The sequence below is a fragment of the Uranotaenia lowii genome, chromosome 2 (genome assembly GCF_029784155.1).
Source record: "Uranotaenia lowii strain MFRU-FL chromosome 2, ASM2978415v1, whole genome shotgun sequence".
NCBI lineage: Eukaryota > Metazoa > Arthropoda > Insecta > Diptera > Culicidae > Uranotaenia > Uranotaenia lowii.
The window spans coordinates 181818486-182106843 of NC_073692.1; the positions used below are offsets into that span (position 1 = coordinate 181818486).

At 36.5% G+C, this 288358-nt stretch overlaps 4 protein-coding genes and 2 long non-coding RNA genes across 8 annotated transcripts; 4 read left to right on the forward strand and 2 right to left on the reverse strand.

Moving 5' to 3' along the window:
* Positions 1–12164: 12164 nt before the first annotated feature.
* Positions 12165–168540, reverse strand: LOC129747999 (leptin receptor gene-related protein). Of its 2 annotated transcripts, none has more exons than XM_055742450.1 (4): positions 168536–168540; positions 14872–14946; positions 14610–14790; positions 12165–12734 (listed from the first exon to the last, which is right to left on the reverse strand). In XM_055742450.1, the coding sequence occupies exons 2-4, from the start codon at positions 14937–14939 to the stop codon at positions 12633–12635; spliced, it is 351 nt and encodes a 116-aa protein (XP_055598425.1). In that variant the 5' UTR covers positions 14940–14946; positions 168536–168540; the 3' UTR covers positions 12165–12632. The 2 variants fall into 2 exon arrangements, with proteins under 2 accessions (XP_055598425.1, XP_055598426.1); XM_055742451.1 differs by lacking the exon at positions 168536–168540 and adding an exon at positions 15219–15239.
* On the reverse strand, positions 17346–20490 carry LOC129747996 (uncharacterized). The gene is made up of 5 exons (XM_055742446.1): positions 20358–20490; positions 20161–20297; positions 18732–19460; positions 17853–18668; positions 17346–17786 (listed from the first exon to the last, which is right to left on the reverse strand). The coding sequence occupies exons 2-5, from the start codon at positions 20284–20286 to the stop codon at positions 17598–17600; spliced, it is 1860 nt and encodes a 619-aa protein (XP_055598421.1). The 5' UTR covers positions 20287–20297; positions 20358–20490; the 3' UTR covers positions 17346–17597.
* Positions 35424–36016, forward strand: LOC129748000 (uncharacterized). The gene is made up of 3 exons (XR_008737618.1): positions 35424–35574; positions 35639–35739; positions 35846–36016. It is a non-coding gene; the product is annotated as an uncharacterized LOC129748000 (long non-coding RNA).
* Positions 60624–89916, forward strand: LOC129747998 (uncharacterized). 2 transcript variants are annotated; one of them, XM_055742448.1, is made up of 6 exons: positions 60624–61109; positions 61176–61259; positions 62122–62236; positions 88543–88895; positions 88952–89479; positions 89706–89916. In XM_055742448.1, the coding sequence occupies exons 1-4, from the start codon at positions 60921–60923 to the stop codon at positions 88887–88889; spliced, it is 735 nt and encodes a 244-aa protein (XP_055598423.1). In that variant the 5' UTR covers positions 60624–60920; the 3' UTR covers positions 88890–88895; positions 88952–89479; positions 89706–89916. The 2 variants fall into 2 exon arrangements, with proteins under 2 accessions (XP_055598423.1, XP_055598424.1); XM_055742449.1 differs by having other exon boundaries at positions 89761–89915.
* On the forward strand, positions 94182–97172 carry LOC129747997 (augmin complex subunit dgt3). Its single transcript, XM_055742447.1, has 7 exons — positions 94182–94292; positions 94349–94491; positions 94544–94910; positions 94971–95281; positions 96112–96675; positions 96738–96915; positions 96980–97172. Exons 1-7 carry the CDS (start codon positions 94278–94280, stop codon positions 97151–97153), a joined length of 1752 nt encoding a protein of 583 aa, XP_055598422.1. The 5' UTR covers positions 94182–94277; the 3' UTR covers positions 97154–97172.
* A 6383-nt stretch (positions 168541–174923) lies between the features above and the next one.
* On the forward strand, positions 174924–175776 carry LOC129748001 (uncharacterized). Its single transcript, XR_008737619.1, has 2 exons — positions 174924–175045; positions 175501–175776. It is a non-coding gene; the product is annotated as an uncharacterized LOC129748001 (long non-coding RNA).
* The last annotated feature ends 112582 nt before the right edge of the window (positions 175777–288358 follow it).

Sequence of the window (288358 nt, forward strand, 5' to 3'; positions counted from 1 at the left end):
ACCATCAGCAATAGTTTTTTTAAAAAGATTTTCTTGTAAACTATGATTGTTTTATATACGTGCGAGCTACTTAGACGCAAACCAATTTCATATAAACATCGAATTTACTTTTACATGGGGTGGTATGAAAAAAAATTAGTAATTGCTTTTGCTAAACTGAATCGAGCAGTCGAGCAGTCGCTTAAAGCAATTGCTTCGGTTGTTATGAATAAATTTTTTTTTGACAGCTGTTTTCTCAGTCAGGAGCTTTTACTTTTAGAACAAGCTGTTTGGTATGAATAAAGCTCAAATCTGAAGCAATTGCTCGACAAATCTCATAGCAATTGCTTTATTTTCTAAGCATGCTCGGTAGCAGACTTTTCCAATAAAAAATTCTTTAACAACGTCAAGAACTTATCAAATTAGCAATATTTCACTTCAAAACACTTCAAAATCTAAGCGATAACCCAACTTTTTTCATATTCCTGTCGTTGTATAAAATCATTCGTCTAAGATGACAATAAACAAATCAATTAGTAAATATTTCAAATTAAAAAAAATCCGGCTATAGTGGAAGAAGTCCCAATTGGCTCAAAGTAAGAAATAAATTGTAATAATTTAAAACATTATACAGATCTCTCATTTTTATATAATTTTTTTTAATCCTAAGATTAAAAAATAAATCTAAATTAAAATGCGCGTCTATTGCCTATATTTTTTATACATCGGATTATCCCGATCCGAATACATGTGGGAGAGCTTATGATAAATATTAAAGTTAGGCCATTTTTTGTTTGACAATATTCGAATATGTATTCATTTTTCTTTAAACATCAACATACGAGCACGCATTAACAAAAAAAATCCGGTCGTTCTTACACCCACCACCCGCTTCGTCGACTTCAAGGCTACTTTAGCCGTACTTTTCAATTTTCTGATCGTCTTCTTTCATTTTACTTTAGAAAACTTCAGATTCTGCTGGTTGGATAGCTCTATTTTTCGAAGCAAAAGCTATGTTCTAAGACTTTAGTACACATCCGCTAAGCAAATGTTTATTCATACCAAACTAAGCAAATGCTTTGGACTTTTGCTTTGATTGATTTCGAGCTAAGTAAAAGCTACCGAAGCAATTGCTAAACCTTATTCATACCACTAATGGTGTATTTCAATCTCGATCCAAAACATTGATTTGAATTAAACGGAATTCCTCATTTGAATCAATACTCATTAATATTTCTAAAACATTCTTAGTTCTCTACCCATATTCATCCTGATCATTTAAAATATTTAACTAAAAATTTCGCATCTCCATATCTATAAACATATTGATAAAACATTCAACCTGGCACCACTGACGCAAACGTTTCATTTTTGTTTTGCTGCGCCGGGAGGATTTTGTTTTAGGGCGGCACGGAAAATTGAATTTTTACTAAACCTGCGAGATCTAGAGTACTGAAATCTGAAAGAAATTAAAAGGACCATGACATTGTGTGTTTCAGGTAAGTGGAAATAAAAATCTTTTAAAACAAATCCGATAATCGCATTTTTTATGTTTCAGGTTACGCTACTGGGATCCCCAAAGTTCGAATCCGTCCAATGGATTGCTTTGTGCCGGAACCCAGGGACGTTCTACAGGACATGCTTATTGAAATATTCACCAGAAGGAAGCACAACAAAAATGCACTGAATCAAATTGGGCGGCAATATTAAAATTTAATAAAATGATAAAATAAGAAAAGATCGGCCATTTTTATCCGAAAATCTCCCATATAGATATACATTAGACAAATTGCGTTTGTGTACGTGCTCTTTTCACGAACGATCCCTTAAACGGTTTGAATAACGTTGGAATAAAGTAAAGTCAAATCGTTAGAGAACTATTTGTGTAAATGTTTAGGCATGAGAGCTCCTCGAAATAACTATAACGATTACAATCCGATGATCAAAATACATTTTCCACAATCGAGTTTTCAACCTTAACTGGACTGCATGTAGAACAGTTCTTCCATACAACTGATTTAACAGTTTTTAACAATTACATAACCTAACGACATATTAGAAATACTGTGAATTTGGAGTTCACGGTTCAACTAATGTATTTCACAGCTCGAATAATCGTTTGCTAAAGGTTTTTTTACGCTTCATGAAATCGTCGTTTGACTATTTAAGAAATCGTTTGGTTACAATCCTCATCTATGCGGGTATGCACCATAATATTTTATGAAGAATTTTCTAATATTTCCATTATTTCTTTTAAAAAAATGGCTTCCTATTAAAAATTCCAATTTAGCTTGAAGAAACCATTTATAAAACCAACTGTTCTGAAGGAATGTCATTCCAGGAGCAGATATTCTTTTGGAAAACAGTTTTACAACTTATAGAACCAAATGATCTTTTGTCGGATCTCTTTAAGAGTATTTATTTCAGTGCAGGATGACAGATCGAAACAACAACAAAACGAACAAAACATTCAATCAAAATTCTGCAGAACAGGTTAAAATTTCACAAACAAAAATCCTCTATCCGAAAATGCCGTTTCTGTGGAATATTTTTTCTATAGGTGACGGCCAGGACCAGGAAGCTGCGAATATGAATGACAATTGTCATCTTAAGATTCTGAAACCACAGGTAAATATGCTGAAATGAGATGTAATGGTGGACAGGAACATGATTTAATTTGTTTGTAGGTTCGGCTGTTGATGGAGCAACACAACTTCCAAAAGGTGATGTATTTAAAACCGGCAGAGAGATCCCTAATTGGTTGTGTGGAACAAGCCGGAAGCAGTCTATTCGAAGCAGCAACAAAGTGACTGTTATTGGAAATTATAGTGCTTAAAATCCGCTACTAGCATCGTCAAATTCTGACGGAAAAACGTTGACGCTTAAAGCAGTCGGAGAACATCAAGCGGAAATGATGATGAAGTGTATGGAATGTAATTTAATTTAAAGAAGTGCTATGTAGTAATAAAACAAAAAAAAAAGAAAATATGTTCCTTTTGAATACTACGTAAATTGTTTCTAAAAGTTGTTCATCAAGGATTCTATGGGTTTTCGGATAGCGATGAAACACAAAAAGAATTTATAATTACTAATCAAAAGCAAGCAACACCATCAAGAATTTAAAATGTTAATTGGGTCTGTACATGTTTGTTTCAATAGCAAGAGCCAGCACACCCTTTGTAGAAATGTTTCCAAAGCTTATTAAGATGGAAAGAGTTTGAAAGAACGGAAAAGTAAAGGAACTTTCGCTGGCTTAGTATCTCATACATTCTGATTTGCCATGGATTGATTCCTAATCATAGTGGCACTCGTTGAAGCTGATGACGAAGCTACTTCCAGGAGAAAATTAGATGATATAACTGTGGTGCTCGGTGACCAAAACTCGATCTCAGTTGTCTCCCGAAACAGCTTTTTCCATCATCGGGGCGGGGGAAATAATAGCTCAAAAACTCCATTTGGTAGTAAAGCTTTGAGACGATGGCACACACGCACATTTTTGTTTACATTTCGATCGGACTGTCATCTGTCATTCTTTGTTGGTTTTCTAGAGAGGTTTAACAATTGCTTTGTAGTGCTCTACTAAACCAAAAAAATTGATGGTTATAAAACATTCTTTGTTGTGGTTTTCTCCAAGGTTGGTTTTCTAGAGAGGTTTAATAATTGCTTTTTAGCACTCTTCTGAACCAAAAAAATAAATGGTTATAAAACCAACACAAAATTTGACAGGAGTTCTATAAAAAGATTATATAGTTGCTTTTAAGCTATCTTAAAGGGCATTCATATAGAGACCTTAATAAATTACGTTACAAAGCAAACAATACTTTATAAATCCCTTTTACAACAGCTAATTTTTTTTATAAAACCATTCAGAGTTTAAAATGTTGCTTGGGCTAGGATTCCATTTTACATAAGTTTCATCGTCCATGAGAATGCACGCATCTGGATTCTGTAAAATTCGATGATACAGCTCTGGTTTTGGCTCGTGATTTTTGTTCACTTTCTGCTTCTTGTATGGCTTCAGGTTGTTCCGCTTCTTGATCCGCTGTACCATTCCGATCGATGTCTCAGCTTTTTTCGCCAAATCCCGTATGGACATCGATCGATTCCGGTTGATGAGTATAGTATAGTGTTCCCCGAACTTGTGGATGATGGATTTTACGCTCGCCGGATGAATGCCGAAACGTTTCGTCACTTAATTCATCTAGATGCCCTTCTCTCACATCCAAGTGTCCAACACACGAATTTTAACTTCTTTTTTAATTCGCGACATTTTGAGAGAAACGAATGTTTCAAAAGTAAACAATGCGCTGGTTCACTCTTGGCAGATCAAGATGCTACATACAGGTGAGCACAGTTGTGCGTGTTCACGCGTTAATAAGTAGAAGGCCCAAATATGTTTATAGTTAATTTCCGATACACTCCTTATAAGCATGTTTATATATGCCAATTATAAGCATTCCGTAGAAAAACAATGGTTTTTGGGGGAAAAAAATCACCCGAAAATTGTACTAAAACTACTTTTTGGAAAGAAAAAAATGCACCAGATCTCGATGAGTTCTGCATTCTTATATCATTGACCATTTAAAAAATCCCAAAAAATTTTGTTGATTTTTAGCGTATAAATCGGACATTTGAGGATGGACCGAATAAGGTTAGAATGAGCTGAAATTTGGCACATGTCAGCTATTTAGACCAATAGACATTTCAGTTTTTTCAAATTCAATGATAATATTTACCCCATACATCCATTGCCACCCTACTATCTATATCGTTGAGGGAATCGTAAGGATACACGCCGCCCGTTCGGGATCAAGATTGTTAGAAAGCAAAGGAAAACAGCCGATACAAACCGAGCTTGACCTCCTCCCGCTCAAATTTTTCTATCGTCAGGTTCAGAGCTATCAGCTGTCGTCTATCGTCGAGAGGGGGTGGAAATCAAGTAAGAAGCAACTGGTGTGTTTTGCTTTCCTCGGGAGTCACTTGATGCGGGTGGATAATTTCGAATCACTTTCGCTTGTGAGCTTAGAATAGCTTCGGTTCAATGGGGGTTTTGCTTCGCCTGACTAGCTTTTTGATCATTTGGTTTAACACTGCTGCTATATTTTTTCTATCATATTAATTTCAAAAAAACATCATAAAAAAACGTTGTTGAGTTTTGTTTTTTTTTTAATTATCGATTGAACATCCAAGCTCATCAAAACTCCTGGAATGATAGATGAAATCAAATCAATCATGGTCAAAATTGGGCAGACGATTTTTCACTTATCTGTATTCGGAGGAGAAATGCTAGAAATTGGAACGTTTGAGGAAATGATGATACAGAAAAAAAGCCATTGCTTCGGTCTGTTGAAGAAAGCAGATCAAAGAGAGCCATTTTTAAAATTGCATACATTCTACATTCTTTCAGATCAGGTGAAAGGTAATATGATGAAACCTGCAAAGAAAGTTCCAAGTGATTACTTGATGAATTGGACATTTGAAGACAAGAAGTTCAAGAAGTTTTGGTGAAAGACGAGATCGTAAAATACGTGCAGGATATTACTATAAGCACAAACACATTTTTGAGTCTTGAGTTCAGCGGGAATTGAAAGTGCATATACACTTATTCCATTTGCGAGATCATTCAAATTTAAACCCATTTTACCATGAGACGAGTCAAATCTACGCTCAAAAGCGGAGTCAATTAAAAAGTACACATTTTTAGGGTGGAAATTTCTATAAATTAACAATAAAATTACAAAAATAACTAAATTTAATAAAAAAAATGAATTTTTGGTTATTTTATTATTATTTTCATTTTTGTTATTTTTTGATATTTTTGTTATTTTTGTCATTTCTGAAAAATGACAGAGAATTTAATACCTACTAATTTAAGTTTTTTGGAATTCAAAGTTACTATGTTTCACATTTCTAAAATCTTATGATTCTCAAATGTTTTATATAACTCCCAATTTGCATTGCAGTTTTCAAAATTTGTAAATTTAAACAATAATGACAGTCAAAGAAATTTTTGAATCAAAGCTATCGAAAGATTCCTTTTAATTCAACCACGGTAAATGAAAAGTTCATATACCAGTATTTCGATAGCAACTTACTGCCTTCTTCAGTGAACGTCAATCGAAAACGTTCACTGAAGAAGGTAGTAAGTTGCTATCGAAATACTGGTATATGAACTTTTCATTTACCGTGGTTGAACTAAAAGGAACCTTTCGATTGCTTTGATTCAGTTGAATCATTCAACCAAGTAGGCTCATACCACAACAGAGTAGAAATTTTTATTTTACGGTCCCTTAGGATTTGATAAAAAACACTTTACACGGAGGCCTTTTCCAGAACTTTTCTTACGATAAAATTAACTGAAGATATTTAGATTCCAATAAGGTTGACTTTAATAAAAAGTTCATCACTCAAATCTATTTTGAGATATCAAGATGCATACTTTCCGAGTAAATTCAAAGCTCTAGAGCCATTTCCGTCTCTGGAGCCATTATGATTATCACAGATTTCGCGTATTGAATCCAAGCAATCGCTTTTTCGCTCTCGATCTTTCTTTCATTACTCGATGTCAACATTCGATACTAATAATTTCAATGATTGGAAATTCTCGAAAAATTTGTCATATCTTCTCACAACAACCAAAATTAATTTAAGCATTTACGTCAAAATGTTGAGTTCTGACTTCACTTATAGCTTTATTCAAATTCACTAATCCCTTTCTTTTCAGATTTTCTTCTATCCTTGTTATACGTTGTGATTGTACGATGTTTAGGTACGGGCTTGTGATATAGCTAAGTTGGCAAGTCTGTTGTCTCCTGAGCCGATGTCCGCGAGTTCGAGCCCAAGAGTAAACATCGAACACAGTTGTACCGGATGAGTTTTTCAATAACGATCCGCCAACTGCAACGTTGATAAAGTCGCGAATGCCATAAAGATGGTAAAACGACTACAATCGAAACAAAAAAAATGTTTAGGTTCATGGTTTGTTCGGGGGGTACCTTGGGTCTTATTTCCTTCCGGTGGACATCCGCGGATTTTGCTCCGAATTCCAGTTACGTAATGGCATGCAGCAATGAGGCACGTTCATAGCATCGTCATCGGTTGACGATAGGTTCCCTTGGTTGAGCAGTTTCTCGTGATTTTAATGCGCAAAAATAACAACACCAACACGATTTAGCGAAACACAATTTACAGGAAAAGACTTTATCAAGACTAACAATTTAAACTTATTTATTAAACATGCTAACTACTAAAATTACAAATGTATTTTAAACCGAGGGTCAAAAAGCCCTTACGTGCAACAACCTTATTCACCGGAGATCCGATACCAACTAACTCATCGACAATTTGATCTTCGGCTTTACCTTCAGAGCATTTCTTGCGATGTTATCAGTGAAGAGATCTCTTATCACGTCTCGCTATCAGTGATAAACATTTACTTATCAGTGAGGCTGCACTCACCAACGATGATCCCGCGGAAATGTATCAGCTATCACGGACCAGCTCTGCACCTATCACGGTCTTGCAGATCTCTCCTGAGTTTCGTCGGGGTTTGAATTGTTATCTAGGTTTAGTTCTTGTGCGATTGTTGATATGCATGCATCACTCTCGTACATTCTCACCCACCCAGAAATTAGTTGCTCGGCTACATTCCTGATAATATATAAAGCTTCGACCTTGACCTAGACGTTTTCCCTTTTCTATTGTTCGTGTGAAGATTCCGGACTGGCTCTGCAACTGGATTAACTCGTACCTCGTAGGTCGAACTGCTTTCGTTCGACTGGGCTCTGTTAACTCGTCTCCGTTTCAAATAATCTCGGGAGTGCCCCAGGGTAGTCATCTGGGACCTCTAATATTTCTCCTCTTAATCATCGATTTGAATACTATTCTTGAGTCGGAAAAACTGATGTACGCCGATGATCTCAAAATTTTCCGAACAATCTCCTCGTTAGTCGATTGCTGCGCTCTCCAAAAGGACATTGACTGTCTTCTCTCTTGGTGTAATCAGAACGATATGGCTCCCAACATAACCAAATGTACTTAAATACCATTACGTTCACTCGACAACGAAGGCCTATTAGTTTTGAGTACAACATGTCAACGGCTATCCTGAACCGCACATCGGTCGTCAAGGACCTTGGTATTACTTTGGACAGCAAGCTCAGTTTTTCTCAGCATATTTCCACGACAGTAGCCAAAGGTTTTTCGGTTCTTGGCTTCATACGACGGAACACGCAGTATTTCAGTGATTTCTATAGTCTGAAATCGTTGTATTGTGCTCTTGTGCGCAGCATTCTAGAATTTGGAGTGCAAATTTGGGCACCATATCAGGCGGTACAATCAAAGAAAATCGAGAAAGTACAACGATGCTTCGTCAGATACGCATTACGTCAGCTACCATGGAACAACGGATTTGAGCTCCCGTCTTACGAACAACGGTGCTTACTACTCAATTTACCGACGCTGGAATCAAGGCGCGTTTTCCTACAACGCCTCTTCATTTTCGACATCATTCAGAATAACGTGGATTGTCCGGAATTGCTGTCGCTCCTGCCGTTTAATGCTCCTTTAAGAACGACCCGGTCGTAGGAATTGTTAAGACTTTCTCACCGACGAACTCTATATGGTCAGAACAATCTTTTAGATGTATGTTGTGCAATATTCAACGAAATTGCTAGTGAATTTGATTTTAATTTGTCGAAATCTGTGTTTAAATCTAGGATAAATTAGTTTAATCTCTGTAAGTAATTTGAAGCATTTGCAAAGATTGTTAAATAAATAAAAGATTCATCTACTGATATCGAGTTTAGGAGTTGACATAGGTACTCCGTTTTCCATCTTTTCCAAATGGATTGAAGATGTTTCTGCATCAGCTGCATTTCGCTCAACCGGTAGTCCTTAACATCCTCGAAGTACTGTTCGGGCAAAGCTTCAAACGATTCTCCGATGATGAAATGTGCCGCTGTTAACGGTTCGAGGTCGTTTGGATCGTCTGACAGGGCTGTGATTGGGCGGGAATTTAGACATGCTTCTATCTGGGAAAGCAACGTTGCAAAACTCTCCGGTGAAACAGTTGTTTCGCCAATGGTTCTAAGAAGGTGTTTCTTCGTCGACTTAACCGCGGCCTCCCACAAGCCCCCAAAATGCGGTGCTCCGGGAGGGTTGAAGTGCCACTGGATACCTGACCTACTGCATTCTCTAGTTATGTCATCACGGTGTTTTTGATTCTTTAGTAGAGCGTTTATTCCGCGCGCCGATGAAATTAGTTCCGTTGTCGGAATAAACGTCGCTGAACTTCCCCCGCCTGGCAACAAATCGACGAAAAGTCTGAAGGAATCGTTCCGTCGAGAGGTCAGAGACTAACTTCAGGTGTACGGCTTTGGTACACAGGCAAATGAAAACCGCAACATAGGCCTTAACAGCAGCGCGACGTGGAGCAGGACGAACGTAGACGAGGTCAAAGTAGTCCACTCCAACTTTCCTGAATGGTCTGGCGATCCTAACTCTATCCGCAGGAAGTTCTCCCATAAACTGTTGTACAGGTGTTGGTCGTGCTCTAAAACAGGTCGTACATTGGTGTATGATGTGTTTGGCCAAATTTCTTCCGCCAAGTGGCCAGAACCGAAGCAGAACCCAGCGTGTAGCAAACTTTGATGGAAATACTCGAAAATTAACTTGGTTAAATGATGACACGCTGGGAGTACAATTGGGTGTTTAGCGTTCCAGTGTTCAGCTGAATTCTTAATCCGGCCTCCGACTCTGATGATCCCATTTTGGTCCAGGAAAGGGTTAAACCATCTTAACGGGTATCTTCTGGGTACATTTTCTCCTTTCGAAAGTGCTTGAATTTCATCCGGAAAACATTCTAATTGAACACAGCGAGCGACTGCGCTTTCTGCTTCAAATAATTCAGCTGTCGAGAGAAAAGAATCAAATTTTACTGCTTTCCGTAGGCGCAGAAACTTCCGCAACCGCATCAAATAGGCCGTGTGCCGGATAAGCACGTTGTAGTTTGAATATCGCTCCAAAAACCATGAATTAAATTCCGTGTTTTTGGAAACTCTAACGGCCATCACCTTCGTCTTGCGCCTCTATTCATCTCCCGTTCCGTCGTTATAATTCTCGAAGCAATCCGGCCATTTGGATTCCTCGAATTGCAGCCAAATAGGTCCCTGCCACCACAATCGATTATTTCCAATTTCTTCCGGCGAAATCCCACGGGAAAAAAGATCCGCAGGGTTGTCGATTCCAGGGACGTGCCTCCAGTTGTATCCATCGGTGAGATTCTGAATCTTGGTGACCCGGTTCGCTACGTATGTTGACCAAGTAGATGGAACAGCTTGCAACCAACGCCAAACGCAGGTGGAATCCGTCCAAAAATACACCTGGCCTTCGAATCTCATCGATCCTTTCACCATCTCAAACAGCTCCGACGTTAAGAGAGCGCCGTTGAGCTCTAGCCTTGGAATTGATTGGCTTTTCAGGGGTGCAACTCTAGATTTAGAGGATACAAGATCAATTCGAACCTCGCCACGCTTGCCAATACTTTTGATGTAGATGCACCCGCCGTACGCCTTTTCAGATGCATCGGAGAAACAATACAGCTCCATACGAACTGCTTCCGGTAAAATGACACAACGGTCAACCTTTATCTCGTTCAACAGAGATAGTTTCGCACATGGTTTGTTTTATGAAGTCATGTAATTTGATATAGTATTTTATTTATTTACATAGTATTCCGTCTCACGACATAACTTGACGAACATAATTCCTAAAATTCACTCGGTTCATAGCAACCGTTCTCCAATTTCTCGGGCACCCCACGTTCGCCAGATCACGCTCCACTTGGTCTATCCACCTCGCTCGTTGCGCCCCCGCTCGTCTTGTTCCTACCGGATTCGTAGCGAACACCTGTTTTGCAGGACAGTCGTCCGGCATTCTCGCAACATGTCCCGCCCAGCGTATCCGGCCAGCCTTCACCACCTTCTGGATACTGGGTTCGCCGTAGAGGCGCGCGAGCTCGTGGTTCATCCTTCGCCTCCACACTCCGTTTTCCTGTACGCCGCCAAAGATGGTTCTTAACACTCGTCGCTCGGATACTCCGAGTGTACGCAGGTCCTCCTCGAGCAATATCCATGTCTCGTGCCCGTAGAGAACAATCGGTCTAATGAGCGTCATATACAGCGTCATACGTCATATTTGATATAGTGTAGGATAAAATTCATAGTAGGTACATTGTGGAATATATATATTTTTGCAATATTTTTAAGTAATTTGGCATCATCATTAAAATATCATTTTTCAAAATAATCTTTGGTCTCCCCTTAAGTGATTTTTGAGAATAAAAAATCTTAACTTTGATCACTTAAAGCACCCTAAGTCAGTAATATCCTCTGAATCACGGAGGATAACAAGAAGAAAACACTTGTTGATTGTAGGAGGATTCACAAGGCAATGCCCTCATCTCTTGTGTATTTATTCGTGCCCAGTTGGACACAACAAACAGATAGAACTGAAATTTGGCAAAGGTCATTGTGTTGGGCCAATCTACAACATGCATCTGGGCCATTTTCGAAATTCGACATGACTCCTTTCGCTGTCACGCTATTGAACCGCTTTTTTTCAAAAGCTGAAAGTTTCAAAACTGTTTAAAATTTTTCAAACTGTTTTGCAAGTTTCGATTCGTAGACTGGCATCCCATAACTGCATCAATATCAAGTAACTTAATTTCAATAAAATCCAAGAGCCGTAATCTAAAATCCATACTTTATTTTTTTTGTTGGATTTTAACTTCTTCAAGTCATTCATCCCTAAATCCATGCTTCAGGAATCCCTATAATGTTAATAAAATATAACTCAAATATAATGAATGTTCTGCTTCAGTCGTTTGTTTTCCCGGAATTCGATATCTAAGAAAAAAAACCTATAAAATAGGCCTCAGATGTAGTACTGCTACGAAGCGTTCAAAAAGTTTGGTGTAGTGGTCAATTATTTCAATGATTTCTTACAAGCTCTCTGGAGCCACTATTTCTCGAGCTAGCATCAAACAAAAAGGAATTCAAATTCAGGATAAATTTTTCTTTTGTCAGAAGTTTTCCATGATTAGAAAAAACGCACCGAGGCCATTTCCCATATTTTTCAGCAGACAACGTGGATGGTCTTTTTTCAGTCCAGATAAAACACCGGCGCTTTGTTAATCAATGATATATTTATTGATCACCTTTAATTGAATAGATTAGATTAAAGTATTACAATATTATTTCGCATAGTATTTTCAGTACTGTTTTATTTTATTTCATTTAAGTTTCGATATTGCGAGCCTGCAAGCTTCTACGAACTACTAGAATCCTACTTATTCGGCTCGTCAATGATAAACATATTCAGAGTTAACAAAAAAAAATCTCCAAAGAAATAAATACACCCTAAAGCTGAAATGTTGATTCTATATAATGTTTAGCTCAACCATCGCGGAGAGGTTGAGATTGCATGGAGCAAACAAAAAATGAAACTGTTGGATTCTTGAACTTTGCTTAAACCACAATGTTTTTCGATCGGTACAACACACACGGAGGGAAAACATTTCACGAACTTGCTCGGTGGTGTGGCCACAACGTGATGCAATCCTTTATCGCTTTACCCTCCATTTAGATCATGTTCTACCAGGAGTCGTCGGATTCGTACCCGAAGAAGTAGCCCAAAATGGTAAGATACGCAACGCAATTGCCGGCCAGCGTCAGGTAACAAGCGCCCCAGTGGATCTGAAAAAGGAAAACAGGAAGCCAGTTAAGTTTTTATACTATTTGTTTTGACTCTTATGTTTGATTGAAATAACAAATTAAATTGTATTGACGGTATTTTTAAATTCAATTCAAATTATTTCAAGTCCGTCTACTTTTCAAAAAATGTATTGAGAGAAAGAATATATTAAGACTAATCTTTTTCCAATTCTGGTGGCCTATAAAAATCTGAAGGATTAGACCACTCAAGTGTTTTTTTTCTGCTAAAGCTCAATTTGTCATTGAATTTGCTATAGGTGATTTGAAGAAGATGCAAAACTTTCAGTTCTTACAAAAAAAGTTTCAAAAATGAGAAAAAAAATCTTAAAAATTAAAAAAATAATATCTGAACAGAACTAAGAATTTCGTTTTGGCAAAGCAGTAAGTCGTAAATACAGAGTAAAAACTTTCAATTAACTTTGGAATAATCTTTTGAGAGAGAAAATGTCGATTTCTCAAATTTCCGAGTTTACCAATGAAATTATAATCCCGACTTTCCCACATTTCTAGTTTTTTTCCGAATAGTTCCGAAGAAGATTTTTACACCTCCCATAACTTATGTTAGTTTATTTCAATTCGGTATCGAATTTTGAATACGGCGAATGCGCCAACTGTAAACAAATCCAGATAATCACATAAATGCGTTAAACTATTCATTTTACATCCGAAAATATGATCTCCTTTCAATTTTTCTTATTTTAGTGAAGATAAATTTAATTTTTTAAATAAGGCGAATAGCTTATTTTATTAGTGTGTAATCCCACAGTTCATTCGCCCATTTCCCCTCAAAATTTCGTCGCGAACAAAAGGGCCAATAGTTATTTCGAGATGGAAAAAGGGCATTGAAGTTTTCGAAAAAAAAATTTCCAGGACGAGGAGATGCACAAATCAGTATTTATAAGATCGTTGAATGTGTTAATGTGTTAACGTGATCATTTGGACCCGTTTTCAAGCCGAAATTTGCTTGAATATTGCTTCTTTAATCAGTGATCTAAAAGGCGAATAGTCATTCTGCACTTCAAAAGGGCACTCCAATTTGGCGAATAAACAAAATGAGAGCACCAGTCTGTGGTAAAAGGGCCCACAGTTATATTTATTAGTTTTTTGTGGTAATTAGTACGGAAAAGCTATATTTATCGATCGGGTGTTGAAATTTAACCAATTTGAAAGCATTTTAGCGACTTCTTTAGAAAAATGATTGTACGCAGCTAAATAGGAAATTGATTTTATTTTCTGAAACTTGGAATGCGTTTTTCTCAAAACAAAGGTCTTGGCGCATTCGCCGTATTCAAAATTTGATACCGAATTGTTCTTTTTTTGTACGGGAGTTTAAATCGAAAAAAAGCTGACTGATTTCAAAATATAAAAATCGTTTAAAAAAACGATAAAAAAAAACCATGGAGCCAAAATATGGTGAAAGAAAATTATTGTACATATAACTAATTTTCAATTAACGCCATTTTCTAATAAACTAGCTGGCTCTCGATGACAAATTCTACAATGAAACAATCCTCGCATTTGGAATAACAAGTCAAGAAAACGGTGGTTGAACACCAATAATAAAAGATACAACTTTAAACAATACCCCTGTAAGTACCTCTTAATCTAATCTCATAATTAAAAAAAAATCATACGTTCGTTCTGACCAAAAAGGAAGCTTTCCAGACCCCAAACGTTTTCAAATTCGTGTCAGTTCGACATACTCAGTGTACAAGCACACCCTTTAAAAAAATGTGGAGATAACAATCACGTTGATGTTTTATTTTTATCAAAAGCAATGGCAGCCTTGGGATCTACCAAGGCTTTTTCTATAATTTCATGAAGAACCCATTCATTTTAAACATTTTGTTTACTTACCACATCGGACCGGGCCAGCACAATCGGCAAAGCGAAGCTACTGATAACGATTCCGATGGTGGCAAAGATGGAATTAGTAACGGCAGCCATCCGATCTCCGTCAACCGAGTTCCGCTTTCCAATCAGTGCCGGAATCGGTGTTATCAAATAGAACAGCACCACGAAGAATGGCCACCAGACTCTGCACATCAAAGGATCGGACAAAGGAAAAATGAGTCATCTATAATGATGGTTTTGTTATAATCAAATTAGCTTTACTCACTTGTAAGCCGGAAGCGCACAAGCCAGAATGATCATGGTCATTCCGATGGAGCCAAGCATGGCCAGCATAACGATTCTGAAATTGAGAAAACGAAAAAAGGTCAGTGATTGTTTTGAATAAATTAATCTGAAAAAAGGAAACTTACACTGATTTTGTTCGAAGACATCATCAAACATGAAGGACGTGAAAAAAAGAGAAAAATATATTAGCCTTTGTACGTCGAATACAATTGGAAAAGGCGTAGATTTTAGCGGATTTGAAACTACTAGAACAGTATCTGCTAATTTGAGCACTTTTTATAATAAAACAAAGCTTTATTCCAAAGAAATTTTGAATTTTATATTTACCTTTCAATGAATCTGCCATTTTTCTGTTTTTGCCTGAGTTTTTGGTGTTGTTTTGATGTTTGAAAACTCAAATGCTGAAGAAGAAAAAAAGAAGAGCTGCCTCATCGGTCAATCCTTAAAATTGGCGGTACTAGATTGGCTCTTACCGGTCGGCACTATAGACACTATAATTTCATATAGTCTGGCAAAGAGGATGATGGGAGCCAATCGAACTGTCATTCGCGCGGAGCCAATCTAGCATTCAACGATAATGTTCAAGCTCTTCATAACTCTCTCTTGTTGCAAAATAAAAAATACTTCCTCAGATTCGTTAATAACATGCTATTTTTATCACTTCAACTAGAAAACGCTTTTGAAAAATATATTATGATTTATAGGTGAAAAAATAGTGAAAATAATCCCAAATAACTTTAGTTTATGTTAACAAAATGCCAGAAAAGCTTTGTGAATCACAATACTTCAACCATGATTTTCCAATATTTAGAAAGTTTGCTCGATTGGCTCCCGCGAATGACAGTTCGATTGGCTCCCGTCGTTCTCTTTGCCAGACTATATGAAATTATAGTGTCTATAGTCGGCACTATAGACACTATAATTTCATATAGTCTGGCAAAGAGGATGATGGGAGCCAATCGAACTGTCATTCGCGCGGAGCCAATCTAGCATTCAACGATAATGTTCAAGCTCTTCATAACTCTCTCTTGTTGCAAAATAAAAAATACTTCCTCAGATTCGTTAATAACATGCTATTTTTATCACTTCAACTAGAAAACGCTTTTGAAAAATATATTATGATTTATAGGTGAAAAAATAGTGAAAATAATCCCAAATAACTTTAGTTTATGTTAACAAAATGCCAGAAAAGCTTTGTGAATCACAATACTTCAACCATGATTTTCCAATATTTAGAAAGTTTGCTCGATTGGCTCCCGCGAATGACAGTTCGATTGGCTCCCGTCGTTCTCTTTGCCAGACTATATGAAATTATAGTGTCTATAGTCGGCACTGATGGGATAATCAGAGGCAATATACACCTTTTCAAGTATCTTTTTCCAGGATTTTCATTCTGTCGGAAGATTAGTCGGCCCCTAGTAATCTTCCGTCAGAATGAAAATCCAAGAAAAAGATACCACGTGGACCGAAACATTAGATTTTTAACCCCCTTCCCTCCCTGTGTGGACATTTGACATACCTCTACCCCCTTCCTCGGATGTCCACGTGGACAGATTTTAAATTGTTTTTTTTTCTGTTTCTACTTTGACAGTTAGGAAACACTACTTTTTGCCAAGGGCTATTTACTATTTACGGCGTGTTCGTAAACTGATTTGTTTGGGTGATGCATCGATTTGTTTGGTAGATGTCAAATCACCTTCCAATGCTTTTGCATACAGTTTGTTTAATTTACAAACGCCAACATCGATGGAAAAAATCACTTCGATAGAAAAAATCAATTTACGAACACGCCGTTAAATATTCCTTGACATTTAGCCTTTTTGTTATTGAAATGAAATATTGAAAGTATTGAAATGGATATTGAAAAAGTAAGTAAGCATGTCCACGTGGATATGACCCAAACCCCTAGACCTTCCTCTTCGTGCATGGACATTTTCATGCACCCTTCCTCCCCTAAGTTGTCCACGTGGTATGTGAACGGCCTCATGGGAAATGAGGTGGTCAAAAATCGGAAGAGCCAATATTTTTTTTTATGGAAAGAACACACTTTGATATTTTAGGAAAGAATGCCCTAAGTGGTAAATTCCTGGAAAAAAAAACTTTGATAAAGATAATTAAAAAAAAATGGTAGCTGCAGGAGGTTCCATGATCGAGATATTAGTATATAAAGAAGAAAAAAAGCCAAAGAAATTCGATTTTGGAAATTACCTCCGAAAATGCCGAACGCGAGACAATCGCATAGTTTTTACGTCATAACGCTGATTCCTGCCCTTTAGGGCATCCGCAGCAAGCGCGAGTATAGTGAAAATAAGACCACAGTATAAAATTGCAAGATTTGCTCGGATGACAGATTTTAAATCATTCATTCATAGAACATTTTTCTGGAATACGCATATCAAAAAGAAGTTTGCTACTGAACAAAGATCGAACCATTTTTTTATTTAAAAGTCATGTTTTCTGTTCAACAGTCTTCAACGAGTATTTGCGTCTACAAATTTAAATTCCATCGAATTGAAATGGTGAATACCTGTCATCCGCAGGTATGTTCTAAGCAGTTTCAATTAACATGGTCTTAAAACTATGGCACTTAGTTAGTTGAAAAGTTGTCGTTCAATAGGAAGAATTAACAAAGAATAGACAAACTGATAATGAATAATAAAAAGAAAATGAAAACAATGTCAATATTAAAAATAGAAAACATCCAATCTAGCAGGACGACTGCTTCTTTAGTCGCGGATCCCGGTCCAATTTCTTGGTGTGATCCAAATGACGAGCTTCCACCGGACCGACGTTAAACATCAGCTGAATGCGGGGATCCAAACTGAACGTCGGCTGCGTTATGAAAGATCTTCGAATGCGTTCGAAATTGGGCCTCGGGATATCGATGGGAACCAACTGCAATTAGATGGGAAAACTCATTTGATGACACCGTAAAACAAGTCAAGCTATTAAAAAAAATACCTTATAAGGAACGGCTGGGAACTTTCTGTTACTAGCTTCGATTTCTTTAGCAGGGGTGTAGTGGTTAATAATGGACTCAAATGGCAATTTAATTTTGGGTCGGTTATCGTTGCAACTTTCTTCCAATTTGCCTAATATTATCTTATCATCATTGGCAGTATGAGTCATAGAGACGTCACTATCCGATGTTTCAGCGGTTTCTTGAACTTGAGAGGTATCAGAAATAAGCGAATCCATCCTTTTCAATTCGTTTACGGTTCTTTCAATGGATTCCAAATTTTTTGTATCTTTGTCGACGGTAGAACTCAGCAGTACCTTGAGGTTGTTGTTGGCATCGATACTGGAACCACTATCATTCAACTGAACCGCTCCAAGGTCATTCATGGAAGCTAGCTCACTGCTTAAGTTGTGATCAGAACTGTTAGCTGTTTCGGTAATGGAAGAGGAGACGCTTAGAGCAACACCTTCCTTCGCGTCCAAATTGATTAACTCGCTTAAGCTGTATCCTTGATTGAGCAGGCTTCCGATGTTACGTCGATCCTCAGAGATGATTTCTTTTTGCTGCGGCTGTTCTTGCGATGGGTTCTCGTTGGACCCCTCAAGATCCGAGCCACAACTGGTCATACTGTTTTCTGTTGTCGAATCTAGATGGCTTTCCGATTCAGCAGGATTGCGAGCTGCTGTCCAATTACTATCGTTAGAAAGGTTTGCGGATCCGTCATTCAGGATACTGAGAAGCTCTTTGTCCGTTAAGGCGGGCTCTGAAAGATTGATCGGAACATCGGATACATTCATATTTTCTATCTCCGTTGAACCCTAAAAAATTAACAGATTAAAAAATAAACGAAATCGATTCAAATTAAAAAAAAACTTATGCACCATCTCATTAGTTTGTTCGTCAGATTCTTCAGGTTTGCTGCTGTAGATCGAACTCAACCGATGCGATTCGATGAAATCATCGATCCTGTTTAGCGTATCTCCATCGAAACCAATTTCTGAAAAAGAATTGGCTCCCATCTGCATTAGCTGTTCCATGGTTTCAACTCCAATATTAGCCAATTTAATCATTTGTTCCGGGGAAAGAATTTTGACCAGCTCGCTCAGCTGCAGCAACGCAGCCTCGGAATGTTTCGGTGGAGATTTTGTAACCGTTTTAATGACCTCGCTCAGCAAGGTTGAGGAGTTAGGATTGAACACTCTATTTTCTTCCACCGGTAGAGGAGGCGTCAACTGTCCCGATTCTGAGAGCAAACCTTCTTCCTCGCACTGAAGCAGCTCCGAGTGTCGATCTTCGAAGTTTTTCTTCAGCAGTGCATGTGGGAAGCAGGGAAAACGTTGCATCAAATTAGATGGGGCATTGGTCACGTGATCCCACAGAGCTTCCTTTAAGGGGCTGGCCAGGGCCCGACCGTGATGCAGCTTACAGTTGGATCCTTCGCTGCATTCCAACCCGAAATAGTAAAACTTGCAGGGAAATTCCGAATGCATAAACATGCAAGATTCCTCCTTGTCACAGTGGTCCAAAAAATAAAAACGGCATAGCTTCTTTTGTGGTTCGGTAACCAGGTCCTCCTCCGGATTTCGATCCGGATCCGGTTCGTGGTGCCGCTTGAATTTTACGGATAAAAATATTTCATAAAAATTAAAGATAATTTTAATAGTTCCGTTTAAATTTAAAATGTAGAACCACAGACTGATTCATATTTTGCAAAATAGCTTTTCGATTTATTAATTACAGTTAGTAATTCAAGTTGCTATGATTTGGATAAAACGGTTAATTTTGTTTGTGGTACATACACCTCTATTAAAAAGGAAAATTTTTAGTATAACGCCAAAAGCTTAAAAAAAAACTACGCAAGTTGGTTTGTAACAAGGTAGAGTAGCTAAAAAACGAATTTTAACTGGTCTAGGTTAAAAAATGAATTTTAAACTGGTCTGTTTTAAAACTTTTTAAAAATATTTTTAATTACGATTCCCGCGATTTGCACCGCGGAAGTTTAATCATATAGGGGGTAAATTTTTAGTTACATTACAAAATAAGATTTTTCATTTCCACATGCGGTGTCTGCGAATTTTAAGCAGAAAATTTGTTGAGATATATTTTGTTTTACATGATTCAAAATTTTTAATAATTCATTTTCTTAATTTTTTAATGATTTAAAACTTTTAACATTGTACTTTCGAAGTAATTCTAGACAACCTATATTTTAATTTTAATTTAATTTTTTCAACCATCTCCTGACTATGAACCCCAAGCTCCCTTATGTTCTGCCAACGCTTTAAGAATCAGCCTTTATAAGATTTTTACCTTTTGGCCAGGGGACAGTTTATCCTCGGAATTAGATGTGTCCATCTTCTTAGATTCCATGGAAACTTCAGTTTCTTCATTGGTTTCGTTCTCCATTTCAATTTTGTCCAACTTTTCCGCACTCATTTTGTTTGAATCTGGAACATTGCAGGAAAATATTCTCATTACAGTTATTTCTTTTTGTGAGTTTAACTAACCTTGATCGATAGAATTGGACGTAACAACCTTAAAAACAATAATCAAAAGTGAGAAATCGTTAAAATACTCGAAAATTTTGAATAACGGAAAATATTTCTACAATGAACGCTTGAAATTGAAAATGGAGCGTGCAAAAATATTTGGTAGTACTAGACTTACACGCTCGGCCATATTGAACCATTAATGCTTGAAAAATAACCATAATCGAAGTTTTGTGGATCAAGTCGTTTTATGAGTTTTCAGTGAAAACTCATAAAATGAGATTTCAAGGAGAACTTGGATTATGGTTATTTTTTAAACATGGTCACAAAAGTAAAAATTTGCAAAATGGAATGAAAAATTCTATGCAAAAACATCTGAATGAATGTAGAACAACAAGCATCAAACCGTGTATATCCAAAAGAGCTTTTATTTAAATATTTGGATTAATATTAAAAACTAAAAATATTTATCGAAAACTTGTTCAGGTCGCATGAATCGAAATCTCCCGTGTTGGATGTTTACAATGAATATGCACTATTTTGTTGCATTTTCGCAAGTGCTGCTGCCTCCTCCCCGGTGACTGCACAGCACCTGATCTTGTATCCGCTCCTCCCATGTTTCCTAACGCAGCTTCTCGAATTGGACTCGGACTCAATGAGCGAAGGGAAGTGATTTTTAGATCATCACTGCAACGGATAGGAAACAGAATAAAAATTATTCGTATTTTTTTTTTTTTTTTTAACAAGTAGTTTTATTAAGGCATTTAACTCATAAAGTTTTTTTGTGCCGAGTATTGATTTCACTTTTGTGTGATGTTAGTAAGAGGGGGGCCGTAATCGTCGCGGCTACTCAACTGTTAATTAATTTAACTAGAGGAAAGGAAAGAGGATTGTGTAGGGTCACTCTCGAGTACAGATTTCCGTCTTGGGTTGGTGGTGGCTTCCTGTAGCGTGGTTTCGTTAGCTACCTCAGGTATTGTCTTCCTGGCCAGCCTTCTTTCCGGTGTTATCGAACCGGTCGGACGAGAGGTTGTTCTAATGAATAGACGAAAAGAGCATTAGATAGAGTAAAGACAGAGGGGAAGAGGACTAAACGACCAAGTCAGACATTTTAAGATATTTGTATATAGGGTACAAATATTCAAGATCTAAGTTTGCCAAGATGTCTCGAATTGGAACACCAGGTAGTTTACTTCGGGCCCTAAGGGTATCCAGTAGCCAAGCCCTCGATCGATCAAACCGTTCACACGTCCACACAACATGATCAATGTCGTGGTAGCCATCCCCACAAACACAAACATTGCTTGTAACTAGTTGTATACGAAACAAATGCGCGTCAAGCCGGCAGTGATTTGACATGAGCCGAGAAACCACGCGAATGAAATCGCGACTCATGTTAAAATGCTTAAACCATGCCTTCGTCGGAACCTTAGGGATAATCGTATGGAACCAACGTCCCTTTGTGCCATTATCCCAGCTAGACTGCCAAGCGTTAATCGCTAAAGTGCGAGGTATTGAAAAATATTCATTGTAAGTTATTATCCTCTCAAAAATTTCACCTTGTAACGCGCCCACCTTAGCCAATGAGTCCGCATTCTCATTGCCTTGAATAAGACAATGAGACGGGATCCAAGCTAAGGTAATCCTGTACGAATTTTCGATCAAAGCGCCCAATATCCCTGAAATTTCCAGCAAAAAATGGGAAGAGCGCTTCATCAGTTTCATCGATCGAATCGCCTCAACGGAGCTGAGACTATCCGAATAGATGAAATAGTGGTCTACGGGCAGTGTGCGAATGTGTTCCAAGCTACAATAAATTGCGGCTAATTCAGCAACGTAAACGGAGCATGGCTCTCGAAGCTTGAACGAAGCTTCAAAGCGCTCATTGTACACTGCGAAACCAGTCGCGCCGTCGATTCTGGAACCATCAGTAAAGAACATTTTTGTAGGGTCAATTTCACGTACTTTTGATGCAAAGATTGAAGGAATGACGTTGGGTCGGACGTGATCTGGTATTCCACGGATGTCAGCGGTCATGGACAGATCGAATTTTATTAAGGAACTACTGATCGGGTAAAAGTGACTCGTGTCCGAATTTAACAAAGAAGGGTTTATTTCTAACTGTCTAAAAGTTTTATAATTGTTTACATATTTTACATGCGGATTAATATTCATAAGCCTTTCCAAATTTTCTATCACCAAAGGATTCATAGTTACACTTCGAATTAGGAAACGTAGCGATAAATCGAAGAACCGATTTTTCAACGGCATTATTCCCGCCAGTACTTCGAGACACATCGTATGTGTTGATTGCATACAACCCATGGCAATACGCAAACAACGATACTGTATTCGTTCTAGTTTAATCAAATGGGTTTTCGCGGCGGACCCAAAGCAAAAGCTTCCGTATTCTATGACCGACAGTATCGTTGTTTGGTATAACCTGATGAGTGTCGTGACGGCACTTGCTCAAGTGGAAGAGCAAAGCGAGTCGCGTGCGTCCTCAATTAGGATCTCCTATAAACTGAATTCAAGCGTTTGCTAATTCATCTTCAAAACCCGAGAGAAAGAGAGAGATCTATCGTTTTTTTCGCTTACTTTTCTTTCTAGGATTTTCTACCGTTTTACACACTAAACAGGGAAATTATCATTTAACAATATAATTAAACATTAAACGCATGAATATTTCAAAATAATAGTAGTGTTCATTACAAGATGATTATATTTATTTTCTACCGGTACTATACACTACATTATCCCCCGCCTCTACTGTTTTATGATTATTTTTGTTTTACCTAAGTTTTTACTTGAAATACCTTATTTAGTTTAATTGGGTTTCCATTCATTCATTTCCGGTTATTAGGGTAACCATATATGTATATATTATTTTAAAAAAAAATCAGAAGTTCTTTAAAGTGTCATTTTGTGTTTTTAATATTATTGAATTTATCATTTTTATGCTTCAAACGTCTTCTTTGAATCCCACAGTTAATTTTCGTCTATTGTACATTTGTTTTTCTACCAAATTTATTTTTCGAATATACTTTTATGATATTAAAGATCGTTATGAATTTTGCAGAAGAAAACACATTAAAAGAATACTTGATTATATACTGTAATTTATCGAATGTTGAATATTAGAGCCAATCTCATTCCTTACAAATTCTTAAATTCCTCAAACCGCTTAATACATGTTCATATGTTTTGTACTACAATTTTGATTTATTATTGAATGCTTCATTTGATATTCATAACAGCCCCTCACTTAAGTAAGACATTTTGGTATTTTTTCATGGACTCAGATACATCTTAACAATTGTACTTTGGTTATTTTTTTTTCTTGTTTGTGTTTCATTGCCTGCCTTTATTTTCGACTATTTGTTTTCCTTGATTAAAAGTGCCTCAATTTCAATTGAATAGGTCTATTTTTATTTTCTTTGTTTTTAATTTCCTGATTTACTTTAATGATTACCCATTTTCGTAATTTTACTTTATAATGCTTTTTTTTGCAATTTTTTTTCTACGCTGCTTTTTGTCATACCAAAACTATCAAATGGTTTTGTTAGGAGTTTTCAGGTTCTACTTTTTTTTATGCATCACATTATTTATTTAAAACTCAGGGTTTTAGCATTGCATTTGCTTTTCTTTCTTTGTTCACTGTTTTTAAGTATTCTTCTTTATTTTTCTTTTCAATATTAAAGAGCTACTTGTTTCATATTTTCTGTTCATCTTTTCCCAAAATAATAAGTCTTTTAGTTGTAATATTTGGTATTAAGCATCACTTCGTTTTTTAAATTTTCAGCAAAAAGTGTTTTTTTTTTATCCTTTCTCTTTTTATTATAGTTTTGTTTATTTTTTTAATTTGTAGATTTTTTTTTTATGAGGTTGGATTTCGTTATATTCGCTTTGATCATTTCTATTTAACAAAGCATTTTCTTTGTATATTGTTGGTTCTAATTTATTCATAGTTTAATCTTCATGACTTCATGGTTTCGAATACTATTGAAATAAAATTAATGATTCTTGTTGGCAGTTATCTAGTTTTTTTTTCATTTTTTTTTTTCATTTAAGCATCTTATTATTTTATTTCTAAACATTCTTTTATTACACTCAACTTCTTATTTATTATTATTTATTTGATTAACTTTCCATTTATTCGAGTTCTTTCCATTCTCATCTCAATGTATTTTTTCTTTCTTTTCTCTAAATATTTCTTTTACCAATTTTATTTTTCACTTAAAATTCATTCATTCATCAATTTTTTTTTACTCTATTTATTTCCTTATAATTATTCATTAGGCTACATTTATCGCAATCAGCGTCTTATTAAATAAATAATATAACTCTCCTTTTATTTGATTTCTTTCTAACCTTTAAACAATTCTTTTAATTCCTATCATATTTTTTTTTTAATTTTGTAGCTTTAACATGATTGAATTTACCATTTGTATGCTTTAAACGTCTTCGTTTAATCCCACTGATAATTTTTCTCTTTATGTTGATGTTGTCAGTTCAGCTGAATCTATGAATGATTCGCTATTCGAACAATCTTTCACATTTGATGCCCCGTGATAAGAGTTATTAAGAATCGTATAATATAATTCCAAAATATTGTGAATCGTATGAACATCTTCGCTTCTAGTTTATTCGTAGGTTGATATTTTAAACCAGGCCTCATGGTTTAGAATACTTTTTGAATTAAAATTATGATTCTTGCAGACAATTACTTAGATTCTTGAAAAAAATATTTCAAATCCTACATTCTGCCTCGTTTTCCGATTTTTTTTTCTTTTTCCATTTGTTTTTTTTTTAAGTAGAAGATTTTTTCTTTTATTTATAGTTTTCTTATATTCTATTTATTATCTCATTCAGCCTACATTTATTACCATCAGCATCTTTTTTTTTTTTTTTTTTTAAATGCCGAACTCATTTATTTGATTTCTTTCTAACCTCTCTTCAAGATTTATTCACTCGTCCAAAACTTTGTATTTTTTTTTAAATTTGGGATCCCTTTAATTTAATTTTTTTTTTTTTTTTGTCAAGAAATTCATTCAAGCTACTTTTTTTTCACTGCCTTTTTCTACCAACAATTCAAGTTTTTTTTTTTCTTTTTTTATAAAAGCTCCATTTTTTTCAAGATTTAACCATCATTTTTTTTTTAAGTTGGCTTAATTTTTTTCACTGCCATTTTTCTTTTTTTTTTTTAAATTTATACTTTTCAATTACTAGGCTTCATTTTTTTCACTGCCTTTTCTTTTGACTTTTTTTTTTAAGTTGGCTTAATTTTTTTCACTGCCATTTTTTTTTTTTTTTTTTTTAATTTATACTTTCTTAATTACTAGGCTTCATTTTTTTCACTGCCTTTTCTTTTGACTTTTTTTTTTTTTTAAGTTGGCTTAATTTTTTTCACTGCCATTTTTCTTTTTTTTTCAAATTATATTTTCTCAATAATTAGGCATCATTTTTTTTTTCACTGCCTTTTCTTTTGACTGACTGCCTCTTTTTATTTCAAGATATTTCACTTCCATTTTTCCATGCTTTTTTTTCAATCCAACTCCATTATCCATATTTGTCCTTTCATTTCAATATTCCTTTCTCCAGGCTTTCCTGCTTTCAATCTCTTGCTAGAATCAATAAAACTGGCAAGAAACTCAGCTACAGATGTAACTTACCCTTGGGGAGCGTCTTGACTACGCCATTGTCGTGACGGCACTTGCTCAAGTGGAAGAGCAAAGCGAGTCGCGTGCGTCCTCAATTAGGATCTCCTATAAACTGAATTCAAGCGTTTGCTAATTCATCTTCAAAACCCGAGAGAAAGAGAGAGATCTATCGTTTTTTTCGCTTACTTTTCTTTCTAGGATTTTCTACCGTTTTACACACTAAACAGGGAAATTATCATTTAACAATATAATTAAACATTAAACGCATGAATATTTCAAAATAATAGTAGTGTTCATTACAAGATGATTATATTTATTTTCTACCGGTACTATACACTACAATGAGGTCCTGTGGATGCCCAAGCAACCAAAAGTCGCGTTTTTACTTAAAGATGGAACTCCGAAGTTCACATTTGGCTGAAAAAATGTTTTACGGGAACTTCAGGTGACTCTTGTCGCGTAAAAGTTACTCAGAAACTTCCATCGCCCTTTGAAAGGTTAAACTATCGATAACGGAACTTCAATGGAACTTCTTTCAAGAAGGTCAATAACGTTCGCGTAACATTCCAAAACGCACCATTATGATACTTGAAGGTGTTTTAAAGAACCTATATGGGAAATCTAAGCGACATGTCAAAAATGTTTTACAAGAAGGTCGATAACGTTCGCGTAACATTCTAAAGCGCACCATTAAGATACTTGAAGGTGTTTTAAAGAACCTATATCGGAATTGTAAGCGACATGTCAAAAATGTTTTTCAAAAAGGTCGATAACGTTCGCGTAACATTCTAAGGCGCACCATTAAGATACTTGAAGGTGTTTTAAAGAACCTATATGGGAATTCGAAGCGACATGTCAAAAATGTCGGTCAATTTTTTGTCATGGTATTTGTTTTGTTTATATCTGTACTGATATTTACAAATGGAATTCAAGATTTTTTCGAATTTTTCTTATAAATGTTAAATAAGATATTCGAATAAATTTTGATGATGCGAATTTTTGTTATGATTCATATTGTGTACTGAAAGTCCTTTGAACGAAATAAGGTACCTTCTATTGACCAACCCACTCAATCATCTCAAATGACATTAAGTTTAAATACTAATCATTACAGTGGCAATTAGCTATTGCTGGATTGGTCAAGAGGCTGGTGAGTTTCATTGCAACCTAGAGAGCAGCGGTTCAATTCTCTAGGCGTGTAAGCAGCTTTTGTAATTCCAACAATATAATTAAAATCAATGAGATAGACCATGATAGACCGGCAACCTAGCAATCTGACATGTGGTTGTCAGAGCAATCTGTCAATCGGATTTTTTTTTTCGGCGCGTAGAAGTTTCTTGACATTCTCTTAGAAGCTGAATAGCGTTCTCTACAGCCACCTAAACGAACTTGAAAGTAGCTTTAAGAACTTAAATTTTGGGCTGATTAGCATTCTCTTCAGACACAAACGAGAGCTGATTAAGCTTCTATGGAACCTTTTTAAGGGAATTCTGGTTGCTTGGGTGAGCACCCCACCAGGTTCCAGTAATCGTTCGAAGAAAATTGATTCTCTTTTGGCATTTTTGTGTCAAGTACCTAATATGTTTTCCCCAGAGGCATTTAGAGTCGAACCAGACACCCAAATATTTAAAACTAAGAGATTGAGTTAGAGTTCTACCCATCATAAGGAGCTCTATTTGAGGAGGGGAATGCTTCCTTGAAAAAACTACTAACTCGGTTTTACTAGGCGAAAACTCGATGCCTAGATTCCTGGCCCAATGTGATAAATTATTTAGAGTTTCTTGTAACGGAGGTTTAATTTGAGTGCCTTTTTTACCTGTGATATGAACAACACAGTCATCCGCAAGCTGTCTTAGCGTGCAATTTTGTGCCATACAAGCATCGATCTCTCGGACATAAAAGTTGTATAGCAGGGGGCTTAAACACGAGCCTTGGGGTAGACCCATGTAACTAATTCGTTCAACTTTGGTTTCTCCATGACTAAAATGCATGATTTTTTCAGACAACAGGTTATAAAGAAAATTATTCAAAATTGGTGAAAGTCCGCAAGAGTTAAGTTGACTAGATAGCACTTCTATGGACACCGAATCGAATGCCCCTTTGATGTCCAGAAATACTGCCCCCATCTGCTCTTTTTGGGCAAACGCCAATTGAATGTCTGATGAAAGTAATGCTAGACAGTCGTTCGTACCCTTGCCTCTACGAAATCCATATTGTGTACTTGACAAGAGATTGTTTGATTCAACCCATTTATCCAGCCGAAAGAGAATCATTTTTTCGAGCAGTTTCCGGAGACACGAGAGCATTGCGATCGGCCTATACGAATTGTAATCAGAAACTGGTTTTCCCGGTTTTTGGATGGCGATAACTTTCACCTGTCTCCATTCATGCGGCACAATGTTCATCTCTAAACACTTATTGAATAAATTCAACAAGCGTTTTTTAGCGGTATCTGGCAGATTCTTCAACAAGTTGAATTTGATTCTGTCCAGTCCGGGAGCTGAATTGTTACATGACCAGAGCGCAAGTGAAAGTTCGACCATCGAGAATTGATCCTCCGTTTCGGAACTATTCTCTGTATCCCGATAGTTTTTCTGAGCTGGTACTGCGTCCGGACAGACCTTTTTCGCGAACTGTGTCAGCCAACGACTCGAGCTTTCTTCACTTTCGTTCGAAGGTGTGTAATTTCGCATGTTTCGAGCTGTTTTCCAAAGCGTGTGCAGAGACGTTTCTCGAGATAACCCATCCACGAATCGCCTCCAGTACCCACGTTTCTTGCCCCTGATCAAGTTCTTAAACTTGCGTTCCAAGGACAAGTAACGTTGGAACTTCTCTGGCAATCCAGTTCTGCGAAACTCAACAAACGCCTTGCACTTTTCTCCTCGCGCACGTGAGCAGTCTCCATCCCACCATGGAGTGGGAGGTCGTTTTTGTATCGTCGAATTGTCATTCCGTCTGACCTGTGCCCCGATTGCACAGTCCACAATTGTTCCGGACATAAAACTGTACTCTGCCTCCGGAGGCAGTTCTTCCGTTGAGTCGATGGCTTCAATGACACCTGATGCATACTTTTTCCAATCTATATTCTTTGTGAGGTCATAAGGAATATTGATCTCTTCAGGTGGACTACGACCACTGGTGATAGAAATATTGATAGGCAGATGATCGCTTCCCTGAGGGTCTTGGATTACCTTCCACGTACAATCCAAGCTCAGAGAGGAAGAAGCTAAAGAAAGGTCTAAAATACTATGCTGTGATTGGGATCCATTAATTCGAGTCACTTCCCCATTGTTTAAGACAGTCATGTTGAAGTCGTCGCACAGCTCATAAATAATGTTAGCACGATCATCATCACGTGAGCTACCCCAGCCCACGCCATGGGAATTGAAATCTCCCAGAACTAACCGGGGTTCTGGGAGAAGTGAAATAATATTCGCCAATTGGTTCCGGTTCACGCTTGAATTTGGCGGAATATATACCGAGGCTAGGCAAAGGTCTTGGCCTTTAATTCTAGCTTGGCAACTGACGACTTCAATACCCGGAGATGGTTGTAATGGAATACGATAGAAAGAGTGGCATTTCTTGATCCCCAAAAGAACACCACCCCCTCTTTGCCCATCTCGATCCAGGCGAATAATATTGTGGCTATGGAAGTTGAAATCAGTGTTTGGAGAGAGCCAAGTTTCGCATAAGGCGAACACATCACAATTCAAATTGTGTACCAATACTTTAAAGGAGTCTAATTTTGGTAAAATACTTCTGCAGTTCCATTGCAATACAGAAACAATTTCTCTTACCTCAGTGGACGAGTTATTCATCAAAAGAAATTGCTTCTGCGATGAGGGTCATAGTACAAGCTTTCTTTTTCAAGACTTCTCTCAAAAGAGGTACAAACATATTAATCATAGTCCTCCAACCTGCTGGTACACTGAAAAAGTCCAAGATGAACGAAACAATTTCCGAAAATTTCATCTTACCATCAGACGAAAAGCTGGGCAAACTGTTCGACGATGGATCAGATGCAGTTTCTCTGGGAATTGTTACATCCTTGTTAGTTACTGATGGTCCTGAATTCTGAAGGGAAGTCTGGGGTTTTGACTTCCTCGAAAGTGGGGGGAAGTCCTTCGGGGAGGGATTTAAACCCGTAGGTTTCTGAATAGGAGGGGTAGAATTACTATTCCCACTTTGAGGATTTTTAGTTTTATTAACTTTGCTGGCAGCTAATCTGGGTTGTGTGTTAGTTGTGCGTTTCCTTTTTGGAGCCTGTGAAACATTTTTTTTAACAAATGGCCCAGCTGATGTTCCTTCGCATGGATCCTCCCCTTCGGATTCATAGTCGCTTAGAAGGCCAAACTGGTTCTCTGAGACGATTGGCAAAGACTTCATCAGCATGTCTCTATATGATTTTTTAGAGCGAGTTTTCAAAGAAGTCTTGATTTTTTCCCGGCGCGATATGTACTTCGGACACGCCGAGAGAGCATGAGATTCCTCGCCTGTGCAATACAAACACTTGCTTACTGCTTGTATTTCACACGAAGCTTCCGCATGCTTCTCCCCGCACTTAGAGCAGCGTGCCTGATTGCAACAGTAAGCGGCCGTATGATCCAACTGCTTGCAATTCTGGCAGAACATGACCGAAGGCACATAAAGTCTCACAGGTAGACGAACCTTCCCGATCGCAACGTAATCAGGAAGTGCAGTGCCGGAAAAGGTAACGCGATAGGAGTTCGACAGGGAAAATGTTCGTTCTTCCCCCTCGCCTGATGCTGATTTCAACTGACGCGCGTCCAGCACCTTGACCGTGGGAAGACCAGGGTCTTTGAATCGGCCAACCCCGGAGTTCACAAGATCATCGACGGTCAAACCCTCTTCGGTTACCACTCCGTCGATTTCCACGTCACGAGCGGGAACGTATACGCGGTATTCGATCGTAAACTTCGGGTCACAAGCAATGGCATTTGCTTCCTTCAGGCTACCAACAACAATGCGCATCTTGTGCGGTCTCATCGGCTGGTAGCTGATTACGGAAGGGTAAGATCTGTCGAGGTCTCGGGCGATGGAAATCACATTAGGTGATTTCCCGTTCATTTTGGACCGGATATAAACTACCCAGGGCCCCGTCGATTCAGGTTGGTAAACCCGACGGCGAGGGGGCGGTTTAGGCAGCTCGTTAACTTCTTGAGGGGCTGGTGATGGTGGGGAGTTGCCAAACACAAAGGGAACTTGAGGGTAAGGGGTCTGTGGGAGGGGGGAAGGAGTATCTTCCGTGTCCGAGAGGTACATCGGTTGAATGATGATATTTTGGGAAGACTGTTGTTCCAAAAGATATTCTTCGGAGAGATCGTCCTCTCTAAAAGGAGGATGCATGCCTTCCTCGTCGCCGTCATCCGTTAGTCGGTTGCTTTCCGACATAACGGGCAAGAGTGGAGAGTCAAAACCTTTATAAAAAAAAACTCAAACAAAATTTTGTTTGAGAAAAAAGAATAAAAAAAAACTAATATAAAATATAGTAGGAACAAAAGAAAAGGAAAATATAAATAAAAGATATAAATAAAACCAAAAAGAAAAAAAAAACTTTTTTGGAAAAAAGTATAAAAACCAAAAAAAAATTATTTCGAGCCACCCTAGTTGGTCGAACCACTCTAACACAACTGGTTTCGAACGAACAACGTGGTTTCCTATCGGTCTATTATGACGATTGACCTTGCTGGCTGGCAATCGTATACAACAGCGGGGCCTTTTGTTTTCGGCTGATGATGGTCTTCTGCGATGCCGCGCACAAAACTTTATCACTTTCGGGTATATCTGATAACAGAGTGCCCTAACGGAACACACATCCGGATGATCAGGGCAAAATTCTTCACACACTATGCTATTTACGGAACACTAGCAGGAGCAACGAAACACTACCGCTTGTGGCGAGTGATGTGGAACGAATGAAATTATTCGTATGTTACTATGAAAATAAAATCCAACGGGGTATTATAATGTTCAAAATAACATAGCTTACCTCTTAAAAATGTTTTATCATATGGCAAAGCAGAGTGGTTCCTAGCAGATGTTTGCCACTACCGCCAGTCTCCGAGAAATCTGTCCGTGCCGTTCTGATGAGGTGAAATAATTTTCCTCCGATTGCGGGTTCATTTCTTCGCATAGTTCTCGTTAGTTATGCTATTTTTTCCTGCAAATCATTCAGCGAAATCTCTTGGTTCCTTCTTGTAACAAATTCTTCCGATCAACTACGAGAAAAAAAAATTAAGGTTATGGTAATTTGGAAGTGTCCCTAAATTTTATTCATCAAAACTGTTTTTTTTATAGTGATAGCTTAATAGATACTTACGCGTTAATTGTAATCTTTATCTTATACATAAAGTCACTATAATAAACTAAAACCAGCGATTTCACTGCGAAGCTGTTAAAAAAAAACAAACACGAACTCTTGCAAAGATGGCTGTATCATATATTTTGCGGTTGAAATTTAACCATTTTGCTGCTTATTCATTAGAACTCACAAAATGCTTGAATTTTAACAGTTCATTACGGTTGAAAAACAACAATAATGGCAGTTCTATCAAAAATCTCAAAATATGGTTCAAGAAAAGTCATTAATGGTTGAAAAAATATGAGCGTGTAGAGGACATGCAAGGTTCTTAGATACACTACACTCAGAAATGAAAAAAATATGAAAATTATTATATTTCAATAACTCCGATATTTCTCTGACATTAATATCCAGAAATATTAAAAAATAACTATTTCAGATATTTAAATTTATGCATCCGAATAATTTCTTGGCGTGTAATGATCCAATGCATAAAATTTAATAACCGAGAAATTATATATTATTTTGTTCAAACAAACGCTTTGTGCGTTTGAGTCCCAACTAAACGGGTATGAGCACATGCTAGATTCTTCAGTTGCTAAATGCCTTTCAACTTGACTGCATGCAGATTCCATTCTCTTTAAATATTTATCTGAATCGTATTTAAAAAGGATGGACTCAATTGCAGCATGTAATATTACCAGCGAAATGCACATGTTTTTATGCTATGGTCAATTATGCACATTGACCATAGAACATGGACGAAAATCAAACGATTTTCATTTGGTTTTTCTGTTTATTTCTGCTTTAAGCGTTTGCCTTTACGTTACGGCTCAAACTTTTATTTCTGACCACCAGATGTCGTTCCATAACATTTCTCAATGCATAAATTTTAATCGCAGAAATATTTCCCAGTGAGAAATATCCCAGTAATTACACCATGAGAAATATCCGTGTGCGTAAAGAGGGAGATATGTGAAAATACCTAAAATATAACTGTTTGATATTTTATTTATTTCTGAGTGTAGGTTCTCCGACTTTCACAGTAAGTAGGCGAGGAGTGAGCGGGGCTCTTAATGAGTTTGTTTATTTTTTGCTCAGCTTTTCTGGGGTTTGTTGGTAAACAAACTTCATGAGTTCCATATAGTTGCATAGCCTACACGCTAACTTTTGGCTACCCCTTAACGAATACTTTTGACCCGTTATTCAATAAGACTGGGAGAACTCCTTTTTTCGGATAAAGCCCCTTTACCCTTTAAGGGGTACTCAGCTTGATAACGCTTGTACCGGATGAAAATTACCCCTCATTTTAAAAGCATAGCGGAGAATTACCCCTTATTTCAAACGCTTGCGGCTTTTCGAGAAATATTCATGCATGGAGTTCTGAATCAAAATAAAGTGAAATATTGGCGATTTTATAAAACATTTATTAACTAGATTCATAAATAATTGGATTGTGCACATAATTACCGGTCCGATTTCTGTAACGTTCCGAGTTGTTTTGTTCGTTAGTTCCTTTTCTGTTGCATTAGACCTGGACCTTTTCCTTGTCGAATTGAGATGACCGAAACTGAAAATAATGTTAACTTTGGATAACTTGAAAACCACTTAATATATCGTTAAAAAACTTACGATCAAATCCGCAAAGGTCACTGAGAGAACTGCCATCTTTGTGCTGCAGAGTAGATTGCGAAATAAGTATCAGCCGAACAACTTATGGAATGATCTGGCGAGAAAAATTTATTTAAATAACACAATAACGAATTCATTTTATTAACAAAAACTTACCAAGATCAAGACCACAGAAAAATTGCACCGTTACTTCGACAAGATATAAAACTACCCTTTTCAAACGGACTCGAACTTTTTAAAATAAGGGGTAATATTGATCCGATAAAATGACCCGTTATTTGACAGATCGTGAGGTTCTCAATAACGGGTCAATTTTACGCCTTTAAGGGGTAGCCAAAAGTTAGCGTGTACACGCTAACTTTTGCACGCTAACTTTTGGCTACCCCTTAAAGGCGTAAAATTGACCCGTTATTGAGAACCTCACGATCTGTCAAATAACGGGTCATTTTATCGGATCAATATTACCCCTTATTTTAAAAAGTTCGAGTCCGTTTGAAAAGGGTAGTTTTATATCTTGTCGAAGTAACGGTGCAATTTTTCTGTGGTCTTGATCTTGGTAAGTTTTTGTTAATAAAATGAATTCGTTATTGTGTTATTTAAATAAATTTTTCTCGCCAGATCATTCCATAAGTTGTTCGGCTGATACTTATCTACTCTGCAGCACAAAGATGGCAGTTCTCTCAGTGACCTTTGCGGATTTGATCGTAAGTTTTTTAACGATATATTAAGTGGTTTTCAAGTTATCCAAAGTTAACATTATTTTCAGTTTCGGTCATCTCAATTCGACAAGGAAAAGGTCCAGGTCTAATGCAACAGAAAAGGAAATAACGAACAAAACAACTCGGAACGTTACAGAAATCGGACCGGTAATTATGTGCACAATCCAATTATTTATGAATCTAGTTAATAAATGTTTTATAAAATCGCCAATATTTCACTTTATTTTGATTCAGAACTCCATGCATGAATATTTCTCGAAAAGCCGCAAGCGTTTGAAATAAGGGGTAATTCTCCGCTATGCTTTTAAAATGAGGGGTAATTTTCATCCGGTACAAGCGTTATCAAGCTGAGTACCCCTTAAAGGGTAAAGGGGCTTTATCCGAAAAAAGGAGTTCTCCCAGTCTTATTGAATAACGGGTCAAAAGTATTCGTTAAGGGGTAGCCAAAAGTTAGCGTGTGGCTACCCCTTAACGAATACTTTTGACCCGTTATTCAATAAGACTGCACGCAGAAAAAGAACGGGGAGTCGATTCAACAAAACGTTTTGTTAATTTATTTTGTTTTATCAATGCAGATCTTTAGGTAGTTTTCGTGCCAAACTTTAATTGAAACAAATCTAGGAGTTTTGTTATGTTTACAAAATTAGTTGCACCCCTTGTATTGCAGGGAGTTTCCGCCGAATTATTTTAACAAAAAAAAATTTTATAGTTTCTATTTCAAATGTGGATGGCTTTAAATTAAAAATGAGTTTGTATTCATGAGCGTGTTTGTTGTTTGACGGATTTTGACGTAAGCGAAAGAAAAAGAAAAAGAAATTTTTTGTCGAGTTGCCGAATTGCCGCGAACAAATCATGACCAGCAGTTGCTGCTGGTCGGAATCTTTGGATTTACCATGGATTAGGTAAATTTCATTAAATTGTGATTACTGATTGAAAAAAATTATAAAAATTTCTTATTTCTTACAGAGGTGGAATCTGGACAGAGGACGAAAGAGGCGGCTGGTGAAACAAATTCCATCGGTCAGTTAAGTCGACAGCCATCATCACCTGGTTTATCATTCGATAAGGTAAGTTTTAAAGTGTTCAACCGGCTGGAAACTGCTGAAAACCGGCTGTTTTCACATTTGATAAGTGTTCTCTAATTTTGTTCATTTCTTTCTGTGTCCATTTCAGATGTTACGAAGTCGCAACATTCGCGTTGCGGTTTCCGTTCATCTCGGGAAGATACACCAACCGCCCAAAGGTGGACATCAGGGGTCAGAGGAACAAATGATGTCGTCGATACCCATACTAGTACTGATGTTGCAGCTGTAGGTTGGATAATAAATTTGTTGAAAAAATTAATCGTTTTTTTTTTCAATTTATGAAGAAAATTCAAAAAAATATAAAAAATAAATAAAAATACCCTTTTAATCAAATATTATGGCTGATTTATTAGAAACCTTAAGTTTTTTGTTATTTTGAACCGTCAAAATTTGATTTAGAACCACTTAACGAATGTTTTTAGTTTTACCCAAAATTTTATTATTTCGGCCAAAACTTGGTTCTATTTTCAAAAAGGGCTGATATTGTTTAAACAAAAACAAAAAGATGAAATCAAAGTGGTTATTTTTATCAAAATGGACTAAAATATATTTGTGCTTTTTCCCAACCAAAATTTTTATTATTTGTGCCCCAAATTTTGTTGTACTTACAAAATATTTTTCTGCGTGTGGGAGAACTCCTTTTTACGGATAAAGTCGCTTTACCCTTTAAGGGGTACTCAGCTTGATAACGCTCTAGCGGATGAAAATTACCCCTTATTTCAAACGATCGTATCGGATGAAAATTACCCCTTATTTCAAACGCTTGGTTATGGTGGCTGTTTCAGGAGCTGCTTATGGAAAATTTTTTTCCGGAGAAATAAATTGCAACAAAATATCATGTTTCATTCGGTTTATTCACATGAAAACAATTGAAAACTATATAAAATTTAGTTTTTTTTATTTACCCATCAATTCATCGCGATTCGGGTTTCAAACATCGGATGTTTTCGTCGCGCTCTTCTGATACCTGGGATTTCTGAAATAATAACGTGAATGATAATATTATTGAAGAAAACAATAAAAAATTTCAAGGAAATACTTACAATCTTTCTCATCACTATCAATATACCGGGAAAATAACGACGCTTTGAATGTAACAACACCTGTAACTACCCCTTTTGAAAAAAAGCGAGCTTTTTGAAATAAGGGGTAATATTGATCCGATAAAATGACCCGTTATTTGACAGATCGCGGAGGTTCTCAATAACGGGTCGATTTTACGCCTTTAAGGGGTAGCCAAAAGTTAGCGTGTACATAGAAAAAATGGCTGAATCGGGAATTCCCCAGACAGGAAAAATCGCCCGAAAACGGCCCGATTTTTGTCCGTACATCTGCTCGATCGGTCCGAAATCGTATAAGAAATCGGGCCGAGTTTAGTAGAAAATCGTGCGAAAATGAAACACTTTTTCGGGCGACGATAAGTTTTTTCAACCAGTTCGAGCAGATCAAATGTCAAAACAAGCGGACCGTTTTCCAACTGAATCTGAACGGTTTTCGAACCGTTTCTGGGCCGATTGCCATCGTCCCTCCAAAATGAAGGACCGATTTCGGGCCGAAACCGAACGCATTTTCGAACGAATTTCAGACCGATCGTACGGATCGAGCCTTTCAAATGTCAAAACAAACGGGCCGAATCCGAACCGAAACCGAACGCATTTTCGAGAGATTTTCGGGCCGATTGTACGGATCGAGCATTTCAAATACCAAAACAAAAGGTTCGTTTTCGGGCTGAAACCGAACGGATTTTCGAATAGTTTTTGGACCGATTACCATGGTATTTTATTTTCCAATTTTTTTTTATTTACATACAATTTACGAATACAATCCATTATAACTCAGTTAGTATACCAATATTTAAAGCTAATTCTGAAGTAATTCAAATCATTTGTTTGGTAATAAAGAATTACTATTGACAAACCCTGAATCTTTGCCCTTCTGCCTGAATATATTTGTCTCAATTGAACTGCTTAGCCGTGCTGTTCTTCTTAGCGATTCTTGAATCATACAAATCTAATGGTGCCTAAAATATAAGTACACAAAAATTCACTTCCTGCCTTATTATTGTAGAATATACATTTTTCCTAGCCAAAAAATATTTTATGTTAAGTTGCAATTTGTCATTGCTTAGCAATTGTCTCGGGGCTCCACACAACAATTAACTGCTTTTCCGAAGTTTTATCGGTGGATTAACCTCTTTGCCACATTTGTTTGCTTACACCAGGAAGTCACGGAAGATGGCAGATTATGAATTTTCGCTCGACAATTCTCGACGGGCCAAGATGCGCCTTTTGCCAACCTAAAAAGATAAATTTGAAATATTTTTCTCTTTTTTTTTATTTTATCAATGGATCAGTTGCCATCGAAATTGTTAAAACTCTTTTAGCCGGAATTTTATCAAATCTCAATAAATTAATGTTTCAATCAATGTAATTGACAAATGGTGATTGTATTATTTTACTCACGGAAATCACAAAAATAATCTAAATAGCTAGGGCTAGATCAATGAAGGAACTTTAAAGTAGGAATAAAACTTTTAGAAATATCATTTTTAGTCAATGCCTGACAATATTTAGATAAGGAAAAAATAAATATATAATCCATTGATTTTTTTGGAACTAGTAAATGAGAATTACGTATTACGAAACATTGAATAATGAAATTGAAAATATTGAAGAATTCCCAAAACTAGGAAACTTCTTATTCACGTATTGTTCAATAAAAAATCCAATATGGTGATTGAATGTTCCTTCGAATTTTTCTATAAGAGATTTTTCAATGAAGGCCTGTTCACAAATTCAGAAACATGTTAATTCGATACCTTATAAATATCTGACTGTAATATTCTCACTACTCAAACCTCACTTATAGTTTAATATTAACGAAGGAACGTTTTTATGTTCAATTCAATTCCAAACAAAAATCATTACCTTATTTTCAGCAGGCAAAAACATCATCGTAACGAATTTTCGTTATGTTTATGTTCACCACCGGTACAACAGTTAACTGTTAGCACCATTAGAAGACTTATTACTTGATGACTTCACCTAAGGGAATTCCAGATAGATGTTGCATCTCTTAGTTGAGCTGGATGAAATTTTGCTATATTGTATATAATACAATGTAGTACTTGTTGAAACAGATGATGCCGCCATGATTTTAACTTGTTTGTTTTTCTGCCAGTTCTAAAGGCTGATATCGAGATCATCGGGTCCACTGGCCAGCTGTGTCTGCGGCAATGTTCGATCTATCGACACACCCGTCGTGTTTCTCTAGGTAGTGCAATTTCATGGAAGGTTTCATTAACCTTAAATCGTATGAATGAAACGGTACGACAGTCCGTGGCCGAATGTCCCGGTATGCCGAAATTTCCATTAACGGAGAAGCATCTCCGAGAAATGATTAATCCAAAACGTTGTTAGTCACGAGAACGTAGTTCGGCTTTTTCGTTTCCTACCAAGCTGGAAGAGAAAAAAAAACTAATTATTATTTCAGGTATAAATAGCTTTTATTTAGTTAAAACTAGCTGACCCGGTAAACTTCGTTTTACCCGTTACTTAATAAATCGATGGAAAATGTTTACAGTTCTTAAACTTTTTCGAGCTCGTGAATCAGTTTTAATAAAAACCGTCTTCAAGTTGTTCGAGTTTAATCCCGTTTCTAGTTGATTTTGTATAGGAGCCTCCTTCCATGAAAAGTGAGATTCTTGAAACTATTATACAAACCATCTCTGACACAAAAAACCCTCGGATACCAAATTTCACTTCATTCCGACCGACCATTCATACGTGATGTTATCACAAAGAAAACGCCTCCATTTTTATATATAAGAAGATGTGAAGAGATAATTTTGTATGGGGACCCCCCTTTCATAAAAAGTGAGATTCTTGAAACTATTATACAAACCATCTCTGACCCAAAAAACCCTCGGATACCAAATTTCACTTCATTCCGACCGACCATTCATACGTGATGTTATCACAAAGAAAACGCCTCCATTTTTATATATAAGAAGATGTGAAGAGATAATTTTGTATGGGGACCCCCCTTTCATAAAAAGTGAGATTCTTGAAACTATTATACAAACCATCTCTGACCCAAAAAACCCTCGGATACCAAATTTCACTTCATTCCGACCGACCATTCATACGTGATGTTATCACAAAGAAAACGCCTCCATTTTTATATATAAGAAGATGTGAAGAGATAATTTTGTATGGGGACCCCCCCTTCATAAAAAGTGAGATTCTTGAAACTATTATACAAACCATCTCTGACCCAAAAAACCCTCGGATACCAAATTTCACTTCATTCCGACCGACCATTCATACGTGATGTTATCACAAAGAAAACGCCTCCATTTTTATATATAAGAAGATGTGAAGAGATAATTTTGTATGGGGACCCCCCTTTCATAAAAAGTGAGATTCTTGAAACTATTATACAAACCATCTCTGACCCAAAAAACCCTCGGATACCAAATTTCACTTCATTCCGACCGACCATTCATACGTGATGTTATCACAAAGAAAACGCCTCCATTTTTATATATAAGAAGATGTGAAGAGATAATTTTGTATGGGGACCCCCCCTTCATAAAAAGTGAGATTCTTGAAACTATTATACAAACCATCTCTGACCCAAAAAACCCTCGGATACCAAATTTCACTTCATTCCGACCGACCATTCATACGTGATGTTATCACAAAGAAAACGCCTCCATTTTTATATATAAGAAGATGTGAAGAGATAATTTTGTATGGGGACCCCCCTTTCATAAAAAGTGAGATTCTTGAAACTATTATACAAACCATCTCTGACCCAAAAAACCCTCGGATACCAAATTTCACTTCATTCCGACCGACCATTCATACGTGATGTTATCACAAAGAAAACGCCTCCATTTTTATATATAAGAAGATGTGAAGAGATAATTTTGTATGGGGACCCCCCTTTCATAAAAAGTGAGATTCTTGAAACTATTATACAAACCATCTCTGACCCAAAAAACCCTCGGATACCAAATTTCACTTCATTCCGACCGACCATTCATACGTGATGTTATCACAAAGAAAACGCCTCCATTTTTATATATAAGAAGATGTGAAGAGATAATTTTGTATGGGGACCCCCCCTTCATAAAAAGTGAGATTCTTGAAACTTTTATACAAACCATCTCTGACCCAAAAAACCCTCGGATACCAAATTTCACTTCATTCCGACCGACCATTCATACGTGATGTTATCACAAAGAAAACGCCTCCATTTTTATATATAAGAAGATGTGAAGAGATAATTTTGTATGGGGACCCCCCTTTCATAAAAAGTGAGATTCTTGAAACTATTATACAAACCATCTCTGACCCAAAAAACCCTCGGATACCAAATTTCACTTCATTCCGACCGACCATTCATACGTGATGTTATCACAAAGAAAACGCCTCCATTTTTATATATAAGAAGATGTGAAGAGATAATTTTGTATGGGGACCCCCCCTTCATAAAAAGTGAGATTCTTGAAACTATTATACAAACCATCTCTGACCCAAAAAACCCTCGGATACCAAATTTCACTTCATTCCGACCGACCATTCATACGTGATGTTATCACAAAGAAAACGCCTCCATTTTTATATATAAGAAGATGTGAAGAGATAATTTTGTATGGGGACCCCCCTTTCATAAAAAGTGAGATTCTTGAAACTATTATACAAACCATCTCTGACCCAAAAAACCCTCGGATACCAAATTTCACTTCATTCCGATCGACCATTCATACGTGATGTTATCACAAAGAAAACGCCTCCATTTTTATATATAAGATGTGAAGAAGAGATAACTTTGTATGGGGACCCCCCTTTCATAAAAAGTGAGATTCTTGAAACTATTATACAAACCTTCTCTGACCCAAAAAACCCTCGGATACCAAATTTCACTTCATTCCGACCGACCATTCATACGTGATGTTATCACAAAGAAAACGCCTCCATTTTTATATATAAGATTCTGATTATTAGTCGGAATCCAGAATATGTAGAATAAATGAATCTAAATAATGTTCAAATTTACATTGAAATTGCTCCGCGAAAATCGCAAACACGGGTAAGGTGCAAACAAGGCAGTTTTTGCTTCATAAAAAAAAACATCCAAAAAATCAACATCCGGCGTCAGAAATCATTGAGTAGCTTTTTTATATGATTTTTTAGATGTATGAAAACGATTTTGTTTGCACTTACCTCATGTGAGATAGTATTGTAATATTTTCCATCAACTCACCTCACCTAATCCAATCGATCACGGCCAACATTATCGATTTTTTGCTGAAAGTTTTGTTCTCGTGATGGATGGAATTACTGTTCGTTGTTTGTCTTTACATGGCAAGTTGCCATTGGCAACTATTTACACCGCTTGATTCACCATCAGGGTTATTCCAGTAGTCTTCCGTTTGTCACTTTCCTCCCATGTTCCGATGCTTCCGGTAGATAAATTATCGTAACCACTGTTGGTTCCATCACCTTTCAGTGAGTTCCCTTAGAGACTTTCGCGCTTCATACAATGTGGATTTCAGTCTTTTTCAGCTCGATTATAACTATCGATTTGAGCAACCGCCTTGAGCATATTTAGCCCTTCCTGTAGATTCTATGGTACTGAAACTTCGTTGAAGTTCGGTACCTAGCGAAACATAGGATTTAATCGTGCTTCAATTCTAAAGCACTTTATTGCTTTATCATTACGCTGGTTTACGTCCCGCTCCGGTGGCAGCCAAAGATTGTCAATGTAATAATTCTTCAACTAAGGTAGTCAGAAAACAATATTTATTACACGACGGTTAAATTACATGTTGTCGGTTCTTCACTTCTAAATTGACTGACGCAGCAACTCACTTTCTAGCTGTACAAAGGTGTCCCTACAATAATGCATGTATGTGTGATGGGAAAGGTAGGAACAGAGAATAGAAACACTGAACAAATAATTCACATTTATTACACGTATTCTTTTTTTTTTTTTTTTTTTTTTTTGTTAGTAAGAAAGTTATAGGAAATGTTAGGGATAGTATAGACGCAGTAGTTAGTACTGCCATTGGCCATAACGTTTTGGTGGCACAACAATCCTTCCACTTCGAGTCATTTGAGGTGCATTTGATGGCGAGTCTGATGACTGACTAGAGAACGAGTGGAACGAATCATCCTCAGATTCTAAGTCACTAAACCCCAGGAAATCAGGCTCATCAGTATCAGTAGGTGGAGGAGAATAAGAGATATTTTCAGGGATTATTTCATTGCGTACGTACGGAAGACTTACAACCTTTTGAGATGGAGAATCAACTGTTTTTGGGGATACATTTTCATCAAGTATTATTTCTTCCAAATTTACTTCGCTGTTAACCGTAGGCGATAAGAAACGACGATTTCGACGAAAATGATTTCCAAAGTCATCTTTGACAACATATGATCGATTGTTCACGTTTCTAGTTATAACACCATAGCGCCACTCTCTAGAGTTCTTCCGAAACATGACCTTCTGTCCCACTATCAACAGTGACAAAGGCTTTGCATTTCTATCATAGTACTTCTTCTGATTCTCACGCTTTTTTTTCGTGTTTACGACTTATTAATGTATTATTAACATCAAGCTTGACCAACAGCGACTCATCAATCGGTAAACGGGTTTTCAACTGCCTTCCAAAGAACAGTTGGGAGGGAGACATCTGCATGCTAGCTACTGGCGTTGTATTGTATTCCAGAAGACGATATTGGTATTGTTCTACATCATCGGCCTCATAACACCTTTTTAGTATATTCTTGGCGATTGCAACTGCTTTCTCGGCAAGACCATTGCTCTGAGGGTAACGAGGACTCGAAAACTTCAATGATATGTTGTTCCTGTTTGCATACTTATCGCATTCCAATGAATTGAACGGCACGTTATCACTGCGAATTTCTGTAGGGTAACCATAATGATCAAACATTTTATCAAATATCTTACATACACTGGACATTGTTTTATCTGGCAGTTTATCACAACAAATCCAGCCTGAATAAGCATCAATAACCACTAACCAGTCGTGACCACCATATTCGAAGATGTCAGTGGAAACTTTTTGAAAAGGATAGTCTGGAAGTGAGTCTTGTTCGAGGGGCTCTTTCTGGTTGTTTCGTTTGAATTTTTCACAAATTATACATGTTTCTACTAATTCTTTCAGATCGTTCGTCATACATGGCCAGAAGAACTGCATTCTGGCTCTGGCAAGTGTTTTTTCGATCCCGAGATGTGGTGCATGAAGCCATTTGCAGATAAGCGCTTGCAATTCGGTTGGAATAACTAGTCTATGGTTTTTGAAAAGTAATCCGTTTTCATAATGCAACTCTTGACGAAATTTATAGAAGAGTTGACCTAAGTCATCCAGAGCGTGAAACGAAGGCCATCCACATCGGACATATGTAACGATCCGCTTGTACCGTTCATCCTTACTCAGAGTCTCTATATAGCGGTTATAATTCTCTTCGGACATGCATGCACGTTTAGTTAAACTGTGTACCATTCCTTCAAGCTGCGGGTCACTTTCTTCAGTGGTTTTTAAAGCAGCTCTTGATAAGCAATCTGCTACTAGCATATTCTTTCCTGGTAAATACACCAGAGATAATCCTGGATATTTGAGCAAAGCTAAAAACATTCGTTGCAATCGTGGAGTGACGTCATCTATATCCCGCTTAATAAGGCTCTCGAGTGGTTTATGATCAGATTCTACCACGAATTCTCTTCCGTATAAGAAATTATGAAACCGAGTGCACGCGAAAACGACAGCGAGCAACTCTTTCTCAATTTGAGCCCATTTCTGCTCACTTTGGGTCAACGTACGAGATGCAAACGCAACAGGACCATTATCTTGCAAAAGTACACATCCTAGACCATCTTTTGAGCTGTCTGTTTGCACCTTACATGGTTTTGTGGGATCAAAAATTGCTAGCACCGGTGCCTTCCCTAACGACTCGCATATATCGCTGAACTCTTCATCATGTTTAGCTGTCCAGTTCCATTCGACTCCATTGTGAGTTAGGTTACGTAGATTGGCAGTACGCTTAGACAAATTTGGGATAAATTTTGCCAAATATTTTAGCAATCCAAGAAGTCTGGAAACATCTGTCACGTTAGTTGGTTTAGGCATGAGCGTAACTGCTTTAACATCCTTGTCTAAGGGAGATATTTCTCCTTCGCCAATTGTATGGCCCATAAATTTTACCCGTTTCTGACGGTACTGTAATTTATCTGGGTTAAATTTAACATTATTTTGCAAAGCTCTATCTACAACTCGAGACAAAATCAGATCATGTTCATGCTCATCAATTCCTGCAATCGCCATGTCGTCAAAATAGATCTCTACACCAGCTATGTCACCAAATATTTGCACCATCCGTCGTTGGAACATTTCAGGTGCGCTATTCAATCCAAATGGAACTCTATTCCATCTGAATCTCCCAAAAGGGGTCATAAATGTTGTCAAATTTGAACTTTGCTCATCTAGTTTCATTTGCCAAAACCCGCTACTCAAGTCCAATACAGAAAATACACTTTTACCTGACAAACGACTGAACAGATCTTCTTGCGTAGGAATCAAATAATGTTCTCGCTTAATACACAGGTTAAGGGGTTTGGGATCTAGACATATACGCAACTTGCCGTTAGGCTTTTCAACCACCTGCATATTACTTACCCAATCTGTGGGGTAATCAACCGGAGAAATTATATTTTGCTTAACCATGTGATCCAACTCTTCCTTAACTCGGTCATACAACGCCAGAGGTATTCGTTTTTTATAATGTAATGTTGGGATAGAATTAGGTTTCAGCGAAATGGAGTTTGTCCCGGGAAACTCTCCCAAACCCTCGAAGAGATCGATAAAACGGTTCACAAAATCATTCTTATTATTTGGAATATCTAAATTTTTATTAATATTACACAACCGCCTAATTAAACCAAATTCACTACAAGTATTAAGTCCAAGAAGGGGTTCGAATCCATCATCAACAATCAAGAACTGAGCAGACTGGGGAACGTTTGTTAAGGGGTCGAGACAAGTCAGTTGTGCTTTTCCATGGATGTTTATTCTATTACTACTATAATCATATACGGGACCATCTTCAAAGCACTTAATAGGACCACCTAGTTTCTTAAAGATGTTTAAAGGGACGCAATTCACATCTGAGCCGGTGTCCAATTTAAAATCGATGGGTAAATTATTAATATGATAAGTCTTTTTCCATCTTTTCACGGGGGTACATTCATGGACACTAGAGCTTACTCTGTAGGGGATAGGGGAATCATTTTTCACACTACATGCATTATAGACCTCATTTATCTTACCTGCGTCAGTCCAGTTAATTGATTGCACAGAATTTCTCCATCCACCGGGTGGGGTCGCCTGGTTGACCCTGTTGTGGTTTCCTCCAGATGAGAGTGCCTGGTTGGCACGGTTGCTCTTTCCTCCGGTTGGAGTCGCCTGGTTGACCCGGTTTCCATTCGTTTCCTCCTTCTTGCGACAGAACGCTTTAAAATGCCCGAGTGCTCCACAAGAATGGCACACGGCTTTTGATGCTGCACAAGTTTGACGATGATAACGAGTATACGGCTTTCCACAATTATAACAAGTTTTTCGAGTAATCGAATCTACAGATTCCTGGTTGTTCACTTCTGCCTGGTTCTGCTGTACTGCCTTCACTTCTAACGGCCCAGCTTTTCGATCGAGTAGCTGCCTGTTTTCTGATGCCGCCTCAAAAATTTTACAAATTTCGATTACTTTCGGCAAGGGATCATCCTTTCCATCCAGTAATTTCAGCTGCAGTTTCTTGTTTTGGACGCCTATTATAATCCTGTCACGAATCATTCGGTCTGAATATGGCATCTGGCAACCAGTGCACTTAAAATCGCAAAACTGCACCTGTGTGCGTAACTCCGTTTCAAAGTCACCGAACGACTGTTTTTCTTTTTGTGTCACTAGATTAAACTTAAAGGCTTCCATTGCCACATTCCTACGTGGCAAACAGTAGTTGTCAAACGCCGAAATCACTTCTGTTAGCGTACGTGTTGCATTTCGATTACGATCGTCTATTTCACCAACACCATCATTATCACCAGCAACAGCAAGCCCAACACCAACACCCCCAACAGCGGCACCTCCATCATCAGCGTCTTCTCTAAACATGTCTTCCACATTTCCATCATTCGGATACAAAGTATTATAAATCTCCACTCCTCGATGCCCAACCAGCCATAAGAATGTTGCAATCTTGTTTGCTTCACTTTCTCCCATTTTGTTGTTTGCTCTCAGGTAGATAGCAAACGACTGCTTCCAGCGGGGCCATTCTTTCGCGAGATTCGCCGTGTCCAGTGGCTGAGGCAAACGCATGTCGATTCCAGACGCCATCTTGAACACCAACGCGAACTTTTATTCCGCTCCCGAAACTAATTGCGTAATTCGAAAAACTTTTAACTGCACTAGTGAGATTGCGATTATTACGACTTCCGCATCCCACTTCTGACACCATGTAATAATTCTTCAACTAAGGTAGTCAGAAAACAATATTTATTACACGACGGTTAAATTACATGTTGTCGGTTCTTCACTTCTAAATTGACTGACGCAGCAACTCACTTTCTAGCTGTACAAAGGTGTCCCTACAATAATGCATGTATGTGTGATGGGAAAGGTAGGAACAGAGAATAGAAACACTGAACAAATAATTCACATTTATTACAGTCAATGTCGACAAGACGGCAATCTCGTCATAATTTTATCAGCAAAATCTGAAAATGGATCAATACTGTATAAATGATAAACTGATTTAAATGAATTATTGTTAAATTTATAACCTTTGTCAGACGGAACAATAAAGTAGCGCGGACGGATGAATTGTCTTCGTGGTCACCAGACGTCTGATTTGGCAAATGAAGTCCTCGAACTGATTCTGGTGTCATCGTTGTACCGTTGCTAGCATAAGAAAAAAAACAAATCAAAATCAGATCAGCCGCTTGAGTTTCATTTTACAAAAAAATAAAATAATTTATTAAACTTTCATTTTTCATCTCCTAGTAAAAAGTATTATCCAATCTTTTAAGATTATTCTCGATGATAAAGTAATTATGTTGGAATAAATTTTTGAAAGCATTATGGCCCTTATTCTACTCCGCACGTGAAGTGACGATAGTCGAGTCACTCGATTCCAGGAGTCGCTTTGGGTAAGGAACGTCACTTCGGACGAATTTTGGTAATGAACCTCTGTCACTTCACTTACTCTGACTATCTGAATAAGATGACTAGAGTCTTCTGACGGTGAGGTGACTCGACTATCGTCACTTCACGCGCGGCGCAGAATAAGGACAAATTTATTTCATTAAAGTTTATCTTACCGGTTTGTGGCCATTTTCAGTTGTATCGCCTAAATTTCTCCAGGTCATCATCAAACCACCACTGAACGTTCCGTAATGACATTATAATCTCTAAACCATTAGAAAGACAGGGCGGTTCGCAGCGATGGTGAACAAATGTCTAAACAAATCTAATGTTGCCTTCTGTAATGACATCTTTACAATTTCCACAATCTGTAAAAGAGAAAAAACATTGTTATGGAAAAAAAAAAATTTATCTTTTGTGAATGACAAATTTAAAACTTTTTTCACCTGGTATGACGTTCGACGATGTTGAACGTCAGGAGCAGGGACGGCGGCGTCAAATAAGAACTTTTCAGCCGTCGACATTCGGCAAGCAAAAACACTGCTTCTGCCAACCTGAATAGGTAAAATTTGGAATATAAGTAGCTACTATATTTGTTTCTAAATTGTCCAGTAAAACATTGCCATGACTATCAGGATAATTTTAAATTGCTAATTGAGTATAGATAATCATATTCTATACTCAATTAGCATTTCCAAGTTATCATCACGGGGACAAGAACGCCCTGATAAAATTTGCGCTCTAAAATGATAATTAAATTATTTACCTATTGTTGCTGCTGCTGCTGTTGCGTTTGCATCTAAATAGGTCCTCCCGATGATCCTCCGACTTGACACTGATCTTGGAAACTCTTAAATCACCAGCTTTCAATCAGGAGCGGGATTTCATCCGTTTTTTTTTTGGATTGAACATCATCATGGCTTATTGTGGATGCCGTAGAATTTTAACTCGAGGAAGGTTTTTTTTCTGGTCTATCTGTTTTCAAAGTTCCTTTGCTCGGTTTGCTTCGATGCTTGCTGTTGGGCTGTCTGTTGCTGTGGTTTGATAACGGAGGGCGGAGATTTGTCAACGGTCATCATTGTTGGGTTGGCTGTTTGTGGGGTGTCTTCCTAGTTGTTTCTGCTTGTTTTTTTATTGCGTTAAAATAGCATGAAGTCTTGTGGTAGTTATAACTCCTTTCGAAAATTTCAACCACCATGGAATGTTAATTTTAAATATCTTTTAACATTGCTTAACCGAATTTTCTTATTATTTTATCAAAAGTGAAATTGTGTTATTAATTTCCAATATTGCATTATTTTCAAGTGAAAATGGATTTATTCTAAAGTTATAGAAACATTAAAAACCGTTAAATTTCCATTTGGGCCAATTTAAGGTACGTAAACAAAAATTAAAAGAATAGCTTTTCTGCAGCCAGTTTTAATAAATAAAAAACATCTTAATTGATTGATTTGTTAATTTATAGAGGCTTTGAATAAGCTATATAACATCTTAAGTTTTGCCCCAGTATTCCAAATTTTAATTATTTATTTTGAATTCGAGGCGTGATTCAATATTTCTTAATACCTAATCGAAAGAAAAATAGGAACAAGATTTTGTTATGTTGATGTTTTCTAAGAAAACGATAATGGATTAAAAAAATATAAAAATAAGACTTTTTTATAGTAATTTAACCGAGTTAATTTCTCCTCGAAAAATAAACTTGATTATTAGTATCCAATCAATCAAACATTTTTGAAATTTGATTGCACCACAAGAATTAAAATTTAAATCTTGAAAATGATAAATTTAATAAGCAAATAGTTAATAATTGTGACAGCGGTACTCACCTTGCTTTCCACTTTGAAAAGAACACACCGAAAACTGATTTAAAATAATCCAAGTGAAGCCACCACCTCTGAGCGTGTCCAGAATCTGGATCCGGATACGATGTTCGGGATGACATTCCACCAAAGCTCGTACACACGTGACTTTTTCTTGGAAGCTTTATTTGTATGGAACGAAGTTTTCTATAAAAACAAAAAGGGGTTATAAAATGATATAAATAAAAATTGATTATTTAGTATTCAATCAATCAAACATTTTATAAATTTGGATCTAGATAAGATCCAAAAGAATTTAAATTAAAATCTTGAAAATGATAAATTTAATAAGCAAATAGTAAATATTTGTGACCACGGTACTCACCTTGCTTTCCACTTTGAAAAGAACACACCGTAAACTGATTAAAAGTAATCCAAATGAAGCCACCACCTCTGAGCGTGTCCGGGATCCGCATCCGGATACAATGTCCGGGATGACACTCCATGGACACTTCCTTGGAAGCTTTGTTGGCATGGGTCGATGTTTTCTGTGGGGACAATAATGGATTAGAAAATGATGTAAATAAAACTTGATTATTTAGGATTCAATCAAACATACCTTGCTTTTCATCAAATTATTGCTGGTCAATATTATATGGCTTCTTCTGTTTATACCGCTCAAAGCATTTCTGAGCACGAACAGCGGAAATGTCAGAAAAAGAACTGGGACAAATTTCAAACACACAATTTACACCAATCCTGCAGCAAAACAAAACACGCGCCCGGATTGCTGCGATTGAAAACTGCTCGTGTTTCGTTTTGTTCATCGCAGCACTGCAAAAAATATCGTCTGTTTTCGAGCAATCGAGCAGGCGGATGGAAATCGAGCCGAAAACGGATCGAATTCTAACCGCTGGAATTCGAGTGCTGGCATCTCTGTTTTGCAATCGGCCCGATTGAGCAAACCTTCCTGACAGGGTCGTTATTCGGGAACACCTCCTGAATATATACTCACCTTGAGGACATGGGCTGAGTGATGAGTGACAGTGATAAGAAATTTTAATATCCCTGTCAGGAACGTTTCCTCAATCGGGCCGATTGCAAAACAGACATGGTGGTACTCGAATTCTAGCGGTTAGAATTCGGTCGGTTATCGACTCGATTTCCATCCGCCTGCTCGATTGCTCGAAAACAGACGATATTTATCGCAGTGCTGCATGAACAAAACGAAACACGGGCAGTTTTCAATCGCAGCAATATCGGTGCGTGTTTCGTTTTGGGGCGTGATTGTTGTGAAGTGTTGTGAAATTTGGACGCAGTTCTGTTTCTGCCGTTTCCGCTGTTTGTTTTCAGAAATGCTTTTAGCGCTATGTAGAAGAAGCCATTGTCCGGCGATAATTTGATAAAAAGCGAGGTATGCTTGATTGATTGAATTCTAAATAATCAAGTTTTATTTTTATCATTCTCTAACCCATAATTGTCCCCATAGAAAACATCAACCCTTGCAAACAAAGCTTCCAAGGAAATGTCCACACTGTACGGGCTCTGGTGGATGCTATCCCGGACATCGTATCCGGATCCGAATCCCGGACACGCTCTAAGGTGGGTGACTTCCCTTGGATTACTTTTAAGCAGTTTTCGGTGTGATCCTTCAAAAGGGAAGCAAGGTGAGTACCGTTGTCACAATTATTTACTATTTGCTTATTAAACTGATCTTTTCCAAGATTGAAATTTTAATTCTTGTGGATAAATTTAAGAAACAAATTTAGAAAATGTTTGATTGATTGAGTTCTAAATATTCAAGTTTTTTAATATAATTTTCTAACGCGTTATCGTCCCCACAGAAAACATCGATCCATCGAATTCCAAGGAAATGTCCACACGGTACGGTATCCAGATCCGGATCCCAGGCACGCTCAGAGGTGGTGGCTTCACTTGGATTACTTTTCATCAATTTTCGGTGTTATACTTCAAAAGCAAGGTGAGTACTGTTGTCACAATTATTTACTATTTACCAAGAAAAGATCTAATTTTACATCAACTTGAATTTAAAGAACACACACACTAGTAAAAACCTTCGAATTAATAAAATCACACGAGCCATACAGTTTTAAGAATAACAGGTGAACAAACTTGATAAATTATAGTGATTCGTGCGGTTTTAAATATGCAACGGTCAATAAAGACATTTGATAGAAAAATAAGCATAAATTGGCTACACGGTAAACAAAGTTACTCTGTTCTGTATAAAATTCCACACAGTTTCAGGAAAAGTGTCTCCACTTAGTTTTATGTTTGGGCGCTTTACGCAGAGCGTGAGCAAAAAGCTTTTATTCATTTTGAGCTTTCAGCCTGTTAGTCAATTCTGTATATTTTGACATAGGGATGCCCATGCGTTTTGGAAATTTCTCTGAAAAAGTAAAGGTCCAAGAAATTTCTTCGAAAAAAGTGTCTTTTAACCAATAAATTCTTTATTTATCTCGTTCAAGGCAATAATATTAACAATTTAAGAACACGGTGACTACATACAAACTAACGTGCGGTATAAGTAAGGCGCTTCTGTTTGACCGTCAGTTGCAGTTTTTTGTGGCGATTGTCGTCGAAGATTGTTCCTCAAAGTTTCGTGTATTTTTATGACCGAATCCGGTTGCCATTTTCTGCTGTTTATTTGAAAGTGGAGCTCATCAGTCCCAACCCCAACATCCGACACGGAATTGCTTCGGTACGATCCAGCCACCTGAGAATGTAGTATACCTGAAAAAAGGATTGAATTTTGATATTTGCAATAATTCGATGTGCGAATTCGAATAATAAAAAAAAAAAATAATTTGAACGCAACATTTAAAATAATTCAATCATAATCCCATTCGTTTTGCATCACTCGCCGAAGGCGGTCGCCTTTTTTACCCTTTGCTAGTGAAACCAAACAAAAGCGTGAAAAAAAGTTTAAAGTTTTGTGGAGTTTTATGGTACAAGTGCGATTAAAATTGGACCGTGAGTGGACAATCGACAGTAGTACCGGAAAGGATTATTTTCTCCAGACAGCCGGATACATCCGGATAAAATCTACCGCAACGGCGGAGGGATTGTTTTGGAAGCCCGAATAATTCGGATTTGATTGCCGTTATCGGGGAACCAATTCATCCAGGTGAACACAATTTGGACAATCTACGTCTGATCAAGGCGGACAAGCAGTTCGGACGAGGTTTTATCGAATCGGAAGAAAAACACGTGGTGGACGGCCATTGTTGACGTTGGAAAATAGGACCATTGCTGACACTGAACAAAATCGTCGATTACGAATAAGGAAACAAGTTTGTAACTTTCTTTTTTTTTCTCTTTTTCTACCCTATCATTTTCTCATTTATTAAATTTCGAATTTTAGTGCTTTGTTCATATTTTTGAAAACGGCAGGCACTAGTGTCTCCGTTGATAAATATGGATGAAGGCGGGGAGTTAAACTCTTCAACCGAAGACGATGAGAATTTAACTTACGAGAATGAAGAGCATTTGGAAGATACAGATCATGCTGGTCCCTCAAATGCGAACCTTTCTCGGGTAGGTGATAATTCTTCATCGCCCTCGGTTAAGAGTGGAACAGCCCGACTCCGAAAATACACAGAGGGCTCATCTCTCACTGGACCTTGGGTGGTTTTCATCCGGCCCAAAGTAAACGGTAAACAACTAAATGTGGTACAGATCACCAAAGATCTGGCAAGGTGGCCCTCTGTAACTAGTATTACAAAAGTACGTCCGAACAAGCTGCGCGTTGTTGTGGCTGACCGGAAAGCCGCAAATGAAATTGTAGCTAGCAATTTCATAAACCTTGAGTACCGTGTCTACATCCCGTCTCGAGACGTAGAGATCGAGGGCGTGATCACAGAGATGAGTCTCAAGGAGGAGTACATTAAATCCAACGGCGTTGGTAAGTTCAAGAGCCTTGATTCGACTTCGGTTGAAATCTTGGATTGTCGCCAACTCAGAACTACCACCGTCGTTAATGGAGATAAAAGGTACACTCCTTCAGCCTCATTTCGTGTTACCTTCGCAGGTACCGCCCTCCCTAACTACGTCTTGATTGACGGAGTTTTGAGGCTTCCTGTGCGGCTCTTTGTGCCTCGACCGATGCAATGTAAAAATTGCATAAAATTGGGGCACACAGCGTCCCACTGCTGCAACAAGACGCGTTGTCCCAACTGTGGGGAGACTCATGGGGAAGGAGCGTGCTCAGCAATAGAGCAGAAATGTGTCTATTGCGGGGGCTCACCCCATGATATCTCCCTGTGCGAGGCATTCAAGAGCCGCTGGGATAAACAAAGGCGCTCTTTGAAGGAACGGTCAAAACGTTCCTATGCCGCAATTTTAAAGAGCGCGGCGCCTCCGACCCAACCCCAATGCAGTAACATCTTCTCAGTGCTGTCAGTTGACAGTGAAGACACTGATTCCACTGATCAGGATTGACCAGTTATCTTCGTTGGAAACTCCCGGAAACGGGCAAAACCTGCTCCTAAAACCCCCAAAGTTCCAAAAAAAAATACCCTCAGTTAGCTCTACAACAAATAATAGACAAAATCCATCAAGTTCGAGAAATGCCAAAACAGGCCCTCCTGGATTCCCCATGAAATTTGTACCCCAGAGTAAACCAGAAGTGACAGGATCTTCGAAGTCTCCAATATTCAACGTAGTTTCGGGAGAACCAACCTCCCAAGCGGGAATTTTCAAGCTAACTGATATAGTAAATGGAATATTATCGTTTTTCAACGTATCTGAATCCATAAGAGACATTGTTTTCGCAATGCTCCCCTTGGCAAAGACATTTTTGAAGCAATTGATGCAAACCTGGCCCCTTCTTTCAGTGTTTATCTCTCTCGATGGCTAATTTACGCCGAGAGGTCGGAGATATCACTGTTCTACAGTGGAATTGTCGTAGTCTAATTCCGAAAATGGATCCGTTCAAACATCTTCTTCATGAAATAAATTGTGACATTTTTGCGTTGTCCGAAACTTGGCTTTCTTCTCAATCGAACATTTCATTCCACGATTTTAATGTTATCCGTCTGGATCGTTACGATTCTTATGGAGGGGTCCTTTTGGGGATCAATAAGCGCCACTCCTTTTACAGAATCCACCTTCCATTATCAGGCGGAATTGAAGCTGTTGCGTGTCATACAACTATAAGAGGTAAGGACTTATGTGTTGTCAGTTTGTACTGGCCTCAGAGAGTTGCAGTGGATCGAAATCACCTAGAGGACCTGTGCTCAGTGCTCCCTGAGCCAAGGTTAATAATGGGCGATTTCAATTCGCATGGAACTGTCTGGGGAGAACAAATTGACGATAGTCGTTCTACTCTTATCTATGACATTTGTGACAGTTTCAATTTAACAGTTTTGAACACGGGAGAAAAAACACGAGTACCTAAACCACCTGCAAGACACAGTGCAATTGACCTCTCACTCTGCTCAAATTCACTATCATTGGATTGCCAGTGGAAGGTAATCCCTGATCCCAATGGTAGTGATCATTTGCCTATCAAAATTACAATCACCAATGGGGTCAGCTCTTCAAACACAATAAATATGACATATGACCTTACAAGACACATCGACTGGAAAAAGTACACGGACGAAATAACATCAGCTATCGGTGCTACGAATGTTTTACCTCCTACAGAGGAGTACCACTTTCTTTCACGATTAATACATGAAAGTGCACTTCGTGCTCAAACAAAACCCATCCCAGATTCATCAGTTCCTCGAAGGCCTCCAAACCCATGGTGGGACCAGCAGTGTTCCAAGCTTTATAAGGACAAATCACAAGCATTCAAAGATTTCCGGAAATATGGAACTCTCGCCCTTTTTGAAGTATATGTTTCCCTTGAAAATCAGTTTAAAAAATTGGTCAAGGGGAAGAAAAAGGCGTACTGGAGGAATTTTGTGGGTGGCTTATCACGAGAAACATCCTTGAGTACCTTGTGGAGAGTGGCACGCAGCATGCGTAATCGATCAACTACGAATGAAAGTGAGGAATATTCACATAGATGGATATTTAACTTCGCACGGAAAGTATGTCCAGACTCTACGCCTGTACAAAAAATAATACGGGATGTGCCTCCAGATAGGTGTGGTATGGATTCCAGCTTTTCGATGGTCGAATTCTCACTTGCCCTCCTCTCTTGCAACAATTCAGCTCCGGGTATTGATAAAATCAAATTTAACTTGTTGAAAAACCTTCCGGACGCTGCCAAATTTCGCTTGTTAAATTTATTTAATCAATTCTTGGAGCATAACATTGTTCCCCAAGAGTGGAGACAAGTGAGAGTTATCGCTATCCAAAAGCCCGGAAAACCAGCGTCCGATGCGAATTCGTACCGTCCAATAGCGATGTTGTCTTGTATACGCAAATTGATGGAAAAAATGATTTTGTTTCGTTTGGATAAATGGGTTGAAACAAATGGTCTCCTTTCAGATACTCAATTTGGGTTTCGAAGGGGCAGAGGGACAAACGATTGTCTTGCTTTGCTGTCTTCAGAGATACAAATGGCGTACGCAAAACGTGAGCAAATGGCTTCAGTGTTTCTGGACATAAAGGGAGCTTTTGATGCAGTTTCAATAGAGGTGTTGTCAGACAAGTTGCACTCCCGGGGTCTGCCTCCTCTCTTGAACAACATTTTATACAGCTTGCTTTGTGAGAAACATCTGAACTTTGCTCACGGAGATATTGCAATTAGAAGAACCTCTTACATGGGCCTCCCGCAGGGTTCATGTTTAAGTCCACTTTTGTACAACTTTTACGTAAGTGACATCGACAGTTGTCTCTCTGAAGGCTGCACTCTAAGACAACTTGCAGATGACGGCGTGGTGTCTGTCACAGGATCTTCCGAGTCTCATCTGCACAGACCTTTACAAGATACTTTAGACAGATTGTCTTCCTGGGCTTTGGGGCTTGGGATTGAGTTTTCCCCTCAGAAAACGGAGATGGTGGTTTTCTCTAAGAAACATAGACCTGCTCAACCTAAGCTTCAACTCCTAGGCAGAACGATCACTCAATCGAGGTGTTTCAAGTATCTTGGGGTTTGGTTTGATTCCAAGTGTACCTGGAGAGCCCACATTGAGTATCTGAAAGGAAAATGCCAACAAAGAATCAATTTTCTCCGATCAATCACTGGCACCTGGTGGGGAGCCCATCCAGAAGATCTTTTAAAATTGTATCGAACAACTATTCTCTCAGTGATGGAGTATGGTAGCTTCTGTTTCCAGTCAGCTGCTAAAACTCACCTCATCAAACTCGAGCGTATTCAATATCGTTGTCTCCGCATAGCGTTGGGCTGTATGCCCTCAACGCATAACATGAGTCTTGAAGTTTTAGCAGGCATACTCCCACTAAAAGATCGATTTAATTTATTATCACTCCGGTTCCTCATCAGGTGTGAGGTCATGAACCCATTGGTGATCGTAAATTTTGAAAGACTACTTGAGCAAAATCTTCAAATAAGATTTATGTCTATATATCATGTCTTTATGTCCATGCAGTTTAATCCTTCTTCGTACTCTCCAACTCGTGTTTTCATCCCTGACTACGACACCTCTTCTGTCCAGTTTGATTTGTCTATGCAGCAAGAAATTCGAGGAATCCCGGAATCGCATCGTCCACTTTTGATTCCAAGAATTTTCGATGCTAAATATAGACACGTCGATGCTGATAAAATGTACTTTACCGATGGGTCTCTAATAGAGGAATCAACGGGATTTGGAGTTTTCAACGAAATAGCTAGCGCCTCATATAATCTCCAGTCACCATGTTCTGTATACATTGCAGAGTTAGCAGCCATTTTTTGGGCGTTGGAAAGCGTCGCATCACGGCCAACAGAACACTACTATATTGTAACGGACAGTCTTAGTTCTGTTGAAGCAATCCGTTCAATAAGATCGGGAAAGCACTCGCCGTATTTCCTTGGGAAGATACGAGATATTCTGAGTGCTTTATCAAAACGTTGCTTTGCCATCACCTTTGTTTGGGTCCCCTCACATTGCTCGATAATGGGTAATGAGAGGGCAGACTCTCTGGCAAAAGTGGGGGCGACAGAAGGCGACACGTATCACCGTGAAATCGTCTTCGACGAATTTTACTTCTTGGCACGAAGGAACTCTGTTGTCAACTGGCAGCGCAAATGGAAAGAGGATGATATGGGTCGGTGGCTCCACTCGATTATTCCAAAGGTAAGCCTCAAACCCTGGTTTAATAGGTTGGACCTGAGTCGGGATTTTATTCGTATATTCTCCCGTCTCATGTCCAATCATTATTCCATGGATGCGGTACTCTATCGTTTAAATATTGCTGGCAGCAATTTGTGTGGCTGTGGCCAAGGTTACCACGACATCGAGCATATTGTTTGGTCGTGCGAGGTTCATCTTGTCGCTAGAACGAATTTGATAGACTCCCTTCGGGCCCGAGGAAAACCACCCTATGTTCCAGTGAGGGATGTGTTAGCTGTGCTAGATTTGGACTACATGTTCGAAATTTATCTTTTTCTAAAAGCTATCGATCTCCGTCTATAATTCTTTTCAATTTCCTATTTCCCTTTCTATCTTTTTCTTTTCTTGAAACAAAAAGTGCTAGACCTAAGTAATCAATTGTTATAAACACAAAACGAGTTTGGCTCCTTAAAACTCAAAGGTATGAGCCGTTTCAAATAAAGTAATTTATATAAAAAAAAAAAAAAATCATAATCCAAAATTTGAATCTCAACTTGAAGTCAAAATTAGTATAGAGCAATCTTTGTTATAATCTCAATTACTTTGCCAGAATAACAGAGTTTTGGAAAATAAATAATAATGTCTTAATTTTTTAAGCTACCTTTAAACAGATTTGAGCCGGGAGATTTGACTGGCATTCCGCATGTACGTCTACTGGCATCCTCTCGAGTGACCCTGGATGGGTGTACCTGTCGAATTGTTTCCATAGAAAATACATTCACCTGTTGATAAAATAAAAACGCATATATTGCATTAATAAGTGATATTATCCATAGCATGAGATATTTTAGTCGATTTTAGAATAAAAGATAAAGCTTTTAAAAAAATGTGTGATAGTCTCACGCGGAACCAAATATAACGGTAGATCCAAAACTTGAATTGGGGTGCATCAGAGAATTCAGTTTAAAAAGAGATCAGAAATTGAAAGATAGAATTAAAATTTAAGACAACACTGAAAACCTAAAATTCAGGTTTTCGACCGAATAGGATAATACATGTTCAAAAATACGCCAAATAAAACCAACCTTTATGCCGGGGAATAAATCAACCTTTTAGCTTTTACCTCCAGCTAACTTCCGGAGAGCTGGAATTCTGTAGATGCGTTTTCCGATGGCGACGGTGCATCAACTGCAAAATTTCGTTGACTACATTCTGTCGGATAGGGGCTTTGAAGAAATACGGCAGTAATAGGCTCTTGTTTTTCAGAGCATCATTCCGGTCAAAGGAAATGCTAACCTGAAAATAAAAGTTTGATATAGTGGTTCGAAATAATTTAAAAAAAATCTCGCACCTTCCGAAGCACTCTTTCAGCTTTCCGGAATAGCATATCCAATAGCATAGCAATAGTGATAGCATATTTTCAAGCGCTAGCTACCTTCAAATCCAATCGATGGTTTCTTCCGGCTGCGGTAAAGACCGATTATGGGAAACACCCTTATTCAGCAACTGTGTGGACAATATTTCTGAAATCGCAAAGCAAAGTTAAACAATGATGCTATATTGTGAGAATGCATACCTTTTGTGAGATATTTATGATGATTTCGACTTTCTAACGATGAAACATTGAAATTACCGTGACACCCGTAGCGAAATTGAAAAACTTGAATGCTTTTGACATCCCCGTCGAAAGCTTTCCAACAACAGCAAACTTTTTATACAGAGCATGACTAATGGAATTTAAGTTCACATCTGTATATTGGCAACCCAAAACTACCCAAAATTGAATTCGGAATATACAATTTTTGAACAACAACCGATTAGTTATGATGAAGGTGTAATCACAACACATTTAATGAATAACGCAATTTTTCCGTGTAGGTGGATCGCCCTGTTCTACACGCTCTTTTTTTTAAACTCAAAATTAAGTAGTTTTGGTTCAAAACAGCACTTCGGTGGCATCCCTCAACTTTGAGTTTAACAGGGCAATAGCAAAACTAAGTTCTGATAGGCATACTCAATACTAAGTTCGGCAGCCGAACTGTAATTTATCCTTTTTTTTCGAGGGTAGCTTATTTTCAGGGAATTAAAGGATGATTAAAATTTGTTGTACCCGGATGTTGCTGTTCCGGTACAGAGCAGTGGAATGTTTTTACACTCCCGGTCAAAGAAAACTTCCGGATGTTACTTCCCACGTAAACAACATCCGGAAGTTTCCGGACATTCCAAGCCGCTCACCATATGATGACAATGACGGACAGAATTTTACGCTGACACGGTGAACATGCATTTCATTATAAAGTTCCTTCATAGTCTTCCGGTAATTGTTCCGGAGCGACAAAATTTTGCGACGTGTTTGTTGGTTGCTGTTCCGGTTCGAACTGAACTCGCTAAGTGTTTTCAGTCCAACAAAAAGAGTTCAATTTTTAGTTCATAAGGTCGAACTCAGCTTTGATCCCTCGCCGAAGGAAAAAAAGGGATCAATTTTGAGTTCGCAGTTCGAACTCCGTTTTGATCCATCGCAAGGAGGAAAAAGGGTACTTAACTTTAAGTTCATAGAATCGAACTATGTTTTGAACCTCGGTCATACTTAATTTTGAGTTAAAAAAAAGAGCGTGTAGTCACAAATTGTGGGATGTAAACAAAACTCGATTACAAATCAAAACAGGAGGAGCAGGAAGATTCTCGTCGGAATTTCGAGTTGCTGACCTAAAATTTAGTGTTCGTTGTCGAAACTGACCGAGCGCGCGAGTTGAGTCGTCGTATCCGCGGAAAATTTCGAGGACAACACTTATGGAACCTCCAATTAGAGGTCAAATAATTAATGGAACCATGCAAGAAATGTCGATACGTTTAGCCGGCAGGGAAAGAGATGTGTGTTGTGCGTGATGGTGATGTTGGCCAAATTGCTAATCAAATAGCCGTGATCGGTGTGTTGAAGTGATCATGTTTAACTTCCGTCTGAGAATTCGTGCTGGCCAGATCAATTTCCTGCCGGGAGGAGGAGCTGAAAAGAGACTTTGTGTTGTTTACTGGCAATGTTCCCGGGTCACCACCTCTAGGACTGACAGACCAAGGAGAGCATCATATCCTGAGATGGAGGTTCCAATCTGCTTTTTTCTGGATAATTTAAAGGTTAGTTTCAAACTTAAGAAAACAGAAAAAGTTAGTGAATGCATATTGAAACATTTTTTTCTTCAGTTCAGTCTACTAATGAAACTGCCACACACATCTGAAGCTAGCGGATTGATTATGTGCTCGAGCCGCCTCCCAGAGTATGGTGCACACACACAAAACTTTCGAGGCCGAAAATTAGCAAAATTTTGCTCAAATTTGACCAGCTAAAATCTTAGCAATCAATTTAGCAATTTTTTCGAACTAAAATTTTAGCAAACGAGAGAAAAATTTAGCCGCCGCAATTTTTGCTCCCTTTTCTAGCAAAAACCGGAGAAAAAGATCGCCGGACCTGAAATTTCAAAATTTATGGGCTTTTCTCTGGAGATTTAGGGGGAATGTTTGATTATTAAATACAATACTCAAATTTCATTCACTTTTAATTTATTGTTCACACTTTTCCAAAAAATTTTAACACTTTGTAGAACAGAAGTTCCGATCCTGGGGACGCACTTTCCGGCGAGCGAAATGCAATGTCATTCTTACCAACGAATGCACCAAGTTGTGCGTCGGATGGAGCTCGTTGAATTTTCAATCTCGGCCCTTTCCCTTTCCAGACTGTTGAGGATTTCTTTTTGAAGTTGTAACCTGGTAGAAAAATAATAAACCGTTTTGAAATTAAAAAGTTGGAAAATCTGAATAATTTATAATTGACCCTACCTGTACGCTTCCGGCTTCGATTAGGCTAGTATATCGTAGTTGACTTAGCCACCTTTAGAACCACCAGAATCGAACTTTCGGAACCGCGCTCAATCGTGTCAGTTTGTTTTTTTCCTCCCAACACGCGGCGGCTGCTGTCTGTACACAAAGCGGCTAAACAATCTTCGTTTTACTAAAATCAAGCAAGATAAACTTTGAAACTACTAAAATCAAGTAAATTTAGCTTTTTGCTAAATCGACGGTAAAAAAATATTTTTGCTAACGGAAAGTAACAGTGAAATTTTGCTAAGTGGAGCCCCGAAAGTTTTGTGTGCAGCAGTTGCTTCGATTACGTTGGCAAACCGGCGACAATTTTATCGACCGAATAAACAAAAAGCAGCAGAATGGATTAATAATCGAGAATCCCCCAGAAGGAGATGATATTCTATGTAAGTTGGCTGTTTGTTATTTGTTTTTTAACGTAATTTTTATGTATGTTCTTGAAATTTTATGAAAAGAAATGTTATAATATAAGAGATGGGTATCATTCGTTCTGCGTCGTTCGTAGAAGAAAGACGTGTTCGCTTTCTAGTGCTATCGTGTGCGAGTTTAATTGCTTATATCATCCGGGTATACACACAAAACTTTCGAGGCCGAAAATTAGCAAAATTTTGCTCAAATTTGACCAGCTAAAATCTTAGCAATCAATTTAGCAATTTTTTCGAACTAAAATTTTAGCAAACGAGAGAAAAATTTAGCCGCCGCAATTTTTGCTCCCTTTTCTAGCAAAAACCGGAGAAAAAGATCGCCGGACCTGAAATTTCAAAATTTATGGGCTTTTCTCTGGAGATTTAGGGGGAATGTTTGATTATTAAATACAATACTCAAATTTCATTCACTTTTAATTTATTGTTCACACTTTTCCAAAAAATTTTAACACTTTGTAGAACAGAAGTTCCGATCCTGGGGACGCACTTTCCGGCGAGCGAAATGCAATGCCATTCTTACCAACGAATGCACCAAGTTGTGCGTCGGATGGAGCTCGTTGAATTTTCAATCTCGGCCCTTTCCCTTTCCAGACTGTTGAGGATTTCTTTTTGAAGTTGTAACCTGGTAGAAAAATAATAAACCGTTTTGAAATTAAAAAGTTGGAAAATCTGAATAATTTATAATTGACCCTACCTGTACGCTTCCGGCTTCGATTAGGCTAGTATATCGTAGTTGACTTAGCCACCTTTAGAACCACCAGAATCGAACTTTCGGAACCGCGCTCAATCGTGTCAGTTTGTTTTTTTCCTCCCAACACGCGGCGGCTGCTGTCTGTACACAAAGCGGCTAAACAATCTTCGTTTTACTAAAATCAAGCAAGATAAACTTTGAAACTACTAAAATCAAGTAAATTTAGCTTTTTGCTAAATCGACGGTAAAAAAATATTTTTGCTAACGGAAAGTAACAGTGAAATTTTGCTAAGTGGAGCCCCGAAAGTTTTGTGTGTAGGTACCGTAAAGCAAAGTGCAAGTGATAGTTAATTACAAGTTTTCCGCGTGTGTTGTTACTAAAGCAAAATAGACAGATAACACAACGGATTCTTTATCCATCGTATCGCCCTCGAGGCTACCAAGCCATCGCTGCTGCCATTATCATCATCATCTTCATCGTAGACAATAGCTGATCGATCACCACGAGGTCCGCCGCCATTGTTTGGCGAATCATCAAACTGGTCGTTGTTCTCGCCCGAGACCGAGTCGAGAAGTGGCAACCGTCTTCAACCAACGAGGAAGGGCCTGCGATCGTTTATTTGGGTTCTGCGGTTGACGTTTTTTTTGGAGGATCAACGGAGGACCACGTGGTTGGAGCAGTCCATACACAGTAAATTTTTGCCTCGATTTCCAGCAAAAAAAATTGCTGGAAACGTTCAGCAATCCAAATTTTTGCTGGAAACCAGCAATCGGTTTTCCAATTGCTGGATTTTTCAGCATTCGGTTGTAGTCTTGTCATTTTTGCTGGAAAATCAGCTAACGATGTTCAAATTGCTGGACTTTCCAGCAATTGATCTAGTTTGCTGGAAAATCAGCAATCGAGTTGTCAAATTGGAGTCTGTTTTCGTACGCTGGAGCATTATTTTACGAATTTTGGTCGGATTAATATAATTATTTTTATTTTCCTCTATATTCTAGCAACCAGGCATCAAGTCAAGGGTAAGTTTTTATTGGACAGGTAGATATTCCATAAAAGATACTAATCAAAAATTTTTTTGACGTAGAATTACGTCTTACGGCAACACTATAGGGGTGCAAATCGAAACTTGCAAACGAATCTCGCGTCACGAAAATGTCCTCTTTCAAAGACATCTTTTTCGAAGAATATTTCGACATAAATATGTGTTAGTACACCCATACCAATGAAGCTCATACACGTATTTGTGCTCGGAAAGGCATAAATATAGCTGCCGAGTTGTAGCTAAGTTTCAGACAGTCTCGTTTAGACCGCGCTCTTGAACGGTTGTTTTTTTTTCATTCGCTCCGCATAGTGCTCTACGACTGCAAGCCTTTCCAGATCACGGACATCCTTTTGAAATACTATCCACTTGTGTTTTATTTCGACTGGAAAAGAAAACGGCCCCTTTCTGCTCCTGACGGGCAATTCGTCAGCCGTCATATGGCCGAATCCTTTTCCCCTTGGGGGGGAAATCCCGGCCCCTCGAATAGGAACTCAAGGACGCTTCCAAGCTGGATGGATCCCAATGGTCTACGCGGCGAGGTGCAGTTCCTCACTCTAAAAGCTTGCGATAATCACAAGCTCCCACAAAACCCATTCATCGTCGCAAAATCAATCGACCAAGCTGCCGGGCGCATCGATGGAGCCAATTCCACCGACGGTGGGAAATCAATGCTGCTGAAAATACGGAGCAAACAACAAATCGATAAGCTCCTTCAATTGAGGAAACTTATTGATGGCACCCCAATCATCGTTGAAATGCATCCCACAAAAAACACCTGCCAATGTGTCGTCTCCTGTCGGGAGGTGGCTGAACTTACGGAAGACGAAATTTGCCAAGCCCTTCAGGATCAAAACGTCGTAAAGGTTCATCGTTTTTCCAGAAAAGTGGATAATAAAACCATCACCACCAACACAATGGTCCTCACCCTAAGTGGCACTGTTCCTCCCACCCACATCTGGTTCGGTTACCTACGGGTTGCCACCAGGCCCTACTACCCTCGTCCCATGCAGTGCTTCCAGTGCGGAAAGTTTGGACATACCAAACTTAAGTGTCCTAACGATCCCATCTGCCCGAATTGCGGAGAAGCCACCATCCACCCCGAATGTCCAAAACCCTCTCACTGTAACAGCTGCCAAGGCAATCATCCAACAACTAACCGGTCCTGCCCCATCTACCAGCAAGAACAAGGCATTGTTCGCATTCGGGTTGACCTGGGAATCAGTCACCCCGAAGCCACCAAGGAGTACCAATCTCGACTCAACGCCGTTGCTCACTCCAAGGTTCAACAACGCATCGACATCGCCAAAACTACATCGAACGAAACCAACAACAAAATCCAAGCGCTCGAAAAACAAGTGGCCGATCTAATCCAGAAGAATCTTGAACTCACCAGCCGATTATTGGAAATCGAAAATGAAAAGAACAACTCCTGCTACGAATCCGACTGCACTCTCACCGAATCCAACAGTGAATCTTCGATGGATACCAACGATAGCTCACCCTCGCTCAACTCTACACCAAAACGCGGAAGAGGAACTGAATCTCCCGGAACGAACTCCCCAGTGAAGAAGTCCAAAAACCGGTCACCCAACCCTCAACCCGAAACTTCCAGAAGCGTAAGTCCACCTACACCACTTCCCAACAAGCGGTAAGTCCAAAGTTTTTAATTTTCCACTGAGTCCCCATACTTCCTAACTTCATTCGCAACTCTTGCCTTTCAAATCTCATGGCCCCAAATAATCCAACGCACAAATCTACCAGTTATTTTGCTATTCAGTGGAACATTTATGGATTGAAAGCACGCATATCAGAAATTCAATTGCTAGCTGCAAAATATTCCCCTATTATCTTTGCCCTCCAAGAAACACTGATTCCTCACTCTTCCATCCCCCTCAACACAATTAAAGGTTATCAGCTCCTTACACATAAAGATCCCCTAAATTCCCCTAGTAGGGGTGTCGGTATTGGGATTAAGAACGGCTTTCCTTTTTCTCCCATCTCAATTCAAACCAATCTCAACATCATCTGTGTACGCCTGCAGGCGCCTTTGAACATATCAGTTGTGTCTTGCTACGCATCACCATCTATCTCTTACCAAGACTTTACCAAGGGTCTCGAGGACCTCATTCCCCAAATACCCACACCCATTATTCTTTTAGGAGACTTTAACGCTCATTCCACCGAATGGGGGGGCAGAATTATCGACCGTCGAGGTCGTTTCTTAGAAGACTTTGCCCAAGCTAATGGTCTAACCATATTAAATGACGGCTCCCACACACGTTTATGTCCACGTACAGGAAACTCTTCAGCTCTTGATCTAAGCCTCGTTTCATGGTCTCACTGTCCAAAATTCCAATGGCATGTCCTCGAAGACAACGGTGGAAGTGACCACTTTCCAATTGCAATAAAAATTATTCACCCTACCCCAACTGCAGCCACAAGGCCTAGATGGCGTTATGAAGAAGCCGACTGGTCAGGCTTTCAAGAACATGTCGATTACCTTCTATCCATTAATCCTACTGACTCTATCTGCTCTTTTAACGAAATCCTTATTGAAGCCGGCACCAAGTTTATCCCCCGCACTAAAGGAACTCCTGGTAAAATAGCTGTCCCTTGGTGGGGCCCAGAGGTTCGAGAAGCCATTAAAAAAAGAAGGAAGGCTCTTCGAACACTTAAAAGAATACCCAACGATCACCCTCTAAAAGAAAGTGCCCTTGAAGCCTTTAAAATCGCCAGGTCCGCAGCAAGGATAGAAATTCGCACAGCCAAAGCCAATTGTTGGCAAAAATTTACCGAAGAGGTTAACCCCAACACCCCCTCCAAAGTCTTATGGAACAAACTAAAAGTACTCAATGGGGAACCTCGGAAAAACCAATTTCACCTGCTCCTAAATCGACACTACACGAATGATCCGTCTCTCCTAGTCGAAGCCTTCAGCCAACACTTTTCAATCCCACCTAGTCTTTCCGATCCCAATTCCTCTGCAAACCCCCTTTCATCCAATATAAACCTGCTCCCTTCTCTCACTCCCTCCGAACAATCTCCAACCCAGTATTACAACACCGACTTCAGCTCTAAAGAACTCCATGCTGCCCTACAAAAGGTTAAAGGTCATTCTTCTGGTCCCGACGATATCGGGTATCCGTTCTTAAAAAACCTGTCTTCCTTAGCCAAAAACACATTCCTTAATATCATCAACAAAATCTGGCATGACGGTTGTATCCCCGATAATTGGAAACGTGGCCTGATCATTCCTATTCCCAAACCGCATAAAGATCCTTGTAATATCGACAACTATCGACCCATCACCCTGCTTGACTGCACTGGAAAGATTATGGAGAGGATGGTAAATCACCGACTAAACACCATCTTAGATGAAAATCAACTCTTGGATAGTCGTCAATACGCGTTCCGCCCTGGCCGATCTACAGACGATTATTTCTGCCTACTGGAAAATATTCTTGATAAGTCCCTGAATGAACACCAACACATTGAACTACTTTCACTCGATCTATCGAAAGCTTTCGATCGTGTAGAGCCCCGAACAATTCTCAACTCCTTACGCGAATGGAATATTGACGGCCGTATGTTTCACTACATTCAAAGTTTTCTTTCCAACCGAACTATCCAGGTTCTTGTCAACGCTACCCTATCTAGTCCCAAACCCACCCACTTAGGAGTTCCACAGGGGTCTGTAATTGCTCCGACCCTTTTCCTTATTGCCATTAACTCCATTTTCAAAAACATACATGACAGTACAAGAATACTCCTTTATGCAGACGATATTCTGCTGATTACCTTCTCTCCCTTTGCTCGACTAACTCGTAAAAGGTTGCAACTAGCCCTAGACAACGTCGCCAGATGGGCTCCTTCCGTGGGATTCCAGTTTTCCCCTGAAAAATCAAAACTGCATCACCTTGGACCTAACAGGAAGAAACTGAAGAAAATTCCCCCTATCAAAATGGATGACAAAGTTATTCCCCTGGTCCACCATTTCCGTCTTCTGGGGGTTTGGATTGACGATCGACTTAGTTTTAGATTCCATCTTGACCAAATCAGAAAGAATGCTACAAACAAGATCAACATACTACGCATACTTAGCAGTTCTCCCAGCCTGGCAAACCGAGAATCTCTGTTCAGGTTCATTCACGGATGGCTACTTCCATCCACTCTCTATGGTCTTGGCTTCATAAGTCGAGCAGGTCCGCTACTACATAAAAAACTTGAGCCAATCTACAATCGATGTATCCGAACTGCTGGATCCGCCTTTGTTACCAGCCCAATCCAATCCCTTATGGCTGAATCTGGACAGATTCCCTTTAACTACTTAGTAGCCAAACACCTGACAGCAAAGAGCTTGCGTTGGCTTGCCATCGGTGGGAATAAAGATTCTCCCATGATCCACCGTACTGACACATTGCTTCTAGACCTTATCAACTTCCCCCTACCAAATATCTCTCCAAGAAGAAAAACAGCTTTCCGGTATTGGACCGAAACAATTCCTACTGTAGATCTCTCATTATCCCGTAAACTCAAGGCTGGCCAACACTCATCAATTGTCCTACCACATTTCTACCAACTTGTCGAATGTAAATACCCCTCTGGTCTCCATATTTTTACCGACGGTTCCAAAACTGAAGACGGGAGGGTTGGCAGTGGCATATATGATCCGAATGATAACAGAAGTATAGGTCTTCCCACCCAATGCTCCGTCTTCAGTTCTGAAGCTTTTGCCCTATTAAATGCCCTTCAAAATACCCACACTAATAATCCGATTACTATCTTTTCTGATTCTGCGAGCGTGCTGAATGCCATATCAGGAGGTAACATCAAACATCCCTGGATCTCATCCATATCCGAAGAGGCATTGAAGAGGAAAGCCACCCTGGTCTGGATCCCGGGACATGCCGGCATACCTGGGAACGAAGCCGCGGATCGTCTGGCCCTGATCGGTACCAACATGACTCCAATTAGCATTCCAATCCCACAACAAGACGCCTACCGGTACATCTACCGTCAATTGATCCTCGCTTGGGAACGTAATTGGGAATCAAGTCGATCTGCAAAACTGCGCGAAGTTAAGAACCACCCCCAAAAATGGCTTGATCGTGACAATCCTCGAGAAAGAATCGCATTGACCCGTCTCCGGATCGGCCACACTAGACTGACCCATTCCTTTCTCTTGGATAGGGAAGAGCCACCCGAATGCCCTGCCTGCCACTGTACCATCTCGGTACGACACATTCTTATCGACTGCCTGATATACTCTGACCAAAGAGCCATTCTTGGACTGGGCAATAGCCTCCGCCAAGTTCTGTCGAATTGCACAGTTGAAGAAGACAGGCTAATCGAATTTTTACGAAACTCCGGCCTGCTTAATCAAATATAGGCTCTGCCTACTCAACCCCCCTTCCCCCAATCTGCCCCTTTCTCCAACAACCTCTCTACTCTGCTTCTTTGGGTCGTTTCTCCGCCACACTTGTGCTCATGCTATCTTTCTCTTTCCTATAAATATTTGAAAAAAAAAAAAAAAAAAGAACGTGCAATATCTTCCCTTTCGGTACTATCATTTCTCTTTCTCTGTGTTTGTATTAAAAAAAAAAAAAAAATAAATAAAAAAAAAAAAATAAAAAATAAAAACCCCTGCTCATATTCTCAACAGCCCCTTTAACTTTAACAACCCTTCTGGTCTTGCTAGTCCACTCTCTACAGTAAAACCCCACCAGACAGCATTCTTGTGTTCTGTTTTTCCCTTTCCTATCATAAAGAAAAAAAAAAAAAAAAAAAAAAAAAAAAAAAGTTAAAGAAACCCACAGTACCTACCAAACCATTAGATTTTCTCTTTTTGAAACTATCATTTCTCTTTCTCTATATATGTATTAAAAAAAAAAAAAAAAAAAAAAAAAAAAAAAAAAAAAAAAAAAAAAAAAAAAAAACCAAACGGACACAACAGGAATTGGGAAGAATGACCGTTGTGTTAAATTCCCGGAAAAAAAAAAAAAAAAATAGCTAAGTTTCAGTCGTGTTCAATTATTTGTGTGATGCTGTCGTTCTAGGTTGCTCGTCCGGCTCTTGCAGCCGCTTCCACAGGCAAGAAAAAGAAACCAAAAGCTTCCTACAAGGCATCAGCAAAGCCAGCAGATGGTGGAAAGGAAGGCTGCCAGGAGCATTCATGAGTCGTTTGTCGCAAGAAACCTGCTGCCCGAGGGCAAGCATCTAAAGTGGCTACTGCTTCGTTAGCAGTATTTTTCCTACCTAATGTTTGTGCGACAACAACGGCGAATAACAAAATTTTAAGTGCCCAGCACTGTCAGCTAGGTTATTTTGGATGGTTAGTTAAATTTTTTCCATTTTGTTCAAGTGACAGACTTTGGAAAAACGACAACAACTACAACAAATAAAAAAAAACTGCCGAAACCAAAATACCCTACTATGATCTGAGCTTGACACTTAAAATTTTTTTATCGCCGTTGATTTTTTGCATCGAAGTTTATTGGCGCGCCAAAACAGACAATGAAAATATTTTCAATGCCAGGTGCCTTGTTTTGTATATATGACGCAAATTTTCTCCAATTCGAGTACACTAATTGTTCCGACTTCAAAGTTTTGTATTTTGAACTCGTTTTTCTTATTATCAGGTATGATCCACCCGCAAGCCAGCATTTATAGTTCACCGATTATTTTTATTATTAAGATTGCTTTTTACGAGGTTTCTAAGATTAGATGTAACGAAATTCGCTAACTACATGCACACTTCCGCCACACTCTCACACATCGTACAACCCTACCAAGTTAGCGATTTTAATTCTAAAATACCTGGCAACAGCGGCAGAAATTTGATTAAAATTTCATATTGATCCTAGTATTTTCTTGATACAGCCACAAAACCAGTAAATCGTTTTGCTTTTTTAAAATGTCGGTCACTGGTAGGTATCAGCAGCCGGCCATCCAATATGATGGGATGCTTAATTATTAATTTGAAACATATTTCAAGGCATCAAACTTTTCTAAAATTATTCTTTGGCCCTGAAAAGAGCCTTTTAAATATAAAACCCAATGAATGCGTCTGGGCATCATTGTTTCCCACTAGGTACACGAGCAAGTTAAAATCCTTGGATGCAGATACACAAGCAATATCATTACACGTTCGGAAAGTTCTGGAAACACAAATCTATCTGAGCACGAAGCAAATGCTGGAAGGGTACAGGCTGGGAAGCAGGTGATGGGCGATGCGGTTTGTGGACTCCTCCTGTGGTTGGAACGGTCTTCACTGGTCAAAAACCGAAATTGTTCTAAACCTTGCCGACTGAGAAGGGCTTGTTTTTATATCTGTCGAGCTAGTGAAAGCCGAACTAAACCGAACAACGTCGAAAACAAACCGCGAAAAAATCTCTCGTGTCAACTGTTGGGCTACCTGCGCGACTATAGAAAACTGCATGAGTAAAAAGTTTATAAAAGCGGCGACAACAAAAACAGCGTTCACTGAATCAAGTTTCCTTCAACCTTCAAGCAGAGCGGATGCTCTTGTTTTCGCTCTCGTTTAGACGTTTGAAAAAGTGTTCTGAATTGTGATTGTTTTGTAATTTAATACGCAGTTGCTCTGTTTATAGTAATTTATCTAGTGTTTCCTTTGAACCGAAAAATCGAATCGCTGCTGAAAATTGAGAAATCTCCCCCGCCAAATGGCGGAATCTTTTTCGCCCTGGGGGGAACCTCCGGGTTCTTCCAATCGGAACTCAAGATCCATTCCAAGTTGGATGGACCCCTTCGACAAGTACGGAGAGGTACAATACCTCAATCTGAAGGCTGCTAGCGAAACTAAACTTACCACCAACCCTTTCGTGATTGCCAAATCAATCGACCAAACTGCGGGCCGCATCGATGGAGTCAGCCCGGCAGAAGGAGGAAAAACTTTTCTTCTACGTGTCCGAAGCAAACAACAAGTGGACAAGCTTCTTCAAATGAAAAAGCTCACCGACGGAACTCCAGTCATCGTAGAACCGCACCCCACCAAAAACACCTGCCAAAGCGTCGTCTCTTGCCGTGAAGTAGCCGATCTTAAAGATGAAGAGATTTGCAAATTCCTTGAAGATCAGAAAGTGGTTAAAGTTTACCGGTTCTCTCGCAAAGTTGATGGAAAAACCATGCCGACCAACACCATGGTGCTTACGTTCAGCGGCACCGTTCCCCCAGCTCACGTATGGTTTGGCTATTTGCGCGTAGCTACTCGTCCATACTACTCGCGTCCTATGCAGTGTCTACTATGTGGAAAGTTCGGCCACACCAAAACGAAATGTCCCAACCAACCTATCTGCAACAATTGTGGGGAAACTACAATTCATCAGGAATGTTCCAATCCACCTCATTGCAACAACTGTTTGGGCAACCATTCCACTACAAACAAATCCTGTCCAAGATACAAGGAGGAGCAAACCATCATCCGGATCCGCACCGACCAAGGCATCAGCCACTCCGAAGCTGCTAAGGAGTACAGAGCTCGTCTGAACACTCAATCAAGACTTCAAGCACGAATGGACAACGCCAAAAACACTTCATCCAACAACGTAACAACTGTTCAATCGCTAGAAAAGAAAATAGCCGAACTGGTCAAGATCAACTTGGAACTCCAGACCAAAATTGCCAATCTAGAAAACCGCAACAACCTAGGAAACGACGACTCCGATTCAACACTAACCGATACCAACAGCACAACATCGATGGACACTACCGACCACTCCACAAGTCTAACATCTACCCCAAAGCGCGGAAGAGGTGCTGATTCCCCCGAATCCATTTCACCGATCAACAAAAAGAAGCCCATACCCCGAACGGTCCAGAAACCAGAAATACCCGAATTCACCAGCCAGCCCAGACCCTCAGGTTCCATAGAAAAGGTATTCAGCTCCACCACCCCCCCATCTACACATCGGTAAGTTTATCCAATCTTCTTCCTTTTTCCACTGATGTTAAATTCTCAGTCCATCATATTCCACCATAAGTCATGGCCACAAATAGTTGCAATAGACCTACACACAAAAATACTACAGCCTTCGCCATTCAGTGGAACATCTTTGGCTTTAAAACACGTTTACCCGAAATTCAACTTTTAATCTCAAAATATTCGCCCATCATATTAGCATTTCAAGAAACTCTACTCCCACATACAACTACTCATCTAAATGCTATCAAACAATATCAGTTTCTTACCCACAACGTACCTTCAAACCCTTACTGCAGAGGCGTTTGCCTTGGAATAAAAAATGGTTTTCCCTACACACCTATTAATATCCAATCAACCCTCAACGTAGCTTGTGTCCGTCTTGAAGCTCCAATTAAAATTTCAGTTGTCTCCGTTTACGCATCTCCTTCCCTCTCATTTCAAGACTTCGCTAAAGGAATGGATGACCTCATACCACAAATCCCTACTCCCATATTATTGTTAGGTGATTTCAACGCTCACTCTACAGAGTGGGGAAGCAGAATTACTGATCGAAAAGGCAGTTTCATCGAAAATTTTGCCCTATCCAACTGTCTCAGCTTCCTCAATGATGGATCTCCCACACGCCTATGTCCCCGCACCGGGAATACTTCAGCCATCGATCTTAGCGTTGTATCGTGGACCCTAGGACCAAAATTCAAGTGGGAAGCTCTCACTGATAACGGTGGTAGTGACCATTTTCCCATCATAGTTAATCTCGAACATCCTTCACCAATATCCTCTACCAGGCCCCGCTGGCGATATCAAGAAGCCAACTGGCCAGAATTTCAAATCCATGTTGACGACCTTCTCTCTTTGAATCAGCCAAATTCTATACACAGCTTTAATGATATCCTCCTTGATGCTGGTCATAAATTCATACCCCGCACAAGCGGTACTCCTGGTAAATCCGCAGTCCCATGGTGGGGTCCCGAGGCTCGAGACGCCGTTAAAAGCAGAAGAAAGGCACTAAGAATTCTCAGGCGCCTTCCTCCAGATCACCCAGAAAAGCAAAACGCACTTATTGCTTTTCAAAAAGCCAGATCTTTCGCAAGATCTACTATTCGTTCTGCTAAAAATGAATGTTGGGCTAAATTTACAGAAGAGATCCACCCTAATACACCTTCCAAAGTGCTTTGGAGTAAAATAAAAACCCTAAATGGGGAACATAGGAAAAATCAGTTTCACGTACTCCTAAACCAACAATTCACCAACGATCCCTCTCTCCTTGCCGAAGCCTTCAGTTTACACTTCTCCTCAAACACTACCATTCAGTCCATCCCCACCGACCCTATCCAAACTCAATCACCCACTTTCCACCCATCACTCTCTTGTCCTTCCTCTAACCCAATCCTCTGCCCATACAATTCAGACCTCTCCCCTCAAGAACTCTTCTCTGCCCTCAACAAAGTCAAAGGACATTCTTCCGGGCTTGACGACATCGGATTTCCCTTCCTCAAAAACCTGTCCCTTTCTGCTAAAACGACTCTTTTGGAAATAATCAATAAAATATGGAACGAAGGGTCTATTCCCGATATCTGGAAGCGAGGTCTTGTAATACCTATTCCAAAGCCACACAAAGACTCAAATAACATTGACAATTATCGCCCCATAACCCTTCTGGATTGTTCTGGAAAAATTATGGAAAGAATAGTCAACCATCGCTTGAGCACAATTCTCGATCAAAACTCGCTCTTAGACAACCGACAGTTCGCCTTTCGACCTGGTCGTTCCACTGATGACTACTTCTGCAAGCTTGAATCAATCCTAGATGACGCCTTAAACCGCAACCAACATATAGAGCTTTTATCACTTGACTTAACTAAAGCATTTGATAGCGTTGACCCTACCACAATCCTACGCACCTTAAGCGACTGGGGAATCGAAGGTCAACTTTTCCAATACATTCATAGCTTCCTCTCGAACCGTTCTATTCAAGTCCTTGTTAATTCTACTCTTTCCAGTCCAAAATCAGTAACAACCGGGGTCCCACAAGGGTCCGTTATCTCCCCCACACTTTTTCTGATAGCCATCAACTCCATATTCAAAGTAATTCCTGATAACATCAAAATACTCGTTTATGCCGACGATATTTTGCTGATCTCGATCTCCCCTTTCGCCCGTCTCACGCGTAAAAGGTTGCAAAGTGCGGTTGACTTGGTTGCAAGCTGGGCTCCCACGGTGGGTTTCCAGTTCTCACCCGGTAAATCTAAACTGCTACACCTAGGTCCTAACAGAAAAAGCTGACTAAGCTTCCTCCCATAAAAATGAATAACCAAATCATTCCTCTGGTTCACTCTACCAGACTGTTGGGTGTCTGGATCGATGACCGTTTAAATTTTAAAACCCACCTTAACCAGATTAGGAAAAACGCTATCAACAAAATTAACATTCTAAGTATCCTTAGCAAAACCCCCAGCCATGCCAACCGCGATTCCCTACTTCGATTCCTACATGGATGGTTACTCCCATCGACTCTTTATGGCCTAGGCTTGGTGAGCAGATGTGGTCCCTTTCTCCACCAGAAAATTGAACCTCTGTACAACAGATGCATCCGAATAATTGGCTCCGCATTTGTCACCAGTCCAATTGTCTCAATTATGGCAGAAAGTGGACAGAGTCCATTTAAATACCTTATTGCTAAATTACTAACTTCCAAATCACTACGTTGGCTCGCGATCGGCGGTAATGAGGACTCCCCTCTAATATCCCGCACTAACACTTTACTTCAAGAGATAACTAATTCTTCTCTTCCAAACATCTGTCAGAGAAGAACGACTCCCTTCAGATACTGGACTGAAAAAGTTCCTCGGATTGACTTTTCTCTGTCACTCAAAATAAAAGCGGGCCAACATCCTCTTACTGTGCTGCCATATTACCACAGTCTAATCAACGAAAAATACTCGTCCAACTTCCACATCTTCACCGACGGCTCCAAAACTGCCGACGGCAGAGTTGGGTGCGGGATTACTGATCCTATGACCGAACGTAGTATTTGTCTGTCATCACAATGCTCCGTTTTCAGTGCCGAAGCATATGCCATATTAAACGCTTTATTAAACCTCCCAAATCTATCAATTACTCCAGTTATCTTTTCAGACTCTGCCAGCGTGTTGAAAGCCGTTCAAGCTGGGAACATCAAGCACCCCTGGATCTCATCAATAGCCCACGAAGCCTTGAACAGGAATGCTACTCTCGTTTGGATACCAGGACACGCGGGCATTCCCGGCAATGAGTCCGCCGACCGTCTCGCCTCCACCGGTACAAGTCTAGATCCGCTACCAACCCCCATACCACAACAAGATGCCTATCGTAACATCTGCAACTGGCTGTCCCATGCCTGGGAAGATAACTGGGCAAGCAATCGAACAGCTAAACTACGAGAGGTCAAAAACAGCTCACTTAAATGGACCGATCGTATCAATCCTGTAGAAAGGATAGCGCTCACTCGGCTTCGTATAGGCCACACCCGAATAACTCATTCTTATCTTCTCAATAGAGAGGACCCTCCTATCTGCCCCGCCTGTAACTGTCCTCTAACAGTAAAGCACATCCTAGTGAACTGTCAAGTATATGATATGCAAAGATCTCATTGCGGTTTGGCCGACAGTCTGCGTCAAATCCTGTCAAATTGCCCTGATGAGGAGAAGAAACTAGTTACCTTCCTTAAGAACACCAAACTCCTATCCCAAATTTAGTCTTGTTGTTTAATTATCCGGACTAGATTACCGTTATCCGAATTTGTTTCCCAAAGATTCGGTCATGAATGCCGTTGAACAATTTGTTTCCCCTATATCCGGAATTGAATGCCATCAGGACAGTAAGCCACTTAAAGCCGGACCTACGTACCGCAAGAAAACAATCTGTTTCCTGACACATCTGGACTTGATTGCCGATGAAACAATTTGTTCCACCCCAGAGCCGGACATGCGTGCCGTCACCGGAAACAATTAGAATCTACAACAAGAAACGATCCTTGACCTTGTACAATAGTATATGTAATTTTAAGGCTACCGTAATTTTGTATAATAAACTTAATAAACGACAGGAAAAGGGAAGAATGCCACGACGTGGTAAATTCCTGGCAAAAAAAAAAAAAAAAAAAAAAAAAAAAAAAAACAGCGTTCACTTTGCAAATGGGTCTCCTCACGAGCGGACGATAGTCCGACCATTAATGTTGGTTCAAAGTCGTTCCGTCCGGGACGGTTGAAAGCAAATTTCGGTTTTTGACCAGTGAAGATCGTTCCAACCACCGGAGGAGTCCAGAAACCGCATCGCCCATCACCTGCTTCCCAGCCTGTACCCCTTCCAGCATTTGCTTCGTGGCCCGATAGATTTGTGTTTCCAGAACTTTCCGAACGTGTAATGATATTGCTTGTGTATCTGCATGCAAGGATTTTATCTTGCCCGTGTACCTAGTGGGAAACAATGATGCCCAGACGTATTCATTGGGTTTTATATTTAAAAGCCCCTTTTCAGGGCCAAAGAATAATTTTAGAAGAGTTTGATGCCTTGAAATATGTTTCAAATTAATAATTTAGCATCCCATCATATTGGATGGCAGGCTGCTGATACCTACCAGTGACCGACATTTTAATAAAGCAAAACGATTTACTGGTTTTGTGGCTGTATAAAGAAAATACTAGGATCAATATGAAAATTTAATCAAATTTCTGCCGCTGTTGCCAGGTATTTTAGAATTAAAATCGCTAACTTGGTAGGGTTGTACGATGCTATTAGTTAGTAATAGTAGCTATTATTTACTATACCAGGGCTGGTAGCGAGTCACTTTTTAGTGACTTGGTCACTTTTTTTGGGTCAGTCACTAAAAAGTCACTTTTTTCATCATTTGGTCACTAAAGTCACTATTTTCACTATTTTATAGCTTGCGTAATTCTACGTTAACTTTGCGGTCGTGTCTCAAATACAACCTCTTTAACTTTTTACAGGTGGCGGATGATCAACACCTTGGCACAAAGCTGCCACCCCAGAGTCGATGATAGAAATTTGTAAAAAATTGTGTTTCTCGAGATAAATAAATCCCTTATTGAAAAAATGGGAGAAAATAATTGTTTTTATTGCTAATTATATGCACAGCCAATATTCTCAATTTAATTTTGAATTCAAATATAAATTTGATACTAAATACGGCCGGTTGTTTTGAAAGAAAAAGCTGGTTTCCAGCAATCTGGATTGCTGATTTTCCAGCAATTTGAATTGCTGGAAACCAGCATTAAAGTTTGCTGTTTTTTCCAGCAATTTAAATTGCTGGAAATTTTGCTGGAAAGTCAGCGGGACAAAAACCAGCAAAATTTTGCTGGTTTCCAGCAAAAAAAAAATTTGCTGTGTATACACTGGAAAAAATACCACTCTAATAAGTGCTAAAACAATTGTGAGTTCTTTTTTATTTCTTTTTTCACTTTTTCTTTTTCTATCATATTTCCCTTTTTATATATTTCGATAATTTTGTGCTTCGCTTATATTTTCAACACGGAGAGCATTCGTGTTCCCGTTGAGAAATATGAGCGAAGGCGGGGGATTATACCCTCCAACTGGGGGTGATGCGAATATCACCTATGAAGATGAGGAGCATCTGGAGGATTCGGCGGATGCTGGTCCTTCAGATGCAAATTGTTCTCGGATGGATGACAATGTTGCATCATCCTCAGTCGAGAGTAGAGTCACCCGGCTCCGACAATATACAGAGGGCTCATCTTCCTCTGGGCCATGGGTGGTTTTCATCCGGCCCAAAGCGAATGGTAAACAGCTAAATGTGGTACAGATCACCAAAGATCTGGCGAGGTGGCCCTCTGTAACCAGTGTTACGAAATTGCGTCCGAACAAGCTGCGCGTTGTAGTGGCTAACTGGAAAGCCGCAAATGAGATTGTGGCCAGCAAATTCATAAACCTAGAATATCTCGTCTACATCCCGTCTCGAAACGTAGAGATCGATGGCGTGATCACTGAGATGAGCCTAGAGGCGGAGTACGTTAAATCCAACGGCGTTGGTAAGTTTAGGAACCTTGATTCGACTTCGGTCGATATCTTGGATTGTCGCCAACTCCAAACTGCCACCGTCGTAAATGGAGTTAAAAAGTACTCCCCTTCGGCATCACTTCGTGTGACCTTTGCGGGTACCGCCCTCCCTCACTACGTTTTGATTAACGGAGTTTTAAGGCTACCCGTGCGACTCTTTGTGCCTCGCCCAATGGATTGCAAAAATTGCATTAAGTTGGGGCACACTGCGTCGCACTGCTGCAACAAGCGGCGGTGCCCCAAATGCGGGGAGAATCATGGGGATGGAGCGTGCTCAGCAATAGAACAGAAATGTGTCTATTGCGGGGGCTCACCCCATGAAATCTCTTCGTGTGAGGCATTTAAGAGTCGCTGGGATAACCAAAAGCGCTCTTTAAAGGAACGGTCAAGGCGGTCTTATGCCGCCATTTTAAAGGGCGCGGCGCCTCCGATCCAAACTCATTCGAGTAACATTTTTGCTGTATTGCCAGTTGACAATGTGGACACGGACACAGCCGATGAAGAACTTCCAGTAGTGTTTACTGCTAATTCCCGAAAACGTCCAAAACCAGCTCCTAAGAACACCAGAATTCCAAAAAAAATAGTCACGTTAAGCCCTCCAGTCGTCGAAAGACAAAAAGCGCCAACTGTACAGAAAGAAAAACCATCTCCTCCTGGATTCCAAATGAATATTACACCTCAGTATAAACCCGAAGTAGCAGGAACTTCTAGTGGCTTCAAGCCCAACGTAGCTTCACCAGAATCAACCTCCCAATCTGGACTTTTCAAGTTGTCGGATATTCTGAATGGATTTTTTTCGTTTTTCAACGTATCAGAATCAATAAGAGGCATTGTAATCACAATGCTTCCAATAGTGAAGACATTTTTAAAGCAATTGATGCAAACTTGGCCCCTCATTTCAGTGTTTATCTCTCTCGATGGCTAATTTACGCCCAGAGGTCGGAGATATCACTGTTTTACAGTGGAATTGTCGTAGTATCATTTCTAAACTGGATCCGTTCAAATTTCTTCTTCATGAAACTAGTTGCGATATTTTTGCCCTTTCTGAAACATGGCTTTCTTCTCAATCAAACATCTCATTCCACGATTTTAATATTATCCGTTTGGATCGCAACGATTCTTATGGAGGGGTGCTTTTGGGGATCAATAAGCGCCACTCCTTTTATAGAATCCACCTCCCTTTATCAGGAGGAATTGAAGCTGTTGCATGTCATACAACTATAAGAGGTAAGGACTTATGTGTTGTCAGTTTGTACTGGCCTCATAGAGTTGCAGTGGATCGAAGTCACCTAGAGGACCTGTGCTTAGTGCTTCCTGAGCCAAGGTTGATCCTGGGTGACTTCAATTCACATGGAACTGTCTGGGGAGAACAAATTGACGATAGTCGTTCTACTCTTATTTATGACATTTGTGATAGTTTCAATTTCACAATTTTGAACACGGGTGAAAAAACACGAGTACCTAAACCTCCTGCAAGACCAAGCGCAACTGACCTCTCACTCTGCTCAAATTCACTATCATTGGATTGCCAGTGGAAGGTAATCCCTGATCCCAATGGTAGTGACCACTTACCAATCAAAATTACAATCAACAATGGGGCCAGCTCTTCAAATTCAACAAATATGGTATATGACCTTACAAGACACATCGACTGGAAAAAGTACTCGGACGAAATAACAAAATCCATCGATTCTATGAATGTTTTACCCCCTTTAGAGGAGTATAACTTTCTTTCACGTATGATACATGAAAGTGCACTTTGCGCTCAAACAAAACCGATCCCAAATTCATCTATTCCTAGAAGGCCTCCTAATCCATGGTGGGACCAGCAATGTTCCAAGCTTTATAAGGACAAATCGAAAGCATTTAAAGATTTTCGAAAACATGGAACTCTCGTCCTTTTTGAAACCTATGTTACCCTCGAAAATCAGTTTAAAAAATTGATCAAAGGGAAAAAGAAGGCGTATTGGCGGAATTTTGTAGGCGGTTTATCACGGGAAACATCCCTGAGTACCTTGTGGAAAGTTGCACGAAGCATGCGTAATCGATCTTCTACAAATGAAAATGAGGAACATTCACATAGATGGATATTCAACTTCGCACGGAAAGTCTGTCCAGATTCCACACCTGTGCAAAAAATAATCCGGAACGTGCCTCCTGATAGGTGTGGTCTGGATTCCAGCTTTTCGATGGTCGAATTTTCACTTGCCCTTCTCTCTTGCAACAATTCAGCTCCGGGAATTGATAAAATCAAATTTAACTTGTTGAAAAACCTTCCGGACGCCGCCAAATTTCGCTTGTTAAATTTATTTAATCAATTCTTGGAGAACAACATTGTTCCCCAAGAGTGGAGACAAGTAAGAGTTATCGCTATCCAAAAGCCCGGAAAACCAGCGTCCGATGCGAATTCGTACCGTCCAATAGCGATGTTGTCTTGTATACGCAAATTGATCGATTGAAAAATGATACAATCTTTTCTGATGTTAGTGACCATCTACAAATACTCACGTCCTTCAATTTATTAGGTGATAAAAATGTAACAATTCTAAGAAAAGAGATAGTTGACTACGCTAAACTAAACAGCTTATTTGTGAATTATTTAAACAGTATTCAACTACCAGAAAGTGTTGATGAAGGCCTACAAGAAATCACATCAACTTACAATCGCTTTGTGAAAGTTTCTACTCGTACACTTAATAAAAGGGTAAAACTTAAAGGTAATTGCTGTCCGTGGATGACATTTGACCTGTGGACACTCATCAAAATAAAAGATAATTATTTAAAACGATCAAAAAAGCATCCTAATGATAACAATTTGAAAGAGATGTTAATTCATTTAAATAAAAAAGTGAGTGCAAAAAAACAAGAATGTAAAAGGCTCTATTACGAGCGCTTATTAAATAATTCTCCGCATTCTAAGCTCTGCAAAAACATAAATACGCTCTTAGGTAAATCTAAAACGACTTCCTCAATCAACCTTTTAAGATGAAAGAGGTGTTATAACCAATAGTACACAGATTTGTGAGAAATTTAACAAACATTTTTCCACAATTGGAAAGAACCTGGCTAAAGAGATTCCAATAGACACTGAAAATGATCATTTGTCTCATATCGCACAGGTAGAAAATACAATCTTCTTACGACCCGCTAATGTAAACGAGGTTCGATTAGTTATTTTTTCACTTAAAAATAAAAAGGGTCATGGACCAGATGGCTTCCCTGTTAATGTCCTAAAAAACAACCATGAAACATTCTCGTACATACTCACACAATATTTTAACCAAATATTAGAGTCAGGAGTTTTCCCGAACTGTCTAAAAATTGCGAAAGTTATCCCTGTTTTTAAGGCTGGCGATTCGCTTGACGTCAATAACTATCGTCCTATCTCGACCTTAAGCGTTTTTAGTAAAGTGTTCGAGAAGCTTCTTGTTAATAGGATTGTAGACTTTCTAAATCAGAACAATATACTCTATAAACTGCAATATGGATTTAGATCAGGCTCGAGCACTCAAATTGCCATCTCAGAATTAGTGGAATCTATCATATGTAAAATAGAGTCAAAAAATGTTGTTGGGGCATTGTTTTTGGATCTCAAAAAAGCTTTCGACACTCTAAATCATGACATATTATTGTCCAAATTGCATAAATACGGGATAAGAGGAACAGCAAATAATATCCTTCGTAGCTACCTAGAAGATCGCAAGCAGTTTGTGGCTATTGAAAATACAAGAAGCGAATTAAGAAATATTGATATCGGTGTACCACAAGGGAGTAATATCGGGCCATTACTTTTCCTCTTATATGGTCGCGATTCGACCAGACCGAACTGAACGCCATGAACTTGATTTCGAAAAAATCGAATTCAAAGTTCACAGCCCTACCAATTGATACCATTTTATAAGATATCTCATTTAATCATTTTACCATCACATTCAGACTCTTAAAAAGCTGACGAGCATATACTGGTCGATTTCTGATTACACAATAAGCCGTAAACTGAATTTTTATAGCAATATGTTTGCACCCAGTTCACTCTGGTCGAACTAAAATGTTTGAAAAATTACCATGCGCTATCATTTGACTGGCAATTTGTTCTAAACGAAGGAGCCTACTAATAGGCGCTTTACGAGCAGCACCCAACGAGTATGGGTGATGCTTGGAAAATGTTTTTTTTCGTTGAGCCAGAGTGAACCGAGCCATACAAATTTCGCACTTTTGAAGTCCGGAATATCTTTGATTGTTACTTACCGGTTGCGTTCTGAACGACAGTAAGCAATAAAATAAAGTATCTTTCATCGTTAAATGTTAAAAATTCTAACATCCTCTTGAGTAAATTGGAATACAATACTCAAGGGATTCGGTTCAGTCTAGCGGAGCGAAATTTTAACAAATGCTTACAATCCGAAATATAAAGTTTTTAGCCACGGGAACGTTTTTTATAATTTAATTTATCAGAAATTAGTTCGAGGTGAGCCGAAGAACTGTTTTGAATCGGAAAAACCAACACACATAAGATTATTTCGCACAAAATTAGTTTTCATGACCAAAACAGACTTTTTGTCTTTACCTCTAAGGTGGCTCTCAGTTCACTTTGGCGCAACGCATTTTTGCCATTTCCACTGTCTACAACATTGAAATTTTCTAATAAAATCAGAAAAAATAGGAAAAATGTTCTGATTTTCATTGGACAGGTAGTTTATCATGTTTCGCATCCGCTGCCATAGATAACTCATTTTTTTTCAAATTGGCGTTCAGTTCGGTCTGGTCGAATCCCGGCCATATGTAAATGATTTATGTAACCTTCAACTTAAAGGCACAGCACGTTTATTTGCCGATGATACAGCAATTTTTTATTCAGAAACTTCACCTGATATTATAATTCAGCACATTGAAGACGACCTAAAACTGCTTTCAAAATATTTCAATTCAAACCTACTTTCACTTAATTATACAAAAACCAAATACATGTTGTTTCGTTCTTCACATAAAAAACTGCCTCGTACTAATGACCCAGCTATGAATGGTAATACGATTGAGAGAGTTAGTTGTTTCAAATACTTAGGAATTTACTTAGATGAAACTCTTTCATGGAATCGTCAAATTGAACACCTGGAAAAAAAAATTACTCCTCTTTGCGGTGTTCTTTGGAAACTGAGAAATTTTGTTCCCCAACATGTTCTCTTTAAATTTTATTTTGCGTTTATTCACTCTCATTTGAACTACCTTGTTATGATATGGGGAAGAGCTTCTTTGTCTCACTTACAGAAACTTCAAACGCTCCAGAATAGATGCTTGAAAAACATCTTAAAACTCCCTTTGTTATTCCCTACCTTTCAGCTATACTCTTTAAGAACGCATAACGTTCTTCCAATATCTGAACTCTGTGATTTGCAAACTGTTATATATATCTATGATAATCTACACTCAACTGAAAATATTCAAAACCTCCATTTTACTACGGGGTTGCGAACTCATAACACTCGCCAGTCAGATTTCTTGCAACGAAGCCGATCCACAACATCATTAGGGCAAAAAAGAATTTCGTTTATTGGACCTACTAAATACAACACCTTACCAACTGATATTAAAAACATAACCAATCGTTCCATGTTCAAAACCAAAGTGATACAGCTTTTGAAAGAAAAATTGAACCATTAAAACAGTCGATCATCAACCAGTCTTTGTTTTGCTTACCTTTTGCATATTTGTAGCGTTAATTTCTAATATTATTATTCTTTAAAAAATTGTAGTTTGTATTTTTATCTTATTAAATTATTGAACATAACTTGATAAAATTAGTAAATATAATTAGTGTAATAGTAAATATAGTATAATGAATCTCTTCAAAGGAAATTATTTTCCATTGAGATTCATATTGTTGTCAATTTAGTTAAATAATACATTTCCTCGCACGACATTAAACAATTTTGTGTTCTCAGCATGATTAAAATTTGCTCGCGTTAACTTTTATTATTCATTGCTGCCAGACATGCTGAGAACAGTAGCGTCCATTACCAGGGGGCTCAATTGAGCCTTTTGGTGTGGGGGAGTGCGGTGGGCCGCTACAAAAATTAAAAAAAAAAAAAAAAGATGATTTTGTTTCGTTTGGATAAATGGGTAGAAGCAAATGGTCTCCTTTCAGATACTCAATTTGGGTTTCGAAGGGGCAAAGGGACAAACGATTGTCTTGCTTTGCTGTCTTCAGAGATACAAATGGCGTACGCAAAACGTGAGCAAATGGCTTCGGTGTTTCTAGACATAAAGGGAGCTTTTGATGCAGTATCAATAGAGGTTTTGTCAGACAAGTTGCACTCCCGGGGTCTGCCTCCTCTATTGAACAACATCTTATACAGCTTGCTTTGTGAGAAACATCTGAACTTTGCTCACGGAGATATTGCAGTTAGAAGAATCTCTTACATGGGACTTCCGCAGGGTTCATGTTTGAGTCCACTTTTGTACAACTTTTACGTAAGTGACATCGACAGTTGTCTCTCTGAAGGCTGCACTCTAAGACAACTTGCAAATGACGGCGTGGTGTCTGTAACAGGATCCTCCGTGTCTCATCTGCACAGACCTTTACAAGATACTTTAGACAGATTGTCTTCCTGGGCTTTGGGGCTTGGGATTGAGTTTTCCCCACAGAAAACGGAGATGGTTGTTTTCTCTAAAAAACATAGACCTGCTCAACCTAAGCTTCAACTCCTAGGCAGAACGATCACTCAATCGAGATGTTTTAAGTATCTTGGGGTTTGGTTTGATTCCAAATGTACCTGGAGAGCCCATATTGAGTATCTGAAAGGAAAATGCCAACAAAGAATCAATTTTCTTCGATCAATCACTGGCACCTGGTGGGGAGCCCATCCAGAAGATCTTTTAAAATTGTATCGAACAACCATTCTCTCAGTGATGGAATATGGTAGCTTCTGCTTCCAGTCAGCTGCCAAATCTCACCTCATCAAACTCGAGCGTATCCAATACCGCTGCCTCCGCATCGCTCTGGGCTGTATGCCCTCAACGCATAACATGAGTCTCGAAGTTTTGGCAGGAATACTTCCTCTTAAAGATCGATTCAATTTACTATCACTCCGGTTCCTCATCAGGTGTGAGGTCATGAACCCATTGGTGATTGTGAATTTCGAAAGGTTACTTGAGCAAAATCTTCATACTAGATTTATGTCTATATACCATGTCCTCATGTCAATGCAGGTAAACCCTTCTTCGTATTCTCCAACTCGTGTTTGTAGCCCAGACTACGATCATTCTTCTGTCCAGTTTGATTTGTCTATGCAGCAGGAAATTCGTGGAATCCCGGTCTCGCATCGCCCTCTTCTGATTCCAAGAATTTTCGAAGCTAAATATAGACACGTCGATGCTGATAAAATGTACTTTACCGATGGATCTCTTATAGAGGAAACAACAGGATTTGGAGTGTTCAACGAAATATCTAGCGCCTCTCACAGTCTTCAGCCACCATGCTCTGTATATGTAGCGGAGTTAGCAGCTATTCACTGGGCTTTGGACAGTATCGCATCACGGCCAGATGGACACTACTATATTGTAACGGATAGTCTGAGCTCTGTTGAAGCAATCCATTCGATAAAACCGGGAAAGCACTCGCCGTACTTCCTCGAGAAGATACGAAATAATTTGAGTGCTTTATCAAAACGTCGCTTTACCATCACCTTTGTTTGGGTTCCCTCTCATTGCTCGATAGTGGGCAATGAGAAGGCAGACTCTCTGGCAAAGGTGGGAGCGATGGAAGGCGACACGTATCAACGTGAAATCGTCTTCAGCGAATTTTACTATTTGGCTCGAAGAAACTCTCTTGTCAACTGGCAGCGCAAATGGGACGAGGATGATCAGGGTCGGTGGTTCCACTCGATTATCCCAAAGGTTAGCCTTAAACCATGGTTTAATAGATTGAACTTGAGTCGGGATTTTATTCGTATATTTTCCCGTCTCATGTCCAATCATTGTTCCTTAGACGCGGTACTCTATCGTTTTGATATTGCTGGCAGCAATTTGTGTAGTTGTGGCCAAGGTTACCATGACATCGAGCATATTGTTTGGTCGTGCGAGGTCCATCTTGTCGCCAGAACGAATTTTATAGACTCCCTTAGGGCCCGAGGAAAACCACCCTATGTTCCAGTGAGAGATGTGCTGGCTCTGATAGACTTGGACTACATGTTCGAAATATATCTTTTCCTAAAAGCTATTGATCTTCGTCTATAATTCTTTTTATTTTCACATTTCCCTATCTATCTTCTATCTTTTCTTAAAAAAGTGAACTAGATATAAGCACACAATTGTAATCAAACAAAACGAGTTTGGCTCCTTAAAGCCTAAAGGTATGAGCCGTGTCAAATAAAGAAATTACAAAAAAAAAAGAGATGGGTATGGGCTCTGCCCGGGGTAGAGCAGGAATAACCATTACAAAGCGCTGCGATTTCTCGCCTTTCCGTAACTCCCCAGCGAAGAAAACCCTCGTACATTCAACACTTTTGAATACTTTCCATTCTTTAACAGACGATGTCGTAATTTTGATAAGAAAATGCGTTTCTCTAACTTACTTTCTTTTTTTCAGACCATGACAAAAATTTTCGTTGTCTTCAACTGTGCAAAGCGGATTATTAAGAACGCCTCCAGATTCATTGAATGCGCCACGTTGTCGACAAAATGAGCGACATGTACTTCCAGTTTTTTAGACTTTGTCCAGTTTTAATCACAGACTTACCCGCGAACACAAACACACACACAATACATACACATATACATACACAATACCTTCAGTTTTCATTTGAGGTTATATTTGATAATGCTTATTTTTCATCAATCAAGTTTAATGATTCATTCAAAACTACAGGTCATTTGTATAAAGTTCTAAGTAATTAGTTTTTGCTGTATTAAGCTACCAAAACATTGTTGCTCAATTAATTTAGCGAATGTATGCGGTTTAAAATTTTATCATTTACTATAAAGAATCATACATTAAAAAAATGACCGATACGAATAGTAAAAATAATATAACAACCTTCGTCATTTATTGAATTTTCTAAAGCATATCAAATAGAAGTATCTATGAGTTCTTTAATAATATGTTTACACATTCTTAAAGTTAACGATCACGAAGATTATCTAGTTAATTTTCCTAAACATATTGAAAATGTCTATAAATGGATGTACTTTTCTTCCATCTCATCTTTGATTCGTACATTAAGCTTCTGGATGAACAAATTTTTAGAGAAATAAATTTTCATGGACATAGATTTTACAAAAAATTTACTGTTTAAACAATGCTTATTATAGAACGTTATTTCAATTCCAAATAATTGAAAAGGCACAAAAGCTAATTCCAATAATTTGAAATTTCCTTTAAAGTATCTATAATTCAACAACAAACAAACAATTTGAAACTTAATTATTATTTATTTACATAGTATTTGAAACAAACATTGGCTGATAGATTTTATCCGTTGGTAACTGATCTTTAACAACTCTTTTTGTGTTCCTTTTTTTGCAGCAATTCCATGGGACAAGCGTGGCCCAGTGGCATACTACATAGAACTTTCGTTCGAGGTGGCCGCCCTGGTCGTTGACTTTGTTCATCATCTGCACATGCTGCTGTGGGCCAATGTGTTCCTTTCGTTGGCCAGCCTTGTGATCATCATGCAGTTGCGCTGTCTGATCAACGAGATCCAAAGGAAGTTCAAGCACCGTAACTACCTGTGGGTGCTAAACCCCATGGAAAAGAGCTGTCCCCTAGCGACAGCCGAAGATCTGAAGCAGAATTCTGACAACTGTGCCATATGCTGGGAGAAGATGGAAACCGCCCGGAAGCTGCCCTGTTCGCATTTGTTTCATAAGTAAATTGGGGTAAGTATAATCTATTTAAGTTTAAATATTTTAAATGATTTTTTTTTGTTTTTTAGCTCATGCCTTCAATCTTGGTTGAAACGTGACACTAGTTTTCTGACGTGTCGGCTCGGATTTAGCGTTAACAATTTTAATGTGGCCAATATTTTGCGAATGAAATCCGCAAGTCCCCTGGCTCCTGCCGGTTCCTCGGGAAACGGCTGCTGAAATTCATACCTCCCAGGTCAGGAACATGGCCCAGCATCCAGGAGATATTCCTCCGATGGATTACAACTTCCAACCAGCGTCCTCGTCAGCAGCATTTGCCATCATCATCGTCATTTTCATCGGCGGCTTCCACGCCTAACTCCGATAGTTCCTCCGCGCCGCCGGCTACGATTGTCACCGGTCATGGCTACAGCCCTAGCAGTTGTAATAGTAGTGGTTACGAAGTCGAACGAAATAGCAGCATTTTCGGTAACATCGACAATCTGCTGCGAGAGAACAGCATGGAACCGGCCGGGGAGCGGTTTTCCAAGAGCTCCGAAGATCGGGAACGGACTCCAGCGGAGGAAATCGACGCTGCTGCACGGCATGAGAAGGAGGTGAGTAGGTTTTTAAAAGATCTTATTTGATCTTGAAATTTGTTTCAACGATGATTTAATCTTAATTTAAGAATTCTGTTCCCAAAAGTTTTATTTTAAATTTTATTCAATCTGAATTAGTCAAATTGATATGAACTTACATCCTATTTTTCTTTTCTTTTTTTCTCTTTTGTCTTTTTGTATTTCTTTTCATGCTGCCTTCTGATGATGGCGAATTCACGTCAAGTTTGGAAAACTCGAACAACCTTCAAACCATCTCTTCACAACATTGTACCCCGAAGATGGATTTTGCATAATGTGGTTGTCATCCCAAGGATTTAATCAACACCTGAATATGGACGAATTGCTTAAAAAGAAGAAGCTTGCCTCAGACATCGCAATGTCTTGTAGCAGAAGAGGTAACAAAAAATAAATTAGAAGCAAAAAACTGAAAAATAAAAAACAAATGAATTAAAAGTCTCTAGCTTTTTGTTAACAAACCGAAAAACCTAAATGAATGGCAACCATGCTAATCGGTCCAGAAACGGCCTAAAAAAACCTTTCGGTTTCGGTCCGAAATCGGTTCTTTTTTTCGGGTGGACGCTATGGCAATCGGCCCGGAAACGGTTCGAGAAATCATTCGGTTTCGGTCGAAAATCGGGCCGTTTTTTCGCTGGCAATCGGCCCAGAAACGGTTCGAAAAACCGTTCGGTTTCTGCCCGAAATCGATCCCTTATTTCGGAGGGACGATGGCAATCGGCCCAGAAACGGTTCGAAAACCGTTCAGATTTGGTTGGAAAACGGTCCGCTTGTTTTGACATTCAATCTGCTCGAACTGGTTGAAAAAACTTATCGTCGCCCGAAAAAGTGTTTCATTTTCGCACGATTTTCTACTAAATTCGGCCCGATTTCTTATACGATTTCGGACCGATCGAGCAGATGAACGGACAAAAATCGGGCCGATTTCGGGCGATTTTTCCTGTCTGGGATGAAATAGGATACAGGTAACGAGCCTATAGTAGGGTTGCCATCCGTCCCGCAAAAGCGGGACATGTCCCGCTTTTTTGTTGAATGTCCCGCCGTCCCGCTTTTTCCTCGAAATGTCCCGCTTTTTTTCTTGGAAAACTTTCACAAAGTTTACTGACTTAAACTGCAAAAAATCGAACTTTATTCTCAATTTGAATTCATTGGTTCAACATAGAAAATCTTTCAAATATGTCCTTCAGTCATTGCAGCTTCATTAAACGAGCTGAAAGGTTTTTACTTAAAAACACTTGAACATTTTCAAATAAGAAGATCTTAAGAAGCTATCTTTATTCCTACTTTTATCTCTATGGAGATTTTGTCATTTTATAAAATAATTGCTTTATATCTCATTTGAATGTTGATCAATCTTATTCTCTTTTGTATGAGAATTAATCATTTAAAAAAAAATTTATCAAAATAGCAATTTTTCATGAAAAAGAGCTTATTTAAAAGGCTTATAATTCATGTATGACTTCAAAAACCTTCATGAAACTTTCCCAAGCAACCAGAATTCCCTTAAAAAGGTTCCATAGAAGCTTAATCAGCTCTCGTTTGTGTCTGAAGAGAATGCTAATCAGCCCAAAATTTAAGTTCTTAAAGCTACTTTCAAGTTCGTTTAGGTGGCTGTAGAGAACGCTATTCAGCTTCTAAGAGAATGTCAAGAAACTTCTACGCGCCGAAAAAAAAATCCGATTGACAGATTGCTCTGACAACCACATGTCAGATTGCTAGGTTGCCGGTCTATCATGGTCTATCTCATTGATTTTAATTATATTGTTGGAATTACAAAAGCTGCTTACACGCCTAGAGAATTGAACCGCTGCTCTCTAGGTTGCAATGAAACTCACCAGCCTCTTGACCAATCCAGCAATAGCTAATTGCCACTGTAATGATTAGTATTTAAACTTAATGTCATTTGAGATGATTGAGTGGGTTGGTCAATAGAAGGTACCTTATTTCGTTCAAAGGACTTTCAGTACACAATATGAATCATAACAAAAATTCGCATCATCAAAATTTATTCGAATATCTTATTTAACATTTATAAGAAAAATTCGAAAAAATCTTGAATTCCATTTGTAAATATCAGTACAGATATAAACAAAACAAATACCATGACAAAAAATTGACCGACGTTTTTGACATGTCGCTTCGAATTCCCATATAGGTTCTTTAAAACACCTTCAAGTATCTTAATGGTGCGCCTTAGAATGTTACGCGAACGTTATCGACCTTTTTGAAAAACATTTTTGACATGTCGCTTACAATTCCGATATAGGTTCTTTAAAACACCTTCAAGTATCTTAATGGTGCGCTTTAGAATGTTACGCGAACGTTATCGACCTTCTTGTAAAACATTTTTGACATGTCGCTTAGATTTCCCATATAGGTTCTTTAAAACACCTTCAAGTATCATAATGGTGCGTTTTGGAATGTTACGCGAACGTTATTGACCTTCTTGAAAGAAGTTCCATTGAAAGCGCCTAGAAGTTCCGTTATCGATAGTTTAACATTTCAAAGGGCGATGGAAGTTTCTGAGTAACTTTTACGCGACAAGAGTCACCTGAAGTTCCCGTAAAACATTTTTTCAGCCAAATGTGAACTTCGGAGTTCCATCTTTAAGTAAAAACGCGACTTTTGGTTGCTTGGGTTCACAGTTTTCCTTAAAAAATTTTGCTCAAATTCATTTCCACGACGTTATTGTTGTTTTTTTGCTGAGTAATTGAGGACATTTCTCATAAAATAAGTATTGTTTCAGGCTATCAAACCTGCGATTTCTTATTTTTTGGAATTTTAAATTCAAATTTTCCCACTGTGCAATGCTTTGTTAAGAACTTTGTTATGAAGAAAATATTGTTTAAATTGCTTCCAAATAATTATAGATCTTAATTTTTTCGCCTAAATCTTAATTAAATTGCCTTATACACCGCATTTTTTGACTCACTTGTTCAATGTATGTAAATAGGAAAGTTTTCTTGAGTTTTTTAAATTTTTTCGCTATATCAAATCCTCCGTTTACAAGTAGTTAATTCGCGAGAACCGTGGAAAATAACCGTGCTTATTGCAAAAAAAAACGTTCAAATAGAAGTAATATAAGAAACACTGAGCAAAATCAATTCACGTTGAACATAAATCCTTACGGTGCTCTCAATGAACAACTTAGGCTGATGGTAAACGTATAAGTTTGGCTAAAAAATCAAGGTTTCCTTCAAGAGTTTTTCAATGTTCTGATTTTATCGGCTGTGTCCCGCTTTTTTCGCGAAATGTCCCGCTTTTTTTCGTGAAATGTCCCGCTTTTTTCTAAAAGTATCTGGCAAGCCTAGCCTATAGTAAACATGTATGTAGCCTCTTTAGATACAGGTGCTCTTAAGTTTTTGTAATTTTAATGATTTTTAAGTACTTTTAAAGATCACAAAATCTGCAGAACTTTCTTCTCCTCATGTTCCGTTTTACGTGTAATGGAAATATTGAACTAAATTTCCAACTGAAAAGTAGAAATTGCACATTTTTTTTATTACGACCATATTTACCTGTTTAGTCTATTTATACAAGATTTGGACCACTGCAATTTGATACAATCCATTAAAAGAACACTCAACCGAACAAGAGTTAAATTAGGGCATCTGTATTCGTGGTCTTTTCTTGGGTCTAATTTATACAAGAATTGAACCAAAGAAATAACATCCGATCCAACGAAAATACTGGCAACTGCACTCGTGTTACATTAACTGTCAAACGGTTTAGAACTGCGTCAAATTGGATCCAAATCTCTTAAGTTTTGGATCAATCCTTATACCAGATCTAAAAAAAGTTGGGTTGAAACTGGTATAATAGATCACCAGTGCGGTTGCTCGGGTCGGAATTTGGGTCTAAACCGGCTGTTTGGACCACGGATACAGGTGCTCTCAACAGTCAAATTTTAGGAATTCCGTCAAATTAGGTCCTTATCGCATTATTTTGAATCATGGTCCATGAACCATGGAAAAAACATTTATTTTCTAAGATGTGCTTCATTTGGTAGAAATTAAGGTCTGTGTATAATTTGAAAACGATGATAATAACATGATTTATTTTATAAATATAAGAAAATAATTATTGAACTTGAGTCGGGATTTTATTCGTATATTTTCCCGTCTCATGTCCAATCATTGTTCCTTAAACGCGGTACTCTATCGTTTTGACATTGCTGGTAGCAATTTGTGTAGTTGCGGCCAAGGTTACCATGACATCGAGCATATTGTTTGGTCGTGTGAGGTCCATCTTGTCGCCAGAACGAATTTAATAGACTCCCTTAGGGCCCGAGGAAAACCACCTAATGTTCCAGTTAGAGATGTACTAGCTGTGCTAGATTTGGACTACATGTTCGAAATCTACCTTTTTCTAAAAGCTATCGATCTTCGTCTATAATTTCTTTTTTATTTTCATATTTCCCTTTCTATCTTCCTTTCTCCTCTCACAAAGTGTTCAGTTAAGAAAACAATTGTAAACAACAAAATCGGTTTTGGCTCCTTAAAGCCTAAAGGTATGAGCCGTTTCAAATAAAGAATTGTTAAAAAAAAAAAAAAAAAGAAAATAATTAACTTTGATGCTTTGATCGCCCAGCCTTATTATTCTAGTACTTCCTAATTAAAATGCTCTCCAATGGCCGATGCGGCAATCTAGTTTCCGGATCCGAACGTTGTGTGGTGCTACTGGTCATTTCAGTATTAAATTTAGTGTTATCGTTTGAATGTTTTAAATGTGCAACTGAAAGATTGGTAAAAAGTTCTATTTTAACATAAATATCTCAACTATGGATACCGGAAAGGTAGTGTTAATTCAAGTTGAAGGTAAACTCTTAACGAACATTTACAAATTCCCTAGAATCTGGACATCCTGAAACGGATCAGCGGAATCGAAGTGAGTAGCCTGTGGGTTCTGCACGACGATGCCTTCAAGGACTTCTTCGACTGGTTCGGTCAATCCATTGATGAGGACAATCTCGTAACGGATGCTTTGCTGCGGGAGTAAGTAAAAATTTCTCTTTAATTTAATTTCTTTCTAATGTATGAAATTAAGTTATTCAGATTTAGAAAAAACTGAACAAGTATTGTCAGACCGAGAGGTGTCGGTTGAGTTAGAAATCTTGAAACAGGACTACCCCGATATTCTAAGCTTCTCGGACTATGATGCGCAAGAATACGAAGATCAGCTGGAACAACTGGTGGCCATCGAGGAACAGTATGAACGATTAGTCTCGGAGGCAAAAAGAACTGATGCCGCATTAACGAGAGAATTGTCAGAGCTGGATATTAAAGGAATCGATGCAAATTTCAATCTTGGAAAAGTAACTACCGAATGTGGCGAGAAGGTGGATTTTTTAGAACAAATCCAGGCGAACACACAGCTGCAAATTTCCGAAATGCATCAGTGCTACGTCCAATCGGTAAAATTACGCTCAAAATTTCAAGAGTCCTTATTCTAAGAACCTTCTTTCATCTTTCAGCAAAACCCACCGCTTTTCGTTTACCAGATGCCAATCGAGCAGTTCAACATGAAATGCGATCAATTCCTGAAATATCTGGAAATGTACGTGCGAAAACATTTCTCACTAAGACGTTCCCTGGACGATTCCGATTCAGGGGACCAGTTGCAGGATCGAAGGGATGCGATTGTCCAGCTGGAGAGCATTAAGGCCCGATTGGACATAGGAGAGATACGGCTGACCGAAGCCCGAAAGGAGTACTACGGATTGAAGCGACTGATGGCACGCTTTCAGGATCTCAGCTGGCAGCCGATGAAGATTCCGGCAATGAAGTAAGTTTGTAAAAAAGGTTAAATTTTTTTCAAATATATTCAAAATATTGTATTCAAAATTTTAAACAAGAGACAACAAACCTAAAGTGAAATGGAGCTTCATAATTCGATTAAGACATCATCATTCATAAATTAGAATATAGAATTCTGTTTTCAAATCTCTATTCAAGCGACTTCTACTTCACTCTGAGAATGGTAATTTAAAATTTAATCTTAAATGTGCTTAAGATAGTAGTAGAGAAGCGATGCGGATGAGCAAAAAACGGCCCATGAATCTTTCTTTTTTTTTATTAAATTGCAATATTTTTTCTACTTTTGAAAGAAAAACAAAATTCACGTTTTCATGAATTAGCGTGAGTAACCCAAGCAATCCCAGGAGTAACTAAATTTTATTTGGATTTCTTTGAAATTTGTACAAAATGAACGTAAACTGTTATCTGATATTTCGACGGAATTGGTTTGAAAAAATTGAATTTGCAAGACAAAAATTTAGAGTTACGAGGGCAAATTTGAATTGTGGAAAAAATTATTTAAAGCGCGCTCAGAAAACAAAACTTTTATCTATGAATTTCTCCCTTTTTCAGACGGGTCTAACGTTTTTAAGAAATGAATTGTATTAATTTAAATTTAAAAAATTAAAAACTTGTTCTCCACCACCTGCGTATATTTGTTTTAAATTCAATATGAACTGTGTACCAATAACAAGAGTATCGTTTTGGTTTTTGGCTTCAGTCGAAACACTAGGTTTAGTGATATTCCGAATTTGAGTTTGTTATTTGTATTTTGTATTAGATTTTTTTTTTAAGTTTCAACAATTTCATTTTTACTAGGAAATTATGCGCTGAGCTCAGTGGCATCAACGAGCAGGATTTGCTGCGGATCGATGTGCTCAAGCAGGAGCTGGAGATGTACATCCGCCAATCGAACGAGCAACGGATCGAGTGTATCCTGTACGAAAATAGCAAAATGAAGCTGGACCGTGCCGTAGGTCGGCTGGAGTACATCAAAAAGCTGGCATCGATAATCTCGGATACGTTGATGAATGCGGAAATGTTGTGGATTTTGATGCAACTGGATTTAGAGAAAATCAAGAACAAATTCGACAACAGCGACGAGATGAATCTGGAAACGCAGCGTTGTCTTAAGCGAATCGAGGCACTGAAGGGAGTTGTTAAAACAACTGCCGAAGAGGAGGCTCATGAAGAGTTTGTTTCTCAGTTCGCCGGCCTGTTGGAGTCCTTGAACTTAAATCAATCTTCCGCAGCCGATCGTTCGATGAGTTTGCGAAACTGCATCCAGGATTTCGCTGACTACAGAAAAAGAGTGTACCGCAATTTACAGTCGATTTTGAACGGAAAGTACTACAAAAATATGGACGAAATATTGAGAGATTTGTAAGTTCTGAAATTGTTTATTTTGTGAAAAAAAAAAAAAATAATTTCGTTTTTGTTTCCAGGGAAGAGCACGAGCAACTGCTGAGTAAGTACGTCTACGATGGGCCAGTAAACAAACCACAATTTTTCGATCAACAGTACCACGAAAAGGTTCAACGTTTAACTTTCGAGATGAATCAAATCGAAAAGGAGCTCAAGAAACTAAAAAGCGATTACCAGCAAAATGTCAACGAACCAATGGTAAGTTTTCGTTTTTTCTAAATCTTTCAAACATTTCTGATAGTTTTTTTATTTAAATTTTCAGAACAATGATAAATTTTGGCGTTACAACCAGAACCTGTGGGTGTGGTTCCTGACCGAACCGAAGAAGGTTGCTGTTGCCATCAAGGAAGTCACTGCTGCCGCTTCGAAAATGGCCGCTTACAAAAGCATATCGGGAATCAAGTGTAAATCGATTGCCGATGAGATGAAATTTTGAAGACGGAAGATCTGTTACTCGAATGTGATTTTTTTTTGTATTAAAAATAAGTTTATTATCATATCGTATCCTGGTACTGTATACAATTCTATCTTCGAAAGCTCAAATTGTATTTTGGTGAGGTAGAAATTATGCGGGAGATCTTCGGCCAGCTTGACTGGAAGTGAGCAAACTAGCTCTGAACCAGTGAGGAATCTCTGGAGCCACCGTTCGTTGGCCTTTTGTTGGTAGAGAGCTGTTTCATTCCTGAGAAAGAGAACAATTCAGCTTTCTGTAAAACAAACTGAAGTTCAAATTTTTAAATCAAGTGATTTCATTGTTACCTGTGCTGATTCAGCGCCACAGGCTCATTGTTTGACATTCTCAGAGGTGGTTGAAAATGGGTTGCCTGCTTCGGGTATAGCTAATGGGAAAAACCAACTCTCAACGTACATGCGAAGGCTTGGGAAAATCCTCGATATTCAACTACCTTCTCTTCTCCTTCATTTTTTCATCCTAACAATTTTGTTGATTTGGATGAAATTACTGAGGATAAATTAAACTTATGCAACTCATGTTGAAAGCAAATTCAATGTTTGAAGCTTTCCAAACTTCTTTTAATTATGCTAACAAAATTATTATGACTTTGCAATTCCCTCATGGATCCAAATAGATGTTTAAATATTATGAATTGGAATGCTAGATCTTTGCTGGCTAACCAAGATTAATTCTTTTTATTTTTTGAAAACTCAAAACATACATATTGCTGCCATCACTAAAACTTTTTTAAAGCGAGACAATAACTTGAAAAGCAATGCTTTCTTTAAAATTTTGCGAAATGATCGACTTGATCGACAAGGTGGGGGTGTAGCTATTGTCATCAATAGTCGTCTCAAATTTAGACTTCTTTTTTCTTTCAATACAAAAGTCTTAGAAACAATTGGAATTGATTTAGAAACTTCTATGGGGAAAATTATAATTACTGCCGCATATTTGTCTTTTCAATGCAGCGGTGAACAGAAAAATTTTTTGAAGGGAGATTTACAAAAACTCACCAGAAATAAATCTAAATTTTTTATTATTGGTGACTTTAATGCAAAACACCACACAAATGGGAATATTTTATTTAATGACTGCTCTGCTGGATATTACACTGTTGAATATCCTAATGGGCATACTTGTTTCTGTTCGATTAGAAATCCTTCAACACTTGATTTGGTTCTAACGGATTTAGGCGAGCATTGTTTTTTTTTTGTAAATTCTTTATTTGAAACGGCTTATACCTTATTTAGGCTTTAAGGAGCCAAACTCATTTTGTTTGATTACAATTGTGTGCTTATATCTAGTTCACTTTTTGAAGAAAAGATAGCAGATAGAAAGGGAAGTGTGAAAATAGAAAGAATTATAGACGAAGATCAATAGCTTTTAGGAAAAGATATATTTCGAACATGTAGTCCAAGGCGAGCATTGTAGTCAATTAGTTACTCATGCGGACCTCGATTCAGAGCACCATCCAGTAACTTTTTCTTTATCCTAAAGTCCCATTGAAAACCCTTTAAAATCAACTTTTAACTTTCAAAAAGCTGACTGGGAGCGATATAAGAATTTTATTGAACGTAATTTGGATGTAAACGTTCCACTTAATTCAATAGAAGATATTGATTTGGCTGTAGAAAATTTGAAAACTTCAATAGTCAATGCTAAAGCCGCTTCAATACCCAAAGTTAAACATAAATTCAATCAACCTTTAATTAATGATGATCTTCAGTTTTTGATACGACTGAAAAACATTCGTCGACGCCAATATCAACGAACTAAGGATCCTTATTTGACATTTATTTATTATGACCTTCAAAAAGAGATCAAACGTCGTTTAAATTTCATTCGTAATGAAAATTTTGCCAAAGCAGTACAGGACATAAAACCCTACTCAAAGCCATTTTGGAAATTAACTAAAATTCTGAAAAAGCCTCAGAAGCCAGTTCCTACTTTGAAAGACGGGGATAAACTTCTTTTAACTAATGTAGAAAAAGCTCAAAAATTGGCCCAACAATTTGAGTCTGCTCATGATTTTAATTTAAACGTTGTAAGTCCAATTGATGCTCAAATTTCCCTTGAATTTGATGATATTCTTTCTAAACAAAATGTATTTGAAAGTTCTTGTGAGACAAATATTGATGAACATAAATTGATTTTCAAAAAATTTAAAAATATGAAAGCCCCGGGGGAAGATGGGATTTTCTATATTCTTATTAAAAAGTGGCCTGAAAGCACTTTAATTTTTTTAGTTAAAATCTATATATATAAAAAGCAATTTCTGTATGTTTGTTTGTTTGTTTGTTTGTTTGTTTGTCCTCTATAGACTCAGCCGTCTTAAGGGGGGGGTAGGGTCTAACGGGTATAAAAAAACACCATTTTCACGATTTTTTTCTAGAGCTATCGTTCAAACAAATGTATTCAAATTTTTTGCATTATACAAAGCATTTTTAAAAGAACATTTAGTAATTTTTTCGTAGAAAAATATTGAAAAATGAGCCGGTGACGGAGCATTTTCGAGGATGCCTTTTAGAAAACAGGATTTGCGGTGGACACTGAATCTCAGCACAGAATCATCTGAATTCAAAAAATCAGAGCAAAATATTTTTAATAGATGTTTTTCTGGACCCCAACGTTTTTATTTAACTTAAAAATATTTTTGTGAAATTTTTGTGGCTGTTTGAAGTAAAAACTACGATTTTTCACTTAAAAATCCGCCATTTTTCACCTATAAAATCTCCCCAAAGTAAAAAAAATCAAAAAAGAAAAACGTTGGGGTCTGGTATTTTATATGTAGAAACTATGTTCCAAATTTGAAAAGAATCGGATAAGTAGTTTTCAAATGACGATGTCCACGGACTTTAAAAATGTACTTTCGAGAAAAACGCGTTTGAAGTTTCTGCTCTTGCTTTCTTGCAGTATTAGATAGGAGGAGATAAAGGCCTATAACTTCTACAGTTTTGCTTCAATTGACTTGAAAATTTGACACAACATTCTTGAAATGTTTTACAATAAGAAAATAAAAAAATAAAAAAATCGATTTTTTGAAAGTGTTAGACCCTACCCCCCCCTTAAGAGCTGGAGATCTGAAATTGGGCATGGATGTTCATTAGGACCAGGAAAGATGAAAAATGTTTTCAGATTTTCGGATGACCCCTTCTGAAGGGGGTCGTCCATACAAGACAAATATTGTTTTCGCGATATTGACGTTATTTTTCGTCGGATTGTGTTGAAAATTTGCACATGAGTGTTTTGAAATACAAGAAATCGATTTCAAGTGTCAAATTTTGTGTAAGGGGTCAGCGAAATGGGTCGTCCATATAAACTATTTAATATTTTTGCGATATTAGCGTCATTATACATCGGATTTTGATGAAAATTTGCATATGACTGTTTTGAGGAACGAGCAATCGATTTCCGATATCAAATTTAGGGACAGGGGTCGTCCATATCAACAATTTAATATTTTTGAGATATTGGCGTTATTATTCATCAGATTTTGATGAAAGTTTGCACATAAATGTTTTGAAGAACGAGTAATCGATTCCAGGTGTAAAATTTAGGAACAGGGGTGGGCCAAAGGGTCGTCCATATCAACTGTTAAATGTTTTTTTGCGATATTGGCGTTATTATACATGGACTGAGATGAAAATTGATTCACGATAGTTTTGAGTGACAAGCAATCAATTTCAGTTATCAAATGCAGTGTAAGGGGCCGCCAAAAGGGGTCGTCCATATAACTTTTCAAATTTTTAGTGATATTGACGTTATTATACATCGGATTTGTATGAAAATTTGAACATAGGAGTTATTAGAGACGAACAATTGATTCCACTTATCCAAATTAGAGTTAGAGGTTTGTTCAAAGGGGTCGTCCATATAAACTTCATTGTTTTTATAATATTAACGTTATTATACATCGGATTCAGATGAAAATTTATACACGAGAGTTTTGAGGGACTGCAATCGATTTCAGGTGTCAAATTTTATCCCAGGGGTCGACGAAAGGGGTCATCAATATTAATTAATTTTCTACTTTTTTAGGATATTTACGTTATTATACAATGGATTGGGTAGAAAATTTGCACATGGGAGTTTTGAGGGAAGGACAATTGATTTCAGACATCAGAGATTGAAAAGAGGTCACTGAAAGGAATTTAATTATTTGGCAATAATTGCGTTGTTATGCAACGATCATGTCACAGTTTATACACGAGGGTTGAGACGGTCCATTAATTTCTGATTTCAATATTTGTATCGACCGACACGAAAGGGGATCCACAATATGAACTGTTGAATTTGTTTTTGCAATAACTGATAAATTTGTTTTTGTAATAATTTAGTGAGTTTTTATCACACCGAGACGAAAATTCATACACGGGGGTTTTCCTGTTTTCAAATTTAGTTGCACACGACATAAAAAGTGATCGTCCAACATTTTTGCAATTGTTGCTTAACAATAAATTTGAAAATGCTTCTGGAAAATGCTTGGCAATTGACTTTCATACAAACTGCTAATGACATATTCCAAGTTGAATGCGAAACGGAGTTCGTATGGGATCAGCTAGTCTTCAATAAATGTTTTCATTTGGCTTATTTTCCCAATAAATGGAAAATAGTCAAAGTGACTCCAATTTTAAAACCTGGAAAAAGTGCTTCAGAGCCTTCAAGTTATCGACCAATTAGTTTGCTCCCTTCTTTAAGTAAACTGTTTGAGAGAGTTATTTTGAATAGAATGATGATTCACATTAATCAGAATTCTATTTTCCCTGATGAACAATTTGATTTTCGTCATGGACAATCTACTACACATCAACTTTTGAGTGTAACTAATATGATTAACGCTAGCAAATCTTAAGGTTATTCAACTGGTGTTGCTCTTCTTGATATTGAAAAAGCTTTTGACAGTGTTTGGCACGGACAGAACAAATTATATCAAAATTATAACTTATCAAGATATGAGTGCTTCGAGGAAATTTTCTAGTGGAAGGTCAACAAACCACATTATTTGATAAAACCATGCCCCATTTTTGGTTTCCCAAAAATTTGATTCAATTTTATGAATCTGTTGAGCGAAACTCGTTAATATATGGTTTGAGCCGTTGACTTCGATGTCCGTGTTTCAGAAAAAGTTATATGTACATCAAAATAAGATGTTATCATTTTATTCTAGGACAATCCGAAAAAAATCTTGATCATTGAATATGAGCTCAACCCCATTCAAGTTTGTCAATCAGAATAAGATATAATTCAGATTGGAGAAACTTAAAATCGAAAATTTGGAGTACTATAACTGAATCAGATGTAACTATCTTGGTGAGATACGTTTGAGTTATTATTTTGATATGCTCTCCTGATCGGAAAGCTATCAAAACTCATGCTCTGAAAGGACACCCATTAGAGCTGGTGTCCCTCAGGGTAGTATACTTGGGCAAAGAACTTCTACGCGCCGAAAAAAAAAATCCATTGACAGATTGCTCTGACAACCAGATGTCAGATTGCTAGGTTGCCGGTCTATCATGATCTATCTCATTGGTTTTAATAATATTGTTTTGATTCCAGAAGCTGCTTAAGCCTAGAGAATTGAACAGCTGCTCTTTAGGTTGCAATGAAACTCACCAGCCTCTCGACCAATCCAGCAAAGGTTCATTGCCACTGTAATAATTAGTATTTAAACTTAATGTCATTTGAGATGATTGCATGAATAGGTTGGTCAATAGATTGTACCTTATTTCGTTTAAAGGACTTTCAGTACACAATATGAATAAAAACAAAAAATCGCATCATCAAAAATTTATTCGAATATCTTAACATTTATAACAAAAATTCGAATAAATCTTGAATTCCATTTGAAAATATCAGTACAGATATAAACAAAACAAATACCATGGCAAGAAATTGACAGACATTTTTGACATGTCGCTTGGAATTACCATATAGGTTCTTTAAAACACCTTCAAGTATCTTAATAGTGCGTTTTAGAATGATATGCGAACGTTATTGACCTTCTTGATAGACATTTTTGACATGTCGCTTAGAATTCCCATATAGGTTCTTAAAAACACCTTCAAGTATCTTAATGATTCGTTTTAGAATGTTACGCGAACGTTATGGACCTTCTTGAAAGAAGTTCCATTAAAAGCGCTTAGAAGTTCCGTTATCGATAGTTTAACCTTTAAAAGGGCGATGGAAGTACCTGAGTAACTTTTACGCGACAAAAGTCACCTGAAGTTCCCGTAAAACACTTTTTCAGCCAAAAGTGAACTTCGGAGATCCATCTTTAAGTAAAAACGCGACTTTTGGTTGCTTGGGTATACTGTAATAATATAACTTGAATGTAATGATTAAAAGGCTAATAAAGACTTATTTAAAAAAAAGGTCACTTGGGTATCCCGAGATGGCCGAACAGAAAATCAAATTGACCACATCTGCATCAGCCGAAAATGGAGAAGGAGCCTTCTTGATGTCCGCAACAAACGAAGCGCAAACATTGCATCTAACCATCACCTCATCCTTGGCGAGATACGACTGAGAGTTGCGCGTGTTCAACGGCGCGAGGAGAAAGTCGGGTGTCGATACGACGTCCGCCGGTTGGAGAAAAGAGAGGTGAAAAGGGCATACGTTGATTGAACAGCTAGAATCCCGAGTCTCGGAGCTGCCGACAGACGGAACAGTCGAAGAACAGTGGTGTGGAATCAAGAATGCCTTTATCACGACGAGCCATGGTACTCTCGGTAAAGTTTGTGGAAGACGAAGTGAATGGATGTCGGATGAAACCTGGAGGATAATCGATGATCGGAGAAAGGCGAAAGTCGGAATTGAGCAGGCATGTACTGGGTCAGCCAAAGCAGCCGCCCGCTTACGATATGCGGAGCTGGAAAAGGCAGTTAAACGAGCTTGTAGATGAGACAAGAGAGCCTGGACAAACTCCCTAGCCGAAGAGGGGGAAAGGGCCGCCGCCAATGGAGATATCCGATTACTTTATGACATTTCTCGCCGCCTCAGTTGTGCAAGGACTAAGGACTAATGCAAGAATGCTGCTAAAAGACCGAGCAGGTCAGTTATTGACCGATCGAACAGATCAGCTCAAACGATGGACTGAGCACTTCGAACAACTCTTCCGAGTCACAAATAGCGATGCCCAACAGAATCCGCAGCTCGAAGCGCCAACAGTAAGTCGAATAAATGGCGTCAACTCGGAAGCGCCTTCGCTGGCTGCAATAGAAGCGGCAATCAAAAACTTGAAATCCAACAATGCACCTAGGATCGATTGCATCCCTGCTGAAATGCTGAAAGCCGACCCTGCCCTGTCAGCACAAATTTTGCTCCGTCTTTTCGCTGACATTTGGGATACTGCAACATTCCCGGCCGACTGGATGCAGGGTATCCTCGTAAAGGTCCCGAAGAAAGGAGACCTGACAGAGTGCGGTAACTGGTGAGGCATAACGTTGATCTGTACAACCCTCAAAGTACTCTGCAAAGTGATCCTGAACAGAATCCAGGAGAAAATCGACGCTACACTCCGACGGCAACAGGTTGGATTCCGATGCGGACGATCATGTGTGGACCACATCACAACGCTACGAATCATACTGGAACAAATCAACGAATTCCAGGACTCTCTTCTGCTGGTGTTTGTTGATTTCGAAAAAGCATTTTACCGACTTAACCATGAAAACATCTGGGCGGCTCTAAGGCGAAGAGGAGTACCAGAGAAACTAGTCCATCTCATCGAAGCACAATACGAGGCATTTTCGTGCAAGCTCTTGCACGACGGTGTCTTGTCCGAACCAATCCCGGTAACTGCTGGAGTGAGACAAGGATGTATCTTATCACCGCTACTTTTTCTAATCGTAATGGATAAGATTCTGACTGGATCGATTGACTGTGCACCGAACCGAGGATTGCCGTGGAATCCTTCAACAATGGAGAAACTGAACGACCTTTACCTGACTGACGATATTGTTTTGCTCGCCTAAACACAACCGGACATGCAGAGCAAACTCGACGACCTCACCGAAAGCTCCAAGGCAGCAGGTCTCAAAGTCAATGTCGGAAAGACCAAGTCGATGGAGATCAACACAGGAAATCCCTCCAGTTTCATGGTAGCTGGGCAACAAGTTGAGAAAGTGGAGTGCTTCCAGTATCTTGGTAGCCAGATAACGCCTGATGGTGGTACCAGGAAAGACATCGAAACCCGGATCAGAAAGGCCCGTTTTGCATTTGCGAGCCTCCGAAACATCTGGCGGTCACGTCAGATCTCTCTACGAACGAAAATCCGAATCTTCAACCTCAAAAGTCAAATCCGTATTGCTGTACGGGTGCGAAACTTGGTGCACATATGCGGAAACGACGCGAAAACTGCATGTACAGACCCCGTTCGTTTTTGGCAACATGCCCGTAAATTTTATGTTGCCAAAATCGAATGTTGCCAAAATCGAACGGTGTTTTTTGTCACTTTTTTATTTCAAATTTTTATTTCAAATTATTCAAAATTGATGTAAAACCTTATATTAGCATAAAATTTTTCAATTTGGCTCAATTATATTAGTTTTAAGCATTAAAACATGGAAAAATTCGTGTTTTTACAGTTTAAAACTATTATAAATAAGCCAAATTGAAAAATTTCATGCTAATATTACGTTTTACATTTATTTTGGTTAATTTGAAATGAAAATAAAAAATAAAAAAGTTACAAAAAAATCCGTCTTTTTTGGATGTTGCCAAAATCGAACGGTTTTTGCTCGGATGTTGCCAAAATCGAATGTTGCCAAAATCGAACGGGGTCTGTATATGTAAACCGCTGCCTGCCGAATATCATCCGCGCTTGGTGGCCTGGCAACTGGAGCTCGAATGAGGAACTACATCGCCGGTGTCATCAAAGGCCGCTAGAAATCGAGATTCGGAAACGTAAGTGGAGATGGATTTGGCACACGCTGCGAAAAGTTGAAAACGAGATTTGCAGTGAGGCGCTAGACTGGAATCCAAAAAGACATCGAAGAAGAGGCAGACCCAGAAACTCGTGGCGGCAAAGCCTAGCCGCTGAAATCCGAACTGTCGACGAGAATCTTGACTGGGACCAGGTGAAGACGCTGGCTCCGGATCGTCAACAGTGGAGGTCTTTTACCACGGCCCTATGCACGGGAGGATCTGCGCGGGATCATTAAGTAACTAAGTAGCCGAACTTAACAAGTTAGCTATCAAAATTCATATGCTCTGAAATGACACCCATTAGAGCTGGTGTCCCTCAGGGTAGTATACTTGGACCAATTTTATACAATATTGTTACTACTGATCTTCCTGATGTTCCAGTAGGAAAAGGTAGAAGATTATTTGCTGACGATACTTTGCTTTCAGCTAAAGGGCGAAATTTACGGGTGGTAAGCAGTAGATTGCAACAAAATTTAAAATCCTTTTTTAATTACTTGAAATGTGGAAAATTTCTCCCAACATTTCCAAAACTCAACTTATTTTGTTTTCCCATAAGCCAAGAGCTGAATTTTTAAAACCTAATGAAAATTTTTTTTTGTTTCGATTATAGTCGTTTTACCATCTTTATGGCATTCGCGACTTTATCAACGTTGCAGTTGGCGGATCGTTACTGAAAAACTTATCCGGTACTACTGTGCTCGATGTTTACTCTTTGGCTCGAACTCGCGGACATCGGCTCAGGAGACAACAGACTTGCCAACTGAGCTATATCACAAGCCCTAATGAAAATCATTCCATAACTTTTAATGGGGTTTCATTAGAATGGTCTAATCACGTGAAATACGTGGGACTCGCACTTGATCGGAATCTTACTTTTAAAAATCACATTGAAGATATTCAATCTAAATGTAATAAATACACTAAATCTCTTCATTCTCTCGTCAACAGGAAATAAACATTGTGCCTATGAAATAAAATACTTATCTACAAACAGGTGTTCCGACCAGCGATAATGTATACAGTTCCGATTTGGTCTAGCTGCTGCGCGACGAGGAAGAAAGCCATCCAGAGGACTCAGAACAAGGTTCTGAAAATGATTTTGCAGCTTCCACCCTGGCACAGCACCGGGTATTGAATCGATCCAAGAGATGGCCAACAAAATCATCTCTAACTTCGGAGGAAAATCGATGCAGTCTTCCATCGCAGAGATTCGCTCTCTATACAATTATTTTAATTTAAGGATAGTTTTTAGTTTTAGGTTTATTATAATTATTATTTTTTTTACATTACAGGATGTTCTCCTACATTAAAATACTTAACCCTCCATTTCATGATTTTTTATTTTCCTTTAAAAATCATTTTAAACAGTTGGAAATGATGTGTATATCATGAAAAAAAAAACATATAAAATACGATTTTTCACTTTTTTCATACATTTGTAGTAACTTAACATTAATTGTTGCAAATTTGTTACTTTATGAAACGAAGGGTTAATTATGCTCAGCAATTTTAAGTTGAATAAATAAATTTTAGTGGTTAGTCAACTATAGGGTTACGAACAGTTCTTTATTGAGCTGAACACATATAAATCCAAATTAATTAGCTTAAAAACGGTTTAAATAGATTAAAGACTTTTTTCCCCTAAATCCTCATAAAAAGGAAAAAATGTAACCTGTAGCACCTCCTCCCTTCGCTTCCTATCGTTTTGATTGATTCCCATTTATAAAGCAGATAACAAACCATTCGAAGCGCAGCAAATATGTACCAGGCATCATCAAACGCGGCAGCATGTCATTTTCAACCTCGTTGGTTGCACGACGACGACAACGACGTTCCGATTTTTGGCCTCTCATCAGCCGGAAGTTAACCTTGTGTGCGGAATGTTCACAATAAACGTGCGTCTCGGTAACAATCGACAGATCCTGGGGGAAGCCGCAGGACATTGGAAGGATGAATGAGACGGGCAGGGCAACACGGTCCAGCTTTCATCGTCCTTGTCCTCGCGGTCGTGATGTTTGTGGAGCATCGGAAAATCAACGTTCAATGGGCCGTACCATCAGGAGTGTCCAGTAATCAACGTGATACAAGCAGAGGATGCCACCGTAATTTGGCTGCGGCATGGCCGACATTCTGGCCGAAGTGTCATTATTCAATTTTGAACAGCCATCATCCGGATCTGATGGGATGCTTCGCTTACCATTAACACCTTTGTTGCCAACTGGTGATGGTCAAATTTAATAGGATGACAAAAAAACCGCTATCGGTATCTGGTTCAAGCAAAAACTGTTCAATCAATTTGATGAATGAAGAATCCCTAAAGTCTCAACCAATTATACGGTAAATTTGAGCATCCCAAAGGCCAGCAGATGGGGACGATTTTCGATCACCGCTAATTGTTATTATCGATTTTGCACAGAGCACACACGCTTGACTCCCACGCATGGAAAGAACAATCGCCGTCCATCGAACCAGAACTTGTTCACGTGTAATTGAGGCATGTCATCGATTCGGTCGTGATTTTTCGTAACAATGCGGTTCCTCGGTTGATTCTGATGGCTGCCAACCTACACCAATTGGTATTCAGGATTGGTGGAAAACATTTTATTCTTTCTACCTTTCAAAGTTGTTGCCACTCTTTTGAAGTTATCTCAAAGTCTAACCGAAGCGTACGAATGCTGCAGTATCAGCTTGTCAAAAATGCCATCATCATCACCATCATGCCGTTCCGAAAATAATGTCTTCTTGTAAATTCAATTTGTATTTTTGGATTTTTTTTCCTTTATTTGAAGGTATTGCGAACCTGTAAAATTTTACAAAAAAAAAAATCCCTTTAGGAAAAATTAGCATCTAATTTACCTGAATAGCTCGATTGCATCGTCAACATTGTTAATTTTTTGTTGAAAGTTGGATGGCAATTCCCTAATGGGATAGCAGTTCGTCAATAGCGATTGAATTTTAATTTTGCTTTTGAAAACTATATCTTCTGCAACATATTCCCCTGCAACAACTAATAAATTTCCTTTTAAGATTTTATGTTTAAATTGAATGAAAAAGTTACACGGTTCAGTTCCATCTTCAGTACAAACATAAAAGTTGGGATTTACTCATATAAACGTTACTTTAAAATTCTAAAAAAATCACGGATGAGATTTGGACTAATGTAAAGCTTTTAAGACCTCAGGGTTAAAGAAATTATAAAATGGCCTCAAATCGACTCAGTCAACTGTAGATAATGATAAGAGGAGAATTAGGATACTTGATTCATCAGATCTTTTTGAAAAAAAAATGTGCAGATTGTTACCTTTTCCATTTTCTGACAACGTGTAATTTCAAGTTTATATGCTGTAAAAGTTAGATCGATACATTGACTCTTAGATAAACTAGAAGCGTTTTCGTGGGACTAAAAAAAAGTGATATTTTGGAAGTTTAAGGAGATTTCATGCTTTATTAAAGGAGACTTGATCGCTTGATCCTTTAATCTGGGTCTCTAAACTTTGGCTAAAAACATGTTAAATCTGAAGATAAAAGATCCATTGACTTTTTTTGGCCATATTAGTTTCATTTCCCAGTTTATAAGGGCCAGACAAAAAAAATTCTAAAAGTTTATCTACTACCCTATATTCATTGAATATAACAAAGTGCAATTTTCTAATTCTTTTATAAATGCATTTTTTTTATTCCTATTTATTGGGAAATTGGATAAATATTAGTCATTTGATTAATATTAATAATTTCGGGCTTTACAATGATCCATATCCGTCCAGATGAAAAATATATGGTTTTTGACTCAATGGATCAAGTGAACCCATAACATACATTTTGGAAAACTTTTCTTTAAAAAATTTAGAGCTTACTATTGCTTTGAAAATATGGCGTTAAGAAGTTCATATCATACTGGATCGGTTGACACATTGGAATAAATGTTTATATAAAAAAATTTCGTTTGGGAAACATTTTAAAGTGATGAAAAAAGAACTTCATGTCACATTTTGTTTGATTTTTCAAACATAACTGCTTGTATTTCATGCAAGCATTTAACATGCTTTTATTTTGAATTTTTTCGGTCTTGGATGTAGATCAAACAACGGTGGTTTTTGAAATACCCGGCGTCCCGGTCTTTTTCAAGGGAATTTGCTGTTTCCCTTGAATTTCCTTGAAAAAGACCAACAAAACTGGTTGAAACATCGGGTATTTCGAAAACCACCGTTGTTTTATTTATATCCAAGACGAAAAAAGCCAATTTAAGCAAAACAGTAGAAGTTATAGGCCTTTATCTCCTCCTATCTAATACCGCAAAGAAGCAAGAGCAGAAACTTCAAACGCGTTTTTCTCGAAAGCACAGTTTTAAAGTCCGTGGACATCGTTATTTTAAAACTACTTATCCGATTCTTTTCAAATTTGGAACATATTTTCTACATATAAAATACCAGACCCCAACGTTTTTCTTTTTTGATTTTTTTTACTTTGGGGAGATTTTACAGATGAAAAATGGCGACCACAAAAATTTCATAAAAAATATTTTTAAGTTAAATAAAAACGTTGGGGTCCAGAAAAACATCTATCAAAAATATTTTGCTCTGATTTTTTGAGTTCAGATGATTCTGTCCACCGCAGTGTCCACCGCAAATCGTGTTTTCTAAAAGGTATCCTCGAAAGTGCTCCGTCACCGGCTCATTTTTCAATATTTTTCTACGAAAAAATTACTAAATGTTCTTTTAACAATGCTTTGTATAATGCAAAAAATTTTAATACATTTGTTTGAACGAAAGCTCTAGAAAAAAATCGTGAAAACGGTGTTTTTTTATACCCGTTAGACCCTACCCCCCCCCTTAAATAGACATATATCAAACATCTCCCAAGTGTCGGAACCAAATAAAAGGAAGGGTTACGGATGTCCGAAGTGTTTGATGAATTTTTCATCGTCGCTGGTTGGCAAGGTTGCCAATCACCAGCACAAAAACTTCGCAGATTTCAACTGCATTGACAATATATGGGAGGTAGTGGTCTTCAATTAGCGGAACCAAAAAAATAGCGGAACTTTTAAATTTGCTAGCTTAATCCAAACTTACGACAAAATGCATCCGCTAACAAAAAGTTAGCAGATTAATTAGCAATTAGGGGAATAGCGCTTTTGTGCCGAACACCGCAAACTGTAAAATTTTGATGGAAAAGGTAAAGGCCGGAATTTTGGAAGGTTAGTTATTTTGCTTTTGTTAACGATATTTATATTCGACTGTGATGCCGAAACGGTCACAATAAGCTCGTACACTCGGGTGTGTAGAATTGAGATTTTTTTTTAATTTAAAAAACCCAGTAATCTAAACAGGTTCCTATTTTTATCAAAATAAATGACAGATGCAGATTTTTAAATAAGATTTAGGTACCCGGGTTTTGATTTGAAATTTTGTATGGAAAAATGCGAAAAAAAATTCGAAGAATGTTTTTTTTGTTTTTTTTTTGCACATTTTGTTCTAACGCAATGCAAATTAAATTCCAATATTTGAAGCTTTTGAATTTTTTACTGGCTAAAATTTTGCCGAATACGGCAAATCGATATGAGTAGCAAGAACATAGTAATAATTTTTTTTCTAAATGAAACTAGCAATACTGACAGATTTTCCGTCCTATTTTCAGAAATATTATTTTAATATAAAGGTTATTGATTTTAGAGCATTGAAAGGTTCTGATGAAATAATTTTCATTAGATTTTCCATCATTTGCAAAAAATAGGATTACCAGAAATTGAGAGTTACCAGATGACATGATATAGCAAAATTATTTCCGTGTTCATATCGACGGATTTTGCGCCAACTCAACACAGTTTCTGGCATGACCCTCTCAGAATTGAATGAAACTTTGTGTGCGTATAATAAACCGCTGCAAGGTTTGTCTGGAAATTTCGAATCCTTAAATTATAACACCTTCCATACCATTTTTGTGTTGTTTCAGCTGCCAGAAATAGCAATAAAAATTTTGGAAGCTATCCATCCAGTTCTGAATTTGCGCAACGAATTTTAATTATCTATGGAAATTTGTATGGGGAAACAAAATTTTCCGTTCAAAAATTGCTAAAGATGTACTGAAAGCTCCAATTAATATAACTTAGGATAAAACATATTCCTAGATTCCTGCTGTACAATTCATGTGAACAAAGTTCAAACCTACCCCAGAAAAGATATTAGACGTTATACAAATATTTTTTTTTTCAAAATCAATTTTTTTTATTTTATCGCCTTTGACTGTTTATTTGAAAGCTGTGTAACCGTAGGATAAGAATAAAAAATCACAAAAAACTGCTTTGCAAAGCCAGGGAATTAATTGATTTATAGACCCTTTTCTAAGATAGGTATATCGGAATTATAAAAAGCCCTAGCAAGCAAAGTCTGCCATTTTTAAATACTTTTCAATAGATTTAGATTTTTTATTTTTTATTGGTTATAACTTTTTTCAAGAAATGCTTAGCTGCTTATCATGGAGGAGATCTTAGCAAGCCTTTGAGTTCGGTCGTGTTTTTTTTTTGCTTGTGTCAATTTTATTTGTGCGTTTAAGGAAAATTTATCCGAAGAATAATTCTAAAATGATAGTGCTAAGAAATTGTTTCACAGGAAGTGATTAAGTGACTGCAGTTGTTACCGCTTTAATCTGGTGTTCAAAGTCGGCAACAAGTCCGACGGATGACACAAATATTTTTGTTCTTTTGTTAGCGTTAGTTTATCTTGTTTTTTTTTTGTTATTATGGCTCGATCCGTTGAAGTCAATTTAAATTTAAATTCTCGTTGTAAATGTACTTGCCCGTTGTTTTCCTATTTGCGGTCTAACGTCAACTGACAGTTGACCTAATGCCAGTCATGTATTAACCGGATATCAAAGTTCTAGGCGAAGAGGAACCAGGGGAATGGAATGGGGTCTTGGGGCTGCTGAAGGCTGAGCCCCAATCACTTAGTTCGAGACTTGGAAAGTGAACAGTCATCTACTCCGTAAAATCCTCACTTTACGATACGTTCGGGTCAGAGTGCGCGTGTGGCCAAAGAGCCAATAAACGGAAGTGTACGGTGGTTAGTTGTGTCCGTTCTGGTGAGCTATTCTCGTAGCCAGGGACCCCGTGAGGTGCCGTTGCGACCACCGTCAACATTGGTCAAACAGGCTGAACCCCGTGCCTTCCCGCCCGTTCCGAGGAGCGCCACGCTGCTTTCCAGCGCTTCGTCGGATTAGTAGTCTCGACCGCACCCGCTAAGACAGCCCACAGCGGACCCGAACGACACCACTGGCATTCGACCCACCTGGTGAAATTATCCGAGGTATCGGAATCCGCCAACTTGCTGACGGCCAACATCCCTTTGGTGGATGCGTAAACAAGCCCCGAAGACGCTGATCGACGACGTTCCTGCAACCCAAATCGTGCGTGCACGACGCTCGCACACCGACGGTACACGCTGGTTTCCGAATCCGACCGCTACCCTGTTGATGGCCATCACGTTCGCCCGACCCCAAAGACTGGCACCAAACGGCAAGTTAAAAATAAACCCTCTTATTACCGTATCATTTTGTTACTTTGTAATATTTGTCGAGCCATAGGTTATATTTGTCTTGTCCGCCAGAGATTTGTCCGCTTTGATCATTCGATTGGTTGTTCCCATTCTCCCTACACTCAGAAAAATACTCTTATATATGCCATAAGATTCTCTTATGAAGTGGCGCCATAAGAAAATTTAATGAAATTCATAAGATTGTCTTATGACGCGAATGAATTCTGAAATGAACACCTACTCCAATAAGAAATTTTCGCTTTTCATAAGAGGGTCTTATGGAAACAGGAAATGTCATGTTTGGTGAAAATAATTCAAGAAATTTGATGTTTAAAACTTTAATTTTATTATTCGGCCGACTTATTTCAAAGTATATCACTATCAGCAGCACATCACACTCGGTACCAATAAAGTTATTCGGTAGCAACCGGTCCATTAATAAAATTATTTTAGAAGGTGGTCAGCATGCTGAAAAGTAAACAAAAAAAGTACTTGAGTAAATAAATGTTTTCAACGTTCACAAAAAATGATTTCCTACTCAAACTTACCATTTAGAAGATCGAAATCACATTTAACTATTACAAAAACTTCTAACTCCACAACTAGTGAGTCCTTTGTATGACGATGAAAAACAGACTAATGGAGTGAATGTGTTCATTATTTTTCACAATGCCGCTTCTTGTGTTTTTCATAAGAACTTCTTATGAAAATAGAAAGAATTTCATAAGACTCTTATGAAAACCAATTTTGCACTCTAAAAAGCGGTTCATAAGACGGTTCTTATAAAAATTATAATAAGAATTTGCCTGAGTGTAGGACGGCGTAGCGACCCTGAGAGAACCGTAAGTATCGACTGAGCTAGCTGGAAGTACTGGCCAAGGCCTTTACTTTCACAGTTTGAACAGGATACCTTCCCCCAAAAGTTGGAGAAGCATCGATTCCTGGTTGCTTACCACAGGACAGCGATGGAGTCCCGCAGATCCCTTGTACATCGACGGAGATCGACGTTTGATAATTCTTTGGTGAGTCCGTTCCTTTGGGGGTCCAACTATTTCAGTCAATTAACATATGTGATTAGTTCAAGTACCTCATATTATTCTGATGGAAATCTTAGTTAGAAAAAGTATATTTAGACAACATTATTCAATAATACTTAATAGAATACTACTTTTTATTTCACCTAGTATTTGGATTATTTAAGTTATCAAACGCAATGGTTATTTTGAACTCATCATGCGTATCAATTCATCAATTCCAAGAAATGCATTTTGCAGAACGTTTGTTTAAATTTAGTTACAACAACAGGTTATTTATATGCAAAGTGTCATTTTTGCTTTGCAGAAAATGTGACATTATTTGTTTCATTAATGTTCTGTCGTTAGTTCATTTAAGCTGCATCAGAATATTTTTTAAAATTTATTTTAATTGGAATTCCAATAGCGAAAATTTCTCATTAATTTGCAAGATTTGGTGTACAATTTTAATTTTAGTATTTAGTATTCGGTATAACTTTATCAAAATAATAAAAAAATATTTTTCAGCAAACATTGAGTAAAGTTTGCAATGATTCGATGGTTCATTTAGTCAACCAATAAATAAATCAATCAACCATGCAAAAGTAGAATTATCGAGCAACTAAGCAATCGACAATTTTTTTACACGAGAATTAGTTCCAAATTGAAAACGATTTATTAAAATATTTACAATGTTTATAACAATAATTAATCCTCCTCTCAAGTACGGTATTTCAACGTTTACTGTGATTTCATTTTTAATGATTGTTATTCTGGAATAATAATAGAATTTTATTGCTGTGAGGCAAAGATTAGAAACAAATTCAAAAATTTATAGAACGGTTCACACACAAAAGAAAATATTCAGAATTTTCCATTTTTTTTAAAGTTTTATATAAAAGCATTAAATCATGTTTATCATATAAAAGTGTTATATAATTCTTGATACAAATCTGTTCGTGAAGATTTAGGATATTGAAATAGTTGGTGAGTTAAATAAAATCTGAAAAGCCGTTCTATAAATTAGAGAATTGCACAGGGATAACAGAAAGGGAAAAAGTGGGGGAGGTAGTAATTTGGCTACGACCGCTAAACGTAGAATTACGCAATTGTTTTTTGTCAATGTATAGAATAACAGAACTTATAGTGCATTTTTAAAATGACCTTCATATGAGTGTCAAAATGGCAATATGACGTGACAAATTTCAATCATTTAACAGAATTTAACCATGTGACATAAACCTATCGCCAGAAATAATCTGAGCATGCAGTACATGTGACATAATCGGATCATGCAACATAATCAGATCATGTAACATAATTCGACAAGGTGACCTAATTCAACTATGCAATAAAATCGACCATCTGAGATAATCCGACCATGCAACATAATCGACCATGTGGCACAATCTGATTATGCAATATAATCAACCATGTGACAATATCCGATCATGCAGTTAAATCGAAGATGTGACATTATCTGATCATGCAACATTTTCGACCATGCAACATATTTTGACCATGTGAAAAAATCCGACCATGCTACATAACTCGATCATGCAACATAATCCGACCATGTGACAAAATCCAACCATTCAACATAATCGAATCATGCAACATAATCGGACCATGTGATATAATCCGATCCTGTGACATAATCGACCATGCAACAAATATGTGACATAATCCGACCATGTGACATAATCGGACCATGTGACATAATCGGATCATGCAAGATAACCAGACCATGTGACATAATCCGATTATGTAACAAAATCGGACCATGTGACATAATCCAACCATGCAACATTATCGACCATGTGAAATAATCCGACCATGAACATAATCGACCATGTGACATAATTCGATCATGCAACAAAATCGACCATGTGACATAATCGAATCATGCAACATAATCCGACCATGCAACATAATCGGACCATGCAACATAATCGGACCATGTGACAGAATCTGATCATGCAACATAATCCGACCATGCGACAAAATCGGACCATTTGATATAATCCGACCATTCAACATGTGAAATAATCCGACCATGCAACATAATCTGACCATGTGACAAAATCTAACCATGCAACATAATCGGATCATGCAACATAATCAGACCATGTGACATAATTGCCCATGCAACAGAAATAGACCATGTGACATAATCCGACCATGCAACATAATCCGACCATGTGACGAAATCCAACCATGCAACATAATGGGACCATGTGACATAATCGACCATGTGACATAATCCGACCATGCAACATAATCGGACCATGTGACATAATCCGACCATGCAACATAATCCGACCATGTGACAAAATTAAACTATGCAACAGAATCAGATCATGTGACATAATCGCCCATGCAACATTATCGACCATGTGACATAAATCGATCATGCAAAATAATCGGACCATGTGACATAATCCGACCATGAGACATAATCCGATCATGCAACATCATTGAACTATGTGACATAATCGATCATGCAACATAAGTGGACCCTGTGCCAAAATCCGACCATGCAACATTATCGATCATGTGACATAAATCGATCATGCAACATAATCGAATCATGCAACATAATCGGACCATGTGACATAATCCGATCATGCAACATAATCCGACCATGAGACATAATCCGATCATGCAACATAATCGGACCATGTGACATAATCGCCCATGCAACATAAATAAACCCTGTGACAAAATCTGACCATGCAACATTATCAACCACGTGACATAAATCAATCATGCAACATAATCGAATCATGCAACATAATCCGACCATGCAACATAACCCGACCATGCAACATAACCCGACCATGTAACAAAATCTATCTATGCAACATAATCTCCCATGCAACATAAATTGACCATGTGACATAATCCGACCATGCAACATAATCGGACCATGTGACATAATTTGACCATGTAACATAATCCGACCATGCTACATAATCCGACCATGTGACGAATTCTAACCATGCAACATAATCGTACCATGTGACATAATCGACCATGCAACATAATCGGACCATGTGACAAAATTAAACCATGCGACATAATCGGACCATGTGACATAATCGCTCATGCAACATTATCGACCATGTGACATAAATCGATCATGCAACATAATCGGACCATGTGACATAATCCGACCATGAGACATAATCCGATCATGCAACATAATCGGACTATGTGACATAATCGCCCATGCAACTTAAATGGACTCTGTGACATAATCTGACCATGCAACATTATCGACCATGTGACATAAATCGATCATGCAACGTAATCGGACCATGTGACATAATCGCTCATGCAACATAAATGGACAATGTGACATAATCCGACCATGCAACATAATCCAACCATGCAGCATAATCGACCTTGCAACATAATCAGACCATGTGACATAATCCGACCATGCAACATAATCGGACCATGTGACATAATCCGACCATGCAACATTATCGACCATGTGACATAAATCGATCACGCAACATGATCGGACCATGTGACACAATCCGACCATGCAATATAAATCGACCATGTGATGAAATCTAACCATGCAACATAATCGGACTATGTGACATAATCGACCATGTGACATAATCCGACCATGTGACATAATCCGACCATGCAACATAATCCGACCATGTGACATAATCCGACCATGCAACATAATCAGACCATGTAACAAAATCCAACTATGCAACATAATCGCCCATGCAACATAAATTGACCATGTGGCATAATTCGACCATGCAACGCCACTTGCGATGACCTGTAGGAGCCGTGTGGCACTGATAGGCACTGTAGGAGCCCTGCCACTGCCACTGGAGTCCTCCGCCACTGAACGCCTCCGCCGCTGGCTGTCTACGCTGGTGTGGTGGTCGTCATCGCTGCTCACCGTCATCGTTGCTCACTGGTCCACGGTTGCCACTGAACTACTGCAAATCGATATCTGAGTCGGATTACCACTGGTGGGGTCCACACTCAGATCGAAGCGCAGCAACGGTCTGTTCAGCTTGACGGCAAACAGAGAAAGAAACCGGGTTGACCGACGGGCCCTTTGTTTTATACCTTTCGTAGGTAGGGAAATACAAAACCCATCAAAGCAGGCGTTGGTAATGACGTCATAATCCTTTAGATAGGATGTCTGTGAGATGGAAAGTTTTCGTGACGCGAGATCTGTTCGCAAATTTCAATTTGCCCCCCTATAGTGTTGCCGTAAGACGTAATTCCACGTCAAAAAGCTAGAAATTTTGGATATACTTTTAAATGAAGATCACTCACAGAAGATCGCACCATACCAAAATGGATGTTTACCTTTCGCTAACTAACACAACCCATTCTTTGGTCCATGAGTCGTATTGAAAATAAGTGATGTGTTAGAGATTATTTTCGAACTATTTGAGTGTTCAGAATTCTTTTTAAATTTTAAAACTAATAATGCCTCGTGGATGTAAATAAGAGTTTCCTCAGGAAATGTCTAGGAGCATAGGAGGTGTAGGTAAAACGAAGATCGCACCATTTTCCAAAAATGGCTCCTGATCCAAACCTCTCCCTTACGAACACAGCCCTTCCTGAGATACTTGAATATAGATTCGCAGACGTATAGACGGTTTCTATAGCTGGTGATACTGACTTATCATTGTTCAGAGTTTTTCAAAACAAGCTTTTGAAGAAAACTGGAATAACAGATTTATGGTTGATCCAAAAAAGTATCTTACTAACAATCCGACCGTCATTCCCCTTTGACTACTAGGACGTGGCCGGCGCCGTTATTGATCATTTTTGAAAGGGAGAGCATGAGTTTTGTACATTGAGAATGAGTTGCTAATCCCAAGCTGCATTCTTTTGGCCCTTGTACAAAATTGATGGCCTCGATCAATCACGGAGTAGCAACCATTGGCGATGTGGAACTCGTTCTACTTATCCACGCCAGCGATCATGAAATTCGAAATGCATTGAATGATTTGACACAATATAATTTTATATTTTTATTAAAACCATGAGAAAATGGTGGTATTGTTGAAGACTAATTGAAGCATTTCGAGCTTAATGATTTAAGGTGGATATGAGTAGTCAAACAAGCTAAGCTAAGCTAAATGCTTAGCTGCTTATCATGTTTGTAAAAAATGAAGCTTAAAAATAGTCAAACCAATAAATCGAAGACCAACTTCATTTCAAGCTTATTTGAATTCTCTGGATGATTTAATGTGCAAAAATTTCTTCTTCCATACAAATTTCCATTCAAACTCAGGAATCAATCAAATTATCTAAAATTTTACACTGATGCTTGGTGACCCAAGTCATTTTTTGCAGTGGTCTAGTGTATAGTCCTCACGTAGTTAAGCCACTTGACATACTTAGTTTTCCAGAAAAAAGATCTAGGCTGACATTTGGAAAGGGCCGAACTTTTCAGGCCAATTTTCTATGAAAATTTTAGCTCTAAAATAACCATTCCAAAACTAATTTGGTCTACCGGCGAGTTTTAGAAAAATGATTGAAATCCTACACTGAGAAAAATGCAATTTCAATAACTCAATTTTCCAAAAAAAAAAATGATATCTCAGAATTTGATGAAATTCTGTTCTAAGACGGGTAATAATGCCTACAAGTGTCCTTACATTGCAAATTGTTTATATTTAAGGAAAAAAGTTTTCTAATAAAAAGTTTATATTTTTTTATTTATATTTTGAAATAAAATATTTTTTAAATGTATAATTTTAATTTTAAACTTATAGTTTATTGCATTTTTTTTTGAAGAAACTTAATATTTTAGATTATTTGAAGCTTATGTAAACAGTATATGGTTTTCAATTCATTGCACAGTTCACAGTTTGAATGTGCAGTCTACACTTATACACTATTTCCAAATGCACTTGTTTGTACGTAATGACTATAAATGCTCAATTATAATAATAACTCGAAAAAGTCAAACGCGGACAGTGTTGAAAAGTGGTTCGTAAACATTTATTACCGTAGATTTTTTATCGCAGATTAGGAAGTCCAGGTGCAGTGCAGTTAATAACAGTCCCATATGCAAAAAAATAGCAAGCGAGAAAATTAACTTTTTTTTTGTTTTGGAATATATTTTTAAATTGTGACCACAACTTTCAGCATAAATAAAAACCGTTTGATGGAATCTGTTCTTGGGTTCTTCGGTTGTTCTAATAAATCGTATGACGTTAAATTTTCGAAATTAGACCGTTGTTAAAGTCGCGAGCATCATTTTTATTTGTTATGAGACTGTTATGCGAGCATATTCGAGACCTTGTTCAAATCTACTAGAACAGTGGTCGGCAACCTTTTGAGTTGAAAGAGCCAAAAACTTCAAATTTTCAAAATTTCAGAGTTTCAAAGAGCCACATTAAAGATTTTTGGTTTTTGTTTTAAATCAATGAACATTAATTTTACGAAAATAATTCTAAACCCCTCTAACTCTAAGTTTTTTTTCTAACTCTTGTTTTTTTTCTTTTGAATCAAATTCGAAAGTTTTTGATTACGATTAAGTACATGGGTTTTCTTCTGAATTTAATGTTATATTAATTTAAATACGCGGCAAATATCGAGTGTAGAAAATTTCAAATACATATAAAGCTTATATGAATACTTTGCATGACGTAAAGGGAAAGATTTGAACATAAACACATAAGCAGAATATTTAAAATTTCTTCGGCAAAGAGAAGCCTTGAAAAAGTAAATGGAAAATATTTTCTCCAAAAATAATGAGATTTTTTTATTACATTCTCCAAATAGCCAATCCTTTACTAAATCCAGAAGCATGAGATAAAATTCAATTAAAATTTATGTAGTCGAAACCGAAAAAAAATATGCTTCTAACAACTGGCAGAATTTTCAAAATTCAGGACATCAAATGACCGTGTCTTCAAAATTTTATGCATCTGGAAAATCCAAAATCTCATTATATGACACATGTGATCTTCAGTATTATGCGTCCAATTGAACGAAAATGAAATTCAATACATTGTACATTATTCAGCAATGCATGCTAAAGCTTATATTATTGAAAAAAAAAAACTTGTGGTTCGACCAGTATAAATCTGTAATAATGTGATTTTAACTGACAAAATCAGTTCAAGGATTCTTCCAAAGTTTCAAAGCAAAAATTAATAAAAACAAATCAACGGTGATTAAATTGTAATTTTAAAAAAAATGTGACCGTTACGGAAACTTCATTGAACATTTCAGTGCTTTTGGTAAATATTGGCTGCAGGCATCACACTTAAAATTTTAAATATGTTCAAAGACTCAAAGGTTTATTTAAAAAAAAAATGATGAATTAAGATATAATTATAAAAGAAAATGCTTCGAGGTGTAAAGGTAAATTTGGTTAATGATTACAAGTATTTAGCCTGTGATTTTGTTTTTACGTCTCGGTAGTCGAGTGGTTAGCGTGGTAAGACGGTAATCGCTGATCCACTGATGGCATGGGTTCGATTCCCATCTCGGTACTGGGTGTTAAATGTTAATCTTAAGTTGTCCACGTTAGTATTCAGTCTGTAAAGCCTAAATCGGCTAAGACGGTGTATGTCTTTTCAAAAAAAAAAAAAAAATAGATTTTCAGAGTTGAAGTTTTCATTCATTCTCAATGTTGATACGAGTTTGAAAAGCTACCAAACTTTCTCGATATTTCCAGATTTTGGCGTTGGGTTCCTAAATTTTAAACTCAAAACCGAATAATATCCGGGAAAATCCAGCCAAAATCTACGCATGTTCCATTAAAAGGCAAAAGAAAAGTTGAAAAATGAACCAACGAAAACCTTAATAACAATTAATTCACAATTTCAAAAAATGCATGCGCTGAAACAAGTTAAAAACTTTGGAATTTAGAAAATTGTGAATAATTCTGGAATAAAAACAGGGCCTTTTTCCTCGGGCATCCGGACCGGTCCAGGCATTCCCATTTTTGAAAATCTGGGAAAGCCCGGTTAAATCCGAGCAATCTGGAATGCTAATGAGTTATCTTTATTTTGAAATATTAAAATTATCATTTTGAATTCAAATTAATTAGATAGGATTGAGGTGGTTTTTCCAATATTTTTATGTTGTTACGCGTCAAAGTTGTGATTATTTTTCGAAATGGTTGATCAATTCTAAGACGATTTTGGAAATTTCAATTGAACAATTTTCATTGAGAGCAAAAACGTTATTGCAAGTGCTTAAAATATAAATTTTGATGAGGGCTACGCAGAGGCTGCCTAAAAACTACCTTTTTGATTTTCCTTTATAGTTTCCTGTCTTTCGCGTTCGATTGATTCAAAAATAAACACAGGTTTTGGAAATAAATAATTTGATTTGAGTTTTCGTTGCTGTTGCTTCAAAGCAACAGTTTTTCTTTGAATTCACGGTTATTGATAAATTATATCTTTATCTTTAAGCTGATGCTTCAAAAACAGTGAAACGCAAAAAATTGCAAAGTTTAGTCGAGGACGAATGACTTTAATGCATTAGATTCCTAAAAAAATGGAAGTAAAAGTAAAATAAGGCTTCAAAATTCTATTTTGCCATTTGTTCTTTTAACACGTTCGTCGCCACGTCACCCATATTTGGCAGACGGATGTATTTCCTGGGGGGCCCTGTCACATCAAAAAGCAGGTGACGCTCTCTTACTGGAGTTTACCGCTCAGCTTCGCCACACGTTTCAAATATGGGAGTTCTCCCTCTTTGCTTTCTCTCTCTGAAAATTTCTTTGGGCCCGGCTAGCAAAACTACCAAAATGAGCGTGGCGACGAACGTGTTAAGCTTGTTCCTACATTGGATAAAATTTTGAAATTCACTTCTGGACCTATGTAAATATGTGTGCCAGGTCACAAGACTTAATTATCGCATCAGCAGGATTTTATAAATATTTTTTTTCAAAAATACATATAATATTAGCGCAGTGAGGTAAAGAGCCGCAGCTTTACATCAAAAGAGCCGCATGCGGCTCGCGAGCCGCAGGTTGCCGACCTATGTACTAGAATAACAGTCCCATACAGAATATGCTTTGCACACCAAGTTACTTTCTTAGACTTAAATTTAATCATTATTTAACTTCTTTATGCAGTTATCAAAAATAGAAACATACTTTTGGAAAAATATCGTGAACTCCACATTGTAAGTGGAGTTTTATCATGATTTTTACTTGTTTCTGGCTGGCGCCGTTTTAGATGTTTAAAGTTTGAGCATCAGTTTTGTACATCGGGAATGTGCTGCTAATCCCAAAAGCCTTTCTTTTGACTGCTGTTCAAAATTGGTTGCTTCGGTCGATCACGGAGTTGTAACCAAGGTTGTCGAAATCACAGAATTTTGATCGACTTTTCATCACAGAATCTGTGTCACAGGACACAGGACAAAATTTTCACAGAATTTTTAAATTTTGAATGGTTATCCAAAATTTAATTTTTTTGGCCTACATGAAATTTAGATTTCTTACTTTTAATGAGAAAAGTACGATAGGATTCTAATGTTAATGGATTTTTTCTAACTTGAATGTAAAAATGACCTAATTTATCATGAATTTTCAAATAAATTAAAGGAAATAGCATCACAGAAAACCATCACAGAATTTCTAGCTAAAATTACAGAAAGTTAGAAAGAACTTGGTTGTAACCATTAGGAGAAATGAGGGCATAATGGCCACCTTAAGGAAAACGCTTATTCAACCACAGAAAATAGCTATATTTAATATGTGAATTACATCATTGTCTCGTGTTCAGACACTACAATAGTCTATTTCCTAATTGGCAGAAACTTGAAAAAGTAGATAAAAACGTTTGAAAATGCATTTTAAAAATTTTTGCCGAATGCTGAAAACCAGTCACTGTAAGGGCATAATGAACCCCCCCTGGGGCAGAATAAGCACCATTAATTGGAGCACGATGAGCGTTTTCTGCCGGGGAATCTAGCAGCGAATTCAACTCGGTGAAGTCAACTGAATAATAGAGCTACAACTTGACTTGTTTCATCTGATGATTTGGCCTAGAGGCGATGGGCGCGCTCGCTGTCCCGGTATACGATTTCTCATGCGTTAAAAAGCCTTCACTCCAATTTCACTCCGATAAGCTGTCATTCTTATTAAAATCTGTGTAAGAGTAAAGAGCAAGCATTATTCTTTTCGGCAGGCCCAAGCCCAATTGGAAGGTGTCGGAGAGATAATCAGAGGCGCGATCGTCAGATGTAAACTAGTCTAGCTGTAGCTCTATAATTCAGTTGACTACACATCGAGTTGAATTCACTGCTAGATTATACGGCAGAAAACGCTCATCGTGCCCTGATTTATAGTGCTCTGTTCGACCCGAGTCAACAAATTTAATTAAAAACGCGTTTTTAAAGTGATTAATAATATGAAAAATCAAAAATTAAATGATGGTGAAAATTGAGAAACAATGTGTACATGATGTTGCAGTGTATACATTATAGATCAAGATGATTTTAATATCATAAAAACTTATTTCGTGGTGCTCAAAAATTATAATATTTTCGTCACTTAAGAACGTAGATGGTTTTTTTTAAAATAATTCTGTAAAGAAGATAAACATATTTCATTTTTGGTGAAAACTTTTGTAGAGGATTATTATACCCCGGGTGCTCGTTATGCCCTTGTCTTCGCTATTGGTGATGTGGAACTACCGAACCACACCGATGATCTTGGAGTTTGAAATGTTTTTTATCATTACAAATTTGTAAAAAAAATCAATAATAAAATATGATTTTTAAAATCTTCATTAAAAACAGCTTTCAAGCATTTCAGGTTTAAAGATTGGAGATGGGTGTAAGTATTCAAATAAGCTAAGCTAATTTTGATATATCCTTTAAAATTGTCCATAGTGCATTATTTTTTCACAGATCCGCCCAGGTGTTTCAAATAACCATTATTATGCCTCAGTACCTAATCCGAATTACCGAAGCCACTGTGCTAGCAAAATATCATCAACAAATAGGAACAACTCCTCCGTTCCCTTTCTTAAGTGGCTGAATTGTGTTTGTCAGTTGTATTCAATAGCTTTAATAAAGTGCGAATTTGACAAATGATTGCGCGCCCCCAGGCAATATCAGAGGGGCCGGGAATAGTTTATGCCGATACGAATTTTTCATGCTTCGCGCGCCAACTCCACCAAAACTTTATGTGCTTACACAAAGCAGGGCAGGAGAAGAATAAACTTTGCGTTTTTGGTTATTGGCATAAAAAGACCGAAAAAGTAGTAGTATAAAATGGCAATATCGCACGGGAGAAAGCTCATTCCAATGGGAATCTTCCCCCCCTTTTCCGCCCTTTAGAGGGTCACCCACCCCCAGGGAAGGGGTTAAAGTGGAGGTGGATCGCGTAATTTATGACCCTATTTGCCGCTGCCAGTCAACCATAAATTTTCCTCGCGCTCGCTATTTTTCCTTCACTCTCGCGAGCCCTCTGTCTCTGTTCTTTTTCATCCTGGCATGCAGACAAACACACACATTCCCACATACACACACAAAGACTCACACGTTGGGTGCCGAAAAATGCACCATTCCAAATTTATAGTTTTCCTTGCACGATAAAGGAACGGCGAGGGTGTGAATAAGTTTTTTTTTCGCTTCTGCTTCTAGTATATTTTTATTCGTACAGGCACCAGGAAAGGATACGCGATAGTAAAAATACGATTCCACACGTTGGAATTACTTTGTGCCATATGAGAAGATAAAGAAAAACTCCTCCCGAAAACTCAAACGAACAGCCAGAGCAAATGTACATCGCGAAAATATGACTTATTAGGACAAGATAAGAAAAAGTTACACATTACACAAAGCGCATTTATTGGTACAATTTTGCATTCGCCTTGTTTGGTTAGTTACAGAAAGCAGCAGGAGAATGGGCTATCCAGTGCAGATAAAAGAATAAATATTCCCTTCACGGAACGAACGCATCCGTGGAATGCAATTGTGTAAGTTCAACTAGCATTTGGTCCAATCGAGCAACATTTCAAGTTGGCAAATTTATGGCTCGTGGAAGATAAGTATGATCTATTGGGCGCTCGAAATAGCATTTGTTTAGCTGCTGTTTGGATATAACTTCCACTATTAGATATTGGTGTGATTTGAATAAATTTCACAAAACAGATTTACCTGGCATTTAGTTAAAAAAGAAACGATGCAAAAAAACCATTGTACAAAGTTTGATGGAAATTGCCTAGCTGTACTCTGTAAAACGTGTGACCAATATCTTTTTTCAAGTGTTAGTGAATTTCGTTTTTAAGCATTTTTGACCAGATTAGAGCTTTTTTTTCCTTGATAGTATTTGAGATAAAAGCTTAAATCTAATCAAAAAAGCTTAAATTTTACTAAAAAACTTAAATCTGAGTGATGTTCTCCACACGACTTGTATAAGGTTGCATTCCTCTGCTAAGTGGTTGGTTTTTTCTCGATAAATATAAAAAATGCGTCGAAATCCGCTTTTTTTCTAGTTCATTAAGTTAGTTTTTCATGTTTAATAACGTTGCTTAAAAAAAACAAAATTTAAAAAGATTGTCACAAAACACATCATATCGATACCTACATAAATTAGTGCAAAACTTGTTTTTGATTGAAGGCCACAAACGGGAAACGTCCATATGAAGTATTAATTTTGTTTTCATATTTTCAAGATTATCCACAGAAATCCACTGTAAATATTCATGTATTTGGTTTCGAGAAATGTTCCTAAAATAATTTTGTTGGTACCCCTCAGTTCTTCCAATGAGGAAATAAGAAGTGAAGCGGTGCGGGAGGTTCTCATACTATTTTTCGCACAGTTCGAAAATTAATCAAGCAAACCAAATTTGACATGGGTGGTTTTCAAGTACGAGAAATGTTTCTACGATTATTGGGGACTACACCCTTTTCGATACAATTTCAAAAAAATTTTCAACATTTCGGAAAATGCCAGTTTGTTCTATTAACACTTTTATGCGTTCAGAAACATTTGTGGATGTTCTACGTTTTTTTTATCAAGTAAATTTGACGAAAAACGAAAACAGATTTTTTAAGAGTTTTTCTTGCAATTTTTTAACTTTTCTCGTCAGGAATTACGGCATCTAAAAGCAAAAAAAAACCACCTGTCTTCTGTTCTAATGATGAACAGATAACATGAATATAAATGGAAATATTTGAAATTCCTGAATTTCATAAAGACTTAATTAACTTTTCACAAGAATGTCAGTATATCTGGCAACAATGCGCGTAGAAATACATTTTTCAATCTGTGACGTAAAATACAAGTGTTTTAACTTGTCAAACACTTTCGGGGTACTTAAATCAATAAACACGTAATAAACGTTCAATGGCGCGTTTGGGTTCACACATATGCGCATTATGCCCCTACTGAATCTGAAATCCAATTTTCAACCTACTCTTCAAACTTCATTAAATTTGTGACCTTTTTTGACCTTCCGGTTATTCAAACTATCAGATTACGACAAAAAATAATTAGTCCCCTACTAAGATTCGCTGACGTACAGACGGTTTCTATAGTTGGTTATATTGACTTACAATTTTTTCTGTATTTTTCAAAAATAGCAACAAAAGGTTGTAAATTGATCCTATTAAGTATCCTATAAACCAGGGGTTTTCAGATAATTTGCTTTTCGGAGCACTTCGGAGCAAAACCAAAAAATCTGGCGGAGCACCTGCATTTTTCAAAGAATAAAAAACCCGAGTTTTGAAAGTTAGGGATGAATCATCCCAGAAGATGAAAATCCCATATAAAAAAAAAGAGTTTTGAAAGTTTGATATTACACATTTATCGTTTAAATAAGATAAGTCTTGTCATCATAGTCAATAAACGAATAATGAATGGCTACTCTTTGAACAGTGTTGTTGTTAATGATTTCAATAAAACAAATACGTTTTCTTCGGTTTTGCAAGCTGTAACATGTTTGGTTCAATTTATGTCAGTTGAAGCCTGACGTCTGGTTCCGTGTTTAGTCGGGATCGGTATTTTGACTTCGTTGTGAGATATGTGGAAAATCCAGACTTTGAATCGAAGATTGTTATTCCTTTACCTTGCATTGACTCAAGTCATTATTTTATGAAAAATGTCAGCCAAATAAGCAAACCTGACGAGCCACTGATCATCTTTCTATTTGACCCCCAGTGCCAAATAATTGTTACTGAAAAACATTCTAACTTCCGATCTTAATTCAAACATGCGAGATAACGTTTGTCCACGAGATAACCGTGGAATGTTGGCTATCCATCTCTTCGCACAAGGCCTTGAAAAACCTTGATTTTTTCGGTCGAGCCTTAATAAAGTTGATTATTTTTACGCTTTCGTCCAAGACTTCTTTCAAAGGCTGTGTGGCAGTGGCCTAAAGAATACTGCCACTGGGATACTGGTCCATGTCGTAAGAGGCGACTTATCCAGTACTTCCCAGATACGTTTATCTCATATTTCTGTCTATTGGAAATCAATGAGGCTGTATCTGGGCGGGGGAGGAAATAGGTCGAGGTCAATTATTGCATGCAGAGTTTATAAGTTTTTCAAGTTCAAAACATTGGAAGGAAATGTTTTGAATCTGAATCAGTTTTAAATTCTTGCTAGTATTTTTTGACCTTTGTACGTATTTTCTCTCGAGAAGGGTATGCCAATAGTGCATATGTAGTATATGCATTTGCACAAGCTGTATTCTTCCATATTTTCTCGTTTTAGCAAATTGGAATATGATTTTTCATTTAACAAATCTCTTTGCTCTCCTAGTAACTCCGTTCAATAAAATCTCTGCACAAGTGTTCAAATGTGAATCGCAAACGCATCGCTTACGGTCCCATTGCTTCTGAAATCATAGAAGAATATGATCTAAATTACATCAGTTATATCTGTTACGTCAAGCGCAAAATAAGTGTATTTTCCTTATAATGGACAAGTATTCAGTCCCTTCTATCTTTGGATTGGCAACAGAATTTTGTGGAGGTAAATGTCCGTTCATATAAAGATATTTAATTGTAAAAACTGCATCATGGTTATTCAATCATTGAGCCGTACAAATATCGTTTCCGTGAAAAAAAAAAATTCAAAAAAATATATATATTTTTTTTTAGGCTTGCCAAAAGGCTTCAATACTCCCTATTAAATCAAGTTTTTGATCAAAACTTGTACCGCATGTCGACAGTCATATCTGTTTCACCTAATATATGTCACTTCTCTTGTATTGACACATGTTCCCTTAACTTTAGAATGGTTATAGTGTTAAGAAGAGTCAAAGCTCCTTTAATATCGTACTCTGATATTTCGTATCATACGTCAATCCTGGTTCTGGAATCCACTGCTACAGCTTCGTGCAGTGTTAATATCGCTTGTATCAAATTTGGCGTCACAGAAGCTCATTGTAGTCGTCTAACCAGTCTAACTGGTCAGTAAAATAAAAATATATAAAATCAAGACTTTGTGTTCTGAATCTCCTGTATGGTTAAGCTATGATTCAGAGGTACTATTGTACCTATATTTACCTTCCACTTAGTGTGTACATGTCCCTCTTTTGCCCGACTTCATTCTTTTTAATGTATGTCAGAATTTAACAAAGGAAGTTAAAAAAGTCCTTATTTCCAATATTTTGATTAAAAAAAAAGCTTCATTGCTTAAAAATCCCTATGTGGACAGGCTAAATGCCAACTTTGCCATTCTAAAATCGTTTATTTGCCCTCATTGTAGCATCCTGGTTAGAACATTTTCTGATCATTGTAAACTCAAATCTCCTGAATTTTGTAGTTGTGAATCAATAATGTATGATTCTTTTAGCTCATATATGCCTGTTTTTCGATTGCTAGAAAGCTTTTATGTACTCTCGCCTATCCTGATATAAGTGTATCTCATTCTAAGAATTTAAACTAAAATAACAATCTGTCATTTTTCACCCAATGTGGTTATAAGCTTCAATGCTTCAAAATTCCTACGTGGATCGGCTTTATGCTCTAAATATTTTTTTATTTTCTAATCCTTTTATGGTTTACAGGTTTCTCAGGTATATGATGAAATCTGTAAAAAAAAGGCTAGGCACAATTTTCCCGTTTGTTTGGATAACGTGCCGCTATCAAGCCTACCCCTTTTCTGATACCTGATACCTGGCTATCCATCTCTTCGCACAAGGCCTTGAAAAACCTTGATTTTTTCGGTCGAGCCTTAATAAAGTTGATTATTTTTACGCTTTCGTCCAAGACTTCTTTCAAAGATGATGATAGTTTCTTCATAGCGAGTGCATGTCGAATGTCGATGAAGGATGTAATGACTACTACCGCAAACTTTGACCTTTTCTTTGATCTTGGCAACGACTGCAGTATTATTTGCAACCATAGCTTTCGCACCGTCCGTACATATTTCACTACAATTTCCTTATGGAACATTGTTGTCCGTAACATAATCATCAATTAGCTTGAAAATTTCAGCCCCCATTGTGGAAGTTGTTAACGGTTTGCAAAGGAGCAAATCTTCTTCGAAACGTTCAGAACCTTGATAGCGAACAAATGTCATCAGAATTGCTAGTCCTGCTACATCTGTGGATTCGTCAAGCTGCATAGCGAGTTTTGAAGTTCTCAATAGAGAAACTAAAATGTTTTCAACATCTTCAGCCATGTGACAAATTTGTCGAAAAAACGTATTGTCGGACATACAGTACCGTTCATAATTGTAAAGAAATTGGAAGCAAGCGCACTGTCACTTCGACTTTGAATTCCCGTAACTTTTTACTCTGATGATATTTTTTGATCAAATATTTTGCGTTAGATAGATCAACTATCACACTACTATAACACAAAATTTGAGCTTTCTGAAGTTTGTGTGGCCTGAGAAACAGTTATTCTACGAAAATCGGGCTTTTTGGACTTTTCTCATTCAAACTGCAATATCTCTGAAACTACGCAACATTTTTTATTGAAATTTTTCAGAGTGATTGATGAAATATAGAGCTAGCATGTCTGAAATTTTCGAAAAGTTCTATCGATGAGATCAAAAGTTACACGGGGTGCAATATTTCAGGCATGAACCTTGAAATGCGATTTCTATAGAATTTTGGACGAATGTTTCCATAGGAAAATCATAATCTCTGTTTAACAACCAGTAAATCTATTTCAACTGAAAAATCACAACAATATCGCGAGATTCTGATTTTAAAACACAAATGGATCATTTGTTCCATTTTTTCTTTTCTTCATTGCTTTTGCCAGACATTTTTTATCTGATTGGTGGAGGAAACGATATTGTTTTCATGAATCGTCCAAAATTCTATAGAAATCGCATTTCAAGGGTCATGCCTGGAATATTGCACCTCGTGTAACTTTTGATCTCATCGATAGAACTTTTCGAAAACTTCAGACATGCTAGCTTCATATTTCAACTAATAGGGGAGATGAGGGCATAATGGGCACCTTAAGGAAAATGCTTATTTAACCATAGAGAACAGCTGTAATATGTGAATTACATCATTGTTTCGTGTTCCGACACTCAAATAGTCTATTGTCTAATTGGATGAAACTTGAAAAAGTAGATAAAAACATTTAAAGATGCATTTTAAAAAATTTTGCCGAAAGCTGAAAACCAGTCACTGTAGAGGCATAATGAGAAACCCCCCGAGGCAGTATGAGCACCATTAATGAAGGCATAATGAGCATTTTCTGCCGGGGAATCCAGCAGCGAATTCGACTCGATGAAGTCAATTGAGTAATAGAGCTACAGCTCAACTTGTATCGTCTGACGATTTGGCCTATTGGTTAGATGTCGGAGAGGTAATCAGTAGGCTCGAGTTCGATTCTTAGTGGAGGTGATTTTTTTTTTCTTCATTTATCATTTATGATCATGATTGCACTAAACGGTGAGGCGTAGATTCATCAAACAAAGCAAAAACAAAATAATCTAGGTCTGTTTGTAGAATTCAAAGAATTAACACATGTTCATACATTATGTTTCTGGTGTTTTGTTTGACGGGTGATGCTTTGATGCTATTAGCCGTATAATGTAACAATAAAAAAAATCAATCATGAATGGTATGTGCAAAAAAAAAATCCCCTCGAACAGGAATCGAACTCGAGCCTACTGATTACCTCTCCGACATCTAACCAATAGGCCAAATCGTCAGACGATACAAGTTAAGCTGTAGCTCTATTATTCAGTTGACTTCATCGAGTTGAATTCGCTGCTAGATTTCCCGGCAGAAAATGCTCAATATGCCTTCATTGAAAGTGCTCTGTTCGCCTCTAGTGAACAAATTAAAGTAAAAACGCGTTTTACAATTGATTAAAGTGAAAAATCAAAAATTTTATGATGCTGAAAATTTAGAAACAATGTGTAGATCATGTTGCAGTGCGTACATTTCAGATCAAGATGATTTAGAGGTCATAAAAGCTTATTTGGTGGTGCTCAAAAATTATAATATTTTCGTCACTTGAGAACCTAGCTGGTTATTATTTAATATTTCTGTAAATATGAAAAGGATATTTCTTTTTTGGTGAAAAATTAATACTATAGGCAGTACGAAACAAGTCCTCATGAAAATTTGTTTAAGAAAAAACGTACTTATGTAGAAAAATGGACTTCTCATTATGCCTCGGGTGCTCGTTATGCCCTCATCTCCCCTACTGTGCAAAATTTCAATAAAAAATGTAGCGTAGTTTTAGAGATATTGCAGTCTGAATGAGAAAAGTCCAAAAATTCCGATTTTCGTAGAATTACTATTTCTCAAGCCACACAAACTCCAGAAAGCTCAAATTATGTGTTATAATAGTGTGATAGTTGATCTATCTAACGCAAAAAATTTGATCAAAAAATATCATCAGAGTAAAAAGTTATGGAAGTTCAAAGTCAAAGTGACAGTGCGCTTGGTTCCAATTTCTATACAATTATGAACGGTACTGTAAGTATCGAATTTACCAATTCTAGTGCTTTATCATCAACCATGACACGGACAACTTCTTGAATACAAGCTTTGATTAAGTTTTCAGCCAAAGTATGCGCTTCTCCAGCTTTTGCAACTTGGTAGCTCACTAAGTACGACGCAAGAATAGCCTTTTCATTCAGTGTTTTGCAGCGATTAGTCATGTTATGCTGAGTTAATGACAACCTTGGGCTTGTTATCACCCGTCTCAGTAAAACCCATTTCAAGGTACTTTGCGTGATATTTCCGTTTTGTTGTTTTCTTGACGTTGGATACATCTTTCGGCTGAAGTTCTTCGATTGCTCCAGGTCCAGCTCAACGTCTATTGATGGAAGTTCAGCATTTGATGCATCACCAGTTGCAGTTGTGTTTTCATCCTGCTCACTAAAGATTTAACGAAAAAAAGGTTGCTATTTAGGCACAATAATAAGTTGTTTTTCAACTGACTTCGATCGATTTCTACCAGGCCGTTGATCAAGGTTGGTTTATGATTTTCGTTGCGTACGTCGCGGAGCATTTTCAAAAACTTCGCGGAGCACCAAGTGCTCCGCGGAGCACGATCTGAAAACCCCTGCTATAAACAATCCTTCCTTCATTCCCCATTGACTACTAAATAGGACGTGGCCGGCGCTGTTATTGATCATTTTCAAACGGAGAACATGAGTTTTGTGCACCAATAATGTGCTGCTAATCCCAAGCACCATTCTATTGGCCTTTGCACAAAGTTGATGGTCTCGATCAATCACAGAGTAGCAACCATTGGCGAGGTAGAACAAGTTCTGCTTAGCCACGCCAGCGATCATGGAATTTGATATGCGTAAGTTGAACAAGTCCAAATTCAATATATTATGCTGAAGTTTTATTTTAAAATTTATGATGAATGATCTTATCTACACAACATTTCAAATTCAATGATTTAAGGTGGATATGAGTAGTCAACCAAGCTAAGCTAAGCTAAGCTAGAGTTACCATACGTACTCTTTAAAGAGTACATTGTACATGCATTCTATTTCGATCGAAAAATGAGCGTACTCTTCTTTTTGTGAATTCTTACGAAATGCACTCTTTTTTATGAGAGCCTTAATCAGAACTATCAAAAGTTTTGTTTCTGTATATGAAGTGTGTTCATGAAATCTTATACATGAATTGCGAAAGAAATACAGCTTACAAAAACTTTTAATACCTTACCTCAATGTCTACTATTCATCAAGGCATCGTTTAATCGTAATTTACAGTTAGCGCAATAAATGTCTTTGAGTATGCAATAACCCGAGTATGCAAATTCCGCGCCTAAAATCTCTTTTTGAAATCAAGTATTTTATCGGATTTGGTGTGTTTTGTCAGCATAACGTCAAATACTTCTTTCCCTTCGAATAATCCAAATAAAAATATTCAGTTTATGACTTTTCTCTTTTCATTAGTTAAAAAAAATAAGAAAAAAAAAATTGTAGTTATCATATACAATATGCCATAAATCTTCGGAATTTTTTCTAAGCGTATTCAAGACGGGAAAACCCGGGAATTGGATTTTAAAATTTTCAACTATTAAACCAGGCAATATCCGGAAGAACCTGACCAAAATCCTGAATGACTTTAAATAACTCTGTTTTGTATAGGGTGTTCCTTTCTCTTTTGGATTTTTTTTTCATTGTACTCTTTTTAGCGATTGTATCCAATTTACCCGAAAACCATTGCCCAGAATGAATTTTTCCCAGAATGACAAATACCCGAAATCAAACCCCAGAATGAACCATTTCCCAGAAAAAAAATCCCCAGAATGCACCATTTACCAGAAATTTTTTTCCCAGAATGGACCATTTCCCAGAATTTGTTTCCCCAGAATGGAACATTTACCAGAATGGCACAAATCCCAAATTTTTTCCCCTAGTATTTTAATTTGTTTTTTTTCTAATGAATTCTTGAATATTTCATATGATTCGAAATTATTTTTTCAAAATGATTTTTTAAATGAAACTACGACTTTGAAATTTTCCAACTAAATTTATTTTAGAACCAATATTGTGCTTTGTTTATGGTTTGGGTACTTTAATTGATTCAATGCTTACCATGGTCCTTTAAAAACCGTTTTGGTATCCGACTCCTCACGCTGCGCGTTCGAACTTGAAAGACGTTTTGTCCTTCACGCTGTCGCGTGGCGGACGGGGCTAAGGGATCACCCCTAGCTTTCACGCAGACCTAGGAAGCCCCGGCAGGCCTAGACCAATGTCTTAGGGCCGCCGCTTCCGACGGCGGGTCGGCGGCTTCCTCGGATTTGGGAGCTTCGGCGGCTTTGTGCCACCTCAGCCCCTTCATCCTCGTTGGTTGCGGCCTTGCCGCAAAAGAATAAAGTTATGAAATCCCATTTTTTTGTAACAATTCCTTTTTTTAAAATAATTTCTAGTAAGGATAAATGTTTTCAATTTTCTGGAAAATAATCCTTCTGGCGAAAAAATTTCTGGTACATGGTTCATTCTGGTGAAAAATTTCTGGGAAATGGTACATTCTGGCGAAAATTTTTCTGGGGAATGGTTCGTCTGGGGAAAAAAATTCTGGGGAATGGTTCTTTCTGGCGATTGGAATTCTGGGGATTTTTCATTCTGGGCAATGGTTTTCGGGTAAATGGAGTAAAACCCTTTTTAGCATTGTGAGATACGGTAACCCTAAGCTAAGCTAAATGTATTCTTAAACAAGGCTTTTTGCTTAACGTGGGCATTATGCCCCCTCTTCCCGGATTATTCGATAACTAATAAGGCCGGAACAAATTTCAAATCCTTCTTTAGTCACTCGAAGTTGAAACATCGCGAGGGGAGGAGGGGGGCAATAAAAAATAATGTGGAAAACAAATAAATTGGAATAAATTTCACGAAAGCTTGTATGCAGTAATGTTGAATACAATATTATTGCACACAACCTAAAAAACAAGTAATTTTTTATCGAAAAATTCAATAAAATCAAGAATACAAAAGGTGAAATAACTTCCATCTTCCAAAATTTGTTTTTTTCGTCTTGTAATCTTTTGGATTCTTGAATTTTTTTTCGAAATTTACATTAAATACTTTATACTTTATTTCGAATACTTTATAGAAATTTCGAAGGGGGGGGGGGGGGGGGACAAAAGAAGAAATTTATATTTGTTCCAGCCTAATTTAGGTAAAAGGCTACGAGTCAACCCATCTATCCTTCCACACTGGAGGGGATAAGAAGGGGTATTGGTCTCCCCTGCAGTTTTATGCATTACTCCAGAACTAATCAACAAAAAAAAAAACCAAATTAATCATGGAAGTATATTCTAAGAGGGAGATTTTCATTTAATATTTTTGAATCACTCGATGATGATTTTTGAATCACTTCTATGATTGTTTAAGGTTTCTTCCTCCTTTTACTGATTCGATAGGAAGAGGTAAGAGGAGCTCTTATACAATTTTTTAATAACGTGAGTTCTAATTTCGCATATGCTAACAAATTGGGAAGAACACTGTTAACCGGGGGAACATAGATCACTTATTAATTCATTTTCGAATGTTTTGGAAGGGGTTCATGTTTCGGGGTAACTTTGATCACTATAGTTTTTCGTATAGACACTATAATTTCATATAGTCTGGCAAAGAGAATGACGGGAGCCAATCGAACTGTCATTCGCGCGGAGCCAATCGAGCATTCTATGATAATGTTCAACCTCTTCATAACTCTCTCCAGTAGCAAAATAGAAAATAGTTTCTCAGATTCGTAAATTACATGCTATTTTTCTCACTTCATCTCGAATTCGCTTTTGAAAACTATTTCAATCATTAAAATCTATAGGTTACAAACAATAGTAAAAATTTCGTAAAATAACTTAAGTTAATTTTAGAGAAACGCCAGAAAAGCTTTGTAAATCTCAATACTCCAACCATGATTTTCCAACATTTGGAAAGTTTGCTTGATTGGCTCCGCGCGAATGACAGTTCAATTGGCTCCCGTCATTCTCTTTGCCAGACTATATGAAATTATAGTGTCTATAGTTTTTCGGTATCACAACATCTTCAAAATTGTTTATTGTTTTGATGCCATTTAAAACAAAAGGATTGAAACATCAATAAAAGTAATTTTTTGTTTGGACTCAATTGAATTTTTCAAAGTTTTCTTACAAAAATAAATCTACTCAAAAGATGGAAAATGTTGTTGCATATATTCAGGGGCAAAAATTATAAACATATCTCATTATTTTTTGGCCTCTAAAACAAATGAAATTTTACCTTCATGCAATTCCATGTGTCCTCCCACTGTACCCATGTCCTTTTTTCTTCAAACTTAATCATTTGGTATGGTTTTTAAAACCATTTGTTCTATACAGGCTTTCTCATAGAAAATGTCCGTTCTTTAGAACATCCAAAAATTTATCTCTCAGAATGACCATAAAAATAACACTAAAACTATAGGGGAGAGTGGGGATACTTGATCCCCTTTTCTTGTTTTCAGCATATCTTTTTGGAAAAATTTAGCAACTCGCCGTCTTTGACATTTTCTGAGAGCTTGTAACTTCAAGTTTCTATGCTCCAAAAATTAGAACGATTATTGAACCCGTTGATGAACTAGAAGCATTTTCGTGGGAGTAAAAAAATTGCGATCTTTCTGAAGTTAGGGGAGACTTGATCCCCTATTGATGGAGACTTGATCTTTTATTCAGGAAGCCCTAATCCTTGTATAAAAATCAAACAAAACCCCAAGATAGAATGTTAATTGACTATTTTGGTCATGTTTGTTATTGTTTCACAATTTATAGCAGAAATAAGAAGAAAATTTTATAACTTTGTCTCAACGCTAATAACATTGCATACTTAAAGGCGATATTTTTTATAATTAAGAGAAAATTAATTATTTTTGCTCTTTACTTCAGACAATTGTTTGATAAATATTAGTTTTCGGATAAATATTAATAATTTCATTATCAGCAATCATAACGATCAATTCAGAAGAAAAATAAGCCGTTTGGAAAAGGGATCAATTGTACCCAACTTTAGGGGATCAATTGTACCCATAATCTACATTTTAGAAAACTTTTTCTGAAAAAAAGTTGTAAGTTTTCCATTGCTTTGAAAATATGGCATTATGAAGTTCATTTAACGCTCGAACGATTGATACATTGGAACAAATATTTTTTCGTAATTTTACCATGTAAGGAACATTTTAAAGTGATGAAAAAAGATCTTCAAGTTACATTTTGTGAAATTTTTCAAACAAAGTTCAATTACTCAAACAATTATTTTGTTAAAATTTTTTAAACTTCAAGCATTGTTGTTTTGCTCATTTTGACACATTTTTCTAGAACATTTGATCTTTGTAAGACATCCCAGTTTCGAGATATAGCTAAGGAATCAAGTATCCCCAGGGATCAAGTATCCTCATTCTCCCCTACCTTTACAAAGGAAAAAAGTTAAACTTTCACAGTGTTTTTCTTATTTAAAACTCCTTGAATTGAAATAACAGTGATCAAAATGCTAGTTTTGTTCCAAATTTTCACCAGCAATTCCATAGACTAGCAGTAATCTAATACATCATCTCATCACGTTTCATCATTCTTTACTATTCTGTGCGGAGTTTTCGCCACCCACCCCCACATATTCACACAAACACACCCAGAGTTTAGCTCAGTGCCTTCAACTGCCAATTTCCGCTTCCACCACGCGTGTTTTTTCCCCGGGAGAAGAGTTTTCCAAGGTGGCAAAATAAATTCACAGACTACGCGTGGTGCGTGATGTGCTTGCCAAATTACCAGGACCCGGAGAGCCCTGTGTGTAGGATAAACTTTTTCTCCGGATGTACCCTTGGTATTTACTCTTTCTTTTTGTTCCCTGCTGGCTTTGCTGGTTTTCTGGGAGACTGGAACGTGCCCCGAAAATGGCTACGGTTTTCGGGAAATTGACTTATCCCCCGAAAACATTGCCGATGGACTTGAGTTTATCTTCATCGAATAGAAATCATGCAAACAATAGTCTCACATCGGGAGGAATTTGTCCATGTTTGCGGAGATCGATTGAACTACACGTGCTTTAATGTTTGCGGAATATTTGAGTATTTTTTTTTTAATACAATGAATATAATAAGAGAGACTATAAATGTTGAACCAATATTTATTGATTTTAGTATACAAATATGCTTGATTTCTTGAAAAAAGCTTGATTAATTTTTGATGCAGTGAAATTGGTTGAAAACTCATCGTTTATTTATCGTTCACTTTGAGGTTTGTCTATAGTAGTTCCTTTTTGAAGTTCCATACTATACGTTTTGACTGGAAAAAGATGCGTAAGGACCCTTTTCCGTTGAAGTTTTTTGAAAATATACGGGGTAGAATGGCTGATACATGGTTGGAGTATTTCATTCAAAAGGAACTGCGAAATGAAAAATCATCAAAAATTGGAAATTTGAATATCCATACCCAATCTTACTAACGTCTCCTTATTTATTTTATTTAATAAATAAATAAATAAAGTAAATGAGGAGACGTTAGTAAGATTGGGTATATGTATTCACATTTCCAATTTTTGATGATTTTTCATTTCGCAGTTCCTTTTGAATGAAATACTCCAACCATGTATCAGCCATTCTACCCCCTATACTTCAACGGAAAGGGGTTAAGGCTCATCTATGTCATGTGCGGCACCAGACGTGTTTCGGTTGGAAAAATCTCCGAAAGTGAGAAAAAGCATAACAATCAACATGATTGTGGTGATGATGTGCCAAAAAGAGATTAGTTAGTCCTCATGCGTTCCGAGGGGATCCGCTTCTTATATGAGCTGGTAGGTTGGCGAAACATGAAACGATAGAGAGGGAGAGAGTGTGAATCTGCGTTTCGTGTTTTGCATATCCTTTTGCAACCGGATGCCAGAAGGAAATAGAGATTTAATTTGGGATGCTTTGGAGGAACGAGTAAATACGAAAATGATAGGAATCATATTCCATCTCCTTTCGAACAACTTGTTGGGACTTTGGAAAAAATATCGTTCCTGATCGGTCTTATATTTTTAAAGAGGAAAAAGATTTTTTAATATTAGGTCTTAAACAAGGGAGAAAGTTTTATGATGAAACTTTGACATAATTATAAACATCAAACTAATCTCCGCTTTTTATATGTTTACCAAACAACGTTTCTTTGGTAATCTAAGAATTCATATGATATTATTTCTCCGCAAGAATCATAAAGAATATTTTACAATTGTAACTAAAACTTTTAAAGTTATGATTTTTTTTTCTGATGATTGTTGTTATGCTTTGCAAAACTAATTTGATTGAATATTCTTAGAGCTTTCAAGAAGCGTGATATGAAAAAGAAACTGACTTTTTTATTCGTTTGAATTACAGAATACATTATTTACATCACACGTTGGTGAATTACTCAAACTCGTGTATTATTATGTTGGAATAAAATCATCTTGTTCTTCATAAGTTTCTTTTCACGTTTCCCTTTTTTCGGAAAATTACACTGAAATTTTTTCAAGATTGTGGTAGCTATCAATCCTCAGTTCAATCAAATTTTGAAAAAGCAAAATTAAATGTATATAATTTTATGTATATGTATATATGTATATGTGTACTAGCGTATGAATAATTGGCGGAAGTGGCTCCAGAGAGTATTTATGTTGATGACACTGACACTCGGTCAAATTTTCAAATGATTTTTCGAAATATCATGGACATTCCTGTTTTTTTTAAACCACTCCTGCGTTATTGATTGATTTCCACATGGTCTATCGACAGAATCGTGGACAGGAATCGTCACCTGGAGACCTTACAGGAGATCCGAAACAACCGTAACCTGGTGTGAAATTATGAATCCTATTTGATTCGAGATACTCGTTTCGAGTTTCAACTCGAATCGAATTAGAATCGTTTTACGTATCTCGTTCGAGTTCTAAATTTTAACGTACTACATTTTGAGTAAACCGGGTAGTAGATCATCTCGAAACGTTCCATTCGAATAGAGCTCGTTCAAGATCGATAATGCCAAAATCGGACGAATCGAACGAAACTCGATTGTTTCGAGTTCCATAATCCCGCACCTCTTTGGTTCGGAGAAACTCTCTTCTCAACTGGCAGCGAAAATGGGACGAGGATGAGTTGGGTCGGTGGCTCCATTCCATTATCCCAAAGGTAAGTCTTAAACCCTGGTTTAATAGATTGAACTTGAGTCGAGATTTTATTCGAATATTTTCCCGTCTCATGTCCAATCATTATTCCTTAGACGCGGTACTCTATCGTGTAAATATTGCTGGCAGCAATTTATGTAGTTGTGGCCAAGGTTACCATGATATTGAGCATATTGTTTGGTCGTGTGAGACCCACCTTGTCGCCAGATCGAATCTTATTGACTCCCTTCGGGCCCGAGGGAAACCACCTAATGTTCCAGTGAGAGATGTGCTAGCTCTGATAGACTTGGATTACATGTTTGAAATCTACCTTTTTCTAAAAGCTATCGATCTCCACCTGTAATTCTTTTTATTTTCATGTTTCCCTTTCTGTCTTCTTTTGCCTTTAAAAAACTGTTAGTTTTTAGCAATCAATTGTAAAAATCAAATCGAGTTTGGCTCCTTCAAACCTACTGGTACGAGCCGTTTCAAATAAAAAAAATTGTTAAAAAAAAAATAATCCCGCTCCTGATTTCATTCGGATAATTTCAGATTGGTCAACCAGAATGCAAATTATCAATTTTAATACCTATGTACATCAAATACAGTCCAAGTTGGCCAATTTACTTAAATTGAGTGATGTTTTTGTACGGTTTCTACACACTGGAAAACGACATAGAAAGGTGATCAACTTGTTTACGCCAAAACGAAGCGATTTAGACATATAGTGTCTGTCTTCGGGACATTTTTCCTACATTACAAGCATTTTAAAACGAGCTTTTGATAAAATTTATTAAACTACCTAGAAGTGAGATGAATAAATTATTTTTGTGTCATTTTCATTAAAGATCAATCATGTCTTCAGCAAGTTTTTAGATTGTTAAAAGTGTAGTAATTTGGTTAAAGACGTCAAAAAATTTCCTCAAAATTTTCTGTTTTTTTTTAAATATCTTTGCAGGCAGAGCTTAAGCATACAAAATTTATTTCAAAGAGTTTTGAGTTACTTACAATGGAACAGTTTTTAGAACATGATTTAATAGAAATATTTAAACTGCAACGAGATACAGTTGCGTTCAAAAAAGAATGAAATCGCGTGAAGCAGCGCACTCGCTTTCAAATTTGATCAGCTCTCATTTCTGTCTGAATTAATATTTCTTCATGAAATATTCGCCAAATTTTATTCAACTATCCAACTAACACTACAAGAAATTTGAAGACTTTACTCTGTCTGAAAAAAAAAAGATACAGCTATTTTCGTTGAAAAGGGAAATTTGAGATTTCTTTAAAAATTCACTGTATTTTTGACAATTGTAATTGAAAATACTTGAAATTCGGCCTAAAGATATAATGAATTTTATTTATTAACAGAGCTCAAAATGAGAAGATCAGAGTTTCAGAAACGACCTGCAAAAAATTGGTATTTTATACATATATACTTGCAGCTAAGGAGTGTATTCGATAAAAATGCAGCACTTTGTTTTGTGAATAACTTTTGAATGCATGAATGACAATTGATAAAATTTTCAGTGAATCTGCCTAGTAATGTAATGTGAACGTGAACAAAACTTGGTGACAATCTGTAAGGTGGTGTTTGAGATATCAAATACTGAAATTCATGGATAAATATTTTATGGCAGGATCGAGAAAAAACCAGGAAAGTCCCAGTGGGAGACCCGAAAATTGCTAGAAATCAACTATTTGAACAAAGTTCACATAGACAATTGTACAAAAAGTCGTAGAGGATCCAATAGTGAGCTAAAGTTTGAATAAAAGTGAAGAGAATTGATTCCAAAAAAATTAGAAATGTGAGAGGTTTTTTCAAGCTCAATCCGGAAATATCAAAATAGGAAGTGATACAAAGATTTTTTTTTCTGACTGGTTCATATAGTTTACTAATAAACAGGCCTGAATTCATTTATACAAAGTAGAAAAACTGCCCACCCGGTAAAATAAACAAAATGTATTTGGACTGCTAGTGGGGAGATATTGTTAAAAAAATTGTAATGGACAGCAAACAAACTCTTTAGCGGTCATCTGGCAGGTTTCCAGAAAGAAACTTTGCATCGACTAGCCTCGCTTGTACTTTCCAAAGATAAAAAGGGAGAAAAAAATTAAAAATTTGATGTCTAGTACTTGAGAAAGCTAACGATCTGTGGAAACTGCAAATCGCTCAGTATTTCATAACGATTGACACGATGATTGAAAAAAACTGCCTCCGAATGCGACTGTTTTCCCTGCAAAGTACTTCAATCGGCTCCATAAAGTATATATTCTGTTCTAGTTGGACCTAGAATCTGGCCATTACGCAAAAACTGTAATAGAATGATAAAAAGTCAAATATCTATGTTGTTTTTGTGCCGAAAGAGGACAATCTGCTAAGTTTGTTATAACTTGGTCCAAATAAAAAATTTTGAGTAATTTTGAAGGTCACGCTTCAGGAAACAGAAAACGTTATAAAAAATAGCTTTGATTTGAAAAAAACAAAATGGTTTATAGTATGTATGATAAATGGCGCACATGTTGCCTAAAAGTTGAAGTCGAAAAACTTCTTCATCGTTATCTCAAAAACAACTTGTAAGAACATCACATAAATTTACACATGTGAACAAAACATTACCAGGTAGTTTCGCTGAAAATTTCATCAATTTTCATTAATGCATTCAAAAGTTATTTATTAAACAAAGTGTTGTATTTTCTTCGAATTCACTCCTTGGTGTTATATTCGCTCTCTCGTTAGTACCTCTTCTTAATTGAATATTTGATATTTCCATTCAAAGCAGGAATAAAGTTTCAATCAATTTACTATGTTTTAAGTTGTAAATTTTGATAGAAAAATCCAATATTATGTTTTATTTTTTCATAATTTTCATGATCATCAATTAAAAAAATGATAACGATATCTTCCATACAAACATCCGTCCTAAAAAGAATGAAATCGCCTATAAGGGTATATACGGACGATAGTATTGGCGAAAAATTGGCCTCAGCCATAACCTCAAACTTTGATTTGCTGGCGGCCTCACCAGTGATGCTAGGTGCGTTACTAAAATCATTATTTGTTTGATTTCAACTAATTATAATATTTCTGAATTGAATAGATTTTTTAAATGTCAACAGCTAAACGTTTAAATTCATTATGAGGCGTCCCAAAATGGATGAAGATAAGCCATATTTTTCTAATGAATTTTCAAGGTGAATTTAAAACATCTGAAATATGTTTTCATATACTGCTTGATAGATTCAAAATTTTTTTCTATATTCTAAACGAATGCCAAATCATTAACTGTTACAGAAAAAGTAATTTAATGAAAGCCCGTTTATGTTGACTTTGAAAATAATCTCCTGCATGCTCTGATTATTAAAAACAAATCCACATAATTCGCTACATCGTTTAAATGTGCGATACAGGCAGTTGTTATTCCGTTCAGATAAATGTTGCAATCAATTTCTATGCATTTAATTGCATTTCATTTTTTTTTCTAGAAATCTACGGGAATATTGCAATTTCTCAGTACTTATGAAAAGGTTTTTCAATAAAAATGCAATTAAAAAGTATAATCATTTTCCAAATATCAATGCACTTGGCAACCCTGAACGCCCAAAAAAATCAAAACACGAACACCGTGTATCGTTTTTCCACAGGGCGAATTTGTCGATATGAGTACCGGAAAAACGCGTTTATCATGCGCCCTTCTCAAAAATCGATTCTGTTTTCCCATGGTTTGAGGTTAGGGCTGAGGCCTCCTGCTAAGGTGGTGTTCGTGTAAAACTGTCAATATATCCTAATTGGACAATAATGAACCTAATTTTCAAACCGGTCCCATTTTTTATTGCGCCAATCGATTTTAATGGAGGAACTATATCAAACATTTGTTCGTCTTTTGGCGAAACTTTATGTAGTGTACCAGCTACAACAAAGCAACCAGGATGTTGACCGGCCGTGCGAAGAGGGAATATGACATAATCGACGATAACGCGAGAGAACAGCAACAGCAGAGCGGAGTATAAATAAAACGTGCAGTGCTCAATATTGTTCATTCTTAAGTTGACGTTCGAATAAAACGTATCATAGTTTATTAGACATCGCTCGTCTTTTATTGTGCTTAGTTGATACACTACAGTTTGGCGACGAAGGGATTTTCGACAATGAACGTGAAGCCTCCGGAGTTCCACATTGGTGATTCCTGGTCACTGTACGAAGAACGGTTGAGACAATTCTTTGTGGCCTACGGAATCGAGGAGAAGGATGACGAGCGACGGTCGGCCTTTTTGCTGACGGCGGTTTCGATGGAGGTGTACCAGACAATTAAGGATCTCTGTTTCCCAGCGAAACCGGAAACGAAGATGTTCGACGAACTTTGCATTTTGCTGCGCCAACGGTTTACCCCGACGTTGGTAATTTTTCACGAGAGGACCCGGTTCATAGAAGCGCGTCAAGGCGACGGCGAATCAGTCATCGAGTGGTCAACCCGCTTGAAGAAGTTGGCCGCCGAGTGCGAGTTTGGCAATGATCTGCCAGTTTTCCTGAAAAACATTTTTGTAGTTGGTCTTAAACGTGGACCGATTTACGAGCGTGTTTGCGAAGAGGATCCGAATTCGGAGATGGAAGTCCTCGTGAAAACTGCAATGAAGAAAGAATCGACTTTACGACAACGAGAGGTTCTGGAAGTTTTCAAGTTTAGATCCAACCGTGGGAGGAAGGAAGATAATCTGGGATGTCCCGAACCAGATTCCCGCTGTTTTGCCTGTGGTAAAGGCAATCATAATTTCCGGACTTGCCAGTACAAGGCGTACGTGTGCAAGTTGTGTGAGCTGAAAGGACATCTGGCCAAAGTATGTCCGAACAGGGAAGACCCGAGCGAAGGGGCGACGAAGCCCAAAGTTCATCATTTGGCGATGAACAGATTGGATGTTCCACCTCCCATCATTGTTCCGGTTCGTGTTGGTGGTTACTCAATCAACTTCGAACTAGACACAGGAAGTCCGGTGAACGCTATTCCGAAAGCGTTGTTTAATCGGCTTTTCAAATCGACGCCGCTCGAGGCTGGTGGAGGCGAAGATTTCGTTTCCTATAACGGCAACAACTTCCAAGCAGCTGGCAAATTCCGAGTGGAAATGGAGCTTAGAAACCACAAATCCAAGGAGGCGATCTTCGTTTTCGATGGCGATCGGCAACCGTTGCTGGGGCGACAAACAATGTTGCGATGGGGATTGACAGTTGATTTTGGTCATTCAAAGGAGCATACGAAAGAGTTAAATGCTCCATCGAAAAAAGATTCTTTTCCCAAGTTTTACAGGTCAAAACGAGGAGCCCGAGCTTTCAATGAGAAGGCAAAACCCGGCATCTTCAGCGACGGTCCAGTAAAGGCGAAAAGGAGTTTCAAGGTCAACGAAACGGTGTACGTTCGAGACTACCGTTTACCGAAGAAGAAATCCTGGATCCGAGGTCGCATCGTGGCAAAAAGAGGTTCTGGTCTTTACAAATGCCACACTAAAGAGCTGGGAGTCGTCAAGCGCCGGAGTCATCAAATCATCAAGTACCCATACGATGATTTTGGTAGCGAAGCAGATCCTGGGTCTAACGATGACGATCTATTGGAGAGCCACGTCAAGGAAGAAGAATCATCGTTTAATTCCGGAGTCCCGTCGGTCCCAACAATGAACAAGCATATATTATCATCAACCCGATGGAGCCTGCGTGAGCAGTTGCAGCCGAACTATCAACCACTTCGTTTCTAGGAGAGGGAGTAGTTGTAGTGTACCAGCTACAACAAAGCAACCAGGATGTTGACCGGCCGTGCGAAGAGGGAATATGACATAATCGACGATAACGCGAGAGAACAGCAACAGCAGAGCGGAGTATAAATAAAACGTGCAGTGCTCAATATTGTTCATTCAGTCTTGTTTTGACCGCGCTCTCGAACGGTTGCTTTTTCCTTCGCTCCGTAAAGTGTTTTCAGTCAGTTTTACAAGACTTTCCAAATCACGGACATCCTTTTGACATACCATCCACTTGGTATATTTTCCACGCGTCGTTTAAAGAACTTTCCTAGTGAATTATTTTCGATACATTCATCGCCCAGAGGGCACTTTCTCCATCAAGATGGGGGACCCTCCTCCGGCTTGGGGGCACTCCTCCCTCCGGCCCAATAATCGAAACGCAAGAACGGTTCCCGAATGGTTGGATCCCCGTGGCGAACATGGGGAAATTCTTTTCCTGCGTTTAAAACCTGTTAGCCCTTCCAAGCTGCCTAAGAACCCATTCATAATCTCCACCTCCGTCGAGCAGCTAGTGGGTAAAATCGAAGGAGGTAATCCAATCGATGGTGGTTCCAACTATCTGCTCAAAGTACGGAATCCGACCCAAGCTGCGAAACTGATGAAGCTCAATCGCCTCACCGATGGAACTCCAATCATCATCGAACAACACCCAACCCTGAACTCGTGTCACTGCGTCGTCTCTTGCAATAGCGTCGACGGCCTCAGCGACGACGAACTTCAAAAATCCCTGGCAGATCAAGGAGTCTCTAAGGTTTTCCGTTTCCTAAGGAAGACTGGAGACAAAACCACCCCCACTAACTCCATGGTACTTACACTGCAAGGTTCTGTCCCTCCTCCGTATATCTATTTCGGATTCCTCCGAGTGGCCACCAGACCGTATTACCCACGGCCGCTCATGTGCTACCGATGCGGAAAGTTTGGCCACTCCAAGAACCGATGCCCCAACACTCCGATTTGCATCGATTGCGGAGAATCAAGCCCACACGATGAATGCCCAAACCCCCCACACTGCGCCAACTGCGGAGGCAACCATTCAGCAATGAATCGTTCCTGCCCCCTTTTCAAACAAGAACAATCCATTGTCCGGCTGAAGGTTGACTTTGGCCTCAATCATTTCGAAGCAACGAAGATGTTCCGCCAACAAACGAACAACCATTTGGAAAATGCACCTCCCGCCCAAATTGCCAACAACGATAAAGATCTCCGAATCGCCGAACTTGAGCTTCTAGTCTCCCAACTGAAGGAACAGCTGAAGCAACAAGCCAAGGAAAGCGACAACGAATCCACCCTGGTAGGTAACTCTACCACTTCCCAAGACTCCGAGGCCTCCGAATCCGAAGACTCCCAATCCGACACCGAACGTCACACGATGACCCGCAACATCCAGCGCCAAACCTCAACTCCGAAACGTAGCCGACAAAATAGCTCCATGGACAGTCCCCCCGAACAAATGACGAAGGTGAGCCGCCAAAAGAACCAACCTCCCGAGGCCCGACTCCCACAAATGGCAGGTAAACCCCCACCCACCCCCTCATCCAAACGGTAAGTCCTTCTGTTATTTTTAGTTACCCCTCTTACCCATACACCACATTCCCTACTTCATACAAAAATGGCCAATTCAAACCATAATAACCACCCACACAACAATAATCCCGCAAATAACAGACAGCCGCACGGTAAGAGATGCAATAATCCCCCAACTCAGAAAAAGTCCACCAATTTTGCAATACAGTGGAACACCCGAGGCCTTGTTTGTAGGCTTCCAGAAATTCAAATTATTATCAAGGATTTTTCCCCCCAAGTCTTTGCTATTCAGGATATCCTTAGCAACACCACAATACCCACTAACCTCATTCGAGGATATCACCTATACACCGTCTCAAACCCGAACACCCGCCAAGGTGCCGGACTTGCCATCAAAAATAACATCCCCCATCAGCTATTGAACATCAACACTGATCTTAACGCGATATGCGCTCGTCTACAAGCCCCACTAGAAATAACTGCTGTTTCATTGTACATCCCCCCTCAAATGTCCTATCGTGACTTCGTCGACAAACTAGAAGATCTTTTTCCACAATTACCCCCACCAATAATATTAATGACCGACCCCAATGCACATTCCACCTTTTGGGGAAGCTCCCACACCTCCTACAAAGGAGCCTTCCTAGAAAATCTTGCTGTCGCTCAAAACTTAACAATCTTAAACAACTGTCAGCCTACCCGTGTTGACCCTGCCACAGGCAACATGTCCGCCTTGGACCTGTCCCTTGTCTCATGGGAGCTGGGACCAAGGTTCAGCTGGGAGGTATTAGACGATTGTCATGGTAGCGATCACCTACCAATCTTAATTAAATTACAACACCCTACCCCCAAAGTTTTAACCCGACCTAGATTGAAGTACAAAGAAGCCAACTGGCCCGAGTACCAATTCACTGTAGACAGCCTTATCTCTGCCAAAAAACCAACATCAATAGAATCCCTTACCGAAATTTTATCCGAAGCAGCTTCTCTTTCCATCCCCCGAACCAGTGGCATTCCCGGGCGATCCACCGTCCCATGGTGGGGCCCCGAAGTAAGAGATGCGGTGAAAAACCGCCGAAAGAAGCTGCGCGCTTTAAGAAGATATACCATCGATGGCCCTTTAAAACTCGCCGCCCTCAATGAATTTAAAATCGCCCGATCTCAGACCAGACGAATTATCAGAGATGCCAAAACAAAGTGCTGGCAAGAGTTCACTGAACAAATCAACCCCAACACCCCCTCCTCTGTCCTATGGTCCAAAATTAAGGTTCTTAACGGTGGCTGTCGCAGAGATGCATTCCACATTCAGCTCAACAATCAGTACATCAACGACCCCTCAAAACTGGCCGATTCATTCTGTGACCACTTTTCCAAGATCTCCACCCCCTCCAATTCTGTCATCCTCCCCTTTCCCTCCCCATCAAATCAGAACTCCGACTATAATTGTCGCCTCTCCCTAGACGAACTTGAGTTCGCCCTACGAAAAGTCAAAGGACTCTCTGCCGGCCCAGATGACGTCGGCTATCCATGTCTTAAAAACCTATCTCTATCAGGAAAACTAGCATTTCTCGAAATACTAAACAGAATCTGGACTGAGGGCATGTACCCCGATAGCTGGAAGGTGGGACTTGTCATTCCCATCCAGAAACCCAACCAAAACCCCCAAATCATTGACAACTACCGTCCTATCACCCTCCTGGATTGCTCAGGCAAAATAATGGAGAGAATTGTCAATCGGCGCCTACACACCATCCTAGAAAAACAACAACTCCTTGATCCCCGGCAGTACGCCTTCCGAGCCGGAAAGTCAACAGACGACTATTTCGATGACTTAGAAATTCTCTTCGACACCCACTTGAACCAACACCACCACATCGAATGTCTTTCCCTAGACCTTTCAAAGGCCTTCGATCGTGTAGATCGCATTGCCATTATCAACCAACTGGTCAAATGGAACATAGGTGGTCGCCTGTTGCACTACATCAACAATTTCCTCACGAACAGACGTATCCAAGTTCTCATTAACGGCGTACGCTCTCAAATGAAACCCATCCATGGCGGGGTCCCCCAAGGCTCTGTCATCGCCCCCACCCTGTTCCTCATTGCAATAAACACCCTTTTCCAAACAATTCCCAACAATATAACCACCCTAACCTACGCCGACGATATACTCCTCGTTTCCACTTCCCCTTTCCCCATCCTAGCCCGCAGGAGACTCCAATCTGCCGTCCACCAAGTTGAAACCTGGGCTCCCACTGTTGGCTTCCAATTCTCCCCAGCAAAATCAAAACTACTCCATCTGGGGCCCAATCGAAGAAAACTTCGAAAACTCCCTCCTCTCACCATGCTAAGTCAAACCATCCCCCTTGTACACTCCTTTCGCCTACTAGGAGTCTGGGTAGATGACCGGCTCAATTTTAGATGTCATCTCAACAAAATAAGAAAAAACTCTACCAACAAAATTAACATCCTCAAAATACTAACCAACAAAACCAGTTTCGCACATCGCGACTCCCTATTTCGCTTTCTGCACGGCTGGCTGATCCCTTCTATCCTGTACGGCCTTGGATTTATCAGCCGAGAACTAGAGGAAGTGTGCCAAAAACTTGAGCCACTATATAATGAATGTGTTCGCCTTATCAGCTCAGCCTTTCGAACTAGTCCCATACCCTCCCTGATGGCTGAAAGTGGTCAACTACCCTTCCAGTACCTTATAGCCAAACATCTGTCATCAAAAGCCCTACGCACCATGTCTAACAGTCCATCTAACGGCTCATTAATGGTTAAAAGAACAAACACTCTGCTAACTGAACTAACAGGTGACCCTCTCCCCAACATCTGTCCTAGACTTGGACCCAAGATCCGGCACTGGAATGATCCCATTCCCAAAGTCGACCTTTCCCTCAAGCAACATATCAAAGCGGGAAATCCCCCAGCAATAGTCCTTCCCAACTTTCTCCAACTCATCCAAAACAAATATCATGCCCTACCTCACATATACACCGATGGGTCCAAGGACAGCAGTGGCAATGTGGGATGTGGTATATTTGATAATACGGACAATAGGTGCCTTGGCCTACCCAACATGTGCACTGTCTTTAGCGCAGAAGCTTATGCTTTACTCGACGCAATTGAACGCTCAAACCCACACTCCATCATATTTTCCGACTCAGCTAGTGTGCTCACAGCTATAGCAGCCGGAAATCTGAAGCATGCGTGGATTTACTCCATCTCCCAGGCAGCCCCTAGAAAAAATATCACCCTTTGTTGGGTACCCGGACACTGCGGGATCCCCGGCAACGAGGCAGCCGACCGTTTGGCCTCTGCCGGTACCAGTCTCCCATCAACCATCAACTCCATCCCCCAGTCCGATGCCATGCTACACCTGAAAAACAGAATCAACAACTCATGGGGCAGCGAATGGACTGCCACCCCTCAAAACAAGCTCCGAGAGGTGAAAAATACCACCGAAAAATGGCAAGACAGACAAAACACCATCGAGAGAAAAGTCCTCACCAGACTCCGAATCGGCCATACCAGGCTTACACAGGTCCATCTTATTACTAAAGAAGATCCCCCCAACTGCCCATCCTGCCGAGTACCAATAACCATCAAACATATTCTCACCTCCTGCCTCCAATACCAACCCCAAAGACTATCCTGTTCCCTAGCAACTTCCCTACGACAAATCCTTTCCTGCTGCCCCGAAGAAGAGAAAAAACTATTAAGCTTCCTCAAAAAGTCCAAACTCCTTGATCAAATATAAACCCTCCCCCTCCCCTCAAAAAAAAAAAAAAAAAAAAAAAAAAAAAAAAAAAAAAAAAAAAAAAAAATACAAAAAAAAAATACAAAAAATACAAAAAAAAAAATACAAAAAAAAAAAACATTGAAAAAAAAAAAAAAATACTTTCAAGACGTGAAACAATCAACTTCGGGATGAATAAGCCACAGAAGCTTAAAATCCCTTGAGAAAAAAAAAAAAAAAAAAAAAAAAAAAAAAAAAATATTGTTCATTCTTAAGTTGACGTTCGAATAAAACGTATCATAGTTTATTAGAAATCGCTCGTCTTTTATTGTGCTTAGTTGATACACTACACTTTAAGTATTTTCAATGGAAATAACCTAGAATACAGCCAATTTGGTGAAGCAATCTAAAATTTCCCTTTTTTACGAGAGTAGCTGTAGCTTTAATTCAGACGTAGTACAGTAGACTGAGTCGATTTGGGGTCATTTTTGAATTTCTTAAACCCTGGTGTCTTTAAAGCTTCGTTTTGGCTTAAAACTCATCCATGATTTTTTGCAGAATTTTCAAGTAACGTTTACATGAGTAAATTCGATCTTTTAGGTCTGTATGGGAAAATTGAATATTTTGTACTGAAAAATCAACATCATTTTGTTAGCGGAAAATTTCCTTTGAAGAATTTATAAATTGGCACTAAAACCATAAGTAGGCTCGTTTCCACAGAAGAAACGAATGCGATGTTTAATTTTCAGTACAAAATATTCAATTTTTCCATACAAACCTAAAAGTTCAAATTTACTCATGTAAACTTTTTTTTTTTTTTGTTTCGATTATAGTCGTTTTACCATCTTTATGGCATTCGCGACTTTATCAACGTTGCAGTTGGCGGATCGTTATTGAAAAACTATCCGGTACAACTGTGTTCGATGTTTACTCTTGGGCTCGAACTCGCGGACATCGGCTCAGGAGACAACAGACTTGCCAACTGAGCTATATCACAATCCCACTCATGTAAACGTTACTTAAAAATACTGCAAAAAATCCTATATGAGTTTTGGACCAAGATGAAGTTTAAAAAATGACCCCAACTCGACTCAGTCCAATAGCACAGTCCACAAATTTCGTGGAATGTTAGTGAGATAGTTGAACTAGATTTTGTGAAAATTTCATGAAAAAATATCAACCCAGATAGAAAAGGCAGCCAGTCAAAGTTGGAAACGAGTGCGCGATTCCATTCTTTTCGGAACGCAACTGTTTATTAAATAGGCTAAGAAAAAATAGCTCTTTTCAAAAAACTTTATCTTCCAAGTTCGGGTGTGCTTAGTTAATGTTTTGGCTGCATTATAATCAAGCAGATTTTAAGTTTCTGAAGATAAATAGTTTTCAACATTAATCCGTTTTCTCTGTTGCTTTATAATAGATCTCTTTAAGCACCTCCTGCGTTGTTTTCCGCTAGAGGGATACAAATCTGCCACCTGTCGTGTTTATTAAAAACCTTTTTATTTTTATCAGATGGCGGTACTGAAGCGAATCAGGTTAGAGTGACATGAAATCATTTGGATTTTAGATAAATTCAGCTGTAAATTTAATGCTAGTAAATACAAAAACAATGATAATGATTTTCAATTTAGCGATTTTTTTTTATCTTATGTTTAGCAATCAATTTAATATATTTATTAGTCGATTTCAAAATTTTCTAACATCGACGGTTTTTAAAACTATAGAATTCCAGATTTTCTGGTCTTATCCGGGCGTGCCCAAATATTCAAGGAAAATATCGGGGCGAATCCATATTAGCCCGGATTTTCAGATTTTACAATGGTCCGGTTGAGTCATGATTTGTTTTAATTTCTGATCCGAAAACAGATATTTCAAAATTATTTTCATCAAAATTTATAAGAATTTTTTTGAAGCATTGAACACATTTGATGTGCTTCGACAAAAAAATAAAGATACAAGTTTCTCCTATCTTTTCCTGATTTTGTTCGAATAATGGATACATTTTGCTCTGATTCATCCGGATTTAAATATTCGGTTTTTGTACTTGAAAATTTCAAATTGGATGCACGGTTTTTCACCCGTTTTAAAAAATAGCCAGGCTCGAAAACGTACTGAAAAGTTCTGGAAAGCATAATATAAAATTCCATTGTTTCTCGCACCACTCGCACTCGATTCATTAAGACAAGCACTCACATAGAATCGCTCGATCAAATAATTATTTTTACTTTGTTTAAAAAAAAATTCATTTCAATATGAATTAAATCCTCATAAAATCTGCCAGCCTAACTTTTCTTGTTTACTTCATGCCTATCCTTGACGCTCATTCTTATTTATTATGAAAATAAAAAAATCATGTGGTAACTATGGCAACTATGGTAACGCACTATGAGAGATAGTCATACAAACAAGTGGACAAACTTATATTAACTGGAGTTTTGGTTTTATCACCGCTATTGTTTGTACTTCGAAATTATCGACGATGTCTGGTTAGTTTAAAAAAAATCAAACAAAATTTACTAGTTGTTTATACGTTTCGAGCTACTCGAGGAGTAGCTTTTGTATGATTATTATTAAAACCTACCGAAACATTTCGAATATTTCGAAATACAAACCCATATTGAAATATTTTCATCAACTTGACTGTCATTTCTTTTGGTTGCGATCGCAAGATCATAAGGTTATATTTCACGATCACATTTTGGAAATTAAATAATAAAATTTAAATAAATTGTTTTATAAAAAATGGGAAAAATGATACATGAGCGGAACTCAGGCCTTTCAGTGGCTGCCCTTTTATTTTTCAAACACTTCTAGCTAGCTGTAATTTGTAAAAAAACACGTTTGAAAAGTTAGGACAATATGTATAGGTAACCCGTTAGGAAAACTAGTTTCAAAGTCAATCTGAATAGGTCCAAAAAACTGACACTGAAAAACATGAAATAAAATCAGCAGGATCTGAATGACCTTGTTCGAAAACTTCAAAATTCAAAATTCAGAATCCAGATTTTCTAAGTTTAGAATCATCATCAATAATTTATTTAAAATTATGTTCCTTATCCTGAACTAAAAATTTGATTAAAAATAAATACTAAGAACTTAAACTTTTCCGAAAACACAGAAAACGAATGCGATTTATAATTTTGAGTTAAAACCAGAATTTAATGCTTCGGACATAAGAATTATAGCAATACAATTCAAAAAAAAATCACCCAGGTTTTAATAGAATTTAAATCCGAATTCAAAGATAAATTTCAGAACAAGTAAAAAATAAATCGTGATTTAAAATTGTCCAGCAAAACGATAATAATTCATCATTATCAACATTCCGTTTGCTTCATTTTCAATTCCAGGGTTGATTTAAAAATTTTCCTGTATTATTTTGACCTCGATTTGAATTGTATAATCATGATTGAGGAAAAAAATCCATTTTGAACTTGGGAGAATTTATTCAAAACGTATACCTACTTGATGATTAAATTTAATTTGATAGAAAGACAAATATCTATATTATTTTAGGAGTTCCAGTGATCAAAATCAGCTATAAAATCATTCTTTGTTTATTTTTTGAAGTTTTGTCAAAAATGAAATTTCTTTAATGATTTTTTATTATTTATAAAGTGATTTCAAATTCCAAAGCTGTTTGACAATAACCTAATTGCATATTTGGATTCAAAGCACCGAAATTAATCAAAACAAGCTTTTGAATTCTTTGCACCTAGAAAAACTGTGAAATTTGAGGCCTTGAGACATTTATCAAAACTATCTTGCATATGAAGTTGTGGATTCAGAAGAACGAGAAGAAGAAAGAATGAAATTGGTTTCTTGAGAAATATTTCATACCAGCATAAAATTTGAGATAACTTTTATCCTTTATTAAGGAATCAAAGTGATGTGTTCTAAAGTCATCGATACTAGGTTATTGTTTTTATTTTACCAAATCTGTTGACTATCGTGAGTGATCAACACCTGTCACATGGTTACCAACTTGTGATACTTGTAATTTGTATTCATTGAATGAATTTTGAAGTTTAAATAGCTGGTTTCAAATTTTAGTTACACTTCTTAGTAAAAATCCGTTCCAAACACGAGTTAAGGTTTTTGTGTGTAAAGATTTGAGTTTCAATACAAAAGAATAACTGAATTGAAAATCAACTACAATTTATTAGATTAGTGAACGTCATATACAGTCGTAGAATGAATTGTGTTAGGTCTAGAGAGTGATTGAAGACTAAATTCCGCCGGAGGCGAGCCAATTTTCTAACATGTTTGCTAACACTTATTTTTAAACACCTTTTAGGATCCAGTGATTTCCCGGTGAATTCTTTTTTTGCACTGCAAATTTGTGTTGAAAAAATCTCCATGGGGGGGGTTAAACCCCTAAACCCCCCCCCCCCCCCCCCGTTCGCACGGCCTTGAATTTAATTTGTTACTTTTCTATCAAACATGTATATCTTAGCAATTTTTCCTCATTTTCAATATCTTAAGAATGAAATGCAAGCTTTTTTTTTTCAAACAATGTGTCTTCTTCCTAACAAAAAATTAATTGAAACTTTTTTCCGATTTTTGTCCGCGTGATTTCTCATAGTACAACACAGTGCCGTGTTTTGTTGATTTTTCTATGCTTTCTCTGCTACTTTGATCATGACAGCTCTGAGCGCTAGTGGCGACTCTACTCGGAAAATTAGCTTTTTCCAGTGATCCATTGATTAAAACTAGTAAGTAGCAAGAGCTACCCGTAAACTCTAATAATAGGCTGAGTCCTGAGAAAATATCAACTATTTTAAAGACAATACTGCTGGTGCCTAGTGACTTTTTTTGAAAGCAATAACTCGTTTGGCATAAAAGTTGCAATCAGTTTTAAATTTTTATAAATCGGCACAAAAAAAAAAGAAAGAAAGAAAGCTCGATTCCACAGCATAAAGAAAATCATGTTGATTTTTTAGATAAAACATGATTTTTTATAATATTTAAAAATCTAAAAGTTATGATTTACTCATTTAAAAGTTATTTTGAATTTTGCTAAAAATATTGGATAACTATTGAACCAAAGTGAAATCTTTTTGACATCTGAGTTTGAGAATTTCAAATATGTATTTTGTGCTATTTTTATTTTTTTCGGTTCAACCTGATTGCGAATATTCCAATTTAGTCGTTCTAAGTTCTAAGTAGTTGAAATGTTTTTAAAAAATACAGGAACTAAATTATTACTCTGAATGTTTTAGTCATCAGCCCTAAACTTCTCTAGAGGGTCAATATGGGACAATTGGACGTATGCATATGAAAAAAAAAAATATATTTTTTTTGACACTCGTTATGAACTCACGATGTATTATTTTAAATTTATTTTTTTTATTGACGCTTCCTGATAGCCCAGATAAAAAAAATTCCCTTATAACTTCTGGAGTATTTATTTGACTTTTCTCGCATAACATTGCTCTATTCAACTCTATTGGTTTTCGTACGATTTATATAAAACTTATCGTTTTAGAAACCTTTTAACATATGTAACTAACATATAATGTTTAGAAAATATTCAGCTTCAATCATTCAATTCTACGCTGTCGAACGGCGAAGAAATGCTTCAAAGTTGTAGATTACTTATCGAATGCCTAGACAAATCTACTTTGTGCGTAGAAAAGCTTAAGTTAGAAACCTCGGGGATGTCCGAGAATTATGATAACGGTTGCCATGGATCGAGTGAATTTTAGAAATTATGATTATTAAGTTATGTCGTGAGACGGAATGCTATGAATATAAAAAAATAAGTAAGAAGCTGTATATAGCTTATATTATAAACATATATTCTGTTGATTTTATTTGGAAATGGTGACTAAAAAAAATGTAAATTAGTGATGTGCATTTTAATCAATCGACCGTCAATGCTGTTTCAGTGACAGTTATGTGTTTTTCAGAAGTGGATAGGAAATTGGTTCTGTGAAGATCACGTCAAATAGAAAGAGTCATCTCTATAAACTCTTTTCAAATTGTATTAAACATCTTTGCAATCAAAAGTTAAAATTCAAAGTGAAGGCATAGAAACTTAATTCGCAGCTCATATTTCTGTCTTTCAAATTTGGTAACCATTCCTTCCGTATTTTAGTATATCTGAAACAAAACAATAACTTGTGATCCGATTATGATTCGAGTTTCAGAGAAATTGTTTTCCCCTATCTTTGTATTTACCACCATTCAAAACATGCTGCCTTTCTGTCGTTCTTTACTCGAAAACGTCCTCCTATTATGCTCATGCATCTCGATCATAATCTTGAAGCATTGACTGTTTTGCGCAAATTTTTTTTAGACTCCCCACCGACAATGTTCGTGTCTTAAGCGCACGACTCTATGTTTTACGTTTTATGGTTTTCCTAGTTTTTGATTTTCTTTACCGAAGAAAAAAACCCGAGCCCACTCATCAAACGGTGTTATCGAAAAGGCACGACACTTTGTTTTTGTTCCCAATTTCCCCATTCGAATTTCATTTGCCAAACTCCTGGCTGCCTACATTTAGGGCTGCTGTAGGCACTAGGAAATGTTTAACGAAGTCAAAGTCTAGAGAGCTTGGCTGATGTTTTTTCGCCCACACAAGGTTTCTAACTTTTTTCCTTGCGCCCCGCAGGGAAATCGTAAGTCGGAAATTCCCGGCTGGGATTTGCGCTGATCAAACTTAGCATGTGCCACTTTTTCTTTCGCTATCTGTACGTTGATGTTGTTCATCGAGCAATTTGGTGGTGCGGTAGCATCGTCTGTCTAAAAAAAGTAGAATCTGAGCTAAAAAAGTCGGGTGTCGATGATATTACCTTCGATGCTCACCGAGTATAGATTTGGGATTGTTTTTTTTTGTTTGACGTTTTTCCTAACTCCACTATGAATGAACAGGCAAGCACTCCGAACTTTGGCCCTAGCAGGAACGTGGGCGTTGATGATGAAAAAGCGAAGTTCATTTAATCAAATTTATGCGAACTGATGAAAAAGCTTACCTAATTTCGACATCTTGAACGTGGTTTAAATACAGCACAAAGAAACGTGACTCCCAGAGGAGGAAACAAAAAAGTTTTTTTTAGGTTAGTCTGTTGTTTTATTTACTGCAACCGGTGAACCAGAAACGGGAGATATTTTGCTTTGCTACTGGATGTAAATAGCAGCATTGGAGGTTTGCCAGAGGCTCGTGTTGGGAATATTTTAGATTTCATGAACATTTTAAATGTGTCCTTGTTGAATAAACACAAAAATGTGTCCTTGTTGAATGAAATCAAAAATGTAAGTAAACATTTCATTTAATTATTCTACTGGGAAATTTCAAAGACACTCTCTGGAGCCACTTTAATGAAATTTTAAAAAAAATTTAGATGGATAATTTACACTTGAGGATGTAAAATAATTTACATATTCAATGGTTTTAAGAGATGAATTCTAATTTTTTTTCGGCACGGCACCCTCCGAAATAAACGTACTTCAATCAATTATTTTAGTTTTTTTCGACGAATTTCAAACTCTATCACAATTTTAAATAAGCTTTCCAAACAAGTTAATTAATATTGCTATTGTTGAAGAAAAATGTAGATTTTTTTTAGGCTCTTTAAAAATAATGGTATTGAAAATTTCTTTTTTGCATAAATTCGGTTTGTGGTTCGTTCGGCGTAAGGATAATTAAGATTCTTAAGTTCTGTAACTCTCTGGAGCCACTTTTTTTGAAAATCACGATGGTGCACGTATTGGAAGTATTGTAAATAAATTGAAAATGTAATATTGTTCTTTAGAGACATACAATCTGGTTAAAAATAGTCGTTGAAGATCTTGGCAAGTTACAAGGCAATCTACATACTTCTTTCTTATCACTTAACCTAGGTTTCGTGACTCAAAAAGTGTTACAATTCAGTTTGATTATAAAAATTATAGTCAATTTAACACTACAAGAACCAATTACTCTTGGCTTGAAAATGACGAATCCGCGCTATTCCTCATCCCAATATTTGTCCATCCCAGACTGACTGAGATCTCAATTGCTACCTTCCTGGAAGTGTGTTTTGCGCAAATTCAAATACCGTTGCCGTTTAACAAACCGAGAAATTAAAAATCTCGCCAGTTTTTGGTCCGAATCGTTCGCGCTTTTTCGAGCTTCATATTTGTTTAAGTTTTCAGGGTGTTTCCAGCAAACAAACCGACACAATAAATTCAACACCATTGCTGCTGGAAGAGAGCGATGCAAAACAAAACCTGAACCGGCAAGTCCACCAGAGAAACCCGGAAAATGTATACAATCCATACTTTTCCGGTTCCCGCGCTAAATCACACTTGTTCAGGGTGGGTTGTTAAAGCTAAACTGTTTTTTTCGAATTCTGCTTTTGGTTGTGGGTTTTGTGGGGCAATGGTTTTCAATAATCACAAAAATACGTTTGATATAATTATACATGTTCAGGGCTCAGTAAATGCTGGTAATTTTTATGCAACTAGAAGAAGTTCCACAAATATGATTTCCTTATTTGATGAATTATTGACTAAAAAAATTGTTTTCAATTTAGTTCCAGAGTATCCAACCCAAAGGTCTCCACCGGAAAACCCGAACGAACCTACCGCGTGGCCGTCTGCCAGAAGCAATTGTTTTAAAAACGGATTAACACGAGTGCTTTTCCCCGGTAGCGTTGTTCTCTGGGACCGCAAATGAACAAAAAAAAAAAACGCAGCAGCACCAGCAACATGCAAAGTGGATTTAAATATTTGAATTTGGCACACACCTACAGCAGAGGGTTGGCGCTGCTGTACCTTTTGGAGTACCTACCTACCTTTTATTTATTTCGGGAATTCTGGGATTTTTTCCTTACGTTTGGAGCGCTAAATATGTGCGTCTGAGGATTGATGGGAAACATTTAAGCTTCTGGGTGTTTGGAGCTGTAAAAACATAATTGCTTCATTTCGAGAAGCCTGATGTTGGCTTTTACAAAAAATGCTGCGTATTATTATTTTTTCCTTAATTTGTTTTTAACATGAACAAGCTTTGTATCTACCTATTTACCTAGTATAAAAAGTTTTTTTTACAACGGGATTGAAATGTAAATTTTAGTTTGAAATTCTTAAATGTGGTTTTTTATATCTTAAATTTTGAGGAACGTTGACGTCTAAAGGCAACACAAAAACTATTATATTTCGGGTTGGTTGTGTGATGATACATTGATACCGATCAAGCTCGAATACGAATTAGTGCTCGGAAAAACACAAATTTTTAATATAGAAGCTGTTGTGACCGATCAGCAAGTCACAAGTGAGAAGCGCTCATCATCATCCTTCGCGTTGACATGCCGCGAATTGTCACTGATAAAGAGAAGATTATTAAACGTAGAAGTGGAGAAGTGAAAAGCACATTGGCCGGAAAAAGTGCCGTAGCAAATTTAGCAACGTGGTATTCTGATCGATCTTATAAATTCTGGATATTTGTAGTTAAGTTCTTAGTGAACTCCTTGTAAGTTTGAACTAAAAAACGAATCTTTTGAAGCATCATTATTTGATATAATGTTTTATATTTGATAGCGTTTTGTGCGAGGTGTTTCGGCTTAGTTAAAGTGGTTATTTATAATTTATCAGATTAGCCGGATATAACCAGTAAGTCTACCTCTCGATCATTCTATTGAAATTATCTTAATCATAAAATTCCTCCAGCTAGCCGTATTGTTAAACGAACCAGACACAGTTTCGCTCAGATAAGCTGGTCGATCAAGAAAAGGGACTAATTTGTAAGTCGATTTAACATAACTTTTTCTACCTCAAAATACTTATTTATACCTGTTGCAAATAAACTTCAGTTGAGTTCAGTCGAGGACGAACTGCGAAAACCCCAAAATTCTCAAAAATTATCGGCGAAATGAGCAAAACTGATCGTGTCATTCCTAACCTCGAAAGCGCTGTGGGTGGCACCACAAACGTGCACAACTGCTGCGATTGCTCCAAGGCAGATGGGGCTGAAACCATGGTAGCATGAGACCAGTGTAGTCGCTGGTGGCATTTCGGCTGTGCTGGGGTCGACGCTGATGTTGCAGACAAACCCTGGAAATGTACGGATTGCTGCAAGACTCAGATTCTTGATCCGGAGCACATGAGCTCTAAGAGATCTGCAAGATCCGTTATATCGGTTCGATCCACCGCTTCTGTGTCCCAGTTACGGCTCCAACATCTTGAAGAGCAGAAAGAACTGGAAGATCGTTACCGGAAGGAACAAGCAGAAAGAGATCGTCAGTTTCTGGTCCAAAAACATAACCTAGAAATGGCGATCATGCAAGAGGGAAGAAATCCTGGCAGCGAGAAAAGATCCGCTATTCTGGCAAATATGCGGGTCGAAGCTTGGGTCAACGATGCTCGAAATACGGAAAAGGAAGTTTCTGCGACAACTATTATACCACTTACCAGCTCAACGCCTTTGGCACCGCCAAACCAGCATAGGCCCAATCACGACCATCAAGGTAGAGCAGCTGCAAATAACTTCATGCTTCCACCGTCAGTACCAACGGGCCCAAGGGAGCAAGTGAACGTGGAAAACGGCCCTCCTAAACCTGATCATTTTCGTCGTGATCCTGCACCCTCGTATATTAATCAACCATCGACTAGTCGCGCCATGCAAATGCACCAAGTGAATTTCGGACACCGTGACCTTCCTACTGGTGCTCTTGCGGCTTCCAAATGCCAACCAGAATTCCAAGGCTTACCCAGGAACGATTTCTTTCACGCTTCCTCACGGAACCATCCACCATCAGTTTCACAACTGTTTGTGAACGGGCTACCACAAGTCAACCAGCAAGTACTTCCGAACGGACAACCGACACAGAACATCCCGCAATACCCTCCGGAATACGCCACTCATCAACCGTTTCCAAATTATGGACCAGTTCTTAGTGCCCAGCAGTTCGCGGCGCGGCAAGTAGTTTCGAAAGACCTACCGAAATTCGCCGGCGACCCGCTTGAATGGCCGATGTTCGAACATGCGTTTGAATCGATGACAGCAATGTGCGGGATCCAGCCTTATAAGCAGAATCCGGAATACAAGTCCTCCCAGCATCAATAAGTTCGATTCCCTAGTGACGTTTGGACGTGAGGTAAGAAACCTCATTACTTACATCGAAGCGGCTAACCTGGAATCACACCTTAACAACCCGTCGCTTGTTACCGAACTTGCTGCGAAATTGCCATCGGATCTTCTCCTGCAGTGGGGAATGCATATTCAATTGACCCAGCAAGCAACACTCAAAGAATTCTGCAACTTCGTTTCCGCTATTAGAGCTGCGGCGTGTAATGTGTCGGTCCCTTCGAAGCAATCTGTTGATGGGAGCATCAAAAAGGACAAGCGCAAGGACAAAGGCACCTTTGCGAACGTGCACCAAGAAGCTGATCGAGTATGCGAAAAGGTTTTCACCAAGTCTAATACCAACAATAGGGCGGCCAAGCCGTGTCTCGGATGTAGTAGCAGGGCACACAAGATCCGTGATTGCCAAAAGTTTCGTAGTCTTATAGTGATGGAACGATTGAAGCTGTTGGAAGCTGCCCCATGGCAAATGGCCCTGTCGCACTAGACAACCCTGTGGCCTTGAAGGTTGCTCAGAAGCGCATCACAAACTCCTACACGTGAGTCAATTTGAACCGGCAACGGTTTCCATCCATCGTGACAAAAGGGGCTCTACTTTGTACAAGATTGTACCTGTTACACTTCACGGCAACGGAAGGTCCGTTTCTGCCTATGCATTTCTCGACGACGGTTCGAATGAAACTTTGGTAGAAGATGAGATAGCAAAAAAACTTGGCCTGGAAGGTTACGATCACGATTTGTGTCTCCAATGGACGAGCAGTGTTACCCGCAACGAAAGTTCCCGAATCGTTCAATTGTCGGTGTCGAAGGTAAACAACGGTCACGAATATCCTTTATCAAACGTCCGAACCATTTCGAAACTAGACCTTCCCCAACAGACTTTGGACTACGAGGAGCTCTGTAAAAGCTTCCCTCATCTTCGCGGGTTACCCGTAAAAAGCTACCAAGCAGCCAAACCACAAATCCTAATTGGATTGGACAATGCCAGATTGAAGCTGTCGTTAAACAAACGTGAAAGCAATGGTGCAAATCTCGTTGCCGCAAAGACTCGTTTAGGATGGGTCATATATGGTGGTCAAAGAGTAGCTGACTCGAATTTTCAAACGATGGTTCACGTTTGCAAGTGCACACAAGATGAGCTGATGCATCAGCATGTAAAGGACTATTTTCTCTCTGAGTCCTCAGGAATTTGTCCACCATCTCCACCAGAATGCGAAGAAGATCAACGTGCACGTAGAATCCTCGAATCGACAACAAAAAGAACACCTTCCGGACGTTTCAAAACCGGACTTCTTTGAGCAGACGACTTTGTGAAATTTCCCAACAGTTTCCACATGGCAGATCGTCGTTCGTTATGTCTAGCTCAACGCCTCGAAAAAGATCCCCTTCTAAAGGCAAATGTTGTACGGCAAATTGAGGAATATCAGGAACGTGGATATGCCCATAAAGCGACGGAACAAGAGCTACAAGAATCCGACCCGAACCGTGTGTGGTATTTGCCGATAAGTGTAGTTTGCCACCCTCGAAAACCAAATAAAGTAAGAGTGGTTTGGGATGCGTGCCCGTGTTTGTAACACTTCCTTAAATTCCATGCTGCTTTAAGGTCCTGACTTGCTTAAGCCTCTGCTATCGGTTCTGTTTCGCTTTAGAGAAAGACAGTTTTCGGTGGCTGGTGACATCCGACAAATGTTCCACCAACGGTTCCTGTGGCGCATCGATGAAAAATCTCCCCCTGAAGTTTTTGTCATGAATGTGGCTACTTTTGGGGCAACTTGCTCTCCATGTTCCGCCCTCTACGTGAAGGACCTGAACGCCTCCGAACACCTCGCTGTTTATCCGGAGGCAGCACAAGCTATCGTTGACGGTACATACGTCGATGACTTTCTTGACAGTAAGGACACCATCGCTGAGGTGGCAAAGCTCGCCAAAGAAGTAGCCATCATCAACAGCGCTGCCGGATTTTAAATCCCTTCTTGGAAATCGAATTCCGAGGAAGTTCTGCAAAAAATCGGGACAGGACTCTCGAAAATGGAGGAAAAAACGTTCTCCGACAGATCATCGGTTGCTGAGCGGATCCTTCCCAACAAAAGCTATGCTTACTCAATTTTCCAGCACATCTTATCAAAACAACCAAAACTACATTCAGCATAAGTCGTGTAGGGTATAATTGGAAAGTTTTTTATCACCCAGCTAACATGAAATCGTAATAGAAATAACAATCCAAATCGACTATTAAGACATTTTCAATAACTGTCGTTGGTTTTGAGTGATTTTCTATCATTCATTTACGACGAGCTTTAGCCAAAAAAGTTGAATCGGTTAGCAGTTTAGTCTCTTCGTTAATATGTCTCCAAAAAGTTTAGAAAATACTGATTCGATATTAACGATTTGAGATATCTAAAAATGTACTGATTTACGACAAATGGGCGGCCTTTCAATTGAAACTCTATCCGGTCTCCTCCTTTCTTCCTTTGACCACCTCACCTATAGAGCTATAGCATCGATATAAGATATCGGACAGCGAACTCGAAAGACTGGAGTTCAAATCTCGGTCGAGAATTTTTTTTTTCGTTTTGATCAAATTACTTACCTACAGTCGTTTATTTTTGTGGGGAAATCGAATTGTTGGAATCTTGTCATTGTAGATATATCGTCTCCTCTTTTGTGGCTATATTGTATATTGGCTGTATATTGGCTGATATAACCCCGTGAAATCACAAACATACTACAACGATCCTTAAATGCCTTATAAAACTACGCCAAAACATGGAAAATCAAAATCAATTCCTTCAAGACTCAAGCAATAACCCAGCTAACATGAAATCGTAATAGAAATGATAATCCAAATCGATTATTAAGACATTTTCAATAACCTTCGTAAACAAGTTGGTATTGAGTGATTTTTTAGCATTCATGAATGCATTTACGACTAGTTTTGCCCAAAAATAAGTGAGTCCGATAGCAGTTTAGTCAATTCGTAAATATGTCCCCATAAAGTTGGGAATATGCTAATTCGACATTTACGACTAGAGTGAACTGATTTACGATAAAAGGGCGGCCCATCAATTGAAACGCTATCCGATCTCTCCCTTTCTTCCTTTGACCGGTTTGTAAAAAAAATCTCACCTATAGAGCTTAAGCGTGGATCATCTCAACTGATGAGTTGGCATCGTGGTAAGATATCGGACAGTGAACTTGGAGGCCTGGAGTTCAAATTATGGTCGAGGATTTTTTTTTCATTTTACTCAAATTACTTCGAATCGTTTATTTTTGTGAAGAAATCGGATTGATGGAACCTTGTCATTGTAGATATATCACCTAAACTTTTGTAGCTATAATGTTTATTGGCTGATATATTTTTTTGAATAATTCTGTAGTTCCTGCGATATACATTCTTAAATATTTGCTACGCTGGAGCCTATTTCGTCACGTTTACCGTGGTGTAATTCGCTATCGTGCCGTTATACTCAAGCGAAAATTTGATGAATTCTTAGTTTTTAATAAGAAAAATGTATGTATGTATGTATGTATGTATATATGTGAGTATGTATGTATGTATGTATGTTTGTTATCCACCATGGGTGCACGGATTCACCGCAGTTTCTGCCTAAGTATGTGTTTACATACATTCTTAGATTACTATGTTAAACAAATCTCCAATGCAACGCGTACACCATACCTGGACCCCATGGCTTCGTTTAAACTGTATTAGAGTGAATGTATTGTGTTGATGTAGATGTATTTTGGAAGAACGAGTTAATCAGGTGGGCTAGTTTACTTACAGGAATTCCGGCATTCGTGTATATACCTGGCCAGCTAGCAACTTATTGAACATTCATATAGCAATAGTCAATTATAAGAGGGAACACATCTTACCTATCGGCCACTTATGGGATTCGAACCCAAAAGTTTTCTGGTCAATATCGGAAATCGAACCCAGTACGCCTGGCATACTAAAACCAGACTCGCGCCAGCCTATCCGCTAGAACACAACGGCGCTTATTCCAAAAGCAACCATAAGTCCCATAAAACAAAAACGCTTACTCAGCCTCATCATTGATATGCAGCTAAAAATTTAAGTTCTTATTGATATTTTCAAGTCCCAAAACAAGTCTTAATGATCTTCTATTCAGCTTCCAGCGGCCTTTTAATTCAGCTTCTAAAAAATCGTAAAATGAGCAAAAAATCTCTCTATCTTAACTGCACCCTTGGCATCAGATGATATATCACTAGATGATTATTTACCAGGTATGTTCTGTACATGGTGCCGCCATGATGCCAAGAGCTGAATTCAAAACTCGATAAATTGCTCAATTGCTTCTTTCCTACATTTCCTACATATATCGCATCAGAATGGTCCCTGAATTAGCAAATGACTTATTGAAAAAAAAAACTTGTCAGGCTTGGGGGTCGAACCCCGACCTTTGTGATGGGAATCGAAACCCCTACCACTAGATGTTGTTCTAACTGAAACTAAAACTCGAAGTGGTGATTTGATTTTGATAGCACCTCAATGCACTTTTTGTGACTCCCGTTTTGAGCACTTTTGTGCCCTTTATGTGACTTAAGTCCCGTACAACGTACGAATAAATGACTTTTGCAACTTCCAAGTTCATTAATGGGAACATATATGCAGTTCACTCATGGGAATTGGGCAAAACAAGTCACAAACTATGTACGTTGTCACCTTAATCACTTTTGCAACTTTTAAGTTCATTAATGAGGACATAAAGTTTTTAAAGGGAATTGGGCAGTTGATTCTCTTTGTCAGCCAATATGTAACTTTCAATGCCATCATTCAAGTAAATATGTGACTTTTGGTTGCATGAAAAGATATGACAGAAATAATAACAACAATCTCAATTTTCTCTTTAAAAACTAAGAATGCATCAAATTTAGGCCAATCGTACTCAAAAACGGGCGTGTGTAGACAAGTGGATTCTGGCTAAGTTTATTGTACTCGTATTAAGCTTCAAGATGTGGTATTTTGTTTATGGATCCTCTTGCCCCATTTTACCCTAGAAGTTTTCAAAATTTAGGTAAAATTAAACTTGAAATTGCAATAACTTCGTAAGGGAAGGTCGTAGCGACTTAAGATATAGTGAAAAATGTGCGTTATGAGTGTCACAGTAAATGATGTGAACGTAAAATTTTTGTAAGTTAAAATCAAACAATAGGTAAGTATGAAAAAACAAATTTAAAGTTTGTTTCAAACTAACTGCTTTTTTATAACTCTGTACTAAATAGAGATATAGCTCTCATTAATTCAGTTCAGTTTCATATTTCATTGATATCTACAATTTTGTAGAACAAATTTTGTTTCTATCTACTCAAACATCAAAGTTGGTGTTTATATTTTTATCGTACTAGGCTGTGACTTATTTTTAATACTTTCACGTTGTAGGGGACCTGTTTAACAAGTAAATGTTGTGAAAACACCTAGCAGCTAAAATGAAAGACAAAAACACTTGGAAAACAGTTCCACTTTAGGCCCTTTTGGACCACTGTGCATCGCACAGTGAACCAAAAGTGCAAAAAGTGGAACTTCTCAGCAAACATAACATCGCATTAGAAATGTCAGCTCAATCCTAATCTTCCTACCCAATTAAAATCCTTAAAAACGAGATCAGAATTCAAAAAAGCTGCACTAGTAAGATTTGCATAAATTAAGTAACAATCGGATAAGAATAGTAGTAGATATGAAAGTCATCAGAAACTAAATGAAGTAAGTTAGTTAGTTGCAATGAAAATCTAAACAAACCCTAATTGTAACACATAAAAAAGATTTTATCTTATGTTACAAGAGTAAATAAATACAAATACAAATACAACTCGTTAACAATGTTAATGCGAATCGTAATTCCTACCAAACCAAGTAAATGATCGTAAAAATGGTTGGTTTAAGTCTACCGACTCGGATATGACAAAATTGCGCCATGTTTGCAAATATGTCTCCCGCGTGCGGGATTCAAGTGAGAAAACAACCTTGTTGTTCTCTCTGCGATTAGCAGTGCAACCAGATTTCTAAAAATCAAAGGGTTCATTTGGTTAAACTGTCCAATGAGAGAAGCAGCAAATATTGTCGCTGGCAACGGTTTGCATGCATTGAGAGCAAAACTTGCGCTCTCTCGCATACTGTCAGGATGTACGGTAAAAGGTGTTGTATATCGTCCAATTTTAACAACACTTATCGCATTAGCCAGAAGTTAAAAATATGCATGTATATTGCCTACACTTTAGTACGTAAATGCTGTTTTTTCGAGTTTTATAAGATGATTTTATAATGTATATGAAACGTATAGCAAAGTTTGTTGAGAAATATACCTACAAAAATGTTTGCTGGGTTTTTTCCTAGCGCCTATGTCTTTCATGTTAGTTCTAAAGTGGTTCTATAACATTAGCTCATTCAAACATGCTTAATAATTTGGAAGCATCAAGAACAAGTCAAAGTTTACTATAAAATAAATTGAAAATTCTATTTTATTTGCTGCAAAAGATAGAGTTTTGTTTTGTTCTACAAAGCTGTAGAATACGCAAAAATATGAAACTTTGTTGGAGGCGTCAAAACTTAATCTCTGTTCAGAGCAAAGTCATAGATGTTTTATTGTGAAAGTTTTGTTATATGAGGGTTTAAATGAATAAGATGTTCTAAACATTTGTTGAGACATTGAAATCACACGTTTTGCATTGTTAAAAATTTATATATTCTACGCTGTTTTTCAACTAACTTATTGCAACTTTAAGTTTTATTTGTTTACAACTTCACGAGCGTTTATTGCGAAAAAGTGGTCTTTTAAAACTTTTAAATCACATTTAAAGCTTGAACCAAGTGCAACAAATTGGTGTTGTCAAAAAGTTGCCACGTCCCATTGGAATGTGTCTTATGTTATTTCCAATTTGGAGGTTTCCCTTGGTAGATCCGGCGTGGATGTTCTAAATATGTTAAAAAAAGACAAATTACAGCTGTTTATGTTTGAAGGAGCCACCTTTTTTTTTTTACTATTAGCCTTTTAGTGTTTAATTCTTTCAAATAACTAGAAGATGTATAAATAATCCATTCTTACTAAAACTTCGTTGCAATTCCAATAAATTTTCGCATAAATTCGAATGAAGAAAAAAAAAACGATTCTCACATGTACCCAACCAGGCCATTATTCATTAATGACCATGCAATTCCACACTCGATTCGCTCAAGTGGAATCGATTTGGAATGTGTTCATTTTTTCTCTCTTTCTCGCTTTCAAGCCTTCATTTTCGGTATTAATGAAGAAATCAATGAATGCAAATTTTGTGCCTCACCTGGGTTCGCATTTGAAATTGGTGCGTGGTTCAAATGAGAAGCAGCAAAAAAGCTACTGAACGCACAACGAAAAAAAACACACTAGCCCTTTTTTCTGCACGAAAAAAGGGAACGTGAAAAATTGTATTCACACATGTTGCTGCAATCGGATATTTTTATTTATGGTTTTATTTCCGGGACTCTACAAGTAGAAAGGACGACAAAAATTAATAGCACATCAGGAAGGTGTTGATTGCGACCGGGACGTGTGCCGGCACTTTAATGCGTGATGAAGAGCTCATTCGCAAACTCATAGGCTATACATACATATATTCAGCTCCAACATTTACATTCTCCAAGGATGGCATTAATTTCGCAAGATGATATTTAAATTGAATGCCCCATACACATGATAACCTTGTGTCGGTTTGCAGCCAGCCCATTCTGAAAGTGGGCCCATACATACATACATACATACATACATATAAACTTATAGGGCGCGAGTTTGCTCCACCGGAAATGCATTCGTGTAACACGGCTCATTGGTTAAATTGGATGCAATTTGCATTACCATGCAAATCGATTCTCGAATATTTCCACTCTGGGTCTGGGTTCGGAATTTGCTCAGCCAAACACATCCCGCAAAATGTCTGGGCCAGGGCATTTCCGAATATGTACCTACCAATCTACCTACCTATGTCTGGGGCTGATGTTGGTAACAGTTGTGAAAACCATTAATTCATATTCACCTGCTAATGGTGTTTTATGGGAAAATGCACTGCTGAATTTTGAATGAAGCCTCTCCTTCCGGCCTGAATTCGGCTGGCCTAGATTAAGTAAACCCTGCTGCAGTTGACCTTTGGCTAATGAGCTGTATTGTGCTTAATTTATCCAAATGATTTCCGATGATGGCCATCCATTTTTATTGGACACATTTGGCAGGGGTTTACTATGAAGATTACCAACGATAAGCCTATTTTATTTACAATTTTACTCCAAGTAGAAAAAAACAAGGGACGGATTTACCAGTGATTTTAGTTAATCAGAACTGGAGTATGAATTTTGAATTCTTTAAGACTGTATCTTGGAATAAAATCTGTGCTTTCATGAATTAAATACTATAGATAGTTTAATTTTTTTCTCTTGTCTGTATAGTATGCTCTATGTTCATATCAGATTATGTTTAAAAATAAAATACAATAGCTAATTGGAAATTTTTAAAACCAATTTATGTGCATTATATAAGAGGCAGATGGTGGATTACCAACTTGTGCAGGTACACCAGGCCCTCTTTAGTATCAATTGAAACAGTTCAATTTCCAGGTTATTGAATCATTTGAGTATGTTCACAAACTCAGGTTTGATAAACTCCGTTTGAAGATGTAGGGGAAAGTATTCCTTAATGCGCCTTTTGGATTAAACGCGCCTACAGCCTGTGGAGAATATGGCAAATAATATAAACAAACATTTAATGAAATGAATTTATACCAACAAATGTATTAAAAAAACAGACAATGATTTGTATCAGTGTTTTGAACGAAACTATTTTAGTTGTAGGTGAGACGGACTACATGTGACTGCAAGAAGGAAAGAGAAAAAGGACAACTCGTCTGAGTTCGTCAAGTTCGTTAGCTTGAGATTCAAGCTAGTCGAGTCAGTCTTTTCGTGATTGTTGCTTAGTATAGATGTTTCGCATCATTTGTAGTTTCGATTAAAAAAAAAAAAACGGTTGATCGGAATCAACATTTCGGATCTTATTCGGGATACGACAATGGCGCTTCAGCTTCCTCTTCCGCTCGGTGTTACGTGAAAAATGTGGAAAACCACGAAACAAAGTTGAAGAGAATTTTAGTATATTGGAAGAAAAGTGAAAATGATGGTAAATCAGGTGCTTCATTAATGTGTTGAAATTGTAAAAAAAAAGAAAAAGAATTAGAGCGAGAGACTCTATTGATCAAATCGTAATATCCATGAAAAAAAAAGAGCGAGAGACTCTGACTAAAAAATATCGATATTGGCAAATTCTATGCAAGAGCGAGAGACTCTGAGAAGTATCGATGATTGATTTTGTACGTATGAGCGAGAGACTCATAGGAATGTTTCGATTATGGAAAGGCCTGATTTACCAATTTTCACAAGTACTCCAGTCTAAGATTTCTCTTGTATGTTTGCCTCTGACATACTCGGTTTGCAGCCTGAGAAAGTCGAGCAAAACAAACGCGATGAAGCATTTGGTTGGTTAAAATAACAGTTCTGTATGTGAGTGTAAAGAGAAAGTCAAAATAGAGGTATTCATGATAATAAGAAGTGTCCGAATACATTTTGATGGTCTAGTGATCATGTGAATGTTAGTAACTATCATCAACAATATTCTCATTTCTTGATTGAATCCAGACAACGGAGAGAAAAATTTCGGTTTGCTACCTGAAATTATTTGATCTCTTTAAATAAGAAAAAGATTTATATTTATAGTGAGATGATAAAGCAGAATCACCCTTAATCTGTTTTTTTTTTTGGAAACCATAATCGTCGATATTTCAGGGTATCAATATAGCTTTGGAAACGTTTTCCTAAACAAAACTGACCCCAAATCAATCAATAGTTGTTTCTCTGGAAAAGAGATTTGGTATGAGATCCAATGTTGATTTTATGCCGAAAAAAGGTTGGATAAGGTAATTGTTGTTTAAGTTCGATAGTTTACGCATTATTTAAAAATCATTATCTTTGGAAAACTAGATCTTACAATTTAAGTGATATTGGAAAAAAAGTTTTAAAATTTTGATATATTAAAAATAGGCTGGAGAGCATTTTATTTTTTTTTTACTTTTTTATCCGAAGAAAATCGTTATCATTTGTGGGACGATTATACCAAGCCTTCCATTTGTCTTCCAACAAGAGCGTACTCGTCTGTAAATCTGTTAGTGAGTACGAGTGAGATAGCAAGTAGTGATATCGGCTAGAAAGGATCCAATAGCTGTACTCATCCTGGGTGAAGGATAAAAAAAAATAGATTAAGGTTGCACTGAAATGAAAACACTTGATGAATATTTAGTTTAAAAAAAATCGATTAAGTTGGCACTGAAATAAAAAAAAACTTGATGAATTAATGCTTTGAAATAGAGAAATCAGAAAGGGAATTTCTACTGATCTCACGAAAACGTTTCTTGAATAGAAAAATACGGAATTTAAATTTCACTATTTTAAGAAATAATCGAATACTTAATACCTTTGGGTTACCGTGTAATAGTTCGATATTATCTCAGAAACTATTTGAGGAACGCAAGATTTGATCAATAGACGGCGAAGGAAAACATTAGGTTTAAAAATAGTATGGATAAAGAGCTTTTGTCAGAGAAATAAATGAAAAACAATTGTAATCTGAGAATTATAATTTTTTTTCAGTTAATTGAATCACCGGAATGAGTTGTTATTTTAATTTAAAAAAAATTAAAAACAACATAAACCAAATGAAGATAATTATCGAATGCAGAATGATTTTTAATGAAAAGCTTTTGCAACTTGAAAATGATTCGGTAGCTAGAGATTATCAAAATATTTATACATGGATCTAAAACCAGCAAGATATGTTTGAATGAGTTATAAAAAAAAAAATTTAAAAAAAATCTCATTTCAGCAAAGGGTAGAGGAGGGGAGTATTGTGGAGAATATGGCAAATAATATAAACAAACATTTAATGAAATGAATTTATACCAACAAATGTATTAAAAAAACAGACAATGATTTGTATCAGTGTTTTGAACGAAACTATTTTAGTTGTAGGTGAGACGGACTACATGTGACCGCAAGAAGGAAAGAGAAAAAGGACAACTCGTCTGAGTTCGTCAAGTTCGTTAGCTTGAGATTCAAGCTAGTCGAGTCAGTCTTTTCGTGATTGTTGCTTAGTATAGATGTTTCGCATCATTTGTAGTTTCGATTTAAAAAAAACGGTTGATCGGAATCAACATTTCGGATCTTATTCGGGATACGACACAGCCGTTTGGCGAAAGGGCTGGTAAGACAACTTTTCTAATCATTGCACTTTGTGGGTAATACCAAAAATACTTATCTAACCAATATTGACCACAGCTGTTTTCTCCTTATAATGAAAAGGCGACGGCATCCCTCTACTCGCTAATTCTGGTTTACTCAGAGCCCGACTGCATTTTACTCAGATGTCGCCTCATGTATCGAGCAAAAGTCGGCTGGTCCTAAACGACTCAGAAAACACGAGCAACGATTACTCAGACGACAGAAAATTTGGCACTCAGAGAATTCGAGAGCACGAAGGCGACAACTGAATAAACGTTGATCAATTTGTACCGGGCAGTCGACTTAGGCTGTTTTTGTCAACAAACAAATCAACTTATTATAGGAAATATACATTTAAATAGTTATATAATTTAAATAGTTATATAATTTAAATAGTTATATAATATCAAAAGTTTAACGGTTTTTTTTCTATTTTAGGGTAGAGTAACGAAAAATCTCATAGTTATCATCATCGGGGGTGCCGGAACACATTAAACGGAGCTTTCAAAATACGAGCGCAGAGGTTCCGGAATGGATTCCTCAGACAAACCCGGTACGATGGAGTTGAAAAAGGATGGTGGCAATAGGTACAAATCCACCCGGTATGGCAAAATAGTCCCAGACAGAACTCCGTCCCGGACCGAAGAAGAAAGTGAATAGGTTTAAAAATACTGAAGCAAATGTTTTTTTAACAATAAAAGCTTGAAAGATTTATTTTTTAGGTTTTTTTGTTATCAAAACCACTAACGCATTCTTTTATTATAACTGTCTGTGCTATTCATAGTGAATTGTGTACTTACTACGTCCTTTTTTTAACGTTATTTTTCGCCGTGTTCGAATTATTTTTAACCGTCTTGTGTGTGTTCCTTGTGTTTCCTGGCAACTGCTGCTAACGTGGATACTGGAATCGTGCCTAATCCGCTGCGTCTGTGACGAAATTCCACGCAAAACTTAACACCACACTCCGCGCTATTGTTATTGTTTTGTTTTGAGCTGGTCTGGTTGGCACAGATATCGTTTGGAACAGACAAGGAACTGAACCAAATTCCTACGAAAAAGTTTTTAAACTTTTTTTTTTTTTCTTCGAATTTTTTTTTCATCAACGAAATGGCCAATATGAAGGAAAAGAAGCTATGTGGGGCATGTGAACTGGTGATTAACGATCTGGAACCTATTGGATGTGGTTTCTGCGGAAAACTTTTCCACATCAGTCAACAGTGTTGTGGGTTCAATATCCGGCTCAATAGAGAACTTTTCACGCAGGGCAAGGTAATATTTGTTTGTACCCCCTGTCGTGCTGAACTCAATGGGCGCAGCATTCGTTGCTATATCGACGATTTTGCATTGAAGAGAGATAATCCCGCTTCAAATAGTGATTACTCTTTTAATGGCCTCGATAAGCTTACGCTCCAGCTCGAGCTATTATCGAAAAAGGTAGATGACATAGCTTCATTGCAAAACCCTCCAATGACGATACACTCATTTCCAATACTGAAAGGGACACCACAAGCTCGTCCATCCCCTAACTATAAGCGTCGCCGTGGCAATGACGGACTTTCACTTGTGTCGTCTACAATGACTGGGACCAAGTCCGTCGATCTCAGTGATCTTTCTGTTCCATTCATTGTACCTCCACCCCCGACACCTAAGTTCTGGCTTTATTTAGCTGGACTTCAGCCCCAGATTACGGATGAGGATGTCAGCAAAATAGTTTCCCGCTGTCTGGATTTAACTTTGCCAGTAGACGTCAAGCGACTGCTTCCGAAAGGTGTGGACGGATCCACAAGGAATTTCGTCTCATTCAAAATTGGATTAGACCCAGCATATAAAGACGTCGCGTTGTCCCCATTGACCTGGCCTACGGGGATCCTCTTCTGGGAATTCATTGATCAGCCAAAAAACTTCAACCGACGGCCCTTGACTCCTTCTGAGTAACCCCGACTCAGTTGTCGCGAAAAGGGCTGTTAGTCAGTTCTGAGTAAAGGCCGTTTAGTCAGAACTGAGTAGGTGCGGTTTTGGCGACAACTGAGTAACCGCCACTCTGAACTGAGTAGCTGAAAGTTAGCGAGTAGCGAATGGAAGCACTAATTCAAGAAATTCGTTTAACTTCTTATAGCGTGTATTTCAAACACGACTTAGTCAAGGGTGCCATTATTTTTAAAATTAAAAAAAATCTTATTCTTGCTCCATGAAAATTTTGGAAATTAGAATAAACGAAATGATAAAAAAAAGTTTTTCGAAAATTCCCATCAAACATAAAATTATATTAAAAATGTTAACTTAAGTCATTAAAAACGTTACTGCGAATCGTAATTATAATTAACGCAAGTAAAATGTCGTAAAAATCGATACTCGAAGTCGGATTTAATGGTTTAAATCGGATATGATAAAAAGTCCGCCATATTCACAGATTTTGAAGGAAAGAGAAAAGTAAATGGATTCCCGTTGAAGGGGAACTGTGTTTTGCTATTAATTTATTTATTTAAGTCTTTGACTGCCGTCATACAGACCGAGTGTTTAAATTAATTTATGTTTAAATTAAAGTTACGTTAAAGCTAGGGAACGTCACGGATTGCGCATTTAAATATTGATTTTGATACATTGAAGTCATCGTTGAAGACCTGACAACATCGATTAAGCGGTTGGTTCCCGATCAGGAGAGCGTATCAAAATTGTTACACAAACCCATCTCAACGAGATATTTTTAACTTATTCAGATATAGCTTTCATATCATAATCTTCGTTTTAGTCGTTTCGAAAAAAAAGATTATATCTCGTTTGATACAATCAATTGTTTTTTTTTTCTGTCGGGTAACCAAATGCTTCGAAAACTTTTATTGGAAGTTTGATAGTCTTATTCGAATGCACCAGGCGAGGTTCTGTGGTAACGTGCGCGCTTGTCAACCTGCAGGTTGAGATTCGAATCTCCTGGTTGGTACCTGAACTTTTCAAGAATTTTTCAAGTTGGAAACTATGCATGAAAGTTTGAGTACAAGTCAGGATGTAGTACAACATTGCATATAAATAATGCGTGTAAAACAAAAATTGCATACAAGTTTGTATGAAAGACTCATTTTTGCATATTTGGTATTTCTAATCCTATCTGATTGAGACACAATCTTGATATAATGATATCAAGGGGTGATATAATTTAGTTATGCTTGCATAGACTATTTGATATAATTTGAGATATTTTAACATCCTATGAGTACTGAATTATATCTCATTTTGAAAGGAAAAAATTCAACATCAAAATATCTCTCCTTCATTTATTTTTTATTTTTTTTTTGTAATTCGTTTATTTGAAACATATAATTATGTTTTTCTCTTCTGATCGGGTTTTGTCCAAAAACTGTTCTGCTTCTAGGTAGCCAGAATGTGGTTTGGTTGCGCAAACGACATGCTGGGGCGTGCAAACAGGCTTCGGACTCTTTTCAGAGCCCAACAAGAGCGGTGTGACAATCAGCTCAGCTCTTTAAATTTTGTTGTGAGCGGAGCAAGAGTGGTCGATAGGAGCAGAGTCAATACACCCCAGTAATCGCGTCCTCTCAGAAATCGATAGAGCATGCATAAAATTGAGAGTTGAATCACTGAACTTAGAATAAAACGATTAATTTCGCCGACACTCCGAGAACGCAAATATTCTCATTCGGTTTGTCCTGCCGAGATACCTAGAGGCAACGAATACGAATGCGTACATGCGAAATCAGTTTGAATCGTACACTCGTATGTTGTGCTCGCACTTTATCCCCGTCTTTCTTTTAAAAGCGTGCTTTCAATCGTAGCAGTCGACTTCTCAGGCAGGCAAACACGCGTCTCGAATGGAAACATACGATTCGGATTGTGTTCGTGGGTTTCTCTGGAGGGCGTGTCTTAGATTATTTCGTGGCACTCACTCAAGGCACGCGTATGGTGTGCCTCTCTGCCGATTCGATGATGCAAAATTGTAAGAGAGATCGCTACGATCCCTCTGTCGGTTTGAGTTACCTCTCTGTCGATTCATGTTTACTGGGACATCTTTGTGAAGCTTTGCTCTTGCACTTAGGGCTGTCCCAACGGTAGATGCAAAACACGGTTTTCGACCACGCTAAAACAGTCCGGCTGGCACCGGTGTCGTAAATCGCTGTTTTAGCACAGTTATCGATTTCAAAATTCCCAACAGTTATACGCCTTTGTTCCAAATTCATGCAAATTTGGAACAGGATTTCAAAATATACGACAGACCGATTTAGTTCACGGTGAGAAAATTTTAGCCAACAATGATTTCTTTCACACATGTTTGAGTAACATTGGGTGTGATAATAGATTCTCTTTGAGATATTATTTGAATGTTTTTTTCGCTTCAACCAGCCTATACGTAACATAAATTGAGAATAGATGTTAATAAAAACCATATCAAGTATAAATAATAGATGTCACATTATTCTCGATTTAATATAATTAAATAGAAAGCTTTTCATTTGGGCTCGACGAATTAGTGAATCCAGTCAGCGTTCTAAAATTTGGAAAAAATAAACGAAAAGAAAATTTTAATACTTTTTCGATGAGGTAAATTAAATATTTATTTGTTAATGTTTATTGCTTGTTCTATAATTTTTGTTTTATTTGAGATATTAAGAGATTTTTAGTTTCGTATAGATTGCTCGAAGTTTTCGTCAATAGCAGCATATTTTTCTGTATCCATACATAAATTTACAAAGTGAAACGTTTTTGTCAAAAAAAAAATGTCAACAAATCAAAGAAAAATTTCCTTTGACTTTGGGATAAACATTTCTCATTTCCTTTATCAATGTCAGCAATAACTTGAAAAAAAAATTGCTTTTTCATTTCATTTTAACAAAATCTTATTCCATTGATTCAAAGCAATTTGATTGAATTAATTGAAGAATTGTTTCAATTGACCTTTTTTCCTCGTTGTGTAGTCATTTTTGCTTTTAAATTAATGTAATCCTGGTAGAATAGTTGAAATCATTGTTCTGTCAAAAAGAATATTCGGAGAATTAATTTTGAGACAATTATCCGTGAAACTCAAAACTTATGCAATTTTTCTAATAAAATGGGTTTTTTCTTCTCAATTATTGAGTGTCTGCAATGAAAGTGTTTCCGTTTTAAATTTGCTCCTACACCGGTGGGGAGTGGGTGTTTTAGCCGATTCTCAAATTTCAAATTGTGCTTCAACTGGTATACTTAAAACCAATATTTACGCCTGAACCGTTGCAGGTGCTCTTATGAGTGACATCCCAGGAGCAAGGTTGCCGAAATAAATTCTGTGTTTTTTAAAAAATAATTCTGACTTTCTGTGATTTTGCCCAAAAATTCTGTGATGAAATTCTGTGATGATTTTTCCTTGAATTTCCGAGAAAATTCATGAGAAATTGGGTCTTTCACACATTTTAGTTGGGCAAAATCAATTACCGCTACCAATGTTATCATACTTTTCCAATTCAAAGTAAGAAATCTAAATTTGATACTGTCCAAAAAAATTATAATTTCGGAAATCCATTAAAAATTTAAAAATTCTGTGAAATCTGTTAAAAAATTTCAAAATTCTGTGACACAGATTCTGTGATGAAAATTTGCTCAAAATTCTGTGAAATTACAGATTTTTCTGTGATTTCGGCAACCTTGCCCAGGAGTCGTCCGAAGCCTGCGTGCAAACTCAAGCTTTGGACCAATTCTGGACACTGTCCACAAGATTCTTGAGCCTTTAAGTAATAAACAAACTTTTTCGTTGTTTCGTTTCGTTTCCCCCCTCATAGGACCGCGCCTGTCCGGAACCAAGTCGCTGGACAACATGACAATCCAAGACGAAAATTTTCTTATCGTTTTAGAAATAATTGAATATCTTTAGCGTCACTCAGGTTCTCCGGATCTTCCGAAACCAAGTCGCCAGACAATTCTTAATTGTTGGTTTCACTTAGGTTCTCCGGATCGTCCGGAACCAAGTTGCTTCGGAACCAAATTTATACGTTAATCATCCTAAAATATCAAAATATTCTTAGAGCCACTGAAGTTCTCCGGAACCAAGTCGCCAGACAATTCGAGATTGTTGACGTCATTTAGGTTCTCCGGATCTAAGTCGAAAATTTTCCAATCATTTTTGAAATATTTGAAATCTGGCAACTCTGTTAAGTGTTTCAAAGCTTTATCAACTGCTCCGTTTTTATACAATTTTTTTTTTGCTGAAATCCGCTACAATTCGATTCGAGACGCACATCAATTGGCAAACCAGCACCGAACGAACCCGCACAATCGCCAAAAACCCCCAGCTCGCACGGCAAGGTACGAAATTTTTACATTTCTTATAGTAGCTAGAGGCTGGTCGATAGAGCGCCCATCCACCATTACTCTCCCACCTCGCACTATTTACCTTCCGCTGCTGAACCGCCCGCACCAATCCACCGCTCAACTTACCGTCCATCACGCTCCTTCCGCTGAACGCAACATAACGCTGCATAAAACCGCCCGATTCCTCCGACTGCACAGTATATTCCAATTCACTTAACATCACTGTACCGATTTCGGATCAATAAAAGACCATTTTCGCTCTGGCTGTTATTATTCGATCTCCGATCTACCAACCAAAACATCAACATTCTCCGTCTCGCTCCCGCCTTCGAGGACTCATCGACCGAACAACTATAAACTTTCGTCTCGTTCGTGCCACCGAGGACAACAAAGGCAAGGTAACGTCATTTCGTGCGTCCGTGAGCAGAGACTACGTCGAAAAGTCATTTAGCAGCGCCATCTGAACGTCACATTGGGTAACTATCAATCTGCAAAAGTAACACCTTTTCATAATGGCGAATTTATGTGAAAAGTGTGCCATGACTTTCGACGGTGAATTCGTGCAATGTGGAGTATTTTGTTCCACAGTTGTTTGTTTAAAATGTTCTGGTATACACGATAATTCTCGAGCGGACCTTCGCACGAATGGACATCTAGTGTGGATGTGTCAAAGTTGTAAAATGATGGTTTCTAAAGCCCGCTTTTCCAACGCTTTAGTATCAACAAACATTGCCAACAACAACCTGATCGAATCCTTGAAAGAATCACTTAAAACTGAGATCCGCGAAAGTATTCTTCAAGAAATTCGAAACGAACTGCGAGTAAATCCTCTTCCGGCGAACGTTTGCGCTACTCCAGTTCTTAATCCGAGAAATAGGTCCTCCGTGAGTTCAGCCACTGTTTCATCCGCCCATCTTAAGCGTCGCCGTGAAAAAATCATAGTTACGGAAAGCGTTTCTGCACGACAACCAAACTTGTTATGTGCGGTTGGTACTGGTGCAGCCAATAATGAAATCGCGACAAACAACAATCTTTATACAACACCTCCGTCATTTTGGCTGTATCTCTCTGGCATTCTTCCAAACGCGCCCGATGATAGTGTTCTGCGATTCGTGCGCTCTCAACTTGGAACCGATGAAGTCCAGCTTAAAAAGTTGGTTCCTAGGGGCAGAGAAGTCAGCACGCTTTCGTTTGTATCCTTCAAAGTTGGTGTTTCACTCGATTTGAAAGATAAGGCGTTGTCGTCCGAAACTTGGCCAGCAGGAATCCGTTTCCGTCAGTTTGTCGATAATTCGCCTGAGGGTTTTTTACCCGTTCCGAAACAGCCACGACTCGATTTCAAATCGAACCAACAGACGCCTTTTGCGACGCCAATATGATAGGTGAACTGAACGTTGATAACCATCACTTAGCCGAATTAGAATCCGCCGTCACTACCTTGCCTTCACCAGTACCACCTCCTGCAACATCCGCTAGCTCATCTATGCAAAATCGCTCTATCGTTAACAGCCAATTAACTGTGTACTATCAGAATGCAGGTGGTATGCGTACAAAAACCAATCAATTTCTGCTCGCGCTTTCTTCATGTGAATACGACATTGTCATGATCACAGAAACTTGGTTGAAGGACGACATAGCAAACTCTGAATTAGCCTTAAACTACAGCATCTACCGCAATGATAGAAATTCAAACACAAGTCAACTAAACCGAGGCGGTGGCGTATTGATTGCAGTTAGGCATGGCATCGAGGCAGTCTCTATAGCAGTACCTGGATGTGATCATCTAGAGCAAATCGTTGTTCGAATCAAAGATCAATGCCGTTTCGTCTACTTGTGCTGTGTTTACTTTAGACCTAATAGTGAAACTGCTCAATATTCGTCCCATATGTCAGCAATTGATCAACTAACGAATACCGCAACTTGTCGAGATGTTATCGTCGTAGCTGGAGATTATAACCTACCGAACTTAAACTGGAGTTTTGACGAGGATACTGATAGTTTTCTGCCAGTAAACGCCTCAACCGAACAGGAACTGGCTGTAATTGAGTGCACTATTGCATCTGGTTTATCTCAGATGTGTTCGCTCGTAAATGTCAATGGCAGAATCCTCGACCTCATATTTTTAAATAGACCAGATCTTGCAGAAGTTGTAAACCCGCCACACGCCATTTTAAACACCGATCGACATCATCATTCCTCAATTTTATTGATTGACAATACTTATGAAGAGATTATCGACACAGTTCGTCCCGATACTTGCAGCTTAGATTTTCGGCTCTGTGATACCGATCGTGTGATAGATTCGCTAGCCGAAAAAAATTGGCACTCAGCGTTTGCCAATCTGGATATCGATAGTGCACTTTCCACCTTTTATGACCAACTTTGGGGTATACTGCGTGAGAACACCCCTCCTAGACGACCAAACCGACATAAACCGTTCAAGCTCCCTTGGTGGAACTCTGAACTACGAAGAAGCCGTAATTCAGTTCGCAAAGCCCGGAAACGTTACTTCAAGGAGAAATCCGATCAAAACAAATCGATCTTATCTCGTTTAGAAGTTGAGTACTCAGCCCTGCGAAATACTGCCTTTAAACGATACATATCAAACATCGAACGCAACGTTAAACAAGATCCATCTAGCTTTTGGAAGTTCATGAACAGTCGCCGCCTTAAAAATACGGTTCCATCTTCTGTATCGTTTCATGGGTGCACCTCGAGCAGTATAAGAGAATCAGCTGATTTGTTTGCTGAATTTTTCAGCAGCGTATACAGCACCTCAACTCCTGACTGTGCTGATACCTATTTTCGAAATCTGCCGAACTACGACGTCAGGCTACCGCTACCTCTATTTACCGATCAGGAGGTGCTAAACGTTCTCAGTACGCTTGATCCATCGAAAGGTCCAGGTCCAGATGGAATTCCATCTTCGTTGGTTTCGAGAATAGCTGTTTCGCTTGCAACACCGCTTTGTCTAATTTTTAACCGATCCATCTCAGAAGGAGTTTTTCCTAGCCGTTGGAAAATCGCTTCAATTTCTCCAATTCATAAGTCTGGAAATGCTCATCGTGTGGAGAATTACCGGCCAATTTCAATCCTCTGCTGTTTTTCAAAAGTGCTTGAAGTTTTGATGTACGAAAGGCTCTATTCAGCAGCTACACCGTTACTTGCCGAAGTCCAGCACGGGTTTATCCGGAAAAGATCGACGTTGACCAACTTGATGTGCTATGCCAGTGAATTGTATGCTGCAACTGACAAAAGACTGCAAGTGGACTCAATATATGTCGACTTTGCCAAAGCCTTCGATAAAGTGCCGCATATGGTCGTGATGGAGAAACTTAAGCGCTACGGTTTCCCAGAATGGGCAACCAAATGGTTGCATTCATATTTGTTACATCGTCATGGCTTTATAAATATTCGTGGAACTCATTCTACTAGTTTCGATATGCCGTCTGGTGTTCCACAGGGAAGTCACTTAGGACCGCTTATCTTTGTGATTTTCATTAACGATCTAGCAACTTTACTTCAATCGCCAAAACTACTGTTCGCAGATGATTTGAAAATCTACAGGATCATTGACTCGAGAGTGGACTGTGCTGCGCTTCAAGAAGACATCAATAGACTACACGCATGGTGTGGAAAACATGGGATGGAGGTAAACGCCGATAAATGCAAGTGTATCAGCTTTTTTAGAACCAGAACCTCCGTGGTCTTCGAATACGCTTTTGGTGGCACTCCGCTTGAAAGAGTTGTCACCATTAAGGATCTAGGAGTAACCTTTGATCAGAAGCTCTCGTTTAATCAGCACATCGCGACAACAACAGCTAAGGCCTTTGCTATGCTTGGATTCCTGCGACGAAATACTTTGAGCTTTGAGGACCCATACGCTCTCAAGACAGTGTTCTGCTCTTTAGTACGAAGTGTCTTGGAATATGCGGCACCAGTCTGGGCACCCTACCACTCTGTTCATATCGAACGGATCGAACGAATTCAGAAAAAATTTCTTCGTTATGCACTGCGTCGACTGCCCTGGCGAGACCCCGTAAGGCTACCGCCTTACCCACAAAGGTGCGCACTTCTGTCTCTATCGTCTCTGAGTCAAAGAAGAACATATTTGCAGCGAATGTTTGTATACGATATCCTGACGAACACTGTTGACTGTCCACAATTGCTCCAAAGCTTGAGTTTGCACGCCCCAGCACGTCGTTTGCGCAACCAAACCACCTTCTGGCTACCTAGAAGCAGAACAGTTTTTGGACAAAACCACCCGCTTAATCGATGTTGTCAGGTCTTCAACGATGTGTCATACTTGTTTGACTTCAATGTATCAAAATCAATGTTTAAATGTGCAATCCGTGACGTTCCCTAGCTTTAACGTAACTTTAATTTAAACATAAGTTAGTTTTAACACTCGGTCTGTATGACAGCAGTCAAAGACTTAAATAAATAAATATCTTTAGCGTCACTCAGATTCTCCGGATCTTCCGAAACCAAGTCGCCAGACAATTCTAGATTGTTGGCTTTACTTAGGTTCTTCGGATCTTTAGGAATCAAGTCGCTTCATAACCAAATCCTACCGGCTGCGCCATTGTAGTGAAATCCATTTATACTTTTCACCAAAACTAAAACTCGACTCTGTGTTCCGTCCGAATCAAAATTCGTTACCAGAATGTCGTTCAATTTGCTGATCGTTTGTTTTTTCGATCCAATGAAAAGAGAGAACTTTTCCCTCTCTTTTTTTTCAAAAGCGTAAACTTGCCCAAACTTATCATGAATTAAAATAGGAATGTTCAAGAGTCTTAACTTTTTAACTATGATTAAGAATCACAATAAATTTGTTCATGTAATTGTATCTTAATATTTTCTACAAAGATGTGAAAGAAAGCTAAAGAATTTATAGATATGAAAGAAAGTAAATAGAATTCCACGCTTATATTTGAAAATATGTTAAGGATGCTGCATAGATTTAGGGGAGAAAACAATAAGAGAGCATTCGACATAGTCGTGCTTGAAATCACACTGGCAGGCATCGTTTTCCAGAGTTCTCCTTAAGAATCATTTTTTCTACACTATTTTCTATTAGTCCGAAGGCTTCACGAGCCCTGAAATAAAAAAAAACTGAAATAATGTGCATCATTTAAAGCTAGTTTCAATTATAGTCATTAATATTTAAGTGTATATGCTATTGAGGATTGAAAGTCATGCATATAAATTATAAATGATTTCACGATTTAGGCGGCCCACAAATGGTTGGAGTTTTAAAGACAAATTTGTTATTCGAATTATTTTCTCAAAGGGAAAGAGGAATTGAATCATTTGTATGAAACCCGTAAATTGAACAATATATTTGTGTTTCAATTTTTCCTCTTTTCATTCTTGTTAGAAATTCATTCTTGTCAGGAAAAATTGAAGTTTTATGTACAATACAGTATCAGGAAAGAACACAGGGAATTTTATATTTTCTTAAAAATGAGTGCGATGCAACGCACACAAGGGTTAAGCTTGTTCTAAGTTTAAAAAAATACATTTCAATTAATTTGAAAATGTTTAGTTTCTATCTTAGTAATGTTGCACTTTCAAAGCAGAAAAAACGTGTTTTTATTTCCCGGTTCACGAAACACTGCGAAAAACTACTAGCAAAGCAATAAAGATCCTTCCGGTACATCGTTCCGTTGCATTTCGGATATGTTATTCAAATTTGTTGAATATGTCTCAATTTAGGGTCGTTCTTTGACTTTTCCAACTACAAAGCCGCTATTCAACAAACTTCTTACGTACAGAACTTGCTCGCGTCCTAGCAAGAAAGCGGTTGGAAATAAATGGGAAATCAAGAAAAAAAAAAATTATGGTTCCCAAAAAAGACTACCTACTACAACACAGTAAAGCTGATTGCAACTTTTCCTGCCAGCCAGAAAAACAGCGGCAAAGATCTTGGCAAGTGAGTGCAATCCCCAAAATGGCATTGGCAAAAGCCACGGTAAAACCGTGTGGCATTGCTGCTTAAACATATCATACTTCATAGAAATTCGAATTTATTCAAATTGAGTAAAAGGAAACGCAGACGTTATGGCATTTGCTGCTGCTATTTTCCCGAACAGTTTTCGCTTCTTCGCTAGTTAGCGGTGGTCTGGCCTGATGTAGGACGTGTTGAAGTTCGGAGGAATCTTTTTGGGAAATATTCGGCAAACTAATTTCCCGTTTACATTTTATGCGTGCCTTCAAAGTCCCTAAGTGGCTGAATAAAGGTTCCCAATGGGAATGTTTTGTCCAATATCATTGATACTATTATAAAAAGTCAATTGACTGCATGCAAACTCAAGCAATGGATTTTAAATATTCAATCATTCCAAATCGAGACGAAGTTAAGCCTTCTCATCAGTGTCATCACGTTCTGATCTGCCAGTTTTCTGGATAGATATGTCTTTCCTTCAGCCGGAGTTGTTTTCTCTAGGTAGGGCTCGTTTGGTTTTCCAGGACGAGGAGGATGCCAAAAAATATTCCCACCAGAAGCAGCAATCGGAAGAAAGGAAGGAAGAAGTCCCCGTTGTGTTGGCTGCCGACAACCTGTAAAGCAATAAGGAAGAGCACGTTAAATATGAATGAAGTCGCGTTTCGAAGCTGACAGCTGTGGGAACCACACTCAAATTCACTCGCCGAGTTTTCCCCAACCAACTACCTCCATGGCCACCCACACCCACCTATTCCCTTTTTACATCTTCCAGAAAATTTCAACGAATTCACATATGCACACGTGTATGATAATCGAAACCAATTTCCATTTCTTATTTTCCATTTGTGCACAGTCAGCCAGCCGGATTCAGTTGGGAGCGCGGAGTTTTTGCTTTGCTGGCTGACTGGCAGGGGGAAATCCCCAATCGGTGAAATCGTTCGTAGTCAAACACACAAACACAAACACTGGGGAAAGTTTTTAACGAGCTGAAATTTGGGTAGATTTCCATCGCTTGTACCCAACACTACATTTCCTAACGTGGAACACTGTTGCGAATCGATCGAAACCGTTCGATTGAGGAACCTGCTGTTAAAACTTTTAGCCCACATATGATTTTGTACCGTTGAACAGATGCGGGAAATAAGGTTTCGCTTTAGTAAACTTTTAATTTCAATGGAGGTGCTACTAGTTGAAAAAAAAACTTGTGAAAAAGTTTAATTTTGAAGTTTGGAAACCGTTCGTAATTAAAATCTACAATTATTTTATGATTGTTTCGTAAAGCCTATATTAACTATCGTTCATTCGGACCTAAGTCCATTTGAACTAAAAGCCCAACACTTATTTCACTTAATCTTATATTGGTTTTATTATCAATAAGTTGTTAAAAGAATATATATGAATTTGCTAAAACTAAACTGTAAAAAGTTAATTTTGAAAATAACAATAAAATTGTAATGAAAGTTACAGGAAACCCCTAAAAAACTCCATCGAAACCAATTCGTCGAAGATCACGAACTAAGACATCGCGATCTATCTCATTGTCGTTGTCAGTTGCGAACGCATCGGTTTCAGAGAAAAAAATTCTGTTCAATTTTCTTTGTAACAAATTGGAACCGTCATTATGTCAAAAGCTTCACACCATTGCATTGCATCGTAACCCCCGCCTTACTGTGGGAGCTAAGCTGCAGCAGCAGCCCTTTTTGCTCCAATTTCCAAGCCAAACATCGACAGTCGACTCCGGCTCATCATGGGAACTGGAGCCGGTTTGCACTTGGGATAGAAGGACGTGTTGATTTATTTTTCTAGGTTCCGTCAACTGGGGCATCATGCAACACTTTTCAACTATGGCTTTTTAAAACTTTTTTGTGAATAACTTTTGAATGCATGGATAAAAATTGATGAAATTTTCAGTAAAGCTACCTAGTAATGCAATGTGACATTTTTTTTGGGCAGGATCGAGAAAAATCCAGAAAAGGCCTATTTGGAGACCAAAAACTATTCGATTAAAGTTCACATGGTGAGCTAGCTAAAATTCGAATAAAATTGAAGATAATTTATTCCATGAAGTTAAGAAATGTGAGAGGTTTTTTCGAGCTCAATCCGGAAATATCAATAGAGGAGGTGAAAAAAAAAAGATATTTTTTCTGGCTGATTTATTTAGCTGACTCATAAACAGGCCTGACATCATTTCTCCAAGGTAGGAAAGCTGCCCACCAGTAAAATAAAGAAAATACGGTGGTCAAATCGGAGCAAAATATTTGGACTGCTAGTGGGAAGATATTTTGAAAAAAAAAACGTAATGGACAGCAAAACGAACTCTTTAGCGGTCATCTGACAGATTTCCAACTGGTAATAAACAAGAGAAAAATTGAAAAATTTAAAATCTAGTAGTACTTGAGGACGCTAACGTTCTGTGGAAACTGTAAACCACTCAGTGTTTCATAACGATTGACACGATGATCGGCTAAAACTACAAAGAAGACTGCCTACAAATTCGACCGTTTTCCCGGCAAAGCACTTCAATAGCTCCCACAAAGTAAATACTGTGTTAGAAGTAGGGGAACATGCCCTATTATGCGCCACCTAAGCGAATCGCTGATTTTCTATGTATTCCACGTACAAATTGTGTTGGAAATGGGTGCAATCGTTGAAGAAAAGTGTTTTCTGCAAATGCCTATGATATTTTCTTACTCAAATTGCTATAGTTGCTTCAAAACCTTGATTTTTAAAGACCATATTCAAAGCCACAGAACAAAACTGTGTTGCAAATACGCGCCGCTGTGTATTCAATATGCGCCTAGCAGCCGAACACACCCGAAAGCAGCCGAAGACCAAAAACACACCAATACTTACAGACACTTTGACTGAAAAGAAAATCAAAATGGACTAATCAAAATTTTGAAAAAAAATGAAAAGTAGATTTTTTGGGCTGAATTAACGCTCCAAATATGGTTTTAGACATTTAGTTCATTTTCAATGAAAATTGGCCTTTTTGAAAATTTAATGCTATTTTCAGCCTACTACGATTTGCGCGTTATAACGAACGCATGGGCCGTGATAGAACATACCCATAAAAAGCATACCTTTGCGAGTTCAGCATGATTTTTAAGCATAAAATCATAGTTTAGATTCTCCTCTATCGATGTGTCAGAAAATATTGTCTTATTCGTTTTTCTCTGCTTGGTGACACCTTATTGAAAGTGTTTTAAAATTTAGATCAAAATGATGAAAAACCTAAATTGTGAAATTATCACGACACGGGGGCATTCTAAGGAAAAATTCACATTTGCCATGACCAATCACAGCATTTAAAACAAATTGGTAATATTTTGCAGGCTTAAAATGTTTCTGATTCTTCAAAACAAAGGTGGCGGGTATCAGCCACATGGGGCGTTATATGAACTTTTCCGATCTGGAATCGTGCCATAAGGCAGAAACTGTGGCGGAGTGATGAATAGACAAATATATTGATTTTACCGAAGGAGGACTACGGCTATATTTGTTATAATATTGACCAAATTCAAAATTTTTAGTTTTTTTTAAATATAGCTTCAGGAAAAAGAAAACGTTATCAAAAATTAATGATTTATAGTATTCATTATAGATAGCGCACGTGTTACACAAATATTGAAGTCGAAAAATGCTTTCATTGGAAACTATCTCAATATTCAAGTTACATAACATAAAAAAAACTGCACATTTAAACATTATATTTTCGGGTAGCTTCGCTGAAAATTTCATCGATTTGCATCCATGCATTCAAAAGTTATTCTCAAAACAAAGTTGCAATTTTTTCTAATACACTTCTTAATTATCGAACAACGCATTTTTTAGATATTTACGATGCAAGAGAAAAAGAAAAGACATATTTTGCACTGTTTGCTTCAAAATCCATCATTATAAAATCGATAGATTGCAAAACTGTTCTTATGGACGACAAAACTTATGAAATACCCTATTTCAAACAAATCCAGCAGTTGAATCCTATAACATTTCTAACTGTGGCAAGGTCCCTGGCAGATTAATGTATGTATTTGCTGGTTGTTATGTAAAACAAAAGAATGATTTGCCAAGTCTCTGCTCCTGTGGAAAAAACAAAAATTTTCAAAACAAAAACTTTGGTTGTATCTGTTTTAAAATGCCTAAAATAAGTACTCATGAATATACGCAGATTGAAGTTCAATCTCATGAAAGTTTCGTTCCTTTTTGCAGATTTTGTCAGCAGGCGTTCCAGTAAATACGTTTTTAAGTGACACAAAAATTAAAAAGTTTTTTTAAATTTCAAAACAGCTAAATCCACCAAATCGCCCTCAGTTTCATTCAAAAGGGGAGTATTGGGTCAAAAAGTAGTGGAAATTGAAGAGGTAGCCACCCAAAACACATATTTGACACAGTATAAGTGGGAAAAACTGATCAACAATATGACTGAAAAAAGTGTGCGCCGGCCGATGGGAGATACCAAGAATAAAGTAGGAATATTTCTTACAAAAAAAAACCACATATTTTTTTCCAAATTTTATTTTGGTCAAACGAATGGTTTTTATCATGGATGCATTTGTAACTGTTCCATTTCTTAATGACCTAATTTTTATGAAAGGTATTATTTGTTTTGCAAAATGTAAAATATTATGTTTAGTTGAGGAAATTCAGTTCATCATGTTGAATGGACTGTTTAATTTTGTTCTGTGAACTTGTAAGCTGTATGGGAGAGTGGGGAATCATGGGCCACTTGTTTTCGTTGTTCCATAACTTCTTTATTATAAAAGATAAAATGAAACTAAAAAACGGTATGGTTTTCTTCATTTTCGAGGTATCATAAGGTATTTTTTTAAATTTTTAATAAGTTATTTTCCCCAAATTCTGACTGTTTGAAAAAAAGCAATATTTTTTGGATTTTGAAAAATGGTGGGGAATCGTGGGCCACCAAATCCAAATTGACCAAATAACATGCAAAGTTTATGAGTTGACCCAAAACTGTGATTTCTTAATTTATTTCGTTATTTAAAAGCTATTTCAGATGATGAAATAAAAAAGAGAGCTGTGTATGATCGCATGGATTCCAAAACCTGGCTCGCGAACTTTTTATCAAAATTTTTCATATAGGATGGACAAAATATTTTTCATAACTCTTCATTTGGCAGAAGAAAACTTTGCAGATAGGTAAAACTTATTTTAAGTTCTGAATGTGTATAAAAACATAAAAATATAGGTGATTGAAGATGTGTGGCCCACGATTCCCCACAAGCTATGATTTGCAAATAGGTTGCGTTTGTGTAATTATTGATGTTTCATCAAAAATTCCTATTCCATGTGAAAGATCATGACAAAACTAAGATCATAAGCGTATGAGCATATTTTTGTTATGCACTTGAGGTTCCCCATCGATGAAATTAGTGGGCTTTTTTTTAATTATGTAAGTTAATTTTTCTAACTTTTTTTTAGCTTGATAAATAAAAGAAGCATATGATGCGTATTTCAGTCAACAACATTTAAGAATATATGCTCACGCAAAGCGACGACGATGACAGTTGGTTTGAGATTTTTATCTCAACACACATCTGAGATATTAAAAGTGGCCCACGTTTCCCCATGGCCCACGATACCCCACTCTCCCCTACATAAAAAAAGGTTTCAATGTTGTTGAACAAATGTAGAAAAATGTGTAAATGACTGAGCCAAATTTCAAAATCTTTTTACCAAATACAGAGGATCTGTTAAACAATTGTTTATCTTTAGGAATTTGTTGGAAATGATGACTGTACGTTGTTTGATTTTCAAATTAGCAAAGCAGTCTGATTAATCCGAACATTAATTTATTATCTATCCAACGTTTCGATGCTTTGTTGGCACCATCTTCAGGGAAACTACAATTTTTATTTTAATAATTAGAATTAGGTGAAAACAGTTTTGTTATAGACTATCATATTGTCGTACGGTCCTACTTACAATAATGTGTATGTTCTTTATTATGGAACTTAAGTTAAGTATATTGTCGGTTTGTTGGTCGATCGGTAGTTGGCACATGCTGTGGGGTCAGATTTTATATGAACACATTATATGAAGTTTGAATTTAAATTTGAAAAAACATAGATTAATTTCTTACAGAAACGGTTTGATATCGTTATCTATGGTGATCACAAAACAACTGTTAAACGTTTGAGCTTTCATCTGTGATGATCGATTCATTTTGTTCCCTGTGTTCATTTTGAGAGCTTTTGAAATTTTGTTGGTTGTGTTCGTTCAATTTGTCGAATATAGCTGCGTACGCAGTGTTGAGATTATCAACATCGGTACGTTTGTTTACGGCGTTTTTGGTTGTGTAGATGTGACACATCTCCAAAAACTCCAGGTTTCTATGGCGTAGTGTGTTGTCTAGGATTGTGGTATTTGAAAGGTTGAATCTATGTTTGCTTTCTATACAGTGCTCTATGAGAGCGGATTTTTGCCTAAGCTTATCTATCATGAGGATTGTGTTGGAGTGTGTGTGGTTTATTTTGTCAAGTTGGTTCATCAGAGAGCGATGGCCAAGTAGTCTGTCGCTCAATTTTTGACGGGTGAGGCTGATGTATTGGTGTTTACAGTCTTTGCATGGGATGGAGTAGATAAGTTTATACTGTATTTGTTTTCTCCACTCGTGGAGTGTTCCACCGTACCCGATAAAAACAAACACAAATCCTCGCCAGTGTATTGCTACCTCGCTCACTCACACGCTCTCTCGCAACACTGGCAAAATTATCGGTGGGCCACCGTCCGTAAGCAGAACTCCGACAGGTCAAAACCAGTGCAACACCGTCCGAATAAACAAACAGTTTGACAGCACCTAGTGGTGCACCAGTGCAACACTAGTGCAACACTCGGCATAAACAAATACGGTATTAGAGCGATCTTCTTTGAGTATGGGATCCTTCATTTGGGTGTAGATGTTTCCAATGGAGTTTGTTTGTTTACTGGCTATTCTTACCGATGGATAGTTCGATTGCAGCATTTTCCCTAATTTTTCGGTTAAATTAGGGATGAAAGGCATGGAAAAATACCTGAGCTGGATGCTATCTGTTGGAGCGTTGCTGTCCGGATTGATTGGTGATGGATTCGAAGGCGTTTCTTCTACGGTGCGGTGCAATTCAATCGGATTAGGTGATGTGATTTTGGCTGAGTGATCTGCTGGTGGAATTTGTTCGAACGGTTCGTGTGTGGAAAGATTTGCGGTATGTTGGCTGATATGTTGGATCTCTTGGTTGCTGTTGGTGATGACTGGTGGATATTTGTTGGAAATGGTTCGGGTTTCCTGGTCGGATGTGTGGCTGGCTGATTGGGTAGGAGTTGTTGTGGGTGTTTTAACTTCCAGGGTGATCTGAGGGGCGATTTGGCTTGGCGGTAGGTGTTTTATGGATGGATGGTCTATTGATGGTTCCGATGAGGTGGTTGGTGTTGAGGCAGGAGGTGTTAGTGTTGGTGGATAGGTTGGATGTGCTGTCGTTTTCTTCTGCTGCAGGTTGATGAGGCGGTTGATGAGCGATTTTGGATAGTTATTCATTTGCAGCATTTCATGAATGACTTCGATTGGATTTTGGCTTGATGGGTTTCGAGACAGGGAGATCACTCTGTGAATGAAGTTTTTGGCTACGTTCACTTTGTGTTTGAGCTGATGACATGAGTTGTAGTTAAGCATACGTCCTGATGCTATAGTTTTTTTGTACCATTCAGTGACTAGTTGTTGGTTGGTTTGTCTAATCACTTTCATATCTAGGTATGGTAGACGACTGTTTTCTTTTTTCTCCATCGTAAACTCCCAAGCAACCAAAAGTCTCGTTAAAAAGGTCGAACACAGCTTAATCAACATAATCAATGTGCTGAAGTACGTTTTATTCAGCCCAAAACTTAAGTTCTTATTGAAACTTTGAAGTTCCATTTCAGATTTGAACGGCCTTCTATTCAGCCCATAAGTAAACTTTTAATCGACAAAAAAAATTCTCCTCTCCTCTCTTACTTTGGTCACCACCAACCCATTTGGTGCTGCCGGTTTCTCGGCATCCATCTTGATTTCTCCCATCACCTCCCTCAATTGATCTTACTGGATTGCTTTGTTTTTAACTTTGTTCGAGATACATGCCAGCACACACGCCAGTTCTGCTACACAATTATTTGATTCGCTTACTCAAGCGATCAAACAACCTATTGGAAAAAATTAGTCCTGGTACCAGATTTGAACCCGATCCTCCGAGATGATAGCCAAACACGCTGCCACGACGCCACGCCTAAATGTTGCCTTGCCGGCAGCTAAAATTCGAAGTGGTTATAAGCTTCCTAGAATACCCGCAAGGGCAGCCAGCGACCAGCAGCAAAGACGCATGTTGATTATTACTAAGAAACATTACGAAACGGCGTATAAATCAATCATCCGTTAAAATAATATCGGTTTAAAAAATTCCATGTTTATAACTGTTAAGCATAAAATTATATAAATTCTTCAGTTTATCTTGATATTTAATTGATGAATTGCTTCAACTGACTTTCAATGTGTGATAAATTCGTAGTAAGTAAATACAGTTGGACGAAATTTTTTAAAGTCAAAATATTTACTCTTTTCAAAAACAATCATTTGCGAGTTAGCTTTAAGTTGTTCTGAGTTGAAGTTTATACATTTCAAAAATTTTCAAGCTCCAAAAATGATTTATTTACTATATGCCCTTTTGTGATGTTCGCTCACATCTCATATTCATGAAATGGCGGACATGTCTCAAAAAAGGCTAGTTGAGGAACTTTTTGGAACTTCGAGTCCACAGAAGGCTATTTGAGATCCAATTTGTAACTTTTATTCTGAATGATGCGATTGAACATGTCACAAAAAGGCTATTTGAGGAACTTCTTGGAGCTTGAAGTTCACAGAAGGCTATTTGAGGAACTTCTTGGGACTTGAAGTTCACGGAAGGCTATTTGAGACCTAATTTGTAACTTTTATACTGTGTGGGTGCGATTGACATGTCACAACAAAGGCTATTGGAGGAACTTCTTGAAACTTGAAGTCTACAGAAGGCTATTTGAGGAAGCTTTTGTAACTTTCATGCTGATATTCGAGAAAATTCGATTCCAATTCCCTTTGGAACCTTTGTCCAGCGAAATTCGAACTTTGGAGGCACTAGTTTAAGTAGATATGAGACTTTTGGTTGCTTGGGCTGTATTCTGGGTTCCTGTGAATTGAAGGCTTCAAGGATTTGATCTTCTGAGTTTTGTGGGATGGCAAGAAACAGGTCGTCTACGTATTTCTTGAGCACTGGTATTGGGAAGGGTAATTGCGCCAAGGCTCGGTCGATGATTCCTTCGAGGCATATGTCGGCAAGAATTGGACTTAGGCTGCTGCCCATTGCCGTTCCGAATGTTTGGATGTATGTTTGGTTTTTGTATTGGAAGTAGCTGGAACTCATACAGAATTCGATCATTTCCAGGAACAGATCGAGGTTTATTTTGGTTTCTATTTCATCCCATCGGTCTATTATCGTTTTGATGACTAGGTGTCGTGGCACGTTGGTAAATAGAGACACGACGTCGAGAGAGACGATTATGTACCCTTCTGGTAGAGTCACAGAGTTTATCTCTTCGCAGAAAGTGAATGAGCTGGAGGTGTTGTACTTTCCTTTGCAGGAGAGAAGTATGTTGGCTAGAAATTTGGATATTCGGTGAGTGGGGGCCGTAACGTTGGGTATGACTGGTCTTAGCGGAAGGTCGTGTTTGTGAGCTTTTGGTTGCCCATATATTCTGGGGCAAACAGAGTCGGAAGTGTACAGATGTTTTTTAGTTCGTTTATCGATGAGGTTCAGTTTATAGAGACGATTGACGAAGTCGTTGGATTTGTTTTTCAGCCGGGTGGTAGGGTCTTTTGCGAGCTTTTCATATGTGCTTTGGTCTCTAGGAAGTTCAGAAATTTTCCTTTTAAATCTTTTATATGTAAGAATTTTTTTTACAATACTTCTTTAAATAGCATATTGTTTTTATTAGTATTCTCGCTCGATTGAGCTTAGTTTGTTTATTTTTTGCTGTATGGGGATTGCTTTGGGCAATTGTTTGTTAATTTTTTCGAAAAAAAACGCGTTTTTCTACCCAGCAAACATTTTTGTAGGTATATTGCGCAACAAAATTTGTTATACGTTTCGTATACATTAGAGAATCATCACATAAAACTCGAAAAATCAGCATTTACTCTCCAAAGTGGAGACAATATACATACATATTTTCAATTTCTGGCTTGAACGATAAGAATTATACAAATTGGACGATATTCAACACCTGACTCGAACATCCTGAAAGTATGTAAGAGAGCTTAAGTTGAGAGCAACTCAATGCATGCAAACCGTTGCCAACGTTCCAGTCAACTTATCTGCTTTGCCGATGACATTGATAATGTCGGTAGGTCGTCCGCGGCGGTGGAGGAGATCTACAGCAAACTGAAACGCGAAGCAGGAAGGATTGGGTTGATGATTAATACGTCCAAGACGAAGTACATGCTGGCTTGCGGATCCGAGACCGACCGAACCCGCTTGTCCAGTAATAACAAGGTCACGATCGACGGCGACGAGCTGGAGATAGTCGAAGACTTTGTCTATCTCGGCTCACTGGTGACCGCAGACAACGACACCAGCCGTGAGATCCGGAGGCAAATTATCAGCGGAAGTCGTGCCTACTATGGGCTCCACAAGCAACTGCGATCGAGAAGACTTAGCCCTCGCACGAAGTGTAACCTGTAGGTATATGACGCTCATTAGACTGGTTGGACGGGCACGAGACATGGATATTGCTCGAGGAGGACCTGCGTACACTCGGAGTATTCGAGCGACGAGTGTTAAGAACCATCTTTGGCGGCGTTCGGGAGAACGGAGTGTGGGGGCGAAGGATGAACCACGAGCTCGCGCTACTCTACGGCGAACCCAGTATCCAGAAGGTGGTGAAGGCTGGCCGGATACGCTGGGCGGGACATGTTGCGAGTATGCCGGACGACTGTCCTGCAAAACAGGTGTTCGCTACGAATCCGGTAGGAACAAGACGAGCGGGGGCGCAACGAGCGAGGTGGTTAGACCAAGTGGAGCGTGATCTGGCGAACGTGGGGCGCCCGAGAAATTGGAGAACGGTTGCCATGGACCGAGTGAATTATAGGAATTATGTTCGTCAAGTTAGGTCGTGAGACGGTATATTATGTATGTAAATAAAAAAAAATAAATAACGTTGCCAACGTCAATATTTCCTGCTTCTCTTATTGGACAATTTTTCCAAAAGATTACTCTGATTTTTAGCAATTTGGTTGCAGAGAGAGAACAACGAGGTTCTTTTCTCACTTGAATCTCGTGTGGGAGAGCAAATTCGCAAACATGGTGAACTTTTTATCATATACAATTCATACCGACTTAAAGTAACATTTTTTATGATCGTTTACTTATTTGATAGAAATTGCGATTCGCATTCACATTGTTAACGACTTGAGCTATCATTTCTAATGCGATTTTATGTTTGCTAGGTAGAATTTAAGAAACGAGTGGCAGCATCCTCTATATTCCGGATTCCTGATCTCTTTTCCCATCCAGATTTTGGTATATATTCAAGAAAATAAACTTTTCCAAACACTTTAACTATTTTAAACACCAAAACTTCGAATCCTTAAAAATATTAATCGATTTATGAAATAATAACTTTTTTGCAGATAATTTGTACAAAATTGATTCACCCAACGATGGGTTAACTTCACCTTTGCCAGCTTCAATCCAACATTTTTAACATTTTTTACTGGTATTAAAGGCCAGTTTAAGTCATCGGGGGACCCTATGAATCGGGTTTTTTTTTCATATGCCATCTCAGAGAATACATAATTTTTTTAACATACGAAGGAACTGAAAATGAGTTCAACATATTGCCTTCGAATAACCAATATGTCTGCGTAGAAGACAGTTTCTGGTATCTTCAAACAATATATATGTTAAACCGTCACGTGCAAAAATCTCGGAACAGTTAATCAATTTTCGATTAAAATGTAAACTTTAATTTGCGAGGTTAAATGCCAAATTCAAATCGCAATGTATAAAATATCTCTATCAACAACTAATATTCTCTGCTATGGAAAAATAAAAGATAAACATATAGGTAAATGTTTTTATTTCATCATTGTGTTTTATAGTAAACGCTTCATCCAAAGCAAAATAAAAAATTTCCTCATGACAATTGAGAAGTAACATTAATATTTCAGACTAAGAATCTAAAATTTATAAAAAAAACATAACAAAAGAATTGAATGTATATCCATAGAGATACATAAAAGATCAACAGTAAAATTCAAAACCATAAATCAGATTTTATCCAGAACCACAATTTAGTGTCTTAAATTCAAATCAGGATTTCAGATCAAATTCAGACACGAATGATATTATCAAGTTTTACGAAACAAATTACAAATAATATTCAATTACAAAATCAAGTATCAAAGTTACAATCAGAGCCAAAACAAAAATTGAAAATTGTTTAATTCTTTATCTAACTATTAATTTTAATATCTTATATTCAAAACACAAAAACGTTTTCACGTAATGTGCCAGAAATTTCAAATATCATAAAAATTACAATTTTCATTTCAGAAAAAGATTCTCATCAGATCAAATATTCCAAAAAAAAAAACTTCTTTGAAAAACTTTCTCTAAATATGACAAAAGTTGAAAACAAAAATTATTTATGATGATTAGCTGCTCAAAACACGGAATCAGCAATTAAGTAATTGAAAAATAAGATAAGGAATCCAAAAAAGTGTAATACCTTAAAAAATGATGAAAAAATCATGAAATTGATTAAACAACACAAGACTTGAAAATCTCAATATATTTATTTATTTGAAAAAATCTCAATACATTTAGTTTATGTTTTAAACTATTGAAGAAGACAAGATTAGAAAAATAGAAATACTTACCTTCTTTTTAAGAACCAAACATGGAAATTCGCAATTCAACTTCGAAAATGTTTTTATGTTGAACATAATTTGAGAATGGACGGCCAATTGGAAAATGAAATGCTAAATGCAGGATTTTATAAAATAAAAGTACCTCATAATCAATAGAAGGTATGAGATTTTGGTTCTATCAGGAGAAAAAGTTTCAATTTCAAATCTTATACTAGAATTGGAAAATAAATTCAATAGGGACACTCAGTATTGCCGATTGGTCAAATTTATGCAACTACAGTTGTTTTATTTTTCATTTTGTTGGTTTTGTCAAATTGATTTTCGGATGCATAAATTGCAATTGATTTTCGGTGCCTACATTAATTTGCATTATTTGTACTTATAGTTACCTAAGCTTTGAAAATAAGCATTCTAAATTGACTATTTTTATTTATTTTATTTTCATCAAAGCTCTAGGAAACTCATCATTTTGAATGATTTTTAATGTAGTCATCACTTTCGTTGATTTTTACAAAATTTTAATGATACCTGATTTTAACCCAAATTTAGCCGGTTTAAATTCTTGAGTGTTTATTAAAAACAGTCTTTAATTGAATTTAAGACCTCGTGGTTAGGTCATCCAGATTCCCCGGATTTTTTTTAATGCCCAGGTTTTCAAAGTAAAGTGAACAAGTAAAGCAATCAACGGTTGCCAGAATATTGTTAAAGAAAGTCCGCATTTGGCTGGGTTATACTTAATAAAAAGGAACAGAAAATTCAAATTATGCTCAAATTTATTTTAATTAGGTGTCGATACCCAAGCTTTATTTAAATTATTGTTCTCGGGAGTTTGCCTCAGGGGTCTCCTGCCCAAGTAACACAGATTATGCCAACTAGCATTAGGAAGTTTTTATTATGGTTTAATTATGGCATTTTTTGTGCAACTCGTTTTATGGCGGTTGCATTATGGTCATGCAGAATTTTTTTCGACCATATGTTTTCAGATAGTTTTGAAAACGCTAATAAAACTTTTATTAAACATACTGTTTTAGTTATTTTGAAAGAGTCATGATTGCTATTTTTAAACTATAATAAAACACAAACTTAGAAGTTTGGTGCAAGCTTTCTTTTGCATGTTCTATAATAGCACTCAGTGCATGATTATTAAACCGTCATAAAACTTAGTGACAGTTCTCGATCAAGATGTCAAAACAGGACACGCTCAGGTTAAATAGCACATATTTGAATTGGAACTCCCATTTTTACACATTTTTGATAAGTTATGCGTGTTGGTTTTGAGTTAAAATTAAAAAAAATACATAAAAATCTTTGAAAACTTGAAATCACCGAAATTGGTATGAATATCTTTACAATATGAATATTGAGTGAAAAGGCCCAAATAGTAGGAAAAAACATTGTTGCTTGACGCCATCATTTATTCAAGATGGCGGCTTCCGCTTTTATTTTCAAAGCTGTAAATTACTGAAAATATCATGGAACCTTCACAATATGGTTATTAGGTAAAAGTGATAAACGAGTAGAAGTCGAATTTCGTTGCCCTTCGCCATCTTATATCCAAAATGGCGACTACCACTCAACTTGAAAATACTGTAAATGACTGAAAATCGCATAAAACCCATATTGTAAGGGTATAAGTTGAAAGAGATCAACCGGTAGAAGTTGAATCTCGCTATTTGACGCCATCTTGAAATCCAAGACGGCGGCTTCCGCTGAACTTTAAAATGTAGTAAATGACTTAAAATGACATGAAACCCCGATTTGTAATGGGTGAAAAGGCTACACGAGTAGAAGTCGAATTTTGCTACCTGACGTCATCTTAAAAATTCTCTAAATCATTGAATATCGCATGAAACCTCCAAAACTTGGGTATTTGTCAATTGGGATAAGCTATAAGAAGTTTATTTTTGCATTCTGACGCTAACTTGAAATCCAATATGGTGACTTCAACTGAACTTAAAAATACAGTAAATGAATGAAAATAGCATTAAACCCCCAAAATATATTGTATTGGGTGCTAAGGCTATAGATAGAAGTCAAATATCTCTTCTCGCGTTTCTCTGAAATGCTGTCTGTAAGTGACTGAAAATCCCATAAAACCCATACCCAGTATTGTGGATGTATCATGAGATTTTCAGTTATTTCCAGCTTTGAAAAGAATAGCGAAAGCCACCATCTTGGATTAATGATGGCGTCAGATACCGAAATTCGTCTTCTTCTAGTTTAGTCCTTTCGCTCAATACCTATAATGTGGTGATTTCATGCGGTTTTCAGTCATTTAAATCATTTTTATGTTAAGGGGGGGAAGTCGCCATATTGGATTTCAAGATGGCGTTTGATAGTAAATTTAGACTTCTACTCGTTTGGTCCTTCCACCCAATACCCATATTGTGGTAGTTTCATGCGATTTTCAGTGATTAACAGCATTTTAAAGTTTAGTGGAAGCTGCCATCTTGGATTTCAAGATGACGTCGGAAAGAAAAAAAACTACTTCTTCTAGTTTAGCCTTTTCATTCAATACCCGTATAGTAGTGGTTTAATGCGACTTTTTGTCATCATTAAAGCATTAAAAGTTTAGAGGATGCCGCCATCTAGGATTTCAAGATTTCGTCTGATAGCGAAATTCGACTTCTACTCGTTTATCCCTTTCACCCAATACCTACCCATTTTGTTGGGGTTTCATGCGATTTCAAGTCATTTACAACATTTTAAAGTTCAGCGGAAGCCGCCATCATGGATTTCAAGATGGCGTCAGACAACGAAATTTGACTTCAACTCATGATTTATTCCACGGGTCATTCACAACCAATCCCTTTTCATTCAAAAAGTCTGTCCTCATTCACTGTACTAATGATTAACAACTCAGAAATAGGAACTCATCCTAAGCGTGTTTTTGGTTGGTTTGCGAGAGAAACGTCAAATCGTAGCTTTTTTTGGGGTCATCATTGAACCATAATAAAACTATGAATTGACTCACGCCATGTTGGTTGCAAAATCGAAGGACACAAAATGACGCCATGTTGATGGATTCACAATGCAAGCATTGGAAAATATTTTTCAGGCTTTTTTCACTCAATTCCATCATGATTGACCATCAGTTTTGACGAAGCGCATTTATTTTAAGATACTATTTCATACACATTTCACCTAAAATTTTGACTGGCAGTAGAAAAGATGCTCATTGTATGGTTAAAACATTGGTTTTTTGCCTATTAATTTTACCAGATCATATCTGAATAATGCAATCAACATTTATCAACCATTATGGGTGCTGGAAAAAAAAAAAAAACTCCGAGAACTCACAGACAAGGTTGCCGAAAAAAATTATGTGTTTTAGAGAAAAAATATTCTGACTTTCTGTGATTTTACCCAAAAATTCTGTGATGGTTTTCTGTGATGCTATTTCCTTTAATTTCATTGAAAATCAATGATAAATTGGGTCTTTTTTACATTTAAGTTTGGTAAAATCAATTAAAATGACCAACGTTATCAAACTTTCTTTATTTCAAAGTAAAAAACCACTATTTTATATTGACCAAAAAAAATTATAATTTTGGAAATCTATTCAAAAGTTAAAAATTCTGTGAAATCTGTGAAATTTTCAAAATTCTGTGTTCTGTGACACAGATTCTGTGATGAAAATTTGCTCAAAATTCTGTGAAATAACAGATTTTTCTGTGATTTCGGCAACCTTGCTCACAGAATCGAAAAAACAAAAATTTCTAACATGCTTAATAATAGCTTTTAAAAAGCTTTGGTGACCAACATTGATGACCAACAATGATATGTATTGATGACGTTTCTAGGGTAGGGCCAAATAGCCTGATTTTGGCTTTTTTAGAGTCCAGGTGATGTTATAGAATGCGCTTTAGCTTTTTATGAAGATTAATGCTATAGTCCAGACGAAATTTTGCTGACCATAATAAAACTAAAATTGTTACTTGGGTGGTCGGGGCCCCGAGGCAATTGCCTACATTGCCCCCCTCCTTTATCAGGTGTTGCATGTATTGCTTAAAATAGAGTTTCACAAACAATTCAACTTTATTTTCATAATTCATAATTTAATTATCATTAAATAACCCGTGTCCACTTGCTTTCGTGAACAGTTCTCAGGTAGACAAAGGCAAGCTCTTATTTTCAATTATGAAGCTGGGAGTTGGGAGCTAAGTGCCTGACGTTTAAAGGGTATTTTTTATTTTTTAAATTTTCCATTTATTTGTTATTTTAGTAATTGATTTTATTCTTTTTTTTGTGTAATAAATGTGGTCGGTAAATATTTTTAGGAATGGATTGCATCATCGTCATCCAATTTACAGACTGATAATAACCTCCTTAGCTTTGTTTATCTTACTAATCGAAAAAAAAGTCCATGACCTAATCAAAACTGTTTAACTAGGTTTCGATTAAAAAGTTTTCTGAGTTTATTTATCCCGGCATAAAAAAATATAAACACACCTCAGCAGTGCTAAGTGTTGTGTCAGAAATCGTCTGCCCCACGTAGAGAGCCGCGCTTGCTCGCACACGTAATAATGTTCTGTTCGGAACGATACAGATATGACGGCTTCCATACACGAAACTCGACACCTTCATTTAGCTAGGTGTACAGTTTTTTTTTCACCATCACCCGTGAACGGCGATGATGGCGAAGTTCAAACTCGTACTAAGCCCGATTGCTCGTGACTTTGGGGCACTTTACGGAAACTCGAGAGGCAATGGTGAATGGTGAATAGCGAACAGTGAATGAAGAGAATGGAGCTCGACCGACTTCTTCCCCCGAACTCAGCACAAAAAAGCCATCATGTAATGAGACAAGTGCTGACAGGCGAACAACTGGGGCTCGACATGGTGCCGACTACATACATTTCGGGTGGAACAAATTCCAAAGTTTACGAAAAGTGCTGTAAAAATCGTTAATTTACTCCCTCAATGTATTCCTGCGGTCGTGTCAAGGTTTTCATTCCTTGTCTAGGGAAGAGCTCGCGAAAGAAGGGAAAAAAGAATTGGTAGTTGCAACTTAGCTTATTCCTGGCATCGTGGTTGGGGGCATAGAAAATGCATAGAATTTCAATATATCGGTTTCCTTGTACTTTGTGCAACTTCACGTAAACCGAAAAATGCGCGCAAATGAAAAATAAAATCGATTACCTCTAGACGTGATTTGAATATTTCGAAGTCACAGAAGCGGAAAACCGCTTTCCGAGGGTCCAAAATCGAATGGGCGTTATTTTGAATGAAGCACATTCGTTCCAGAGTTTTGAGGCTGATTTGGATTTTCTTACAACAACCGATTTGAGGGGGGAAACAGTTCTTCTATTTGAATCCGAACCGTTTATATATTTCCAATATTCGGTCCAGACTCGGTCGGTCGATGAACGTTCCGAAACGAACTTTCAAGTGTCATCCTAATTTACATTTAAAGTGACTTTCATTTCGACTCTCTTCCAGGCCGGGCGGCGACTAACGGTTTTTCGGCAAAGGACACTGACCAGAACGTTCTACCCAGAATGGATGCGATTCCCTGCCTGACGAAGGGCTCCACCAAATAACCGGGCATGATTTGAGAGTTTCTAATGGACTTTCAATAAATATTTATGCAACTCGACTTAGCCTCGACTTTAAGCGCTTTTGAGGTGAAGTTTATTGATTTTGAAATCACCATTGTGCGGAACTTGCATCTGCTTTTGCTTTTCAATTAAATCTGAGTAATTGTTTTTCAAATTTCAAATTTTTCGAACTGATTTCTCGTGCTGACTATCGATTACATAAGGGAACAGCATTTTTGATGTCGAAGTTTCCAAAACTGATTTTGAAAGATTTTTACGTCCAAATCATTTGACGAAATGAAATCATTCGTCAAATTTTGTTTATCATTTTAAAGTTTTTGATTTGGTGATACAGCATGTAAAAATGTTAAACTGATCAGTTTGAGTAAAATAAATCATTGATAACTGGTGAACACAGGTTTTGATCCTTCTTTTAATTAAGCTGGAACAATTATCAATTTCTTCTTTTGTCAACGCCTCCCCCCCTCTTCAAAGTTTCCAAACAACACGAAGGGTAGAATAAATAAAGTTTGATGTATTTTATGTAAATATAAAAAAATCATATATCCAAAATATTACAAGACCGAAAAACAAATTGGGAAAGATGAGAGTTTATTCACCTTTTGTGTTGTTGATTCTATTGAATTTTTCGATACAAAATTATTGGATTTATAGGTTTTGTGTAAAGATATAGTATGCAACTTTGTTTCGTACAAACTTTCGTGCAATTAATTCCAATTTATTAATTTTTCGCATTATTTTTTATTTTACACACAACTGCAGCACGACTCTGTAGTAGTCGCTCATTCCCTAGAATAGGATACACGTTATTCTCCTTGCTCGTACAGCATACGACTGACTGACTCCCCGATTACTAGGCCAGTCGTTCATAATCGTTGTTAGTTACATTCACACATACTTTGGTGTAGAGGTGAATATATACAGTGCTGCCAAACAGAGTAGAACGATACTACATTTACTTTTTCCTTTTAAATGTTTTTAGAACAAGTGATCGATCGATAATATTGTTTTTCTACTATTGATGAGCTTGATGATGTTCTATGAAATTCCCTGTATCGATGTCTAGTTGCAATGCGGATTATGTTCACGTGACCAGGTCACGTGTACGTAGTCACTTTCTGACTTTTGTGACAAGCGACGTCTTTGGGATTGTTCATACGCCATTCGTTTCCCACTTATTTTGAAATATGTCACGTGCCATCTCCGCCTTTATGATTACCTTTCTTTTCTTCTTTCTCTTGTGATTCGAAAATTTTAGACAACTATCTATAGTTCGTTTGAATAAATTTTAAATTTGTCAATTCCAACAAAAGTGTTAAACTATTCACCAAATACTTTTTTCCTTTACTCAAAAATCTAGATTTTATATTCCTACAAAAATCCGAAATCTAAATATCTAATTTTCGTAATTATTAAGGTTCCAATTTTTCATTTGTAATTTTTCATATTTTCAAAAATTCATTGAGTTTCCAATTTAATTTTTCCAACATTGTTTTCCATCAATTTTATGCTCCGATCTCTACAGCAAAGCTTCTGTGTTTAGGCGTTATGACTTAGGTGATCAATTGCCTTTTCTGTGGCATCTACAGCATGGTGTACCATAATTTTTCAAAAATTAGACAATGGTTGGGTGCCGAGAAGGGTTGGAATTTGGAGGCAGTTAAAAGTCATATTTTCTTTGCCTTTACGTCGATACTACCTTTCTAAAATCCTCAAATTTTTTTCCAAATTTTCATCAAAGCGGCCAGCTGCTAGCAATATTCCTCGATATCGATTATCGTGTGATATGTTTTATTAGAAAGCCATTCTACAATATCCTTAATTCTGTCGCTACTGGAGTGACACTCAAACCTGATCCGAGAAGATATGCGGAAATATTCTCTTGTCCTTTCGTGTTAAGACACAGATCCCAAAACTTACATATTGAGTTTAAGTTGTCAATTTCCAGCTTCCAACTATCCAGCGGCTACATTTTATTTCAACCTGCATTCACTTGCTTCTGAGGTTTTCCGAAGAACAAAAACTTCTACCTACAGTTGACCTACAGTTAAATTTCGACGGATAACTTCAAATCTTCCACCTTAGGCGGTCACCTTCAAATTTTTGACTTTCAAGCTTCCACCTAAAGTTCCCAAGATCTGATGTTCCTAGTTCAAGTGGTTCAAGAGCCCTTCTTCGCTTTTATCGCCCATGAATGTTCACACTTAATCTCTATCTGTAAGCTTTGACTAGTAGTAGATATTCAATTTCAAACCTTTATTTATTTGGTTTCAAACCTCAGTACAATGCACACTTTCAACATTCCTTTATCAGAATCCCGGTTTATATTTTAATGCTTTAACCTCCAACATCTAGCTAGCAACCTTTAGTCACCCAATTTCAAATTTGATTTTAGTAATTTTAAGTTTTAGAAATAAAACTCTCACCTTTCGGTTTTCAAATTACAAAATCAATTTCCAATCTGTATCCTTAATTTTCAAATGGCATTTTGTAAATTTTAAAATCTTGGTCAAATTTTCAGTAATTCAGCCGACTTTAATTCTTTATGCGTTTATTTCGTTTAGCACGTTTTTCCTTTTAACGCAATTCATTAAAATCACATTAAAATCAAAACAACCATTTTAATCTTTTTTTTGTACTTGAATTTGCCAATTCCTCTAAGGTTAAAACCAGCTAAACTTCTTTTTGAAATTTTGAATTGTCTGCTTATCGTTCTATTTTTTTTTTTCATTCAAAAATCAAGTCGGAACATTTAGCAAAACTTTCAAACCTCTAATTATTTGACATATCAAAACATTGAAACGTTTAAACCTTCATTTGACTTCATTTTTTTTTTCTCAAAAATATTACTCAAACTTCCAAACGAAACTTTTATTATCATATTTGATAAATTTTCAACAATCATGCAACAAAAGAATTACAGCTCGCAACTCAACTTCCGAACTCTTGAGTTAATTTTTTTTTTACTTTCCAACCTTACACTGTTCACTCATTGCCATTTTAAATCAAATTTATAGTTCTCTTCACTCAAACATTTTTCTCAAAATTAATTAAAATTAAAATTAAAATTAAAATTAAAATTAAAATTAAAATTAAAATTAAAATTAAAATTAAAATTAAAATTAAAATTAAAATTAAAATTAAAATTAAAATTAAAATTAAAATTAAAATTAAAATTAAAATTAAAATTAAAATTAAAATTAAAATTAAAATTAAAATTAAAATTAAAATTAAAATTAAAATTAAAATTAAAATTAAAATTAAAATTAAAATTAAAATTAAAATTAAAATTAAAATTAAAATTAAAATTAAAATTAAAATTAAAATTAAAATTAAAATTAAAATTAAAATTAAAATTAAAATTAAAATTAAAATTAAAATTAAAATTAAAATTAAAATTAAAATTAAAATTAAAATTAAAATTAAAATTAAAATTAAAATTAAAATTAAAATTAAAATTAAAATTAAAATTAAAATTAAAATTAAAATTAAAATTAAAATTAAAATTAAAATTAAAATTAAAATTAAAATTAAAATTAAAATTAAAATTAAAATTAAAATTAAAATTAAAATTAAAATTAAAATTAAAATTAAAATTAAAATTAAAATTAAAATTAAAATTAAAATTAAAATTAAAATTAAAATTAAAATTAAAATTAAAATTAAAATTAAAATTAAAATTAAAATTAAAATTAAAATTAAAATTAAAATTAAAATTAAAATTAAAATTAAAATTAAAATTAAAATTAAAATTAAAATTAAAATTAAAATTAAAATTAAAATTAAAATTAAAATTAAAATTAAAATTAAAATTAAAATTAAAATTAAAATTAAAATTAAAATTAAAATTAAAATTAAAATTAAAATTAAAATTAAAATTAAAATTAAAATTAAAATTAAAATTAAAATTAAAATTAAAATTAAAATTAAAATTAAAATTAAAATTAAAATTAAAATTAAAATTAAAATTAAAATTAAAATTAAAATTAAAATTAAAATTAAAATTAAAATTAAAATTAAAATTAAAATTAAAATTAAAATTAAAATTAAAATTAAAATTAAAATTAAAATTAAAATTAAAATTAAAATTAAAATTAAAATTAAAATTAAAATTAAAATTAAAATTAAAATTAAAATTAAAATTAAAATTAAAATTAAAATTAAAATTAAAATTAAAATTAAAATTAAAATTAAAATTAAAATTAAAATTAAAATTAAAATTAAAATTAAAATTAAAATTAAAATTAAAATTAAAATTAAAATTAAAATTAAAATTAAAATTAAAATTAAAATTAAAATTAAAATTAAAATTAAAATTAAAATTAAAATTAAAATTAAAATTAAAATTAAAATTAAAATTAAAATTAAAATTAAAATTAAAATTAAAATTAAAATTAAAATTAAAATTAAAATTAAAATTAAAATTAAAATTAAAATTAAAATTAAAATTAAAATTAAAATTAAAATTAAAATTAAAATTAAAATTAAAATTAAAATTAAAATTAAAATTAAAATTAAAATTAAAATTAAAATTAAAATTAAAATTAAAATTAAAATTAAAATTAAAATTAAAATTAAAATTAAAATTAAAATTAAAATTAAAATTAAAATTAAAATTAAAATTAAAATTAAAATTAAAATTAAAATTAAAATTAAAATTAAAATTAAAATTAAAATTAAAATTAAAATTAAAATTAAAATTAAAATTAAAATTAAAATTAAAATTAAAATTAAAATTAAAATTAAAATTAAAATTAAAATTAAAATTAAAATTAAAATTAAAATTAAAATTAAAATTAAAATTAAAATTAAAATTAAAATTAAAATTAAAATTAAAATTAAAATTAAAATTAAAATTAAAATTAAAATTAAAATTAAAATTAAAATTAAAATTAAAATTAAAATTAAAATTAAAATTAAAATTAAAATTAAAATTAAAATTAAAATTAAAATTAAAATTAAAATTAAAATTAAAATTAAAATTAAAATTAAAATTAAAATTAAAATTAAAATTAAAATTAAAATTAAAATTAAAATTAAAATTAAAATTAAAATTAAAATTAAAATTAAAATTAAAATTAAAATTAAAATTAAAATTAAAATTAAAATTAAAATTAAAATTAAAATTAAAATTAAAATTAAAATTAAAATTAAAATTAAAATTAAAATTAAAATTAAAATTAAAATTAAAATTAAAATTAAAATTAAAATTAAAATTAAAATTAAAATTAAAATTAAAATTAAAATTAAAATTAAAATTAAAATTAAAATTAAAATTAAAATTAAAATTAAAATTAAAATTAAAATTAAAATTAAAATTAAAATTAAAATTAAAATTAAAATTAAAATTAAAATTAAAATTAAAATTAAAATTAAAATTAAAATTAAAATTAAAATTAAAATTAAAATTAAAATTAAAATTAAAATTAAAATTAAAATTAAAATTAAAATTAAAATTAAAATTAAAATTAAAATTAAAATTAAAATTAAAATTAAAATTAAAATTAAAATTAAAATTAAAATTAAAATTAAAATTAAAATTAAAATTAAAATTAAAATTAAAATTAAAATTAAAATTAAAATTAAAATTAAAATTAAAATTAAAATTAAAATTAAAATTAAAATTAAAATTAAAATTAAAATTAAAATTAAAATTAAAATTAAAATTAAAATTAAAATTAAAATTAAAATTAAAATTAAAATTAAAATTAAAATTAAAATTAAAATTAAAATTAAAATTAAAATTAAAATTAAAATTAAAATTAAAATTAAAATTAAAATTAAAATTAAAATTAAAATTAAAATTAAAATTAAAATTAAAATTAAAATTAAAATTAAAATTAAAATTAAAATTAAAATTAAAATTAAAATTAAAATTAAAATTAAAATTAAAATTAAAATTAAAATTAAAATTAAAATTAAAATTAAAATTAAAATTAAAATTAAAATTAAAATTAAAATTAAAATTAAAATTAAAATTAAAATTAAAATTAAAATTAAAATTAAAATTAAAATTAAAATTAAAATTAAAATTAAAATTAAAATTAAAATTAAAATTAAAATTAAAATTAAAATTAAAATTAAAATTAAAATTAAAATTAAAATTAAAATTAAAATTAAAATTAAAATTAAAATTAAAATTAAAATTAAAATTAAAATTAAAATTAAAATTAAAATTAAAATTAAAATTAAAATTAAAATTAAAATTAAAATTAAAATTAAAATTAAAATTAAAATTAAAATTAAAATTAAAATTAAAATTAAAATTAAAATTAAAATTAAAATTAAAATTAAAATTAAAATTAAAATTAAAATTAAAATTAAAATTAAAATTAAAATTAAAATTAAAATTAAAATTAAAATTAAAATTAAAATTAAAATTAAAATTAAAATTAAAATTAAAATTAAAATTAAAATTAAAATTAAAATTAAAATTAAAATTAAAATTAAAATTAAAATTAAAATTAAAATTAAAATTAAAATTAAAATTAAAATTAAAATTAAAATTAAAATTAAAATTAAAATTAAAATTAAAATTAAAATTAAAATTAAAATTAAAATTAAAATTAAAATTAAAATTAAAATTAAAATTAAAATTAAAATTAAAATTAAAATTAAAATTAAAATTAAAATTAAAATTAAAATTAAAATTAAAATTAAAATTAAAATTAAAATTAAAATTAAAATTAAAATTAAAATTAAAATTAAAATTAAAATTAAAATTAAAATTAAAATTAAAATTAAAATTAAAATTAAAATTAAAATTAAAATTAAAATTAAAATTAAAATTAAAATTAAAATTAAAATTAAAATTAAAATTAAAATTAAAATTAAAATTAAAATTAAAATTAAAATTAAAATTAAAATTAAAATTAAAATTAAAATTAAAATTAAAATTAAAATTAAAATTAAAATTAAAATTAAAATTAAAATTAAAATTAAAATTAAAATTAAAATTAAAATTAAAATTAAAATTAAAATTAAAATTAAAATTAAAATTAAAATTAAAATTAAAATTAAAATTAAAATTAAAATTAAAATTAAAATTAAAATTAAAATTAAAATTAAAATTAAAATTAAAATTAAAATTAAAATTGGAGAATAAAATTCAAATATTCGTTTATTGTTGAAGTGAATTCCAGTGTTTTCTAAAGTTTGTTTGCAGAAATATTAGAAGGAATGGTTTTTTCCAATTGATTGGGAACGTGATGTTTATGGGCTCGTGCAGGGTTTTTCAGAAATTTGGATATCATTTGTTTTTTTTTGCTTATGTTCAGCTTTTTCCCTATATCTTTTGTGTCAATCTTTGAAAATAATTTTCCGAAGTGAAGAGCTATGTAAAGAGATAACTGTGGCGGACGTTTTGAAGAAGAGTTAGTGGATTTCCCGCAACAGCTAATTTGAACGGCATTCAGAGATCGCAAGAGGATGATCGAAGCTGATCGCTTGTTTTCCGGAGCTTGTGTATCGATTGAAAAATATGGTAATCATTATCAAACAATTCGCGAAGTGTTCGGGAAAATTTTGTTAATCTGTTGATCATAAAATTTATGAACAGAAATATAAATCAGTTCAGGGAATGCTGCAAACATTCTTAGTTCGAATTGTATATTTTCAATCTATTTTGTGCTTGTTGGTGTTATTGTGGTTTTGCTAACTGGTTTGCTTTGATGGGATGCAGTTTGCCGCTTGGAGCTTTTATCTCACCCAGAGCTAAGTATTCTGTTAAAATTATTTTATGCCACTTATGGAAATTTTAAGTGTCGTAAATAAGGTAAGATGCAAAGCATGTTTAAAAATGTGTTATTTTTTTTTAAATAGCCCTCTTATATGCATCAATGTTCCATATATGCTTTCCCAAATGACATAAATTTATATTTAGGTATTTCCGTATTCAGAATATTATATGAAGCGTTTGGTAGGGATCTCCACGCTCCATTCCTCCCCTGTATCCTGTATCTTTCGCGGTTTTCATCACATGGTTGGCCTGGCCGTAGTAATATCTGCAATGCATAGGAATATGTATCAGATAATATGCTGAAAAGAAAAATGAAAGACGCAAGTCTTCCATTTTCCAGGATGCCTACATGTTTTGGCCATGTTGATGTAAGAAGAAGAAGAAGAAGAAGAAAATTAAAATTAAAATTAAAATTAAAATTAAAATTAAAATTAAAATTAAAATTAAAATTAAAATTAAAATTAAAATTAAAATTAAAATTAAAATTAAAATTAAAATTAAAATTAAAATTAAAATTAAAATTAAAATTAAAATTAAAATTAAAATTAAAATTAAAATTAAAATTAAAATTAAAATTAAAATTAAAATTAAAATTAAAATTAAAATTAAAATTAAAATTAAAATTAAAATTAAAATTAAAATTAAAATTAAAATTAAAATTAAAATTAAAATTAAAATTAAAATTAAAATTAAAATTAAAATTAAAATTAAAATTAAAATTAAAATTAAAATTAAAATTAAAATTAAAATTAAAATTAAAATTAAAATTAAAATTAAAATTAAAATTAAAATTAAAATTAAAATTAAAATTAAAATTAAAATTAAAATTAAAATTAAAATTAAAATTAAAATTAAAATTAAAATTAAAATTAAAATTAAAATTAAAATTAAAATTAAAATTAAAATTAAAATTAAAATTAAAATTAAAATTAAAATTAAAATTAAAATTAAAATTAAAATTAAAATTAAAATTAAAATTAAAATTAAAATTAAAATTAAAATTAAAATTAAAATTAAAATTAAAATTAAAATTAAAATTAAAATTAAAATTAAAATTAAAATTAAAATTAAAATTAAAATTAAAATTAAAATTAAAATTAAAATTAAAATTAAAATTAAAATTAAAATTAAAATTAAAATTAAAATTAAAATTAAAATTAAAATTAAAATTAAAATTAAAATTAAAATTAAAATTAAAATTAAAATTAAAATTAAAATTAAAATTAAAATTAAAATTAAAATTAAAATTAAAATTAAAATTAAAATTAAAATTAAAATTAAAATTAAAATTAAAATTAAAATTAAAATTAAAATTAAAATTAAAATTAAAATTAAAATTAAAATTAAAATTAAAATTAAAATTAAAATTAAAATTAAAATTAAAATTAAAATTAAAATTAAAATTAAAATTAAAATTAAAATTAAAATTAAAATTAAAATTAAAATTAAAATTAAAATTAAAATTAAAATTAAAATTAAAATTAAAATTAAAATTAAAATTAAAATTAAAATAAAAATTAAAATTAAAATTAACACTTGCAGTTTCAAATTTTTGTACATATATTTTACTTCCACCATACGATGTTTACTCAAAACTTATAACATTAAAAGTTTGGTTTTATTTTTTTTTTAGTCACGAAACTTGAATTATAACGTTAAACTTAACTTTCCTCCTGAAAGTAAACTTCAATTTTTATTTTGTTTAACTCCTTACATCCAACTTTTCGTTTATCAAATATTCGCTATTCTTTTCCATCTTCAACTATAATTTTACAACCCCTTTTTATTCAGATTTTTGATTACGATTGCTTGTTTTGAACATTATCTGTTATTTTCAAATTTTGCAATTTCTACATTCGAATTCCTAAATCGTACTTTTTTCTTATTGATGCAATGACTTATTCAATGTCGTTCAATGTCAATGTCGTTAAACTTTTTTTTCATACTTTGTTTCACGTTGAGTGGTTTGTCCCTTTTATTTTTGTAATAACTTTCTCCGTTTTTCAAGTGAACATTTCGAGAACTCAAAACCTCTTATTTAAAGTTCACTATTTTCGTTTTTGGTATCTGACTTAAAATTTCAAGTAAAACCAAATTTACTCTCATTTGCTTCTGATCACCTTCTACTTATAATTTCCTTTCACGTCCAATTCTCCTTTCACGTCCAATTCTTCAAATCAGTTTTTTAACCACAAACACTTTACCTTTGCAATTTCATACTTCAATTTCAATTTGAATCTTATTTATTTTTTTATACTATCATCCTATTTTTTTCATTCCACCATTCCAAACTTCTAGATCCAGTTCAACTTTTACAATCATATTTCAAGTTCTCTTCTCTCTATTTTGTTCCAATCTTTCGTTTACAACCACAATACTTAAACAGCTTCGAACTTATGGAATCAAACATTCCATTCTTCACGGAACAACATTATCGTCTTAACTTTCAAGATTGACACTTCAAGCGTCGAATTCCAAGCCAACTTCTAATGCATGAATTTCTGTCAGAAACATTCTCAAATTTATCCACTCTTAACTCGTATTTGACAACCTAATTTGTCATGTAAGATATGCTTTATTTCCCGCATTGAAGCGCTTTTTCCTCTCTGCTTTTCCACAGATTTTCGTCAGACATTCGTACCGCATTTAAGCGACTGACCATTTAAACTCACCTACTTAATTGCAGAATGGAATCAGACATTCTTTTTCCACGCATTTATGCGACTGATCCATTTCAAACCAATTTACCTGCTTCATCGCAGAATGGCGTCAGACTTTTCGTTTTTTCCGCATTGAAGCGACTGACTCATTTCTAACTAGCTTTCCCTGCACCAGGGGAATGATGTCAGACTTTCAGTTCTATCCGCATTTAAGCGACTGACCCATTTCTTAATTCAATACTTTCAACTTCCATTTCTTTTTTTGTTTTTCTTAATTTTTGTTCCATAATACTCACCCGTGGGAATCAGCATCCTCGTCGTCAATGTAGTAGTCGCTCATTCCCTAGAATAGGATACACGTTATTCTCCTTGCTCGTACAGCATACGACTGACTGACTCCCCGATTACTCGGCCAGTCGTTCATAATCGTTGTTAGTTACATTCACACATACTTTGGTGTAGAGGTGAATATATACAGTGCTGCCAAACAGAGTAGAACGATACTACAGACTCCCCGTTGAATTTCAACGTCCATCGGAAAAGTAGAAGATTTTTATTAAGCTTGCGCAAAATAAAATTGCGACTTTGTTCCTTTTTTAACACTTAAGATAATCAGAAAAATATGAAATACGACCCTGTTAACAGTACACTTTAAGCTATTTAAATTGCAAACGAAACAGCGTTTGTAATTTTATGCAAGACATTCTTTATTCAGCTGAAATTATTAATTTTTGCGTTGTTCAAAGACTATGAAAAATATCGAAAAAACATCTTCTAAATAAAAGTACACCAAGGATTTTTTACACGGTTTTCGGGAATTAACACGGTTTTTGAGAGAAAATATTCTAAGTCCTTTTCAAAGGAAAACACTTAGAATCTTGTTGAAGTTGGGAAAATCTTAGCTCTGAGACTAAGAACGTGATACATGAGACCAAGGACCTGATACCTGAGACAAGAGACCTCAGACATTAGACCTGAGACCTGAGACATGAGATATTAGACATAAAACCTGAGGCATGTGACAAGCACCATGAAACATGAGACATGAGACATGAGACTTTAGACCTGAGACAAGCTACTAGTGTTAGTGACGCTAGAAATTAGTTTAGCTCCGATTTCAACTTGCGACCCCTCGAGTGAAAGGGTTTGACTTTTAGGTGACGAAAAATAGTGTCGTAAGTTGATATTGGAGCTAACTAATTTCTCGCGATAATAACACTAGTAGCTTGTAAGAGCGAATTCATGATACTATTTTTCGTCACCTACGAGTCAAACCCTTTCACTTGACCGGTTGAAAGTTGAAATCGAAGCTAAACTAATTTCACGTGGTACTAACACTACCCAAGTAACATTTAAAGTTTTATAGCATGCTAATAGACAAAGTTTTTTTTTATAAGGAGGAGTCTAATAAAACTATCGGTGTTGCTTGGGTAGTACACGGCACCTTTTTTCATCACCTACAAGTCAAACCCTTTCACTAGAGGGGTCGCAAGTTGAAATCGAAGCTAAACTAATTTCTCGCGGTACTAACAATAGTAGCTTGTCTCAGGTCTCAGGTCTCAGATCTATCGTGTTATGTCTCAAGTCTCTATTCTCAGGTCTCAGGTCTAATGTCCTATGTCTTAGGTCTTATGTCTCAGGTCTCAGGACTCTGGACTCAGGTCTCTAGTGGCATGTCTAAAGTCTCAACCCTCAGGTCTAAGATCGCAGGTCTCAGGTGTCATGTCGAAAGCCTCAGGTCTCAGGTCTCAAGTCCCATGTCTCAGGTCTAGGTATCAGTTGTCTCAACGGTCAGGTCTGAAGTCTCAGGTACCAGTTCGCAGACTCAGATCTCATGTCTCTAGTATCAAGTTTCAGGTCTCAAGTCTCAGGTCTCAGGTCGTAAGTGTCAAGTTACATGTCTTATTGTTTCAAGTTTCAGAGCTGCAGATTTTAATGGTTTTTTTATACGGTTTTCCGCAATTAGCACGGTTTTCGGGAATGAACTTGTTTTTTTTACACGGTTTTCGGGAATTAACACGGTTTTTTTACACGGTTTATTTTTACGCGGTACGTATATCAGTGTAAAAAAACCTTACTGTATATCAGCTTTCAAATGCTCAATTTTATTCACTTTATACTAAAGTTAGGTGAAGATAAAGAATGGAAAAAATTTTTAAAGTAAAAAATGAAAGAAACTGATTAAGTAAACTAGTGGGTTTGGGAATGAATTTGCAAAATTGGTAAATTATTATGATGAAGTAGTCATAGAAAGTTATGAGAACAAGAATCTTGAAAACAAAAAAAGAAAATGGAAAATAAAAGATAAGAAAGGATTATAACAATAAAGAAATCTGAAGTATAAGAAAGAAGGATATCTAAAAGAAAAGTGACAAAATAGGCAGATAAGTTTGATGAAAAAATATCATGTAAAAATTATGTTACCTTGTTTTGGAAAATTTGAAAAAAGAAATAGAAGATGAAACAGCTATGAAGTTTTGTTAAGCTAGAACTTAAAAAAAAAATGAATTTGAAACAAATGGTTAATGATTAAGGGAGAGTGGGGATACTTGATCCCTTTTTCTTATTTTCACCATATCTTTTTGGAAAAATTTAGCAACTCGCACTCTTTTACATTTTCTGACAGCGTGTAACTTCAAGTTTAAATGCTCCTAAAATTAGAACGATACTTGAACCCGTAGATGAACTAGAAGCATTTTCGTCGGAGTAAAAAAATTGCGATATTTTTGAAGTTAGGGGAGACTTGATCCTTTATTCAGGAAGCCCTAATCCATGGAAAAAATCAAACAAAACCCCAAGATAGAATGTTAATTGACTATTTTGGTCATGTTTTTTCTCATTTCACAATCTATAGTTGTCAGAAAAAAAATCTATAGCTTATTCTCAACCCTTATGACATTGCATACTTAGAGCAAGTTCACTGGTGTTGAGAAAAAGTGTTAGAAATTTTGACATTTTGAAAATTTTACCATGCAAAAATGTTTTCAAGATCTCTGGGCGTTTTATTTTTCTACAGCACTGTTTCTATTTCAGCCGTATGTGATAGAAATATTGCTATTTTTGCATCACAGCATGCGAAAATACAACACGTGTTGTAAAAAAACTTGAAGGCCACAGATCTTGAAAATGTTTTTGCATGGCAAAATTTTCAAAATGTGCTAAAAGTGACAAAATTTCTACCACTTTTTCCAAACACCAGTGAACTTGCTCTTACGGGCGCAATCAACATTTTAGAAAACTTTTTCTGAAAAAAGTTGGGAGTTTTCCATCGCTTTGAAAATATTGTATTTTTAAGTTCATTTTACACTCGAAAGATTGATGTATTGGAATAAATATTTTTGTTAGAATATTTCCATGTTAGGAACATTTTAAAATGATGAAAAATGATCTTCAAGTCACATCTTGTGAAATTTTTCAAACAAAGTTCAATAACCCAAAAACTTATTTCGTTAAAATTGTTCTAGCTTCAACCATTGCTGTTTTGTTCCATTTGGCACATTTTTCTAGAACATTTGATCTTTGTACGACATTCCAGTTTGGAGATATAGCTAAGGAATCAAGTATTCCCAGGGATCAAGTATCCTCATTCTCCCCTAAAAATCCAATTGGTTTGACTTGAAAGTCGAGCTTTGGAAAGATAAAACTTCTCATGAAAAAAGTTAATAATTAAAAAAAAACATTTTAGCACATTTCCGGTACAGAGATTTGCTAAATAGGCATTAAATTTTTGCAACCTCTATGGGTGCATTCAAAGAAATTGACCAATGGGAATCAAGTTTCAAGAAAAGAGAGGCAACAAATGGGCCTATCTATTTTATAATTAACAAAACTATTAAGTGAATACAGAATTTAAAAAAAAACAAAAAAATGGATCAGCAAATGGTTAAAATTGAAAACGTTAGTGACGAATGCAAAAAAAAACTGTTTCTGAAAATTTACTAACAAAGGAGAGCTTTGAAAAGCATTCGATTAGCTGGATGTGGGGGAGAAATAAAAGGAAAAAAAACACAGTTCAAAGAAAACAGAATTTTGATTTCAAAATGGTCGACCAGAAATCTGGGCATTTTTGAATGATATCCGGGCAACCGTTCCGGACCGAACTTTTTCAAATTTTGTATCAAATATCCGGGCAAACCCGGATAAAACCGGGCAATATGGCAACCTTACTTTATGTGATATAGCGTTTGATAGTTTTTAGTTAATCAATCATTGAAAACTAATAAAATAACAAACCTGAATACAATACAAAAACTCATTATGAGTCTACTAGTTTTTGAGTTCAAATTTTTGGGAGTAAACGTATAGTTATTCAACTTAAATTCGATTTCACTGATTTTTTTTACTCAATTTTTAATATGTTAAAAACGACATAACACCTTTGGCTGAAAATTAACTAATATTTTTTTAAAATAAAGCAAACATGTGTCAAGTTTTAAAACTTCTATGGGCAAAATCAGAATATAAATAGAGTAGTTATCATAGAATTTTGAACGAATTTTTACATACAAGAATCATTTTAATTAACCAAATAATTTTTTTATCCAAACTATTATTGAAATTCAAACCAAAGACTCATAAATTCTTATTTCATAAATTTAATGATACATTCATCCTAATTTTCTTTTTGTTTTGACCTTCAACGGATATTTAATGCATTGCTTTCCCATGCATCGTAGAAAATCTAAAGAACTTGAAGTTTCTGTCTAGAAATTGATTTTTTTTACTCAATCAGTTATTGATTCCTATTCAGAGAATCTCTGAACTGGAAAAGTTTTTATTTTACTTTTCAAGCATCTCTCAGTGACCTTTTGGCAGAGCAAAGTGTTGTGTCGTATGAGAGATATTGCAGTTTGAATGACAGAAGCTCAAAAAGACAAATTTTCATAGAGATGCTGTATCATAGGTTTCGAGTATTTGAGAAACGTTCATCAGATAGAATAGATCCAACAATATTTTTTTTTTTTTTTTTTAAATAAATTGTGATTTTATTTTGTTGAAACTTATTTACATTTTCATATGTCTAAACTCATGTGGAAATCTAAAGCATTGATGTCTACACTATTGTTGCTTGCGTTTATAAAATTTATATAGCTACTAAGATATTTCAGAATTTTCACTTTTTTTTGTCTATTTATGTTTAACAAAGTAGGATGAATTAGTTCTTCGAAGTTCAGTGTTCGCTGTCTGTCGAGGGTTTCGTATATTTTCCTTTGAAGTAGCTCAAACGCTCCGTTGAGACTAGTACATTCACGGTATTTGTGTTCAATGGTCTCGATGGGTGTTCTGCAATGCATACATGTCTCATCATCAGCGCGATTGATAGTGAAGAGAAGTTGACGGCATAACGCTTTTTTGTTAGTCCACAGATATAGAGTTTCTTTCTGTCCAGGGGAGAGCTTCCGGGATGAGACATTCCTCCACGCTTGTTTCCAATTGATGCTCGGGTTGTTTCTTTCAACTTTTGGTTGGTCGGTGTTAGCCAGGAAATGTAGGTATGTTGCATTAGCTGTGGGTCTATCTCTGAGTGGTAATGGAAGTGTAGAAATAGTCTGTTTTATTGCTTTTACGTCAGGTAGGCTAGATGGGGCTGGCCCAGCGTTAGAAATCAGCGATCTATAGTATGGCATAGCGTCGATTTCTATCAAATGTCTACTTGTTAGCAGCGATTTAGATTTTAGTGCGGGTAGATGTAAGTTAAGTCCACCTTGTTCGACTTTTCGTGCTAGCTGTTGGATGGGCACACGTACACAGTGTCCTCTCCAAAGGAAGTTCCCACAAGTAGATGTGAGCTTTGCCAAGTGTTGCGAGTTTGGTGAAAGAATCGAGGCAAGATACCATACCTTGGAGTTGATAAACATGTTGAGAAGAACTGTTTTCTGGTGAAGACTCAAAACTCTCATTGAGTTGAACCATGCATGCTGAGAAACCTTTGACACAAGAACATCCCAGTTCTTACGTATCATCACTCGGATAGAATTAGCATAGTAGATTCCTAACACTTTTATTGTTTCTTTCGTTTGAAGCCTCGAAAAATTGATCGGGTTGCCACTAGTACCTACATCAATTGCGACCGTTTTGTTGTGATTCAACTTCGCTCCAGAAACCGAACCAAATTGCGTAAACAAATCGTACATCAGACAAATTTTGTTAGCCGATGTAACCACTACACTGACATCATCGGCGTAGGCTACAACAAGATCTTGACCACAAGCATTTTCGATTCGGCAGAGAAGAGGGTGAAGATAGATGACGAACATGTGCATCGAGAGAGGGTCTCCTTGACGGACAGATCTCTCAATAGGGATGGGTGTTGACATGTGGCCGTTAACTAGTATCCGTGAATGTGAGTTCGAGTAAATCCTGAATATCAGACTCACTAGATCAACGTTAAAGCCTAGGGAGAGCATAACGTTCTGGAGGTATTCGTGAGATACTCGATCGAACGCCGAGTCCAGGTCGAAAGAGATGAGCTTCCCTCTCTGTTTATGATGTATGAGCGATGCGATCCGATCTTTCAGAGAAAGAGTTGCCTGGTAGATGTTTTTTCCTGGGTGTGAGCACTTCTGACTCTCAGTCAGTATGTTGTGTTGTACCATAACTTTTTCCAATCTACACTTCATGATACGAGAAAACAGTTTGAAATCGTTATTCAGAAGAGAGATTGGTCTATACGATCGCACCGTATCATCACTGGCCTTCTTCTTCACTAGCACTATGATTCCGTTAGCAAATGAGTTCGGGATTTCTCCAGTAATAATCTCATTGAGTATGAGATTAATCTCACGATGAATAATATCGAAGGTACGTAGATAAAATTCGCGTGGAATTCCATCCGGTCCGACAGCTTTCCGTGGGGCGCTAGTTTTGATTGCAGTCCATATTTCGGAAGTTGTGATTTCGTCCATACATGCTCTGTTCGATTCGCTTTCGTCGGGTACCGCTCTGTTGCACAAAAAATTGTCGTTTGTCGTTGCATTTACGTCGCTGCGTGAGTAGAGGTTTCGGAAGTGGTTCAGTAACATATTTTCAATGATCTCTGGTTCTTCAGAAATATTGCCTTGTTCGTTTTGCAGTCGTGTGATGATAGTTTTTTTTCTTCTGCGCTCTCCGAGTTGAAATGTTGATATGGGTTCACCTGCGACATAACTTTCGTTGGCATGTACGAAGAGTTTCGTGAAACGACGTTGATGTAAGAGCATTTCGGATTTAACTTTGTTTATGGTGGAGATGAGCGATGGATTTTGATAATATCCATCATAAGCTTGTTTGAGATTGGTGTACAATCGTTGTTGTTCAAAATGAAAAACGTTGAACGCAAGGCTAGATTTCCATCGAAAAAATTTAGTGATTTTTGGTTTTGCGAATTGCATCCACCATTCGATCCAAGACGAAAAGTTACGTCTTTGTCGTTTCCACAGTTGCCATTGATGATCAAATTCTTCGATGATTTCGGTTGTCAGTAGATGTGTACGCAGACTCCAGTAACCTCGCCCGTGAGCACGGCCGAGAGAAGGTAAGCAGATTCTCGCAGTAACTGCTTTGTGGTCAGAGAAGCAAACTACGTGATTTGTAGCGGAGCGAATGTTTCTACGAAGACTTGGGCTTGTGTATATCCGGTCTAATCTAGCAGAAGAGTTAAAGGAGATATACGTATGCCCAGCATCTCTGGGAGAGACTTGCAACCATGCATCAACAAGTTGAAGCTGGTGAACCAGTGTTTGAAGTGCTGGACTGTGATTCGAGCCGGATGCATCGCTGTGGCGAACTACACAGTTAAAGTCGCCTGCTATTATAGTGTGTGTTGTTCGATGACGGAGGTAGTACGGAAGCGTTGTGTTGAAGAGATTTTCTCTGTCTCTTCGAAGTGCGCTCCCAGATGGAGCGTACACATTGCAGAACGTTGTGATGTTGACTTGAACCGCTGTTACTCTAGAATCTAGGCTCTTTTCGATATGTGTAAAACGTATATGTTGTTTAAGAGCAATTGCTGTTCCTCTTTTTGTGTGATCTACATTTGAAACTATGTTAAATCCGGGTATTGAGAGATCTGAACTTTCGACTTCTTGAAGGAAAACGATGTCGAGTTCCATGGTTCGGATGAAGGTATTAAGGGCATCCCAGTGATTTTTTAAATGAATTTTCCGCTTCGCAGCGAAATAAATCCGGAGCGAAACTGCGAAATAGCAGGTGAAACAAAAATTGCCGCCGGAGTCGCCGAAGTGAACGCGACCTTCGAGTGAGTTCCTTGTGATTCATCCGAAAGCTCTGAAAGCGAAGAAACGCCCCTCGGACATCGTGAGATGCCCGAAGAGTGTGCATACATGGGATGGGATCTTCGGCTTTTCATTCCCGATGCGCGTCCGTTTCTTTCCCTTTTTCAGCATATGATTTGAATGTAGATGTTTGTTAAAAAATCGGCGCGCGTCCGGTGCGCGGTGATAAAACTTATTTGATGGTTTGCCGATGAGACTTATTAAACCAACATCAGCGCCCCTACAACCCTTATAGTAAAGTTTTGTTTAGAGATTTAAGAAGTTTCAAGCAAAGTAAATATAACTTAACACATAGCGGACCAAAAACGAAAATTACCGGTGTTTTGCTTGCCATGAAAATGCTACATAAGAATAATCCAAATGTAATAAAGTTAACATCGAAACTTTATTCTGTAAAATCAAACACACAAAGATACTAAAATTACTAGAATTTTGCCCAGTGGATTTTGAGATATGTATAATTGCGGAACATGGATTGAAGAAGGAATTTCGGATTGGATATGAACAAAGATATGAAATTTCGCAAAATTTGTTTTGGAAATAACTTTATTTTTTTTATAAAAATTTTGAATTCAATGATTATTGGTAGATACTGTGGGATATAATAAAATCATTTAAAACATTGTTTATAAGAGTAAATGTAAATTCATCTGAAAATGAAAAAAGTAAAATCATAAGAACTTTAAGAAAAAATATACGAATAAATACAAACTACACATCAAATAATGAAAATCCTAAAAACAAGACTTTATCAAGAAATTGAATGTATACAACACAATTTGTCAATAAAAAAACATTATTTAGATTTACCGGGACCGGGAATAGTTTTAAGATTTGGTGATGACTTTTCTGTTAGATTAAGTTAATGCTTCATGAAACTTATATAACAAGTGAGTTGACCAACAGTCAACACATTAAAAGAAAAAAAAATAGGATTCAGATTTCAGCTTAAGATTCAGATTTGAATCCTCATTACTATTTGAGATTTCAGATTTTGATTTCAAATCCAGATTTTAGATTCATTAAACATAAGACATTAGAATTGAGATTTCAGATTTCAGATTAAAATTTTAGATTCAAATTTCAGATTCAGATTTCAGAAGCGCATTTCAGATTCAGAATTCAGATTCCGATTCCGATTTCAGATTTCAGATTCAGATTTCAGATTCAGATTCAGATTTCAGATTCAGATTTCAGATTCAGATTTCAGATTCAGATTTCAGATTCAGATTTCAGATTCAGATTTCAGATTCAGATTTCAGATTCAGATTTCAGATTCAGATTTCAGATTCAGATTTCAGATTCAGATTTCAGATTCAGATTTCAGATTCAGATTTCAGATTCAGATTTCAGATTCAGATTTCAGATTCAGGTTTCGGATTTCAGATTCAGATTTGAAATTTGTGTTATAAACAATTGGTTTTTTGTTGGCACTCAAGTTTGAATTGTATCTCAAGTGTCTATTTTCACTTCAAACTGTTTTTTTTTTAAATTTTTTTCTGTAGAACAATTTAATAAAGTTGATTTCGGTTGCACAAAAAATTGTTTGAATGATTAAATTGATCTATTTTAAATATTCTAATTCGTGCTTTAAGCTTATTTTTATTTCAATTGATATGATTGAAAAATAATTATCTATAGAAATAAAATCACAATGCCTATCGCTGATTTTCAAAGATTTGGTCCACTTTTCATTTGTCAAAAAAAATCTTTTCAACTTACCGCAATCCATTGGGTGGTTTCCTATTTCTTCAACTTTTGTATCTCACACTATTCACCTCTTTTTTAAAATTTTCGCTTGGTTTTTCCACTTAAAAAAAACAGTTCAAAATTGGGAAAATTGTAGACATGAGAGATGAAGTCCAACACAACACTTTTTCGTAAATGAGAATGTAAAACCCTTTTATTGTTTTTTTCTTTTTGAGTTTTGATCAATTTTTTTAAATTTCAGCGACTTATAAAAAAAAACAAATGAAATCCAGTGATTTGTATGAAAAAAAAACGACCACCGACTTCACATTTTCATACAGTTTTAGCAATATCAATACAAAAAAGCAACCGTTGTCAAGCAAAAAACGAACGCTCTAGAGCAACGCACGCGCACTGCACTATAAAACATTACCGTCCGCACAGCATCAAAGCACGGATGAAACTGAATGTCTTCAAATGAAAAAAAAAATCAAAAACAAGAGCCGCCACGCAGCTGAACCCGCTGAACTATAGACCATCACATCTAAAAGCAACTGCGTACATTCGAAAAAACATTAACTTAACACTGTGTTGGTGCGTGAAGAAGGACCTCGGCACAAAACGACCGAAAATATTCTAAGTTCGGAATCTCAAAGCCGCTGCGCCTTCGGAAAATCACCCATTTATTCATTTGGAGGCGGAATTCATTATTTTTTTCTTGCTGGGATTAAGTTTGTTTTGGTTGGATATCGCATTAATGTTTACAGTACCAATATTGTAACTTACTGTATCCATTATTATGCTATGTCCATGCTCCTATCATCTTGTCGGCTCTTTTTCGGGAGAGGTTTCGCTCTGCTGGAACGGCGACTGTCAGTGGAGGTGCCAGATTCATCGGTTTCGTTACCATCAGCAAGTTTTCGGTGACCTTGATCAAATTTTAGCATAGCTTGTCTGGTTAGTGGTGGTGGCAGCATCTGAGTGGTTTTGGAGGATTCTTCTAGAGTTGAAGGTTTCATTTGCACAAGCGTTGATTTTTTGTGGGGTGTTGGTGATGGTGGAGGTTTGGCAGTCGTTTGTACGGTTCTTGTTGCATCGGTAGTTGCAGTCGATGGTGGTCGTTGGTTTGCGAGGACTTTCGCATATGATAGTTTGTGTTGGTCTGCAGCCATTTTCTGAACTAGCAGTTTTTTATTTTGGATGCAAGGAATACCAATATGCACGTATTCGTTGCAGTGTGGACAGGTTTGCTTTTGTCCCTTGTAGCTTATGGCAACTTGTTGGGAGTCGATTGTGATGATTGATGGGATGTTCCGTTCAACAATCACCCTTGCTTGTCTCACACCTGTAGATAGTCCTCCGAAGAGGTATTTCTCATCCCACAATATTTTGCGGATGGAGAGGATTTCCCCGTACGGGGTCAAAGAGTTCAGGATCTCTTCGTTTGGTGTTTCTTCGGCTAAGTCGAAGATTTTCACATCTACGCCTCCATCTTCCATAAGTATGCGTATTTTGTACGCTTTACCTTCGATCACAACTTCATGCTTGTTGTCGTGTTCTGCAACGATACGTTCAGCAAGTTCGAGGTTGGTGACCTTCACGTACACGCAAGCATGCCGCTTGCTTGGTTGGATCATCGAGACATTTTCACGAGTAAGCTCGAGCTGCTGCCCGATGAACTTATGAATTTCTTCATAGGATGGTGGTTTGGGAATGTTCGCAAAATCGATGCGAAAGGTGTTTTCGCGCCGAGTCATCGCGAACGACCGAAATTCGCGAAGTGTTTATTTAACCAACGTCACTATTCGAAATATTTTAATACGGTAACCGATATAAGAATACAACCGTCTCGCATGAACAACGAGCTCAGAAATGAAAAATAAAAATACAAAACTTTGAAGAAACAATGTCATTAGAGTAAAACGTTAGACATGTGCAAAGTTAAAGATATCTGCGCGTGCCCCCAACTTCTATAGAACTATCTACGGTACTGTTATAGTTGATAATTTGAACAAGTTGGTAAATATCTCAAAAAAACCCCTTGACTAAACACCATAAGCAATGCTGAATACATTCATGTAATTTATTTATATGAATAGGATTTTTGCATGTATCTTCTAGCGCACTGACTTCTTTGCTTCAATGAGGTCACAATAAAAAAAAATACTTGGGAATGAATCATGTTCTATCTCTATGAGTCTGACATTGATTAGCGAAAATTAGTAAAAGTGAACCGGTCTACTGCCAATCCTTGCATATCGGTTTCTTATTAGCTGTCACTACTTTACGACGAATTATGAGGATTGAGCGATTTAATTTCAATTGCAAATTAACAAATTTATATAAATTAAATTAGTTTGAAATTTTTGTTCAAATTATATTTCAACATTTTTTCTGTTGAACTTCGCAAAACAGCTGGAAATCAACTATCCGACCAAAGTTTACATAGTAAATCGTTTAAGAAGTCCTAGGCCCAATAGTGAGCTAACATTTGGATAAATATGAAGATTGTTGATCCCATGAAGTGAGATGAATGTGAGAAGTTTTTTCAAGCTCAATCCGAAAGTTCAATGAGAAGGTGAAAAAAAGTCAAATTTTTACTGAAAGGTTTGTCTTGCTGACTTCTAAATAAACTTGATTTCATTTCTACAAGGTAGAAATGCTGCCCACCGGTAAAATAAACAAAATACGGTAGTAAAATCGTGCGCCAAATATTTGGACTGCTTGTGGAAAGATATTTTGAAAAATTTCGTAATGGACAGCAAAACGAACTCTTTAGCGGTCATCTGGCAGGTTTCCAACCAGAAACATTTCGTTATCAAGTCTCTCCTGTATTTTCAAAAGATACACAAGGATAGAAAATTGATTGTCTAGCGCTTGGAGAGTCTAACGATCAGCGGAAGCTACGATTGACAGGATGAATCTTTAAAAATACAAGGAAGACTACCTCCAAAGGGGACCGTTTCCTTTGCAAAGCTCTTCAATAGGTCCCTTAAAGTTAGTACTCTGTTTAAGTTGGATCTGGAATCGTGTCATTACACAAAAACGGTGGCGGAGTGATAAAAAATCAAAGATGTTGTTTGTGCCGAAGGAGAACAATCGGCTAAATTTATTATAACTTCGACCAAAATTATGAGTTAATTTGAAAGTCAAGTTTGTGGGTTCGGAAATCGTAGTCAAAAATTGCCTTCATTTGTAAAAAAAAGGTGGTTTAAAGTCTGCACTATAGATGACGCACGTGTTGCCCTAAAATTAAAGTTGAAAATTTCTTCATCGATTGCTATCTCAAAACCCACTTGATAGAACACCAAAAAAAATTTGCAAATTTAAACATTTTTTTACCTGGTAACTTTGCTGGAAATTTCATCAATTTTCATCCATGCATTCAAAAGTTCTTCACAAAACAAAATGGTGCATTTTTTCGAATACACTCCTTAATCTAAGGTTTGAGCATTCTTCAGAAGATTTCTGTGAAATACCTTATATTTTTCATTAGCAATCAAAATTAAACCATTCAACATGCATGTTGAATAAAAATATCGCAAAGAAAGTATCAATCAATGAATTGCCATTTGATAAAAAATTGCAGTTCCAATGATGATCAGTTGAAACCCGAAATCTGCAATCAAGAAAAAAAAACTTAGTTTTTCCAGAAAAAAAGACTCTCACTGAAAGAGTTTTTTTTCATACCAATAAAGGTTTTGTACTATAAAAATCTCGGAATCTGAAAAATTCTGTTGCTTATAGAGGTTTTTCACTTATCCAGTTCTTGCTTCTAAAAGTTCGACTGTAAAATGAAACTGCTTAAAGATAGTTTTGATATATACTTGATGTCTTTTTTATGATTTGCATGATAGTAAAAAAAAATATTTGTTTTGAATACTGTTAAAAACATTTTGTTAAAAAAAAGTTAATATAACAACTATAATTGTCAAAAACAAAAATCATTTGCACTGATTTCTGCCCAAAACTGATGCAGCTCTGATGCACCAAATTTACCATCCGAAAGCGACTATCGGGCTCGTGGAGCAGTAGCAATCTAACCTTTTCACCGCAAAACCCAAAATTTAGCACCAAAAGTGCAGCATCTATTTTTCGGTCCAGTGGTTTTCCCCCACCTCTTTCATCCGATTGGGTCTTGGTGGGAGGGTTCTGTTGTTGCTGGAACATGGTTTCATTCACTGCAGCAGCCTTGTGGCCACACCGATTCAAAAGCTGGCTGGTGTACGGTCGAAAATGCGTAACGCTTATTGACAAAAGGCTGCCCGATTCGGGTGTTGTATTTTAGCAGTGCAGTAGTCCACCAAACGTTGTTGTTGATTGTGCCGTCGACTTTTCCAGCAATGACCGGCTCACTCTGGTTCTTTCTCGCTCACTCACTCGCTCGTTCTGTTGTTAACAGCATGCGGCCGGATATCGCAACAGATTAATGGATTCGCGTTCAATAAATCATGGCTTCTTTTCAATTACATGCACCCATGTATTGATTTCACAAGGTGGTGCGTGGTCATGAGGCGTCTGGCGTGTGGGACAGTCCTTTTCGAAGTTTGGCGAGTTGGACCAGGGTAAATATTAGCATTTTCTAGTTCCGGTTGCAGCCGATTACGAGATGTTATCAAAGTTTTACGATGCATTTTCATGTTTGGAAATCGAATTACCTTCGATTATCTTAATACTTGTAGAACACGTAGAAAATAAAAACATCATTTATCGTATATCTGTCTTCTTTCTATACTTTTTCAAAACAGAATATTTAACTGCCTACATATTTAAACGATGGTTTTATTAAACAAATTCGTCTCAAAGCACAATAGGGAAATTTGCTCAAATCCAAAAAAAATCGAAGCCACGAATTGGACGTCCTGAAATTACAATTATTTTTTGTGAAATTTTATCACAAATAACTCTAGAATAGATTCTCTGAAACGATTGAAAACAACTTGATCTGAAATTGTGATTCAAAAATAGTTCCAAATCTGATATTAAGAACTCGGCCCCAAACTGCCATAACAACATTTTTTGTAACCAAACCTCGGAAAGAAGCGGGAAACTTGAATCTTAAAAAAAACCTTTTATAAAATATGGTTTCTTAAGCTCGAAATTTTAAAAAAATAATGGGAAAAAACCTTCCCTATTCTCGGCTCTGTGCTGTATAGAATCTCCGATTAAAAAAATTAAACATTTTTCGTACTCGAATACTTTTTCTTTGAAATTTGGTTCCATTTGGTTTTTCCGCTCTCTTATCCCCAACTGGAAGATCAAAAGGGGTTTTAAACAACCATAGAATCATTTCTCGTACTCTCATACTCTCTCGTGTAAAATTTGGTTAAATTTATTTGATGAGCTCTTGAATTTATCAAAACAAACGTTCTCCTCTGTTTTCGTTCCTATCCCGGGATGGGATCCAAATCATCTTTGAATTATTTCTTGTATTTAAGTACTCTTCGTAATTGGAGAGAGATCTAAGAAAGCCTTGGAGTGCGGTCGTGTTATTTTTTGCTCGTGTCAATTTTATTTGTGCGTTTAAGGAAAATTTATCCGAAGAATAATTCTAAAATGATAGTGCTAAGAAATTGTTTAACAGGAAGTTGTTCAGTGACTGCAGTTTGAACAGGATACCTTCCCCCAAAATTTGGAGAAGCATCGATTCCTGGTTGCCTACCACAGGACAGCGATGGAGTTCCCCAGATCCCTTGTACATCGGCAGAGATCGACGTTTGATAATTCTTTGGTGAGTCCGTTCCTTTGGAGGTTTTCTTATTTTTATAAACTAACTTTTATCTTAACTTAGAGTTGTTATTATAGATTTTTTTATTATTCGATTTATTTTTTACAAAACAGACCAACTATTCCAGTCAATTAACATATGTTCAAGTACCTCATATTATTCTGATGGAAATCTTAGTTAGAAAAAGTATAAAGTCTGCTTCATTTAATATTGGAACAAATTCTTTTGCTCATTGTGGCGCTCCTAGTGGACGGATTTGGAAACTTTTTTCACCCACGTGTCGGGAAATTCATTACCTTTCACCATGTATTTATGTCATAACACCAAACGATAGCATTTTGTAAACAACCGCCATGGAAGCCGAACGGAGAGATCAAATTGTGCACAGTTTTCTTGAAAATCCATTGTTGTCGGCATCGAAGCTAGCTAAACAGCTTAAAATGCCCAGAAATACCGTATGGCGTGTTATCAAGCAGTACAAGGAAACATTGACGACGGCTCGGAAGCCGCATTCGAAGCGTCGGAGTGGAACTGTCGACCGGAAACTGCGTGGGAAAGTCATCAAGGCCGTCAAGAGGAATCCCAATCTTTCAGACCGCGATTTGGCCAATAAGTTCCAGGCCGCTCACAGTACGGTGCGACGAATTCGTCTCCGGGAAGGAATAAGGTCATTCCGAGCCAGCAAACAGCCAAATCGGACGCTGAAGCAGAACAATGTGGCCAGAATCCGTGCTCGAAAGCTGTACGACCAAGTGCTGACCAAGTTCGACGGATGTATTCTGATGGACGATGAGACCTACGTGAAGGTGGACTTTGGGCAAATCCCAGGTCAAAAATTTTATTTGGCGACGGCTCGGGGGGATGTACCTGCAAAATTTAAGTTCGTGTTTGCGGATAAATTCGCCCGCAAGTACATGATTTGGCAGGAGATATGCAGTTGTGGACAGAAAACCAAAGTCTTTCTCACTGACAAGACAATGACATCAGAAGTCTACAAAAAAGAGTGTCACTTCCATCTGTACCGTTGAGCCGTCAACACGTACGCCGGAGCATCGTATCGTTGCTGTGTACCTGCAGGAACATTTTTACATTGTTTATTTTTTCCTTACCTGATTTTCAATCAGCACTTTTCAGTGCTAAAATTATTTTTATTTTCTTTTATTCATATTTTTCTCTTTTCTTTCCAGCATGGGGAAGTCTTCGGCCGGCTCAAGGGCCGGGAGAAAACGGATTGCCGAACCTAATTCAGGTCCATCGCCCAAAAAAGTTGAAATTTCCAATTCATTCGATGTCCTTCATAACATCGGTGATGAGGAAATATTCATATTTAATTCTGATAAGAGTACTAAGAAACCTTCTTCTTCTTCTTATACTCTTAAAAACGAAAAGATTCCACCAATAACGGTCACGATTCCTGACTTCAATGCCTTTCGAAAAGAAATCGTCACTTCCGTCAAGGATGTGAAGATTTCTTTTCAGATCGTTCGAAGGGGAACTGCTCGTATATTGGCGGAATCTTTTAATGATTTTCAAAAGGTTTTAAATTATTTGAATAATAAAAACACCAATTTTTTACGTACGACACTAGAAGTGATCGTCCATTTAAAGTTGTACTTCGTGGTCTCACTGGCGATCAGACACCGGATGAGATCACAGCTGAATTAAATTCTTTGTTAGGTTTTTCTCCAATTCAAGTAATTCAAATGAGGAAAAGAACCAACACGAATAATACCAGTAGTGTTGGTTTTGCTCCTGAACTTTATTTGATCCATTTTAAAAAGGATCAGGTTAATAATTTGCAAATTCTTGAAAAGGCTCGTCTTATGTTTCATTGTCGAGTCAAATTCGAACCTTTTCGTAAATCTTCTACCAATTTTCTTCAAAATATTACGCAATGTCGTCGTTGTCAAGCTTTTGGTCATGGCACTAAAAATTGTAGAATGAATGCCAGATGCATGTTTTGCGGCTCATTCGATCATGAAAAATCTAAATGCCTTTTTGGTGGTGATAAGCCAAAAACAGAATTTTTTAAGTGTGCGAATTGCGCAGGTAATCATTCCTCGAATTCTCTAGACTGTCCCGTTAGGGCAAAAATTGTTGCTTCTAGGAAAAATCCCAAAGTTTCCAGAAAAGTTTCTTCTCCTCCTTCCTCTTTTTCGTCTTCACACGTCAGACCGGCAAACAACCTGCCTGTTCGCGGTCAGCCTCGGCCTACATTGGAATCACGGCTGGGTAATACCCGAAGTGATTTTAATGTTACCTGGGCTGATTCTGCGCCACAGGCTCGTTGTTTATCGTTCTCAGAGGTGGTTGAAAATGGGTTGCCTTCTTCAGGTTTAACTAATAAAAATGGGAAAAAACCAAGTCTCAACGTTCATGCGAAGGCTTGGGAAAATCCCCGAAATTCAAATACTTTTTCTTCTACTTCATTTTCTGATCCTAACAATTTTGTTGATTTGGGTGAGATTACTGAGGAAAAATTAAAATTTTTGCATCAAAATTTAATGGAAATGATGCAACTTATGTTGAAAGCAAATTCAATGTTTGAAGCTTTCCAAACTTCTTTTAATTATGCTAACAAAATTATTATGACTTTGCATTCCCTCATGGATCCAAATAGATGTTTAAATATTATGAATTGGAACGCTAGATCTTTGCTGGCTAACCAAGATGAATTCTTTTTATTTTTGAAAACTCAAAACATACATATTGCTGCCATCACTGAAACTTTTTTAAAGCCAGACAATAACTTGAAAAGCAATGCTTTCTTTAAAATTTTACGAAATGATCGACTTGATCGACAAGGTAGGGGTGTAGCTATTGTCATCAATAGTCGTCTCAAATTTAGACTTCTTCCTTCTTTCAATACAAAAGTCTTAGAAACAATTGGAATTGAATTAGAAACTTCTATGGGGAAAATTATAATTGTTGCCGCATATTTGCCTTTCCAATGCAGCGGTGAACAGAAAAATTTTTTTAAGGGAGATTTACAAAAACTCACCAGAAATAAATATAAATTTTTTATTATTGGTGACTTTAATGCAAAACACCGATCTTGGAATAATATTTCATCAAATTCAAATGGGAATATTTTATTTAACGACTGCTCTGCAGGTTATTATACTGTTGAATATCCTAATGGGCATACTTGTTTTTCTTCAATTAGAAATCCCTCCACAATTGATTTGGTTCTAACGGATTTAGGCGAGCATTGTAGTCAATTAGTTACTCATGCGGACCTCGATTCAGACCACCTTCCAGTAACATTTTCTTTATCCCAAAGTCCCATTGAAAACCCTTTAAAATCAGCTTTTAATTTTCAAAAGGCTAACTGGGAGCGATATATGAATTTTATTGAACGTAATTTAGATGTAAACGTTCCACTGAATTCAATAGAAGATATTGATTTGGCTGTAGAAAATTTGACAACTTCAATAGTCAATGCTAAAGCCGCTTCAATACCCAAAGTTAAACATAAATTTAATCAACCTTTAATTGATGATGATCTTCAGTTTTTGATACGACTGAAAAACATTCGTCGACGCCAATATCAACGTACTAGGGATCCTTATTTGAAATTAATTTATTGCGACCTTCAAAAAGAGATCAAACGTCGTTTAAATTTCATTCGTAATGAAAATTTTGCTAAAGCAGTAGAGGACATAAAACCCTACTCAAAGCCATTTTGGAAATTAACTAAAATTCTGAAAAAGCCCCAGAAGCCAATTCCTATTTTGAAAGATGGGGATAAACTTCTTTTAACTAATGCAGAAAAAGCTCGAAAATTAGCCCAACAATTTGAGTCTGCTCATGATTTTAATTTAAACGTTGTAAGTCCAATTGATGCTCAAATTTCCCTTGAATTTGATGATATTCTTTCTAAACAAAATGTATTTGAAAGTTCTTGTGAGACAAATATTGATGAATTTAAATTGATTTTCAAAAAATTTAAAAATATGAAAGCTCCAGGGGAAGATGGGATTTTCTATATTCTTATTAAAAAGTTGCCTGAAAGTACTTAAAATTTTTTAGTTAAAATCTTCAATAAATGTTTTCATTTGGCTTATTTTCCCAATAAATGGAAAAATGCCAAAGTAACTCCAATTTTGAAACCTGGAAAAAGTGCTTCAGAGCCTTCAAGTTATCGACCAATTAGTTTGCTTCCATCTTTAAGTAAACTATTTGAGAGAGTTATTTTGAATAGAATGATGATTCACATTAATCAGAATTCTATTTTCCCTGATGAACAATTTGGTTTTCGTCATGGACATTCTACTACACATAAACTTTTGAGTGTAACTAATATGATTAACGCTAGCAAATCTGAAGGTTATTCAACTGGTGTTGCTCTTCTTGATATTGAAAAAGCTTTTGACAGTGTTTGGCACAAAGGTTTAGTAGCTAAATTAGCTCGATTTGATTTTCCTGTATATCTCACCAAAATAATTCAAAATTATTTGACTAGCCGAACCTTACAAGTAAGCTATCAAAATGCATGCTCTGAAAGGACACCCATTAGAGCTGGTGTCCCTCAGGGCAGTATACTTGGGCCAATTTTATACAATATTTTTACTTCTGATCTTCCTGATGTACCAGAAGGAAAAGGTAGAAGACTATTTGCTGATGATACTTTGCTTTCAGCCAAAGGTCGAAATTTACGGGTGGTACGCAGTAGATTGCAACAAAATTTAAATTCCTTTTTGAATTACTTGAAAATGTGGAAAATTTCTCCTAACGCTTCCAAAACTCAACTTATTTTATTTCCCCATAAGCCAAGAGCAAATTTTTTAAAACCTATAGAAAATCATTCCATAACTTTTAATGGGGTTTCTTTAGAATGGTCTGATCACGTGAAGTACTTGGGACTTACACTTGATCGGAATCTTACTTTTAAAAATCACATTGAAGATATTCAATCAAAATGTAATAAATACACTAAATCTCTTTATTCTCTCATCAACAGGAAATCCCGACTGTGCCTGAAGAATAAGATGCTCATTTACAAGCGAGTCTTCCGACCAGCGATAATGTATGCAGTTCCGATTTGGTCTAGCTGCTGCGCGACGAGGAAGAAGGCCATCCAGAGGATTCAGAACAAAGTTCTGAAAATGATTTTGCGGCTTCCACCTTGGCACAGCACCGAAGATCTTCATCGGATTGCAGGCATTGAAACTATCGAAGAGATGGCCAACAAAATAATCTCCAACTTCAGAGGCAAATCGATGCAGTCTTCCATCGCAGAGATTCGCTCTCTCTACAATTAGTTTAATTTTAGGATAGCTTTAGTTTTTAGTTTTAAGTTTAAAATATTTTTTACACGACAGGATGTTCTCCTTTATAAAAATGCTTGATTGCGCTCAGCAAATTTAAGTCAAATAAATAAATGTTAGTGATTATTTAACTATAGGGCTCTGAAAGTTCATTATTGAACTGAACACCTAATTTAATGTATTAATGTAATATAAATGTAATGATGAATTGGTACAAATAAAGATATATTTAAAAAAAAAAGAGTGCCTACAGAAACGGATTCTGCCGTTTATTCGTGCCCACGACCGTCCAGTAATGTTTTGGCCGGACCTCGCAAGCTGCCATTACAGCAAAACGGTTATGGAATGGTACGCAACGAACGGGGTCAGCGTAATACCGAAGGACCTCAACCCCCCAAACTGCCCCCAGTTCCGGCCGATAGAGAAATACTGGGCAATCACGAAGCGGAGGCTTAAGGCAAAGGGAAAACTTGTTAGGAACATGACTCAAATGAAGAACTGGTGGAATCAAATCGCCAAAACGGTGGACGAAAAGGGTGTGCGCCGCCTCATGTGCCGTATTACGGGAAAAGTACGAGAATTTCTTCGAAACAGCAATGAATAATTTTTTTAATTTTTTTTTATGAAAGAGTAAAGAAAATGCTACATTTGTATGAAAAACAAATTATGAATTCGTTAATAAATAACTGAACTACACGCAATTGTTTGTGTTCCAATATTAAATGAAGCAGACTTCATTTAGACAACATTGTTCAATAATACTTAATAGAATACTACGTATCAAACAGATTTTTTTTTATTTCACCTAGTTTTTGAATAATTTAAGTAAACAAACGCAATGGATTATTTTGAACTCAACATGCGTATCAAAATTCATCGATTTAACGAAATGCATTTTGCAGAACGTTTGTTTAAATTCAGTTACAACAACAGGTTATTTATATGCAAAGTGTCATTTTTGCTTTGCAGAAAATGTGACATTATTTGTTTCATTAATGTTCTGTCGTTAGTTCATTTAAGCTGCATCAGAATATTTTTTAAAATTTATTTTTATTGAAATTTTAAAAGCGAAAATTTCTCTTTAATTTGCAAGATTTGGTGTACACTTTTAATTTTAGTATTCGGTATTACTTTATCAAAATAATAAAAAAATATTTTTCAGCAAACATTTAGTAGTATTTCAACGTTTACTGTGGTTTCATTTTTAATGATTGTTATTCTGGAATAATAATAGAATTTGATTGAAGTGAGGCAAAGATAAGAAACAATTCAACAATTTATAGAACGGTTCACACACAAAAGAAAATATTCAGAATTTTCAATTTTCTTTAAGTTTCATATAAAAGCTTTAAATCTGATAAACATGATTTAAAGCTTTTATATGAAAGTGTTATATAATTCTTGAATACAGATCTGTTCGTGAAGATTTAGGATATTGAAATAGTTGGTGAGTTAAATAAAATCTCAAAAGCCGTTCTATAAATTAAAGAATTGCACAGGGATAACAGAAAGGGAAAAAAGCTAGAAATTTAGAATATACTTTTAAATGAAGATCACTCACAAAAGATCGCACCATACCAAAATGGATGTTTACATTTCGCTAACTATCACAACCCATTCTTTGGTCCAAGAGTCGTATTGAAAATAAGTGATGTATTAGAGATTATTTTCAAATTATTTGAGTGTGCAGAACTCTATTTAAATTTTAAAACTAGTAATGCCTCGTAGATGTAAATAGGAGTTTTCTCAGGAAATGTCTAGGAGCATAGGAGGTGTAGGTAAAACGAAGATCGCACCATTTTCCAAAAATGGCTCCTGATCCAAACCTCTCCCTTACAAACACAACCCTTCCTGAGATACTTGAATATAGATTCGCAGACGTACAGACGGTTTCTATAGCTGGTGATACTGACTTATCATTGTTCAGAGTTTTTCAAAACAAGCTTTTGAAGAAAACTGGAATAACAGATTTATGGTTGATCCAAAAAAGTATCTTACTAACAATCCTACCTTCATTCCCCTTTGACTACTAGGACGTGGCCGGCGCCGCCGTTATTGATCATTTTTGAAAGGGAGAGCATGAGTTTTGTACATTGAGAATGAGTTGCTAATCCCAAGCTGCATTCTTTTGGCCCTCGTACAAAATTGATGGCCTCGATCAATCACGGAATAGCAACCATTGGCGATGTGGAACTCGTTCTACTTAGCCACGCCAGCGATCATCAAATTCGAAATGCATGGAATGATTTGACACAATATAGTTTTATATTTTTATTAAAACCATGAGAAAATGGTGGTATTGTTGAAGACTAATTGCAGCATTTCGAGCTTAATGATTTAAGGTGGATATGAGTAGTCAAACAAGCTAAGCTAAGCTAAGCTTTGAGTACTCTTCGTAATTTGTTAAAATCTGCTAGATAAGCACTCGAGTTATTAAAAAAAAATGTAAGGGAGCTCCCCTTCCCACTTCCTGTCGAATCAGTGAAAGGGGCAAAAAGCCTTAAACAATCACAGAAAAGAATATACTCAAATAACTCAAATAAAGTTCTCGAGTCATCCAAAATGATTGTATAAAAACCTCCCTCCCCTTACTCGTACTCCAATATATGTACTTCCATGCAGAGATGTTAAAATCGCGAGTCTACATACTCGCAATTTGCCCTTCTTTGCAGAACGATTTTATTTCGTTAAACTCAATCTGCAATGATGCTATCTAAAGTTCAACTCGGAAAGCATCAGAAAGTAAGCTTCGGGTAAACTCGGCAGGAGTAAACAGCAATCGGGGGAAACATCAACGAAGCAAACGAACAGTTCTGCGAATTAAAGAAAAAATCGTTTTCGTTCGGCAGCCGAACACATCAATCGGACAACGCATGGGGGCGTGGCTAAAAGTGATAGATACAAGGGAACGGGAAGGGTGCGAGGAATGTTAACTCGGTCCGTCGGGCAACGATCGCTCGTGAGCATTCGTGTACGGTAAGCTTCGTTCTGTTGTTTCGTTGGTGTGATTTTATTCCTGCGAGGCATGGAAAACATCAATTCGGAACTGTTCTCTTCGTTTTGTGTGCAATCACTTCATGATTGGAACGAAGATAAAATCAATCTGCACACAACAAGTTAAACTCGGAAAAAATCAGCCGGATGATTCTTTCCGAAGCGAGTTTACACACCGCTGCTTCCATGTAATTTTGTTTTTTTTTTCGTTCGATTAGTCGAGTAATGCTTATAACTGTATGGAAGATCCCCTCCCCCTTTTTATCCATCCAGTCATGTAATGGCATGTTCGGCGGAATGAAAAACTAAAGAGAATTTTATTTTATAGAAATTTGAAAGATAGGTTTATAGACAGGCATTAGTGCGCCAATAGGAGAAAGCTTGATAGGTGTTGAAATTTTAAGCTAGAGGGCATGTTGATGAAAAGCTCCCATGAATTGTCCCGCCTTTGCTCTACAGGCTCTACACTAGCTAGCTATACATGAGAAACTCAGAAACAGAATTCCCATGTATAGCGAGCCCAGTGGTTTGAGATCGTGTTTCTACGCACACTTCAAACGAGCAAAAACGTAACAACCAGATGGCGGCAACGTTACACGATTTGTCTATGTATCGTGTGACCAACATCTTTTAAATATGTGCTCGTGAATCTCGTTTTTAATCTTTTTTTTTTGCTCAGATTTAAGTTTTTTTGCCTTGAGAGCATAGGAGAAGAAAGCTTAAATCTGAGAACAATGCTTCAATCTGTCAAAACGAGGGAAAAAAGGGGAAATCTGAGAGATGTGCTCCATACGGTTTGAATAGCGTTGCCGCCGCCTGGTAACAACCCCCGGCGGCAACGCTATTCAAACCGTATGGAGCACATCTCTCAGATTTCCCCTTTTTTCCCCTCGTTTTGACAGATTTAAGCTTTTTTTCCTCAGATTTAAGCTTTCGTCTCCTATGCTCTCAAGGCAAAAAAAGCTTAAATCGGAGGAAATAAAGCTTGAAAACGAGATTCACGACCACTTATTTAAAAGATGTTGGTCACACGATACATAGACAAAACGTGTAACGTTGCTGCCGCCTGGCTATACATGGGAATTCTCTTTCTGAGTTTCTCATGTATTGTTAGCTAGTGTCAGGCGGCGGCAACGTTACACGTTTTGTCTATGTATCGTGTGACCAACATCTATTAAATAAGTGGTCGTGAATCTCGTTTTTAAGCTTTTTTTTCCTCAGATTTAAGCTTTTTTTGCCTTGAGAGCATAGGAGACGAAAGCTTAAATCTGAGGAAAATGCTTAAATCTGAGGAAAATGCTTAAATCTGTCAAAACGAGGGAGAAAAAAAGGGGAAATCTGAGAGATGTGCTCCATACGGTTTGAATAGCGTTGCCGCCGCCTGATGGAGCACATCTCTCAGATTTCCCCGTGGATGAACCACGAGCTCGCGCGACTCTACGGCGAACCCAGTATCCAGAAGGTGGTGAAAGCTGGCCGGATACGCTGGGCGGGACATGTTGCGAGAATGCCGGACGACTGTCCTGCAAAACAGGTGTTCGCTACGAATCCGGTAGGAATAAGACGAGCGGGGGCGCAACGAGCAAGGTGGTTAGACCAAGTGGAGCGTGATCTGGCGAACGTGGGGTGCCCGAGAAATTGGAGAACGGTTGCCATGGACCGAGTGAATTTTAGGAATTATGTTCGTCAAGTTATGTCGTGAGACGGAATACTATGTAAATAAATAAAATAAATAATTATAACACGAATGTTTGATTCTTTGAGAAAGTCTTGACCGAAAGACCGAATACCGAACATAACCTCTAAATAACTCCCGGCAGAAAAATAAATGAGATTAGGAATAGTCAAACTTTGAATACATTTTTAACATTAAATTGACTAAGCCCTAATTTAGGTAGTTTGTGAATTCAGCGGCGGGAATCTCCCCTTAAACAAATTTACGTCAACCAAACTCGTTCATTATTTTTTTTCTTTCCTCTCTAGAACTTAAGGATAGTCGTTCAGGAGATGTTCTTCATTTGTTCAATCCAATATTCACATCTTTTCCGATATTCATGCTCGAGGAAGTTTCGATCGAATATAAGATTTAAATAAATTTTTACTTTACATTACTTTACTTTACTTTATTTTTTCTTTATTTACCAACGATACATTTTATTTTTTTTATACTGACTTTAGCGCTTGTTTGAATAATTGTGCTTCAAAAAATTATACCGTAAATTTGCGAACAAACATCTCAAACGTAGATCAACGAAACCCGGTGCTAATTGAAACATTCTTCGTGTGGTTTTTCTTCAGACCAAAATACCCACAGGATACAAGATGATTTATCATGGCAAAGCCATCTCGCAAGGAAGAATTTGTTGTCATGGTAAGACATTGCAGCAGAGCGTTGCAAACATGCAAACAAGGGGAAATAACATTGATCGATTTATGAGCTCTTTAGAACCTTTTCATCTTCGTCACTAAATCATTCAAGCATTGTTTAACAAGTGAACAGAACAAATCCCTCTAGAACGGGAACCTCAAATCCGACAAATCGATATATCAACGATTCATTCCGAGGCGATTGATCTACTGCTGCAACTGCAACGTCCTGTCTGGGGATGTCGTTCTGTGCCAATCATCCATGCTTCCAATTTACATGACGAGGACGACGGACTTTTGTGTTCTGCTTGCTGGGCTGGGCGCCATCGTTTGTTATCGGCAGCTTGGTCTGGCTCGCCTTCTACATCAAAACACAACCATCAGAGTGCTCCGCCACCCGGTTTGTGGAATGATTTAATTATTCTGTTTGTGTGCTTGTTTGACATGGATCCGGATAATGGTTCGTCGTCCTGTGCAGCAGCTAGCAAAATAACAACACTGGAAGTCACCCCCACACGCTGATTTAAGGGGGCATCCCTACGAGGTTCTCGATTCGGTGGGGTTGTGTCTTACGCAGCAACCGGAATTCATGCGATTGTCTGTGCAGGTTATAAGTGTCAATACCGATTGCTCGTCTGTCTGTAGGGTTTCCGCCGAAAAAAAATATAAAGGTAGGAAAAATGGGCCATTTTTATCTTACAAGCTTTTTGACATAAACTGAGTTTTGGTCACGGTTCTTTTTATCTTCTCGATTTTTTGGTTGATTTTTCTCGGTGATGTTAAAATAGCTTTAGTGTAAGAAAATATTTTTTAATTTGTTTTTAATTGATAAGAAGTTAATTTTTTCCCGTGTGTTGATGTCACCCGTGTTTTGATGTTACGGGGCCCCTCAGGAAATACACTCGTCACACAAATATGGGTCTCATGGCGACGAACGTTTTAAACAGTTCTGAAGATGGTTGAAAATGTTAAAGTAAACCGAAACGTAAACTAAATGGAAATTATTTTAACATCACCGAGAAAAATCAATCAAAAATCGAGAAAACAACCTTTTTTATTTCAACATCGATAATTTGGTTTGCAGATGTTTAGCATTTATTTATTTATTTATTGGATCCTAGGCTTCAGCCTTCAATCTTTACTAGTATTAACAAAATATTAAAGAAAACGCTAACTTTAATCTATTTTTGATTTTTCTCTGGACATTTCTAGCTTTATTACATCAGCGTTGTAGAGCGCCATCATTCTATAAATAGGTTATTTCTGAGCGTAGTTCTGGATACGGGTTGTTAGCTGAAATGGTCTTATGCTGCGCAAACTGCTGCGTCCTTCGTTAGGTGAGATTTGTGACAACAAATACGGTGAAAAATATTTTCCACTGGTTCGATCTTTAAAAAACAACACGTCGATTGATTTCCTACGATTTTCCAGGGCATCCAATCCTACCAGCATACATAAGGCTCGATGTTCCGGCATTTCGTCATGCCAACCAAGGTTCCTTAGGGCGTATCACAGAAATCTTTTTTGGACTCGTTCTATTCTGTTTTTATGTACATTAAAGTATGGCTGCCACACTATACTGGCGTATTCGATAGCAGTCCGGATAAGGCCAACATAAATCGAAACAATAGTGTAAGGGTTGTCCAGCTCGTGACAAATCCTACTTTATATACCAACAAGGAGTTTGCTTTGGCAACGACTTGTTTGATATATTCTGAAAAACTGAGTTCCGCATCCAACTCAACGCCTAGGTCCTTCACCGACGTTTTTTTAGCAATGATACTGCTGTTTTCGAAACGATATTCATGTAAAATGTTATTCAACTTCCGAGAAAAAGGTTATCGTGCTACATTTTGAGGCATTAATTTTCAATTCAAACGCGCTGCAGCACTCAGAAAACCTATATACCGCGTTTTGTAGAGTCAAGCAATCCTTGGGGTTTCGAACTGGAAGGATCATTTTCAGGTCATCTGCGTATATCAAAACATATACGTCATGCTACACTGCGGGAAACTCGTTCATAACAGTGAAGAAAAGAAGGGGTCCCAAGTGACTCCCTTGTGGTACACCACTGTTAACCGAGAATACGCTGGATCTCGCATTTCCAAGCTTCACGAATTGTACTCTTTCTGTTAGGTATGAACCAAACCACTGCAGGCAAATATCGGTAATTCCATTTTGACATAGAAGTGACAGGAGAGCATTAATGTCGATCACGTCAAAAGCCTTTGACATGTCGGTATATATGATACTAGCTGACCCGGTGTGCTTTGCTACACCTATCAGAATCAAATGATATTTTCAGAAATCATTCACATTTTTATTGTTTTTGGTATTATTTTGAATAAAATTATGACGAAATTAATAAGCAACCACTATAAAATGAGAGCTTCAGCTGGAGTTTCAAATTGCAACACAAATCATAACTTATATTCTGAATCTTGATCTATAAATTTGTTTTAAAGATCTGATTATTTTCATCTGTTTCCTTGAGTTTCGCCCTAAAAAAGAAGGGTCCCAAATAAATCGTTCGCAAATAATCTAACTTATAAAGTATGGTTGTTTTTGCTTGATATGTTCTGGATTTATGCTAAAAAACTGATAAGAGAGCCCCTCCCTGTCATTCCCTTAACCCCCTGCTGAATGGAGATCGTGATCTTTAAGAATCATACCCATTTTTTTTCGTTCCAAAAAATCCTCTTATATCAAATATAGTTCCATTGGTTGATAAGTATTTAAGCTTTACAACAAAATTTATATGGAGCCCCTTTCTTTCTTCCTCTCTCTACACTGTAAATCGTAAGAGTCTATAACAATCGTAGAAACATATCTCGTAACCAAGTACCTTTCCATGCCATATTTGTTTCCATTTGTTGGCTTCGTAAGCATAAATTGAGAACATGTGCTAACAAAATTGTATTAAGCTCACCTCCCTCCTTCCATGTACCTTCTCACTGAAAGGAGGATGATGTGTCAAATAATCATGGAGTCATACCAAAATGATTTTCCATGTTAAGTTTTGTCAATTTCTAGGATTTTGTAGAATAAAAGTTAAATGTAACCTTCCCTCTTCCCTTCCTTTATTTTTAATGCCATGCCAAATTTGGTTTTATTTACGTAGTAAATTTTTGAGTTATGTATAAACTTGAAAGGGAGTACCATCCCCCTTTCCGTTCTCTTCAATAGAGGGGTGATAACTTAATATTCATAAAAGTATTTTTCGTAATCAAATACTTTTTGATGCCAAATTTGGTTTCATTTGCTCAATGAATTCTCGAGTTATGCAAAAAAAAAAAATGGAAACTCCCCTTCTTCCTTTATATCTTACCGCTTAAAAAGTACGGCTTCAATTTAAAATAGAAACATTTCTCGTATCCTAATACACTCACATGTCAAATATGATTCAATTTGCTTGATCAGCTCTCCAGTTATACTGAAAATTGTAAGGGAGACCTCGCCTCCCCCTTTTCATCCACCTCTTCGAAAGAGTGAGGGAAACCAAATATTCATAGAAGCATTTCTCGTACCCAAATATCGTTCCATGCCAAATTTGGTTCCATTTGCTGTTGTAGTTCTTGAGTTATGCAGTAAAAATGGTATGAAACTCCCCTCCCTCTTTCCTTCCTCCCCGCTGTAAGAAGGAAGGGGTCTCAAACAATCATTAGAACATGTCACGTTCCCAAATACCCGCCCATGCCAAGTTTGGTTCCATTTGCTTAATTACTTTCTTAGTTATGTTGAAAACTATAAAAGAGGCCCCTCCCCCCTTTATATCTCCCTACTGGAAAAAGGGAGGGGTCTCAAATAATCATAGAAATATTTTTCGTATCCAAATACCCTCCCATGCCAAATTTGGTTCCATTTGCTTTATTAGTTTTTGAACTTTGTAAAAAAATATGAAAGAGGCCCCTCCCCCTTTCAACTGGAAAGAGGGAGGGGTCTCAAATAATCATTGAAATATTTTTCGTATCCAAATACCTTCCCATACCAAATTGGGATCCAATATCTTGATTAGTTCTCGAGTTATATGAAAAATTGTAAGGTAGCCCCCCTCCCCCCTTCCTATCACGCCACTGAAAGGAGGGAGGGGTACCAAATATTCATAGAAATATTCCCCGTTCCCAAATAGCACCCCATGCCAAATATGATACCATTTGCTTGATGGGTTCTCGAGTTATGCAAAAAATTGTCTTTTGTTTGGGAGGCCCCTCCCCCCCTTCATGAAAGAGGGAAGGGTCTCAAACCACAGTAGGAACCTTCTCCTGCTTCCAATACCCCCACCTGCCAATTTTCACGCAAATCGGTTCAGTAGTTTTCGAGTCTATAGGGAACAGACAGACAGACAGACAGACAGACAGACAGACAGAAATTCATTTTTATATATATAGACAATTCGTGATCCCTGCACCCTCCATTGAGTAGTTCGAAAAACGATTCCCGCCAAGTTCGTCACTATTGAACGCTTTTTCAAAAAGCCGTGCTGAAGATCTGACATCTTTCTTTCTAACCATAGGTACATTTGATCTTAAATTATGCTTTCGAACAGGTTGGGAATCGCAGATAGAATTGCTACCCCACGGTAGTTTTCAGCAGGCAGTTTTGAACCATTCTTATTAATCGGCAATATGGGTGAGATCTTTCATAGTTTTGGAAACCGACCTTCATGAATTGAAGCTGAGAATAGTAATTGCAAAGGCACTTCAATGCCGGTTACGCACTTTTTGATAAATAAATTTGGAATTCCATCAGGTCCACTTCCTTTGGACTCATCGAGCAGTAAAATTTTTCTTTAAATGTTTGTGATCGATACTCTTAATTCAGGAATTATTTTGGTTGCGGCTTCGAATCGTAGTTTTGTATTTAAATCGTTAACGCTGTAAATACAGCAAAAATATTCGGCGAATAATTCAGAAGTCTCATCCAAAGTATTTGCCTTTTTATTGTTGAAAGAAATATTTTTTGGGATTAAGTTCGTCTTACGTTTGGAGTTGACGTACTTCCAAAAACGTTTGACCTTGAATATTACATTGTCAATATCCAATACACATGAAACGTCATACCTTTCAAAGGAGGAGTAATTTCAAGTTTATATGCTGCAAAAGCTAGATCGATACATGAACCCATAGTTGAAAAAGAAGCGTTTTCGTCATATTAAAAAAGTTGTGATATTTTGAAAGTTAAAGCAGACTTGATCCTTTATTAAGGAGACTTAATCCTCTAATCAGCGTGGCCTAAATTTGGCATAAAAATACGAAATCTGAAGAAAGAAGTTCCATTGACTTTTTGCCCATATTAGTTTTCATTTCACGGTTAATCAGTGCCAGACAATAAGAAAATTTCAGAAACAAATTTTTTTTCGTGTGGGAAAAATTTAAAATGATCAAAAATGATCTTAAAGTCTCTTTTCGTAATATTTTTCAATCAAAATAACTCAAAATAACTCAAAACAAAAATTTTTTTTGAGGTAACAGCTATGTTGTTTTGTTCTATTTGGCAATTTTTTCTATTGAGAATATTTGATCTATGTAGGACTTTTCCAGTTTCGAGATATAGCAGAGGAATCAAGAATCTCCAGGGATCAAGAATCCTCATGCTCCCCTAAAGTTCACATAAAATATGGATACAGTAAATGCACTCAGGAATTTAGGAAATTACCATATGATGTTTGATACTCACCGCCAAAAAGTATAATGAAAAAAAATGTAGCAATTGGTTGCTGGAGATCAGCTATCCTCAGGTATCAGGTATCAAAAAAAGTTGGCTCCATAACGGCACGTTATCCAAACAGTCGGGAAAATTGTGCCTGGCCTTTTTATGTATGAAATTCATCATCTACCTGTTTGTAATCATAAAAAAAAGAAAGAATAAAATTTCAAAAAAATATACTTTAAAAAGAATTTCACGTTCAAATTATACATTAGCTTTCATCAACGAAAAAAATCAAAATTTAATTCGACTTAGTATTTTTTTTTTCAAAGAATTTACAGTGGATTGACTTATTGTTTTTGAATAAATTTTTATTTGTTAAACGAAAGTTTTTTAACCTCATAAGTATTTTCTAGTATTCTATTAGCTTGTATATAATAACAATTTAATTTTCGTTAGTAAAATAACAACTTCAGTTATTATCACAAAAATATTTATTTTAATAATTCCTTTTAGCAATTAAGTTTTTTTATACATTAACTTCAAATTATTTTTCAGAAATTTCATTTATTTCGCAAGTTATGAAACTAAGCTTTTTAAAGCATGTGCTTTTATCGAAATTTAAGATAAAGAATAATAAACGGAAAATTTCCTGGCCTCAAGTTGCGAAACTGAGTCTTCATCCAGACAAAAGATGACACAGTACCTTCCATTAGGCAGCAATCTTATGCTAACAATCTTCCACGAATAAATGTCTAAATTTTTTTTTTGTTTTGCAATAATACGGCGAAAATTTTTCCCCCCATCACGCGCCAAGCGAGGGACGCTGGGAACGAAGGTAGTAGCACGTCGAAGTGGAGAAACAGGCATAAATGGCAAGACAACGAGATCAGCGAACCTACCATTGCGCATTGGCATGTAGCCTAGCAATTGTTGATTTCAGGCTGTAACTATCCGCTGCGTGGAATCAGGTTTTTCCAGAAAGAAACCCAGAACCAACAAATATTGATTGCGGGTCCTTTTCCGGAATGGCTAGCTGAACGTTCACTAACTGAGTTGAAAGGCTATCGAAGTAACCTTCATCGATGTAGCCTTTGTTTCTCTTGAGGGTGATTTTATATGAATTGTCCAAATCTTTTCGTTGCTTCTTATCGTTATTTGTGACAGGAGAGTTAGCTGCTCTCTTAGAGCTATCTTTTGAGGGACTGGAAAGAAGTTGTTCTTCCATAGCTACGTCGAGGTTGTATTCTATATTTAAAACAGAACAATGGTATAGTCAACAGTTGACACCAATGACAGGATACGACTTACCAATTTCTTGGGCCATGATCAGTAAATGCACTCGCGCAGGATAAGACCTAACAGTTGTGTTAACAGCAAGGCACAATAAATAAATGATATGTGAAGCACGGCTAGTACTTGTAAAATCGTTAAACAATACAACTCGTTTGAATCGAAACACCACCGCTCAGGCGAGAACACAACCATGAAAAAACATTCATATGGTGTGGAAAGTTTTGCGCTTAAACAATAGGTAACAATTTATATATGTATGCATGCAGTACTCATCTGATTTATTAGCTGTGAGATCCTCTTTTATGAGATGCACTGTTAGTTGTCTCTCGTATATAGGAATTCATTAAAATGAAGAACATTTATTTATCAATTTATAATTAACAAATACAAAAATTAAACTAAATTTCACATTGTTCGCGTATACTGTTCACTATTCGACACTTTTGAAAGGGTACTGGTATTTTACAAACTCATTTACTAACAACATAAGCACATTTCTTCCGCGAACTTCTGCAAGCGTCACAAAGACCGTCGACTAGGCACTCAGGCTCAGGCTGCAATTGGTTGCTGGAGATCAGCTATCCTATGACAGATGATCAGCTAGAATATGACATGGGCTTATGATAAGTGAAATGAACAGTATTGTTGAAACAAATAAATTCGAAATTCAAATATAGCTTGAAAGACAAAAACAACAATACCGAAAATATACAATATATAAGGAATTTGATTTATAAGAATTTTTCTACTCTGAATAAAAATTAGCTTTAAAATGAAATTTCAGCAGTCTAGTTTACAAATTTGAAATCATGGTTTCCAAAACATCAGAAAACGAATACGAATACATATTTCGAATAAAACCAGAATTTAAAGCTTCGAAAATTTCATGAAAATATCTTGAGTTTGAAAATATATTCAATCTTGTTTTAAATTGTAAAGTCTAAATTAGGAAAAAAATTCAAATGAATTTGTAAAAAAACTACATTGTATGTTTGTATTTTATTTATTTTTTTTTATTTGTATGCGCATATGTTACACGACTTATGCCTCAGACCAACCAAAGAGATCCAACATGGTTCTGTATGTGATCTATATTACAATGGTATACACTGAATCTCGAAAATACCCAAACTTGAGTACTTTCCCCGCCAACCCGAATGAAACTCCCAGGTTTGGCTATTGGAGGCATAACCCAAAGTTAAGCTCTTAAAGGAGAACTCATCCCCCAAAATCTGATACCACAATAAAATGGAAATCAAAATAAAAAAATACTGCAGGTACGGGAATCACACCCATACCTGCAATGGCTTTGCGATTACCATCTCAGGATGCTAACCGCTCGACCACCGGAGAGTTGTTGAGAGAGGCAGGTACATCATCGTATATGCGAGACTTTCTGCGAATGAAGCGGGAATAAAAGTTATCCCCAAAAAAAAACAGTTCTTCGCTTTGAACTTACCCCCCAAAACTAAATCTGCCACGATGGAGGTAACAGAATCAGATGCGCTTACAACAAAACCCCCCCAAAAAAACAGTTCTCCGCTTGAAGGACAAGTTTGGCGTATTGGCAAGCTGTGATTTTTTCACAAACTTAAGTTGTCAATCTTGAACTTAGGTTTGGCGGGTGGCAGTTCTCAAGCACGGCAGTTTTGCATGCACGGCAAATTAGTGCGATGCAAAAAGCCGTTAAAACCAAGTTGCACTCGAAAATGAGAAAGTCGTTATACGTCTTAAATTTAAATCATGTTCTAAAATTTATTTATTGGTCAAATGAAACCAAATTTTTACCAAACGTAAAATACATGTTTTTCAATCGTTTGTAGTAAATATCTCAATTTTGTTTACGTTGGTTTATTCGACCTAATCAAAACAAACTCTAGAATTAACTTTAAAAAACTCTCGGTACAAAAAACGGGCAACCGGTCGACATACATGGTCGTTTTGAGGTTGATTGTCCCAAAACTGAAAAGTGTTGGTGAAATAACCAGCATAATATCACGAACACTACCAGTGGCAAATAGGACTTTTGTATTCTGATGTTGTTTGTTGATCAATCTATTTTTAGAATTCGAGTCTACTTTATCGGTAGCTATGTTATTTGTTGTCCATTTGGCTATGTGCCCTATCTTCTTCTGATGACTCCGTGGAGTTTACAATTTTGTCATTCGATATTATTATCATAATTGTGATTTTTTCTTCGCGGTTATTATGGGCAAGGCCCGATTGTAGTTTATAATTGGTCTTTCTGACTTTTTGGCCGAAGTCTTTATCTAATTCTGTTTTTTACTCATAAGAGTTTACAATTTCTTGTTTCGTCCGGAGACATTCTTTAATCTTGTGGTTTTTGTCCTAAGACGATTCCTGTTTTAGCCTGAAGTTAACTTAACATAAGGCTAACTTTTTGTTGGGGGGGGGGGGGGGGGGGGGGGGTGAGGAGTTGGGCCTCTCATCGTCTGATTGTAAATCTGACCAGCTAGCTGATTGAGCTAACCCCCCCACCCCCTCAATTCAATTTGTTTAATTGTTGTTTAAATGTTTTATTTCATTTCAAAAGAACCAGTGATCAAAGTCAATGATAAATAATATTTATATTTAAAATCTGTGTTTTCGAGTGTCGATATCTGAGTATCAATACCAAAGGATTATTGAAAAGTTTATCAAATTAAAACTAATATTACGTTCCAATTTGTGAATGTCATGTAGTGTTGTAGAATGAAATGTCTTAGGCTTAGACTTAATTCCGCTGTAGGCGAACCAATTTTCTGACATGTTTGTTTACACTTATTTTTAAATACCTTTGGGATCGAGTAATTTCTCGTTACGACGATAAATTTATTTCTTGAACTAAAAATTTTACATGGACAAAACATCCATGAGGAGAAGGGGGGTTAAACCTCTTATCCCTCCCTCCTGTTCGCAAGGCCTTGGGGAGGAGGTACAGGTTTCCACGCTGAGTGGAGTATTACATGTTTCGTTTTTTGAATAGAACAATGATAGAAAAGTTGCTGTTGAAATACTTAAGAAGCAGTTCGAGGTCTTGCTCCAATTTATTTATTATGTATTCGAATTTTTCTCAGTGTAAAATAAAGCAGAATTGTTGGCCAATTAACAGGAGTACCATTCAAATGAAGTTTGCTGAATAAGTATCAGTAAAGTAATGGTAGGGGGAAGTGTTCCTAAATGCGCATAAATGGACTAATATTTTTAACGGTGGTATTCTCAGTGTTGAAAATTAGCCCATTTTTGAAGCCTAATACCTTTTTTTATCTTAACTATCATCTAAATGCAGTCTTCGCATGAAATATTTGTCATTGTTTAGGCTTTAAGAAACCCCGTTTATGACAGAATTTGGCTGACGGGAATAGAAGTTATTGATGAAAAACTGGTTTTTCATGTTTCTCTCGGACAAAATGCCTCAAAATCTCATACAAACCTAAGGCTAGTTGAGCGACCCCTTCCCGTGGTCCGATCTAGCCCAAATTTGGCATGAGATCTTTACTAGGACTAGAATGAATTTTGGCCTGCAGCGCATAACATGTCACAGGTTTTAAATTTCCCTTACAATTTGGGGCAGTCTAATGCGCATTTAGCCCGCCGGTTTCGGAAATCGGCTATTTTGACAACTTTTATTATAAAATTATTTTCACAAAAACTGTAAGAGATTGAAATGAAAAATTGCTTTAACGTATATGAAACAGATGTCCGCTCATGTGCATATAGTTTTCAGACTCCTATCTATTGGAATATTGGAGAAAGAGAGTACTTTCCTTAATAAGCGCATATAGCCCGCCTCTCCCCTATAGTAGATTAATGGACATTAAATTCGAACTCAAACCCGGGTAACTTCACTAACGTTATTTGTTGAAATTCGGCTCAGGTTATAACAAGTTCAACTTTTTCGACCTTGGACCTTCAAATGTCAATCACTGACATTTTTGTAAGAAAACTCCCATTTGCTGATTACTCCACCGTACAATTTCATATTTCAGTGATATTTTGCAAGCGCACTAAAATTGACATTATTTTACATTTTTTACGGTATCAATCATTTGAAAACCCCCTAGCAACCCTAACCAAAGAAGATATATTACCGTCGCTACAGTTGGCCCAAAAAAACAAGAGAGGATGCTACTATAAGCGGCAGCCATCGGCAAGATATGATTTGTATATTTGTTTATCCGATTTTGCTTTGATTTATCGTTTCGACATATATCGGTAATCGGTCGTAAAATTGAGACCACCATGCTTTGAACATCTATCGGTATCATCGCAACAGGAGGTGGAAGTGGCCTCTGAGAATGAAGGAAAGAGGAAAGGGAAGGGTTTCTTCCGGAATTTCCGAAGGGTAATGGTACGGAATACTTCTTGGGCGACACACACACACATGTGTGTGTATGAATGCATGCATACTTGGTATAGTACACACTATCGAGGGCCATGCTCTTGGCCATCGGCCATCAAACGGCAGTGGGCGCCATTTATCTTCATTAATCCCGGTTTAATGGGAAGAAGAATCTCTAGAATTTGCCGTTTTCCACCGGCAACGGGAAGATTTCGAGAAGTGGGTCCTCAGATCGGTCTCGGTGGACTTTGGTCTAGGACTACTGGGCACTTGATTCGGTTTTCGAGGCCGTTCTTCTTTCAAGGAAGTTCGGTACTCGATTCTGGCTTAATAGGCAATTAATTTTAGCCATTAGTCATGGATTACGTTAACGCTGAAGTTGACAGGAACAGTAAAAACGTCCCAATCATTGAGCGAACTCATATGTCAGCAGTGAGTTGATCAAACGGACTAATGGGATGGATTTTGCGAGATCAGCTGGAAACTCAAAATCCAGGTTAAAAGATCACTCTCACAGCCTATGCATTTGACCACTGAAAGCTTAGGTCAAAAAACCATAAATTGATAAATTTTTTCTCATTATTTTTTTTCACAAAAGAATAACATATTCAAATTTTCGAAACAATTTGTTTATAGTTTTATTTGGGAAAACTTTTTTTTTTAATTTCTGATATTCAGTTTTAGTCTCCTTCCTTTTTTTTGAATTAATGGAAAATACAACTCTTTTTTTTCAATCGAAGTTAGTGAATTACTAAAACCTTTCTGACTCAATGGATTTTAACCTGAGAACTAACCCTCTATAAAATTTGCTGAAATTTCCCAGAACTTAAGTATGAAAACAGTTTTCTTGGTTCAGTTATAAGAAACTACCTATATTTTTTTATTTATTCAGAAAAACACGTGTGAATACGAGAGATTGGTAACTTGGCCATTTACAAATTTCTTAATGGTTTGAATGCATTTTTAGCTGTGGCATTTAACACCTGTCATCATTGCGAATTTTAAGACCTTTCAAATATATTGCGGAGAAAAAATTGTTGCAAACTTCAGTTTATCCCGTCTAAAGGAGGGTTGGGCATCTGTGTATCATTTCCAAATAATATTTCATTCCTAAATTCTGAAATTTATAACATGTCTTCCGAGACATATTATTAAATAATGTACGATGTATTAGAAAAAAAAACACTCATTTCAGATTTCCCGTTTAACTTAATAAAGATGACATATTTAAATCTAACGTTATGAGTTCATCTTGGTTCATCTTCGTATCTGAAAATTACAACATTTTCAAAGGTGATGGAAAGTATTAGAGAAACGTGAGATATCAAAGAAAAATCATAAGTCGTAAATATTTATCATCAGTTTTTCGCAAAAAAAAAATTTGAACCCGCAATTTCCACTTCAGTACAGGCATCGTCGCGTTAGCCAAATACACCATGGTGACGTCACGGAGTTGTAAAATGTTCTTATTGCATATAAGACGACAATTGACAGCCTAAAATAAATTTTTGATTCTCAATAACTATTTAGTTTTAAGTTGAATCGTGCTGCAGTCTACGGATGAAATATTTGTTTTAATTTAAGCTTAAAGAAAATTATTCAAAAAAGCAATCAGTCTATGAATAAAAAGTAATAAATTAACCAGTATTTTTAGCTTCTCTCGAGCAAAATACCTTTAAATCCTATTCGACTCAAGCAACCCCTCCCAAGGCCCGTGCGAAGGACCTGTCCATGGGGGGAGGGGGGGTTTCAAAATTCAAATTTAGCTAGAAATAAGAACAATAAAATATATGCACAATAAATAAGTAAATTGATTTTTAAAACTATTTTCCAACTACAGACCATCACATAAACTCGTTAAAATATTACACTTTACCAATACGATTTTAAACAAATCAGAATCAAAGTTTCAAATCGATGCTAATTCTGGTAAGTCATTAGAAACCGTTCTAGAGAAATTTGCTGGAAAATAAACTAAAAGCAGTATGGTTATGAAACCTTTGTCAAAATCAAATCAAATTTAATACTAAGAAGGGGTCGGCTCAATATGATCAAGAATCAAGAGCCTGTTTGATATTGTTTAAAATAAATTTTTGAAGGATGAAAAAAGCAGTTTGGTCTACAAATTCTTAATCAGTATTTCCCGAGCACTAGAAAAAAATACGAATGAAAATTTCGTATAAAACCAGATTTTAGCACTTCGGACATAAGAATCAGTGCAAAGAAAAAGAATGCATAAAATGTGATACCAGATTTGAAAAAAAAATTGAAAACGAGTTCTTAAATAAATTGCGTATTAACTTATTTACAAATTAAACTAAGATGTTGCAACTCAAAATAACGTTTTAAACTTTTCAAAGATTAATGAAATAATCATGATCGATTTATGAAAGAAGATTTAAAAAAATAAAAATGAGGGAACGTACCACGTTTTTCTCACTCAAAATTATAATTAATAGAATTTCAAGAAGAAACAAAAAATTGGAATTGAAGTACAAAAACATATTGATTTAAAAAAATACAAACATCCAAATAGTGGTATAAAAAATTGGATGAATTTATTAAAACATTGAGAACATTGAAACATATGGAGATGAAAAATAATCTTTTTAAACATATGGATAAAATGGAGGAAAGATTTTTTTTTTTATTATTATTAAAGCTAAATTATAAAATTCAATTGATAACTCCAGGTCACAGCATTTTTGTGCCTAATTCTCAATGACTAAATAATTGTATGAATTTTGAGTCCTTTACTCAAATTTTTTGTCGAACTTTGTCTATCATCTCTTGTTTTGTTAATATTGCGTTTATAATTTAAAAAAATGAATCATATTTGGGTGAAATCGATCATTGATAACTTATTGAACCAAAACCTACATGAAAAACAAAAACTGATTCTAAATTTGTTTATAATCCTTTTTTTTGAAGAATAATGTTTATTTTAGATATTCTCATATCAGATTTACAGTGATCTAAAAAAATAAAATTCCAAATTTCATCTTTACCAGTTTATTTGACCTTACACAAAAAAACAAAAAGAAAGGTTTGATTTTTTTTGCTTATTTGTTGAAGACGGCAAAACGATTTACCTTTGCTTTTAAAAATTTCTTAAAGTCAATAAACATGATTTTTAATTTCTCAAAGACGTTTTTTTTTATAAAATGAAGAATAGAAAACAAGACGAAAACTTTTATTACGTTTATCGCAAAAGTCAAAATTTCTTTAGGTCTTCTGGAAATTGAATAATTTATTTAAATCCCCTTTTTTCAGAATTTCTGTAATGTTTTACAGTTTTGTTAAGAAAGTTCTAAAATATCATATATGGTTTCCACCTATTTTTAATGGAAATTACATGAAATAAAACCTGATAAAAAAAAACAAATCAATATTTGGACTCAAGGCACTCATATTTATCTTTATAAGCACAATATTGTTTTGCATCTTGAAAAAAATGTGAATTTCGTAGCCATGTTGATTTATCAAAACCCTTTTTATTGTGAAGTTGAGCATTTAAGTAGAAGAACAAGAATCATAAAATAAAATTGAAGAGACATTAACGATTTTTTAATAAGATTTTATTTTTGCTCATTCTGTTTACTATCATGAGTATTAAACGCCTGTAACATGGCTCCCAGCTTATTTTTTTATAATGCTTTTACTTAAAACGGATCGAACTTTTTGAGTTTAAAGGAGCCAAAAAGGAGAATGAGTTGTTACAGATCAGAATCAATAGTTTTTAGAATTCTGAACTCATATAAATACACTTCTTAAAGAAAACCAATTCTAAAGAAGGTGAAGGATTTTTAAGTGTCAAAATTTGAGTATCAAAACAACAGTTTCGTGAAATTGCAACTCTAAATTTACAATTGATAGATTCAATATAATGTCGTGAAGTAAAATATCTTAGGCGTAAAGAGATTTAAGATTAAATTCTGCCGGAAGTGAGCCAATTTTTAACAAGTACACTTATTTTTAAATAACTTTTGGGATCAAATTATTTCCTACGGTAGATTCATTTTTTGACATGAAAATTTTAATTGAAAAAATCTCCATGGAGGGGGGGAGATTTAAACCCCTAAAACCCAATCCGTTCGCATGGCCTTGCCCCTCTTTATAGTCAGATCTCACCGAAATTCTGTATGTAATCTTCTGGTAAGCTAATGATAAATTTTAGCTTGGTGCGAGTGAAATTTATCATGAATATTTTTTCCTATATACTAAGATTAGTACACTGCGGTTAGTTTAATCATTTTAAAATGCAAACATTAATGTTTTAGTAAAATAATCATAGCTTCTTCAATTATCAACCAATATTGATCTAAATGAAATCTTTGATTTGAATTGAAATTTAAGCTCCATAGAAAATCAGATCTTTGAAATGTAACATTTAAGTCTTAAACTGTCGATGAATAAAAATTGTTTCTAAAAATTGTATTTTTTCATATTTTCAATCATAAATTCATTTTTATTCACAATATTGTTGATCGTACGCAGAAATAAAGTTCAGATGGTCAAAAGATAACTCATTAACCTTCAAAATGCAAAAAGAGATTCTTATTTTATGCTATGCATACTGATATTTGAATCGAAGTACAAGTTAATTTTTTATTTTCCCTAAATTTCATATTTGGAGCATAATTTAAAAACTACTGCACTAGGATTCTTTTGAATTTCATTTTTGGATTCAGCATCCAATTTTATATTAAGAAATTGGGTCGATTAATAAAGTTTACCATTTTGTTTTCGGATTTTTTCGAAATTCTTAATTTCATTTTTTTAAGTTCTTAAGACTTTTGATAAATTCAGAAGTGGATTCTGAGTTTCGACTTCTATGATGTTGATAATTTAGTTGAAATATGACTTTTGGTAATCAATTTAGGCAATCATAATCTTGATTTCTCAATCTGAGAGGATTTAAAAAAGGATTTTTTAACATTATTTTCTATTTTTGTTATTCAAATGACCTGATATTTGAGTTCTTAATAAACGTACTAAACATTAATGAATAAGGCATTATTGAAAATATATTACATTTCAAATATTTTTGACCTTTGACGTGAATTTGAAAATATGGATCGTGAGACTTGAGATTTGAGTAAGTGATATTGAAAAAGTGAGAACCCATTTTGTGAGACCATGGTGATCGTGGTCACAGAAAATTTCGTATAATGTTGAGATGAAATTTTGAATAAAGTTATTATTTAATAAATTTTAATATTTGAGTCGAAATCAGGCCCGTGCAAAGGACCTGTCCAGGGGGGGAAGTGGGTTTCGAAATTCATATCTAGCTAGTAATAATAACAAAACCAAAAAGGCACAATAAATAAGAAAATTAATTTCTTAAACCGTTTTCTTCCTCAAGACCATCGCACAAATTCGATAAAGTAATGAAATTTTACAGATACTATTCACAATAAATCAGAATTAAAATATAAAAAAATCGATATTTTTTCCGGTAGATCATTAAAAAACTATTCAAAAATTTAGCTGAATAATAAATGTAAGCTGTCAACTAGACTACGAATTTGAAATTAATCTTTCCGAAGCACTAGAAACCGAATACGAATCAAAATTTCGAATAAAAACAAAATTTTAAACCTCGAATATAAGAAACAGTGCTCAGAAGTAGCATACATAAAATGTAACAGAACATTTTAAAGTACATTCAATTCTTATTCTCATATAATTTTCAGATCAGGTGAGAAATTATCCTTGATTAAAAATTGTTTGGCAATATGAAAGTAATTGTTAATGTTTAATCATGTTGGTTTACGTATCCTTTCATCAATTTCAATGGAAACGTTGATTGAACAACTCCGCGATTATATTTAACTTGAATTTGAAATCATACTCGATTTCGATTTGAAATATTATACTCGAAATTATACTCGATTACGATTTGAAATATGAATTCTTGATTAAGAAAAAAAATTATTATAACTTAAGAGAATTCATTCAAAACACATGATAGTTGATTTCATTTTGATAAAAAGATGAAAATATTTAGCTTAATGCCTGGTGATTAGAGAGACAAAACATTTCTAAAATCATTTTCTTCTGGTTATCAAAATATTGGGCAAACAAAGCTCATATTTGAAGCTCATAAGAAAATCTTCAAATATACAATACAACATGTTCAATTCGTTATTGAAACAACTGACAAAGTAGAGGAGACCAAATCAATAATATAAGTTTGAAGCTGCATTTGCCAATAATTCTTTTGCTGAAAAATTCACAGAAGCTATATTTTATGATGACAAACAATTTTTGTTTAACGGAAGAATGTATAAGAGATACAATTTTTGACAATTTTTCCAAAAATTCGTAATTACAGGGACAAATGAACTTGACTTTCAGTATTTTTTCGATTGTTGTTTAAACACATTTAAACCTTTTTTTTCACGTAGTAATATTTTAATTTATTTATTGTGTGAATTGTTCCACACATAACTGAGATATTTCTACTTATTTGAAAAGAAAATATTGTACATATTTTTAGAATTGTTGTCGTTGTTTCTCAACCCTTTGGATGAGGTCTATGATTCACCTCTCCCAGCTAACTTTACTTTTTTTTGCCTAAAAAATCAATCCAGATAGGTAGAAACTCTTAGACCCAACTGCCAATAATTTTTTAAGATCTTGAAACTCATGGATCATGAATTTTTTAGGCTACCAAATTAATAGTTTTTAGAAAAACAGATAGTTTGCAGTTTTCTCATGTTTTTAATCTTCTTTTTGTTGTAGCTTTTGACAAATGCTTGTTAAACAGTTTTCAATAGTATGGACGATTAGATTTTCATAACTTCAAATATTCTGCACAAAAATACAGAAAACAAATGATTGGCTATGGTTTTATGCTGATTTGAGTAAACCTCGTCTAAAGGCGGCATTGGGAACTAGAGTAAGGTTGCTAGAATTTTTAGCACTTACCCGGGCCGGATAAATCCGCTCTATCTTTTAAAAGCCTGACGAAAATCGTGCATTTGACTTCAAAATTGTCGATAAATATCCGGGCAAATTTAGTCAAAACACAGGAATAACTCAACACAAATCAAGAAAAAAAAACTTGAAAGAATTTTTTTTTTCATCATTACTCAACAGCAGTTTTCGAATCGTATTTTGGGCTTTCAAAAACTCTTTCATGAATATTTTTATATAAGGCTGGAACAAATATCAATTCCTTATTTTGTCACCCCCCCTTAGAAATTTCCAAAAAAACCCGAAGAGGGGAATAAATAAAGTTTGAAGTGTTTCGTGTAAATTTCGAAAAAAATTAAATGTCCGAATGATTACAAGACCAAAAACCTAATTTTGGAAGATACAAGTTATTTCACCTTTTGCATTCTTGATTTTATTTCGATGAAAAAATTACTTCATTTACAGGTTCTGTGCAATGATATAGTATGCAATTTGGTTGCATACATGCTTTCGTGCAATTTATTCCAATTTATTTGTTTTTCGCATTATTTTTTATTGTCCCCCCCTCGCGATGTTCCAACTGCGAGTGACAAAAGAGGCATTTTAAATTTGTTCCGGCCTAATTTGTATGAAAAAATTCGCTTTGGCCGCATAAACAAAAAATGTTAGAATAAAATTTGTTTTTTGTTTGTTTGTGTTGACAAATAAAGTGAATAAATCTGGGCAAAATCCAGGCTGTTTTAATGAAATCTGGGCAATCGGACGTACCGGACTTTTGTCAAATTGTGTTTTAAATGTTCGGGCAAACCCGGATAAACCGGGCAATCCGGAAACCTTACACTAGAGCAAGGGTTTTCAGATCATTTTCTCGGCGGAGCACTTCTTAAAACCTGAAATTTTGGCGGAGCACCTGTATTTTTGAACGCCTAACGCCTAACGCCTTAACCCCTAATTTTGAAAACTTGATAATATTTATCGTTTAAATAAGATTAGTCTTGTCATCGTAGTCAATAAAAACAGTAATGAATGGCTACTCTTTGAACAGTCTTGTTTGTATTAACAAAATATGTGTCATTAAAAATTAATGATACAACAAATACACTTTCCTCGATTTTGCCAGCTGTAACATGTATGGTTCAATTTGTGTCAGTTGCAGCCTGACGTCTGGTTCCGCCTTTAGTCGGGATTGGTATTTTGTCTTTGTGCGAGATATGTGGAAAATCTAGACTCACATAGATAAGTTGTGGAAAACAGCAGAAGAATAAGTTTTGCTTTAAGATAAAATTTGAAATTTATTTTTCAGTTGACACCAAAATTCCTCAAACGACTTCTTAGATGCGAATCTTGCCTGAAATTTTTAATCCGATGTCATATTTATCAAGCATTCATATTCTTACAATGTAAATGCTACTGGTTTCTTTGACACCGAAAAAGGCTGTTCCACCCATTTCAATTCTTCAATTTTTTATGATATTTTTCAAGGAAACATTGCTAGAAGCTGTTCAACTAATCCTGCGGAAAAAACTTTGTAATTGTAATTATAAATGAATGTATTAGATACGTGGGCCTGTTAGTTTAACTTTACATCAAGGAATGCAAAAAATGTTATAAACGAAAGGTGTTGTGATTGTCATAAAACGTACCTGCAAATTCTCAATGAATTCTGGAAAATTTTCGAATAATAACTTCGAGGTTATTTCAGATTGAATCTGCCCAAAATTTGATTTTTTTCTTTTAAAGGTCATGAATTTGCCGTTTGAATCGAAGATTGCCTTTTATTTTATGAAAAGTGTCAGCCAAATAAGCCAACCAGAAGAATAGAGTGTCCATTTCCCTGCCATTTTTACGTTCCCGGGTTTCGGGATATCCGATTATCCCATTCCCGGAAACTCCCGTATATGGTATTCTGTTCTTACATTTTAGCCTTATTCTTTTTTGTAAAACTTATAAAACTATTTATATATCTCTTAAATTCAAAAAGCAATTATTTAACCAAAAAAGCATATTTTCAAAATTACTATTTTATAAACTTCACTACCATAAATTTCTTAGTTAGAGTTATTTCCACCAACAATAAAATTGTTTTACTTCTGGCATAATTAATGTAGCAGACCGAATTTTCATTTACTGCGATGAACTACTATAGATTATTAGGCCAATCTAATAAATTTAATGTATATGTGATAGTTTACATTGATTTTGATTGATTTAAAATAAAAAAATAAATCAAAAAATGACTAAAAAACTATTTTTTTATGAATGAACAGTCGCATGAACAGTCGCTTAAAATTTTGGTTGGCGCTACTCATCAACTCTCCGTTTTATGGAATTACAGTCGTTGGGAATTGTAACATCTTCTCTTTCGGGGTTCTGGTTTTCTTCCTGACTTATAACTCCAAAAGAATCTAGATCTCCCATTTCCTTGCTTCAGACTATGAAATCTCTTTAAAGCGGTTTTAACGGATGTAGCCAAAATCGAATTTTGCCAAAATTTAACGGGCTCTGTAGTACTTTAACCAACATAATTTACTGCTTCTTGCTGCAAAAATTGTTCAAGGTGCCGAATGTGGACTAGGCTTTAGTCGCCATGAAAAACAAAGTAAAAAAAATTTATTCGCTCGTACTATATGCCCTGTGAATTATTTTTTCTAATGCTTCGATGAAAATGAAACGATAAAAAATCAGAGTTTTTCAAGGTTGGTTTATAATTTTCGTTGCGTCCGTCGCGGAGCACTTTCAAAACCCTTGCACTAGAGGGTAAAAAGATGCAAGAGTCTTGCAATTGGAACATTAAAGCCTTATAAAGGTTTTATTTTACAAATATTCAAAGGTTACTTATTCAAAATAATTGGCTAACTAGCAACCTTTATATTAAATTCTAGTTTTTTTTAAATATATAATTTGGTTTGCTTGTTTATTTAGTTAATTTATTGAAAAGCAGTCAAAGAATTTTACATATATGCTTAGGTGCTATGTATTATGGGAAAAAACATGAAATATTTGATTTAAACTCATAACTAATAATTAAATAAATTTAAAACATAATATAATAACAGTTTTTGACTCTCCAGAGGTTAAAAAAGTAGTACAGATAATACTTTTTTAACTTCTGGAGAGTCAAAAACTGGAATATTTTTATGATTTTTTTTCTAGCCTTTCCAATCTTCCCGAAGAATTTGTTTGATTTCATTCGAGAAACAACTATGGATCAACCCGGCAGAAGGGTTCACTTTTAAGTTTCATCATAAATTCCAACGCTGCCTGGCAGGCAGATGATAAGTTGTTCGGACATGTGTCATTTATCATCATTTCAATAAAATTGTTTTATTTTATTCACAATGCTATCTAAACGACTGAACCCTGGCTGAGCTAAGCTGGATATTCATAACTGGAAAGGTCTTGCAGTTTCGAAACGACTCCTAGTCACATGCCATATCTCAAAACGGCCACTGACTGGTCCCCTTTTTCTGAATGAGAACGGGTAATGATGGCCGGTCAGTTCAGTTAGTGTTCTACATTTGTCAGGATCTCGATGTTGGAATCTCTTCACATTATTAATATTTCAGAACGGCTTACATAATATGCATGCATCATAATCGTTTTAACGAGAATTATGATTTGAAAATTTGTTGCAATTTACAAGCCGACCTCTAGGTTATTCAAAAACAGCAACAACATGCCATCGAATCCCATTTAGTAAGTAGGGACGATGAATAAATTGGCTCCCACAAGAGGCTCTTTCCCGCCTGATGCCGAAAACATTCGGATGTACACGGCCATAAACACACCCACTCTCACTCAATCCATTCTGTTTGCTCCAGTGAACGCAAAACTTGTTCGCCGAGATTGAAACTAAAATAAGCAAATTGGCATTTTTCTCTATCGTCGTCGTTTTTCCTCCCCCACACAAAAAGGCGAAAACTCGATGGTTGCGTGTGGAATAAATTGTATTACAAGCTGGATAGGCACTTCTGTTTCTAATGATTACACACATTGGATGAGAATTATGGGATTTTATGAGGAGCTATTTTCGCCCCATTCCTATCAGTCTTCATTTACGTGCAACGTTGAGGCAAACGCTGAAGCCGAAATCAATTAAACTTGGAAAAAACTAATTCCATTGGCTTCGAAGCGTTGTTAAAACCTTTTTGGCCCTTGGAGGAAAAGAGGCTTTCTCAGCTTGCCAGTAGTTTGCTGAACCATCTGAAAGCTTTGCGTGAAATTGAGTTTACTTGATCTGTTTGATGCCAATATTGGATGCTCTCGGCTAGTAACTAATCGGTTTTCGATGTGTAGGAAGCTTGAGCTGAACTCTGCGTTCATTGAACTGGAAACACTGCTTTGCAAATTAGGGAAAAGTTGACTTAGGATAATTTAATATTGGGATAGATAAGCTTTTTCTTTTTTTGTATTTTGGTATAAGGGTCTACACTTGAATATTAAGAGCTGTAGCAAATTTCTAGAAATGTTTTTGTCAAAGCAAATCAATAAATTCAATGGCTATGCAAAGCTGGTTTGCGATTTTTAATTTCAATCCTACGGTTACGGTAGGTGTAAAACATATAAAATATACATTTTCATATAGCAGTCAATATACAGTCTACTAATACAGTGAGCGAAACAAGAATACTAGGTACCACTGAGAGTTTTGCTTGCAAAAATATGAATGATTGAAAATCATCAAAATTTTGTTCGACAATTTGTTTAAAATTGTTCAACAGATAAATCGAGAATAAGTTTCCTTTTTTTGGATGACGCAATTGGCGCTGAGGACCAAAATATGGAAGAAAAATGCGAAATAAGAATAGTGCCACCTTTGTTTATCTACAAAAATCTAGTTTTTTTTTTAAATTTACTTACTAATTAGTAAAGCATCTGGGATCGATTGCATCCCTGCTGAAATGCTGAAAGCCGACCCTGCCCTGTCAGCACACATGTTGCACCGTCTTTTCGCTGACATCTGGGATACTGCAACATTCCCGGCCGATTGGATGCAGGGTATCATCGTAAAGGCCCCGAAGAAAGGGGGCCTGACAGAGTGCGGTAGCTGGCGAGGCATAACGTTGATCTGTTCAACCCTCAAAGTACTCTGCAAAGTGATCCTGAACAGGATCCAGGAGAAAATCGACGCTACACTCCGACGGCAAAAAGCTAGATTCCGATCCGGACGATAGTGTGTGGACCACATCACAACGCTACGAATCATACTGGAACAAATCAACGAATTCCAGGACTCTCTTCTGCTATTGTTCGTTGATTTCGAAAAAAAAACATTCGACCGACTTAACCATGAAAACATCTGGGCGGCTTTAAGGCAACCAGGAGTTCCAGAGAAACTAGTCCATCTCATCGAAGCACAATACGAGACATTTTCGAGCAAGGTCTTGAACGCCGGTGTCTTGTCCGAACCAATCCCGGTAACTGCTGGAGTGAGACAGGGATGTATCTTAACACCGCTACTTTTTCTCATCGTAATGGATGAGATTCTGACTGGATCGATCGACTGTGCACCGAACCGAGGTTTGCCGTGGAATCCTTCAGCAATGGAGCAACTGAACGACCTCGACCTGACTCACGATATTGTTTTGCTCGCCCAAACACAACCGGTTATGCAGAGCAAACTCGACGACCTCTCCGAAAGTTCCAAGGCAGCAGGTCTCAAAGTCAATGTCGGAAAAACCAAGTCGATGGAGATCAACACACGAAATCCCTCCAGTTTCATGGTAGCTGGACAACAGGTTGAGAAAGTGGAGTGCTTCCAGTATCTTGATAGCGCGATAACGCCTGATGGTGGTACAAAAAAAAACATCGAAACCCGGATCAGAGAAGCTCGATTTGCGTTTGTGAGTCTCAGAAACATCTGGCGGTCACGCCAGATCTCTCTACGAACGAAAATTCGAATCTTCAACTCAAACGTCAAATCCGTATTGCTGTACGGGTGCGAAACTTGGTGCACATATGCGGTAACGACGCGAAAACTGCAAGTAGGTATTTGTAAACCGTTGCCTGCGGAATATCATCCGCGCTTGGTGACCTGGCAACTGGATCTCAAATGAGGAACTACATCGCCGGTGTCATCAAAGGGCGCTAGAAATCGAGATTCGGGAACGTAAGTGAAGATGCATTAGGCACACGCTGCGAAGAGACCAGAACGAGATTTGCAGAGAGGCGCTAGAATGGAATCCAGAAGGACATTGAAGAAGAGGCAGACCCAGAAACTCGTGGTGGCAAAGCCTAGCCACCGACATCCGAACTGTCGATGAGAATCTTGACTGGGACCGAGTGAAGACCCTGGCTCCGGATCGTCAACAGTGGAGGTCTTTTACCACGGCTCTTTGCACCGGAGCATAATGAATCAGATGGCTATCGATACTATTGGTATGATTTGCAATTGAATCGACAGTTGTGATGAGCTGAAACTTCGGTGGTGGCAAATTCTGGTGCTGTTGAGTTTTTGAAATTCCAGAATAACTTTCTACCACGTGATCTCCAAGAAAACTGCGTTGGAAAATTAACATGAAATGATGAATATGGGCCTGAATTAACCCGAAAATTAATATTTAGACTTAAATTGGTGTTAACTGCAAGATTGTGCTGCCATCTACAAGTTCAAACTGCAAAAAGTGTTAGATTCATAAATCAGTTTTTTCATGTTTTTTTTTCTACTTTGACTGTAACTCCAGAGGGTGATGTAATAGGACTTTGACATAATCGACAACTTTATGTATTTTGACCAGATAAACAATTTGTCGAAGACATCAAAGCTCTAATTTGAATTACAAAAATATAAGCATTTTTATCTGGCTATAGGTGGACCCTTCGGTAAAAAATTTCCTACCAAAATATGTGTAGGGATGAGATGAAGGATATGCAGAAAATAAATCAAATTTAATAAAAAAAAATAGAATAACAGTTTTATTCGGCAACACTGAAGATAAATAAAATAAAATAAGTTTCTATGCCAACGTTTGGTATTTTGGCAACACTAGTCAAACAAACAAAACAATGTCAGTCATTGATCTATTCTTGTGAGCGACAGACGTGTTTAAGTGAATCTCTGAATTGAGATTCGTAAAATCACGACAATGGCGTGGTTGATAGAATTAGCACAAATAGCGCAGATATTTAAGGCTGCTGCTGCTGATTGTTTTGATTTGGCCTTCCGGTGGAATAAGACGGAATTGGCGTTAGAAGCGCAGATATTTAAGGCTGCTGCACCATTTGAAAATTTCGATCTCCCCAAGGTATCGGTCAAAGTGCGTGCTTATCAAAATTAGGCCAGGTAAAAACGTGCGTTCAACCGTGCCCGTGTCAGTGCTAATATCGTTGCCGTAAAGCACATTATTTGTTCACAGCCGCTTCAAACACGCCATGAACACACAGCCAGATTTCTTCGGCAAGACGCCGAAGCCGAGCTTTCCCAAGCTCGGTTACCCAACCACCTAAGACATCAGCACACCCAACATCGGAAACCGTCCGTGTGGTGGCGATTATATCCAGCGGTCACGTTACGTTCCGATTCGAGGTCGAACCCAGTACCCTGAACCTCCGTTGTATGAGGGCGTTTATGTTGCGCCCGAGAGGGAAATCCGGAAGTGACCACCAACACCGGGAAGGACCATCACATCGTCGAAATTCAACTCCGCTCAACCAGGAGCGAAGGAACCGCAGCAGTATCACCACTGAACGAGAAGCAGCATCGTCATCATGGCCCGTCATCGCAGGCGTGACGTAACCCGCTCCATCCAGCCGATCGAGCCGAGCGGTAGAAAGTATGATTCTCGCAGAGCACATGGTGAGCAGAGATGTTAAAATCGCGAGTCTACATACTCGCACTTTGCCCTTCTTTGCAGAACGATTTTATTTCGTTAACCTCAAACTGCAATGATGCTATCGATAGTTCAACTCGGAAAGCATCAGGAAGTAAGCTTCGGGTAAACTCGACTGAAGTAAACAGCAATCGGGGGAAACATCAGCGAAGCGAACGTACAGTTCTGCGAATTCAAAATTCAAATCGTTTTCGTTCGGCAGCCGAACACATCAACCGGACAACGCATGGGGCGTGGCTAAAAGTGATAGATACAAGGGAACGGGAAACGAGCGAGAGAAGGGTGCGAGGCAATGTTCACTCGGTCCGTCGGGCAACGATCGCTCGTGTGCATTCGTGTACAGTAAGCTTCGTTCTGTTGTTTCGTTGGTGTGATTTTATTCCTGCGAGGCAGGGAAAACATCAATGCAGAACTGTTCTCTTCGTTTTGTGTGCAATCACGTAATGATTGGAACGAAGATAAAATCAATCTGCACACAACAAGTTAAACTCGGAAGAAATCAGCCGAATGATTCTTTCCGAAGCGAGTTTACACACCACTGATGGTGAGTCGAAACAATTGTTATGATAGTGTGTTTGCCTTTACCTCCCATAGAGCGCGCCCACAAGGAACGCAGATATTGCAGCGAAATTGTTTCGCTCGGAATGGGATCTCAACAATTTTAATCGCTTCCTTGAATTCTACGATTCATCCGAAAAAATTATGAATCCCTTGAATTAATCTTGGCGAGGCCAATGACGCCCGAAACTGCTGTTTTCAAACCCTTTTTAGTTATAAATTATGCCACATTAAAAATCTATATAGTCCTGAATTTTGCATCGGCCGAAGACCGAACAGAATTACCATGATCATTATCTAGAATATTTATTACAAAATTCGAATGCATTAGTTATACGAGTTACGGATGACCACGTAAACTCCAGCGGGAGAAGCTATCCATCATCGTTCCTGATTGGCTGAGTAGAACACTGCACGGTAGAGTTAGATAGAGAGAATCGCACGCACTGGTAGGCTAGCTAGAGATAAAATGTTAACAAGAAGAAGTATTTTAGCGTTATTGTTCAGGATCGCCCCTGATGGCAGGATCGATAGCATCAGACCTTTCTCCGGTAAATGAAAAACCGCACACATTCTTAAAAACTTTATAAAAAGTGGACTGTATTACTAACCTTCAATTAATTAAAAATTTGGACTTCCGACAAACGATTATTCTGACTGATGGCCATTCTGGCCTCTGACACTGGCCCCAAAGGCCGCGGGTAAACCCTCTTCGTGGCCGGGGAAAAGCCGATGATTTTGGCGCGCATCTCAACCATTAATGCACGCAGCATCGCCATGTTGCTACCGGGTCATTTCGTTTCTTAGGGTGGTTCATGATGACCCGTTCGTTCCAGAACAGCTATGAATTAACCCAACTACATTATATTGTACTTACCAAAATGAACTAGCAAAATGGAAAATAGTTGTTATCACTCCAAAATTGAAATGTTTAGTTTTTGAATACAAGATACCAAACTGTTATCGTCAAGCCTACCTAAGAGTTTTAATTTGATGATTTGGAATTCCATCACTTCGCGAAACGTGTCCACTTTCAATTCAAATGTTTGAATCTTTAGTTTTAGTAACTTCCACTCGCAACCGCCATCTAGTGAAGAGTAGTTTAACGGATCTATGATGGTAAAATATCAGGTATGAGTGATTTCTACTGGGAGGTTTTTAGTAAAGTTTCAGGGTTCTGAATATTTTTGAGAGTTGGCCGAGTTAACCTCGAGTTCATCGGTTGCTGTTTTTGGCCAGTCGAACTGTCTCGATCCTTCTTACCTTTTGGAAGATCATAAGGACTCGACTTGTCCGACTAGTCTCAGCCGGGCAAATTAATCTTGGTGTGTCGTCCCTTTTAAGGGTGGCGCATAAGCGACACGCTTGCACCGGATCGGACAGTTCACGGCTATACCTTCCAGTGGAATAAGACGGAATTGGCGTTAGAAGCGCTGCTATTTAAGGCTGCTGCTGCCCATAGCATGCAGGTTAAATGCCTCTATCAAGAAAAAGTAGATTTGCCATATATAGTTTTTTAACTTTTTATTTTTGAAACATGAAATCTACGCCCTAATTACAAACTTACAGTGAAAATACAAGAGCTTAATAGTGACCTGATAAAAATATGATATGAAAAATATAACCATGAATTATGGTCGTATATCATCCCTGACTATGTCTTATGAAAAAAAAAAAAAAAAAAACTAGTGATATCTAAAATTTCGCCACAATTTCAGCTTTGACGTATGGTTAACGTCAGTTTCTACCATTTTCAATTAAATTATTCGAAAATATTGCTGATGGAACTGAAATATAGCCAAAAATATAAATATGCGCATTTAGCCCGCTCGTTTTCGGAAATTGGCTATTTTGACTACCTTTATTATGAATTTGCTCAAAAACTTTAAGATATTTTTACAGAAAAATTGCGTTATCGTATATATATAGCAGATGGACGCGTATGTGCATATTGTTTTCAGACTACTATCTATTGGAATATGGGAGAAAATCATTTTTCTCCTTAGTATACGCATTAAGTCCGCCTCTCCCCTACTTTGACTCTTGACCACTATTCTCATATCTTTCAGAATGTCTGTTGTGTGAAATTTGCTTCTTAGGTTCTCGGGAAGTGCAAATCAAAAATTCAAATGCTTCTGAGGGCAGGTCAATCTTTTTCATCTGTATATTTTTCGGAAGTGTTTAAAGATGTTAAGATGTATCTAACTTTTATAAACTCTTCAATTTTTCAAAGCCCGTTAAAAACTTGTGTCAGAAAAATTTCCTTAAAAATATTGCTTGAAAATGTTTTGTTTTCATTATTTTGTCGAGTTCTCGGAAAATACTATCTCATGAATTGCCAAAAAGCCCAAGCTGTAGCCAATCGAAAAGAATGCCCATATCGCTTCACAAATCACCTTTCCCAGCTGGTGAATTGCCTTTTCGTAGCTACTCGAGCCCCGATGATGATGTCCAGTAGGTCCACCCACCTACAAAAAGCAAAGCGCATCTGTATTTCTTGTATCTTGGCAAGTGAATTTGCTCTGGTAGTGAAAGAACAGCTTTCTGGAACCACTACTGGCCAAAGGAGGCGAGCTAGGGCGGCAGAATAACGAGAGCATTAGTAGGATTTATCGATACATTGCTGAAAACAATAATAATCGTTGTTAAACACCACACCCGGACTCACTCCTGTTTCTGTCCCTAAATGGAGGCCCATCATTCGGAATGGCCGTCCGGAACGCAATCCAGTTCCAGGCTGATGTCCTACGACATGGAGGAAGTCTCAATGATTACACAGCAGAGACTTTGGGATCTCAGCTGCTGATGGGCCATCGTTCGTTTTCGTCATGGAGATGATGGCCGTTTCCAGGACAGGATAGGATGCCTTCAACTGTGCTTCACAAACGGCCATGATGCAAGTGTGTTGTTGGTCAATTTTCGTGATGTGCCGATAAATGGGCCGAAAGCACGCGCCCCCTCAGAACTGATTGGTTCGATTGGATTTCGAGATTGAGCGTTGGATCGTCTATGCTTTGAGAAAATATGTAATCAAAAATGAATCTTGCAAATTGGGATCATTCTTTTTCTGTCATTGCCAATATCTGTGTTACTTTTTCAAATTTTCACTGATAATAGTTGATAGTTCGACTATGGATATGAAAAGTTAAGTTGATTTTTTTTTCAAATGACCGCGGAAAATTTCCTTTAGGAATTTTACAAATTGGCTTAAAACTGTCAGTTGGCTCGGTTCCACAGAAGAAACAAAAATGATGTTGATTTTTCAGTACAAAATATTCAATTTTCCCATACAAAAATAAAAGTTCAAATTTACTCATGTAAACGTTACTTAAAAATTCTGCAAAAAATCATGGATGAGTTTTGGACCAAGACGAAGCTTTTTAGACCCCAGGGTTTGAGAAATTCAAAAATGACCCCAAATCGACTCTTTTTTTTTTTTTTTTTAAATATGTCTTTATTAGTCTTTTAAACATTACATTTAAGTTACATTATTAAAGTTAAATTAAAGTGTTCAGATCAATTATGATCAGTTCAACTCTTTGATACAGTTAATTTTAAACATTGTTTATTTGATTTAAATTTGCTTAAGCAATAAATAATTTGATTTATAAGAGAATATCCTGTTGAGCAAAAAAAAAATGTAAAAACTTAATCATAAATCCTAAAAACTAACTTAATTGTAAAGAGAACGAATCTCTGCGATGGAAGACTGCATCGATTTGCCTCTGAAGTTGGAGATGATGTTGTTGGCCATCTCTCCGATCGATTCTATGCCTGCAATCCGATGAAGATCTTCGGTGCTGTGCCAAGGTGGAAGCCGCAAAATCATTTTCAGAACCTTGTTCTGAATCCTCTGGATGGCTTTCTTCCTCGTCGCGCAGCAGCTAGACCAAATCGGAACTGCATACATGATCGCTGGTCGAAAGACCTGTTTGTAGATTAACATCTTATTTCGCAGACACAACCTGGATTTCCTGTTGATGAGAGAATAAAGAGATTTAGTATATTTATTACATTTAGATTGAATATCTTCAATGTGATTTTTAAAAGTAAGATTCCGATCAAGTGTAAGTCCCAAGTACTTCACGTGATCAGACCATTCTAATGAAACCCCATTAAAAGTTATGGAATGATTTTCATTAGGTTTTAAAAAATTTGCTCTTGGCTTATGGGGAAATAAAATAAGTTGAGTTTTGGAAGCGTTAGGAGAAATTTTCCACATTTTCAAGTAATTCAAAAAGGAATTTAAATTTTGTTGCAATCTACTGCGTACCACCCGTAAATTTCGACCTTTGGCTGAAAGCAAAGTATCGTCAGCAAATAATCTTCTACCTTTTCCTTCTGGGACATCAGGAAGATCAGAAGTAAAAATATTGTATAAAATTGGCCCAAGTATACTACCCTGAGGGACACCAGCTCTAATGGGTATCCTTTCAGAGCATGAATTTTGATAGCTTACTTGCAAAGTTCGGCTAGTCAAATAATTTTGAATAATTTTGGTGAGATATACAGGAAAATCAAATCGAGCTAATTTAGCTACTAAACCTTTGTGCCAAACACTGTCAAAAGCTTTTTCAATATCAAGAAGAGCAACACCAGTTGAATAACCTTCAGATTTGCTAGCGTTAATCATATTAGTTACACTCAAAAGTTGATGTGTAGTAGAATGTCCATGACGAAAACCAAATTGTTCATCAGGGAAAACAGAGTTCTGATTAATGTGAATCATCATTCTATTCAAAATAACTCTCTCAAATAGTTTACTTAAAGAAGGAAGCAAACTAATTGGTCGATAACTTGAAGGCTCTGAAGCACTTTTTCCAGGTTTCAAAATTGGAGTTACTTTGGCATTTTTCCATTTATTGGGAAAATAAGCCAAGTGAAAACATTTGTTGAAGATTTTAACTAAAAAATTTTAAGTACTTTCAGGCAACTTTTTAATAAGAATATAGGAAATCCCATCTTCCCCCGGAGCTTTCATATTTTTAAATTTTTTGAAAATCAATTTAAGTTCATCAATATTTGTCTCACAAGAACTTTCAAACACATTTTGCTTTGAAAGAATATCATCAAATTCTAGGGAAATTTGAGCGTCAATAGGACTAACAACGTTTAAATTAAAATCATGAGCAGACTCAAATTGTTGGGCTAATTTTTGAGCTTTTTCTGAATTAGTTAAAAGAAGTTTATCCCCATCTTTCAAAGTAGGAATTGGCTTCTGGGGCTTTTTCAGAATTTTCGTTAATTTCCAAAATGGCTTTGAGTAGGGTTTTATGTCCTCTACTGCTTTAGCAAAATTTTCATTACGAATGAAATTTAAACGACGTTTGATCTCTTTTTGAAGGTCGCAATAAATAAATTTTAAATAAGGATCCCTAGTACGTTGATATTGGCGTCGACGAATGTTTTTCAGTCGTATCAAAAACTGAAGATCATCATCAATTAAAGGTTGATTAAATTTATGTTTAACTTTAGGTATTGAAGCGGCTTTAGCATTGACTATTGAAGTTGTCAAATTTTCTACAGCCAAATAAATATCTTCTATTGAATTTAGTGGAACGTTTACATCTAAATTACGTTCAATAAAATTCATATATCGCTCCCAGTTAGCCTTTTGAAAGTTAAAAGTTGATTTTATAGGGTTTTCAATGGGACTTTGGGATAAAGAAAATGTTACTGGAAGGTGGTCTGAATCGAGGTCCGCATGAGTAACTAATTGACTACAATGCTCGCCTAAATCCGTTAGAACCAAATCAATTGTGGAAGGATTTCTAATTGAAGAAAAACAAGTATGCCCATTAGGATATTCAACAGTATAATAACCTGCAGAGCAATCATTAAACAAAATATTCCCATTTGAATTTGATGAAATATTATTCCAAGATCGGTGTTTTGCATTAAAGTCACCAATAATAAAAAATTTAGATTTATTTCTGGTGAGTTTTTGTAAATCTCCCTTAAAAAAATTTTTCTGTTCACCGCTGCATTGAAAAGGCAAGTATGCGGCAACAATTATAATTTTCCCCATAGAAGTTTCTAATTCAAATCCAATTGTTTCTAAGACTTTTGTATTGAAAGAAGGAAGAAGTCTAAATTTGAGACGACTATTGATGACAATAGCTACACCCCCACCTTGTCGATCAAGTCGATCATTTCGTAAAATTTTAAAGAAAGCATTGCTCTTCAAGTTATTGTCTGGCTTTAAAAAAGTTTCAGTGATGGCAGCAATATGTATGTTTTGAGTTTTCAAAAATAAAAAGAATTCATCTTGGTTAGCCAGCAAAGATCTAGCGTTCCAATTCATAATATTTAAACATCTATTTGGATCCATGAGGGAATCGCAAAGTCATAATAATTTTGTTAGCATAATTAAAAGAAGTTTGGAAAGCTTCAAACATTGAATTTGCTTTCAACATAAGTTGCATCATTTCCATTAAATTTTGATGCAAAAATTTTAATTTTTCCTCAGTAATCTCACCCAAATCAACAAAATTGTTAGGATCAGAAAATGAAGGAGAAGAACAAATATTTGAATTTCGGGGATTTTCCCAAGCCTTCGCATGAACGTTGAGACTTGGTTTTTTCCCATTTTTATTAGTTAAACCTGAAGAGGGAAACCCATTTTCAACCACCTCTGAGAACGATAAACAACGAGTCTGTGGCGCAGAATCAGCCCAGGTAACATTAAAATCACACACGTAACATTCGCACACTTAAAAAATTCTGTTTTTGGCTTATCACCACCAAAAAGGCATTTAGATTTTTCATGATCGAATGAGCCGCAAAACATGCATCTGGCATTCATTCTACAATTTTTAGTGCCATGACAAAAAGCTTGACAACGACGACATTGCGTAATGTTTTGTAAAAAATTGGTAGAAGATTTACGAAAAGGTTCGAATTTGACTCGACAATGAAACATAAGACGAGCCTTTTCAAGAATTTGCAAATTATTAACCTGATCCTTTTTAAAATGGATCAAATAAAGCTCAGGAGCAAAACCAACACTACTGGTATTATTCGTGTTGGTTCTTTTCCTCATTTGAATTACTGGAATTGGAGAAAAACCTAACAAAGAATTTAATTCAGTTGTGATCTCATCCGGTGTTTGATCGCCAGTGAGACCACGAAGTACAACTTTAAATGGACGATCACTTCTAGTGTACGTAAAAAATTGGTGTTTTTTATTATTCAAATAATTTAAAACCTTTTGAAAATCATTAAAAGATTCCGCCAAAATACGAGCAGTTCCCCTTCGACCGATCTGAAAAGAAATCTTCACATCCTTGACGGAAGTGACGATTTCTTTTCGAAAGGCATTGAAGTCAGGAATCGTGACCGTTATTGGTGGAATCATTTCGTTTTTAAGAGTATAAGAAGAAGAAGGTTTCTTAGTACTCTTATCAGAATTAAATATGAATATTTCCTCATCACCGATGTTATGAAGGACATCGAATGAGTTGGAAATTTCAACTTTTTTGGGCGATGGACCTGAATTAGGCTCGGCAATCCGTTTCCTACCGGCCCTTGAGCCAGCCGATGACTTCCCCATGCTGGAAAGAAAAGAGAAAATATGAATAAAAGAAAATGAAAATAATTTTAGCACTGAAAAGTGCTGATTGAAATACAGGTAAGGAAAAAATAAATAATGTAAAATGTTCCTGCAGGTTCACAGCAACGATACGATGCTCCGGCGTACGTGTTGACGGCTCAACGGTACAGATGGAAGTGACCCCAAATCGACTCAGTGTAATGATGCAGGGAATTTGAATAAGCTTGAAATGATGTTTGTCTTTAATAATTGGTTGAGCCTATTTTTACCCAAGTAACCATAAGCACTAAAGCTTTGCGTTTTTATAGTTTTATACCAGCATTCAAGTGCTGAGTTTCACTATATCAGCACATCAAGTGCAATTTTGCATTACAACAGCCCTCCTAGTGCTATACTGCATCATTTATTTATTTATTTATTAAGTCAAACTATGTAGACTACAATACTTAAAACTAATGTAAGCTATTGTTTTGTTGTTCTATGAAGTTGTTTTTGAATGCCTTTTTTAATTGTGTTTTGTTCATCGCTACGTCTAGAATTTCACTTTTTAAATTGTATTTGTACATCATTTGATTAATAGGTTGATGTTTTGCATAGTCTTTGTCGTAAAGTTTAATGTAGAACAAATGTTTATTTCTTAATGGACGGGAGGGTGCGTAAAAATTTAGTTTTGAAAGTAATTCAGGACTGTCTATTCTTTGTGTAACAACATCATTTACAAATGCAATTTGGGAAAATTCTCTGCGTTTACTGAGAGGTTCTATATCAATAAGCTTACAACGAGATTCATACGATGGCAGAGGAAAAGTGGTCCAATTTATTTTACGTAGCGCATATAACAAAAATTGTTTTTGAACTGATTCGAGACGTTGCTCGTGAATATTTGAATAAGGATTCCATATTATGCTACAATACTCCAATATCGAACGAACATAGGATATATAAAGTGATTTTATGGTGTACGGATCTTGAAAGTGTTTGCTGAAACGTTTTACAAATCCTAGCATGCAATATGCTTTATTGATGATACTGTTCTGATGTTCTACAAACGTGAGTTTTGAATCCAGTATGACGCCGAGATCCCTTACAATTTTGCATTTTTGTACTGGTTGATTGCCTAATTTTGCTTCAATGATAGGGTGACTTTGTCTTCTGCTAAATGATATGGAGTTGCATTTTTTAACATTCAATTGAAGTAAACTTTTGTTGCACCATTCAAAGAAAATATTGATTTCGTTTTGAAATGTTTCAACATCTTCGGTTGTTTTTATTCTCAGAAATAGTTTAATATCATCGGCGTATATTAGGTATTCGATCCGTTTTAGAATAAAGGAAATGTCGTTAACGAACAGTATGAAAAGGAGAGGTCCTAAATGAGACCCCTGAGGCACACCAGAGGTCACAGCTACAGATTTGGATAATTCGTTTTGGAAACGAACGATTTGTGTTCGATCAGTTAAATATGATTGTAACCAGGAGAGAAGATTTGGATGAAAGCCAATTTTTTTTAATTTGAAGGTTAAAAGGGGTATGTCAATGCGATCAAAGGCTTTGCTAAAGTCGGTATAAATAGCCTCAACATGAAAGCCTTTGCTCATAGAATCGATAACGTATGTAACGAATTCGAGAAGATTTGATGCTGTAGAGCGTCCTTTGAAGAAACCATGTTGTTTACTCGTTATAATATTTTTTACTTGTTGATAAATTTTTTCATTTATTATTGATTCAAAGAGTTTTGGGATGCAAGACAAAATAGCTATTCCTTTGTAATTTCGTACATCTGATTTTTTCCCGGACTTGAAAATCGGAATTAAAAAAGATTTTTTCCAAAATTTGGGAACTTTTCTATCATTTAATGACATATTAAAAAGAATCAGAAGAGGCTCTGTCAATTCGGCCGCCAAGTTTTTAAGGAAACATGGGGAAATTCCATCAGGCCCTGCTCCTTTGGAAGCATCAAGTTTTCTAAGTCCTTCGGAAACATTATTGTAATCAATTTCATTGACCTGAATGTCGCACGCTAGATCTGGAATGACTGAAAAGTATTCTCTATCTCGGTCAACCTCAGTGAAAGAAGTGTACACTTCTTGAAAAAAAGTTGCAAATAAGTTAGAAATTTCCAGTGGATTATTTCCAATGCTTCCGTCAAGTGTCAATTGAGTAGGAAAGTTTGAATTTTTCATCTGCGTTTTAGTATAACCAAAGAACGCTTTTGGGTTTTGTTTAATTTCTTTTTCAATTTTCTGATTGTATTTTCAAAAGAACTTTTTACACATGAATTAAGCTGGTTGCATAAATTCATATAATTTTGATGATTTGTAACACTTCTATCACTTCTGTAGACTTTATGAGCTTTTTGCTTCCTATTTTGTAAGTTTTTCAAATCTTTGTTATACCAGACAGGGTGTTTAGAGCTGTAGGACCGTCTTTTTAATTTTGAAGGTACATAACTGTTTATGAGATTAATCATTATGTTATAAAAGCTTTCTACTGCTGTATCGACATTTCCTTCATTCTTCAATATGCTTGACCACTCTATATTATTCAGTTCTTGTTTTAATAGTTCGTAGTTTGAATTTTGATAGTCTGGAATTTCCTCGTACTCCCAGTCGCGAGGTTTGTCACAGTTATGAATAAAGAGCGAATATTCGATCGCTGTGTGAAATACTTCATTTTTCCATAGTGGATCTGCCGATTCATTTACACAAAAGTCTTCTGTACAGTTAGTAAATAGAAGATCAAGATACGTATTGTTACTATTCTTTACATGATTTACTTGGTTTAAGCCTAAAATAGAAGCGTTGTCAAAAATTAGTTGTAAAGTTTCGTTCTCCCCTATAACTGGGAGTAAAATTGCTTCATTTTCATCATCCAAAATAAAGTCAGCGTTACGTTGATTGAAATCGCCATAAATGTGTAGTTTTGCTTCCAGGTTTTCAGCTACTGTATTTTTAAGAATTTGGAAAAATAAATCAAAATAGTGAGAAGTGGCATATTCAGGTGGGAAGTACACGGAAGCGAAAATGTGCACTTCCTTTGCCAATGATGTTTTAACGAAAACATAATCAAATTCTGTGCATGTTTGCGTTGCAATTTGTTCTGAGGGGAAAAAAGAGTCTATGGCAACGAGAACGCCACCACCTGACTTTTTTTTGGACAATGCTAAATTTCTATCTTTGCGGAAAACATTGAAATTTGAACCAAAAACTTCCTCGCTGTGTACGCTAGCGTCCCAGCTTGTTTCAGTAAACAGTATTACTCTATAAGACGAGACCAGAAGTTTCAAATTAATATCTTTCATTTTTGCCGCGCTTTTCATTCGATTAACATTCTGGCAATATACTAATAGGGTAACGGACTTATTTTCGACCGGGTACATATTTTGGACCACCTTGCCTCTTTTTTTCTAATATTTCTCTCATACATCATTAGAAACATGAAAATTTTAACAAATATAGTTAAAGCTCCTTCTTATGATTCTAATAATATCTAAGATTCCATTTAAATAAGCTGGTTAGAGATACAAAATTGAGAATAAAGTTTTGATTTTTCACAGTTGGGCCAAATCAAGCCCATTTCAGGAGGACGTGCCATTATTGGAGTCAACTTTCAAGAGGTTTTCTGCATAGCTGTGATGAATTTAACAACTACAAACATGTTCACAACTATGATAAAACACTTGATAACTGGTTTGCAAGCTCGAAGAACCAAAAAAACTTGTTTTAATCGAAATTTAACCCATGTCGAAAATAGGTCCAACTAAATTCCTTAGGGACTTATTTTGGACCACCCAACATAACCTGAATAATAAATTGCTGTTAAATGTTCATGAACTTAATAAAACGTTGTACGGTGATATTAAAAGAATTATGTACACTTTTTCAATTGCTTATTATAAATTAAGTTTAGAATTTTGGCTTTATTTTATTTAATCAACTAGCCAAAGCTCAAACCTACCTTTAGACGGGGTTCAATTCAATCGGCATAAAACCAGTCAATCATTCTTTTAACTTACTTTTTGTGCACTATGCTTCAAACCACGTTAATCTTACAATCTACATTGAAAGCAACTGTTTGATAAGCAGACGTTAAAAGTAACGAGCCTAAAGTCGAAAGTCAACAGCTACAGCTTAAAGAAGCTTAAAAACAGGAAAAAACTGGACATGCACCAATTTTTTATTAAGTCGTTATTTTATGCTTCATGAAAAATTAATGACAGTTTGGTCTAAAAGTAACACCTAGACTGGGTTGATAATCGAGAAAAAAATATACTTGGTTAGGTCGAAAAGACGAAATGTAAACCCCGTTTCAAGGATGGATTGGGAGAAAAAATGTGGCTTTTATTTAGATGGTTAAAAAGATCGCATAATTGTCGCACATTTTTTTTTATCTTTTTTGAATTTATGCCTTCTACAGAACTCAATTTATGTCGCGGAGTTCATGGTGTCAGACATTCTTCACTTATTATTGGGTAACCTGAAGAAGATTTGCGTTCTAAAAATTGATCCTTAAGATAAGCCAACTGGCTAGTATTTAACACTGCAGAACGAATTCCGTCGAGATGAAAGTACTAACGTTAACACACAAAACTTGACTACAAGAATAAGAAAGGAATAGATTAACTGAATTATTAGAATAATTGAGCATCAATCGCTGTCGTAAAAATGGCAAAATTAAAAAAAATCTTATTAAATTTAAGGGTGGTCCAAAATAAGTCCAAAGGGTGGTCCAAAAAAGAATCATGGTGGTCCAAAATACCGACCAGAGTTATTATCGGAGAAATGAGTTTGTAGGCTTAAATCTTGTTACTTTGCAACAAACGACGATATGCTACGATAGAAAAAGCCTTGATCTTCATAATGAACGGATAAAGCAGTCAAAAATTGTGACATATACTTTATTATTTCAGAAAATGACATAGTCACTTCCCAAAGCGGTCCAAAATAGGTCCGTTACCCTATTTCCGCGGAAGAAAAGGTTCTAGTACCTAAATCGGCACGCGTCGTTGGGGCAGAAAATTATATTGCCCATACATTACCGGATTGCAGTAATCAAACGTCGTGGGAGCCGTGGGAGCCATAGGGGCACGATGGCAACATGACGCAGCGATTGGTGTGATGAACGGAGTAGGTAGCGGATAGGTGAAGGGAGCATGCGGAGAAACAGGTGGCACTGAAGGCGTCAGGTTTCCGTTATGATGCGCTGGAAAATTTGGTGGGACGGCAGGTACAGTAATTCTCGGACGTCTTTTACGGCGCGGTGATACTTCAGGCGAAGAGTTCGGTGGCAAATTTGGTGGGACGGCGGGTACAGTAATTATCGGACGTCTATTATGGCGCGGTGATGGCACGGGGCTTGGTGTTCCTCGAACGTTGTCCTTTGGAGGGTTTAAAGTTTCACCCCTAATAAATTGGATACCTCGTCTGCTTCTGCGTTTACTGGGGCTGGCTGGCGGACGCGAAAAAAGGTTTTTGGCCGCCGCAAGAAGCTCTCGATCAGGCGGTAGTGGATAATTCATGTTGTGGGTAGAACGTCTATTGATGTGGGGGTTCATATTATTGTTGTTAATATTACGCGCCTTGCGTTGCCGTCTTTTTTTTGCTCTATCGGCTTTAAGTTGTTGCTTCTTGCGGCGTAACTGTCGATTGTCGTACTCCGTCCAATCGGCTTTCCATACCTTTCTGGTACCCAGAAGGCGCCAACCTGAGACAATTTTTTGACTGATTTGTTGATTCAATTCCTCGGCCAAGCACGTTCCTGGTTCTGGCAAAGGGATGACTGGTTTTGCTGCAACAGCGTCGTGAATCGACCGTAGTTCATCAATGAGGTCCACGTTACTCGTTGGGTTTTGGACGGTTGCCCTTAATGCATTAAGTTCCAGGGCAATGGACTGGAGCGAAGGAGTAAGCTCCTGTTCAAGGTTAGAGAAGCAGTTTTTATGCTGCTCCTCCACCATGGTCATTAAACAATTCTGGTGGCCAAGAATCATTTCCTCCAACATTTCAAAATTTTCAGCCATCTTTTTCTTGTGGCCATCAAAAGTAGACAAATACTGGTTTTTCATCGATGAGCTAATTGTGTCAACCAAATTTTCTGCTGACGGAGGTCGCGCTTGAGCGTGCATAATTTTGTTCACCTGCTTCGCGATACCGCTTATGTCGCCTTGGAAGGTGTCCAACCGTTGTTCAAGACTGAATATAGTCTCTTGAACAATGTCCAACTTTGAAAGTTGGTTAGATACTTTATGGATTGATTCCATTTGTTTTTGTATGGACGTTTTCATCTCGAGGTGCTCCATGAAGCCTTCTTCACAGTCCTTGCATAACGGCAGCATAAAACGCCTGATGTGGTCCTCCCAGTCTCGTTTGGCACCAATACACCCGGCGTGGAATACCCGGCCACACTTGCCGCTGCATTTCCAGACGTGGTTTCCGTCGGTGATGACACAATTTGAAATATTGCACTTCATTTCACTTGAACTTTGGAGCACGCGGCGAATTTGAAAGCAGCAAAAAAATAAATAACAATATACAGTACCGTTCATAATTGTATAGAAATTGGAAGCACGCGCACTGTCACTTCGACTTTGAACTTCCATAACTTTTGACTCTGATGATATTTTTTGATCAAATTTTCTGCGTTAGATAGATCAACTATCACACTTTTATATTACAAAATTTGAGCTTTCTGGAGTTTGTGGGGCCTGAGATACAGTCATTCTACGAAAATCGGACTTTTTGGACTTTTCTCATTCAAACTGTAATATCTCAGAAACTACTTTACATTTTTTGTTGAAATTTTGCAGAGTGATTGTTGAAATGTAAAGCTATCATGTCTGAAGTTTTTGAAAAGTTTTATCGATGGGATCAAAAGTTACGCGAGGTACAATTTTTCAGGCATGAACCTAAACATGCGATTTCTATAGAATTTTGGACGATTGTTTTCATTGTTCACTCCAATTTTATGTTTAACAACCAGTAAATCTTTTTCAACCAAAAAATCAAAACAATATTGCGAGATTCTGATTTCAAAACACAAATAGATCTTTAATTTCATTTTTTTATTTCATCAGTGCTTTTGCCAGACATTTTTTGACTGATTTGTGGATGGAAACGATTATGTTCTCATGAATCGTCCAAAATTCTATAGAAATCGCATTTTTAGGTTCATGCCTGAAAAATTGTACCTCCCGTAACTTTTGATCCCATCAATAAAACTTTCCAAAAAATTCAGACATGCTTACTTTATTTTTCAACAATCACTTTGCAAAATTTCAACAAAAAATGTACTGTAGTTCCTGAGATATTGTATAACGAATGAGAAAAGTCCAAAAAGTCCGATTTTCGTAGAATGACTGTATCTCAGGCCCCACAAACTCCAGAAAGCTCAAATTTTGTAATATAAAAGTGTGATAGTTGATCTATCTAACGCAGAAAATTTAATCAAAAAATATCATCAGAGTCAAAAGTTATGGAATTTCAAAGTCGAAGTGACAGTGCGCGTGCTTCCAATTTCTATACAATTATGAACGGTACTGTAAGTATAAATTTACGGAGGAACGCGAAAACGCGACTGTACGGTTCAACGGTTCTGACTGAATATTAGAATCATATTAGAATTATACCACTATTTTAAAATGCAACTAGCTTTTTATCATGCAGCTTTGCATAATGCTTTTGAAATGCAATATGGCTCTAAATCAGAATAAAAAATGCTGTATTTCCTATGCCCTCAATTGGCATCACACAAGATTGCTTTAATGCTTTTTTGCGCTATAAAAGCACTATAGTCCAAAGGCACATGATGCTGAATTCATGCAAATTTAGGGCACCGGTTGCTAAAAATTTGATTCAAATAAGGCTTTTTTTCAAAGATTTCACGCGGACCTGATAGGTTCACAAGCAGAATCGATGACAAATGTTAGAGCCAAGGATGTCATAAGTTCGATTCTAAAAAATATCATGTAGGAAATTCAATCCTAGAGATCCCATTAATATGCATAAGCGAATATAAACAAATAACAAATTTAGTATCATGGTAGAAAAATGAAACCAAACAAAAATAGAAAAACTTTTTTTTCGCATGGTCGAACCACATTTGAACGCCATTTGCATTTTCCCAACGTTTTGCCCGTCAACGCTATAGCATCAACCAATGCTAATACACTGCTTTTATAGGGTTATATACCAGTTTCTGCACTAAAGCAGCAGTTAATTTCGCCAAACCTGGCTCTCTCAACAAATATGATGCACAGATTCAAGCTCTTTAGCTGACTTTAGAGCAGAATAGGTGTTAGATTTTAGTGCTTATGGTTACTTGGGTATAGTTGTCATTCTTTTCGAATTTCAAAACCTGAAGTCTTATAAATTGTCCTTTTGATTAAATTAACGGTTGATTTTTTACATAATTTTGGAATGAGACTAAGGTAGGGTGAGTGCTCCTACTTTGGACCTAGAGCCTACTTTAGTCCTACATTGCTCAAAATTGTAAATAATTATTTTTCTAGCATAGGATAAAGATACTACTATGCACACAATGAAACCTCATTCTGCCTAAATCCTACCATACCACTTTTCGCCATAAAAAGTCTTTCTGATAAAATCTTCAACGTTTTTAAAAATGTCTAATTAGTGGTAGTTCAGACTGCTCAAACAGTGGGGCGCGGTTCGAGAAATCAGAGTAAATAAGGAAAAATCCATTTCTTTTACTGTCCAAGCCAAAGTTAAAAAATAAATTACTTTCACTGTGAAGAATATGAACTGTACTATCTATTTTTCCTAAACTTAATGAAAATCAATGGAAAATCCGGAAAATTTATGAAGGGTCAAAAATTGGAAACTTTTGTCTTTGATGTTCCATTTTTAGACCTGTCATCAACAAAACTTTGGTCCAACACCCACAAATCAACAAAGGTGCGAATTTTTATTTGGGGCACAATTGAGAACCAATATTGAACATTTCTATCATTTTTCATCAGCTTAACGCAAATAAATAACAAGTATGTAAACACAATTAATTTTTGATATTGCTCTGCTGATAGAGCTAACGGAGAGTGAAAGTGTTTGAGATATTAAAGCAGAAATTTAAGTGTTTTTAATCGTTAAAAATCTGTAATAACTAATATTTGATTAAAGATTACAATTTCAATTAATTTGTTAATTTATTTTCGAAAAATGATACTTTTTATAGGAATTTAAGATATAGGTCCAATGGAAGGAATCAATTCATTACCAAAATAGCAACAGTAGGATCAAAGATGGAAATTTTGATCGTCCATATCATTGCAAATCTTCCAATAACGGTGAAACCTAGGCTGAACATTTTCATTGAAACTTGTAGATTAGATCATGAACTATAAATAAATTTCCTGAAAAATAAAAACCTCTCACCTATTTCTGAGAAAAACATGTTTATTTGAAAACCACCGCTTAAAGGGTCACCCTCCATGGGTTTTGGAAAAAAAGCTAAAATTTGATCGAAAGTATAACTTTTTTTTGTTTTTCTTGAATATTTTCTTTAGGTGTAAAGCAGAAAAAAAGCATAGAGCAACTTTTCCGAAGAATGCAAAGTGGTAGGTGTTCGGACAAAACTTCCTCTTCGGTAGCTTTAGGAGTGAACTGAATAAATAGAGTTCTTTCCCCGAGACTGGCACAGAGTCCCTTTGGGAGGGTTTTCACTTGAACTGAACAAATCACTGGTTGTACTTTTTAACTTTTATTCGAGTATAGGTTCCACGCGACGGTTTTAAACAAGTTAAGAGTAGTTGGAAATTATCCTGGAATTTATACAAAATCAAGGTCTTTGATTTGCTCCAGATGGGTAAGCCAACTAAGAAGAAATTCTATAGCTGAGATTGGGGTTCTTTAAGCGTTAGACGCGACAGTAGGAGTAGAGAGAAAAAGTTAAAACGTCGCAAAACGAGAAGTCTTTTTTCATGAAAAATATCTTATCAATTATCAAGTTATCAAAAACAAATTTTTAAATCTAAGTTTATTGTGGTAATGAAATTCTGGTTAGAAATCAAAAAACGTATCAACTTTTCATATCATAATTGCAGATATTTAGTTCTGAATTGTGAAATCAAGACATTTTTTTATTCAAATCCAATATTCTTTTATTTAAACTTTTCGATAGCGATTTTAGAAAAAGATTAGTTTTTAATAATCTGGCTATGATGCCGAAATAAAAATTCGGATGTTTACGAATTTGAATAAAATCTAAGCTTGATTTTAGTTTTTGAATTCAAAATTGGCTATTTTGATACTTTTTTTTTAACATTTTTGTGCTTAAATAGTTCTGAATGAAGATTTTTTTAAATCATCGATTGGATTTTATTGCCTATTTCGGATTCTGGTTTTGACCCCAAAATCCTGAGTTTTTTGTCTAATAAATTATTCGAAAAAAAAAATTGTAGCTTGGATTGAAGTCGAATCTTTGACTAGAATATTATTAAAGATTTTTTTTTCTATTTTACTTATTCTTAATGAATGGAAGACTGTTTTGGTTGATTTTTTTTAGTAAAAACGACTGTTTTTTACTCCAACGTCTCGATCCTTATAGGATCTTCATCAGGGGCTAAAATTTATTGCTAATTTAGTGAAAATCGACTTCGAGTTTTGTTAATGCTTACCGATAAAGTGTCGTTTTCTTGTAAAGTTTGATTCGGCTTATCTTGAACTGCTGTCATTGGGTTTCTGTGTTGGATTATAGTGGTTATAATTTTGTGTTTTATGTATTTTAAAGTTTGGTGAGACTTACTGTTGACGAATTTTGGTAGAATATTCGTTTGTCTATTGAATATTAGGAATTTTACAATTTTCTGCATCGGAACTTTACACTGTTTACTATTTTGGTTTTCAAGTTGTTTTTAAAAATGGTGTTCACTAATTTGTGTTGGTGTAATTTAATGTTTAATGTTCTGATCCTTAGTATTGTTTTTTGCTTCTTGGGTTTTAATTTTGTCTAAACACTGATAAATATTTCCGTTCGAAGCTGTTCGAATTTTCGGTTTGGTCTGGGTTGCCATTGCATTCAAGATTGAATAACATTTCAAGATTTGGAAAACCATCGATGAACAGAAGAAAATTTGTGGAAAATTACAGATGATGAAAATGTCAAGCTATTTCTTCAAACTTTGTAGACTCCAATCTTTAAAAAAATTTAAACTAATGTATCACACGATTTTCTGAAAGTGCAATAAAAGTCAAATGAAATATGAATATTAGGTAGAAAACGTACGTCTCGGTGGTCGAGTGGTTAGCGTGGTAGGACGATAATCGCTGGTCCACTGATGGCATAGGTTCGATTCCCATATTGGTGCTGGGTGTTTAATATTTATCTTAAGTTGTCCACGTCAATTTATTCAGTCTGTAAAGCCTAAATCGGCCAAGACGGTGTATGTCTTTTTTAAACTAAAAAAACAAGGTTTATTTTTTGAGATATTGTAGAGCATTATTTGTGGCATTATTACCTGAAAAATATTAATATTGACCCACTGGTGTTTTCAGGTTTAGAATACTGAATCTTAACAAACACACGAGTTTTCTTCTTGAATATGAATTTATTTTAAGTAATTTCGAATGCTTAAGCCAAGCCAATCTAAATGATGAATTCAAACTTGTTTTAAATTTATTCACCAATTGCAAATATTTCATCGAAAGTAAAAAATAATTTCAATTACAATTCAAGACCAAATTTTAAAACTGATAA

What these genes read in the sequence shown, in the direction of transcription:
- LOC129747999 (XM_055742450.1), bottom strand. Translation starts at nt 14,939, where the DNA reads ATGCTGGCCATGCTTGGCTCCATCGGAATGACCATGATCATTCTGGCT. An exon ending in TGTGCGCTTCCGGCTTACAA is followed by an intron (nt 14,791 to 14,871) that starts GTGAGTAAAGCT and finishes TTTGATGTGCAG; the next exon opens with AGTCTGGTGGCCATTCTTCG. An exon ending in TGCTGGCCCGGTCCGATGTG is followed by an intron (nt 12,735 to 14,609) that starts GTAAGTAAACAA and finishes TTCCTTTTTCAG; the next exon opens with ATCCACTGGGGCGCTTGTTA.
- LOC129747996 (XM_055742446.1), bottom strand. Translation starts at nt 20,286, where the DNA reads ATGAGTGCGGAAAAGTTGGACAAAATTGAAATGGAGAACGAAACCAAT. An exon ending in AACTGTCCCCTGGCCAAAAG is followed by an intron (nt 19,461 to 20,160) that starts GTAAAAATCTTA and finishes GTAAAATTCAAG; the next exon opens with CGGCACCACGAACCGGATCC. An exon ending in TCCCAGCCGTTCCTTATAAG is followed by an intron (nt 17,787 to 17,852) that starts GTATTTTTTTTA and finishes ATCTAATTGCAG; the next exon opens with TTGGTTCCCATCGATATCCC.
- LOC129747998 (XM_055742448.1), top strand. Translation starts at nt 60,921, where the DNA reads ATGTTTAACTTCCGTCTGAGAATTCGTGCTGGCCAGATCAATTTCCTG. An exon ending in TTTTTCTGGATAATTTAAAG is followed by an intron (nt 61,110 to 61,175) that starts GTTAGTTTCAAA and finishes TTTTTTCTTCAG; the next exon opens with TTCAGTCTACTAATGAAACT. An exon ending in AGAAGGAGATGATATTCTAT is followed by an intron (nt 62,237 to 88,542) that starts GTAAGTTGGCTG and finishes CTTTTTTTGCAG; the next exon opens with CAATTCCATGGGACAAGCGT.
- LOC129747997 (XM_055742447.1), top strand. An exon ending in ACGGATGCTTTGCTGCGGGA is followed by an intron (nt 94,492 to 94,543) that starts GTAAGTAAAAAT and finishes TATGAAATTAAG; the next exon opens with TTATTCAGATTTAGAAAAAA. An exon ending in GACGAAATATTGAGAGATTT is followed by an intron (nt 96,676 to 96,737) that starts GTAAGTTCTGAA and finishes TTTTGTTTCCAG; the next exon opens with GGAAGAGCACGAGCAACTGC.